Source organism: Leptinotarsa decemlineata, unplaced genomic scaffold, assembly GCF_025532065.1.
Source record: "Leptinotarsa decemlineata unplaced genomic scaffold, Ldec_3_MD MMD2_tig00000035_RagTag_RagTag, whole genome shotgun sequence".
NCBI classification, from domain to species: Eukaryota; Metazoa; Arthropoda; class Insecta; order Coleoptera; family Chrysomelidae; genus Leptinotarsa; species Leptinotarsa decemlineata.
The window spans coordinates 10,427,535-10,715,892 of NW_027412540.1; the positions used below are offsets into that span (position 1 = coordinate 10,427,535).

Genomic DNA, 288,358 nt, shown 5'->3' on the forward strand with positions numbered 1-288,358 from the left:
TTTTTATTAAAATCTAGATTAAGCTTTCGTTAGAAACAAAATGGAATGCCATTTTTAAACGATTCTTCTTACTTAACTGTTATTATGGTTTCTACTGAAACATTTCTTTACACCAGAACAGCAACACTATTCTTAATGAGTATTTCACCAAGTGAGTTAGTGATATCAGGAGATGAACTATACAGTTGTTACAGTATCACATGATTTGATACAAATATCGTTTATATTCATAAAATGAAACATAATTTTAGAAAAATCCCTTGTGAAATTCAGTTTCATTTCAATGAATATATCCTCATACAGAAAACCTAACCATGAATAAAGTACTTGATATGAATATTTGAGTTATAACTATATAATGACGTGATTCCAAAACTATCTGAATAAATTCCTAATTGAAAATCGCGATAGTTGGAGATAACTATTTCTGTTAACTATTTCTTTTAACCAATTTTGGATGGTCTATGTATTCTGCATCGAAAGTTCGACTAATATAGATGCCGAACAAAGAATCCGGGAACCTGGTCGTAAAACGCTGTAATTTATGAAGTTACTTCGACTGCAGCACTCCTACGTTAACGAAGCCTCTTTATCCTTAACTGGTAATACACATTCTGAATTGAAGATATCAGATGTTACCAGCTTCTTGCTCAATAGGTATACACAGTGGAATTTAGAATATTTTGAACAGAACCGTGTTCAGGACCTTGATGTTATCCTAATGAAGCTGGAAACAGTTGAGGTAAACAGAAATATTCATTTATCTTTTGAATACTTCATAATATCATCCAGTATTTAAAAAAAAGAGTGTATGTGAACTTATGTATGCACGTAAGAAGTTATACTTCGTTTTTTTAAATTATTTCTCGCTGTTATTCATTTGATAATTGGTTTGAAGTTATTCATATATTTCAAATATTTATTAAACTTCAATCTGATACTATCGTCATGTACTGTGTATGAGACAACCTGACAATAAATTTCATTATTTAAACATTCAAGATTACTTCGTGAAAGGAACATTTAATTAAATTAATTATTTGGAATAATTGAATTATTATTTGTATCCATTATTGATTTATCAATTCACTTTACATTCACAATTTACATTCAAATGTAATTACATTCAAATGAATGTACAAGACATGCATTCGCATCTGGAACCAGAGATGTTTCAATTAATCAAAAATAAATTCTCCAGAGTACCTACTGTAAGAATTTCAAGTGAGGAAATTACAGCAAGATTCTGCCAGATGTTCATAAATCTTCTTGCCATCCAGGTACTCAATCTTTGTTTGGCAAAGCCTAAAGCGATGCCAATGACAGGTTCTGGTCCGATGAAGCTGCTTGTAGCACCCTCCTTTGCAAGGGAGTCAGCAGCCTCACTGCCTTCCAGGCCAGTATGGCCAGGAACATAGCAATAGATATTCCAGGTATATTTTATGAATATACATTTAAGGATATTGTATTATGCTATGAATATGCCATGGATATATATATCTTCTGGAGAATATTCCCTGGAAGTGCTCCTGGCGAACCTTTGATATATTCTAAGAATATTCCTTGGGAATATTCTTGGAATATCTTATAATATTCTTAGAATATCTAAGGTATATTCTATTAAGAATATTCCAGGAATAGAACCCGAGGAATATTCATAAAATATTTAAGATTATCTTAGTTTATTGTAGGAATATACAATAGAGAAACACCATAGAATATTCTTTAAATATATTTTATGAATATTCTAGGAATATTTGGAATATTCCAAGAATGTGACGAGTAACCGCTATTAGGCATGTATATATTGCATTTTGATACAAGATTCACACAAGTAATAAAACACATAATATTCATAAACAAATATATTTTAAAAACAATATACACTGAAATATTTGACGTTTCAACCAATATTAAAAATAAAAAATCTAATTCAAAATATTTATTCACTGAATAAAATATTCCTGAATACAGTCATATTATAAATATTAGAAATGTATTCAAATTAGGATATTCCTACTCTCAAACAAATGTATACTAAAAAATATACTAAAATAACAACTCTGTGAATTCATCAGCACTAATTAAAAATAATAAATATATCATTTCATTGAAAAAGAAAAAGTGTATTACATCAAGAAATAGGTTAGGTTAGGTTTCTCACTTAGAAAAATAAACCCACAAATGAAGTATTTAAAATGAGTAGTATGATGGGTTCTTCAATGAATTTCACTTACTTAAAGTTATTCAAACTTTGCTCACCAGAATAGTTTTCCTTATATTTGTCCAACAATGCATCAGCCAGTGTTTCAATAGTAATACCTGGAACAAAATGTACATTAACGTTCATTATCACTATTTGAAAGTGGCACAATAAAACTGGAATAAAAATCAAATAGATATTTTTCGCATAGGTTACTCATGAACATTTACAACATTTTATGACTTGGAGAGCAACTTGCATTGTCTTGTTGAAAAGTAATCATTACGTTTTCAGTTCCTTGGCGCACCTGCCTGTACCATGTACCACTCTGTTTCCTTTTGGGCAAATTGATACTATCTTGAAAACGAGTGATAAAAATCATGAAAACAAATGATACAAAAAAATGTGTTATTCACTTACTTTTCTCTATTGAAGATACACAACTGTACTTAGTCAAACCAACAAATCCCACATACCAACTCTCCTCGATCCTAAAATGAGGTATAGTAGGTTAATCACCATGACTTTACTATCGATACTTTTGCATTTTACTTACTTTTCTTGAAGACTGAATAGATGCAACTCTCCTGTTTGAAGATCCAAAATCAAACTATTCGCTGTACTGCAAATTGGACAACCCCAAATTATAAATGGTACACTGAACGTGACAGAATTATACTTTGATAATAACACCAACACACCATGCATTACACACGCGAACCTGCCACGTCAACCGCCATGTTGAATCAAATGTCGAATTTAACGCAAACGCAAATGTACCATGCATTAAGGGACAGCCGCTTTCACAGAGCTTATTCGACTGTCGCGCGCTACACTTCAATTGACCAATGAGAAACGTTTACACCAATTATTCACTTCCCCATTTCTCTGTTTCCAGGATTTTTCGCTTTGTAATTAAATAATTTCAAATACAAAAAGACAAATAGGATGAGAATTAACCAATTTATTGATGCAACTGGTTCATTTATTGGCCCATTCAAATTTTTTTGTCGTTTCCAACAGTTGCTGTTGGAGCAATTCATCCAGAATCTTTGCGTTGAGTTCAAAAACTGGTTAACACTATCAGGGTTATATACATCAGGTTATGCATTCGATTAAGATCTTCAAATATTTTTGTTTTAATAATATTGAATTTTTGGATACGTTATTATAAGATAATTCAAAATTCCATTGTATAGAATATTCCAAAATATACCGTGGGGATATATTCTAAGAATATATCATATGGTATATTCGATCGACAATATTCTTAGAGTATTCAAGGGAGAATATTCCATTTATAGACATTCTATGCACATTCTTTCGGGAATAATCCTGCCATATTCATTCAAGCATATTCTATGAATATTCTAAAGGCATGTTTATATTCCAAGAATATTCTATGAATATTTGGAATATATACGTTCGTTTTATGATATACAGGGAATATTCCATGAATATCTAGTGCTGTGTGGGAATCCAGACTAGAGACAATCTATTAAGTCTTCCTATCGAGGAGAGTCGTTTTTGGCAATTTGCTACCAATTTAGACGTTACTTGGTAGAAGCCAAGAACTTTCCACACCGCTTAACTGTCAGAGAATATTTTTATTGACTTGTGTATGAGGTTGAATCCTTCCAATCCATTCACACACGATTGAATAGCGTAAATTTCCGCTTGAAATACAGTCGCATAGGTTTCTAGGTAGGTTGATATCTCTGCCGTGGGTCTGCGACTGAAAACACCTGCACTGTGAACCAACAGCTATCTGCTCTAAATATTTCCTTCTCCCAGAGGATCCGATCTTCTCTACTCGGAAACAGTAAATTATAAGAGAGTTCGTAGTTGACAGTTGGAGGAGTCCTCCGAATTCTTCCCCCCGCCGCATCACCGACGTAGAACGCCGCCAATGCGCTGGGATGAATTAGCAGGGTAAAAGACCCATACTCTTTATTTCCCACGAAAACATTTTGCAATATATATATATGTATTTACAATTTTTCCATAAACTAGTTTTTTAATCACAATAATAACTTAAGTAGAACAAAAGAAGAAAAACAAAAAAGCTACTATTCAGACATGAACAAATCAAAAAAAACTAATTTACTATCCCAACCCATAATCCCCTTTTTATTCCCTCACAATGTAATCGCATATCATTGGATTTATGAACAGTTCCACAAACTCATGTCCAGCCACGACCAAGAAGACAGTCACGTACCCCCCAGAAGCGACCTTTCCCCAATCCGTCTGTGTGATAGTAACTTACCCAAATCCTTCCCTTTCGTCCCTCACCACGCTATCTGCTCATTCATTCACGAATTGTAACCATTCGTTCTTTTTTCCATTCGCATCCCTTACAGTAATTTCGCCATTCACCCTCTCCGTCCTTTTCTTCCACTCACGCCATCCAATCCTATCCCCTATCATACTCCAACAATCACGTGATCCGCCGTTTCCGGCTTCCCATAGTCACACGGGCAGGGTTCCTCCGGGTCCAGTTTGAATCGCGCCAGGTATCCCGGGAAGTTCCCATGCCCCGTGAAGAGCTGGATGGCCTTTCGCGACAGATCCAATGATTAATGCCCGACTGTTCTACAGAATCTATAGAACAGCCGCCCAGTCTCACCCCTCTCCCATTCCCTTTGCCATTTCCTCTTGATGCTCTCTTTTATGCGTTTCCTCTCATCCATTTTACTGTGTATCTGTCTCACGTTTAACAAGACCTGTTCCTTTTTCATGACCATATGGGCCTCTTCATGGGAAATGTGAAGACATTTCCTATATTGCCGGCGTCGTGTCCCCTCCTCCATATGATTTGGGTACGTACTCCCCTCTCTCTCCTTTCCTCAATCATCCTCTGAATCCTTGCTACTCTTTTATTCACCACTCTTCCTGCTTTCACTCTCGTTCAACAGTCATAGCAGAGTCACTAACTATTTTCAAATTCTCCTCCATACTCCACATGCCAATCACTCGCTCAATCGCTGTTAACTCTACTTCATTCACGCTATTTTGCCCGGTGATCCTTTCATTCCCGGTGGTCCATTCATCCCCTCTCCTTTTATACGCCCAGCCTATTCCCATTTTTCCTTCCTTCATTCTCGCTCCGGCATCCACATACACTTCACTCACTTCCTCGCCCTCCATCTCCTCCAGCAACTCCTCTTGCAAACGAGGGGAAAATTTGTCTTCTCCTTTCACTCTGTCTTCTGTCTTCCTTTTCCCATTCACTCTCCATTCATGATTCTAGCCCATCCTTCTATTTGAAGTGGCGCCATTCCGGTGATGACGCTGAGTGCAGCTGTTGGCGTCGTTCTGTATGCTTCACACGAAGCTAACAAAAACGGCCTCTGTGCCACACTCAGCTGTCTTTTCGCCCTACTATCATGCGCCCTTTCCCCCCAGGCTTGTACTCCGGACAGTACCGCAGGTTTGGCTACCCTTTCATATATCATCCTTACACATTCTCTCTTCAGTCCAACATTCCTCCCGGTCCACCTCATCATTTATCCTGCCAGTTCGCTCAGTTTTTTCCTTTCCTCTTTGTGGTGGTCTATGAACAGTATCCACCACCACAATCCCGAGGTATCTCACACTCGTTTTTTACTCTATCTCTCTTCCATTCGTTCTCAGTACCGGGAGTCTTTCATCCTTACTAGTTGTTATGAACATGCATTCTGTCTTCCTCTCGTTATACCTCAGCCACATCTCTGCCTCCATGCTTTGCACTTACTCCATACCAACTTCCATCTATCCTCTATGCTATCGACAGAGTTACCCTCGATGATGACAAGCTAGTCATCCGCATAGGCCTGCACTTGTACTCCTACTGCTCCAATGCCTTTTCTGATTTTAATGCTATTGATTCTCTCGAACCATGCTTCTATCCCTAACAACCATAGGGTCGGTCCCAGACTTGAACCCTGTGGGCAATTTCTGTTCATCGTTTCAGAGACCGCCCGTCCATAGGGACAGTCTGACTTTGTGTAAAACTTTTTGCAAATGAGCGTTCCACCTAATTCCAAATGGAACGGCCTCACCATTGAGGTGATAACCCTTCACCTCCTGGTGAAGGGTTATCACAATTTTGCTGGGGTTGACATACATCTGCTCCCTCAGGCACTAACAGTTAAAAAGGGTTTTGTTATTTCAAGTCAATTTGTTTCATAAACTAACAACGTTTTTTTCAGTTTTGTCAATAAGCTGACAGAAAGCGCTTATATTTTTTAGTGCTACTTTTCCTCTACACTGACAATCAATCAATAAGGAGGTAAAAAGAGTTTTAAATTTAGATATTTTCAAATTAATATTATAGTTCCCATATTTTATATCATCTCACCCACAGTGACACTAGAGAACTGTATAACAATTTTTTTGTTTTGTTTTTTGTTGATCAAGTTCGGCGGCTTCAACTAAACATCCTCCGTTTGAGTCACATAATCGCACCTGCATTATAAAGAAACTGTCAAGTTAATAACAGAGCCTCGTCGAAAAGCATAATATGTCTACAAAGTTACCACGTATGCGCTAAGTACATAAAAAACTTCCTCACAAAAAACTATCCAATAAAAACTTCTCGATAAATAAACAGACAGGCTTATTTATCAGTTCGTTTTCGATAGAATAGAGTTGATATCCTCTGTGAGTTTCTTTCTTGAAAATGGAAACTTTTCACAGACTTAGAGCTAAATTTCTAGCATCATCTACTTTCCATACAATGAAACGGCATGAGGTATGTTTATAAGTTTTTAATTATCAAAAGTTGAAATTAAAAATCACCGTTAATGTGGAGAACATGGTGAATTGTTCGATTTTTCAAAGAGTAAATTGGGAAGATTAAGTAATTGCAACGAAGTGAATTCCAATTTATAGTAGAACTTCAAATCTTTTCTTTGAAAAATGAATTTTAACTCGGAATGACTATTTCTTTTTATCGACTTTCTAGGTATTTAATCTTCTACAATATATTCAAATCAATAGATTTTTTCGTAACAGGATAGTAAAGGATATACTGCGAAATGTACACTTCTCAGACGATGTCTAATTATTCAGTTACTTGTATTTATAGGTACATTTTTCATGTCATCAGAATAATAATTGTAATTTTCATAATCAGTTCTGATGAAATGTTGGCATAGAAGAAGTCGTTTCGTTGTCATTAAACATATTAGAATTACTTTTCGACATATGTCAAATAGATGGCAATTATCTAAATAATATTTATTTGATAGTTTCATATACCAAACAAAAAATATATGCATATTGTTCAACTTCAACGCCTTTTTAATTAAATTCACTTCTTTATGTGATCATCAGTTGATTTCAAAAAGTTTTTCTCCAACTCTTTTTTATGTTATCATTTTCTTTGTCGTGTATTCACGATGATCCTTCTATCTTACCCCTAGTTTATAATAATGCAAGGTAAGGTAAGGTAAGTTAATGCAGAGAGGTAAGGTAAGGTATCCATTTTTTAACGTTCACGAAAAAGTAAAGTATGAAAAATTGCCGTAGTGATTATAGGTTTTGGTAATTTTTGAGCTGGCAGGATTGCATAAACAAATATTGACTTTTCATATTCTTGACAGCAGCAATCATTCATATGAAATAAATAATAATTGTCATTTCTATAATATTATGGAAGACGCATATTTTATATCATTAATAGAACAATACCCAAATTTCACAATGTTACGTTCAAGTTTATATCGTGACATTACCTTTACACCATTCGGATATATCTGTCAAAGTTCGTAGTATGGCGCTTTTTGATTGGTCAGAGGTAAGAACCCAACGCAAAAAGTTGAAAGTAGCCAAGTTGTTACCTTGCGTTACCTTGCCTTACCAACGTTACCTTACCTTACTTTTTATCTAGAACGCAAGTGTGTTTTCTCAATGCTTCAACTTTCTTACCTTACCCTACCTCGTTACCTTGCGTTTTTATAAACTAGGGGTGACACTTAAAGATCTTCTTGTTCACCTATGTAACATTTCCCAACGCATAGACTTGATGTTTATACCGTAAAAATTACCTTTCATTTCTTTTTCTATCAATATTCTCAGGTTTTATCCACATTTTTAAAGATCTATTGATATTTCACTCATAGTCATTTATCTCTCCGACAATCCGAGAACATGAGATATGAGGTTATCAGACAGAAATATTTTTGTGACGATTTTTTAGCTTGTCTTTGTGCTGAAGTATTTATTCAATTTCATTGAGAGTAGGACCGTCTTTATGGGGGGGCTTCCCCCAGCTTTTTCGACTTGGGAAAAAGTTGGGAAAAGTTGGGATATTTTGGGCCATGAAGATAGAAAAAAATAATAGTAAAAAAATTAATAAAAATTGAAGAGAATTCTGAGTTGGTTGAAATCTTCAAAAAAGTTTAATTTCTCCCAAGTAAAAAAACAGTCCTGAACAGTCTATAAATTTTGAAGTAACAATTTTACAAAATTCACAACTTTTCGCTGCTTTCCCAACTTGGAAAAGTTGGGAAATTTCGGGCCGTGAAGATAGAAAAAATAACAGTAGAAAACAATAAGCACAATATTATTTAAGTGTTGTTTCCTTTCATTTGTATTGTATTGTATTGGTCCAAAGTCGAATAATTTCCATTATTATTTTTATAATCACCAAAATTAATTTTTGTTTGTGCATACCCTAACGGGCATAAGCATTCAGCCAATCTTTGTATAGCTAAGTAAGAAAATTAATATATTATAGTAGTAACACCAATCCTTCGGCTTTCATTTCTTCGAAAGTGGGGAAAGTTTGCTGATGCGGTTGGGAAAATTTGGATTCCCTCCCTTCCTGGTTTTTCTCTTCGCTACGGCCCTGATTGAGAGCTTTCTTACTTTTAAACTCAAGTAAATTTATTATGCAAACTAGTTTTGACATTTCATTTAAATTCATTGAGGAAAAAAATTATACATAATATAATATATACAGTAATATATATATATATATATATATATATATATATATATTATATATATATATATATATATAATATATATATATATAGAAATGTATATATTACGCAGTAACTTTTCATGGTTGACTTTGCATTTCATCTATTACTATGAATGACGAATTATCTATTGGTCATGTTTCATTAATTTCTTTAGATTGAGGAAAATTAGAATATCCAGAAAAGCTCAAGAAATTGCTTCACAATATTTTCATTAAAATTAAAAATATTTTTTGTGTTGAAAATAATTTTTCAATGAACATATCATGAGATTCAAAAAAACAAGAGAGTGACAAAAAATCTTCAGCATAAACAGTTTATGCTTGAAGAAGCTATTGTATAGCGAAACACTTGTCGCGGTTTTTGTAAAACCCTTTTATAGTGAAAATCATACAATAAACTATTGATTAGTGTTTTTTGAACATACTGGTCCAAAAACGTATTGAGGGTTAATTTTACAAAACAAAATGTTGTGAGAGCACTATGCCCATTCGGTTGCGTCCTTCTTAATTGAAGTTTAAAGGATTCAGAAGAGAAAATTCGAAAAAAATCACATAAAATTATTTGATAGATGAAAAAACAAATAATTTTCGAATGAACAATTGCATCGGTTGCAGATTGAATCAATAAATGGCATTTCCTTAAAGGTGTATTAATCATATTTGCATAATGTAGATGCATATGCTAGAAGTAAAAAAAATGTGAAAAAGGTTTCAGCAATTTTTCTAGATATCAATCCGGATCAAATGAGCCATCGTACGTATTTTTCCGACCATTATTTCTATTTTTCACCAGTTTCAACTTGTGAACTAGACTGACAAATTCTACTGCCTTTGCAGTGGTTGCAGCCTATGAAAATACACCTTAACAATGAAATCGCAGATGTGCGAATATTTCAAATATAAAATGTTTTCTAGAATCATTTGTCATCTGTACATACAGTCATTGTCACTTTCTTTACAAAAATAAAATCGGCATGTTTTTATTTTATTTAAAGACTAATAACAAAAAAAAGTCTCCTAGTGAATGCAATACTTCAAAAAACAGCCACTAAGAGGCGTTTCGGCGAAAGGGGGTGTGACGTCATCAGATATATGAATAGCGAAGCCGGCTAGGAATCTTCAATAATATTAGCATAAGTGATCTGAACGTTAAAAAAATTTTTGGTTGTTTGCATTGATCAGCCTTTTTTAAGGGAACATGAAGAAATAAAAAGTAAAAAAGTATATATATATATATATATATATATATATATATATATATATATATATATATATATATACATAGTAGTATAGTATATTGGGGTGAACTATTCAACACAAAATTCACCAAACAAATTGTTTGTAATTGTTACCAAAATTAAAAAGTTAGGAAAAGCTTGCAAATAGCTATGCGAAAAAACTCAGTTCATTTCGATGCGAGCATCAGTTTAATATAAATATTATACATTTTTTGAGTATTGCCAATACACTCAAATATATTGTTTCACTTAATTCTTTCATTGCTGAAATTTAAATTTGTATATTTGTACTTCAGAAACACTTTCAATTATTGAATGCGTTCCTCATTCCTATGCTTTCGTTTTGGAGTTTTGTCTTTGTATAACAAGCACAAAATTAGATTGCACTGAATGTCTCTATTTCTATTGTATTTCGAGAAGACCATCGGATATCGCTTCATGCACGAACAAATAAATTCAATACTTCTGCAATAAATTTATCGAATGTCTTTATATAAATCCGAGTAAAAATGTTTTTGGACAATACTATTGTACTATTGTACTATTGTAACCATATTCAGATAAATGATAAACACATTTAATGCGATATCCACTGGTGTGAGGAGAATTATTATAATATGAATAATAAATATGTGGTATTTCTATAAGCATGCTTACACTCACAAGCATACAAAGCTTGTATTTCAAAATGAATAATTTTCCCAGAATCATGAACCCTGAATTCAGAAAACTTTTTCCAAGGACGTAATTTGTCACCCGGTACTATTTATTGTGGTAGTCTTGATGGGAAGTGAGACACGGCTTGGCCTTTTGAATGACCAATGAACCCGGAGACAATCTCCGGAATTCCATTCCTCTTCTCTGTTGTTTTGGTCCGGTTACAGCTAATCTAGTGCATCTTTGTTATTAGCGGAGAGTCCTTGAGACGAACCCATATTTCAGTTTCATCATTCTCAGCATTAACATAAATATCACGACTTGGTGAATGTTTTACGAACTGTTCATCTTGAAAACTCGTCAAACCGAATTCGATAATTTTTTTTCAACCAAACTATTCAATTTAACTATTAACATTCCATTCAGTCGAGAAATCAGAGAGTTTTTGATGGTGCAGAAACTCATGAAAACCCATTAGTCAGGGAAGCTATGTATTATACTGTAGACGACCCCTCCCGATATAGAAGGCCCCTACACTCTGTTGAATGAGGCCCCTATGTCCTCCGTTAAAAGATAAACAATTTTTTCATCCAACCCACCCCAGCCAGGTAGGGGTACACCGTGAAGGCGGTACTGATGTCTGAGGACATTCATGCCGCCATTCCATCAACACTCACCATCAGTTATGAGCCGTTTGTCCTTCTGGCAAACATCAGTCCAAAGGGTGAGGGAGCCAGGCTCCATCCTGCTTGGAATCAAAACGACGTGCAGGTCACATTTTGTCTTCAATCGAGGACCGCCTGCCCGGTACTGACGATGCCCAATAGGCTGAAAGAGCTGTCTACCGGTGGCTTTCAAATTGAAATCAATATGGGAATGATCAAAATAGTACTTATCTATTTATCTTCTGATTTTTATGGAATTATCATCCAGCATCTAGACTGCATATATATATATATATATATATATATAATATATATATATATATATATATATATATATATATATATATATATATGTTGTCCTTGAGTTCGGATTGAACCGCCTCTAGAGTTTTGTGTTCGACGTTTTGTCTCCCATTTTTCCAGGTTAGGGGTTTCCAGGCAGTTAGAAGTCTCTGACCGTCATCACGTTTGTTCAGGCAGAAATGTCGCTTTTCGATTTCGATGGCCTCGCGAATTTTTCGAGTTTGTAGTGTTCTCGCTGTGGCGATGGTCTTAGTGTTCGCAAAGTCTATGTTGTGTCCTGTCTCTTGATGATGTTTGGACAGGGCTGAGGATGGGTCTGATTTTCGGCCATACCACCGATCACACATCAACACGCCAGTTCTACATATGTATAGAGTTACTCCTTTTGAAATTGATTGCTTTCTTTCTTTGGAAGATTTCCACTTTTTTTGTATCAAGATGGAGTAGTAGAATCTAAATACTTTCTTTCCCAAAAATTATGATCATTATGACACCCGATGTAAAAGTATCCAAAAATTTCATTGTACTATAGAAGAATGACTTACAAAAAATTGCAAAATAATAACAATAACAAGATATCAAAATTTTATTTAAGAACTCCAATTTTTCAACGAAAACTTTGTTGTGTTCTGATTGGTTTCAGGATTTTGCCGTGATCTTCTTTGGTTACAATCTCCAAACGTTTCTTGACGTATCAACTTCTTGAAGTATCAACTGATACGTATCAGTTGATACGTCAAGAAGTTGATACGTCAAGAAGAGTACTTCAACCACGCCACTGAAGATGACTGCCGCAGTTGCAGTTGAAACGTTTGGGATTGTAACCAAAGAAGACCACGGCAAAACCCAGAAACCAACGAAAACATTCACGCCAGTCGTGAAAGCCTACATTCCTATATCAGAAAACTTATTATTTATTAATTCCATGCGAGCAACCAGCACGATAAAACCACGAGTCATATAATGGAATTGGCCGATACTATGATAGCTCATCGTTCTGAGGTTCAACTCAGTACACCTCGAACTTCATTGTGCAAGAACTCTTTCATTTGGAGAACTGCATTTATGTGGAATGAACTACCTGAGAATGTTTTTCCAAATGGATTTAATTTCTAGCGTTACAAATCCAGTGTGAATCGCTACTTTCGCACTGGCACCGCTCTTAGAGCAGCACCGCTCTAATTCTTTATTTTCACTATTATATATGTAAATAACATTAAATCAAAATTATAGCCAAATTCACATCACATCATAACATTCATTAATTTATCTCAACAGAATTCATCATTCTGTATCCGTTCTTCCTGTTGTATACAAATTATAGCCCTTTTATCCACAGACTTTGTGACTTATTCAATGAATAGAGGATTTATGTTAGCACAACACTCCCGAATGGTATTCTCTAAATGTTTTTTGTTTGCAAATGGTATGTGCTTATACACGTTTTGTTTCAAATAACCCCATAGAGAAAAGTCCATCGGAGATAAGTCCAGTGATCTTGGTGGCCAATAATCTTCCCAATCTCGTCCCATCACTTTGCCCCTAAACATCTGACTGAGACACTGTTTCACTTCTACCGTTTGGTTGAGCGGTACTGATACTACAAATTTTGTCTAACACTTAGAGGCAGATTATCCAAAACTTCAGGCAACTGATTTATAATGAATTTTTTCTGCATGTCTGCGTTCAAATTTTCTCTAAAAAAATTGGTCCAATCATTTGGTCATGTAATTAACCTACGCCACACTTGAATTAATATTGGTCACGACATTCTGTCACAAAATTTGGATTACTGTTGGACCACCAGCAACTATTTTGGGAACTAACTGTTCCGTTTGACGTGAAAGTTGCCTCGTCTGTCCATGAAATTCTGTAGGGAAATGCGATATCATTTTCTAGAACCAAAATAAAAATCGTACTCGAGTATCTAAATCTCTTTCTTTAAGAGTGTGTATGAACTTTAGCTTGTAGGGATGAAATTTATTTTTGGGCAAAGTTCTTCTCACAGTTTCTCTTAAGGTCAGTTTACAGAAAAGTATGATATTTCGGGTTAGTTTGTAACTGAATTATTGGTGAGAAAAATAATCAAACTGGATAAAAATCTATCAAAAAAAGAATACGAGTGTAATAAGAATGAAGAGAAATATGTTTATTCGATTACTGTCATATTAACGTCCATACATTGAAAGTCCGAATCATGAAATGAAAAAAACTAGATGAACTTTGCAACAACAAAGACAAATTTCTGAAGACGTTTTTATTTCTTTTTCTGAAAACAGGCCAATGTGGATATTTTCTGTTCAAGGTATGACATTGAAGTCTCGTATTCATCAAAATTGTGAAATTTGAATCATGTTTCGTTCGAAACGATAGAGCGAAAGATTCGAAAAATTAAAAAATTTGGGAAAAAGTCGAATTGACACTAGAGTCCAAATTTCGAGCAAGCATATAAAATTGGAAACTGAGCAACTCCTTTTGTCATTTTTTGGGATTTCAAAAAAAAACTTATTTTTTAAGAATTTTCGAAAAAATCTCAACTTTGACAGATTCAGAATAGCACATGAGCACAAACTGACTGCGAAGTCAAATTTTTATTATATTTATTCAAATTCTCATTATATTTATTAATGAAAAAACGTTTATATGTCTCTAACTTTGTGTGACACTGAATGTGAAAAATTATTATCATCATGTCATCAAAGAATATACTTGTGATGCACTATTTGGAACCTTTGGTGTACCGGAGTTGTATCTCAACACCAAACTTTATTTTTACCACATGTTTCAATCACCCCAAGTGATCATCTTCAAGAAGAAGATTAGAGAGGAAACTCAATCTTCCTCTCGAATATCGAAGACGAAGTTCAATCTTCCTCTTGAAGATGATCTCTTGGTGATTGAAACAGGTGTCGAGGTGTTAAAAATAAGGGTTTTGTGTTGAGATGGAACTCCAGTAATATCAAAGAATATGTTTTTTTCAGATTTCAGATATTCCAGGGATTCATCTTCCCTACTTAGTATGCTTGCTTCAAACTGCTGGATATCACCTCACCAAAGTGGACTGCGTGAATCCAAACGAAATGATTCGAAAAGGGACCACATGTATGATTTTGAGTTGTGGATATTCTGGTCAAAGATGTTTTTTAAACTATCCTGCAGAGAATGACACCTGTAATTGCTTCATCAAAGGGGAGAATTCGAAGGATTTTTTTCTGGAAGCTGTGTCTCGCGGAAATAAGGAAGAGGTATAATAATGGTTGAAAATGTATGATCTCGATAAATTTATTCCTCATAATTTTAGATTTTTCTGAATTTTCATAAAGTATCAATTCTGTCAAAAAATAGATTTTTTATAAAGTATGATATACTCTGAGATGCAATGACTATTTTGATTATGGAAACGGAAAGAATCTGTAAAATAATGATCGAGTATCTTTTACATATTCAGATATAATTCAAAGGGTAATATTATTCATATTTTATGTAACTTTGCAATAACAATTTGACACAATTACAGCAAAATAGTTACGTTCTTACAATTATTGCCAAAACTGAATCAGATATTGAATATCAAAGTTACCCAATTAGTGTTGTGAACTTGCCGTTATTGAAGTGACATCAACCCTCACGTTTTCCGGGAAACACATACCCAATATCAAAAAAAATTAACGTTTGGACAGGAATATTGGGAAACTATATTGTGGGACCTGACCTCTCTTTATTGATCAAAATTCAACAGGCGAACTGTATTTGAATATGCTAAAAACTACTGTTGACCCTCTCATCACTGAAATCGTCGAAGCTAATGCTAATGAATTCGATATGGATATTGTATTCCAACAAATAGGAGTACCACCACATTACTCCAGACAAGTAGGAAATTATTTGGATACTACTTTTCCCGGTCGTTGGATTGGCCGTCGGGGTCCTACAGAATGTCCAGCCCGCTCGCCAGATTTGACACCTTTGAACTTTTTTATGGGGCTATTTGTATCAAAAGGTGTACGAAACTGAACCTGCTTCAATATTGGATATACGGCAGAGAATAATAAATATTTGTAGAGATATTGACGTTACTGTGTTCAGTAAGTAAGTATGTCAAGAAGTTCAAGGCAACCATTTCGAGCATTTTCTGAACTGACCTCAAGCTTATTACCTCATATTATTTATGTAGTTAAATGTCAATGTATGCAGGCAATTATTAAAAGTTCCGCCATATTGTAGTAGTTGAAGATATTGCCATTATATTCTAGGGTGGCGAAGCATTTGTCAGCAGCTTCACAAAGATGTGTCACAAGACTCTCCTTTCTATTTAATTTTTTTTTCCCAGATGTCGCCCAGTCGCCATCTTCAAAGTTTCATCTGTCAATTTCACTTCAGAATAAAGTATTCATGCATTAATTTCATTATCCCAAATTTCAATTTTTTGAGTTGACGTGTTCAAAAAATTAAGAGGGGGACATTACACAAATGCACTGTGCATCTGAACGTGAACGAGCCATGCGGAAGCGAGGCGAGGATAAAATATCGGTCATTTGAAAACTCCGAGACCCCGGAATTGGTTAGCGTTGGTTAACGAATGAATTTTCAGTATTTATTCAAGTTACACTTCACAAAAACGTAAACTGTGAAAATTTCACAATAAAGTGTTACTTGAATAAGTTATGGGTTTTCATCAAGTATCGGCCAATACCATCTAATAAATTTGCAGTAGTTTTTCAGATTTCCGTAGGTACATTATTGGCGTGGAAAAGAAAAAGTATGAAGTGTACTGATAATGAATTGATTATTGCGAGTGTAGCTTCTATAGTAATCAGTCATTGACTAAAAACTGGAAAAAAGACGTTATTGCAATAATAATAATAATTTATTTTCGCCAATTGGAACAATATGTACATATAGTAAGTCAATTAAAAACAGAAAGCATACTATAACACTAATTAGACTTATTAGGAAAAGAACAAGAGACTACATTGAATCATCGTTAGGTATTTCTGTCGACTATGGTAACACTTTTCAATAAGCAAAGTTTCAACACGGTTACAGAATACATTTTGAGATTTCAAAGTTTTAGTCAAAGTTAACAGTTTATCATACAGGATGATATATAGTATATAGTATAGAGGTGTGATTTTTGGAATTCAGCTATCCTGTGAGGCGGTATTCTCAATTGATCACCAGGACGAGTATAAAAATTGTGAGAGGATCAATTAGTTGTGATTGTAAGATTTTTCCTGATAAAGACTACACATTTGAAACAACAAAGTTTTTGTTTCGGGGTTGAAATTAGATGATTTTAATGTATTTCCACGTGTTAAAACCGAAAGTGACCATAAAAATTATATATTAGCTCTTGTTTTCAAGATATAGTATCATTATATTATATATATATGTATATTGAGGTCAAGACTACAACAGTGGAATCTTCTAAAACATGATGTGAAAATATCTCAGTACAGACAGCGTCAAAAAGATTTGCTTCCTTTTTTGAGAAAAAAGAAAACCTCGTAGTTTGTTCTGATGTTAATGGTTTGATGGACTGCTTGAATTTGGATCACACTCCATCTGAATGGAGACTGTTTATAGACTCTTCAAAACTAAGCTTAAAAGCTGTACTTCTGCATAATGGAAATCAGCTACCCTCTATTCCTATAGGTCATGCAGTTCACATGAAGGAAACGTATATAAATATGAAAACACTTCTCCAATCAATCAAATATGAACAACACAAGTGGCACATCTGTGGTGATCTGAAAGTCATTGCTATACTCCTAGGAATGCAATTAGGGTTCACCAAGTACTGTTGTTTTTTGTGTCTGTGGGGCAGTCGAGATAGAAAATCTCACTATAAAAAAAATTAACTGGCCTACACGAGACCTAAACCCTAATGAGAAAAATGTAGTTTACGAGCCTCTTGTAGATCCTAAGGATGTTCCCCATTACATATTGAGTTGGGACTAATGAAAAACTTTGTGAAGGCCATGGACCAGGAAGGACAAGCTTTTAAGTACTTGAGAGCAAAGTTTCCCAGGTTGAGTGATGCTAAAGTCAAGGAAGGCATCTTTATTGGGCCTCAAATCCGTGAAATCGTAAATGATCCTGCTTTTGACATGATTTTAACAGGAAATGAAAAAAGAGCCTGGGAAGCCTTTAAGAGGGTTGTACATGGATTTTTAGGTAACAAAAGAGATGATAACTTCACAGCATTGGTTAAAGAGCTTCTTCAAGCTTACCACCAACTTGGATGCAACATGTCCTTAAAAATTCATTTTCTTCACTCTCATTTTAATTTCTTCCCACAAAACTGTGGAGCTGTGAGTGACGAACATGGAGAAAGATTCCATCAAGACATTGCCTTAATGGAACAGAGATATCAGGGCCGTTGGAATGAAGCAATTCTTGCAGACTACTGCTGGTCTGTGTTTAGGGATGCTCCAGAAGTGTTTTATAAAAGACAAGCTAAACGACAGCGATCTTACAATGAATCGGATGGACTTAATTGAAATTTGGTGGTACAAACTTCTTTTATTTGTCAAAACACTAAGAATAATGTTTTTTTTTATTAATTATGTACTTAAAATATTCTAAAAGAAACATAACAATATTGTTTTATGTACTTTCACTTTTCACGTATAGTATAACTACTCTTTAAGATTAAGTACTGTGTATCTCAAAAACCAGAGCTAATAAAAATTTTTCATTGTTATTTTCGTTTTTATCACTCCAAAATTAGTAGAAATTGACTAATTTAGTGTAGGAAACATTCAAAAAATATTTTTTTGTTGTGTTGTGAAATATACAGTGCTGGGGTAGGCAACAATTTCATTCTTATGAATACTGGTTCAGAACTTTTACGATATTCCATGTTAAAAATCAGTCTCAGAATACGTTCTTGCCCTATGAACACCCTGTAGCCATTGCCTAATAGATGCCCATCAGACTTTTCTAATGTACACAGTTTTCCATTCGTTATATTACAAAAAATGCTTTATTGAGTTTCTTGTAAACATCAATAATATGAAAGTTCCAATTCAAGTATTCATCCACAATTGTTCCACAAATTTTACTTCATGTGACATATCTATTTCATCGATAGAGAACATTATATCTTAAATATTATTTTTCCTGGTATAAAATGTCATTGTCACTGATTTTGATGTGTACAAGACTAGGCGATTGCGTTCACATCAAGGAGAGAACTCATCAATAATGCCACTAATTTGGCTACCACGTCATCCATAGTGTGTCCAGTGGGTGTAACAGTGGTCTCATCTGCAAATTTCGTTAGGTATATGGCAGTCTCTCACATATTCAGACAAAGCATCATTAATATAATGTCAGTTCAACGGCATATTCATCTGACAAGGTGCCTTCATATTTGACTGACATACAGCGCCACTCCATATAGGAGCTCAGCCATCTCAATACTTTATTCAGGAAACCAAGACCAATCAACTTATAAGCAATTAGCATTGGCAAGGATATGCTCCTCACGCATAATTTATTCAAAGTCTAATTGATAATGAGGAAGATTTGAATGTCTTTGAAAGTATTCGAGAGAAAATTTCAAGAAGCGATCCAACATTCTGACGAGGATCACAACTAAGGAAACGGTGGCATTTGCGTTGAATTTTTTTGGCAAGTGGCGATTCATACACTAGTTTGCAATACGTTTTTAAAGCATCAAAGCAGCCAATTTTAAGAATCCTATTAGAAGTATGCAAGGCAGTATATTACCTCGCAAGCCCACGAACGAAAATGAATCATGCACATCTACATTTAGACGTGTCCTATGCGAATTCTCGTTAAGTACCGACAGCTTACGCTAGTTGCACACACACCGATTTTGGCCGGCCAGTATAAAATCGGCCGATATTTTATTGGTAGCGGGTGCTTGCACACTCACCGAATTTTTATCGGTCAAACAGTCAGTTGCTTTGCTGTCGTAATTAGCACGCACTACCAAAACGAAGTTAATGCTCAGTAACTACAATTTCACCGAGCATTCGAGACTGGAATGGTCGGTAAAAAACCGGTGAGTATGCAAGAGTGTATTTAGTCATGTACGCCACTACTTCCCGGTACTGCCGGCGATACAGTGGCAGTGGACGGCTGCTCACCGGTATTTTACCGGCGACGATCACCGGTCGGCGTGTGTGCAAGGTCCCGTTCCCACATGTGGTTCACTATTGGAATTTGGACGAGCAGTACAAAGTCGGCCGTCCAAAACGGTGTGTGTGCAACTAGCGTTACGCTAGTTGCACACACACCGATTTTGGCCGGCCAGTATAAAATCGGCCGATATTTTATTGGTAGTGCGTGCTTGCACACTCACCGGATTTTTATCGGTCAAACAATCAGTTGCTTTGTTGTCGTAATTAGCACGCACTACCAAAACGAAGTTAATGCGTAGTAACTACAATTTCACCGAGCATTCGAGACTGGAATGGTCGGTAAAAAACCGGTTAGTATGCAAGAGTGTATTTAGTCATGTACGCCACTACTTCCCGGTACTGCCGGCGATACAGTGGCAGTGGACGGCTGCTCACCGGTATTTTACCGGCGACGATCACCGGTCGGCGTGTGTGCAAGGTCCCGTTCCCACATGTGGTTCACTATTGGAATTTGGACGACCAGTACAAAGTCGGCCGTCCAAAAACGGTGTGTGTGCAACTAGCGTTACGCTAGTTGCACACACACCGATTTTGGCCGCCAGTATAAAATCGGCCGATATTTTATTGGTAGTGCGTGCTTGCACACTCACCGGATTTTTATCGGTCAAACAATCAGTTGCTTTGTTGTCGTAATTAGCACGCACTACCAAAACGAAGTTAATGCGTAGTAACTACAATTTCACCGAGCATTCGAGACTGGAATGGTCGGTAAAAAACCGGTTAGTATGCAAGAGTGTATTTAGTCATGTACGCCACTACTTCCCGGTACTGCCGGCGATACAGTGGCAGTGGACGGCTGCTCACCGGTATTTTACCGGCGACGATCACAGGTCGGCGTGTGTGCAAGGTCCCGTTCCCACATGTGGTTCACTATTGGAATTTGGACGACCAGTACAAAGTCGGCCGTCCAAAATCGGTGTGTGTGCAACTAGCGTTACGCTAGTTGCACACACACACCGATTTTGGCCGGCCAGTATAAAATCGGCCGATATTTTATTGGTAGCGCGTGCTTGCACACTCACCGGATTTTTATCGGTCAAACAATCAGTTGCTTTGTTGTCGTAATTAGCACGCACTACCAAAACGAAGTTAATGCGGAGTAACTACAATTTCACCGAGCATTCGAGACTGGAATGGTCGGTAAAAATCCCGTGAGTATGCAAGTGTGTATTTGGTCATGTACGCCACTACTTTCCGGTACTGCCGGCGATACAGTGGCAGTGGACGGCTGCTCACCGGTATTTTACCGGCGACGATCACCGGTCGGCGTGTGTGCCAGGTCCCGTTCCCACATGTGGTTCACTGTTGGAATTTGGACGACCGGTACGAAGTGGGCTGTCCAAAATCGGTGTGTGTGCAACTAGCGTTACAGATAGCGTTCGGCTGTTCGCCGAACGTACATCAAACGCTCCCATTGTTTCCGTATGCCGCGTTCAAGTTCAGATGTATACGCACCTTAATAAAATGTGGGTGGTTACTGAACCCAGTATCAGTCACCCTTTCAAAGGTCCATTCTGAAAGAGAACTTCAAATTTGAGTATCAAGAAAAGGATTGTTTTTATAAGAATCGTTTTCCACTTACTACAAATTGAAATAAACTGATCAAATCAATACAATACTAGTTTTCGTTTATTATTTTTAGCGATGGTTAGTGGACGAAAATGCATCCAAGTACTGCCTGCCGTTTGTATCAGATGACCTCAAATTGTTGTGCAAAACGGTCATTATGGAACTAGTATCAATGATAAAAGAAAATTATACAAAACTAAGTGGCTCAAATGTGGATACGAAACAAACACAAAATGTCAACATTATGAATAAGATGGAAAACACATCCAGCACCACTAAACTGGTTTCGAGTGTGTCTGAGAGCACTCGTGAGTTCAGAAGCTCGACATTTGCGCAATCAGAAATTTCTAGGTGAGTTAGTGAATTGGTATGAAGAGGAAATTTAATTTATCGCCAAAATAGAAATTAGTGCTATTTTGTTTCGTAAGTAGTATATCTATGGGGTTTCTGGCCACCAATTTTGGTCCAGAAGACCTATGTAACTGGGGAGCCTAGGTCGCATGTGATGACCTAGAAGTTTCAAGTTTAAGTTTTAGTGGAAACCCGACAAGATTTCAGGCTGACCTGAAAAATCCCATTCATGCTGGCTAACCTACTACCCACATCGATTCCATGGTCTTTCGACTCCAATTTGTGGAAAAAGTTTCCATTGCTTGGACAAAAACCGCGAACGTCTTGATAAGAGGCCGGTGCATTACCTCTTCGCTAACGCTATCTCGCTAGACATTACGAAAAAATTGGTGCTATGAAACCGGTAGTATTTTTAAGTGGTTTTAGTTTCGGATATGGGTTTATGTGGGGCATAATTTCATATCGGCTGAATGGTATGTGTGAATTACCATGTTTGGTGAACTTCAGAGCGAGACGTCATGCATTAGCTGTTGCCATTATTGGAAGGCGAGCCACGGAGTGCTTTTAGTTACCGTCGTTGAAACGTATCAAATGGACTTAGCTGATATGGAGCTAATCTCAAAATATTTGTGGCACTGTGATTATGGTTGTGATTAATTTATTTCCTCGAAATTCAAGTGGAGATCGGAGACAGGCGATGACATAACGAAGACCTTTTGAGGCATTTTGTAAACATCAAAAGAAATCAAAAATAATCTGCAGGCCGATCAAAGCACGGAGTTTCACAATGCCAAATTGCTTTCAATGCAAAAGCACGTCAGTCATTATAGCACACATACCATTATGAAATATATGATGGAATTGGCCGATACCTGATGAAAATCCATAACTAGCGTATTCAAAAAACACTAACTCAACCAAAAAGGTACGTTATGTACATCAAAACGGTCATTGAAAGCATAAATTAATTCATTGAACATTTTTATGGTTACAGTATACTCTTGTTCATGAATATCATGAAAGCGTTGATAAAAATCCAAAAAACTACTTTATTAATTGAACTGTCTCATACATGAGCAACATGAATTATAATTATGCATTGAACTGAAAGTATTTATCAATTTCACGAAGAGAACTCTTTTTCCAAATTAATACGTTCATGAAAATTGTAACTTAGCTTACATTTATATTATAAACTCATTTATCTTCCAATAAATTAAGGTTTATCTGATTGTCTTTTTTTCTGCTTTTCCAGTTTTTCCTGAATATTTACTAGTAAGTCTCTGTCTTTTTCCTATTCTTCCTGAATACCTAGTAGTAATTCATGATCGTTCTTTCTCTCTTCTGTATTCATCTTCCTCTCATTTGCGATGTTGATTGTTTACCAGGCCTGCTTGCAAAGCCTCGAACATTTTCTTGAGCTATTTCATCTCGTCGTAATCGGCACTCCTGTGTTTTCACCATAAGACAACAAATTTCAAGTCAATTATTCCACTTCCAACACCAAATGTTACGTTTTTTCCCGTGGGTTAACCAACAATTGATTACACTGTATAATAATCAAACACAACTTCAATTCACTATTAATATAACAAAACACTTCAACTATTATTCAAATATCCATCACCTTATGAGATCGCTTTGCACTGCACTGTCTGCGAAACTTGACTGTCTCTACATGCTCGTGGATAGCGTTTATATGCGGCAAACGAACTTTTCCGAAACCGGTGGAGAATTCCTCAGAAATCCATCGAAGCCGGTGGAATATTCGCCGGGATTCCATCGAAGTCGGTGCAAAGACTAGAATAATCGAAGCTGCGTGCGGTCTTGACCATGTCACATTTAATTCATGGCTACCAGCGGCGGCCGGCGTTATTTTCTTCAGGGCAGGATTTCCAACAATATCTTTCCCTATGTTGAACAGGAATATTAAAGAAGGAGTATTTTATAGCCTATGAAAACTCAAAACCAACAAAATGATTTCATCATTTCCAGAGATTCATCTATGAATGTGGAAAAAAGCAGCTTGGAGACCAAAACTGAATATAAAAAGGAATCTTTCAAGATGTCAACGGTTTGCAGCGAAGTTTCTGTTCAGGTATTTATCTAAAAATGCAACCTAAAAAATATGATACACGTGATTAAACTTTGCAGTCCGAGTCTACAACTCAAATTTCCAATCCGGAACCAAAGTCTTCGAAACCATCTCCTCTGCCAATTAAAAACGTAAGTATCTATGTGAAAAATCAACTCCAGAGTCTTTGTCAATATTAATGAATGAAGAGGAAAGTCACCGAATTATGGTTTCCCTGGATGAGTAGAAATTCTGTGGAGCAATGCCTCACATACAAACCAAATTGATAAAATGTGTTTTAGATGGAGGCGTGTCTATATTCGTGTGTAGCTGAAGAAGCTATTGTATCGCGAAACGCGAAACAACCTTTTTTTTGTCTCCAGGTTCTTCCTTCTTTTCTTGTTTATTGAGGAAAGTTTAGTCTCCTCCAGTTTGAAAGAGGTCACATCTCCAGTCGCTATTATATTTCATGGGCTGTCTTACGAGGGAAGAAGAATCAAACCATCTTTAGCTTTTTATTGAAAATCGTTGGAAAATTTATAACAAATTAATTACGCTTGCCAAAGAAAACGATATATTTTCCTCAAGCAAGCGGTGAAAAAGTGTGCCAGAACTATTCATTTCCAGAGAATATCTTTATTGTGTGAAAGGTGGGGTTGTAAGATAAAAATGAAATGGCATCTGAATCCTCAACACATTTATCAATTCTATTTGTTTCGTAAATAAAATAAAAAACATATTTTAGAAGTTAATTTTTCAATTTTGACAATTATATGTTCTAGGTTCGAAATGCTGGAAGCGAAAAAAAAATTAGCATGATTCCCAAAACGAAACTCGGTGCCAAAACAAAATCTGCCATCAATTTGAATGTGAGTATTCGAAGGAATTTACTACTGATCCGTCAAAGGAAGGTAATTATTTGATAATATCTAATGTATACAATTGGAAAGATGAGATTATTAATAGAATAATGGTAAGGTTAAGTTCACTTTATTAACCTTATGGCATATGAATAGTTCAGTTATTCGTAATATCAAATAGTTTCTCGGTGGACTTATGGAAATAACATTTTTCGAAACCTCCTAATTTCCACCTAAGGGTGTAATCACCTTATTATTTGTTATTAAGAAATTTAGACCACTAATTATTGAATAATAATTCGATTATTTTAAAGATATCAGAGGGAGTGTATCATTTAGTTTCATTTAATCTTATGCACCAAATAATTTATCAAAATCTTCACAAGACCTTCAAATACAAATTTTATTATTATAATTGACAAAAATTTGTCCTTTGTAGGTCCAGACGTTTTGCAATGACGTTTTTCCAATAGCTTCATTAAGAATTTTAAACCTAATACTTGTTCTGTACTCTGTACTTGTAGAGTAGGGTGGGTGAATGTAGGCCCATAGCACTTGGCCACATGTGACCCATTGTACATCCTCCCGAAAAGTTGTCCTTCAAGTTCATCGTCCATCCTGTCCTTTCCAGGTCACTGGAAGACATCCCCTTTATATCGGCAGGTGTAGGCCAAGACTCGCCGAACACACACTCTCTTATTGACAATAACTCCGGACACTCGCATAGGACATGCCTGACAGCACCGTTGCCACAGCTACTCCGATCGGAGTAGATCTACTACTTTTGATTATTTTTTACTCCGCTACTCCAAATTATAAAATTCTACTCCATTTTAACAATTACTGGTCGCTTGTGAAATCTCCATAAATGATCATCTTGTATCCTCCCTATATAAAAATGGCATGGACAACATCTAAAAATGATGTACTGCTGCTCTGGCAACACTGCAGTCTGCAGTTTATTGTTTGGGGAACCTGTTGCCTCCTCCTCCAAATCAACAGAATATGTTAGTGAGTCAATAACATATCCCCAATCTCCAGATAAACCAGATACCAGTACTTGTGAAAAACCGAGTGACTCAGAAAATAGCGAGTTTTCTGAACAACCACCAAAAGAGAAAAAAAAATACACTCAAAAATTTAGAAATGTTTGGTTGGAAGAATTCCCCTCATTACAATGTGTAAAGCAAGAGCCCATTTGCAAGATATGCGATAAAAAATTACCTTGCAACTACAACCATATTGATAGACATTTCAAAAGTAAAAGTCATAAATTAAAAAGTAACATTCTGAAAACAACTGTTCAAATCCGGCAATTTGTTGATCCTAAGAAAGCCCATGTAAAAAATTCCGTGAAAGCTGCCGAACTTAAACTTACAGTATTTCTTCATGAACACAATTTGCCTTTTCTCTTGATGAATCATTTACCAAAGTTGATAGCATCTACATGTCCCGATTCAAGCATTGCAAAACAATTGGAAATTGGTAGAACAAAGGCTACAAATTTAACCAAAAATCAGTTGGTTGAAGAAGCTCTAACAGAACTAAAAGAGCATTTGAATATAAATAAATTATATAGCTTAATAATTGATGAAACTACTGACATCTCAACTAAAAAATCCATGGCTGTCATTATAAGATTTCACGATAATGTTTCTATAAAAGATAGATTTCTAGGGCTGATAGAAGTTGAAAATGGTACTGCCAAGTGTTTGTTTGAAACTGTTTCAAAACTTTTAAAAGATAATAATATAACTATAGAAAATATGACTGGTTTAGGGGCCGATAATTGCTCTGTAATGATGGGTAATAAAGTAGGGGTGCAAACCAAATTTAGAGAAATTAACCCTACAATAATAGTCATGGGTTGCATATGCCATTCATTACATCTATGTGCATCAGCAGCAGCTGTAAAATTGCCCAAGTCTGTGGAAGAATTTTTGAGAAACATCATTAATCACTTCTGAAATAGTACCAAGAGAATTGAGGGTTTCAAAGAATACCAGGAATTTTTAAAAATAAAACCTTTGAAACTTTTGAAAACAAGTCAGACAAGGTGGTTATCATTACAGGTATTATATTTTAATTTTGAGGTCTAAAGAAAATCTAAATAGTATTTACTTACAGGCGGCTGTTGAAAGAGTCCTTCAGTCATGGGAGCCAAAGTTGAGCAGATTATTGATAGTGAATCCTTAGATAAAAATGAACTCTCAAAGTTCAGAACTAATGCTCTTGGTTGTATATAGAATTATGTAAACAAATAACAAAACGGATTGATTTCAAAGATCCACTATTATTGTACATTAAAAAATTTTCTCCCAAAGAGGTTCTATCTGGTAATCATCTTTCTATTACGAAAATTTTGGATTTGTTCCCTCAATTAATCCCTTATGTTGATGTAGAAAATTTAAATTCTGAGTACCGTTTAGTGAGTTCTGTGGCAGATCTTCAAAGTAAAGTGCATAAGAACTTTGAAGAATTTTGGAATTCTGCAATGGAAATCAAAAATGGTTTAGATGAAATTATGTTCCCAATTTTTATCAAGTTATTAAAGCCATAATGACAATTCCACATTCTTCGGCAGCAGCTGAGGGAATATTTTCCCAACTTTCATTAATTAAATGTAAGCAGAGAAATCGATTAGAAGTTGACACTTGCGATTCAATAATGCATACAAAATCACTTTTGGGATTAAAGGGAGATTTGTGTTACCAATTTGAACCTTCTGCAAGACTTATCAAAAAAAAATCTTAAGTTGTGTTGAAACCAAAATCTTTTTATAAAGTTAGTGCTAAGAAATAACCATTTACATTATTCCTATTTCTGTTTGAGAGTTTTCCAGAGCATTTACTTGTTTGTATTTGAACTGTAAACGTACTTATTTTTAATGGTAACTGTGATAAATGAAATGATAGACTGTATAATGGACTAATCTGTTTTTAGTAGTAGGATTAGGGAGTTATATTTTTTGTTTTTGTGATGAAAATATTTTTTACATTGTTTATTAAGAAGTTATAATTTTTGTTTTGATATTTAAATTTTTTAATCATTAAATCATTCATTTTGTCTTTAAGCCTTCAACAATTCGGCCTTTTATTTAGACTCGGACAAATTGCTTAAAAATATCCTGCCAAATATTAGTAATGTAATATTAGTAATAGTATTCGAAAACTTTGCACTGTCATTTGTCATATTTTCAAGGAAAAGGAACTCTAAACAGATTAATTCGTTTTGGAAGATTTGGATTTATTACACTTGATGAAGTCCAAGTGGTTGAAGGTGAAGTCAGACGATTTAATGTAAAGAAAGATAGATAATTAATGAATAATTTGGAATGATCCATCCATATTTACACCCTTTATCAATTGGTCGTCAACTGTCAAATGAACTTGTCATGGCAACACAAAAAATCGGCTATCTTAACTCTATTCGAACGCAAACACTTTCAACAGGCAACAAGCTTTTTGACACTTCTTTAGATTATTGTAAACTTTGACGTCACATTCGATCTGACCAAGAGTGTTGCCGTTCAACTACTTTCCTCACTCATTATTTGTACTTTTTAAATAATCATTTTCTCAACAAAAAATGAACTAAATTGAAAAAATGCGACCGGTTACCGAACAACTTTTTTTTCTAAATCTACTACTATTTTTCAATTTCTACTCCAATTTCATACCCATTTCTGCTACTTTTTCTCAAACGTCTGTGGCAACACTGCCTGACAGTCTCATTTTCCTGTTCACACATTCCGCATAGAGGTGTGTCCACTAGCCCCATATTATGGAGGTGTTTCCTTAGTTGACAGTGGCCAGTCAGGGATTCTACTGCCAGGATCACCCTGTCGCCCAGGGTGATCCTGGCAAGATTACATCCTTTGATTTCATCACACCTCTTTAGGGATTGAACATGGGTGTAACGTTTGGCTAGTTCCGCAATTGTCGAAGCCATCGGCCGTAGGTGCCACTGGGTCCTAAAATTCTTAGTCCAGCCGCTTCCTTGGCTAAAGAGTCGGCAATGCGATTACCTTCACTCGTGTCGTACCCTTTAATCCCTTTAATTTGAAAAATGAAATGTGCTTGATCCACATATCTTTATTAGGATTTTTTGTTCAACTAGAATTTTTCTTTCTTCCTTTGAAAGTTTCTGAATTTTTTGTTCGATGAAGAAGTAGAAAGTTGTTTCCCAAAAAATTAATATCTCCTGAAATTAACGTTGGGTAGTTTACATTTTGGAACACTCAATTGAAATCTTCTAAATATCTTTATCTTCTAGGTTCTTACCACATCTAAAGGTCAGCAGTCACGGTTATCCATACCTAATTCAAAATCAACTTCAAATTTGTCGGTAGATATGATCTTCATTGATCCATGAAACGAATGGTAGGATTTTGTTTATATGTTTCAGGCCAACCCTGGTGCCAGTAACAGCAGCAAATACACAAATTCTCAGCTGAAAGTTCTCACTACAAAAGTGACAAGTTCCATTGTAAATGCGAATAATGTATCTATAGAAAGAAATCCACAAAGTGTAACCAAGAATGTCAGTAATTCAGCAATCCCAAAAACCACCAGTTTGAAAAACTTTACGCCGAAACCAGTAGTGAGTATTCTCGATTTTATATTAGTAAATAGGCCAAAGGATACTTTCTCATAATTTCCCAGCTAGAAATATATCTGCCGATAATATATCAGCACTAAGGTCTCAAGTCAAAGAATTCTTGAGACAAAAACATCTCGCCAAATGAAACTTGTCTAATATCGGCGTTTTATGTATTTCCCTATTTTATCGCCGTACAAATTCCAGCTCCTTCTTCATATTAAGCGCGTTATTAACATATTTTTGTACTGATTTTTTTTTGTGCAAAATGTTTCAGTCTCTACTGATTTTCTGAAACCTCATTTTCCAGAAATAGTTTGTGAGCAAAACCATTCCAGATATCCGACTCTATACTCGTTTTTCAAATCTCGAATCTACAAGAAAAAATTTACCAAGGCGATGGACCCGTCTCAGTATGACCAGAGGAGGATTTTAATATTCGGGGACGAGAAAGAATCCAGAAATTTATGAATTTCAATAGTTCTGACTTCCATTGTCTAATATATAAAAAGATTTGATATCCGAACTAGTGAAATTCATCATGAAGCATTGTCAATCACCTTCAAACAAACCAGAAATTTATTTTTCAATCCAGATATTTCATGTGTGATTATGAGTAGTTTGAGTATTGGAAAAACTGATGCTTTTACTATTTACATTCAGAACTATGATAATTGAAAATTAATTTGTTTTAATGTAACTTGAGAAAGTAGTTATTCTATTTCTCAATATAGTATTGACGTCGTTTATCTTGCCGATAAATATAGTAGATACACTTTTCGAGGGAAAGATAGATACCTGTATTTGGCTAAAAATAATGTAAAAAAAACTGCCCCTTGATGAATATTGCTTTGAAAAACATATTGTGGCGTCACAATACTTGTGCGGCGCCCCGAAGATGCTATTGTATAGCGAAACACGTGTCGCGGTTTTGTTAACTTTCAAGTGGAAAGCGCACATTAAATTCTGTTTTTTGAATAAAGTCGTATCAGTTAATGATCCGAGGATTTTAACATTGTTATCAAACGCTTATCTTTATTGAGATGTATTTTTGGTGACTAGCATTTATCGTTCGAGAGAACAATATTACCGTTCGAGAGAACAATATTACCGTTCTCATCTGAGTAACATAAAAATAAATTTAATTTTCAATGTAAGGTTACATTCTATCAAAGTTCACTTCTGTGCTTTGATTAGCTTGCAAGTTCAAAGTATGGCAGAGTTTTGAAACAGCTGTTCGATTGCGAATGGGCCATTGAATTTATTTTGCAGCTTATCGATTGCGATTCTTTTACATATGTATACTCTATCGTCTATTTTATAATCCGATGGTTCGCTGGAAATATTCCGCTCAAAGCGAATTTTTGCTTTCTCTTTATGTTGCATTTGCCGCCCAATATTCACACAAACAAAAACCATCGCCGAACATAGTCAACAAAATTGTTGAAACCCAGGAAATCCGCAAAAGCAAGAATTGAAAGAAGAAAGCCGGCTGTCGACAATGGTAATGTTGAAATTGCTATGTTTACATACCGTGTTGTAACGAATTAAAGAATTAACTATCTTTAACAAATTATTTTTAACAATATTTCACTATCACAACTAATTTTTATACAACACTTAGCAACTTAATTTATCTTCACTGTTCGATTTCTTTGTTAACCATTCGATTCGCTTTCTGAATACAGACTTCCTCTATGGACGGGAAGCAGGGATTATATACCGGTAACGATCGTTTTAGATTCATCTAGAAGTCTCTGTACTCGCCTATTCTTTTCGCGACGGTTCGCGATGAGTCATGTGTTTGCTGGCTGAGATATCGGTCAGGGCCGGCTTCAGATACGTTACATTGCCCCCTTCTTAAAGACGTTTCGCCCCGAAATGTCATCCTTGGCGTGTATAGATACCTGCAGGACTCCCCATATCTGCACGGCGAAGTTCGATGGAAGTAACACTCCACAGTCTTCATGCTCGGTCGTGGTAGATGGTTACAGCACACCAAAATCTTGATGCCGCTGGATCTGAAGATCGTTTCCAACATGCTTCTCACAATTCTGTCGAGCCCAGAGGCTAATTTCGGGATTGCCAAGTCCACGAAATTCTGGTCGAGCATCGTGTCCTTCAGTCTAGCAAGACTCCTCCAGACGTCTTCATAGGACGGTTTGTCTCGAGAATGCTTTTTGGTCACCAAGTAGAAAACGTTTCTCTGACCCTTTTTTAACTGTAGCACTCCTCCGACTTCAGGATTCTGTTCTCGTAATGTTTGGAGCTGACCGAATTTCTTGTTGAATACCACAGCGATACCCTTGGACATTTGGAGATCCTCTGTCACGCAGTGAGCTAGTGCGTAATCAACTGGAATCTTGAAAAGGTCTCGTGGCTCTTCTCGAGTTACCCCATGTACGACCTTCTGTCCGTTCGAGTATAAGGACATTAATTGCTGTAACGTCATTTCATCCTCTGGTGGTCTGAGGACGCGAACTTAGTCGTGATTTCCTGCATAAGGAGCCAATCTATTAAAATGGACGACCCTAGGCTTTCCTCGAGGTGGATTCGGTCGAGGTCACTCATCTTTTTCATGATTTTGTATGGACCCTCCCACAAGTTCCGCAACTCCGGTGATGAACTACGGCGTCGCTTAGGATTGTACAGCCAAACTAGGTCACCGATATCGAATCCTCCAACATTCGCCTTAATGTCATAGGCCTTTTTCATCCTATCGCTGGCACTTCGGATGTTCAGACGGACTCGTTCATGGATGTCGTCCATTCTCTGTCGAAGCTTGCTGACATAGTCTTCCCCTGCAGTGTTTTGTTCTGGCGGCGTCCCAAATTTCAGGTCACAAGGAAGCCGCAGCTCTCGGCCCAGTATAATATTGGCAGGGGTTTGGCCGGTTGACTCGTGCACTGCTGAACGATAAGCCAGCAGGAACAGGTGGAGGGTATTGGTCCCAATCTCTTTGATGGTCAGAGACTACCTTGGACAAGGGGCCGTTTATGGTCTTATTCATTCGTTCCACCATTCCATCGGACTGTGGATGTAAGACTGTGGTTCTGGTCTTTCGAATGTCTAACAGTTTACATATTTCTTGGAACAGGTTGAACTCGAAATTTCTGCCCTGGTCCGAATACAGCTCCAATGGGACACCGAATCGACATATCCATTCCTTTACCAGGACGTCAGCGAATGTAAATGCTTCCTGGTTGGGCAGGGCATAGGCTTCCGCCCACTTACTGAAGTAGTCCATGGCTACTAGGATGTATTTGTTCCCATGGTCGGACTCTGGCGCATTGGAGCTTTCGGTCGTATCCGTGGTCCGTTACTGCCAGCACATACAGCACATTTTCTGCACCAGTACTTGACTCGGCTTGACAATTAACCCAGTAAAACCGTTGTCTTACTTTCTGGAGGGTCTTCGTTACTCCCAGATGTCCTCCAGTGACTTCATCATGGATTTCTTTGAACACCTCCCGTCGTCTGTTCCTGGGTACCACTGTCTGGCGCTTTTTCTTCTCTACCGGACGAGCCGGCATTCGATCATTTCTCTGACAGTGTAATTTACAAAATGTTTTTTGGTTGTTGAATGTTAAACGTTGCATTGCGGCGCTTCAGCTTGTGCCTGCGATTTCGTAGGTGCGTAAAACTCAATTTCCACAATTTGTACTCGTCTTCAACGATATTATTGATTTTCGTATACCTATTGCTGTCACCTGTGACTCGTCACTCACCACTTATGGAAAGCTAATTATAAGTGTCAACCGATCATCATTTTTCAATCAGTCAATACACAACTCCCAAATCCTGAGATCGGCTGTGAATGAAAAGCTAGACTTTATTAGATCTCTATCATTTCTTTATCAAAAGTGCCGTAGGTTGAGAGTTTTTGACAAAATATTTTTACATGGAGAAGGGGTCCAGCGAAACTTCAGCAATAACATCCACGTACTCGACCAATCGTTTTCGTTTCGTTCAGGTTGGAGCCCAGCTCCCTTACCCTTTTAGCTGATTTTTGTCGAAGAAGGACAAATGGGTTCATGACTGAGGGATGTTGGCGGCATGATGTCCTCAGACATCAGTATCGCCGTTCACGGGGTACCCCTACCTAGCTGGGGTAGGATATGGATGAAAAATCGATTCGTCCGTTAACATGAGGGCCTCATTCGACAGAGTGTCGGGGCCTTTTATATCGGGGGGGGTCGTCTACAGCATAATCTATAACTTTCCTAACTAACGGATTTTTGTGAGTTTTCCGCGCTATTATAAACTCGCCGATTTCTCGACTGAATGGACTGCTGAATGGAAGGCAGCTGCAAATCTCTGCGGATGGCTTCATTCCGCACGAACCAAGGAGCATTCACAATCATCCTTATTAACTTGTTTTGCAATCTCTCCAGAATGGAGATATTATACGTAGCCACTTGTCCCCAGACGCCTGAAGCATACATGATGACAGGCTTGAACATCGTATTGTAGATGGTAATTTTGTTCTTTAGGCTCATTTTTGATTTTCTGGATCAGAGGGTACAGAGTAGCTATCCAACCCTCGATCTTTGATTCAACGCACATAATGTGTGGGTTCCAAGTGAACCTACGGTCTATTAGAAGGCCGAGGTACTTTACCCGCGCTTGCCAGTCAATCTCCCTTCCAGAGATTCTCACTTTTCTGGCCGGAGAATTTAGCAATCTTCCCGTGGTTATCGCCTGAGTCTTGTTCGGATTCACTCGGATCTTCCAACCGAGGTACCAGCGCTCGAGGTCGTCCAATGCACGTTGCATGTAGACGACGCCGAGCTCATGCCCCATGGAAGACAAAGCAGAGCCGTGTCATTGGCGTATAGGGATATCTTCACACGCTCGGGCCTCGGAAGGTCACTGGTGTAAAGTGAGTACAGCGTCGGAGAGAGCACTGCCCCCTGTGGCACTCTCTGTTGTCAGACAGAGAGCCCTCTACTCTAACCTAAAATATTCTGCCTTCCAGGAAAGACCCAATCCACCGGATCAGCCCCGAGGCAGGTCGAACGCGATTAGTTTGTGCAGAAGACCTTCGTGTCATAACATCCGTGCTGCATAAATAGTTTTGAAAACAGTAGGAAATGTTCCCAGCTTTCACCCCTTAAAGTAATTGTTTTTATCGGTCGGCAGCCAGTCGGTTCGACGTGGGTGCTTTGTTCACTTACTCGAATTGACTGCCGTGTTGTTGGTGGTTCAAGCCCCAGTCTGAACTATCGATTTTCACTTGCTATCGTCCAACCCGTGTTAGGAATCACATATTAAAAGGTAAGACTTCGTTAATTCTTAGCTCGCACAAGTTTCGACTTCTGAGAGTTGTCGTTCGTAGGGTACGACAGCCGGTTAACAGAAAAACAGATTTTTTTTCAAACATAATTGTTGCATTTGAAACAAATTTGTTTGCTAAAATTTGTATATATTCTCAGTCATCCAACCAATTTATAAGTTTTTTCGATATTTTTATATAACACATAGAAAGAATTGAGATCATTATTATTTACTTTGTGTTCTATTCCAATCAATTTGGTCATATCGTTTATTCTTTTCACACTTCACTTGCACGTTTGTATAATATGCTTTTGATTGAATTCAATATATTTTACAGGTGAAAGGTACAACTGCTGTGGCTTCCCAAAATAAGAAAGTTACACCGATTTCGAAACCAGGAACCTGTTCTTCCCAAAAAATAAATAAGCAGTTTGGAATTCTTAAAAAAATGTGAAAAAATTGAATATTCTTACATAAATACTGGTACCAAATAAATAAGTTAAGTAGATTACAGTTAGATTCATTTATTAGATAAGATCAAAAGTAGCATGAATGAATTGAATGTGGAGAATGATATTGGCCTGAAAAATCAGTGTTGATCAACCTAAATTTATATTTGGCAATTGTTAAAACAAAAACCTGATTTTCAGAAATAAAAAAATACTGTTTTCGTTCAATTTTCAAGCATAATGTAACAAATTAATGAATTAATTTTCTTAAACAAATTTATTTCCAACAATATTTCACTTATAACAAGCTGATTAATTTACAACCCTCAGCAACTAACACTCAATTCATTTTCATTATTTGAATTTCTTGTTTAGCCGCTCGATTCACTTTCTGAACTGCCCTCTTGGGTCAGGAAGACGTGCTTATATCGGTAACGAAGAAATCTGTAGTCGGTTTGGTACTAGAATTTTACCAGCGACTCCCGACTGCATTTTTAATTCGCTGTTTGAGAACTCTCTTTTGGAAAACTACGTTTGTGTGGAATAAACTTCCTGATAACGTTTTTCCAAATGATTTTAATCTCCAGCTATTTAAATCCAATGTGGATTACTACTTTCGCACAAGCACCGCTCGTAGAGCGCCTTAAGTTAACTGAAATGCAAGTGAATCGAATAGGATTATGATTAGATCAATATGGATGGGAGTATCTGTACTCTTTGAGAAACTCCACACTGAAAAACAACCTCTAGAGAAAAGTAGTGTCATTGTCAGTGGAAATGAGGCCATGGGAGCACGTGACTAAATTATTATCTGTCAACGATATTTTCATCTCTCTTCTTGCTTTACTCTCTCTAGCCAAATTAATCAAAGGCACACGTCCCTGCTGGCGGGTAGCGGAAGTAAGCACTGGAAATAAGTGCGACGAGAATAATGTACAACATTTCTTAGTGAATGCCCACATTCGCCTGTTCATCACTTGCAACGCTGCGCTGGTGAATTCAAAGACAAGGGTTGAAATACAACCGATATTATGTTTTCATTTCTATCTCAGTGGCGGGGCCAGAGATCGCAGTGGCAGCCGCGTTAAAAATTGAAAATTTGAAAATGATGTGCAAATTTTCAATCTTATTTTAGGTTTCTCTTGTTTGCAGTTGAGTTTGTGATTCCAAAGAATGTAGCTTTGTGAAAAAAGATTAAATTTCTATTTTTCATCAGAATAGGTTTTTGAAATTAGTATATTTGATGCATTTTATGCTTGGCCATACTTTTAGAATAGAATAGCTATAGTTATTTAAAGAGTTACGAAAAGTTTAATTTTGTGTAACGAGCGCAAGTTTCAAAAAATGAAATCATATCGTGTTACATACAAGATTTTTTTAATTTCATTAAAATATTGTTTTCATTATTTTTCAATGATAAAGTATCGAATCCACAAATATTTTCACTAATCAAGGATGCTATTCATCACATAGTTTGTCACTTTGGCGACTTCTATACATTCATTTCGCTCCATTTACTTTGAGTGATTTCATAGAGGCAGAAGATATAGAGTAATGACTGATTAGAGTTCTGAATGGAAGTTTGTTCTTGTGTTGTGTGATTTCCGAGTTGAAAAGTATGATAAAATCACTGAACCCAAACAAGAATTAGCGAATGAATAAAAATATAGTTATAAAAGGCACATTCGGGTAATCATTCACAAAAAATAAAACATGTTATGATTGTTTACGAGAAGTGAGGCGTTTCGTTTTCGTTAATTTCATAAATATATTTTTTATATCATTCGGAGATTCTAAGCAAGGTTCAATAATTTTTCCTTACTTTTCAACTTGGAAATCACTCAACGCAAGTACAAATTCTGATTCAACACTAGATACAGTAATTTTTTGTCTTTTTTCACATTTCAAAAACACTTGAAACGAGTTGAATGAATTTATAGAAGATGTCAAATCGACAAGTTATGTGATAAACATAATTGATTAGTGAAATGAACTGTGACTAATACTCAAAGAGTTTCATTGAAAACAATAAAATATAACGTAGAATGAGCGAAAAGTAAAATAAATCACATTTGTATGAAACAAATATTTTATTGAATTTCATTAGTTCGGACTTCCATTGTCTTTTATTATATAAAATGATTTGAAATCATTGAAAGAACTAAAAAAGAAGAAATAAAAAATTAAAGAACAAGAATAAAAATGAATAGCTGAAAATCAATTTAGACTTACCCGATTTAAGACAAAATATAAACAGATTTATAATGAAATATTGGACACCTTTTTAATGCAAATCAAAGTTTGATTTGAAGATTTACTTAAATTAAACTACTTTCATTTGTTGTTTGAAAAATTTTCGTCCTATACCAAAGATTTTCTCCAAAAACTTCATAACGACTTAATAGCTCAGTATCCATTTTTTGATGTTATTCAACTGAAAAATGAATTTATCGTAATGTACAGCGACCCTCAAATGCTTCAAAATTGCAAGGCTCCTTCAGATTTATTAAATTTTATGTTTGAAAATGATTTGAGAGATTGCATGCCTGAGTTATATGAACTTATATCTATAATTGTGACAATTCCCATAACATCAGCGTCAGTTGAGAGAAATTTTTCAGCATTGAAAATAATTAAATCCTTTAGTAGAAATTTCATGACTCAAAATAGAGTAAGTAAGTAATATATCTCTTCTTTCAATTGAAAAAGAGTATATAAAAGAAGTGACAGGTAACCCCCGATTTTATGACGAAGTAATTGACTACTTTGCCAATTTTAAAAATAGAAGGATTCCTCTTATATTTAAAGCAGAGTAGGTAATTAAAAAAGTCTGTATATATTATATACAGACTTTTTATATATATATATATATATATATATATATATATATATATATATATATAATATATATATATATAAATATATATATATTACAATGTAGGTTTTCACGGATGGTAGAATATGATGTGTTGTTTTTTCCGGGTGTTCATCCGTAATGCCATCTGAGATGATGGCGAAACGTCGACTATCGAATAGTACACAACGGATGAACACCCGGAAAAAAATATATATACATATATATATATACTATATAATGTATATAAAAATGCATATTTTATTTATTTATTTATTTAAGTTAAGCACTTAACCAAAGATATTACCAAATATTAGTGTTATGTTTCATTTATCACAGTTTGTAACTCAAGCAAAGAACTTTATTTTTATGTTTTTGTTTTTATTTTCATTTTGTAATTTGTTTTTTTGAGTTTTTGTTCGTCTTGGTTAAGAACGAATGTTATGTTTACTTTTAGTTTCTTTTTTTATTTTTTGCCCTCCTATCGAAAATTACAAAATATACCTTTCAATTCACCTTTCATAATGCGGGACCCTCGCAGACTATATTGAACTTGAATGACCGTCGATTAAAAGTAGTTTGCGGGTGCCTTGTGAATTCACTTAAACGAACCAGATTTAACCTTCCTTCCTACCCCATCCTTCCTTTCCTTTCCTGGCAAGACACGACTCTCACCTCCCCGTTGGTTCTTGCTGGACAATAAAATTTACTTTTAGACCTGTTTTTATAAGCATAATTAAATACTTGTGCTTATAAAATATTTATAGCAATTTTTAACAAAACTGTTATATTAGAAGAGAAAAGTATTATTTATTTGACTGAGAAGAGTCCATTTATATTAAATAACTCAAAGACAACCTTTTTTCCTTGTTTTTTTTTAACGGTCAGTTTTATACGTACCTATAATTTTCGGCAATACACAATTTTTGTTTGCATTTATGCAAATATTACGTATTTTGCTTTAAATAGGTGCGGTACCCCAAAAAATGTTCACGCCTTCGCTCCGGCGGGCTTTTCTGTGTGTATATAGTCTTTATGATTTCAGCCTCCCCTGTTCTCCAATGCCCGAGCCGTCACTGGTAGAGACCAATTACCCTAACATCAAACTGATATTATTTGCATTCGACGGGCGTTTCGCTAACAGCGATGTTGCCAAACCCTTCTCTGCTCTAATATGAGTTCAGTTTTTATTAGATGGTAGCCCTTGACGTGTGAAAATTCATTGAATAAGGAAAACACGTTTTATAGATTAGTCAAACATTATTTCATATTTATTTTGTGAAGAAGTTGACTATATTTAATCGTACAATTTCGCTATATCAAAAATTTTGAAATTTGTCAAAGGAATAAAAATAAAAAAACATTTTTGGAGAAATAAATGAAAAAAATGAGTTAGCGACATTCTCCGTTACATCATCGATAACTTTCCCCCATACATATTTTTTATATGACATCTTATTTTTTCACAAAGTGTTTTCGCGATTTTCAATATGGCACTGCTACTCAATAGGCCTCTCAATTGTGAATTAGAATCACAATGATTACAGCTTATCAAATCTAGGAAGACGAGAATTATCTCTCTCTCTCTCTATCTCGCTCACCTTTATACTTTATAGTCTTCTAACGAACGCACATCTAGTGGGCGGGACAATAACATAATTCAGAATGCTCTTCCTACATTTAATAAGCTGCATAACCAAATTTAAGAAGAACTGCTTATAAACAGCAGAGGTTGTTATTTGGATCACAATTGATGTAATAATGAAAACATTGTAAAAGATAAATTTTGTCAAATTGCATTGAAATTCTCAAAAGTTGTACTTGAATATATGCATAAAATATGTGAGCACATAAAAATTAATGATTTGTATATATTATCTAGTCTCTTTTCAAAAATTCGAGAAATAAAACCTATTGCTGACTTCTATTGATCAGCCAGCCACCTTTTAACGTCCGATTCCTAGTATTCCAAATCTAGCAGATAGCCAGAGAACCCAAGTGAAACCATGAGAATCATGAAAAATTTACTCAAAATTGAAAATTTGGAAAATAGATAGTTGGATCCAGTGACGGATCGCAATTCAAATTTCCCTCTTAACCTCATTGATATTGTTTACATGAGTGGCAACAATGTTTGCATTTTATATTTTGATGTTGAACTACTTTAAAACTTCTTACTAGGTTAAAATTTGAAAAAATTGATTTTGAATAACCCTCCCTTTTTCGAAACATGTCCGGAGGAGGAGATGAAAAATCGCAAGGATCATATTTGATTCCTAGTCCTATTATTACAAAAAGAAACCGAACACCGTCAATGTGAGTATCTTACTGAAGCTACAAATATTAAGTGGTTACGTATTTAATGCGACAAATGCTAATGAAAGATCTTCGTCGATTACAGGTGCGAACGAATTGTTAAGTCAAAAACTTTATTTGGAACCATAAAAAGTTTTTGTAGAGAGAAAGGGCATGGGTTCATAACCCCCGAAGATTCTTCAAGTGATGATTTATTTGTTCATGTCTCTGAGTGAGTATACAAACTTGGTTTGAAAATACGAATATCGAAGTACATATCGTTTTCAAAATGTTTAGTGGAACATGGTACTATATTTGGCAAAAAGTGAACCTACAATTTTTTTTCAGTGTTTTGTCTGAAATAAAAAATCAGTCAATTAACAGAATTCTGATCACAGGCAAATTGAACCAATGATATCAGTTTTTCACTGATAATGTCCCTATGAAAAATCACTATTGTTCTAACAGAGATCTTCCAACCGGCAAAAGTTTTTATTAACATCAAACGCTTCAATATTTAGAATTTTGAAATAATGGCATTGTCAATTAAAAAAATCAATTATTTTTTTGTGTCAACTGCATTCACTACTAATAACTCTCTGAGACACCTAGGGAGCATCGTGGCTCTTTGCAGTTGTCAGCCATGTAACGTGGAATTTTTCCCAAGTTCAACTAGATGAATTCTCTCAACAAAAATATCTGGGATCATAACTTTAGAATTTTATTGGGATTGTTTTCCATAAACAGAATGTGTATTCAGTAAAGCTCATAAGACTAGCTAATTGTACTATTCCTTCCAAAAGAAATGAAAGTTTACAAGATGCCTTTATGGTGTATTAGTAAAAGAAATAATTTTATGAGTTCAAGCTCCAGGTGAAGCAAGTTTTCAATTTAGATTCTCAATAATGTGTTTCATTTACAGAATATAAAATATACATTTTCTTGAATGTTTTGTATTGGTATGAATATAAAATACAAAACATTTTCTGAGTAAATTCATGAAAACTGATTAATATTCATAATTTCAATACAATTTTCGAAAGCATTGTTACTTAGTGCTATTGCTTGTGGTGAATCATATTATTTTCATTCATTCCACAATTATATTTGCCTATAAGAATATATTCATACACCAGTCTGAGTCATATCCAAAAGAAGCACTTTTCCCAAACACCAGAACTGCAATACTCTGGTCGACATGCTTTTCACCAACAAAGTTGGCGTATTCAGAGGATGATGAAAAATGAGTCATATGTTGCAAGTTTTAAGTCTTAAGACTTCATGTTTATCATTTGTTACTACTAAAAATTTACAACAAAAATTAATTGATAATTTTACGATTTCTTATGACTTGCGGTTTATGGATGATCCATACACACTTTTACTACGAGAAAATTGTGACAATTGAATAACATGTGACAACTTTCTTAAAGTATTAAATAAACTAGTTGGTGTAAAATAGCTATTTATGATATGAGTGTTAAAAGTAAGGTTTTATTTTGTGAGTGAAAAAGTTTGTGAAGTGAGCATAGTGAGTTGAGAAATTTCACGAACAAAATAAAACATACTTTTAACACAAATATCATACAAAGTTTTTATTCAACTGTCCTGTTTTCATAACAAAATGAATAAATTTAATATTTGACATATCTTGTCAGTTAACTATTTTCATGTTATCGCAATTGCTGTGAAGTGGCCGAGTCAGGTGACGCCGAATCACCTGGTTACCAACTAACAGTATTGTTTACATCTCACACGTTTTATTTAAAGTCACATTTAAACTCATTGCTGGTGTTTAATGTCTTGCATAATGAAGAACAATAGTGAGGAATTGTGTGTTTCTGAGGATATTGAAGAGGCTGCAAAAAGAGCTTCAATTGAATTGTTACCAAAAAATCGCTCATCAGTACGACATCGCATATTCTAATTTCCGTAGCTGGTGTAGACTTGAAAACGTCGAAAGAAATTTAAGCAAAACCGTCTTCTTAGCCTATCTAGAAGAGAAATAAAAAATATGGAACTCATCAACTTTGTGGAGCAAGTTTTTAATGATAAAGTCGAGTGCGCTCGTTAAAAATAATGTTAATACAAGAAAATATTTTAAGGCTATAGCATTCTTAAAGCAGAAAAATTAAAGTTATAGGCCTAAAAAATCAAAAACTCTTACGTTTGAACAAGTCCAGAGGTTTATAAATGAGGCGTCAGATGAAAAATATTTGATGATAAAAGTTGTTACTATTTTCGGAATATATGGAGCCTGTTGGCGTGAAGAGCTGTGCCATTTATTAATAGAAGACATTAAATCAATGGATAAACCATTGATTGTTCAAATTCCAAATACATTGACTATTTTAATAAATACATTGCATTACGCCCTTCTGTTATCAATCATCAACGTTTTTTTTCTGAAATACTCAAATTATAAATGCAGTGCCAACCCAGTTGGTATAAACACGTTTGGGAAAATGCCCTCTACCATTGCTGAGTTTCTGAAACTCCCGGAACCAAAGGAATATACTGGTCACTGTTTCAGAAGGTCTTCTGCTTCTTTGCTAGCAGAATCAGGAGCAATATAACGGATATTAAGAAGCACGGAGGATGGAAGTCTACAACAGTAGCTGAGGGTTACATCGATCGGTCTATTTCTTATAAAAAGGCTATTTCTGAAAGAATAATCCCAACAGCTAGGCTCCAGCGTTACAGCATCGTCCTCTTCACTTCAAGAATCAAATTTTAATGCCCATGAAATTGTCAACTGAACTAGTTCAAATATATTACAAGGCTCTTCAACATCGCAAGGTATTAATATCAGCAGTTGTTCTAATTGTACTTTTCATATTAATGTTCATAAATAATAATAATGATGTAATTAATGTATATAATACATTTGTAACAGAATTTATTTGTATCTATATCTATTGTTCAGTATAAAACTTCCTTGAAAATTGAATAATTATGCTTTGTTTATTGTTATTTGGTCGAAAAAATCGTGTTAAAAATGTTTTCAACACTAGTGTTGAAAGTTTAAACATCATCTTTTAATACTTGACAACCATTAAAAATGTTACTTTTAATGACAGTTGTACAAAAATTTGTTTTTATGGAAATATTAAATTTATTTATTTTATTATGAAAACAGGACAGTTGAACAAAAAACTATGTATGATATTTTGTAAGTTTCATTTTGTTCTTGAAATTGCTTAACTCGCTACGCTCGTTTTGCAAACTTTTTACTCACAAAATGAAACCTTACTTTTAACTCTTATATCATAAATAACTATTTATTACCTACCCAATCAAAACAAAATGGAGATTGTTTATCTGCATGTTGCCTGGAAACTTGAATATTACAAATAGCTCATTATCTAAATGAAAAATAAAACTTTCTATGTTTGAAAATGTCCTATAAGGACATATGGATTTCATTTATAATTTTGATATTGAAGTGATACTGTGGTTTCTGTTGAACAGGGTAAATTCAATATCAACTAATTATTGTTAGAAATCTCTAAACTAATTTATATGGAGATCTATGAATTTGATGACTAAATGTATAGCTTCTGACTTTCATTAAATATTCAATTCAAATTGATAAAACTTTTTTGATATTTGAGGATTAATTCAATTTTTATTCTCATAATTTTATGTAAATTTCAATATTTTTTCGAATATTTTGACCACTCTTGAATATAATTTCCACAAAGAAAATAAAATTGTGTCACATACTTTCCCGAAATTCTCAACACATAAGAGTTTTCAGGAAATCACACCAGAGAGGGTAGCTTTACAGGTCAATTACTTCATCCCTAATTTTCCAAAGAATATCGAACCTGTTAGCAGTACTGCACTAGACAAAAATAAAATGAATGTACTAACTGTGGAGTTAAATACTATTTTTATTTGTTTTAAAATTCAGAGCAGTCGTCATCTATAATATTTATGTATTTTTAAGTGTTGAAGATGAATATATTCCTCTTCCTGGAGACAGAGTGAAGTTCCAGCTATGTCCAACTCCTCCAAGATTTGAAAAATTTCAGGCTGTACACGTTAGTATTGTCGATCTGAGACCAGAGGTCCATAAAAAGTGGAGTAGTTTCTAACAAAATGTGTTGTCAACTTCATTCACAAAACTACAAATTGGTAGTAGGCATTTGAGACGGAAAAAAAATTAGCTTCTAAGTTTGTATAACATTTAATAATCATTCAGAAAACCTGCATTTATTGAGTAATGTGTGCAATCATATTCAGTATGTCGAAAAATGTTCACATTGAATTTTTATGTTTGAAGCAAAAATATTTCATTTCGAATGTATCTTCTTATAGTATTTTTATATTTCAAGCTACAATTTAACCATAGTGAAAACTTTATTTGAAGAGTTTTGTGAGTTTTAGGTATTTTTAAATTTATGTAAAATTAGTCAATGTTAGCTTTCTTTAGTAACTTTGTACTTTTATTAAGTTTATCTGATCAAAAACAAAATAAATGATTAGTTGATATATTTCTGAACTTCAACATGGAGGATTTTCTTTAAAAGTCCAATTTTTTGTTAATCCAACTTGTATTCTTGCCCGAGATATGTGTACTCTATAAGGAGCAAAAACTTCTAGTGAGTGTTTTACCTCAATAGCTCTCATTATATGGTAATGTTTTTTTTTAATACTGACATCTAGGATGAATAAAAACTAATTAATCTCAGCAGATAACTGAATTATGAAAAAGTCGATATTTTGGGCATATTCTATGTAATACATCAAATTAAAATTAATCTGTTTTCTTGAAGACTGTTTAACGCTCATCAATATTTTTTTTTCACAGACAGCAAAACGGTAAGTAGACATTGTTTTGAGATAATTGATCCTGACTCATAATGATAGACCTAATTTACTACTTGTTAGAGAGGAAGTACAATAGAATTGAACCTTTGATTACAAATTTTCAAAGAGAAAGTCTGCACAAATTATCCTGAAGCAGACTCTCCTTCAAATAATACCTTTTTTGGCTTACTACTTTATTAGTACACATTGAATAAATTTGAAGTTAAAAACGAAAGCCACTTGATCTTATTCACTTCCTCGAGTTTAATAAGAAAATTGTGTTAGAGGATTACTGTAATGTAGTGTAGTTAATATGTTTAGGGTCGTCATCTTTATCTAAGGTTATCAATTCTTGATGACAGCCCTCTGTGTCCAAAGTATGAATATATCCAGTGGAAAGAGATAGAGAGCCAAATTGAAGTCTAGATTGGAATTTTCCGTTTTCAAAATAAAAAAATAATTCACCATATTTGATAAAATCTATAGAGATGACATAGCAATATGATTGACAGTAGATCGAAAACAGACGGAAGGTAGACTTCATATCTGCAAGATGAACTTCCCTATAGAATTAGGTGAGATGATTCGAGATTTGATAGGGCATTACAGGAAAAAATTAAGTCAAGAAACGAACCAATACTATCAGAAACATTTAATTGATGTAAACTGAAATAATTTCAGCAATTAGTAACAATTAGGGCAGGAGAGTTTGGAGCACTGACACCCTTCCCACCCAGTCGAGATTTGAAATTTTAGTAGGCATACCGCCAATATTATGGTAATAAACTAACAACTTATGACTAGACTTGTAACTATACTCTGTCCATCTAAGTAGCAGAGTGCTCCAAAACATTATCATGCATAGTGAACGTGATCTCCCAGACAAGGCTGCTTGTACAAAGTCGCACCATAGTATGGTCGCACTAAGGAACGACGATTTTTTTAATAATATGCGGTTGGGTATAGGAATTTTTTTTAGATGGAGTGTAAAGACAAATTAGCAGTTTTTTCAGCCGCATCAGTACTTGATATTTTGAAAATTTTAAACTTGAAAACTGACCACTCCGGCACTGTAACAATGAATTCCACCAGCCAATTGCAGTTAAATCTGATTGGCCAGTAAAGAAGCTTGTTTATTTTAAGATACAAATGTGCGTGGTGATAATGCCTTGATCACGCATCTATATTTTTTGGGTTAGTTCGTTTGTTGAATAGATATAGTTTAGATGTGCCCGCATAATTCAATTCTTTGAGTATTTTTCAGAATGCTTTCCAATTACTACGAAACATTTTTGAGTCGTCATAACCTTACCAGATTTCAAAATATTTCTGATGATCTTTTGAGAAAAAAAAACTTCATTTTCAAACTTCTTTCATATAGTCTTTATTTCTTATGTAAAGTAACAAAGTATAAAAAGTATAAAAATGGACGGAAAGAGATTCACTGAAGAAGGCACATAAACATACAGCACAGTTAAATTTTCAGATATCATTTGTTATAATTTCTGTTTATATTGGAGAACAAACAGCTTTTTGGAATAATGTATTTTTGAATTAACACTTGCTATGTTGTAGTAATCTCGAAACCTACTATTTAATATTGAAGAAAAACCCCTAATAGGATGTCAAAATCAAAAACTACCAAATAATGTCAATATTCGAATAAGATTGAAATCGAAGTATAACTTATGAGTGAACTTTATATAGCACACATTAATGTAATTTAAAACTGATATTTTTCAGACAATGCTCTGAATATGAGGACATTGAAATTATGGTCAGAATTGAATGTCAAAGAATAAACAGAAAAATGTTTGTTTCATTCACGATTCAGTTCTCTTATTGCTACTGAGTAATGCAATATAGTAAGTATCTATAAGATAGTTACTATATTCTTCTGAGAATATTGTCACAGAACTGTAACACATTTTTCAGAGAAAAGTATCACAGAACTATAAGAAAAGTGTCAGTTTTACTGCATGAAAAAGTATTTTGTTGGATACATTCTACGCCAGAAGTTCCAATTCTATCATATTAGTAGGTAGGGTAGGTCCAAAGTGGGTGGTCTATTTATCCCTCCACTGTAAGGGTTTATTGTGTGTCGCGTGTGCTTGCTACCAAGGCCTGAAAATTCCTTGTGAAGAATTGTGCACTTCAAGGTTGAAAGACCACAGTTCATTTCCTTCAATCTAGTGAGGACCTCATCAACAGTCAGTCTGCAATTACCATCAGACATCACAGATATGATATATTTTAGAAAGAGCGCCCTTCCATAGCTGCTGGATACTAACTATATCCACCAGCCAGGAGATGCTCTCCTTATCCCCATAGCTAACCTGCATTCAACCATGCCGAATGTGCGCTCTGGAATCGTAACTTTGGACAATCTTCTGGAATATATTAGTAAAAACATTTTACAATAATCTTAATTCCACCCACATTTTTCTTGATAAATATATAGTATAGTGCTGTCTAGTAAATATGATTTTAGTTAATGAAAATAAAGTTAATACTACACTCATTAAAATATAAGATGACAAGAATATACTAATTACTGATTTAGTAATCCTTCCCCCACTTTTATTGGCGTGACATGTATAAAATTATTACCCAATTCTTCAAGAATACTGAATAGGGTGCTCATACATTTTGTGCTGCCAGTCCACTCTTTCTGGTAAAGTAGTGTGTCTGGTGCGGCAAATTCTAGGACCCCACCTCAATAAGACCATGATGACACCCACAATGAGAAATAGGGTAAGACATGCCACAGCTGGCCAAAATATATGAAACATTTTGAAGTTATTTAAATGTCACTTTCTCTTTTCTTAAGTTCTAAAAACTCTTGAGGAGGAGGAGTAGCAGGTGGATGGTGATACACCACGTGTTGCTGAGATACTGAAATATCTTGCAATTCAGTGTAATCTAAAGGAGGTTGATTACGAGGTGTTGCAGACCAAAGCGAAGCTATCCAGCGGTTACCTGAAATTAAAAAAAGTTTTTCAGAAATATTTTATTTTTAAAGTTTGATTGATTCAATGGTATTCCAGTTGATAAAAATTAGATCAACATGTCTTCTATTATTCTGTTTGAAATTTTGCACCTCTACCCAAATTGTTAGAACTGATATTAATATAACCCAATATTAATATAATAAATATTCCAATGCATAGAAAAGACCTCATGGGTCTTAGGATTTTATTAGTACAAAAATCGCGTCCCAGTGGTTTCAAAATAAGTGCACAAAACCTCATTATTAGAATAGATAAAAGAGTCGCACACATAAGGTAAGTAGTATATTACTTCAATTAAATTTTCCATAAGACTTGAGTCCATTGCTTTGTAATAATAATCATTTATTCACTTGGTCAGAATAATATTTGAACAATGCAGGTTAGCTCTGAATATTTAGCAAAAAAAATTCGATACAATAAATGAGGTGATGTACCATAAAGAATGATCATGAAGAATTTTTAGAAAAAAAACATTCACAAAAGACCATTTTAACAGTAATATTCTCAATCAGCATATGAAAATATAAAAATGTTACCTAATATAAGTGTTTGTTTTGTGTATTCATTAATATTATCGACTGTTATTATTGACTATATTAATGACCGAGTTATTAATAGCAGAGAATGCAAAGACAAAGTTCATTCCTACCCTAAAGAACTGATAAGTCTCATTTAAAAAGTGTTTTCAGTTGAAACCAGTAGTAGCAAAGATCAGCAGGAAAAATATAATTTGACCTTATGTTGATACGAAATTCAGAGGTTCATAGTATAAAATGAAACTCCACTTTCACTTCACATGCTAGGAATTCGCACGTAAAAAAATAAGACTTTGGAAATCCTTAGCTCGCACAAGTTTCTACTTCTGAGAGTTGTTGTCGATGGGGAGCATCAGCTGAAAGTTGCTATTATGTTTTTATTCAACTCGGTCAACCAATTTCCAGGGCCGTAATTTAAAAGGGAGTAATTCACACAATCATAATCGAACATTACCGAAACATCCCGAAATATAAAATTGAATTTAATTTCTCAGTATGAAGTGAACGTCTAAGATCCAAAAACTACAATAAAAAATACAGGTCCGTATTCAAAAATTCAAAGATGGGGTGGCCCAAGTCAGATGACACCCTGTATAAAAGATTCATGGATATATTCTGAGAGCCCACATCAAGTGCCAATAGCAAAATGTGGACAGATTTTCAATATGTCTGCGAATAAAGAAGATGTAGGCAAAAAAATAATTTGGGATTTTTTGGTTTTTCCTGTATATCTCCAGAACCAAAACAGCTATATTCGATTTCTTCACATCATTGAATAGGTCTCTAAAATGCACAACTTTGCCACAATTTAACCGACACTCTATCTCTCATCGTTTACGAGATCCCCATGTACAGAAACGAATTTGAATAGCTCTGTATAAGACTTTTGTGTATTATTCATCTCAATAGCTTTGATATGCTTGAAAAGAGGAGTGGAGGTATATCTAACTTCCTTCGAGGTGATCCAAGAATCAAAATTTGAACCCTTCTGAATCATTCAAATCATGTGACATTCAATTTTCTTTGCCCGGTATTAGTGTCCGACCGATAGTTCGTTTCGGTTGAGTTTTGACAAAAAGGGTTTCGGTTTAGTTTCGGTTTCGGCGGCAAACATGCCGAAACTACGACCGAAACTGCATTCGGGAGTTCCCGCGCTGTGATCGGTCATGTTCGGCTGGTTAAATTTCATACAAGGCAAATTAGGTAACAACTCAAATAAGTAATTTTATGTTTAATATTTTTGAAAACCCATCAATAATATTCGAGAGAAGGATCTACATCTACTCAAATAAACACCTCACCTATTTTAAGTATTTTTAAGGTGCAATTAATATTTTTTCTTATATAAGGGTTTTTTATGTTGATTATCAATAAGTAAAAATGTCGAAGACTGCACAACGTTGTGATTTAAAGATGAAAAAATAAAGACTACCTGATTAAAATAACCTTTTCTTTATTTTTTTCCTCAAAACATAATCCTTATAAGGAAGTTTGGGTTTAGGCCAAAACTAAGACCAAAGCCAAAATTCGGTTTCGCTCGTAAAAACCAGTTTCGGTCGTACACTACCTGGTATCAAATATTATGAAATATGAAAAGTTGACAATTATTTGTATGAAGGTGGTTGACAATGTTTCGTGGTGCATTTCATTAGATCAAACTTCCATTGTCTAATATGACATAAATTGATTTGTTATCACCAGAAGACGATTGTGGATACTAACTATCGAAACGTTATGAAGTAACTTGGCTTGGGATCTTTTCATTTTTAATTTTCATTTCTTGTTAATAATTTTAAATTTTCATCTCGTGCTAATAGTTCAATTTTTTTTTGTTGCTTGTATTTCATTTCATTGTAATTTCAGTTTTTTTTTTGCTTAATAGAATTGTTATTTTTCAGCTAATCTTTTTAATTTTTTTATAGTTTATTTCAGGGATGTCAAATCAATTTATATCATAATATACAATGGAAGTCCGAACTGATGAAATGCTCGACAATTATTAATATTAGGTACTACAGAAAGATTGGTGTATTGGTTTCAAATTGTATAAATTCATTATCAATATTTCCCCTGTTCTAGTCCATTAAATATAGCATCCTTTTTTTGACATTATCCTACACTTGTACTTTGCAGGTCTTTTTGGAAATAAATGTGTTGTATTGTATCAGGCCCTTCCAAAGTGGTTGCTCTCAAGGTACTACCCACAAATCTGATTTCACAATACCAACATGGAAAACCTATTTTGAAAATTATTGTATAGCTGTGATGATGAAATCAATTTTCAAGACGTTGACAGAAATATAGTTCTGAGTAAATTGGTCCTTGTGCCTATCAAACTTTTGATAACAATTTATTTAATCACCAATTTTCTAAGATATCATATTCTATTCACTAAAATTATAGTTCTGATATGGGATCCCTTGGCAAAATTGTACTTTTTCTGGTTTTCATGCAAAGCTGGTGAATTTCTTTTCAAATATTGGCTACTGAAGTGATCAAAAAAGGGTATGAAACCTGTGTAATTGGATTAAAATTAAATTCAGGAAGTGTACACAGCACTTCAATCTAAAAAACGTAGGTGATACTTTTAGTGCCTGGTGAGATATAAAAGGTAGCAAGTAACACTTTGAAATACTCAACTGTTCTGAATTAGTATTAGTCTTTTATCTATAGACCTATATTCAAGTTAAATTGTTTACCTGTGTGCCTATCGTTCCAATATCCTGAATACCTGGAGCAACAGCCCAAAATAATGTTCAGTAGGAATATTGAAAATCCAACCACTGAACAAACAGTTACTATAATGTAAAATGGTGTGAAGTCACCGTATTCGTGTTTCTTGAAGTAAGGATTGTTCAAATAAGCCTCTCTTTCATCGAGAACTGAAGACATTGCAGGTCATAAGGGCGTTTCTCAACTGACTGAAAATTAATTAAAGGAGTTAAAATGGGTGTGGCACTTCAACAAGTATTAACGAATTAAATTCATTACAAATCACAACAAACTGAATTTTTGTTAATAATGTCATAATAAGAATAAATACACACCCTAACTGAAAAATTTCAAACGGAAAACAATAACAAAAATACGTATTATGATTTCAGTCTATAGAGCTAAACTCAAACTTATATCAATCACAACTGTCGCCTGTCAGTATTTTTGTCGCAAGATGTACTCTGTGGTCGCAAGCTCAGAGTACACATGGTAGTTGTATACTCTGTGGTCGCAAGACCAAATCACAGCATAAAATGAGTTCCTAAATTCAACAGAAAATTTCTGATGGATTGTTTCAAGCAATAGAAACACGCTAACGTTTCAAATAGAGTTTTAGATGGGTAATTACTTGGATACAAAGGTTTTTTTCAGAGAAATTTTTATTTGGTTTACGTATTATTGTCCGCTGATCACAAATCCAAAGTCAAAACATGGTGCTCCAATCTATTTTTGGAAATAGAGCTATCCAGAAGTCGAAAAATCGATTATTTCAGGATTTCACTTGTCAAATGACAGATTGTTTTGACAATCACCAGGCACCTTTATTTACTTTAAAGGCAGGTTTTTGGTGGGTACTCTCCACCCATCCCAACCACTGGCGTAGAATAATATAAACACTACCACTTCCCCCAAAACACCAGAACTGCAACACTCTTTTCGACACACGTTCCACCAACCAAGATGGCGTCTTCGGGAAATGGAGTACACTGATTCCCAATTCTAAAACGGGTCACTATTTATATCTAAGAGGGTACACTTCCACTCTCAGACACACATCAATGATTTCGGATAGAAATTGACAGAAAATTTTCTAGTGAAAGTCACTGCTGATTTCAACAGAGCAATTCATATAAATAATAATAATATTCTTTATTCAGTAGAACACAGGATTACAAAATAAAATGAAACCTATCAAATTCGCTACAACATTTCCTATGCAAACTGAAAAGGCGGAGTTCATCTTGAGCACCTGGAGTGCACAAAGATGGTCTTCCACTCAACCTTTGGACAAACAGAAGAAAAGAACAAAAGATCGCAGATAACTAATGAAAATTGAGTGAAACCATAGATATATGTGCTGATTCAAATAACCGCTTTCTAGATATTAGAGGATTTCATAAATTCAAACAAATTTTTTCGAAAGGAGGAGAGTTTCATATTCTTAAAATCATTTGGAATAGCATTGCAAGTGATCGATACATTATAGGAAAAACTTCTCTCAAACAATGATGATTTATGGATTGGTGGTGTTATAGTACCTTTCGATCTTATATTAAGATTGTGAACGTCAGTGCGGAACACAATCTTTCTATAAAGGTAGGAGGGAGTTTGGGTAGTGATTATTTTGTGATAAAAGGTGGAGCAGTGAAGTTTTCGGCGAGATTTCATATTTAGCCACCCGGCTTCTCGTAGCTTATGACTGATGGGTTGACGCCTACGAATACCATAGATGAAACGAAGACAATAGTTTTGGATTTTTTGCGTAGATGTTGCCGTCAGGCAAGAGCTATAGACTGTATCGCAATAAGTAAAAGTAGAAAGAACTAGAGACTCGCAAAGCTTTTTTTTAGATTCAAATTCAAAGTGGCTCGAGATCCAAACAAAATTTTCAGTTTCCAGATACTTTTACGAATGCATTTCGATATATGCTTTCCGAATCGTAAGGAGTAATCTATCCAGAGCCCAAGATTCTTCACCACATCACAAAACTGTACAGGAATGTTATTGATAGTAACACAAACATTTTTTTGGTGAAGAAGTCTGTCATTTCGCCTCCCGAACAGCATTACCTTTGATTTGTTTGGATTCAATGAGAGAGAATGATCTTTGGATATTTTGAAAATTCTATCAAGGTCTTCGTCGATTTTCTGACAACCATTCATTATGTCTGATGGGTGGAAGGAATACATCACCTGAGTATCATCCGCATACATTTGTAGATAACAATGCGAGACAACATTTTTGAAAAATGCTGTGAAAATTACATAGAGAATTAGTCCCAAAATGGATCCCTGTGGAACCCACATGTCAGTTCTCTTGTTTGAGAAACCCTAGTATTGAGTACAACTCGTTGCTTTCGACCATTTAGATAGCTATCAAAAACAAAACAGATTCTTCTGAGAGTCCAATATATCTTATATATCTTAGAATATGTTTCAGCGCAGAATGGGGTATTTTGGGGTATCGAAAGCTTTCGAATAGTTTAAGATAACTAGAACAGTAATCATTCCCGAGTCAGTTGCCTGGAAGATACGATCTGTCACATTCAGAAGGGCTGTCGTGCAGCTATATCCTTTTCTGAATCCAGACTGAGTATCCGGCAAAATATTATATGTTTTCAAGAATTCCACAAGTTGATTTTTTATACTTCTCTCTAATAATTTTGAGACAACGGGTAAAATGCTGATTGGTCTCAGGTCTTTGAGCTCACTGACCACTTCACATTTCGGTAATGGGATCACATTAGCCAATTTCCACTGAGTTGGATATACTGAATATTCAATGCAGAAGTTCAAGAGGTGAGAGATATATTCAATTATGAATGACAACATAATATGATGAATTTTATGTTGAGACCGTCAGCACCTGCAGCCGTTGTTTTTACTGCCAGTAAGTACTTGAGAAAATGTCGTTATTCTCGATTCTGCTGAAACTCCAATTTACATCGGGACCAACAAGTCGACCACTGTAGTACTGTTCAAAGTCCGAGCCTTTACCGGCAGTGGGAACTGAGTTTAGGACAAAATCATTTATGTCATTCACATCTGAAAGATGAACTTGTATATCGTTCTTCTTTTTCTTATAATATATGTTGAGTTTTTTAAAGGTGTCCCATGCATTATTAGTATGCCTGCTTATGTGAAAATTAAATAGGCTTTTTTCTCCCTCTCTACTGATTTATCAGTGAAATTTCTAAGGTGTTTGTATTTTTCAAAATCGCGAATGTTCTTAGTTCGTTTGAATTTTTTAAGTTTTTTATCGCGTTCTCTCATCATAATTTTATTATTGCCGGTAATCCACGGTTTATGTTTTTTCCTAATGAAAGCTGTTTTGAAAGGCGCATGTAATTCCAGTAAGGTGTTCATGTTCTCGTTGAAAAAAGTTACTTTTTTGTTAATGGTATCCAAGCCATAAATATGGTGTCACGGAATGCACTGTTAATCAGTATATAATTGATCTTCATCAATATTTTTAAAGTCTCTGTACTTAATAATTTTGTTGCTTTCACTTTCACCAATCAGGTTGAGGGTAAAATAAACCAAATCATGGTCAGATATGTGTGGAACATAAAGAGAACTACAATTTGTAACTTGGCATTAATCTGAAACAATTATCAGGTCTAAAAAGAGGTGTTCTGAGATATTCTTGTAGGAAAGTTAACTATCTGCTTCAACCCAGTACTCATAAATAATTCATTCAACTTCCGAACAGAAAAACTATTGAAATTTGCCAAATCCACATTGAAATCGCCCATACAGATGATTTCATCAAACTGAGGTAAAACTGATATCAAACTGTTTTCAAATTCATTGAGAAAATTTGTCAGGTTCAATTTAGGCGGCACTGCAAAACTCATGTTTTGCAACCTCACACTCACACATAAATCCTCAATGTTATCATTGTTGGGAAAGTTAGAAAATTTGAGAGTGTTTTTCAAATAAATAGCCAACCCTCCTCCTCTAGTCCCTCCACTCCTATCCCTTCGCACGACATTGAAACCAGGTAAACAAATATCTATAGTACGACGATTATTTCAGCCAAGTTTCACTCAGAGTGATGATATCAAAATCATTTGACAAAATTAAATTTACGAAATCATTATAATGAGCGACCAATGATCTTATATTCAGATTTGATATATTTATTTTCATATTTTCGACCTACTTACATGCCAAAAAGGCCTATGAGAGGAAAAAAGCATATATATACATCGATAGCTAACATACCAAAAATGAACTCAAAAGGAAACATATCAATCAATTATAATGATAGCAAAAATAAATACAATACAATCAATAAATTCAAATAATAACAAACACGAATAGTTTTTATTTCTTCGACCTCCCAGACGATCTCTTCTCTAATTTATTGTCCTTAGGGGTAGAAACCGATATCTCAGCAGGAGGATTTAGTGAAGTTGCTTCCTTCAATGGGTTCGCCTTAAGTGAGTCGATGGAATACGAGTTATGGTTAAAGTATGGAAGATTTTTTTTAACCTTGCTCGGGGATCTTGAATCCGTGCTAATTTAAGTTGGTTGCTTAGAAATTTTCTGTCTCTATAATCTTCCGCAATATAGTCGTTGGCAAAATATAATCCTGAATTCTTCAACAATGAATTAAATTGATGGATGTAGCCGTTACTACGTGGTACGAAATCATAATGAACAAGAGAGAATTGAAACTTTCTATGTTTTTACCACTTTTATTTGTAACTAACTTTACTGCAGTTTCGTCCTATGACATTTTATTTATGTATAAGTTTGAAAATGTCCTTATGGGACAAAACTACGGTAACGTTAATTACAATTAAAAGTGGTAAAAAATATAGAAAGTTTCAATTCTCTTTTCTTTAAACAATGAATTGTTTGGTGATTTTCTTGTCGCTTTCCTTAATGTTTAAATGTCATATTCAAAAAATTGCGCCAAAATATTCTCAATGTCCACTTTGATCTACCTCTTCAGAATGGTCGTTGTGAGCGAAAGTAATGACATCATGAGTGACGTTTTCGCCGCGACCACAACGACGGCGGTCGTTATGTAGTTGTTGTGAGCCCTCAGTGGAACGCATAGTAAATCATCATTGGCAACGTGGCAACACTGAATATACCTACCATGCCGATTATTTCTTCTTAATTGACAGATTTGTGGCTGATGCAATAATTTTTATCAATTTTCCCAATATTTTTCTATTAAATCCCTAAAGGAGATTCTGAGATTCGACCTTATTCTTCCATATTCAAGTGAGGAAATGGCTGAAGACGAAGCGGTGAGTACACATTGGAATGGGTGTCATTCTTTACAACCTCATGAAAGTAACATACAAATAAATAATTTCTATGTTCTGCTACAAGAAAATGCGTTTATTTTCCTATTCACTCGTTAAATGAAAGTTATTTTGATATTTGGTACCACTTTTCTCGAAACATTTATCTAGTTTGTAATTTAAACGTCATCCCTCAAAACGTTACATGACTTCTCTTGCTATGTGAAAGTAATATGCTTTAATTTCCAAATGAATATAGGTATATATTTCTTCCGATATAACAGCCGATATGGATCAGACAATTTAACACTTTAAACTTAACAATTGTTGAAGTTATAAATATAAAAATGTTAACATGAAAGGTGCCTCAACAATAAATTCTCAATTTCAGTTCAGGCAGGTGACATATTTATTTAATTAATATTTAGCAAAAAAGTAATACAAATCAGGAAATTATGAAACAACTAAAATTAATTGGCGCTTCGGGGCAACTTTATTGATTCCAGTGGCGCATTTGCTTTTTCAGCTGCTAGAAAAACCTGTAGCACCACATCATCCGAAGATCTTGATCTGCCAATGTCCTCTCTTTTATAAAACAAAATGTAGGGTGTCTCCTTGCAATCAGTGCACTTACTTTTGTGTATGTTGCCCTATACATCTTGGATATTGGCTTCAGTAATAACTGTTTATAACTTCAAACATGTTTTGTTATGAGGTTTAGCACCCAAATATTTTGTAACATATTTTTATACTGTCTGATTTGAAATCAAAAAATCAAATCAAATTGAAAGTAAAACGGGAACCTCTGACAAAGTAAATTCAAAACAATCACTACTCCCAAACACTATAGTTGCAATACTTTTCTAGACTCACGTTTCACCAATCAAGTTTAGCGTCTTCAGAACCAGAACCATGATATTCCACTGTGATGCTTTATAAGTATACCTACCTCTAATCTGTCTAATACACTCTTTTATTTCCAATTTTCTTCTGTATAGAGGTTGCAAATCCAGGGTATGCAAAGTGTTAGTACGATTCAATGCTTATTAGGTTATGAGTACATTCTACGGGGTGTTTATTAAACATGCGGCAAAAATTTAAGGGACTATTTCTTGGGCTATTCTAAGGATATTTGTGATTGACGACTTGTTTATTTTGTGGTAATTCATGATCACTCCCACAATTGGATTCAAATATGTGAAGCCATTCATGAAAAGAGAGGCAAATCCTATTGGCATGAGATACGGAAATTATCCAAATTAAAAAAAATGGAATAAATACTAAAAATATTATAGATATCAATATTGAATATGAGTTACCTTCCGAAAAAGCATAAAAACTTCAAAAAAGCTGCAAAGAAAGTGTCAACTTGAACTTTAACCACAATTATTATGAAAATGTGAGCGATAGGTACGAAAACTTCTTTTCGCAGATACCCTTACAAGAAAATAATACATTCAATGTAGATGAAGAAGAATATTTTGAAATCTTATGACAGGGAAAAAACTCAGCTCCAGGGCATGACTATATTACAAGAAACATGTTGAGGAAGCTGGATTATGAGCTTCACAAGTATATAATAAAAAGCTATGAATTTTGCTTAAAACGCATTGTATACCTGACAATTAGAAAATGGGCACAATAATTACAATGCCAAAACCAAACAAGGATCACTCCCTTACAGACAGTTATTGTCCGATTACGCTCCTGCCTCTAATTTCTAAAAACTTTTACGAAACCCTTCACTCCAACTGCTTGATGATAAAATTCCAAGCCACCAGTTTGGATTTAGACAAGGAAAATCTACTATACATCCTCTCACGATTCTTAAGAACAACATTGAAACAACCAAGCTGAACAACAACAAAACGGCAGCGATCTTTTTGGATATGAACAAAGCATTCGATAGCATCTGGCACAAGGGTCTTTTATTCAAACTGCATCAACTGAGTTGTCCTGACTATCTATTAGATACAATTAAGAATCTGCTAATTGACAGGAAAGTGACAGTTAAAATACTGAGTAGTTTTTCAGACAAATTTATACCAGAGCAGGGAGTTCCACAGGGTTCACCGCTCTCACCATTGTTATATAACTTATACAGCTCTGATTTTTATCATCACCAACAAGGGAATATCAACCACTTCAGGCATGAAGCATATATTCTCCAGAATGCAGATGACACCGCCCTAATTTCGCACGATCAAACGCTAGACAAAGTTATTACCAATTTGGAACATCTTGCAACAATAACGAATAACTGGTTCAATAAATGGAGGCTCCAGCCAAACCCATCTAAGTATCAGTTCATCATATTTAATCATCGGAATTCCGCAACTTCTCCAACAATCAACGTTTCTTTATTTATTCATTTATTTATTCAACGGATCGTCCCAATTACAATTTGTTATAAAAAAAAAAGAATTTGTAAAATCTTAACTAAACTAAAGATAATAAATACAATAAATACATAATACAATATAAAACGCAATACAATAATATAGTGATAAAATCACAGTACAATTTTGCCATGGAGAAAAAAGAAAAAAAAAGTTTGTTAAATCTTAAACTGAGTGGAAGATAATAAATACATAGCACAATTATAATAATATGATATATAGTATAAAAAGAAAACAATATAATGATGAAATAGTAGAGAATAATCAAAGGAAATGTTTCAGGAAATAATGCGACTCAGTTCAATTTAGATGGTATTTGTGGAGCTGCTAAACATATCAACCTGTTGATACATATTCCCATTTCTGAGCATTCGAGTGACAGGAGAGAAAAAACCATAATTTGTGGAGTGGAACGGTATTTTAAATGTTTCAGTACTGACTCTGGTCTGTCTGTTGACATTCAAATTAATTAAAGATAAAATCTCCTCACAGTTGATATTGCCAGTTAAAATTTTGCTTAACATTATGTATGCTGTGACTAGAAACCCCCATGCAAGAGTATGACATCGACACCCAACAGAAACACTGTTAGAAAAATTAACACAACTTTATCAATGAAATAGTTTTGTTTGTTCATTTTTATATCCATATAATTTTTTTTTGGTATTGTAAAATAAGCTATGTTTTCAAAGCAATTTTGTTTTGCGGGCGGAAAGACTTCGGTCGATAGCCAGTTGAGCAAAATTGTAATTTTGATCAATAAATTACAATTTTTATTATTCATGATCATTTTAATGAAATGAATAAAAACACTTTTGTCTAATTACCACTAGTTAATTTAATTATATGACCGGTTTCGGCATTATCAAGTATAAAACTGAAATGTGAAGTTTGAAAACTCGGTTATATTGGGACTTTTCAGGTAAGATGGAAGGACAGGTATTTGATCGAACCAGGGTGCCAATTTTAAAATTCATTTACGAACATCTTCTAGAATCAAAACACAAGATAAGTAAAGATAACCTCAAAATCCTACACACATTTAATAACGGGGAAAAAATGAATTTGCTGGAGTCCATGGAAATTAACAAATCATTTAAAAACCAGAAATATATACCCTTAAACGAGCAACTCGTTTTATGTAGGTTTCCACTCTTGAATTTATGAGTTTGACAAGCCCTATAGTCTTCGGTGTTGAATTTTAAAGTTGGCACCCTGGTTCGTTCAACTACCTCTCCTTCGATCTTACCTGAAAACTCCCAATATAACCAAGTTTTCAAACTTCACATTTCAGTTTTATACTTGATAACGAAGTTAAACCCGAAACCGGTCGGTCGTATAAATAAAATTAACTAGTGGTAATTAGACAAAAGTGTTTTTATTCATTTCATTAAAGTATTCTAAGGATATTTCGTCCTTTAATGAATGATTTTTGGTAGAGCGCTTCATTTCGAAGATATGAAGCGAAAAAGAATTTTGACAATAACAATTTATCACCAAAAATTACATGTCACGTTTCTTAATCTACAAGAACTGTTGAAAATGACTACCCACGCTCGGATGCAAGAATCCAATATTCTCCTCATCAACTCCCGAACTCTTTCAAAAACACCAGGATCGTTTCTGATTGCGTTACACCCAGCAATGAATTTGAGTGACATATCCTGCCTTGTTCCTCTATATACAGGGTCCTGCAACAGTGGCGCGGTGTTCCATATCTCTATATAGGAAGCAGATAGGAATCTAATTTTCTATAATATTACCTTATTGCTCGAGCTCGACAAAATAAAAATATTGGCGGTCACACAGGGTGTTCGATTTTTTCTGGGCGGATCCCAACTGTGTCTTTTTAAATGGCAACCTACATTTTTTATCGCTTTTTCGGTTTCTTCATAGAAAATAAAATAAACTTTATGTATATCTGCACTTCGAAAATATTGATGGTTTTCGAGATATCTAGCATGACAGGTTTTTTTTCCAATATTCGTCACTCAGAATATTTGAAATTATAAAGTGGTGCCAAGTCCAGTTGAAATTTTTTTTGGTCGAATATTCTACATTGGTAACTCTCTCAAACGATATATCTGAAATCGACCTGTGATATACAGGGTATGAAAAACCGCTTGCCAAATATTGTAAATGAAAATTTGCAAAATCTTCCTTATATTAAATGGAACACCCTGTATATTATTGATCCATAAGAAGCGCCAACGAAACCTCTACAAATTTCATTAAGTATTCCCTATGGCTAAGTTCAATAGTTTTTCTTAAATGAGCATTTCTTTCGAAAAATGGTCATTTTTTCAAAGCGAAATCCATTTGACGACTGATAAGAATATACAAAAAATACCCTTTCCTTAAAATATCGCCCATTCCTAAAATTACCTGTTGCTAGATAAACAAGTTGCGAATTACACCACAAAATGGACGTTCTTGAATAGTTACAATAATTTCAAAAATCTCGGAATTTGTGCCATATTCTTTCGGTCTAAAACAACCTTTCAGCGAATGAAATATTTATTGGAAATCAAGTAGTCTGGCAAATGACAGAACAAAATATTTGGCTGCAAATGAATATTGAAATTTTTAGTCAATCGTGAAGTTGAACTGTCGGTATAATTTCATCAGAATGTTGTTATCAAAAAGTGATTTGATTGATATGATTTTCATATTAGGTGAATCAGACAGGAATTGTTTATTGGCAAGTAGAATTTATTCTCAACGGTATCCAGATAGAAGGCATCCAGATGAAAGTTCTTTCCGAAAGGTCTTGGGAGGATTCGTTGAAACTGGATCTATTAATTATTCCAAACATGAGCGCATCAAGCCAGCTACTAATGAAGATAATGAATTGCAAGTTCTTCTTGCTGTTGAAGAAGATCCTAGTAGGAGTCAACGACAAATTGGGGAAATAGTGGATATAAGTGAGAGATCAGTGCAACGAGTATTGAAGAAACATCGCTTGCATCCATACCACGTTCAGTTACATCAAGAACTACTGTATGCTGATTTCGAGAAAAGAGTGAGATTTTGCAATTGGGCCATGAACAAAATTCGTCGAAACGAATATTTTTTCAATAATATTTTATGGTCGGATGAATCGACATTCCATAAAAATGGATTTGTAAATCGACATAATTACCATTATTATGCGACAGAAAATCCTCACTTATTGAGACAGGTGGATTATCAACATAGGTGGTCGATAAATGTCTGGGGAGGCATCATTGGAGAATATGTAATTGGTCCATACTTTTTTGAGGGACATATGAATGGTGCAATGTATCTCAATTTCTTACGAAATGATTTACCAGGTTTGTTAGATGATATTCCTCTTGACCTCCGCAATAGAATGTGGTTACAACATGATGGTGCACCTGCTCACTATTCGGCAGAAGTGAGAGATCATCTAAATGAAGTATTTCCCAATAAATGGATAGGACGGAATGGGCCTGTACGGTGGCCCGCTAGATCACCAGATTTGACGAAACTAGATTTTTTCTTATGGGGATACATAAAAAATATGGTTTACGTTGAGCCACCAACTTCTCCCGAAAATATGCGACTTAGAATAACGAATGCTTTTCGCAGCATTACACCAGCTGTCTTGCGCAGGGTAGAACAGTCTTTCAAACATAGACTTCAGCTCTGCATTCAAGAAAATGGAAGACATGTTGAACATATTTTATAAAAGTTTCATTATCAACCTTAATTAAACTCTCCCTTTTGTAGTTTTGTAATTTGCCAGTTGACAAATTTGAATATCTAGAACTCAAGCTCTGAATGAATATAATAAAATGAAAAAAATATTTATTTATAATGTTTCTTTCTTTTAACTTGTTTGGTTTGATATTGCACGATTTATGAGTGAAATTCTGCATCCAATGAAAAAATAATTTTCCATTTAGCAAAAAGTGATAGGTACATACATTTATTTCGTTAAAAAATATTTGTTTGGACACCTTCTAATGTACAAAATTGAAACAAGATATCTTTCGTATATTTTTATCAGTCGTCAAATGGATTTCGCTTTGAAAAAATGACCATTTTTCGAAAGAAATGCTCATTTAAGAAAAACTATTGAACTTAGCCATAGGGAATACTCAATGAAATTTGTAGAGGTTTCGTTGGCGCTTCTTATGGATCAATAATAAACAGGGTGTTCCATTTAATATAAGGAAGATTTTGCAAATTTTCATTTACAATATTTGGCAAGCGGTTTTTCATACCCTGTATATCACAGGTCGATTTCAGATATATCGTTTGAGAGAGTTACCAATGTAGAATTTTCGACCAAAAAAAATTTCAACTGGACTTGGCACCACTTTATCATTTCAAATATTCTGAGAGACGAATATTGGAAAAAAAACCTGTCATGCTAGATATCTCGAAAACCATCAATATTTTCGAAGTGCAGATATACATAAAGTTTATTTTATTTTCTATGAAGAAACCGAAAAAGCGATAAAAAATATAGGTTGCCATTTAAAAAGACACAGTTGGGATCCGCCCAGAAAAAATCGAACACCCTGTGTGACCGCCAATATTTTTATTTTGTCGAGCTCGAGCAATAAGGTAATATTATAGAAAATTAGATTCCTATCTGCTTCCTATATAGAGATATGGAACACCGCGCCACTGTTGCAGGACCCTGTATAATGACATATCCCGCCTTGTCCGCAAACATTGAAATACAGTAATGACAGCATAGTTGAAAGAAATTTTCAAAGTTGAAACTTATCAATACAGTTCACCATAAATTTTTGTATCATAAAAGATATTACAAAAACGGTGACACGTGTTTTGCTGTACAATTTTAAGTTGATGTTCGCATTGATAAACCTACCACCATGCCCTTAACTGTTGAATTGATTCAGATAATTGTTCAGATCTAAAAATTTGATTCTATATAAATCATTGATTCATTCATTCCGTGTTAGGAATCACACGTTAAAAGATAAGACCTCGTTAGTCCTTAGCTCGCAAAAGTTTCTCAACTTCTGACAGTTGTCGTTCGTATGGGGGTGACATTAACGGAAAAACATATTTTGAACAGATCCAGTTATTCAAGAAAGTAAATCGCAAGTAACCTTGCGATATCTTACAAAGGGTCAAACACCATAAGTGCCGATGGTCTTCATGGTAACATTGAAAGTAATATTTGCGAAATATATCACAGTGTAGATACTTTTATTAAAAGTGCATTTTGTACAAATTATTATTTTTTCACATACGGTGTTTTGGCATGAAGCAGCTGACTTATTTTCATGTGAATAGACATATTATATCAGAAAATGTATACAGTCGCGGGTTATACTCCTATAGCATCAACCTGGAGCATAAATAATAATATATTTACACATTATAAATAGTCATACAATATATCTGTTTTGAATTATTCAATTTCTGATCATACTGACATTGGCAGATCAAGATCTTCAGATGAAGTGGTGCTGCAGGTTTTTCCGGGTTTTCCTGCAGCTGAAAAAGCTAATCCGCCACTGGAATCAATGAAATCGCCCCGGAGCGACAATTAATTTTTATTGTTTTTATTTTTATCGTTTTATTCAGTATAGAAAATGTATTCTAGTTCAAGCAAGATACCCTTAATAAATTATTTGATATATAATAAATAAATATTTCGGAAAAAAAAATAACGAATATTTTCACAGTTCTAGTATTTGGGAAGCTTGTTGTAGAGTTTCATTTCAGACCAACTTCATGTATTTTTGACAGATTTCAGCTTTTTATCAATACTGTGCTTTTCAACCTGAGGTAATAATATTATGACTAATTCTTAAAAATTTTATTCCAGCATAATGCATTTTCAGCAGATTCCTGCTTTATATTGACACTGTTTCCTTTAACCTAGAGTTATAATGTGTTTCATTCTAAATGGTATTGGCTTAGCAACTGCAATAAACCCATTGTGAAATCCCCCCTTCCCATCAAATTAATATGAAAGCTGGTAATTTTCTCTCTTAGATAGGGATTACACAATAGGAATAAACCAGGTAGTTTATTGCAGTTGATAAGCCAATAAATACCATTTAGAGAGAAACATACTATATGGAAGGAGTAGTATTAGCGTTAGTCTTTTACTTGCAATTTTTTTCAGATTTTTGATCCTACTTTGAAAAAGAAAAAGAAGAAGAAGAAAACTTCGTTTGACATCGATGCTGCTCTAGCTGAAGGCAATTCTGAAAATGATCCCTCTGTCAGCAATCTTCCTGAAGCAGAATCTAAAGCGGATGATGATCAAGATCACACAAATCTGGATGTTGATCTTGACTTCACAAAAAAGAAAAAGAAGAAAAAGAAACCCTTCACGGCAGATGACTTAGATGCAGTAGTTCCTGATAACAGAACAGAGATTGTTTTAGATGGCAATGGTGAAGTGGATGGGGCAGTAGACGATACCTTTGATGTAGAGTTGGACTTCAGCAAAAGTAAAAAGAAGAAAAAGACCAAGAAGAAAAATTTAGATGAGCTAATAGCTGAAGCAGAGGAAAAAGATGATGATCAGGAGAATGGTATGTATTTTGAACTTGGTATTTTTTTATTTTTGGAATATTGGTGAGCTGGTGTTAGTTTCTACGCTACAAGAAGTAAGAGGAAAAAAGTATGGTACTTTATTTTTCATAATATTTTTTTCTACATGCTGTCCTTTGGTTGAGCTGGTATCAGAAACAGGTACAGTATTTTACATGAAACCTTTTTAGTTCCTTCACACCTGTTTTTGTATATCATTTGTTTCTCCCTTGTTCATCATTATTGGCAACATCAAAAAACAGTCATTGTAGTTTTTCTATAATAATATCTCAAGTTCATGGAAGCATACTTTTCAAAATAAAAGTACCATCAATTCGACATAGAAATCTAACCATCTTGAATGTGCCAAAAAAATAATTTTTATATACAGGGTGTCCCGGTTCTTGACGATAAACCTTGAGGTGGTGATAGCTGAGGTCATGACTAGCTCATAACAGGAAAAAATTTCAGGTAAAAGTGTTTTCGTTTTCGATCGAAAATATTCTTTTTTACGAAAATCGGCGACTCGGTTTAGTATTTTCAATGTTACGTCATAAAAACATGACTTATCCACAGCAAAAAAAAACTATTTTGTATAGCTAAATAATATCCGCACACGACAGTAATACCAAAAGCTTGCGATCATTGGAAATAACTGAAAAAAAAATAAAATAAAATAAATTTTGAAATGAAACAAATTTTTTGTTCAACTTTGACCTTTCACAGTGAAAAAAAAAATGTACTGTGCTTGGCTGAAAAGTATTTCAGAAAGTTGGCGCATTTAATGGAGATTCCAAGAATATATGGCAATATCAATTATCCAAAACATTAGCACTGGGTGAAAAACATCCACAAAATAAAAAATGATGTCTCAAAAAATAACAAAATATTGAAGGTAGAAGAAAAAAAATTATTTTTTTCGCCCTTCGTAATTTTTCAAGGAAAATTTATTTGTGGGATAATTTTGTAGATACAGTACTATGTATTGTAATTAAAAAATAAAAATCAAATAAACCATGTAAGCAAACTTTATTAAAGCTTTTACAATAAATGCTCGAACTGAGCACCACCTGCCCGGATACAGGTACGACATCTGCGAATAAAAGAGCGTGTCACAAATCGTGCCTTGTGTAATCGATTGCACGTTTCAGCGGCGCCGTTAATACGATCACGAAGATTTTCTACAGTTTCTATCGGTTTAAAGTAAACATTTTCTTTGAAGAACCCCCAATAAAAAAATCCATAGGATTTAGATCCGGGGAGCGGGCTGGCCAGAGAATTGGTCCAAGTCGACCAATCCATCTGCCAGGAAATTCTTCTTCTAAGTAATCCCTTACAGGCCGGGCATAGTGTGCAGGACAGCCATCATTTTGCAGCCACATGCCTTGTCTCGTGGCGAGAGGAACATTTTCTAAAAGGCCATTCAACTCGTCCCTTAGTAATTCTAAATAGTGTTGACCATTAAACGCTCCAGGTATTTCAATGGGTCCTACTACTTGGCCATTAATGATTCCGCACCACAAATTAATTTTAAACTGGTATTGTGAGCGGTCTTCTCTGATGGCATGTGGATGCTCCAGCAATGCAAGTTGTGCATATTCATGAAGTTGTCTTTTTTAAACGTACTCTCGTCAGAATCTTACTAAGAAAGTCAGGATCAGCCGCGTGTCTCATCAGCATTCTTTGACAGAACAAAACTCTTGGTGCATGATCTCGTGGCAGTAATGTTTGCACTCTTTGCAAGTGGTACGGATGGTACCTGTGCACTCGAAGAATGCGATGCACAACAGTTTTTTGGAATTCCGATTTGTCTTTCAATCGCACGTACCGAAATATCTGGACTCTCTTCCACGCAAGCCAGAACCTCTTCTTCAACATCTGGACCAAGGATATTTTCTGCATCGCGATTTACCTGTCTTCCAGGAATTACTCCTTCCGTGTAGGATCGATGCACATTAATGAAGACTCGGTAATCCGGATATCTCTCCTCGTTTGGATACCGCTCTCGATACAACCGGGCTGCTGCATTTGCATTACCGCGACATTCGCCGTAAATAAAATGCATATTCGCATATTGCAGTAGAGTATAATAAGCCGGCATTATTAAAAATATCCAAATCACAAAACAGTTTCAAAATCCAGTTCAGAGCAGCGATCGTTAGTTCTTATCGATAACAGAAATACACGTACGATACAATGAACAGCGAAAAACGAACTGACATGAATGATACAAAGAAGCGTGGACGCGGTAGCGGCGGGGAAGGGGAGGGAGGGGGCCTTGAAAGGAAACCTGTTTGGACTCGTTTCTTTTGTTATTTTTTGAGACATCATTTTTTATTTTGTGGATGTTTTTCACCCAGTGCTAATGTTTTTGTGATAATTGATATTGCTATTTATTCTTGGATTCTTAATACCTTTTTTCTTCTAGCTTCAATATTTTCTTGGAGGTCTGATAGAAAGTTAACTATTACACCATTTTGGAATCTCCATTAAATGCGCCAACTTTCTGAAATACTTTTCAACCAAGCACAGTACATTTTTTTTCACTGTGATAGGTCAAAGTTGACCAAAAAATTAGTTTCATTTCAAAATTCATTTTTTTTTCCAGTTATTTCCAATGATCGCAAGCTTTTGGTATTACTGTCGTGTGTGGATATTATTTAGCTATACAAAATTTTTTTTTTGCTGTGCATAAGTCATGTTTTTATGACGTAACATTGAAAATACTAAACCGAGTCGCCGATTTTCGAAAAAAAGAAAATTTCCGATATCTCGAAAACGAAAACACTTTTACCTAAACTTTTTTCCTGTTATGAGCTAGTCATGACCTCAGCTATCACCATCTCAAGGTTTATCGTCAAGAACCGGGACGCCCTGTATTGAATCAGAATACGCATTTGGAATCCTTATTTTGTTTTCATGTATCTTCATGTGTAATTTTATATTGTATTATGTGTTTACCTGGTAGTAGTGCTAGACTTATTCAAAAATATACCATAAAATATCAGATCATATTGAAAATGAACTAAATTTACCCAACCAATTGGGTGACACCCTCAATAATGTGACTGAAAATTCTAAAATATGATGCAGAGAAAGTTTTTAAAATTGTTGAATTTATTGTTCTTCCTCAGATCCACATTCTAATGCAAATTTTGAAAATAACGATAAATGAAATTCAAACATAAAAATTCATCAGTAATATAATTCATAATTTTATTTTACTTCGCCTAAATTTTGAAATGGACACTAAGATGATTAAGCTGGTGGAGAAAATATAAACATTTGAATTTTCTAATTGATATTTTAGACTGAATAAGAAGTTTTTTCATAACGATCTATAATATAATTACAAAATAGTAGGCATTCAATTCTCAGAAATGACTGACGTTTTTGCCTGAATCTTCTCTTGCAGTGGCGTACAGAAATTATACTAAACAGATGAGGAAAAATTAATTTCAAGTTTATTGCTACTATTTGAAAACTATATTCATAAAAAATAATTATATTAATTACATAAAAATTTACAGAGTTTCAACATGGAGTTGCTAAGAGGAGAAAAATCTTTAATATCAATTTTATGATAAAAACTCATTCTTATTAAAAAGTGATAAAATGTGAAAATGTTTCATGAGAAAAGTAAGTAAGTACCATTATTATTTTACACAAAGTTTTGTAAAATGATGAATGATTCCAGTTTTTACATTCAAATGAATCATATGGTTCTTGCGATAATTCGCAGCATTTCACAAAAAAATCAAGAAAGTGGTTTTCGCAAAAGTTTGTATCTAATTTATGTAAAATTGATCCTCAGTAGTCTATCTTGATTTATTGTGAAATTTTGCAAATAATTGCAAAAAGAAATAATCACATCAACTACTACCACTGCAAAAAGTTTAAAATTACTTACAGTATTAATAAATTGATGGATGAAGCCGTTACTATGTGGTAGGAGATCATGATGAAAAGAGAAATGAAAATTTCTATGTTTTTTACCACTTTTATTCTTAACTAACGTTACTGCAGTTTCGTCCTATATGGACATTTTCAAACTTGAACAATAGTTTATTGTTTAAGTTTGAAAATGTCCAAACTTAAACAATAGTTTATTGTTTAAGTTTGAAAATGTCCATATAGGACGAAACTGCAGTAACGTTAGTTACAAATGAAAGTGGTAAAAACACATAAAATTTTCATTTCTCTTTTTATAACTTACAGTATTGATTATATTCATCTGTACTATTCGTCTAAAGGAAACTCGTCGTGTAGTGAGCAACTATCGAAATAACAATTATTCAAGGAATAATCAATGGTTCAATTGCAATGTCCATTCTAGTTTCGATATCCCACATTTTGTCTTTTTCCTTTATCATATGTCTAATGCATTTTTTCCATGGCATTTTCTATCGCAGTCGCTAGTAGCCTTTTACCTTATCCATTTAAAAGTCAAGTGTTTTCCTCGCCACTTGCTTTTTTATTTGAGTACATATTAGCTAGATCGAGTTTAGCTCACAATGGCAAGGAGGGAGACGGTGTATAATTCTGTTCCTCTCATTAGCCATTTCGTCAACAACATATGTCTCCAACTGAAGTATATGTTTCCTTGCAATATTGAGTAATTGGACTTTTAACATATTATCGTCGAATGGTAATTTTTTTTGAGACACCCAGTTGATGATATCAGCTTTTCGCCAAGCAGTTGTTGGTGACTGTTACAATTGTCTGCTGTGGTAGGAGGCACTGTCCACAACAACAACAGAGTTTGGTTCAATCATCAAGCTGAATTTGTTTTCTTCCTCTTAGTTTCAATGTATTTAGATACATTATCACATTTACCCTAATTTTCTATAAAGGTTTTGAGAATTCGTAGACACTTTAGTTGAATCACTTCACAGATTAACCAAGTCGTTATGCAACATATTTTCATTCCGTTCACGGAACCTACAATTAACATTGTATATAATAGTTTTTTCTCCTTCAGATAAATTGGGACGTCTGCGTTTCATTTGACTGTTTTCACTTTTCATATTGCTCACAGTTCATAGCACATAATTAATAGATTTATAATGATATTTCCCAGTCCTTGAACAAATCCCTTAGTTTTTACATGACATAATTTATTTTTTTTATCTACTGTTATCCATTTCCTACATAATAACTTCTTAGGAATGGATTAAATCTATAGAAAGTGTATTATTCCTCTCTAATGTTTATATAGGGTAGGTATTATACAAAAATATCATTATTTATTGTATTATTGAGAAGGCTATTTCCAATTTTAGAGTTTTTATAGCAGAAATTCCAAAACTGATCAAAGAAAATAATAATATTCACTCTACGTATTATTCAACGAATATTACACTCATGAATGTTAACCTAACTGCACTCAGCTGATAAGCCAACATTCATATATCTCTCTATCTTACGGAAAATTTAATCTGCCGTTCTTTTTTCCTCCCCACGAACATCTGTGTTCGCAACGTTGCCCTTTGTAAATTTCAGTCGCAGAATATAATTCATATTTTTTATATTCATTTAATAAACATTGATGCTGTTAAATACATCTCATTAGCAGGAAGTTTCTTTAACGAACAAAACACATTGTTTGTCATTCTATGACCATTTAGCTGTGTGTGTATGATTTAAATAGAAGATAATGAAATATACAGAAACACAACCTGACAACAATGTTTTTGTTTTAATGCAAAGGTATTTCTGAGAATTTAATGACCACTATTAAGGAATTTTAGTATATAACATTTTTAACAAACATTGACTGTAAAATACTAGCTATCAAAATTATGAATATTTTCCAAATCAATTTTGAGTAACAATAAACTTATCAAACATTTCTTATAGTTGATGATAATTCAACAATATGGGCCGGATCTGACAGAGATTACACCTACGATGAATTGTTGAATCGTGCCTTTGAAATTATGAGGGACAAGAACCCTGACATGGCAGCAGGAAAGAAACAAAAGTTCATGATGAGACCACCACAAGTAGTCAAGATTGGCGCCAAGAAGACTTCATTTGCCAACTTTACAGAAATTTGCAAAATGTTGCATCGTCAACCAAAACATCTGTTGGACTTTTTGCTGGCTGAATTGGGTACAAGTGGGTCTGTTGATGGTAATAACCAACTTATTATCAAAGGACGGTTCCAACAGAAACAGATCGAAAACGTTTTAAGAAGGTGAGATTATATACTATGCAAAATGTCTTGGGATTATTGTAGTGTTTCACATATATTTTAATTGAATAGAACTGGCTGATACTTGATGAAAATCCATATTAATACAGTTTATTGTATGCAATTTTAAAGTTCATAGTATTATAAATTGTGGTATCTCCACAGCAGCTATAGCCTGTGATTTGTCAAGCCAGTAAAACATTCTTAAAATATGCTCATTTTGCTTTTGTAGATACACATTAGATTTGTCATTGCCTTCTAGGGAGTATTCAGCAGAAACATGCTGCTATTTTTTGTTTACAAAAACTATCTGTTTGGTATGTGCAAGGCAAAGTCGTAAGATCCCTGCAAACCACTATTCATCAAACAACACATCCTCACTGTAATTGCACTATTTATCCTTGAAACATGAAGTGTGCTGTATAATATTATATTTCTTCTTGATAATTCTAACCAACCAAACTATAATACACTTAAAGCTAGCTTGAATATTACAATTGATGATAAAAGAAACATCGAAGAATGGTGGAATAAAAATGTACAATACAATTTCCATGAGCCTGAAGATTTATTCCTTGACTATTTTCAGAAAGAAATTGGGCAATACTGATACAATTTTTACAATGAAAACTCATTTACTTATGGTATCTATCTATAATGTGACATATGATTTTGAAGAAAGTTTTAATTGTATATTATCTATTCATTTTGTTACAGTGTATATGACAACTCTATTTTATATACATGATTACTTTTGTATTGTTTTCACCAGACCTGTTGTCAACAGGAATGTTTTTCTATCTCCTATTCGAAATAAAGCAAATCGACTATCTTATTTTGTTTGATCCAATGACTATTTAAAATGCTAAGAAGGAACAGTAATTTTGGTTTATTATATTTCAGATATATTAAAGAATATGTTACGTGTCATACATGTAGATCTCCTGATACCATCCTCCAAAAAGACACCAGATTGTTCTTTTTACAATGTGAAACGTGTGGATCACGCTGTTCAGTAGCTAGCATTAAATCAGGTTTTCAGGTGAGTACATGTATTTCTTTCTGCTTTATATTCACGATATTGTTCACAATTGTATTGTATTGTAACCGTTGAAAGAAGGCAATATTTTTTGTGAATCGGATTCTGCCCAAAAATGTTTGTCAAAATATTGACAAGTTTTGTACATTCTAGAATAAGAATTCTAGATAGATTCAATGTCTTCGTACTGGTTTTTATTTTCAGTACTATTTATTAAAAAATCGTCTTGAAAGTCATCATTCAGTATGACATCTGCATTGTTGATAGTTTGTTATTTATATATCCAAAAGATGTTTTTTTTAGTTGCTTCAATATCAGCGGAAAGTGTGTAGCAGGTTTGAGACAAACCAAATCATTTGATTTTGAGCAAGTGATTTTTAAAATTAGATTGACATTTCAAATAAAAATTAAGATACATAAAAATATATTGTTGATACACCCATGAATTTTTTATTATATTCAAGATACTTGAGAATACTGGTGTTTAGCTCTACTTAATAAAAATGAAGCTTATAAGCTCATTTCCCTGATTTTTCTAAATCGCTTTGGTAGAATGGTCCTAAATCTGTAACTAACAGATTCAACTACCACTTAGTGTAATAAATAACCTGTGTCTCATCAAAAGTGTAGCTGGAGATAGCAATATATCATCTGTAGGGACACATTATGCAGGAGGATATTAATTGAGGCCTCATATCCTGCGAAATGGCTTGTGGGAGGCTCTGTATTTTGTATCAAAATGTTATTATTGCATTCTGTATAGTCTATACGAAGTTAACCCGAACAGCTAAATAAAAGACTAATGTAACGGGTCTGATAAATTTACTAGTTAATACCATATAAAACCTCCCACATAGAAATAATTAGAGAGCGTAATTATACCATGCCGCACATGGTATAACAACACCGGTACATGGTACATGGTATAACAACACCGAAAGATCATTCATATATTCATTGAATAACCACATTCCATTTTATATTATCCAAATTATAATTATGTTGATAGTTTTATATGCTAATCATGAAATTAGTGCATTAGTGTCCAACCGAAACCGAATTACGGCAACGGTCTCCTTTTCGGCCGAAACCGAGACTTCCTTACAAAGATTATGTTTTGAGGGAAAATTAAAGAAAACGTTATATTATAATCAGTCAGTCTTCATTTTTTTATCTTTAAATCACAACGTTATGCAGTCTTAGACATTTTTACTTATTGATATAATCAACAAATCAACATAACAACCCCTTATTTAAGAAAAAATATTAATTGCACCTTAAAAACACTTGAAATAGGTGAGGTATTTATTTGAGTAGGTGTAGATTCTTTTGCTGAATATTATTAATAGTTTTTCAAAAATATTATTGATGTTATCTAATATCACGATGGGTACTTAATATTTATGTAATAAACAAAGTAAATCACAAAGTAAGTCAGGACATGATTCGGCACGTAGACGCGTCAAAATGTCTTCGTCGCTTGTATGAAATTCAACGCGCCGAACATGACTGATCACAGCGCGAGAACTCCCGAATGCAGTTTCGATCGTAGTTTCGTCCGGTTTGCCGCCAAAACCGAAACCCGTTTTTTTTACCAAACCAAACTTTCGGTAGGACACTATAGTACATTGCAAAATAATATTGACAGTTAATTTCATTTAATATTTGTGTTTTTTTTTCAGGCTGTCACTTCCAAGCGTGCGGCGATTCGAGCCAAAACTGCATAGGGTGCTCAAATGCAATAAAATTAGACAGTTCGAATGCTATTATAAGGCACTTTTATATGCTATTCTTTCGAGTGCTGATGATTTGATGTTGAATGTCTGTTATGATTTGTACAATAAAACTAGGTGAATTGTTAAATAAAACTGACAAGCCAATATCTATAATTTTATATTTTTGTTTTTTTCATTAACAAATATATTTTTTTCGCAAATAGCCACTGATTTGAAAATTTTCCTCTTCGCTTCAGTATATCCCCTCGTTGAGCAACTTGATAACGAGTCAGAAAATTGAATTTACTTCTGTAGATCAATTGAAATATTACCACAAAAAGTCAGAAATAGCCCAGCCAGAAATACCTGAGAGGGTTTTTAATGAGACATGTTTTATATAGAAAAAAGGTTTTGTTTTACGAATTTTTTTTCTGATTTAGTTTGAATAACTTTTTAGGCTGACTTCTATAATATTGAAAAAAAAATTAATAGTATCTCAAGATGAGCTCTGATAAAATATGTACTTCATTTATGTGTATTTACAAGTGTTATATTATCCAAAATAATTTGAATTTGAGAGATTACGTTGATATTCCATTTCCTTATATATTATTTTATTCAAAAATTATTTACTAAAGTGTTTGCCTGAAATCAAAATTTTGGGATTGCAATCATTTTGATCAATTGAACTTATTATACAAGGAACATATGTCATTTTGTAGAAGAAGGAAACCATGATATAAACTCAAAAAACTTGGTTACAAAATCTAAATTTTAGTATTTACATGAGATAAATGTTTTAATCGTCCTTTTTGGGTATTTTCGCATTACACAATCTGAAAAATATAAAAATTACTCTGTTAACTTTATGTTAACAGTATGAGATGAAAATGAACCTCGCTCTAACGAACAGAAGCTCAAATAATTTGCGTATATTTCTATAACTGGATAGGAGTGTATCTCGAACGACTCCTTATAAAGGATTGTAATTAGCTACCCGTCTTATAGAAATATATGGATAGTGGCAAAATTGAAATACTAGTATCAGAGAACACCCAGTACTACATCAAATTTTTCAGAAGTCAATCAGCAACGTTAACATATTTCACATTTCAACACTCTTTTGACATTCGTGAAAGACTTTTGAAAAAACTACAAGTAATAATAGATTTTTTCCAACTTTGAAAATGGAGATAGATTTTAATTGAGATAAGTATTCATATAATTTCTTAGCTCTTTATTCAAAAACAAAATTATTAAATACCACAAAATACATTTTTCTTTGTGAAAAATACTTTGAATTCACGCAGTAACTTATCGGAAGGGAACTAAAAAGTTTGCCCTTTCAACACCCTTATGATATTCTTCATTATAATTTTTTTCCCAGTTTGTGGAAGGTGAAAGTATCCAAAAAGGTTGAAGAAAAAAAAATGGCTCCCTCAATATCTCGAAATTATAAAATTATCAATTTCTGAGACAACATCGCTTTTGACAGCGTTTGTCATGAGGTTGATTTATGTTCATTTTAATCAGTTAAACCATACTGCTATAAAGCTATGAAAGCTACCAAGCTTACAAATTTCTCATCATTTCATGTAATGAGGAAAAATAATCAATAAAAATATGCATTCATTTATTAAACATGTCATATCATTTCAACAATCAAATATAATGAGAGTATATAATGTAAACATAGGTATATCATTGACGAGGTAGTTAAAGATTCAGAAAATCAAATTTGCCTTGAGCAATACTGTCTCAACGTCTGGAACCATGCCCAGTCGATTCAAAATTTTCAACGTTTTCTTTCTGCACCACATGCCAATTCTCTTCATACTGAAATTCAAAATTATTCATTATTTATGAAAAAAAATACTGAAGGAAAATTGAAAGTACAACCGAAATGTGATAAAATGAGGAAAAAAAAACGAGATGATATCAATTTTGCAAAATGGTGATGGAAAAACTATAACAAATAGTTAAATCAAAGTTGTAAATTAACTGAAAATATATTTCTTACCTCAAAACAAATTCAAAATAGAACTGCAGTGGGAAGTTTAAAATTCTATTTGTAATACTGTTGTATTTGGTGTATATACTTTTGGTGGCGGTACGTGCTAAAACACTGTACCTGTCAATGGGATTTCCATGATCATGTGAAATGGCTCTAATTGTGTTGAGGTTCCTAGAAACAAATTGTTCAACTATGCAATTTTCAGGAAAATATATATTTGCCTTGGCAAATAAAGCTTAGAATTATTGCCTACAAATATCTATTTCCCAAAATGAACAATGGTAGTGTCGTCCACTCTTTCATAATAGAATATAATATAGAACTCAACTTGGTTGATTTGGAGTACAAACCTGATTACTAGAAGAAGTGCTCTTTAGCAAATAAAGCTTAGGATTATTGCCCACAAATATCTATTTCCCAAAATGAACAATGGTAGTGTCAACTATTTCATAATTGAATATAATATAGAACTCAACTTGGTTGATTCGGAGTACCAACCTGATTACTAGAAGAAGTGCTCTTGGCATCGCCTGCAAACAACACATAACATTATCAAATTTATTCTTAGCGAAGTCTGTCATAATCTGCAAGTCTTTCTCAGAGAGTTTTGATCTTAGCTTGAAACCGCTTGTTTTCAATGGTGCTTGAGTTAAAATTTCGGCAAATAATTCATAATCTAAAAATTATTAAGTTAAAAGACTATCGAAACTATAGGAAAGTTATACTTTCAACTCCTAATTTGGAGGAATATTTCTTCATAGCGATATGATCATTCAATACAATAGCTTTCCACATATAACTGAGAGCCAGGCGATCCTCTTCTGAAACTTGCTGATATAAACCATGATCTAATAGTACCAACTCTGTGTTGCTCTTTATTCTTCTTATCAATACTGAAAAAACATCATTTTGCAACTATCAAGATCAGAATAACATTATTCATTATAATTAAGCATTATAAATTGAAGGTACCCGTTAAAATTTATATATAGGTAAGTTGGCAAAGGGTTCTATTATATAATAATAATACTTTATTAAGCAAATTACAAAAAAATGATTTTTTGGCCCTGTTACACTCTTACACTAAACCCAAAGCACATCTTCACTTGAAGCCATCATATTGAAATAATAGATCACTTTCATTCAACTTAACCAATTGGACATTGGAGCTCTCCGTGTAGGTTCCTGTCTATCACTAGAAGTCGCATACATGATACATTTTGCAGAAGAAAGTTTACCTCATTTGAAAAAATTGCTACACCATTGAAGAATTTATAACAATTTTCCAAGGTACCTGCATTCTTTACTCTTGTCTTCTCGGGATTTCTTTTTAATGTAAAGTTGAGTAAGTGTCGTGATGTTTTTTAATTTGTTCCTATTACCAGGTACTTCTTTGTTGTACCATTTTAGTCAAGTCACGATTTTCTTGTTATTTTTTGTAAAATGTATATTTTTTAATGAGAGAAATAAATATTATTATTAGGAAGCCCCTGACAACAACGTAATGAAGCCAATGCTTGCCATGTGGAAAACATGTAGATAACATATTCATCGTCTGGCCCTTCAGACAAGGTTCAGACTGGTTTATGGGGAAATATTGTTCTCAAAATCATGTCACTCGGAACCCAGTTGGATAATGATTTTCACTCATGAAAAGTACAGCCTACGCTGGACTCACAGCCTCCGCCTCCTTTCAGAATATTAACTTGATTATGTAGTTTCTATATTATGATCTTAGTATACTATCATGCAGGTTCCTTAGATACCAATGTGTCAATTGATCCATGTCTCGAACTGTATGTTGAAAGGAAAAACTTCAAATCATTTAGGAAAGATTGCTGGTCTAAAAAGAAATTTGTTGTAATCCATCTGTAATTTTAGAAATGTATATTTTTTAAATATTCATAAATATAAAAGATTTTGAAGTTGTAAAAAATGTCTTTTGTTATTCATAGAATATGAGTAAAAGAACATTTAGTTATGGGCAACTGAAACGAATACTTTTCCCAGAATTGTGATACCCTTCAGAAGATGAAGAAAACTTTTTTCTTGATCTGATGACGCCAATTTGTTTGGTGAAACGTGCTTCGAGAAGAGTATTGCAGTTCTGGTGATTGAGAAAAGTACTTGTTTAGGATTTCTTCTACTCCAGAAGTTCCAGTTTTACCCTTAATTATTTATAGATTTTTTTTATTTCGAATTGAAAAGGTTTTTAGTTTTTTTTACAATTTTTCTGAAAAAAAATTTATTGAAATATTGTGTACTTGATTAATTTATAATTTTCTGTCCTCCCAACACTTTTATTAAATTACTTGATTGTTTAGGGTTTTCATGTCCAGTACCTCAAGGATCAGTGTTGGTACCGCTATTATTTATATTATACTGTAATGATGTTGGGGCCGAGGTTGCTGACAATACGTGCGTTATGTATGCAGATGACACATCACTTCTAATTTCGGACAAAGACGACACAATTTTGAAAGAAAATTGTAACACGGTGTCAAATCATTTGGTTTCATGGTGTGCCGCCAACTCACTCCATTTCAACTCTCGAAAAACTTTATTAGTATGGTTTCATCACAGGCAAAAATTTGTTCAAATCTAGAAATCAATGAGAATGAAAAAAAAAATTTCTTTATCTGATGAATGTAAATTTTTGGGACCCCGATAGATAATTGTCTAAACTGGAAGAGTCATTGTAATGAACTGATATTGAAACTAAGTTCTGTTTCGTATCTGATACAAAACCTTAAGCCGATATTCATTATAATAATAATATTAATAATAATATTATTCTTCTGGATCATAACTCAATGATATAGAACAAGTCAGTGTAATATGATATATATAAACTTATAAAAAAGAAAAAATTATGTATATATAGGATATGAACAGCTATGTAAAATTATATATTAAAACTTATAACTAGGTAAAATTATAATATATTAACATCCCTAGATGACAATCTCAATTCTTCAGTTATATTGATAAGTCATTTATAAACTCTTCAATGGAGTAGTAGGCTTTATCAATCAGAAAGTTTTTTAGGAACGGTTTAAATTTTCTTAGTGACATTTTTCTAACACGATTTGGCAATTTGTTAAATAGCCTGACACCCATGAAAATTGGACTTGATTCTGATCTAGCCAGTCTACGATTTGGTATTTCTAACAATGTTGAATTTCTTGTGCCGTAATTATTTTTGTTTAAGGAGGTAAAAGGTCGCTGATCCGATTTTACAAAAATCAACAGCTGGTACATATAAATGCATGGGAGAGTTAATATTCTTAAAACTTTGAATAGATCTCTGCAGCTAGTACGTCTATTTACACTCTGAATGTTTCTGACAGCTCTCTTCTGTAAAATAAATACCCTTTGTGCCTCACGTGATAGGCCCCAAGCTACTATACTATATGAGATTGTTGAGTGTAATTGGGCATGATAGTACATGAATACCACCAACTTACCTTACCTATAATTTTACTGAGTTGATAGATACAGTAACACATAGGCGTTATTTTTTTACATATTTCATTAATATGTTGATTCCATTTACAATCTTCAGTGAGAGTAAGTCCTAGAAATTTTATTGAATTCACCTGTTTCATTAAACCGTGCTGTGATTTTAACAGTAAACTGTTAACATATGGAAGTTACATATTTTTTTTATTTGAATAGGATGGCGACCGTTGAATATGATTTTGATTGTCAAGTTGGCGGGAATTCGGTCAAAATGTTGAAGAAAAACCCAAACACAACCCACTAAAAACAATAAAGAATCCTACTAGCCTTGCAGAACATTGCAAATCGTCCCTTCATACTTTTGATTTTGAGTCAGTCAACGGACAACGGACGATACTAAAAAAAAGACTCCTGAACGAAATGATTAAAATAACAAAACATGGAACAAAATGCGGCCACAAAAGGTCGGATATTGAAAACTTACACACCTCATATTTCAATCTAATAGAAAAAATCAAACAATAACTAACTTTAGAATCATTAACCGACTGCTTTTTCCAAATACAATTCTCATTTCTTTCATGGGTTTTTTTGAATTATAAAGAACGATTTACAGACAGTTCGGATTGTTAATCCCTTCGTGTCTGTGTCAACGTCTTTCAGGAACCTGTGTACGTATTTATATTTTATGTCGAAATTATCCACTTCACCCTTCAACTCGGAAAGTCGCCCTAAATGTAAGTACTCATCAATGTTGTTTTTTGTAAAGCGTTCGAAACGTTTATTATTTTTTAACGATTGCTATATTACATAATTTATTTTGTTTCTAACAGAACTGCTTTGTAAATTTCCATTTTAATATGTATGTCTTGTTCTTATACTTCAGAGTCCTGAAGATGAAACAATAAAGTTTCGAAACGTCGACAATTAAGAAATTGGTTTTCTTCAACATTTTGACCGAATTCCCGCCAACCTGACAATCAAAATCATATTTTGTTTAGATTATAATTCTAATCTAATTATATGAGAATGTGTATAGTGCATATTGTACATTTTCGAAAGAAGTAATTTGCCCCAAATATTTTCATTATATGACCCTGACCTTGTATCAGACTAAAGTTTCTTACTATTTCCAGGATGTGGATCAGCATGAACGAACCCAGTCTGAAAAATTTGGTGTCCAAAAGCTTCGAACAACTTCTTATTGATATCCACTAGAGAAAAGCTGCTCCTTGTCAATTCTTCCACATCACTGATTTTACAACCATCAATGAATTCTGTCACGAGCACCCTCTATAAAATGATATTGAATTCGTATTATTCAAAACAATTTAATATGGATAATCATTCATTACAATACCGATGAGGTATAGTCCCAAAATACTTTGGGTACATGAATATATTTGAAGCAGCTCAAGTCCCGTGCACATCTTTCGCTGTTCAACCCTTCATTTATGAAATCAAGTTCCTGTTTCATTGTCGTTTCCAAGTCTCCTATCACCCAAGCAAAATTGAAATTGGGATGCATAAAACCTATAACTTTCAGTAGAGCCTTTACAGTAATTACATCACTTTGAAAGCGCTTTTGTAAATCAATATACTGCACTTTAACAGCAACTTTCTGATCATCTTTGGTTGTTGCTTGGTATACCTAAAATAATATTTTTGAATAAAATATGTTAAATTGCCAATACTGCCAATAAATTATCAAAATTATTCTATATTGATTTTGATGACAATGAAATCGTGTTTGGACATCAAAATAGTGTTTATTACTATATTTATTTATTTATTTATTTATTTATTTATTCATCCAAACAGGCTGATTAGCCTAATTACATGGATATAACAAAAAAAAAACAAAAATTTTAGTTCAATACTAATACATATACAATAAAAATAAATACTAAAAATAGCAACATAATGTTTACACAACCTTAACTGCCAATATACCAGAATGACAGGGAGACGTTATTCAGAAATACTAACCAAATAATTTAATATCAACTGGCGAAAACTGTTTTGCGATAAAGTCCAGTCCAATGATATTAAAACACCTGTTTGATTAGCCAATCGGAGCATGTATACAAGAGAAGATCTAGATCCATATAAATTTACAGGATAGTTAAATTCAAATGATGAACGTGTGCGTCGCAGCGGTACATTAAAAGGTATTAACGATAGAATTTCCGGACAATTTATTCTATTGTTTAAGATTTTATACAAAAATATCATAATATTCAAACAACGTCTTTGCTGTAGAGATAATATTTTAAATTCTGCTCTAAGTGTTGATGTTCGTACCGTTCTATAATCCGGCCATTTATGATATTTTTTGAAATACAGATATCTCAGCAATTTATTTTGCACTTTTTCTATATCACCTAATAGCGTTGCATTCTCGTTTGACCAAACTTCGGATGCATACTCAAGTTTGGGCCGAACTAAGGTATAATAAAGTAATTTAATAGTTTTAATACTGTTGAAATGTCTACTTTCTCTAATTATATATCCTAACATTCGATTAGCAGATTTGATGACATTGTAGATATGGTTGGCAAAGGAAAATGTGTTATTATAGGTTACCTCCAAATCTTTAACTTCCTCTACACGCTCCAATGCTTCATTGTCCATTGTGTAATCAAAAATAACTGGGTGCTTGATCCTATGTATAGTTAAGACATGGCATTTATTTATGTTGAATGAAAGTTTGTTGTCGTTACTCCATTTCACTATATTGTTTACATCTTTCTGTAGGAGTATACAGTCCCTCACCGTTTTTACATTTTTAAAAACTCTAAAATCGTCTGCGAAAAGCAAACCGGATGAATAATTCAGCACTGAAGATAGATCATTAATAAACAATGAAAACAATAGAGGCCCCAAATTAGAGCCTTGTGGGACTCCGGAAGTTATAGGAAACTTTGACGATATATTTTGATTGTGCTTAACCATGAAGAATCTATTTTGTAGGTAATTTGATAATAACTGCAATGTCCCTCCTATTACTCCATACTTTCCCAATTTATACAGTAATACATCGTTATTCACCTGATCAAATTCTTTTCTGAAATCAGTATACACTATATCCAATTGAGACTTGTTTCCAAAACATTCAGAGACAAAATTACTGAACAGAAATAGATTAGATCTAATTGATTTATTAGCCATAAAACCATGCTGCTCTGGAACAATATATTTATTGGCATATTGATTTAACTTTGTATGAATAATTTGTTCAAATAATTTTGCTGGGGAACATAGTATTGAAATAGGCCTGTAGTTCTCTATATCCTTTTTATCGTTCGATTTATGTATGGGAGTAACTATATAGATGTTTTCCAAATAGATGGAAAAGTTTTGCTAGTTATTATTAGGTTGAAAATATGAAGCAATGGTGTTCTGAGCCATTCATGACAGCCTTTAAGTATATATGGCGGTATACCATCCACTCCAGCTGACTTTTTTGGTTTAATTTTTTTTGCCGCATTATCGAAATCAGATTCATCTAAACGATTTATTACAAATGTATCATTACAATAAACATCAGAATCTTCAGAGTTTACAGTATATGAGGCTTGTTGTTGGCAAAACGTGGAAGAGAAAAATGTTGCAAAGTATTCTGTAGTTTCATTAGCTAATACTTCATTTCCCTGGTAGTAGAAAGAATTTAAATTCGGAGAATTTATATTATCTATATATCCTCCAATCTCTTGAAGTACTTTTGTTCCTCTTTTTTTATTGAATTTTTCAACTCTTTCCTAATATTTTTATACTTTTCATTGAATTGATTGGACAAAAATCTCAATTTGAAACATCGATTTTTTTCCTTTAGTAATAATTTGATTTCTTTTGAAAACCAGGAAGGGTATTTGCTCATTTTACTAGTATTAGTACAGTACGTTGGAACACATTTCGCAACAATTGCCCCCCATGTACTGTAAAATTTGTGTAAAGCTGTTTCTACATTATTATCATTCAAAACCTCGTACCAATCTGTATTTCTGACATTCGTACTTAAAGCAAAGAAATCTGCATTTTTGTAATTATATTTCACCTCGGTACACTTTTGTGAAGATTGCTTAATATTAAAACTTTTTGAAACATTGATATTTATATATTCAGGAAGGGTGATAGTTATCCTCTTTTACAAACGGTAATGAATCTCTTTCAACTGAACATTTACCTATAGAACTTTCCGGACCTAGTACCAAGTCTAATATTTTCCCTTGTGTATTCTGAATGTTATTCAACTGTGAAAAGTTATTAAAGTCTAAGAAATCTTGTAACATATTGTATTTTTGTAAATTACTATCATATCATCGTAATATACAGATATTACACCTTGAGAATAACATAAATTTAAAAATTTAGAATGTATGTCATTATTGGTTTGATAAAAAATAACAAATGGTAAGATTAATCGAGTCTTTTCTAGCTGACAGGCGATGCCACAATGTGCAGTCGTTTCGTCACCTCTTCTCGATATATACAGCAGACGTGTCCAAGCCGGAGAACAACTTTAACAAGTTGGTGCTCTACGCGGACGACACAGCTCTGCTGGCGCGATCAACAAGCAAGCCAAGCGCACGACACTAGATACTTGCAGCAACAGGCAGATGTATTAGAGGGCCAACCTGTGGAAGATCAGTATAAACCCTGACAAGAGTCAGGCGATACTGTTCACCCGGAAGGAAACGTCACCTTCAACGGACAAGAAATTCCGTGGACCAAGCTAAATACCTGGAAGGCAACCTAGACAAAAGATTAACGTTCAGGTCTCACGTGCGGCAGATGATAGGAATGGCTAGATCTGCCTGACAAAACCTATTACCAATAATAGGTCGAAGAAGCAACATGGGATTGAAATTGAAGTTGCTGATGATAAAGACCGTAATATTACCAATAATCCTGTATGCCTGCACTGTCTGGGGCCAGTGTGCAGCGACATACAGAAGACAGATCCAGTCGTTTATCAACTCGTGCGTAAGGGCCGCCGTAAACGCTCCAAGATATGTACCGAATAGGTACATATTCTGGGATCTAGATCTGAGCATACACTACGTAGACGCATATATGAGACAACACGCAGAAGACACGTTTGACAGAATTCAAGAGCGCGACAATCCAGCGCTAAGTGATCTACACTAAAGGGGGATGATCCCAGATTCCGAGAGAGGGACAAACACAAGAGGCCAACGAAGCAGAACCAAAGACCACCTCTGAGAGTCACTATCAGGCGACTCTGGTAATCATAAAAACTTCTTAACCAGATTTCAAATTCACTTCATTTTCAAATTCACTTCGTTTTCAGATTCACTGGGAAACAACAATTGCTCTCGACATAAAGACACTCGTCTCCGTTTAGTTTCTGGGGACCCCATGCAAACATTCAGTTAGGAAAGTCACGATAAAAGAAAACATTAGATTAGAGAGTGAAGGCACCTGAAGGCTGACTTTCGATTGAAAGAGGTCAGATGTCAATTTTGCTGAAGTGTCTATTAGTAAGTCGAGGACCGTTCCAGAGGAGCGGGAGTGAATGGACGAGGTAGGATATTCTGCACACAGTAACCGTGTGGGGAAGATTTCAACTCAGGGCACTCAACCTGAGAGGGGGCATGGGGGGAATAAAATATCAACTCTCGATAAAACCAATACAAATAACATAAAATGCCAAGGTTATTGTATTTTTCTCTATCAGAAAAATGTTCCATCATATTGTATTGTATTGTATTGTAACACTGAAACTGAAAGGAGTTTATTTAGGTATTGTCAACTATATATCAAAGTGGAATCAAAAGTATACGACATGTATCAAAAGAAAGAAGAAAGCAATCGATCTGAAGATAAACTGCTTACAAAGATGTGTAGATCATGCATAGAAGTTATTTTCAGATACAAACTGAATGAAAAAGCTCTCACGAAACAACTACTTTCATATGAACATACAATTATATAAAAAATATATCTCTTACAACTCGAGTCATTGTACTTCTGCAAATGCCAACCACTCATATCAGCGAACATACTTAGCCTACTACCTACTGAGCTCCCATCAACACACCATACAACATTTTAGGATACTTTACAGAACGGAATTCACCTTTATACTTGAAAATCATGAATGTGTTGATATGATCGGATCATTTCTATGTGAGCTTAATATGGATGATATTAGGTTGTTTCAAAAGGTTTGTCCGTTATTATGAGTCTGTTTTAAACTGTAATATCTCAGTGAATAATTATTCAATTTATTCAAAATAAGCGCCATTTGAATCAGTGCACTGTTGTTAACGTAACACAAGTCAATTAACTCTGTCAAAATAAAAATTTCATGCTCGGGATTCGATGAAGTCAAGGAAGGCCGTCTTTGCCTGGTTTTGATTGACGAAGATTCTACCGGTGAGAAAGTAATCAAAGGGTGGCGAGAGGTCTGGGGGTGAGACAGAACATCGACGATCAGTTCATTTGATTTACGGACGGTGATTTGTGAAACGTGCGGACGGGCGTTGTCGCGGAGCAGGATCGAACCTCACAATAGGACTCTGCTGTGATGGTTTGGCCCGTTTGCACAAAGTTATAGTGAATCACACCAGCCGCTGACCACCATACAGTAACTATAGCCTTTTTTGGTGGGTTTTCGACTTTGGAAAGTGAATCGGTGTCGAAACACTGTCCTGAAAGTCTCCTGTTGTAAAGGATCCACTTTATATCACACGTGACGAATCGTTCCAAAAAAGGATCGTTTTGGTTGTGCAAAAGCAAAGAAGAACAGATCTCGAAACGTTACAATTTCTATCGATTGTCCAAATCGTCGGGCACCTACTTTTCGAGCTTCATGACCTTTCCAATACGATTTAAAAAACCGAATAAGAGTTGACGCCCAATTCTTTCGCTATCTCACGCAATGTTTGTGATGGGTCAATCTCCATCAAGATTATTAAATCCTCGTCCTGGATTACTGTAAGTCGACCACTTCTTGGCTCATCTCCAAGGCTAAAATCTCCGGAACGAAATTTCGCAAACCAACGTCGAACACTGCGTGCATTAACACTATCATTGCCAAATGCCTGATTATTTTTAGGGCTGTTACGGCATTGCTTTGGTTCAATTTGAATCCGTAGAGAAAAATGAGCCGACATCATATGTAAGTAATAAACTGAAAAGAGGCAAAATATTTAAATAAAAAAAATGAACAGCATCAATGTACATAGTACAAAATTCTCTATCAATTAGTATATAACAGGACACAGTAAAATAAATATTCATTGAGATATAGAGCTACAAACACGCATAACATTGAAATGGACAAAACTTTTGAAACAACTAATTACGAAATAAATCAAATTCCTACCTGTGCTATACTAGCTGCAGCTAGTGGTTCAGGATTAAAAGTCTTGAATATCTCATGTGGTTCTTTCCCAAAGTCCTCTTTGAAGAGTTGATTCAATTCACCCCCTTTCCTGGTGAGACATTTATCTTGCAACCTTTTCAAAGTCAATATGTATTCTTTTGGCAATATTTGACTCATAGAAACTAAACCTTGGCCTAGTTTTATATAACATCCACCATTTTTCAAACATCCATCTAATAGATTATTAGCAGCTCTCTGATGTATTCTGCTCATCATTGCATTATAATTTCTGGAGGATTCGTCGAGTCCTAACATCGAAAAATAATAGTCCACTGATATATGAAGACCAATTTTTACCGATCTGAAAAACAACATGAATACTGTTTCAAGTTTTGATTCAATAAGGATTCCCTAATTGTTTATACAGATCACTAGGAATTTGAAACAGCTCTAAAAATCTCTAACCTCTGGATCCAGTAAGTTTTATTTATTAGTTCTGAAAATCAAGGGTAAACAGTAGACCATTAGTAGGTGCAGGTGATCCATCCCAATGAATGCAAAAATATTTATCTGAGATTTTTCAGAGAAACTTTTCCAAAAAATAGAGCAACTAATATCTACAGGAAACCAATACTACCTTTACATCTCTGAAATTCCTCACCAAAAACTACTGAAGGATGATGGTGACCCGACTTAGATGTCGTGACATCACTTCAGCACCAAGGTAACGCTTTTTAGAATTTTCTAATGAACGAGAAGAATTTTAAGAATAAGAATGTACGGAAAGTGTATGAATGTGGTATAAATTGGGTTCCGAAAACGAGTCGATTATGTCAAAACTCTGATTAGTTCCATGTTCAGATAAATGCCGAGGTTCATTTCTGAAATAAGTGGATTAGTTATTCAATTCATGTAAATGAAGTAAGAAGTGTAAACTATGAGTGTTTGATTTGAGTAAGTGTACCACTTTATTACTCGTATTTACGAACCCATCCAAAGATGTTCGGCATCAGTATCGTAGTAAATAATGTTACTGAAGAAAAAACACATGAATAGATCTAGTAGTTTATGGTGAATACCTTAGTGAATAATAACGAGATGACGGCGAAGGAAGAGATGATGGAATTCTGGAAATCAAGAACAGGAAGAAAAGAACATGAAAGATGTTCTAAAATTAGGGTTAAGTAATTTTTGATGAAGAAAACACCGAAAAAGTAGAACAAAATGGAAGTGATATCAAGTTCAGGAATCAATGCAAATAATCACGGGTAAACAGGTGGATGAATTGGAATATTAATTAGACAAGAAAATGAAAGAAAATATAAGGACTATAGAAATAAACTCAATAACTTAATAAAACGACCAAAAAATGATTATTATAAAAATAAACTAGAAGAGGTTAATGGCAACTGTAAACAAACTTGGAAAATAATCAAAGATATCACAAACATGGATGCAAATAGAAATAATGTAGAAAGCACAACAATCAATAAAGGAAATGGTGAAACCGTAAGTTGTAATGAAGAAAAAGCTAATCTGTTCAATAACTTTTTTCATAGTGTAGGTGCAAATATGGCAAAAAAAATTGAAAAATGTGACCTACCCAAAAACTTTTTAAATGATACCAAGGTAGCATCCTCCTTATTTTTCGAACCAGTGACAGAAAATGAAATAATATGTCTAATTTCTAAGTTAAAAAACTATAGTGCACCAGGTCCTGACGAAATAACTAGCAAACTGATAAAACATATACATCAATACCTATTGAAACCACTAGTTCATTTGATTAACTTGTGTTACAAAAAGGGTAATGTACCGTCTCAGTGGAAAGTTAGTAGAATAACTCCAGTCTCTAAATCTGGAAGTCAAAGTGAAATATGCACTTACCGACCAATTTCTGTCATCAATAATTTTGCGAAACTATTCGACCAATCTGTCAAAAATCGAATAATGGATTTTTTTAGTAAACATCAGGTAATAACACAACAACAATTCGGGTTCATAAACAAATCGAATACAGAAAATGCCGTGTTCGACTTCGTAGAACGAACAGTAAGGGCCTTGGACAAGTCTTCGAAATGTCTTGCGGTATTTATGGACTTGGCAAAGGCGTTTGATACTATGTCACATGAAATCCTACTCCAAACATTGTGTAATTATGGTATTAGAGGTCATGCTCTGCTACTAATGCAGAATTATTTAAAAGAACGGACTCAAACTGTTAAAATTGGTAGCAAGCTCAGTACAACATTACAAATCAATGTTGGTATACCCCAGGGTACAGTATTTGGCCCGATTCTTTTTCTTGTTTACATAAACGCAATTACACAAATTAATGAATTTCACGGTCATATAGTGTGTTATGCTGATGATACGGCCTTGATCTTCACTGGTGAAAGTTGGGATTCAGTCTATGAAACTGCTGAAATCAATGTGAGAAAAATTCTTCTTTGGCTGAATAATAATCTACTGAGTCTAAATGTGAATAAAACAAAATTTATGGCTTTTTCACTAAATTCAGATGATCAGCCGCATATCAATGAACTGAAATTACACAAAATGACCTGCACAAAAAATTACAATTGTAAATGCCCGATAATAGAAAAAACTGTATCCATTAAATATTTGGGTCTTGTTATTGATCAACATATGAGATGGGACAAACAAATTTCATATGTAATACAAAGGATGAGGCTACTCATGCGTAAATTTTATAGTCTCAGAGATATTCTTTTAAAAAAAAACTTATTATTAATATATCAGTCTATGACAGAATCCATTATAAGATATTGCATGACATCATGGGGGGGTACTTTCGACAACCACATTAACAGCTTACAAATAACACAGAACTCAATTTTGAAAATAATTTTGAAAAAAAATAGACGATTTTCAACGGATCATTTATATCAAGAGACTAAATTACTAAACGTAAGATCATTATACAGTTACCTGTGTCTAATATGGATGTTCCCGAAATTTAGTAATTACTCAACACATATAACGGTAAGAACTAGAGCAATCGAGAATTTAAATATCAAAATACCTCTATACAAGGAAAGCCATACACAAAGATTCGTGTTTTATTATGGTCCGAAATTATACAACATACTCCCAGTAGAATTGAAAATTATCAAAGGAATTAATAAATTCAAACAAAAGCTCAAACAATTCATAATCGAAAACCCTCAAAAATTTGACATATACTAAAAGGAATAAAAAAGAATTTTACACATTGAATAGCAATTCCTATACCATTTGTATATTGTATTTTTTTTTGTTTTTGTTTCCTCAGAGTTTGAAAAAAAATGTTTATTTTATTTTTTTCTCTTTCTCACTAATCGTATTACCATGGATTATTATAATATTATCATATTTTTTTATTATTTTATAAAATGTACTTACTGAGCTCTTATCTTGGTGAGTAACAGATCACAATACAGGCATTTCAATGTCTAGGTGAAAGTTACTCATTCAAGATAATTGAAATTTATTAATTATGTATGTCATACAACAAATTGTATATTAACATGGAATAAATAAATTTGATTTGATTTGAAAAAAAAACATACCTACAGTAATCCTCGACAATTCGAGGCAACAGTCAAATCCAGCGACCAGTCATAAGAGGACTAGTAGCTCTAGTGCTATGATATAGGAAACAGCCAAAATGATTATCAAAGGATCGAGGAGCCTGTAAAAATGTGATACGGGCTAAAACAGTTGAAGCAGGTACTAGGTATAGCAGAGCCAACTTAGAAGCCGGAGTATGAGGCAGATATCGAGAAACTAATTAATTTGGTCTAAACACCAAAAGACTGTTAAGGGCAGATTGAAGTGTGTATATTATATACCTTCATTGACGGTTTAAAAGGCACCGAGATGCAGTAAGTCCTGAAGTTAGGTCGAAATCTGTTATAGTAAACGCTGTATACGGGTATGTATGTATATCTGCACTGAAATTGCAAGAAATATTTCAAAAGGAGTGGAATCGGATCTGATAGGTGTCACTTTCAGCGAAGAGTCAACATTGAAGTGAAGGGAAATTATTTATGAATGCGTCATGGGTCTAGACATTATGAAATATAACAGCTCAATTTTGAACATCAAGAAGATAATTCTAAAGATCGACGACGAAGAAATTTCATCGAATCTGTTTGGTGGAGTGAACAGTTGAAGAATCGAAATAGAAAACGATCAAATTCCCAGAACATAATAACGAGACCAGAGGGAAAACCTGAAGACTTGGGCACAATAAGGATACTTCACACGGGGAGCTTCACGTCTCTCGTTCCTATACGAAAGCGTGTATCACTTCTACCTACGGCCCATTCACACCGGAAGCCTTTTTAGTTTCTGGCTTTTTGAGCACAGTCATTGAATGGATCACATGCGAGCAGTTGCCATATACCTTTTCTACCGTCGACAAAAACTTCGACGACAGAAACGCCAACGATCAATAATGTTTTGGATACATCCAATCAACCAAAAACGCGAAGAAGCAGGAGTTTTTGCCACGTTTCACCCAGAACTTACACGGGAGACGGGATGAGAAAAAAGTTTTCAATTATTTTCGAGTGTTGTCTGCTTCATTTGATGAGCTCCTAGACAAGGTGAAGAATAGAAGATACTCGAAGATACTAACATGAGGAACTGCATTGAACTTTAATGAAATAGAACGATACATTTTAACATAACTTGGGAAGAAAGAGAGAATCGTTTTCACTCCTCTTGTGAAATCCTCCCTCATCCTTTTGCATTTTGAGGAGGGGATGTAGCTCCCCGACACCAAGTGCAGGAGACGTCTCCCGAGACGTCTGGAAGCTCCATGGGATTCGTTGCATTCTGGAGCTAAGAGCCTTCCTCTCTCTCGGGAGCGGGAGACGTGAAGGTCCCCGTTTAGTGGAAGCTGAAAATGACCGATGAGGTGGGTTGAAAATCATCAAGTTTTCGTCAATATGGACTGCTCCGAAAAATTTCTGCGAGGCTTTTTCAAAACTGCACAAATTTTCAGGTCATGATAGTTTTATTAAGCGATAGTCAAAAAATTTAACAGTTGTATTGAAGATTGAGTGTATTGAGTTGTAACTTAGAGTAATTAAATACAGTTCCTTTAATAAAAAAATGAAATAAAAAAGAATTGGTTCGATAATTTGTATAGAAATTTTTTTGTTCCTTTTTTTCCGAAAACTATAGTGTTACTTTTGGGTAGGCAATGATTTTTGAAATATGAAATAAAGTTATTTAAGTCAAAGTTACCAGCGGGTACTATGTGTATATCGGCAGCATAGTAATGCTGTTTGCAAGACGAGAATACATTCGAAAAATCATAACTGTAAGTGAATGGTCTTCCAATAAGAAGTTGCTACTCGCCTCATCTTGATTTTTTTTTATTATTCGAGTTTTTTTGTATAGAGGACATCAGTACAATCTGAACAATGGAGCGCTATATAGTCAAATAACGTGTTTACAATATCGAAACATATTTTCGAAATGGGTTTTCTGTGCGAGCCAGATATCGGCTAATTAGTGATTAATTTGGTGTATGCAATCGTCCCTCAGAAGTATTCATTTTCAAAATAATACATTCGAAACTAACGGATCTCTGCAAGATATAGCTCGTTCGATTGAGAATATTCAGGCTATTCGGGAAAGTGTGGATGAAAATCCACAAATGTCTGTTAAAATGCGTTCACAACATTTTGGTATCAGCAGAACTTCAATATGGCGAATTTTGAAAAAAGAGTTGGGTCTAAATCTTCACAAAATTCAACTTCCACAGGAGTTAAAGCCACCAGATCATGGAAAACGCCGTACTTTTAGCAACAGAGGAAGGCAGAGGATAACTTTTACAATAAAATCCTCTTCAGTGACAATGAAAATCATAGACAGATTCAAGAAAAGCCAATGCATGCTTATCGTGTGACAATTTGGTGCGGTTTTGGGCTGGGGGTATCATTGGTCCGTATCTTTTTGAAAATGAATACGAACAAGTTGTTACAGTAAACGGAGAGCAATAACGAGCAATGACTGATGTTTTTATGAAATGAGACAATGGGCATGGCTGTAGGACACGGTTTGCAGGGATAATTATTTTAAGGGATGGGAAAGTGAATTGGCCATCAACATCATGCAACTTGACGCTGCTGGATTATTTTTGTGGGGCTATGTGAAGAGCAAAGCTCGCAAAAACAATCCCCTATCCATTCAAAAATTGAAACAAGTAATTCTAAACACTACTATTCAAAGAATTGTGTGCTGCCAAAGAAGTCGTGTTGGTCATTTGCAGATATTGTATTTCGCATATAATTCATTTTATTCGTTAGCAACATCGGAACCTCTTATTGGAAGACCCGTTATATGTAGAATGTTGATATGGCGTAATATGGTAATAAAAATTGAGCACTGCGGTACTTACTTCTCTACTACTCATACAGCAATATTTGATGTCTTGTGTGAATGCTTTCTGTGAGAAACCACTATAGTGACTCTTGAATAGTGTAATAAAATCATCAATATACATTCACCCTGATGATGTCGTCGCTGATTTGTAGCAATGTTGAGGAGCAGTTTTGTCACCAGATTGAACCCCGATGTTATGTATTTCAACTAAATGAAATAACATACATTTTTTGGGACTTGTTTATGTAGGTATGCATAAAGAACAAAACTCGAAGATTATAACACTTTTTGATTAAAACCAACAATTGTATGACAAAAGTTTTGATCGCAACTATGAACGATCATTGAATATCCTAAAGATATACATATACTGAACGTTTAGGCAGATTCACAACACCCGATTGATGAGTTTGTAAAATATCATTTATTTTTATAGATGTTCTATTTGTGAATTCTTAACTTTTTTCAAAGTTAATTGAACGGATATCATTTGAAGAAAAAGTTGCTTTTTTCAGTTCAAGCCATCGGCTCCGAAATATTTACTTTTCAGATTGTTATGTTCAAAATGTTTATTTCTGTGACGGGCCTAAAATGAAAAGATAATGTTATTGATTCATATTGTTTTCATAAAATTTTCTATAGTCCGTTCATAATTTGTTGATAGCTCACTGCAAGTTTGACCCTCATTAGAGAACTGAAATACAGAGAGGACAGCTAATATGATATAAAACAAAAACCAAACTAAAACTGGCAGTTCAAAGATGTTTTCGACTAACCCACCTTGTATCTGAAGAAATACAATACAGCTATAAAACTTTTAATCCGATTATGTAGGTATTTTGAGTGGAAATGAGTGACCAGTGTCGTAGAGTATTTGATTAAAACATTAGTTACCTTAAATAAATAAATATATTAATATTCTTAAACTGTAGGTACTGTAAGCTGTATTTTTATTTTAAAAAAATTCCTTTATTTTATTCAAAAATAATAAGTTACTTGCAATTTGTAAAAGATACATTTATTTAATTAATACCTATTTTTAAATGATATAAACTACGATTACTTACAAAACTATTCAAATTCAAAATAAACAGGATCATCTTCGGAATCCGAGTCGTCTTGCAGGTTAATAATTAGCGGTTGTGTCTCTACAGTCGCATCAATTATAATTGTCAAGATCCCACATTTTTTGTTCTTCTTCTATTGCATGTCTCACTGCATCTCGCCAATTTTGTTCTGTAATATGTTGTAAAGACTCATATAACAATTCACGTACAGCTTGTATTTTAAATGACGTATTTTTTCTAGCCACATAGCTTTTCATTTGTGCCCAAATGAGTTCAATTGGATTTAATTCGCAGTGGTAGGGTGGAAGTTTAAGGACTGTGATGTTTCGTCGTTCCGCCATTTTGTCAACTACGTATTTCTTGAACTTAGATTTGTGTTGCCGGGCAATTTTTAAAAGTTCTGCTTTAACCATTCCATCTTCGTAAGGCAGGGACTTATTCCGCAGCCAGTCAATGATATTCTGTTTCAACTAGTCATGAATGATAAGGTGCATTATCTAATACTATAATTGAGTTTGGTGGTATATGTTCAATCATCTGCTCAAAATACTCTTCGAAAACATCAGCTGTCATCTCCTCGTGATAGTCTTTTGTGCTTTTGGATTCAAATTCCAACAAACCATGCTTAGCAAATCCTTTTTCACTGCCAATGTGAGAAACTATTATTCTACTGCCTTTACCAGAGGGTGGAGAAATACCAGTAGACCAACCTTCCATAAAGGCTTGCCAGGAGCTTGATATATTTTTATCTGTCCAAATTTTTGTGAGAGTATGACCTGCGTTTACCCACGTTTCGTCCTGATAGTAAATTGGCCTTCCTTCAGCCCGAAATTTTCGTATAGATCTTAGATACTTTCTTCTCCAACATATTATCTCTTCCCGTTCCATCAAAAGTGATTTTCGGTCTGATTTCTCCCACCGGAAATTTAATTCTTTTAAAACTTGCTACAATTTGGTTCGTCCGACATGAGGCAAATCCGGGTCGTCTCTAACTTCTTGCAAAATTTTGTTTGAGTTGGGTATTTCTTTTGGTAAAAAAATTCGTGAATTTTCCTTAGAATACCATTTTTGGCAAATTCATCAATTTCAATAGGTTTTCTCCCCCTCTTTAAGTATTCGTTTGTATTTGGGTTAGCTATTTTTTTTTCTTTCTGATAGGAACCTATATATTGTTGACTCCCCTACGCCCGTCATGTTGGCACAACTCTTGATTATGTTCTGAACAGTGTTTGTGGGATTCTGAGAAACCAGAGCATCGTGAACGTTCAAAACAATAGTCTTCTCTCTTGGTGAATAGACAGACTTACTGACTGTACGCAACAGTACCGGTGTAAAACTTGATGATGTTGATGATGACGCAAGCAATCAAACAAAACAAGCAGGAACGAAAGGTACGTATATGTTTGTAGGAATATGAAAAAAAGTTACTCACGCACTGCACAAAATTCGCAAAATAAATATTAGAGACGTTAATTACTGCCGTAGACACCGAAACACCAACGAGCCGTAAATTAAATGCGATTAAAAAATGTACTAAACCAAAAATTATTTTCGTTCGTAACAACTTCACCCTTTCAAGGCAAGTTTCGAATATAAACTGAAGCTTTATATTTAATGAATAAACACCTCAGGAACCTCCGCCTATGATTTTACGAGTTTTACGACCGTTTTATGACTTGGGCCCTCATTTTGTGCTATCGACAAATTATGAACGAATATAGTTTCATAATCCATGAAAAAACTAACTCGCCTGAAAGCGACTTTATAAAAACTCATGAATTTTAAAAGGGGAACAGATATGGTTTCCAAAAGATAATCCAAAGAAAGTGCATCTTTACATTTAAAACACGTACTTTTTTGTTGTAAAATATATATGAAACACAAGTCTAATTAGATTCATTTTTTGTATGGAATTTATTCAATAATATTCTTGGTAAATTTAGTCAATCATTTTCAAAATATTTCTTGATTTAAGGGGAGTGAAAATCCAATAATGTTGAAAATACCGGATTTCTTTGTGCAGAAATAAGTTCAGTTTGGTATGAATTTCCAAAGATATCTTGCACATTCTTGAAGAGTGACATCGAAAATGGGTATTCAATAACAATGACGCTGGCCTGGAGTAGTACCTAAGTCATCTATATTTGAATCAATTGTAATTCTGAATAACTGCTAATTCTCAGTGAAAGATGTGTATTTTTATTAAGAAAACAACCTATGATGCTTCAATCCTGTTTCTGAAGTCAAATTTCATTATCGTACTTTTCGTTCTGAATTGAAAACTGATTACCATAGTACTAAATTCTGCAATTTCATCAAGCTGCTGGCATAATTAAGAGGCTTTAACTGTTGAGAGCTGCTGGATGCAAACATTGTCCTTAAGTTTTGACAAGTCTACCTGTTTAACCCGACAGACTTCAGTCACCAGACGCTTGTTACAAAGAAAGGCATTTTGCAAGACCTTTACTGAAAGAAACAGTCCTTCTGAAGAGCAGGTAGGTAGATGAGCAGTTGGCAGTCAGTTTTAAATGTTTTCACTTCCTAGAGACACATTTTACATAATGAACGGCCCCATGCCCCAGGTCACCGTATGTAAACACTTCTATACCGTGTTTACTTTATATGGTTCCCGAGTTCAGTGCCCTGAGATAAAATCTTTTTCCCTTCCTTCTTCTCTTTTATCCATGAATTGCTTCAGCAAATTTTTGCTTCATCTCTGATGAATCAAATAATATAAAATATAATTCAAGATGCCAGCAGAATATTTGTTTCAGTGAAAACAATTTAAAAAAAGAGTTTATGAATATGTTTCCTTACACAAATAATTTATCACACCGACTTCCGCTAGATAGGGAATGGTGATAATGTTTTATATTTTTGAAAGGAATGAACTGAATATGTTTTTCTGAACTGAAAGATTGTGAGTCCTGAAATAGGAAAATGAGTTATTTTCAACAATCATCTTAATGTAGGTAGCTTTTTAGAACGAACATTGAAATATTTATTATATTAGGCACGTATTTTTTCAAATAACTGGTGAGGTACTCGGATATCTCAATCAGCGAGAAAAATTTCTTTGAAAAATTTAAATTTGAAAATAGCGTACAATTTAAACTTGATTTGACTTTGAATTCAGATAACTTCCCGCAAATGCTAGCGCTTCTCTTGGTTATTTTTTGAACATTTAGAAAAACCTGAGCAAAACCATAATATATTCGACTTCAGTAATGATGAATTATTAATAATGATAGAAAAATTATATTAAATTTTAACCTTCTATTGAACCTTCATAACAACAACCCATGAAAAGCATTGGATACATACATTTTGACAACTGAAACGCTATAAAAAATTAGAAATAAGGAAAATAATGATACATTTTTCCTCCGCATCTTGCACATTCTTGAAGAATGACATCGAAAGTCGGTATTCCATAACAATAACGCTGGAGATGTAATTCATCTATATTAAAACGACACCTTTCAATCAACTGTAGCTAATTCTGAATAACTGCTAGTTCTCAGTGAAAGATGTTTATTTTTATTAAAAAAAACGACCTGTGATGTTTCAATCAAGAATCCTGTTTTCGAAGCCAAATTCCATTATCGTACTTTTCTTCACGAATTGAAAACTGATTACCATAGTACTAAATTCTGAAATTTCATCAAGTGTGCAGGGATTGGAAATTCCTCAGAGTAATAAAAGACAATAAAGAGGGCTTTTCATAACTTTGTTTGTTTACGGAAAGTAAGTTGGACCATTAAACAGTGGCGGTTGGTTTAGTTGATAATCGGAGGGATATTATATATTTATAAAATGAATCATTTTAGGTGAAAATGTAATCTGTTCAAATAGTTCCTTCAGGAAATCTGATTTATTATTAATGATTATGGAAATGGGGCCAGTTTTTCTACCACCTATTAGATTTTTATTCATGTATGGCTTTATAATAAAGCGCGTGATTACTGGGTTGAAATTGAATTATTGCAAATGAATGATAAATGTTAATTTCAAAAGTAATGAGTTCTGCTTCATAAAATTAGATGAAGAAATTTGTGATTCATTCTCAGATTTGATAAACAAGCGGTACGGTTTGTGAGGTCCGATATAAAGAATTTTCGATTAGAAATTGTGAACATTTATAATTACGATTGAGGTTTGATATTATTATGTGATTTCATTCAAAATTGTTATCTAGGGGTCTTTGTGGACCGACATTATGAAAGGGGATATTTTTTATGTTTTCAATGATCATTTTTTTATCTTATTCGTATAAACAAAGTGTTTGAAACTAGGTATATATTATTTCATTATTCGACATATCCCAACCAAAAAAGGGTTAAAAATGACAACAGTCATTTCTTATTGAATATTGTCTGTATGCAACGCGAGAGCCTCGTGCAGAAAAGAAAAATCAAAACGGAAATCATATTTTTAGGGTGATGCAAGTTAGTTGTTAAGTGAGCAATAACAGATTTAACACTGGTTGCACAAGAATAACTATTTAGTATACAAACTGAACATTGAGCAGAAAACTTTTTAATTTGTTGATCACAGAATGAATATGACCTATGGCAACCATATGAAAAACATATTTTTCATTCTTGAATACAGTTTTACATTAATTATTTTTCGTAATTATAGAATTCGTCAGCATGAATCATTGAGAAAAAAAAAACATAATGTCGTTCCACAAAGATTCCTAGATACCAATTTTGAATGAAATCACATAATAATATCATAACTCAATCGTAATTATAAATATTCATGATTTCTAATCGAAAATTCTTTATATCGGACCTCACAAACCGTACCGCTTGTTCATGAAATCTGAGAATAAATCACAAAGTTCTTCATCTGATTGAATGAAGAAGAAAAGTTCATTACTTTTGAAATTAACATTTATCATTGTTATGAATTAGTTGTTTTGAAATAATTTAATTTTAACCCAGTAAACCACGCGCTTTATTATAAAGCTATACACAAATAAAAATCTAGTAGGTGGTAGAAAAACTGGCCTCATTTTCATAATCATTAATAATAAATCAGATTTCCTGTAGGAACTATTTGAACAGAATACATTTTCACCTGAAATGATTTATTTTATAAATATATAATATCCCTCCGATTATCAACTAAGCCAACCGCCAGTGTTTTATGGTCCAACTTATTCCAGATGTAAACAAACTCTCCATAACCTCTCATTACCCGCCACCCCCCCCCACGCCTTTAAGTTGTACAGAAAAGGATAGCACGATACCCGTTTGGAATAGGCATGGCAACTCTATGTCATATTATTACTCTGAGGGAAATTCCTACCTAGTTGTTGGGAAAATTATGAAACAAAGATTACAGAGTACTCGTATGACTGGTTGCATACGCTTAGTGTAGTTGATTCCAGTGATAATTTTGGATATTCAAAAATTAGGCATGTGCAGCACTTTGACTATCAATATCAATTGATTCTTGGTATAGTTTATATTACACAGTTTACTCACCGCAAAAATCGAAGTCCACCGCTGACATTGGCCACGATATTACCACTATTTCCACCATCATTAAGAGGGTTTTGAGAGGTAGCCATCATAGATAGTCCTAACCCTAAACTTGTATACCGGAAAAAAATCTTCGCCTCCTCATTATTCTTTTTAAAATTTTTCCAGCAGGAGTTTATTTCAGTGAGGTGTTTCCACAGGTGAACTCTAGACATCTTTCAGCATCAGCAAAAGAGAGGAGACATCTTTCTGCAATTGAAGAAAATATAACCGTTTTTTTGTATTTCAGAGTTTAACACCTATTTTTTCTGTCAATTATAGTATAAGTATTCATAGAAGTGAAAAAATCAAAATCATTACAAAAATAGATGAACATTTTTAGGCATTATTACATTAAAATTAGTCGCGCAAGTGCACTAGGTAACCTAAAAAAACATAACATGCAAGATTAAGAGAGAAAGAAGATTGTCTCTCCCCTATCCTCCCCCCTATCAACCGGTTTAGGGTGCCCTTTAAACAGAATAGGAGACTTATTCGACTCCTACACTGAGGTGTATGCTGCTGTGTTTGTGGGACACTAGCAAAAACTGTGATTTTCGACCCCATTAGTTGTGCCAGCGTTGAAACTAACAAAATTCAAGGTGAGTTTTTCCCTACTGTTTTTATTCCCAACAAATATTTCATTTTCATAACAACCATCAGCTGATTTTGACAAGTAATGTTGTGTTTCCTAGTTATGACAAGCAAAACGAAAATGTATGGAAAGACGTGTAACAAGTTTTATTGAAATTGTATGTTTTCGGGTATCCCATTAATTTTTGCTCAAATCATAACGCGACAAAAAGATTCCTTTGTTCTCTCTCATTTGAACAGGGCATTCGATCGATGACGCAATACACTGGGACGCGAGGAAGAGAGAATGAAAAAAAAGCTTTCCGTAAATAAAGTTGAACAGAGACGCAACATCCTTAGGTAGTGTGTTGTGCGCATGATGAATCCTAGATTGTATAGCCTAGGCCTAGATGTTTGGTCTGTGTTATTGTTGTCAGTACAAAAATTGTTGATGATTATTTTATCCAAATGTAAATAGATATCTGAAAATTGCCTGGAAATCGCTAGACTGAGCGGCAACTGAATAAGGTTGTTTCATTATAATCAGCCCGATGACTTGTTTTGAAAAAATAAAAAAAACATTGATTTGTTTATCAGTCAGGTACTTGAAAACTTGAAAAAATTTAACAAACATGTTTATAATGAGACGGATCTAGGGAGAGTGAGCACCTAGTCCTTTATGAAAATCAACCACAATGTGTAAAAATAATGAATCCACCACAATTTAAGTATTTTATGTCGGACTGATCTGATATTACATTTTAGGAAGCTAAGGGTGGGGGTGTAAGGGTCACGGTAGTAGAGGTCTTAGATCAATATCCTTATGTTGAGGGGAATAAGTTGGAATGGATTATTGTATTTGGAGCTGGAGGAGAACGTACATCTGTGAAAAATGGGAGAATTTTGATTTCCTCATAGTATGTAACTAGGTAACTGAATAATCAGTCTTTTGTCATATTTGGATCTGATTTGTTTTTCAGGAATGAAAACAATATGGAAATACTTTATAAAATATTTTTTTTATACCAACTGCTATCTTTTTTTGTACTGGAAACATCTGAAAATACACCACAGGTTTATTAGGAGAACCTTAAAATTAAAAAATCCATATTATTGATATAAGTGTATTCAAGAGTAGAAAACAAAACGAAATAATTAAAAAAGATTGTTCAATAGTTATATCTTTTTAAAATAACTTTATTAAAAATGCTCATTGTGGTCTGAATAACTTTGAAATATTTGGAACGTTTATAATGAGTACATTTTAATTCTCTTCAAATTGAAAGGGGTATATTTTTAGGAGAGATTAATTGTTTGGGAAAGAAAAGTCTTGACTTTCTACTTCTCCATTTCTATAATTTTTTTTGAAATATTCCTTTTTAGTAACTTATTATTTAAACACATGTGTAATGAACATGCCTGAAAAATATTTTGTTTAGTGAAGCAATAACAGTTTTGTGAACAGTTGAGTGAAAATATCGATTGAAGTGTTATTTACAATACATCATGTGGCGTTATGATATCCCTGTAATTACATACAATATATACAATACAATATGTACTAGTAATCAGTGTCGAGAAAATATTATTAATATTATTATTTCCTTTCGTTGAACCGGACCAAGTTAGTCCGCTTCGCTACCGCACTCATAGTAGGTACCAACTTTGTATAAATATACAAAGGTACCCATTATCCATATTCACTCAGTATAGGTATAGTAGGTGTCACTTTCTTCGAAACCATAATTAGTTTCCACGAGTGGATTTGTCAGCGTTTGACATTTCATACACTGCTCAACAAGTGAATAATAGATATAAACTGCTCGACAGTAAAACAAATTTTATGGAAAATTAAATGGGTGGTTTGTGTAATTTTTCACTCCAATTGTTTCACGTTTTTACACGCTCCTTGTTTGTTTGGTTCAAATTTTGTAATCGATTCGAAAATGAGTTATCGAGGATCTACAGAGACTTGCAACTCCAAACATAGCTTAGAACGGGAAAAAACATATTCGTTGTTTTCTTTCAAAACTCTCATTTCGCTAAACATTGTTTTCATATCTTTCAAAACACGAATACAATATGAAATAAATAAGAATTTGAAATATTTCCGACGAAGTGGTAATATTAGCCACGACAAAATTTTTCTTTATTATGGTTCCACAAGCGAGAAGTCGTCAGTCTGATAGGCCAAAAGCGGTAAATTCCAAGAACAATTTTAGACATGACAACGTTGCCGATTATCGGGGTAACTCACGGCGCATTATAAAACTTCCCTCTACGATTCGATCATGCGCTTTGTGATTTATTACCAAAAAGCGGGGATAGTGGGACTACTAGGTCTTTTAGCATTCTACTGTGCCCAAACCTTCAGAAAGAGTAACTCAAAAGTTGGCAAGCTTTATAATTTGAAAAGTAAGTTAAGTTACCAAGACTGTTTCCTTCAAACCGATATAATGATGAAAAAAATGAAGGCTAGGCCATCAAAACAAGAGTTTTACAGCGATAATACGTTTCTTCCCAACAGCGATAAAACTGACAACCTTCTAACATCTAGGACAGGTGTCAAACTCAATTTTGCATATCAAATTTGGAATGTGTAGGCGGGTCAGATTCAAATGAAAAAAAATTTACTAATTATTATATTTTATTTATTTCATTAAATAGTATATAATATACGATTGTTAAAAATCATATCAAAGTTATGAAAGAGGGTAATTATTTTGCGCTCGAGGATCTAGATACCTGACTTCTCTTGTTTTTGACAAGCTCATTGACTGAAGATGTTCATTAACAAGTCTTGTGGGATTTTTCTTCTTTCCTCATTCAAAACTTCACAATGAAATTGTTCTCAGATAGTTACAGATAGATACAATAATAACATTTGTATTGGAGCCAAATCATTACTTTCTTTCTTCATTGATTTCCTGCGACTAGTAGTCTTTTTCAAGATTAAACATAAAACTTCAATTTATTTTCATGACCGAAAACATCAGTTCACATAAATAGGTACTACCAAACATGCACAGAATGCGTGCTGCAAAGTTTTTCAATAGGCTCATTCAGGCTAATTTAGTTTTTTATTGGAAATTACATATTATAAAATTAAAGCATCTCCTAAGTATCCCACAAAATTTTTCGGTTTATATGTCAATTAACAACTGAGCAAGAGCAATTGAAAATGTGAGACCGCCCGCGGTACATCTTGACGTCACACCAGGCAACGAGCTTCGAGCGGTGGTAACCGCTGCTATCGTCAATTCAATTAAATTTTCTTTAAAGTAATGTATGTAAATATCAATTCTGGGTAACTGCCATTTTTGAGACAAAAGTTCTATGATAAATAAAGAGTCCCTTGCGATTCCAAGATATAATTTATTTTTCTCCATGACGTAAATAGATCTTCGCCGAATATTGTTTTTCGAATACCAGTTTTGACCAAATATTCCAGACAAAGTAGAATCTGATGATGTATCAACAGAAGTCATGTCTGATATAATCCAACGCCCTTCGTGGTATTTGCCAGGGGAGTAGTTGTTTTCTGATAGGCGTCAGTCCATTAAACCTACTGTGTAGGTATATAGAGACTGGCTTGAACGTTTGAAGTTCCATTTGCTTTAGATTTGTTTACTGCCAGTCTTCAAGCATAGCCCATTGACTAATAAGAAAGTTTTTATTCCTTATTTAGAGGAATCGGGCAAATTACGGATGTGCAGTTGGTTAGTACCTCGTCCACTAGATGGAGTGACATTTTTGATGTTCGCTCCAACTTCGGAAGAGGAATGAAATACTCTGAAAGAATTCCGATTTTCAATTGTGGAATATCATTGACTTTAGGTCGATGATGGTCACTATCTTGCACTGATGAGTGGCTAATAAGCCCGAAACCGGTCTGCAAGTGTGCCCGTTCCATAATTGAAGGTCGACTATTTCAGTTGTATTGCCAATTGCATATGCAGGACATTTTCTGTGAAGATTTCTGCACTGACGCCTGTCTGATATAATCCAACGCCCTTCGTGGTATTTGCCAGGGGAGTAGTTGTTTTCTGATAGGCGTCAGTCCATTAAACCTACTGTGTAGGTATATAGAGACTGGCTTGAACGTTTGAAGTTCCATTTGCTTTAGAAGTCATGTCTGATGTACTCGACCTCTCACTGTCCTCGGGGGAGCTTAGTCGTAATTTTTTTCAATATTTTCTGTATTTTCTACTTCTTTAGAGCGATTTCTTTTTCGGTGGTACATAATATTCACGGTCTGTGTAGCTTTTGATCTTCGAAAAACCTGTTTATTAACTTGAATTCCAACATCAAAGGTCTTTTCCTGTGTACCTGCTTCATCAGACATGCTTTGATTTTCAGCGATATCTTCGTTACAAGTATTTAACAAACATTGTTTTTCCTTTTTTAAACAAACAGTAGAGCTTTAGATGTATGGGCCGTCGGTCTGTCAATCTGGCAATGAAATATATGCGGAATTACGCCTGGTTTCAACATAATTTTTCCCACTTTTATAGTTTTGATATACATGTAATTTTCTAAGTATTTTTCAACCTAAAATTCAAAGTAGTGCTCAGAGTAAACTGTAATTTTTTTTATTAATCACTATCATTCATACTTACATTAAAATTATCTTCGCAACAAAAATGCGCCCCTTGGCAGATACAAAGTCGGCCCTTCGCATAGCGCGCTGCCATAACTTTTGTGATTTTAAGTTACTTGGCAGTGAAATAAAAATTTTGTCTGGTGCAGTTACCGAAGAATCCTTGCATTTAGGAACGATGCAATACTTGTAACGTAATTTTTTATCATTATTCATATTCTCGCAGTTGACACACTGCAGCAGTGAACAACATGTAACTTGTTTTCTACGGCTCTAGCACACGTATTTCGCTTATCAGCCGGCACTCCCTTTGTCGCCGAGTCGACTGATGTGACGTATTATGGCACAACAAGGACATTCCTACCCTTCAAGATGCCATCTCAGCTGACATCAACAAAATCAAAGAATGGTGCGACTGCAATAAGTTATCATTCAATATCAATAAAACTAGCATACTTTCCTTCCACTGCAACTTACCTGAGATCTGCCTTGGTGACAAAATCTTAGACAGGGTACATAATTATAAATTTCTAGGGTTGAACATTGATGATAAACTGAAATTTAAAAAGCACACAATAAACTTAAGCAAGAAGCTTGCCTCAGGTTGCTATGCACTAAGAGTGATTTCTATAGAACTAGGCTACTCCCATTCAAGAACAGCTTATTTCGCTTTAATAGATCCCCCTATTGAATATGGAATTGCCTTCTGGGGAGTCTGTTCTAGAGATTTATTTCAAATGATTTTTGTGCTCCAAAAAAGGGCTGTCCGATATATGTGCAAAGCAGCTCCCAGGGATCCATGCAAGCCTTTTTTCATAGCTCACGGTATTTTAACAGTAGCTGCCCTGTTTATCTTGGAAACAATTTGCTTGATAAAAAAATTATTCTTGTGCATCTCCCCCTTCCTCATATAATACTCTTAGCCACAATAGTAACATAGATCTGCCTATTCCTGCGAGCTCCCTTGTTAGGGATTCAATTATATTCAACGGGATCAAACTGTTTAACCACTTACCAGCCCGAATTAAAGAAATTATAGTGCTTAACAAATTCAAAAAAGCAGTTAAAATGCTACTTGTTGATAGGGCCTATTATTCAGTTCAGGAGTATCTTGACGATTCACTTGAATCTTAACTTTTATTTCTGTCTTGTTATTTCCAACTGAATATCTCAGTGTATTTCACATTTTTAGCTTATGTTTATTGTATTTTGTTTAAACTGTTTATGTTTTTTTATGTAGATTTTTGTATCTTATTATTTATGACTTTGTCTACAAGATGTAGTTCTTCAGACAATAAAGTATATTTCATTGATTGATTGATTGATTGAAGCTTGACCACGCCTCGTTTTGGTGAACGCCACATTCAACTATTAATTTGAGGGGGAAGATAAAGAGTGAAAATTCAGATTTTTTGCAGATGTACTATTTGAAACATAAACTTTCAAATAAGGAAATAAAAAAAATTGTTAAATGAGCCCATTCCGGATAGTTATCCAAACTCTTGAAATATTGGGTATTAAATGTAAGAGCATTGATCTCTTTAAATTTTTCTTTCCATCAACTCCATTTGCAAATGAACGGGTGACTGTGAAGCTTCAAAACTGAATGGATTGTTGAAAATTGGGAATTCCATTTCATTCACTTTTTGTAAGTCTCCAAAACTATTGTTGAATTTTATTCTGTTGCTGGCATATTTATGAGGCTTCAACTATTGGGATTTGCTGGACGCAAGCATTGTCCTCAAGTTTTGACAAATCTACCTATCTTACCGGACAGGTAGATTTCAGTCACCTGACGCTCATTACAAAGAAAAGTATTTTGGGGAAAAAATAACGGTGTATATTTCTAATATAATGATTTTGGAAACTATGTCCCCTTCCTTCTTCTCTTTCATCGATAAACTGCTTCAGCTAATTTTTGCTGAACAAACAATATAAAATATAATTCAAGATTTTAACAGAATATTTGTTCCGGATTTTAATCAAGAACGTGTATTGAATTCAGTAAAAATATTAAAAAAGAGAGAGTTTATGAATATGTTTCATTACAGACATAATTGGTGACACAGACTTCCGCTAAATAGGGAATAGTGATGATGTTTTATATTTTTGAAACGAATGAACTGAATATGTTTTTCTGAACTGAAAGATTGTGAGTCCTGAAACAGAATTAGATGTGATAAACAAAAAATTAATAGAAAAATGAGATGAGTTAAAATACGTTGAAGCTCTATAATTTTGATTTTGATTATCTAACTTATTAATAGGAAAAACGCTCTTATCGCTTTTGCGTCGACTTTTTCAGAAAGTATTATGTTTAATGATTCGGCTTTGAACCCATTGTTTACTGCAATTTGCTTGATGATATTAAGTTCTTCATTGAAAGAGGAACATTGACTGATCTGTGAATCATGCTATTATAAGCTGCTATTTTGTGTTGATATGGATGGGTAGAATCGTAATGTATAGTAATATCTGTATAGAACGGTTTGTGGTAAATTGAAAAATCATGTTTGTTGTTCATTCTACCAATTGTTAAGTCCAATAAATTGATTGATTTGTCCGCTTCTACTTCAATAGTGAATTTAATGTTTTCATGAATTTTGTTAAAATCCCTATGAAAAGTATCTAATTGTCTCTTAGTAGGTACCTGTAAAAGATACCAATATAAAACATACCAAATATTGATTATAATAGAAAACACGCATATATTTTTTCAAATAACTGGTATGGTTCTCAGATATCTCAATCAGCGAGGGAAATTGCTTTGACATAATTAAATCTGAAAATTAAATTTGAATTCGAATAACTTCTCGCAAATGCTAACGCTTCTCTTGGTTATTTTTTGAACATTCAGAAAAACCTGACCAAAACCATAATTAATTATCGATTATAATATATTTGACTTCAGTAATGATGAGTTATTAACAATGATAGAAAGATTACTTAAAGTATTCGACATTTTCATTTCAATGCTGTAATGAAGAAATTAAAGCAATTTTCACGGCTTCAATGAGGGTAATGTACTTGTTGAAATTATAATATTTCAAAATTGAGACATATGCGCGTCTTCCCTATTAGAAGCAGGATAACAAGTGTGTGTGTGTGTGTGTGTGTGTGTTTGTGAGCAAGTCAGCAAGCCAATGGCTTTAAATTATCATGTATTATATGATATATATATATATATATATATATATATATATATATATATATATATATATATATATATATATATATATATATATATATATATATATATATATATATATATATAATAAAAATTAAAAACATTTCTGTGAATCGTCGTCATTTTCATATAGAAATAGGCAAGAACTATCACTCAAAAATTAACAAGGTTAGCCCAAGATCGAGGTCGTTATTATGATCTGCCAAACGAAATTACGCAATACTCAAGGTTTATAAATACCTACATACAACTGTTCGAATTGAAATTTTGTATTGACTACCTACTTCATATGCCAAACCTGGCAGGTGCAATAAAACCACACACGGCACATCATCATGCAAATGTGCATCGTTACTATAATAAAATATGCAAAATATGTATTCAAACATGTCACTTCGTCTTTGTAGCCGTCGGTTAGTCGTGTTTTGAAAAATAAGATGATCCACGTCCTGAAAATTGGCAAATTTAGGTTTTTTTAATATGCTTCATCAAAGAAAAATCATGGGGTTTTTCCAACACTTCCGGTTATAGTGGAAGTTGGTTCGAATGTAGCACCCTGTATATTTTCACATATTTTAATACCTGGCATAATTCTAATGTGGGTTTATGCAATACAACCTATACTAAAAATCAACCGTTCTCAAGATATTCATTATTTTACTCAAAAAAACTCGAGTGATTCCCTTATAAAATTCAAAATTTTGATAGCATATATGCTACTATTGATTCATCAGAATACTTCATTCCCTGATAGTGAAGTGAGGTCATACGTGTCATGTTGAGCCTAATGTCTGGATCATTTCCTGCTGCTGCCCCTACTCGAAATTTCGTTTCTGATCGAAATGTAGCTCTAGAGGTACGCCGTGTGTGGTAACCATGTTGCTGAAAAACACCTCTGCTTCCGTACCATCTTCTTGAATTGGAACAGATATAATCCCAGGTCATTTGGAGAAATAATTCATTACTATAGTCTATCCAGAAATGTTTGAAAGTGAAACAATTTCATGAATGCAAACATGCCGATACATCAAAGAAAGCAACATAGTCTTCTCAAGCAAATGGCACTGCAATTCATCCACGAAATCACAACCCGCCATGCCCCTTGAGGTCACCGCTGACGAACCATCAAAATAGGGACTAGCGGCCAATAACATCAAAAAAGGCGGCCGATAGCGTTTATCATATTGCGTCAAATATAGTATTGTTAGTCGTCGGACTGGGGGTAATAATATAAATTTTTCAATGATATATTCTGTATGATGCAAAAATAATTGAAATATCGTTAAAAGCAATTTTGTTTAAATTTATTTATTTATGTGATCATCTTCAAGAGGAAGATCAAGTTTGATCGTAATCCTGTCTCTAAGAACCATCAAGGAATCTAGGTGCTCCCATATTCTAACCAGCTGTTCAACAAGGATTGTCTTCACTTTCGGGATCCCACTTTGGTTTCTATTTCCTAGTAATAATAATAACTTCAACTAAAAGCTTTATTTTGATTCGACCCAAATTACAATGTTGACGACAAACCTGATTTCGTCTTGACTTTTTTTAATTCGCTTGAGTTTGTCTTAATTTGCCTGAGGCTGTCTTTTTTGCCTGGCAAAACTCTAGCATAAAAAAAGGAAAAAACTGTTGTAAAAATTCTGACGACTCAATTCATAGTAAAAATTAACTGATATAGAAAATGACCACGCAATTTACTTTAATATTAACATTTACATTGTACCTTCAGCGTACAAAATTTCCCTTTCGAAATTCCATCCTTCACACATAAAATCGGTTTCAGTTCAGAACCTAGGCAATGTTACTACCTGTCCCTTCAAACATGTACACAGAGAGCGCCCACCAATTCTTAGTATGACATCCTCGCAAATGAGGATGTCTGTACCTCACTTTTCACTTCACGTTAATCACTATGACCGAATGAAAGAAGAAGAATATTTGACACTAGTTTGTTTGCCATACCCTAAATGAATGAAATGAACAAAATAAACAATTAATATGGAATTTGAACAGCTGTCAGAATTTTGGCTGTGATTTACGGAGTACTGCTGCAGACTGCTCAGAGGAATCTTAGATATGTGAAAATAGGAAATAGAAATTTGAATAATCTTCAAGTTAAGATTGACAAAAAGGGGTTCTCTGTGTCAAGTTTGTCTCGCAAACAGTATAGAACGAAGAGTGGAAAAATGAAATGCTACACAGTAATGTCTCTCTCGAACTCGCACAAGGGTTTTTGATACCGAATTGTCCTCCTGCTTGGCAACTATGTACTCGTTCCAGCACATCTCTGACGTGTATTATGGATAAGACCTTTGGTGCACCACCGTTATCCCATCTGGGCTCTCCCACTTGCGATACTTCGCCAAGAGAATCCCACTGAGCCCAGTAAATCTTGAAAACTGTACATTACTTGAGGCTTTGTGCCAATCAAGTGAAATTCCATTAGTGTGCGACCTTCGAACCAACTTCAAGTCATTTACTTTCTACTTCTACTTTCCTATCGTCATCTACAGGTTTACTCCTTCTGAAGTCAATCTTACAGTTGTACCACGTATCCGCTCTTTAGCGATTTGTCCGAAATCTTTCACAAATTTTCTGTAGTAGGAACGTGCACAATTCAAGAAAGTTTCGCACCTCATGGTAATCCCTTGGTCTAGGCCACTTTTCATAACCTCGATCTCCACTGCATTGGTTTTTATTTCATTCTTCGAGATTATATTGCCGAGGTTTCTGCAATGTGGTGCACTTCTTGGGATTCAACTTATCCTTTCGAACATCTCTCCAAGATTTCGAAGATAGTCACTAAATGTTTTTCTCATTACATATACGTCAGTCAAATAGACAAAGCAAGAATCAGTTCCATAAAATTTTCAAAAATGGCTGGAGCATTACATAATTCGACTGGAATAAAATTAAACTGGTAGAAGACATTTTTAGCAGCTAGATTAACTTCGACTTGTCAGTAATCGCTATTCTGGAAGACTAGTGTAGAAAACCACTTTTCTACACTAGTCCACTACCATTTTCATGACGTTATTCTCCACCAATAGTCAGCACAGAGGCGGGTTGAACCATTCTTCTCCGTTCATAGTACCAATGGAAATGACTGTATTTTTTGACTCTTCAACGACAACTACCAACAATCGGTTGGGCAACCCGGTGTTTATTGGATGCTGTACCAGGTTCGTTCGCCCTGGCAAAGAAATCATTGTAATCTTCTTCTAGAAGATCAGAATGTTTGCTCTCTCTCTCCCTCTTTTGTGACTTGTAGATATTTCCCCAGTATTCTGAGGGCTCGGTCGATCAACAATTTGTCTCTTCAATGTTACTCCACTTATAGTTTTTCCTCCTAGTCTCGCCATTACACCATTTTCGAAGTTTATGGGGACCTAGATGTATTCTTCTGACAATATTATGATTTTAGAACTAATCTCAACACCAAATTACTATATTTCTTTATTTTCAGTCCTCATAATTATCTTCTTGACGTTCAAAATAAATCAGTTCCCATCCATGATGTCGAGACAAAGGGCGCATCCATTCATAAAAGAGTATGTTCAGTGGTCGTTGAACCTATCTGCAAACACACAAACACTGCTATTATGTTTTATGTTTGTCCCGTAGCCGTTTGCCAGGTTTTTCGTTTTGAAGATAAAGTTTACCTGAGAGACCAGTTATTCTTTCGTGGAAATAGAAATATTTTGAAAACTTATGTTCTGAATAATGGTGGGACTCCTATTTTAAGTTTTGATTTCAGTTTTCCAACAGATTTTAATATTTACTTCATTTTATGATTAGAATTATCATTATAATACTTTATAAAATCTCAGCGATTAATTCGTTCCACTAGAAACTCCATAAGACGAACGCACGGTATCATTTCGGGTTTTTCCTTTATAATCGTTCTGACGATTGCAGTAATTTCAAATGAGCTCCAAGCGTGAAAGTAAAAGAAATTTACCGTCCGCGGTTGCTAGATCACATTATTTTCATAAAAAATAAATAATGAAGAATTGTATGGTCGACTAAGTGCTATATCGTATATGAATTTATTTTGAACCGATCAGAGAAAAGTAGTAGAGAAAATAGATGGTGAATTATATCCGCAAAGTCATCTAAAAGATATTGAAGATTACGTCACAATCGAATTATTTTATTTCTTGAGTGTCCATATAAAAAAAGGTAATGAATACTTTTTTTGGTACCAACATAACGGTTAACCAATAAAACGTGTTTTTTAATATTTGGACCAATTTGATCTTCCTTAGAATTTGATGAACATTCAAAGTGATAAGAAAATATATACAACTACAAAAAGGTTCACTTTGAAAAGTTGCTGCTTTAATAGAAACCTAATTACGAACAATGTTGTGGAGCACCGTCTTGTTGAAAATTATTCACTTTTCTTTCAGCCCCCCCTTTTATTTTTTGAACGGGTCAACTCAAAAAATTGAAATTTGGGATAATACAATTTATGTATGAATACTTCATTTTGAAGTGAAATCAACAGATGCGACTGGGCGCTATCTAGGAAAAAAAATTAAAAGAAAAGGTGGTCTTGTGACACAACATTTTGAAGCTCCTGACAAATACTTCACAACCCTAGAATATGAAGTTAATATCTTCACCTACTACAAAATGGCGGAACATTTAACAATTTCCTGAAGACGAACACATTAATATCCATATTTCTAGAAATATTCCTTTTTATCTGCCATATGGCAATTCCAACAACCCGATAAGGTTTGTTAAGTCATTTTTTGTTTATAAAAACGACAAAAACTGTCAGTACGACAATAAACATCATTGTTCAGTTAGAATATTCTCATTTAGTTTTCGGTTTTACTAGTTGACCCTCTCATCACTGAAATCATCGAAATGAATCCTAATGAATTCGATATGGATATTGTATTCCAAAAAGATGGAGCACCACCACATTACTCCAGACAAGTACTATTTGGATACTGCTTTTCCCGGTCGTTGAATTGGCTGTCGAGATCCTACAGAATGGCCAGCCCGCTCGTTAGTTTTGACACCTTTGGACTTTTTTTATGGGGCTATTTGAAGCAAAAGGTGTACGAAACTGAACCTGCTTCATTATTGGATATACGGCAGAGAATAATAAATATTTGTAGATATATTGACGTTACTGTGTTCGAAAATGTTCGGCGTGAAATATCGGATAGACTATTCATATGTCAAGAAGTTCAAGGCAACCAATTCGAGCATCTTCTGAACTGACCCAAAGCTTATTACCTAATATTATGTAGTTAAATGTCAATGTATTCAGGCAATTATTGAAAGTTCCGCTATTTTGTAGTAGTTGAAGATATTGACATTATATTCTAGGGTTGTGAAGCATTTGTCAAAGATTTGTCACAAAACACCCCCCTTTCCATTCAATTTTTTTTCCTAGATGGCACCCAGTCGCCATCTTGAAAGTTTCATCTGCCAATTTCACTTCAAAATAAATTTTTCATGCAATAATTTCATTATCCCAAATTTCAATTTTTTGAGTTGAGCCGTTCAAAAAATGAAAGTGGGGGGACATTACAGAAATGCATTGTATAATATAACATCACTTGTTGAATTTACAGGAAGAAAAAAGTGACCAGAAAAAAATTTCTAAAATTAGCAGCTCACTTTTCAAGGTTTTTTTATGCATTTTATGAATTATATGAAATTTATAAACACCACGGTATAACATCGATGTATAAAGATTCTATTCTATTCTAGCTCTGGGATTTCTGATGGGCTAGTAAAGACAAATGTGACTATTAAGTAAATCGTTCAAAAAGAAATTACACTCGTCTAAAAAACACGATGTTAAAAAGAAAGTCCATTAAGTCCTTGCACTAACCGAATCGTATTCGATAGAATTTGTACTTTTTCAATATTCGCCGGGCACTACGACTCATGCCCGTTAATTTTTTGTAATAAGAGTACACTTGTAATTTGACCCATTACTTATTCCTCTGCAGCATTATTGAACACCGGATTTTCAATTTCCTCTTATTATTTTGAAGCGATTCAGTTTCCGAAATTTTGCCACCAACTCGCGAACAATTTTCCTAGAAAGACATTTGTCTGGATGCATATCTTCTGAAAGAGTGGACCAATTTTTATGAAACCCAAAAAGGGCACATATTTTTATTATTTGTTTCTTGGAAATTACGACTTCGATTCCAAGTCAAAATTTCGAGATTGAAGTCGTAATTTCGATTTTGAAATCTAAATTTTGAGTAAAGGTGTTGTGGAATTGGCCGCGGTGGTAGTGCGCCCGACTCACGATTGGAAGACCGTGGGTTCGATTCCTGCCTCGACCAGATATTTTTCTCGAGAGAATTTATCTGGTTGAAGCTGGGATGATTCTGCAACCGTGTTAGGAATCACACGTTAAAAGATAAGTTAGTCCTCAGCTCGCAAAAGTTTCTCAACTTCTGAGAGTTGTCGTTCGTATGGGGGCGACAGCTGATTAACGGAAAAACAGATTTTATACAGACAGACAGAGATTTAAACATCTTCCCTCACAAAGTCGCCATCTATGGGATCGACAGAGAACTAAATCCTCAAATAACAAAAATGAACGAGGCTCCCTAAGGCGGTCAGTTGCAAACTCAAGCTTCGACATCAACCGCCGACACGTCATTCAACACCAGGCAGCGCTGTTTCGACCCGTCATAAGTCTCATCAATGGTGCTAGGCTTAACCACAAATGCATTACCGACAGCCATCTTCATTTTGGTCAGGTTGGAGCCTGACTCCGTTACCCTTTCAACTGGTGCTTGTCAGAGGAACAAATGGGTCATAACTGATAGTGGGATGGTGATATGAATGTCCTCAGACATCAGTGCCGCCCTTCACGGTGTACCCCTACCTGGCTGGGGTGAAATGGATAAAAAAATTGTTCATGTGTTGACGGGGGATATGGGGGCCTCTCCGACAGAGTGTCGAGGCCTTCTATATCGGAAGGAGTCGTCTGCAGCATAATCTGTAGCATCCCTAACTAACGAATTATCGTGAGTTTCTGCGCAATCAAAAACTCGTTGATTCCTCGACTGAATGGACTGCCGAATGGAAGGCTCTGCAAATCTCTGCGGATGGCTTCATTCCGCACGAGCCACGGAGCATTCACAATCATCCGTATTATCTTGTTTTGCAATCTCTTCAGAATGGAGATATTAGACGGAGCCGCTTGTCCCCAGACGCCTTAAGCATACATAATGACAGGCTTGAACATCGTGTTGTAGATGGTACTTTTGTTTTTTAGGCTCATTTTAGATCTTCTGTTGATCAGAGGGTACAGACTAGCTATCCGGCCCTCGATCCTTGTTTTAACGAATATAATGTGCGGGTTCCAGGTGAACCTACGGTCTATTAGAAGGCCGAGGTACTTTACCCGCGCTTGTCAGTTGATCTCCCTTTCAGAGACCCTCACTTTCCTAGCCAGAGAAGATATCGTTCTTCCCATGGTTATCGCCTGAGTTTTTTCTGAGTTCACTCGGATCTTCCACTCGAGGGACCAGCGCTCGAGGTCGTCCAATGCACGTTGCATGTAGACGATCTCGAGCTCCCGACCCATGGAAGATGAGAGGAAAGCCGTGCCATTGGCGTAGAGAGAGACACCTTTACACGCTCGGACCTCGGGAGGTCGCTTGTGTAAAGCGAGGATAACGTGGGAGAGAGCACAGCTACCTGTGGCACCCCAGCGAGGATCTCTCTGTTGTCAGACAGAGACTCTAAACTGAAATTTTCTGTCTATCAGGAAAGACGCGTCTAGTTTGTGAAGAAGGCCTTCGTGCCATACTCGGTCGAAGCCCTTCGGGATGTCTAAAAGAACAACGTGAACGTTACGCTAGTTGCACACACACCGATTTTGGACGGCCAGTATAAATTCGGCCGATATTTTATTGGTAGCGGGTGCTTGCATACTCACCGAATTTTTATCGGTAAAACAATCAGTTGCTTTGTTGTCGTAATTAGCACGCACTACCAAAACGAAGTTAATGCGTAGTAACTTAAATTTCACCGAGCATTCGAGACTGGAATGGTCGGTTAAAAACCGGTGAGTATGCAAGAGTGTATTTAGTCATGTACGCCACTACTTCCCGGTACTGCCGGCGATACAGTGGCAGTGGACGGCTGCTCACCAGTATTTTACCAGCGACGATCACCGGTCGGCGTGTGTGCAAGTTAGCGTTACGCTAGTTGCACACACACCGATTTTGGACGGCCGACTTTGTACCGGTCGTCCAAATTCCAATAGTGAACCACTTGAGGTAAGGGGACCTTGCACACATGCCTACCGGTGATCGTCGCCGGTAAAATACCGGTGAGCAGCTTTCACTGCAAGGCAACTAGTTGTTAGCTAGAGTCCAAACACAACGCATTTATGATCCTAAACACAAAATGAATTACTGGAATCAACTGTCCTTGAATGATAAGCTTTATTAAGTGAGAACGTTGACATATTTTCTTACGAAAACATCGTCTATGGGACGGGTCCCATAGTGAAAGCTGTAGTGAAATATAAAAGACGAATCTTGGTGGTTCTGCAACTAACCGCCTTGTGAAGCCAGGAGCCTCGTTAATTTTTTGATATTCAAGGATTGAATTTTCTGTCCATCCCATAGATAGCGTCTTCGTAGAGGGAGACGTCATCTCCCTGAATTACTTAGGTTTGTCCTTTAAGGACAGTTACGTCGAGCAATGCATTTGCAGAGTAACCAACTAAACATTTTTTGTGAACTAAAAGTAGTATTCATTCATTCCATAAATATTGAAAAAATTCATAAGAACCAACTGAAAACCAATCTCAATGTATAATCAAATAAGATAAGAATAAATCCTATTGACGTCACCATCACGCATCTCCTGGCTGATAAAATCTTAGATCAAATATTTTGATGACGTTGCCAAAACATAACATTGTTGACATAAAAATATTGGGATTTGAAGAATTGATAAGATTTTTGTTTACACCGATTATATTTATTTCTGTAATTTTTGGCTGAAAATTCGAAGGTGAAGTCCAAATCTATTATTAGAAAAAAAATTAACAGTAGAGACCGACTTATTTTTATTTTCAGGTAATGAATATGTGGGTCTTATTTTTTCAATAACATCTAGGACGTCTATATAAACACAGATGCCCTTGCCAAAGTTCAATTCTAGACTCCTTGGCTGTGATACCTACACAATCTATAAAATAAAAAAGACAAATAGACGACCTAATGACAAGCGATTTGTAATCACAGAAAACAAAAGTATACCAAAGTCGCAACACTAATAATAATAATCTTATTACATATTAGTATCTGAAAATGTGTTAAAAATATGAGTAATTGATGCCTACCAAAATACTTATTTTTCAAAATAAACATCATGATTACCTCATACTCTAGCACTGTGAGAGGAACAACATTGTCAATACCACTCAACTGATGATGTGGTGTACCTCAAGGAAATTGTGAGATCCATTTTAATCAATATATATTCAAATTACTCATTTTCTGTAAAAAAAACTAATGGATGTGTGATTAGCTTTGCAGAGCTAATCACAGAAATAAAGGAATACTTGCATACATCTCCATATTTTCCACACATGTTCAAATATCAGCAAATAATAGATTCAACCAACTCAACCATTCGTAATTCTTTCCTTATATCGTTTTTTTGCATTTGGCACATGTTTCTTGTTTTTTTTTTATGAAGAAATGTTTTATTTTAAGTGTCAAATTGTGAGGGTTGTGTCCAAAAAGCATAATACGTGATACATACAAGAGATAAACAACTTTATTGTAAAGTGTATTGATTCAATAATTCAAAATTGGGAAAAAGTTACTTTCAAGTTGGGGAATTTGTAGCTACAGTTTTCCCAGAAATATTTCTAGTTATGGCCCTGTTAGTAAGCATTTTAAAATCCACCTGTGGCAATTTATCAGAATCAGCTTCAGAAAACTAGACAGTATATCTATTTTCTAATATATCAGATATAAATTTTAATAAAGAAATAACTTCACCTCAAACCTTGTTATAAAAAAAGGCATAAACAAATAGCAGGCGAGCCCACGATGCAAAATGGGGATTTACTCGAGCGTCATTGGGACACATTAGGTTGCAAAGCTTAGATGATAAGAAGAAAAAAAATGTTATATAATATATACCTTTTCATCGGTGGGGGAAGCGGCTAAATATTTTTAAATATGTAAAAAATACTGTTGCATGGACATACTCGAGCGCGTCAGATATTGATAGCATCAATGTCCTACGTATTTTTAATAATGTTGGTATGTTAATCTGATCGTTTGCATGATGTGTGTGGTTGAAAGTGAAAGGAAAAAAACATTAATCGAGCGCGCCAGATTTTCTAAGGAGGTGTTAAGTGCAACAAAAAAAACCTCTCATTCAATAATCTGACTCAAGCTCGTCAGATTAAGATATATATGGTTCATCTTTATGTTTTAGACGTGCTGTCTCATAATCTGACGATTATCTAGAGGGATTCGCTTAATCTGACAAAAACATTTTTTTTTTATTTTTAATTCTTCGAACTTAATTAATTGAAAGTCTCAGGAAATAGCATGCAAATAAATAAGTGTATGTTTTTTAAGTAGAATACTTGTATTTATGAGAAAATAATTTTTAAAAAATTCTCAAAAAAATTAATTTTTTATAATCAATTGATTAATTAATGAAGAAAAGAGAAATGAAACTTTCTGTTTTTTACCACTTTTTATTTGTAACTAACGTTACTGCAGTTTCGTCCCATAAGGACATTTTCAAACTTATATAATGCAGTAACATTAGTTACAAATAAAAGTGGTAAATAACATAGAAAGTTTAATTTCTCTTTTCTTCATTATGGTTTCCCACCACGTTATAACGGTTACATCCATCAATTAATTGATTAATTAATCTTCATCTTCATCATGAACGAGTCTCTGTGATCAGCTGTGATGGCGTCATGGCAACAGAATTCAGAGTGGGGACGAAGTGAGAGAGTAATAGATAGAGAAAAAGTGAATAGAGAATAGAGGAAAGAAACTCGGAGAGGGAAATATAGCTATCACACAGCTGCACGCATTAAACTTTATCGACGAATTTTTGTTATTTCGACTTGCGAAAATCATCAGATTATATATTTTTCGTTATCCTTGAATTATTTCCTTCAAAATGAAAAAAAAATTAGCTACGCTCGAGAATGTCGAAATTACATTATTTTTTACAACTTTGCTGCCCTCCCTTTTCTTTAAGTCACTCTCAAATTGTCAGATTACTGGAATATATACTTTTTAGCAGGTAATTAACTCACCCTACCTTAATCTGATGCGCTCGAGAATTTCTGATGATCAATTTTTTTTACTAATCTGATCCTTTATCCCTCACAGGCGGCCTTATATATGGGGCTCATATTTGGTGGAGGTACTTAATCGGGTACAAGGTATTCCCCTGCATATTAATCTGCCGCGCTTTAGTAAATCCCGAATTCTCCGCTTGGGCTCCCCTATTAAAGGATATAAGCTGTGGTTCCCAACATGGACGGTAATGTTACATTATTTGTAACATAAGCATATTGTTCATATTGGCATTATGGTGTTAGGGCTCGTTCTGCATTATTATTCGTTTTTAATTATACAGAAATTACACGGTATAATAAATGAAAATGTCTAAACATTTGAAATTTATTTAATTATTTGTACCAAGTCAAAAAAAAATTTGTCGTGTTAAAACGCTCTGAATTTACAACTAGAGCACATACGTTACTTCCTTAAAAACTGTGTATTTTTTTAACGACAAAGTACAAGCACTACAGAAAAATCCTTAAGGCGCTCTAAGAGGGGTGCCTGTGCGAAAGTAGCGATTTCACATTGGATTTGAATCGCTGGAGAATCAATCCATTCGGAAAAACGTTTTCGGGAAGAATTATTCCACATAAACGCAGTTCTCCAAATGAAAGAGTTCTTGAACAGTGAAGTTCAAGGTGTACTGAGTTGAACCTCAAAACGATGAGCAGCCACAGTCCGTCGCTTATTTCTGATATGTACCGCTCTTGTACACGTCTCGTGAAAGTATCTATAGAAGATACACAAATTTCTTGACACAATTTCAATCATTATTTGAGTAAAAGTTAAAGTGAAAGTTTGGTGTATGATTCAGGATTTATAAAGGAGAATTGGAGTATCTATTTCTTTTGGAAACGTAGTGCGCAGCCAATTTCGTTCTTTTACTATAGGCGTGCGCTCATATAATAATGTCTTTTTTATATCTCTCATGTTCTAATCACTTGATTATAAAACAAATAACAATAACCATCCACAAAAACTAAAAAACAATAATAACAACAGCGAATAAACTAAACACAATATCAATTTCCGACAGTTTATTATAACTAATCCGATGCTTGTGGACCGTCGAATCCTTTGATACTACAGCACTGAACGCGTTGGATGAGAATCTCATTCTAAGAGCCGTTGAAGGTCTCCGGCAACTCGGGCCGGATAACGTAGTAAGAGAGCCTATGGGTTATATTATTCTACTGTGACGAAATCATGGATAAAGTATAAATTATTTACAAAGAGTCATTTTTGTCTTGTTAGCTGATTTGTTGAATTCGCGATATTTTTCTCCTTGAAGATAAAAAAGCTTGAACTTTTATGGGAAAGAAAGTTTTTGGCTTTCTACTACTCCATCTTGATACAAAAAAATGTGGGAATCTTCCTTAAGGCAAGTGTCTTATGGCGAAACATCGATGTCTACCAGTGAGGATGACACTGTTCCATGTAAGTGCAATTTGTTACCATTCATTTAAAGTAGAACTCCTGTGAATGATATCTGATTTTATTCCATAACGAATTTTTGGAATACAAGCTGAGTAGAGAAAAGTATCTTCTGTATAATTCAGTGGTCATATAAAAGTATTTGTTTCGAAAGAATTTTTTTCTTTCGTGTAATTCAATGTTTATATGAAAGTAGCTGTTTCAGGAGGACTTTCTTCCAGTTTGTGTCTGAAAGTTACTTCTTTGCATGATCTACACATCCATGAATAGAGTTACTTATTTTCAAATTGATTATTTCCTTCCTTTCTTTGGAAGATTCCTACATTTTTTTGTATCAAGATGGAGTAGTAGAAAGCCAAAAACTTTCTTTCCCAAAAATTAATCACTCCTGAAAATATAACCTCTTGCTTTCAAATTGAACTTTTTCGCATATCGCATCCTAACGATAGGATGCGATATGCGAATATTTATCACTTTTGTTACACTCCACCGTGTTTTTTCAAATATCACGTCTTTCACATAATTTCTATGTGAAGCAAAACATCAGTAATAATCTTCAACTGAGATCATCTTGATGATATTTCAATGCGATGTTTCTACGCGATCTTTTGAGAAGATTGATTTTGGAACCCATATTTGTATCGTTTCAATTCATTCAATTTTCTCTATTTCAGCCCATCAAGTCCACAACAACTAAAATAGAGCCAGAACCAAATTAGGATCCACAAGTAATAATCACGTTTAAAGAAATCAACCAATTCTACACCTTCTTGTAGATAATTTCAAGGTAAGAACATCTTCAACTAATATTTTGCTATTTGTTATCCCTGTTGGGTATAGATAAATTATCAGCTATAATATCCCAAGGACATTGATAACTAACGAAATAATTTTATCACAGTTTTCGAAAGTACGTTATTTGGTAACATCCCGACGCCGAAGGCGAGGAAGTGACATTTTCGAAATAAATTGAATTACTGAAATGTCAAACAACTTTATTGTGTTGGTTGCTTAGCAATGTCATGACATAAGTGATAATTACCCGTGAAAACTATCCATGGGTAGTTATCAGTGTAATGATGGTTTCATTGGTTATTTCGACACACATGACTAGAAATAGACAAATTTGATAGGATAATTTTTTTGGCAAAAAATTTTCAGTGCTAAAACATAAAAACATTTGATATTTTTCAAATATTTTCTATTTCAAGTCTCAGTTGATGTGTACAATGGGTACTTGCGATAACTAAAATTATGATTTACAAATGATTACTTAGCACATACACAGTCGATATGGGGGTCCAGTTCAAATTATTGTCTAACTAAATGCCCAATAGTCTGGCGAGGAGCACGAGATATTTAGACAATCATTCAATTTGAACAGTGATTTGAATTGGGATTTACATATCGACACGCATGTTCAACAAGACTTATGCTATAAAACAATTTAAAATGTCTTCAGATAGGACAGAGCTAATGAATGTACGCTGTATTCTCAAAAAAATTCATTTATTCATCAATTTCTATTTAACCCTCTTCAAAGTAGTATCCCTAAGATTTAATACACTTGTGCCAGCGTGCCAACGCATGAAAACGGTGTTGTTTTTGATCAAAAAGTTACTAATAAGCAATGACGAGTGAGCTGGTGCATTATGAATTATTTTTCCACAATACCGGACGTTTTCTTCGTATTGCTTCTCGGAAGGGGCGCATAACTTCAAGATAGTACTCTTTACAGACCGTACAACCATGTGGCAAGAACTCTTGATGCACTACGCCATCGAAGAAAACGGTGAGCGAAACCTTGACAAATGATAGAATTTGGCAAGCTTTCTTTCGTATTGGCTCTCCTGGCTCTCTCTTTTGGCTCTCGCATCGGAACGATTGGACTTTGGTTTCGATTTCATCACCATATCCCATGATTCGTCACCAGTTATGACCCTTCAAGCAAATATGGATCGCCGTTGACGTCATTCAACAGATCGAATATCTTCAAATACACATGTTTTCTGAAAAAATGCAAAAACACGTCGATTTGTAATCCAAGGGGGACATATTTCTATCATAAGCTCAACTGTCATAATTCTCCCCCTTCCTTGGTCACTTTCACCCAAACAATTTGAATAGGGGAAGAACTAAGTGTGACACATCATTGAAAAAATAATTTCACATATCAATTTTCACTACTTAACTTTCTATTTTGGCGCCCTCTTGCGGAAAAAGAAACTTTAGCGTATTTCAAATTATGATATTTCATTTGCAAGCTAATTTGACATAAATTCGGTGACAATGCATTATAGAATATAAGGGAAAAAACAAATAGGCGGCTCCACAACGGCGGACAAGATTTGCATTATGGTCAGATTTGGTTCAATATTGATAAGTAGTGGTTTTCAAGGTCGGAAATTATGATTTGTTAGCAATGCAAAAAAACAATATGGTGACTGCAATATGACGGACGAAATTTGTAATTATGGTCCGATTCAAATCAAAATTAGTATGTAGGGTGTGTGTGATACCTATATTTCCCTCTCCGCGTTTCTATTCCATTTTCACTTTTTCTCTATCTATTACTCTCTCACTCCGTCCCCACTCTGAATTATGTTGTCATTACGCCATCACAGCTGATCACGTGATAAAGATGATGATTAATTAATCAATTGATTACAAAATATTGAATTTTTTTGAGCATATTTTTTTAATTAATTTCTTATAAATACAAGTATTCCATTTGAAAAACATACACTCATTTATTTGAATGCTATTTCCTGAGCTTTTCAATGAATTAAGTTCAATGATTTGAAAAAATTTAAAACAATTATATATTTTTTTTGTCAAATTAGGCGAATCCCTCTAGATTATCGTCAGATTATGAGACAGCATGCCTAGAACATGAAGATGAACCATATATATCTTAATCTGACGCGCTTGAGTACTTCAAAATGACTAATTTTTTTGCGCATTATAATGATGGCCGCGAGTTTGCGTCAGATCGAAATCGTCAGATTATTGAACGAGAGCTTTTTTTTCGGTGCACTTAATACCCCCTTGGAAAATCTGACGCGCTCGATTGAATTTTTTTTCTTTTCACTTTAAACCCTTACTACGTACAACCACCCGCATCATGCAAACGATCAGATTAACATACGAACATTATTAAAAATACATTACAAAAAACATTTTAAAAAATAAGTGTTTTAATGTTATTTTATCAAAAAAGTCTGAAAAATACTCGGTAATACGTTTATTTCATTTAAATAACCGTCCAAAAGTAGTATTGGATTTCTAGGTGTAAAGTCATTAACAACTCATAAACATTATCTTATCAATTCTGTAAATATATTATGGAAACTGAGTATAACATCAGAATATCACGTGAGGTTTATTTAAAGCTCTGTTGTTGCCAACTTTTTCCATTTTTTTATAACTTTGCCAATTTCCTCCGTTCATTGACCCGAATATAATCAATGTCAGTGAGATCAGTGATCGCTTCCACATATGTATATTCATAATAGCAGAACCAAAATAACCCAACATCTTATTGATTTGTTAATTTTATAATGATAAATTTTTTCGTGACGATCACGAAAAAACGAGATTCATTTTTGACAGTTGCCGATTACTCTCTAACCGGAGTCTAACCAGAGATATTTTACTGGAAAATTTAAGGCTGCGAATTTCGGTTACTCGATAGGCTAGCCTGAGAAGTCCGCTTTGAAAAATATAATAATGTGTGAAGTGAAACGATCTTCTACATGTCGATGTTTGCAAATAGATCATAGAAAAACATAAGAGGGAGCAATCGTATTCCTCAATACTGAATCGTTTGGAATGCTTGGAAATTAATAGATCTGAAAACGCTGTTTTCCAATGAGGAAATTGGCAATTACTTTATTACATATTACATGTCCATTTAATGAGTTGGTAAATTTCTTTTATTATGGTTGAATTTTTAATTAGTTCATACCCACCTGAATTCTAGTAAAATTATTAGTAGGTAGGTCATATGATTCAAAGCACTAGGTTATTAGGTGAAATTTAGTTAGTATGAACACGACTATTGTATGGCAAAAATGTGATGCGGTTTTGTATACTGTTCCGTGAAATTGTTACTTGAATATATATATAATTTTTGTAAAGTATAAAAAATTGCATGAATAAATATTAGACATAATTACTCAATCAAATATCTCTTTAGCAAAATTCCAAATATTAAGTCATTGTTTCGTGAGGAGAAGAAAATTAAATTATGCAATATAAGTGAGTTATATAAGGCATTGCCAAGTTCATATCAAATGTCAATGACGTCACGAACATCGTTATTAGTTGATTTTGAAAAAACTCCTGACCAAAAATTGTAAAAAATATAAAAATAAGTATCATTACACGTGTATGTAGTGATTATCCTAATATCAGTGTGAAGACCCATTTGGATGAATTATTGGAAACTGTAAATATAAAAAACTAAACGATGGACTGTCCGTTTTATTCTTATCAATGTTATTCTTAGAAAAACAGAATGAGATAAGAGTACCATTTCTAACAGTGCGCCAAGTTCAAAAAATAGATTGTGACTTTGTTCAAAGTGCAGGGAAAATTTGAAAACTGTTATTAGGTCATTATATTCATTTTAAATTTATTTATGACCAAAGCCGGAGTGTTGGTGTATAAAGTAGCATTCATATTCTGAAAATTGACAAACATGCTTTATCAATTGAAAGTGATGGCGTTTTTTCAACACTTCCGGTTATACCGGAAGATGATACCAACTTCCTTAATTCAACCCTGTTTTTTTTTATTTTTGAATACATATATAAACTATTATTGATTCATCAAAATACTTCATTCCATCGTATTGTAGGAGTAACATTTTCAAAATGTTATACAAGTTGTTTGAAATTTATGAATAATTATAATAATGATATAAAACGCCCTGTATTTTATAGGCTTATTTTGAAATTCCGAGAGGGTTTTCAATCATTTTCAAGACACATTCCCTATATATCAGAAATCAATCGTTCACGATTAAATAATCCATTTTTGTTAAACTTGGCTTCATCACTATATAGTATAAAGCAAAGTCGCTTTCCGCTGTCTGTCCGTATGTATGCCTATATCTTCAAAACTACGCAACGGACTTTGATGCGGGTTTTTTCAAATAGTGATTCAAGAGGAAGGTTTATATGTATATAACATGCATAATATATTATAATAGAAACACTGATAAGTTTAGTGGTTTCTAATGTGATGTGAATAATCACATTTTTTTGCGCTCACATTGTAACCACTGGCTGAACCCTACGAGATATATCAAAGAATGTACTATACTATAGTATTATACACCCTAAAAAGCGATGGCATATGTCTATCTCTTAGGAATAACCAACAATAACCTTGTACTTTACGAAGTTTTGCTAGAGAAGAAATATCTGACCGAATTTGTACCTGGCTCCTAGACTAATAGTCAAAACATTTAAAACTAATATTTTGGCCAGTAGGTATTCACTTTACATTGACAATTTCAATCAGATTATTCACTGGTCAATGAAGTGAATATTTTAACAATGAAAAATGAATACAAAACGACATTAAATTGGAGAGTTTTGAAATTTTGAAGAGGTAACAAAAAGGACAACTACAGACATTGTATGTACAAATAAACGGATATGGAGGTTATAGGAAGAATATAACGAGAAAACAATATCAGCAAGAAACAAGAATACGAGAAAAATAAAAAATAACCAGGCCAGACATATAAGATACGAAACATGGAACAAAGCACAAAAAAGCGAGAAATTGATGCAACTGCAAGATAATATGGATGGTAACATGGAAAATTGGAGGTAAACAAGTGGGTTTCAGGGACTAGCTATTACAAAGCTACTTACTGGACACTGCCCACTGAGAAGAATCCTGAACCAATTATGGGGTTGGTTGAAGGAGATCTCAGCTGTTGGCAATGCAACAAAAAAAACCAAAAAGGGACCTGTACCTACAAACTAGTATCGAGAACAAAATTGTTTGAATAAGTGATGAGGAAAGACGCAATAATAAGAAGAAGAAGAAGAATATATTTATTGAAATAGGTAACCCTAATATACAATATTATATAAAACATATTACTAACATTATAGAAATGTAAAATCATTATAAAAAACTTAAAATGTAGATATAGTTCAAAATTTAAAATAAAAAAATAAAAATTTCTAGTTTGAAAAATAACGACATATGCTATTAAAAATACATTGCCATTCAAGTGCAGCTCCAATACAATGATAAATAGAAGAAAACAATATACATAAAATGTAGCAGAATTCAAAATTGAGAATAAAAAAAAAATAAAAACTTCTAGTTTGAAAAATACCGACATATGCTATTAAAAATACATTGCATATAGGTGCAGCTCCAATACAATGACAAATAGAAAAAAACATACAAATACTATATTTATTAATATTATCTCAGCAAGTATTATTCTATCTAGTATTATGGATGGATTTCAATAACTGTTTTTTTAAAATACTTAATGATGGACAAGAGTTAATTGCATTTGGTAATTTATTGTATACATCAAACCCTTTGAAAAATAAAGAATTCATGGCACTTCTCCTATATAATGCTGCCAGGTTTTCTGAAAATTTGAAAGAAATGGACAAGTCGGACTGTTCTCAAGTAGCAAAAATAAAAAGAATGTCTTATACATGTAATAATTTTCTAAAGAAACGAAGAGGATGCTAAATTTATTTGGCGAAACGTATCAAGGTCAAGAAAATATTTTCATTAGTTGAGGTAGTACGAAAAGTTATTTAAGTCAGATTCACAAGCCTAATATATACAAATTTGATAGGTGTTGATTAGTAATAATTTCAAATTGACAAAAACAGAAATATCATTCAAGTTCATGATATTTAAATTTTCGTAACAGGTTATGTCCAGTATAAATTATACTAGAGTGAAGCATGTCAAGGATGTTTAGTAATTTAGAACCTACGATACAAAATTACGGATTTCATCTTACACCTTAAGCTGAAATTGGTAACATATGTTAGTTTCAAAGTAGATAAATATGCCTTTCAACAAATATAGTTGTAGACATAATTAGTCTGAGGTTATTGATTTTTTATGTGTCTTTGAACAGATCTGAACAATCTCAAAGAATAATCTTTGAGATCGGAATGATCCGATCTCCATTCTGGAATACATTTCCACCCAACTGCTAAGGTAGAATCCCAGTAAAATTGTGTACAGAAGGTACTGAAAATCTATAAGAGTTTACGTTTCATCAATTGCCGTTGAAAATTGATCTGCCTGAATATATTGTCATCTGTTTTTATTTGATGGCATGCTCAATACATCCAGTTCATCTTATACCGTCCTAGTGTTGACTTACAGGAAGGAATTAAATACCATTAAATCACTCTGTATAAATGATAATTGTATTCGAAAAGTAGGTCATGAGAAACAGTTTGAAATAAATTAGCAAACCACAATACTACCTGAAAGCACAACAGAACAACAAAATCGTTATATTCAGAAAAATAAGCATACTTATACCTAAACCGGTTTTTGATTGATATTTAACAATAAGTTTTAACGCTGAGCGTGCAAAAGTAAAAGCAGATTTGTTGTTGGATGTGAATGATCACATTCGCACAGACATGTTCAATGTAAAATACCGAGTATAAATTATAAATTATACAGATTAGTATAGTTCAAGTAAACGATATAGTGCAACCTACCTTCCAACAGCTCCCCTTTAATAATATAGTTAGGGGGCTAACTAATTTCAATAATCATTTCTGATTATATAAGAATTACAATAGTCGTTGCTGACTAGTTAAGAATAAAACTGTTGTATAGTGGGGTATTGCAGCAAGTAAATGAGTACTACTCTGTTATGTTAGTGCAAGCTTTCGGGAAATTTCATTTCCCTGATGATGGAAATAAAATTTTCCGAAAGCTTGGACTAACTTAAGAGAGTACTCATTTACTTGCTGCAATACCCCACAATCCAACAGTTATATATATATATATATATATATATATATATATATATATATATATATATATATATATATTCCACGTTCAATATGCAAGTGTCCAATTTCCATTATAGTTTTTTTCAACTAAATAACTTTTTTGATCCTTTTCTGCCAGTCTTCTTCGGTTATATTAGATATTTCTTCTTTAATTAGCTCTATTACCTTTTTATCAAATTTTGGAAAAAATTATTTACGCCTGATGCTTTGTGTCAATTCTCCCCAAATCAACTCGATGGGAAAAATAGGGGGAAGTCTCAGTATGGTGTGTCCATACTTTTCAGCAGTACTCTCAAGGGCATACACTTTTTCAAATGTTTTTGTCTGTAAAACTTCAAATAGTTGGTTTTTGGTATAGTAATCTTCAAAATACACATTGTTATCCATTAAAAAACTTTGTATTTCATCTTTCCTCGAATTTTTATTCGGTACTTTGATGAGCTGTCGCGAATGATAGAAAAACGTTGTCAAGAACTATTTCATTACTCGCATCCAAGTCTGGGATCAATGTGTTTTCAAACCATTTCTCGAAAATATTAGCTTCCATGTTCTTATGATAGTCAACATTGCAGTCCTCAAGTTTTTTCCACATGATTTCAAAGAATTAGGAACCCTTCCTTTACTTTCTCCGCATTGCAAAATGATTAGTCGCGATCCGTTATTTGCAGGCATGTTAGGCGTACACGTTCTAGAACCATCAGTCCACATTTTCGTAACTATGTCATGAGTGTCATACCAAGTTTCGTCAAAATAGAAAATTTGCCGTTATTCTTGTCTATATTTAGTTATTTTTTCTTTTGTCAGGCAATTCCACTATTCTTCTGCTTTCCATAACTGCTTGACGTTTGTTTATTTTCAATCTAAATCCTGGTTTCTTTATCCAATTCCGAAGAGTTTTGTCACAGCAGCTTACGTTATGACCGGAAGTATTCAATTTCTTCCTTATGATTTCAGTTGTAGGAATCTCATTGCTTTTGTAACAGTCGTATATTTTTTTTTCAATGGTTTTATTAGATAACATTAGAAGGTTTTGGTAATTCTGTATCACATCGCGTCTTGCGTTCATATGGTTTGTTTTTGACTATTTTACGAACAGTTGAGAAAGGAATTTCGGTCAAATCTGATATTGCTTGTAATAGTTTGTTGCCCTCGAAACCAAACTTTAGATGTAGATTCTTATATACATTGAAACATACTCTCTGTGTTTCGATATTCAAATGCTTACGAATCTTATTCACTGGTATCTCTTTTTCGCATTGTTCGCCATCTCTATTGGAATCACTACACTGGAAAAGTTTGTGTTGTTATCCCACTCGTTATTACTATCAGTATTTGTCCAAGGACGCAAGATTTTAAACAGATAACAAAAATTTTAAGTAATTATAACTGCACCAATATCGAATTTCAACACTCAAATCGCGATCAGTTCCTGAACTAAACACGACGGCGATAACCATCCCCCATTCCCGATTTCTATTTGTTACCGTAACATGACTTCAAATTTAATTTGATGACTCTTCAGTCAATCATAAAACCCGGTTATTAAAAATTATCCAATTCGAACCGACAAGTCTACAGTCCACGTGGACTAGTTTCTTGTATTGGTTTTTTTGGGCTTTGTGAGTGCCGCCAACTTTAAGAGTACACAATATCGTTTACTTCGACTATACAAGGATGTGTTGCTCAAGTTCCCGGAGTATATTTTCTACCTGATTTCGGATTTGAGTTAGGAACTATATATTTTGGGATAGGGTCCATGAATTCTCAAGAATTCATAGTCAACGTTTTTAGGATCTATACAAATAATATTATTGGTTATATCAACCTGTTACCCTACCATTTTTCGCTAGAATTCATTTCTACCGAGGAAGCTACGGTATTAGCAAAACGCGTCTAGAAATAAAAATGTTTGTAAAAATCCTTTAATTATGGACAGAATAATGTTGTGTTTGAAGGATATGAAACTTATTTGCTGTTTGACAAAAATATATAGTGACTTCACTAAAACTTGAAATTTATCTCATTATTTTTATTCACTAAAATGAAACCAGTCCCATGCAACTTCAGGAAAATATAGTGTTACTTCACTTCACAACAATCTTATTGCTATTCTAAGAGTGATTCACGGTATATATTTATCACTTTTATATGTTCGTTATCACTACGACATTCACAAAGGCTTTGTTTTTTGTGTTCAGTTCCCACGAATCGTTTCCATGAATGAAAATTGGTTGTTCTCTTTTTGTTACTTCTTTGGAACTGTATCTTTTACCTTTATCGTTCGGTTTCTGTTTGTTTCTCCCGGTTTATTCTATAGATGTTTCCAGGTATTCAAATTTCTTAGGTTTTCTTTTTTTATAGAATGATCAAAGTGAGTGTTGTTTTCTTTTTCGACGTGTGAAAATAACAGTAAAAATAAATATTATACCTATTGATATTCTACAATAAATTACTTTGATGAATTCTCATGTTTATGTTATCTTCTTAATGTTTTGCATACATAAATAGGTTTTATATCAGTATCAAATATTTTTTCTCTATATTTGTTGCAAGTTTCGTCTACCAAGTGAACTAGTTAAGAAAGAAATTTAATTTGTTGTCTAAATTTAATTGCGGATTTAATGCCGTTCCTGTCTTTACATTAATAAAGAACCGTTTCCTTACATTCTAAAACATTTCTGAAGTATTTCGACATAGGTCTTCTAAAAACGCAAACTATAGATTCCACATTTCAGATATTTTTACAAGGAAATTAAGGGCCAATAAATTTGGAGATTATGGAGATCATTCAATGCTGCCTCTTCTGCTAATCCGGTGCTGTTGAATGTCTTGGCCACAATCAACACCGCCCTGTTGATTTTTCCTCAGGACGATGCTCCTCCTGTATTTGCACCAATATGGAAAATAAGAGAAGAGACACCATTGAATGGTCTCCACTTCCATTAGAATTGTCGGCCCATGATATCTTTTTGTGTGGAAGAAAATTCTATAAATCTCAACCACTATGAATTTGAAAGAATATTTTTAACAAAACGTTTGAATAGACGCAGGAGATCATTGAACATTTGATAAACTACTTGGAGAACAACCAGAATAAAAATACTATCTCTCGATCCGCGTTTCGCTAACCAAGCTAGCATCAACCAAGTTAATTAGGAGAGTTTTGTTCATATCCTGATGATGCTAACTTGGTTAGCAAAACGGGCGTCGGGAGGTGGGATTTTTGTTTTGGTGAAGAAGTGTTTTCTATAGATTCATTTCACGCCTCTGGTTCAAAATTCCGCTCATCAAATGTAAACTATAAGGTAGAATTTTAAATTTTTTGACTACTGTGAACTCACTCCACCCCCCTGAAATGTATTATTCTCAACCTCGCTTGAGGTACTGATGGTGGAGTCACAAAAGAATGCAAACTTTTTACGTTTTTCTGAAATGTAGACGCAGTCATTGGTGAAGGCTCTCTTTGGTTTACGTTTGGTCACTTTGTAATATATTTGTCAGAAGTTTTTTATGAAAATGCTTTATGTTAGATTAATTTCATCATTTGAAACAATAATGAAACCGTGATCAATAATTATCGTCAGTAAAAAACAAAACAAAGGCATGTCTTTGTTCAAGTGCTTATTTAAACTGATGAGTACTTAAATATTATTATAAAACTGTGTTTTTATTCATTGATATGTTGTTCAAACAGAAATTAATTTCATTCGCTTGAAGGAAGAATAGAATACATACAGTGAAGTTATCATATATGTACGTTACTCAACTATTAATATTGTCAGCAACCGCGATAAGGATGAAAATTAGAGGTTGGGGTCGCTCAATTAATCAGCGAACAAATCCAAAACTGAATAATTGTTGCTTCCACCAAAGTATAAATGACTCACCTATGAATTCACATGTATCACAAAACAATGATCTGAGTACTACGTGTACTCAACTTGCAAATAAATGAAATTGAAAACAGTGCTTTGAAAAACAGTTTAATGCTGATAGTGTTGTCGAATTTCAGATTTGAAAAAGATTCCTCAGTCAATCACACTTATTGCGATAAATGGGACATTCAGATACAAAGTATTATGAACTTCGTTCAACCAGAGCACGCTGTCTAGCATGATCAATTTGATATAATCACACTAAGCCTTTGTTTACACAAAATTTATCTCGCCCCAATTTCTTATCTTATCAAATATAAAAATGGGAATTTTCGGCTAGTCAAAATATAATACTTATGTATGAAAACCAAATATTTGCCATATTTTTATCGGTACCGATCTCGAATAATTAATCGGTTTACATCCAACTCATTTACAGGATGGTCTTATACAGAGTACCTAGCAGAATTGGTTGTAGGAAGTAATGGAGCTTTCTATGTGTTATCCGCAATGACGATGACCAATAAGCTTTAATAAATGTATGTGGTTTGTATATTCAGATACTTCCTCCACTTAATATTGATATAAAAAAACCTCACATCATTTTGTCATATGCATTTAAGAGAATTGCAAAGGTTGCTTTTCAAAAGCTTGAAACACTGCTCTGAACCAGAAAACTGTAGCTCAGAAACTTTTGATGCTTTATAACGCTCAGATCAGACCTTCTTTGGAGTATTGTTCTCATGTATGGAGGTCCACCCCTGAGCATACCCTGAAGCTACAGGATTAAATCCAGGACCACCCGCCTGATTGGAGACGCGAACATGGCTTGCAACCTTGATAGTTGGAGATTTGTCTCTCTTGCACATTGGATTCCACCAAGAGCGGTACATAACCGTACATAACGAGAAAATGGCTAACTTTTTGTTGAATTTTAAGATTCTTACTGACTGCCAGCACGGTTTTCGTAAAGGCAAGTCCACACAGTCAGCTGCCTGTAGTTTTGCTGAAATCATCTATAGCTCCCTAGACAATGGTATGCACGTGGCAGGAATATTTTTTGATCTCTCACGTGCATTTGACTGTCTATCTTATGACTTTATTGAAACCAAACTTTTTAATCTAGGATTTAGGGGTGTATTTTTGCAATGGCTCAAACATTTTCTTTCAGACCGTACAATGTTGGTAAAAATAAAAGATACACTATCTGATCCTCAACCAATCAGTTCAGGAGTTCCTCAAGGCTCTGTCCTGGGACCACATATCTTTCTATTATTCGTCAATGATCTACCCAAATACTTCGACATCAACAACAACAGTCTCACTCTCTTTGCTGACGATACCTCGTTAGCGGTGTCAGCACACAGCCTAGAGGAATTAAAGTCATCAACGGAAAGATTTATAACACACTTCTTAGATTGGTGCAAGTTGAACAATCTGATTGTTAACTTGAATAAAACAAAATGTATCCATTTTAGTTCTTCCATCGGTCTTGATAAATAGCCTACTGTCTTTGATATTAGAGGGGTGAAATTGGTATCAACGAATTTTACAAAATTTCTAGGTGTCTATGTGGATGATTGCTTAAGATGGTCTGAACACATTACAGTCACTTGTAAAAAAGTTAACCAAGCGTACTATGCTGTCTCTAGAATAAAACATTTTATGCCCTTGCATGCCTTGCTGGACGTATATTATAGCTTGGTCTACAGCCATTTAAGCTACAATGTGGTTCTTTGGGGATATGCCACCAACAAAGATAGGGTTTTTATTTCCCGAAAAAAAATTATCAGAAAATTATTTGATATCCCATGGAGAGAATCGTGCAAACAGCACTTCATGTCATATCAAATCCTGCCATTCCCTTGTATTTACATATTTAAATGCTTACTATACATCCACGATAATTTAACAAAATATAACACAAATTCTTCTTACCACAGTTACTCAACCAGAAATGGAAAATTGTTAAGTATTCCTAGTCACAGATCCTCTAAATTTGAACAGTCACCCAAATATATGGGAATAAAATTATTCAATCACCTACCTGATCACTTTAAAACCATGAGTTTGATGTCATTTAAAAGAGAAGTTAAAAATCTGCTCCTGTCTAAGGCTTATTACAGTGTAAGTGAATTCCTTTTAGACGACTTTAGCTGATTGCGGTACTTTCATCCTGATTTTATTATTTTATTATGCATCCAATTTTGACTAATCTTGTTTTTTTTCTTTATATTTTATACATGTTTATACTTTAAAACTACTGAGATATTTTATCTTAATGTATGTTTATTTTCTTTATACTATTTTAACGTGTTGTACTGACATGTCCTATACGTTGTTAACATCTCAAAAGATAAATAAATAAAAAAAAATAACCTCCAGTGATTCAAATCCAATATGATTTGCTATGCACAGGCACCGCTCTTAGAGCGTCTTTAATACTTTTCTGTAGTGCTTCAAAATGGCAAATAGATAGAAATATTATGAGTGGATTGTGTTCAACTAAAGCGAGAACAGGAACAGACAGGTAAATGTTAAGAATGCCTTAGCAATAACTTAACGGACTTCTACCCGGAAACTCTTCCGTGTTAATTAATTCAAATAGCATCAGTTTTGATATTAATGATCATTAATAGTCGATGGAGGAAATGGTGTTTAACCAACTATATTTAAACTTAATCGGTCGAGAGTTTTTCCAGTTTTTTACAATTGAAATTGTGACATCTACTTTTTTCGATGCTAGCTGACTAGGACGTAAAAGCAACTTGAAATATCTTCGAAATGAAAAAAAATCCGCAACCGATAAGCTCTGATTGATTACTTACATATACAGTATACAGGAAATAGCGAAAATTTTTTTAGCTGAACGCATTATCATCTCGGAAATGGAAATTATGAGTTTGTTTAAATAACACAGGATCAGAGATGAAAAATTAAAGATATGCAGTAAGGCCGGCCGTACACTGGCAAATTTTTGAAAGAAGTAGAAAGTAATTGAGCTTTTGTACTAAACCTAATTGCAGATACTCAACATGCCGATAAAAATTATTTTATGAATCGATACAAGGTTGATAATTATTATCCGTTCAATTTTATCTGAAATGAAATTAGATACGTCAAATTATTTTGTCAACTTTTGAAGGTAAAACATATTGGTTGAAATAACTGAACAGTCTGAACATGCATAACAAAAAATAAATTAAAAACAAATTGATAACTGTCTGAAAGTTTACATAAATTGATAACTAATTTAGAAAGCTCTTCCTAAATTTGACAAGCTGTAATAGGGTAAAATCTGTATTTTTTCCAGAAGGTATTTGAATTTTTTGGTTCGAAGTGGAGGGCATCTGTCATAATCAGCTTACCACCTTCCTCAGGAAAACTGAGATAGTTTAATTGACATTACGTTTTTTACCAATTTGCAAAGTGACGTTTCGTTCATTGGATTATATCATCGACTTTTTTTTCATCGATTCAGTTTGTTAGTATAGTGGCTACAAAAATCGATGATAGAAATTTGACGCGCCCCACAATTTATTTGTACTATCTTCTTTTTGATAATGGCATGGATTTATTTTGTCAAGAGGCGACACATCCACGAGTAGAAACCTTTCTGATTGTACACCAATGCATTGAAGATATACGCCATTATTTTTAGGGAGAAATATTAATATTGTTATATTGATACTTTCAGTAGTGTTGACGTACTCAGCTGTTTTATTCTCTTCACTTACTCATTCTTCTTCCTCGTGATTGTTCTTTACTGACATTTGAGCCGGAAAGAGCTGTCGTGATTCAGCAGAATACCGCTGGGAAGCCCTAAGGCCGAAACACTGCTTATACTCTTACCCTTCTTACCTTTTAAATTTCAACATTCACACAGACAAGATCGTTATAGTCACCAAACTCATCAACTGAAAACTGTGTAGCCAACCCAAGCACCATCAAGGTCTCGGGAGAAACATAAATTTCTCGAGACATTAAATATGCGAAATTTAGCACACATTTATTCCGCAGTGCTTCTACTGAAACTGTTTATGTTTAGAATGAGCTTATCTTTTGAAACGCACATACACGTGCCATGAAATGATTCATTTCGATAATTTTTTTAAAGCGAAGTTTCGTATTTGTTTTTTTAGTCTCCTTTGTGAATCCGAGTAGAAACTATACCTACAGTGCGAATTTGAATAAAGTACCTCTAATGTCGAAGAGCTTATTGGTTGACTAGAATAACTAATATAATAACAGTTAAGTTTAATTTAATAATCACTCAGTAGGTATCAACAGTACGAAAGTATTTAATGCTGGCTAAAAATATAACTTGATGGAGTTACGGAAAAGCGCTATTAAGTTCTGTTCCTTACATCGTTTTTGGTGAGTTCTGAACAATTTTTTTTTATGAATCCCACCAACTGTTTTAAATCAACTAATTTTTCGATATCGGATTAAATTTAAAACATTTCAGCAGTTGGGCTAATTGTTCACATTTAGTTTTTGTTTTATATGGGATTTTTATTCTCTACATTGTGAGTGCTTCTGACATTAATGAGAAAATGGTCGAATTTAACAAATGGTATTAATAAACTTGGTTATTAAGAGAGTTTTGACGACAGTGTTAACCTCACTGTAATGAAAAAAAAACTGGAATACAGGAACAATTTTGCATAAGTCCTTTGTGTCCATCCCTTGGTTTAAATAGAAAATGCAGTGATTACTGTGTTGATGTCCCTGTACTAAGATGCATCAGTTTATGTGTATTTCTAATTTAGATACACCTCAGAAAAAATATAAAGAAATGAAAGGACCTCACTTGAACATAACATTTCACGACAGCCGTGATATTTAAACAAAAGGTTTCTTATACACGTGCACCGAGCATTGAGGATGATTCGTTCATGTTGCGCAATAAACAGAGTCAAGTGTAATGTGGGCGGTAATGTTGCGTTGAATAATGTTCAACTGATGTAAGTATTCTTTAAAATAAAACCCATTCATTATTCCTAATGAGAATATATCTTGAACTCTGATATTTTCAAGTTGTTTGTGTGAAAAATATCTGAAGCAAAAATAGTGAGAGGGTGAATCCCAAATCTTTATTGCCTATTATCAAAATTTAAAACTACATTCTATAGTAGGGGAGCCCACGATGCAAAATGGGGAATTACTCGAGCGTCATAGAGACATATTAGGTTGCAAAGCTCAGATGATAAGAAGAAAAAAATGTTACATAATATATAACTTTTCATCGGTGGGGGAAGCGGCTATAGATTTTTAAATATGCAAAAAAAATACTGTTGCATGGACATACTCGAGCGCGTCAGATATTGATAGCATCAATGTCCTACGTATTTTTAATAATGTTCGTATGTTAATCTGATCATTTGCATGATGCGGATGGTTGTACGTAAGGGTTAAAAGTGAAAAGGAAAAAAATTAATCGAGCGCGTCAGATTTTCTAAGAGGATGTTAAGTGCAACAAAAAAAACTCTCATTCAATAATCTGACGATTCGATCAGATGCAAACTCGCGGCCATTATTATAACGTGCAAAAAAAAAAATCGCCATTTTGAAATACTCAAGCGCGTTAGATTAATATATATATGGTTCATCTTTATGTTCTAGACGTGCTGTCTCATAATCTGATGATTATCTAGAGGGATTCGCCTAATCTGACAAAAAAAATTTTTAATTTTTTTTCAAATCATTGAACTTAAATAATTGAAAAGCTCAGGAAGTAGCATGCATGGAAGTATGTTTTTTTAAAGTAGAATACTTGTATTTATAAGAAAATAATTTTTAAAAAATGCTCAAAAAAATAAATTTTTTTATAATCAATTGATTAATTAATCATCTTCTTCTTCATCATGAACGAGTCTCAGTGATCAGCTGTGGTGGCGTCATGGCAACAGAATTCAGAGTGGGGACGGAGTGAGAGCGTAATAGATAGAGAAAAAGTGAAAGATGAATAGAAACTCGGAGAGGGAAATATAGGTATTATACAGCTGCACGCATTAAACTTTATCGACGAATTTTTGTTATTTCGGCTTGCGGAAATCGTCAGATTATATATTTTTCGTTATCCTTGAATTATTTTCGGCTTGCGGAAATCGTCAGATTATATATTTTTCGTTATCTTTGAATTATTTTCTTCAAAATAAAAAAAATTCGCTACGCTCAAGAATGTCGAAATGACATTATTTTTTTACAACTTTGCTGCCCTTCACTTTCTTTGCGTCACTCTCAAATTGTCAGATTACTGTAATATACACTTTTCAGCATGTAATTAACTCACCCTACCTTAATCTGACGCGCTCGAGAATTTCTGTTGATAATTTTTTTTTACTAATCTGATTCTTTATCCTTCACGGCGGCCTTATATATAGGGCTCATATTTGGTGGAGGTACTTAACCGGGTACAAGGTATCCCCCTGTATATTAATCTGCCGCGCTTTAGTAAATCTCGAAATTCCCGCTTGGGCTCCCCAATTACTATTATCAAGCGCACTACAGCTCTAAAATATTATCATTTGTGAATGCTACTGATCACATTGTTCATGTGTCAAAAATGTAAACAAATTTATATGCCCTTTTTGTAAAATTCATCAATATGAAAATAAGAATAGATTTTATTTTTGATTTATCTTGACACAAACATGAATTCAGCTCAATTGTTTTTAGAATATCTTGCGACTGGCAGAAATTTAACTCAAATTATCTAAAAGAACGATTCGTTTAGGCCAGTCCCAGATTACCTAGACTGTAGGTTAATGGACTGAACCTATCAGAAAACAACTTGGCTAATACCACGAAGGGTGTTGGATTACACACACTTGCAGACACGTTTCCGGCTGTTTGGCCACTCGTCAGTACAAGGTAGTGTCTATCATCAACATAAAGTCGATGATTTCCGATAATTGATAATTCCGAGTATCATTCCTCGAACTATGCTGAAGCGAACGACAAACAACATGTTTGTCATCGCCCCATCTAATTGTGAACGAGGTAACCAACCTCATATCCAAAATTTGTTCAATTCCTCGTATAAGGAAGAAAATGTCACAAATTGAGTGGGCATACTTGGAGACTGGCTGTAAATCAAATTATCTAAAAGAACGATTCTTTCAGGCCAGTCTCAAATTACCTACACTGTAGGTTGGTTCGATTTTCAATTATCGGAAATCATCGACTTCATGTTGATGATAAACACTACCTAGCACTGACGAGTGGCCAATCAGCCGGAAACCGGTCTGCAAGTGTGTTCCAATAATTGTAAATCGATTGCGGCAGTTGTATCTCCAACAGCATATAATACAGAAGAATACAGCATATAATACAGAAGAATACATCATATAATACAGCGAAGAATCCTGCACTGACACCTGTCGGATATAATCCAGCGCCCTTCGTGGTATTAGCCAGGGGAGTGTTGTTTCATGATAGGTATCAGTCCAGGTAATTTGAGACTGGCCTGAACGAATCGTTCTTTTAGATAATTTTATTCACATCCAGTCTTCAAGTTGCCCACTGAATTTGTGAAGAAATTTAACTTGTGATAATTGATTCTCAAGTTTTGATTTGATACGTTCTTCATAGCTTCATCATCGGTCAATACACAAAATTTTGAAAAAAAAGAGGGAACTTCCACCAGAATTGATTCAAACTGGAGCAGTTCCCGTATATTATTCGTTATTCGGGTTCACAAAATTTGCCAAGAAGTATTAGAATATCATTCTTGGGTCTAATTAACATCACGATGATGCTATGGATACAGGTTCAATCATATTAATCAGATATCGTAACATGGGTTACCACCAAAGGTTGGGATGACAATATGTTTAGAAAAAATATGTTTTTCCGTTAACCAGCTGTGGCACCCCTATAAATGACAACCCTCAGAAGTCGAAACTTGTTCGAGCTAAATATTACCTTTTAACGTGTGATTCCTAACACGGGTTGGACGATAGCAAGTGAAAATTGATCGTGCAGACTAGGGCTTGAACCATCGACCAACACAGCAGTCAATTCGAGTGAGTGAACAAAGCACCCACGCCGAACCGCTTGGCTACCGACTGTGTGTTACTTGTGACGTATCAAAGAATGCTAAAAGGTGGTCAGTTGTCCTACTCATATTTGACCTAAATAGTCGCTATCTAGAAAAATGTTCCTTTAGCCATCCAGTAGATGAAGAATTACTGGAACATCTACCTACAAACTTTTGTAGAAAATATTGCCCCGGGTACAAAAAAATAGTTGTTATTTTTGCAAAAAATATAACAACACAAGATTCTACTGCAGAACATGCAAAACATACGTTTATCTAAAACACATTAAAGTTGCATGATCCACGTGTATTGTGTATTAATTCTCGTGTTATTGATTCTCGTATGTATCCACTTCATAAATACAAGTGTGTATGGATGTTTGTTTAGTCCACGACTAACCATATGGTTCAATGAAAGTTAGGAGCAAACTGTCGCCTCTTAAAATTCTTCTACCGATAGTATCGTCAAAAATCTAGCCCCAAAAATCGTATCAGGTCAAAAATAAACTTAGAATGAGCAAAAGTGAAAATCTGCATAAGAGTATTGTGGATAAACAAGCTATCCAAACATCACATCAATGTTGATACTCTTTAACATCGAAAGAAGGTTGGGAACTTTTCTATGAATATTCTATGTATATTCTTAAATGCAAAGTGTTCAACTGGCTCAGCCCGGTTGATTCCACCGAGAGGGATGTCAGTAGCAAGCTACAGCTGCCTATCGCTTCGAGTTACAACTCAATACACCTCGAACATTTATTTCAAAAAGACGGTGTCTTTTTTAAATAAACTATAGGAGACGGTTTTCTCAAATAAATTTAACTAGGGTGCTTTAAATCCAAGGTAAGATGCAATTTGAACAAAGGCAGTGCTATCGGAACGTCTTTAAAATCAACCGCGGCAGTACTAGTGCAACCCGACTTTTTTTCTTTGGTTTCTTGAAAATTTTCGAAACAATCATTTTTTTCTCCATGAATAATAATAATAGTGTACCTATAGTTCAACAGAAAATACGATTAAGTTGAGTTATTTTTATTCAATTTGATTACAAATCCGAATTTAAAAATCCTTTTATTTTGCTTTACTACAAAATCAAATACACCCTTTGTAAAAATACCTTGTTGAAATAAAAGCTTGTAAAAATTTATGGAGTGGATACTTACGAGAATCAATAACCGAGAATTAATATATACACGTGGATCATGCAACTTTAATTTTATTCATATTTTTTGAGGTTTTTTGAGAATTAAGTTCATTCATTTTGTTTATTGATAAGTAAAATAAATAACGTCATATTTAATGTTTACTTGTGACGTATATATACACTAAGTAAGACATCGACACCATACTAATTACTAGAGGTGATAATTTCTGTGGATATTTAGAATTCAATTATGTATTGTGATATTTTTCTTTATAATCAAATTCAAAAGGAAATGGAGATAAGATTAATTGCTCGTAGGCAGAAAGAATAGTAAAACATAACTAGTTTCTTTTACAATCGGAGGTCAAAATGCTGGAGTATTCGCATGAAAATTTATTCTGTAGCAAAAAATAACTCTTATGACGACATACTAATAATGTGTGTGCTACACAAAAATTGATGATTTTGTGAAATACTAAGTACTTTCTACAAAAGTAGATACAAAATAATTTTTACAAAAGTACAATTTTTTTTCATGAAACATATAGTTTAACCCTCTTTCAAATGAAAAAAAAACAGCAAAAAATTGGTGTCAGTGATATTCAATATAGATGAAAGTTTATATATGAAAAAAAACGTAGTCAAACATTCCAGACAGAAGTTTATTGTAATTTCATATGAACTAATGTGCACGTACCTAAAAAAATAATCATGACAGTATCTTTATAAACTTCGTGTACACTATTGGAAAACTTCAAAAGGTAAGACGACGAAAAGCGATGGGTTTGGGATTTTAAAAAAGTTAGAAGACAAGACAAAGGACGAGACGAAAATTTTTTGTATGGCGTCAACATTAGGATAAAGTTATTTTATTAGATGTATTCTGCAATATAGAAGTTCCGATTCTACTTGTCAATGTAAAGTTACTGAAAAATATCAAGATTTTCGTGTGCGATATGCATATTTGTGGTATACATATTTTGAAAACCTGCGCAAACTTCCAGTTTAATAATGTTTTTTCATTATTACTATTTTTATTATTATCATATATGTTCAGTGATTGAAAAAATATATTTTTCCGGATTCTCTAGATCCCAATATTTTTCTTCAGAAAATCTATATCTGACTGGAAAAAGTATTTTTATTCGATCTTTTCCATTTATTTCAACCTAACAATCGCAATGTTCACACACAAAGAAATTTCACGTTAAATATTGATTTTCCTCGACAATCCCTTTCTGTCATTTAGAGAGCCCGGTCACATTTACTAATCGGCTTGGGGGATGTTTCAGTATCTAATGTCAGCCCTCACAAGGCGTATCCAGGGTGCACGTGTGGCCTTTCTGTTTACTGAAATTTTACATACAATAAACAACTCGAAACGTTAGGATGGGTTAGGCAGACGAGGTGTTGATACTACGAATTTGGAATTTAACTTTATTTAGAAAGCACCATCTTTCAGTATACTATTTCAAACAAACGAGGAAAAGGCATTGTCGATAGTGGCAGAGTTAAAACTCGTATGTAACCCCGTTATAATCAATCAAAATTAAATAGATTTTGAATGAACATTCACTTCGAAACATTCGAACATTCACGCGAAATGTATGTAAAAATATTCCTCATGTGTGTGTACTTCCATTAATATAAATTGGTGTTACTTAACCCATTGAAATGTACATCTTGTCATTATTTTAAATTATCTATTTCATTAAAACCAAGGTTGAAATTTATTTCAGCGCCAAGTAAATAAGTGCAACAAAAACCTGTGCAAAAATCGTGAGGTAACCGTTTTTCATCATCACATCGTACATGTATTTGATGTTTTAACAAAATATTTTGTAAATATAACATAATATTCACTCATATATTTTTTCTTTAAAAATTATAATTGGCATTTATCAACAGAATAACAAAAAAAAATTAACAATTCAATAGTTTATCGAGCTGAAAATTTTCAAATAATTTTCAACTTCAAATTTTTATAATGAACAGAATAAATTCCATAAGGGACCATTACACGTTCAGAAAAAATGCCATTACCTGCAAATAATAACATTAAAAATGAACGGGTTCGAGTGTTTTTTTAACCGCAAGCCTACGAAAATGCCTATTTCGCAGATGAATACAATAAATACTTTCATTTTCATCCTTTCATAAAGTTAGACAATTTTTGATAAGTTTAGAAGTTGGAGATTTCATTTTTTACTTTTCCAATCGAAGAGTAAAATTCTTGCCTATCAAAAATAAATAAATGTCTTACGTATTGGTAAAACTGAAGAACCATCTGGTATCAATAATTCTGGTTACTCTACTGATAAACACACTCTCTCATGTTAATAATTTGTAAGGAGTAGGTAAATAGAGATAACACAAAACGAAACAAAGAGATAAACGTGTCTGATGTTACAAAGGAAATGAGAAATTAATAACAGATTTACTCTTTAACAGAAATATGTCACTTATATCAACATCTCACATGGAAATTGAATCACGTTCTTGGTCAAGTTATTTATCTTAGAAATAAGGTACCTACCTATGTTTAATTGCAGAAGGAAAACGTTGATGGCATGGCCATAAATTGTATTGTTTAAAGAAATGTATATGTTGTCGTGAAATACCCATATATAGCGATTTATATATTTTTCCATTGAAGTATATGTACCTGATGTATCTCTTCATTTATATCTCTTCTAGAAATTTTCCTACCGCACCATTTTACAGCGATCCTATTCATGTAGACGGCGTTGCCAGGCAACGTAGTCGAAGTGAATTTTGAATACCAAATGAAAGGCCTTATAGTTGCAAGTTCTAGGCTGAATAAAGAGCAGTTAACTACGATAATTTTATATTCTCTTCTAAAGAACACTTTTCTGAGAAAAGGGATTCTTCGAACAAAGAAAAACATATTTTGCGGTTTTCTGGACTAAAATCATAGATATGATACCTGAATTGAAAAAAAAACAGTATATACCATGTCAGAAAACAAAAATGAGTATGATTTTTATCTGAATTCCTCACTGGTAAAAACAGTTTTTTAAATTAATTTTGGATATTTATGTATACCCCTGTACGTACATGGCCAGGAACCATAAAATGTTAATAAAAAAGTCATTAGGAGATTGTTCCACATTTTTGCTTCACTTCGAGTTAAACCTGTTCGTGTATAACCTAGAACAATCAAAGGGAAGAGAAAACGAATGCAATTGTAATTAGAACCCATACGCTAATGACGATCCTGACTAGCCCTAAATATTCGTTTACTCGTAAGTTGGCAACACCGTACGTGTATCGAACAGAAATACAGAAAGAACAGTTCGAACAAAGCAACGCTCAATGCGCAGGCGTTTCACGAGCCAGCTGGTCGCGTCAAACAAAACATTTCACAGCTGACGAACGACCTGCAAAATCTAGGCGATCAGCTGAGCTGTGTCGCTGGAGAGTTTACATCGAATTGCTGGCTGCCAGTGATCGCTGTTGTGTTTGAAAAAATTCTGTGATATACCTATAATACATATTATTTCCAACGGTGAGTTATGTAGTTATGACTATTATATACCTATGTAGAACGTAAGTAACCTCGCGTCTTGTTAACATTGACATTGCTGTTTGGAGCATTGTTTTTGTTTTGTAAATAAAGCTAAGGAACGATTCAATTGAATAGAAATGTTACCGGGTAAACGAAGGTTGAAATTTCGAATAAATCATAGTTTTCACTCTGATGACAATAATATGTGCTTTTTTGTATCAATAGAAGTCAACTGAAAACTGAATTGTACCTATGCTTGTTATATTATCATTGTACCTAATGGCATGTTTTTTATTTTTTCACAAATGACAATTGCATTTCTATTAATATAAAGATCAAGGTCAAGTGATTATAGCAAAATCAAATAATTTTGGCACTACATTACATTTTCAGGAACAATTTAGAGTTTGTGCATTCTAAAAATAAAACCTCCGACAAGTCGTAACAAGTAAGAGTGGGATCTCTAGAGATGAATTATAGGACCGCCCAAATTAAACTACATTCTGGGTAAACCACAACCATTTTTGAAAAATTATACAAAGAAAAAGTTGCCACAACAAACTATTCAGAAATATTAAGCCGCAATGTAGGAATATTACTGAATACCACAGAAAAAAAATCAAAATAATAATATCTACTGTTATCTCACAAGTTAAATAGATAAATGATTGTCAGGATTTTACCTTTATTATTTCCTTATCCAAAAAATGAATATTATAAAATCTAAGAATGAACAATTTTCTTCGGAAAATCTTATGTATAAAAGAATCCATTTAATCAGTTACTTGCATTTACATTTTTTTCTAGCAACCAATTAATTTTGTAACTGGTTCTGACCATGGACATCTGAACAGTAACTTGACTGTCGACAAAAAAAAATACAAAAACATGTATAATAGAGATCAACATCCACTTTAACACAAAGGGATAAGTACTACCTAAGTAAACTTACTAATTTTTCAAAAGTGTATATAGGTATGGCAGTTTGTCTTAGGCAGATTGTCAGATTGTGGAATATTATGAAGCTGAATTTTATTTTCTGAAAATATATAAAATATATTCACTCAATGGTCTTTCGATTAACCATTTAAGGTTCATCCCTATGAGTTTTGAGTCGATAAAAATACTAAATCAGGTTCCCCCTCATAAACGTAGTTTGAAAACCTTATTAATTCTGGTTTTATTTAGATTTCAATTGATATTACTCTGTTATAGCATCTCTACGAAGTGCACTTTTGAATTAATCCAATTATATTTTTTCGTAACCGTTTTAGATTTTTTGTAGAAAGCCATTTTGGAAGTACAATTTCTTTGATTACTCATTTAATAAAAATCTATATTTTTGGGGAAACATATTATAGTCTAAATAAACAATACAGGTACACTATTTTCTGTATCGTTGACTATATGCAAAAGAAGAAAAAGTGCATGATTCTGAAAAATATGTTACAATAACAAATGAGTGAAAAACATGTTTATGAAGATTCAGATTCTCGTGTTTACTGATGGTGAATATTATTTTATTTTGGAGACCTAAGAACATGTTGCCTGGACAAAATCATAAATTTCGCCAGGTATAAGACAAGACCAATTATTATGAGTTGGATGATGCAATACTATAAAAATTAAGCAATACGAATGTGATGAAGATACCTATATAACAGGTATTCAAAGTTTAGTAACAATTTCAGTATTAGAAATAGAAATTATTCATATTTTTATTTTATTATTTCAAAATTTGGTGTTTTTCCAAAAATGACTCAATTTTTTCCACCACCCCCAATTTGATTTTGAAATAGCGAAATACTGAATTCATTTTTGGTAAAGAAAAGTTTGGCTTTTCACTTATCCACCTTCACACAAAAAAAATGTGGAACTCTTCCAAAGAAAGGAAGAAGCAATCAATTTAAAAAAAGTTTACTCTATACAAAGAAGTAACTTTAAAACACAAACTGGAATTAATCTCTCCTACAAATATACTTACTCCTTTCAATTCAAACTGAATTTATAAATTTGGAAAAAAGTCAAAGGCTAAAGATGGTGCATTCTTTGTTTGTTAATCTTGGGTGGGTACTAGTGTACGCAAAGTGAAAGCTAAAATTGAAGACAAATTTTTATAATCAAATGCAATGTAATGAACACGCTGGATTACAAAAAACGTTTGTTGCTTGAAAGAGTAAGTTCTGAGAATGACTATATATCTTCTCGTCTTGAACAAGTTCAAGGCCTACTATTAGAACTAAGTATGATGCAATATTAAACAGTGATACTGCTGCAATGAAGAAGTACATTATATGAGTTCTGAGTAGTGTTTCAAAAGCTTGTTGCAAATAAAGGGGTATTATATTAATTCTGATACGAAAAAGAGCTATAGAGCCCATGCGAGTGGATTAGGAAATGTAGAACAATAGAAAGCTCTCTGCCGACTTCGTTGTTTCTATTAGTATAAAAAACCTTATTTATTTTTGATTCAAAGAATGAATGACATGGAACTTTTTCGAAACTACTTTCATCAGGTACATTATCGGCAATTATAATAGTTACTGATGTAGTTAATACCTATTAGAAGTTTGCTGCTACATTAACTTTCAAATGCATCATGATCGTACAAAGTGACTCATGTGAATTAATTATTTTTTATAAGTTCTTTGTTCAACATTTTCATCTTTCAAACCGATATAAGCAAAGTTGTTGATGAGAAATCCTATCTCGGTGAGAAAAGAGGTTAACTTAACTTTAAGAGCGTTAAATATTCTTCAAACATATCGTGGTAACATGGTAACAGCCAGAATGCTTTGACTTAAACATCGATAAAGCACCGTCAACAAAACCAACACTTTCAATGTAAAATAATCAGTCGCTTTTGGTACACCAGTTTTTTTGAAATGCTTGACGTGAACTTGCGACGTTTTTGTCTGTCTGTCTTGCAACATCTTTCAAACTTTAAGCCAAGTTTCGTCCAGATAGTACATCTTTATATTTCTCACGTCGAAACTCTCTTCTCCAGTGATAATTTCATTATGTTCCGTTGTGTTATTCCCAGCTGAAATTCATTTCATTTGAAGTTTCCCATTTCTTTCTGTCTTATCATTAAGATATACGAGTACTCAAGGATACCATTATTTTATCGAGGGGTATTTCTTCTTAAATAAAATTAATGTACTGTTTTTCTAATTGGAAGTTTCTAGTTTTCATCAACAGGCACAGTTTTTCTTTCTAAACATGGTTTTGGTTCAATAAAACAAATCTATTAATTATTAATGCGAGTTATCCATATGTTTGTTTCTGTCCGTATACAAATCTACACCTATAATATAGTTTAAAAAACTAAAAAACACGTTTTTAAAGAACATAAGCTTAAAACAATAACGAACGGAAAATACTAGTATTATGAAAAAAGCGACTCAATTATGTATGCCTATGGAACAGTTACTTGAAAATGATTTATTACTGCGCTGCTTGAAGTTCTTTTGTAAGGAAAAATGTTTAGATTCGTTACGCCAGAGGTTCCAATTCTACCTAGCAGAAATTAGTCTGAACACTTTGGAATTAATTATGTTATATTGATATGTTTTGCATATCACTTTGTTCTCACGTAAACAATTAAGTATTTGGAATTTAATTAATAACTTGTCGGCGTTGAACAGTGGTTTTTTGAATAGATATTCACTAGATTTATTTTTAACGCTTCAGACCATTATTAGAAATAGCACAAACATTCGTTTGTGCGTAACTTGTTTGTTGAATATCAAAGTTATATTCTTATTTTGGTATGAATAATCAAAAATAAATTTAGAGGGCCATTAAAAACATAATTTCGTATTTCAATTTGGAAATCTTATTCCATTATACATATATTAGTCACCTTTGTTATCATAATAAATATTTATTGGGCACGGTCATGGTCAAAGACAAGTAAATTTCCGGTTTTAGTGGATAAACAAACAATTCCTGAAGAGGCCTGGTCCCTAATGGCTTGGCCACGGGATCAGCGGTGCGAACGACAAAGCGAGGCGACCATTCACGCGACACCCGTTTGCAGGCCACGGGCAGCCACGTTCGTCGTCGCGAACAATAGTCCGACAGCGAAATGTCTTTATCGAAATTATATCGATATTGCTTAGAACGTAATACTTAGTTTTTTGGTTCAAGACCTAATATTTGGAAGAGATTGTGGAGTACATGATTTGAATAAGAGTCGGGGTATAGATGGAGAATTCCACAAGAAGTACTAAAAATACAGATTATATCCAGAAAAATTTTTTGAGTACACCAGAATTAGTATTGAAACTTTCGATTATATTCTTATGAATATTCAACCAGAATTGGAGAAAAAAGTTGATGCAAATAGAATTTTAAGTGCCGCTGAAAAATTGTTTTTGACATTAAGGTATGTACTTACACTATCTATACATATCCATCTAAATTAATATACATTACGTATTTATCTATATACCTATGTATACATAGGTATATAGATATAGATATATATCTATAGATATATAGATAATATTCAATTGGCTGATCATATTTTGAAAAATTACTTATAGTATCCATCAGTATGAACAAATTTTCCCAAGAAAGTAATGGTCGCAAACAGTTTGTTTATAACTAAATTTATTTGGAACTATCTTTGCCCAAAATATTATCAGCTAATTAAATGTTACCCTGTATATTATTATTTCATGAAATAAAAACACTCAGATATTTATGTTATTAATTGCAAAAATCAAAATTATATGACAGTAATTTTTCGTAAAACAAAACAAAAAACAACTTCTAACTTGTAATTGACGGTAGAATGAATAATGAATTTCTAACTTTTTAATCAGTCTTTAATTTAGCAATAAAAGTCTCGGTGTTCATTTTTCGCGGCGAAAACAACTAAACTGGTTTGATCACTGCACTACGACTACCGCTCGACTCCGTGGCTCGCCCCGTACATATTCATGCATTTTGTTTTGCTCGCCGGCTGCGCCGCAAGTCGCCCACGCGATTCGCTCGGTACATTTCACCGGTCGCTTCGCCGGTCGCCGTTGCGCGTGGCTTCTTCATAAGTACATTCCCATGCGTTTATTTCAGTCGTTAGACGCTTCGCCGTTTGCACCACGCGAATATTCGCATCGGCGAGTGTCCCGTGGCCAGGCTGTAAGTGAGAAATAATAATGTGCACTACGTTTATCTTTGTTCCATAAATGTATTGAAACAATTTTTTTTCTCATTGTTTTTTAAATCAATGTTGGAAATCATTAAATTGTTTTTTATTTTTTATTAAGTTGTGGATAGTATGAGATTTTTGTAACTTTTTTTCACATTCTTTCACCGTCTTTCTTAAAGGAGGGCAGTGTAAAACAGAACACTCGTGATATTCGATCTCAGTATAAATCAAACACTTTTGGTTTTTTTTTGTTCTATTGAAAAAAAATTCGTTCAGATAATTTTCATTGGTGGTTGAATATTTTAATTTTTTGCTCTTTTTCAAACTGTTTTGAGGTTGGTGAGAAATTTCTCTGACGCTTATGATTCTGCTGACGACCGATAGTCGTGAATATTACTAGAGTTTTTTCCCAACACTAAATCGTTATTTTGAACACCTCGACACGTGTTTCGATCACCAAGTGATCATCTTACGTGTCAAGGTGTTGAAAATAACGATTTGGTGTTGGGAAAAAACTCCAGTAATATTCATTACTACACCAAACTTTCCAAACGGTACATCATAAGTACCGATAGTCGTAGTTACCTTAATGCCTCATTTTGTAGATTTACCAAAAATATGTTATTTTATTGCATTTCAGTTTCAGCAATATGAGAAATTGCATAAGGACATTGGCAACAATTTGATTCTTTGATACAACTATAACTTGGGGCAAATGTTCGATTCATTTAAACAGTAGTGTCTGTTTAGTAAGAGGGTTATGTACTTGACATCGTTAATTGAAATTAATGTTTAGAAAATATCATTCAAAAAATGAACGCAAAATAAAGAAGGCGTGTGTTAGTTGTCAAGTAATAAATAAATATTACTGACAGTCTGTAGTGGTGTGAAATTCGAAAAAATTTAACCTATTTAAATGTAAGTAAATTACATTTAAACCAATTGAAAGTCAATGTTGGGATTGAGAACGATATATTTTGTCACTTTTTGACACTTTTGAACTAATAAAGTGGGTTGGACATTAACATCTACTGTCATTATTCGACAAAAACATTTAAAGTCATAAAATAAGATACCTCATATTATTCTCAATCAAATTTGACGACTAAAATTACCTACTTGATTTTATTTATACTCAAGGGCGGATTCAGATTTAAATTTCAGGGGGGGTTATTTTCAGGGGGGATTATTTATATATGATAGTATTGCGTGTATATATTACAATACTCATTTAAAATGTATTGAATGTAAACATTGAGCTAAAACTCTAATTTTGCAGTAACTTGCATTCTTCAAAACTGAAAAATTGCAAATTCATAGGGTATGGCACAATCTGAATAAGAAACCAGTAGAAAAAGATATACAAGAGGATAATCAGTATAGTTACAGTAGTAAATGTTATATACGGTACAAATTTTTTGGTTTATTTTATGTTTAACTTTGGATAATATTGTACCACAGAGTACCGTAGAGAAGAGACACCTGGCGGCACTTTGATGTTAAGTTGTCAAGTTTCTGTGGCCTATATTCAGTGATGCAGTGTTGAAATATCATTTCTTGGCGATAAATTCAAATTCAATTGGTGATCGTCGAAAAGTTCGTGGTTCCTGTTTCGTGCTGAGAGTTTCTTCTGATACGCAGGTGGTTACGTACAAGTTAAAAATTGAAGTGATGTCATCGGCGTTGGCGTTCTGCATAAGCACCGTTAGGCACGTGTGTACTCGGTTTTCCGTTTTGATTATTAACAGAAATGAAATTAGTTGAGACACGCCAACATCGGTTTGATTCGTAGCATCGTCACATAGACATAGAAACTAAGTATCTCATTGCGCATTGTTTTGCAGCTGAGTATCTACTTTTCTTGTTTTTTCACTAAGTCACTCAATTTCTGTTGTTTGAAAGTATGTGATTCCATTAGAAAAAAATTAATTTTCTAGTGAAATATAGATCAAATATGATCACCACTACGAATTATGTCAAAAAAAGACCCTAGTTAATGACTTGTTAGTTATTTAGATGAATGTAAAAATCGATGTTTAATAACTTGTGCCCCTCATAGTTAACATAAGATATAACATGGTTATGTGATTACATCACGTGAAGATGATTGTGGACAACAGCAATTGAAACTTTTTAAAGTAACTTGGTAAGAGTCCGAACTAGTAAAATTTACTTGTTCTGTTGGTATTGTTTGCCGAATAACAGTCATAATTATAATGGGAAAATATACGTAACTTTTTGTCACAATTATTGTGAAAAATCAATCATTTGCAATACATACTGTATTTAAATGCGTGGGAGCAGCAATATCAAAAGGTAGTTCAACTTCTAATTTCGGTAATTGGAAAATAATAACTTGATTCTGCATTAGTCCTATCCAACCTTTGAAATTGTAACGAAGTAAATAATTCGATCATTTTGAATTTTCATCACTAATCATGACTGATATGTGTTTACAAAAAAGAAAGATCAATGTTGACACTAGAATTTTTGCGGTGGAAACATAATCTAATCTAAAAAATTACTTTCATTTATTGAAGGTCATCATTGATGGCAGTTGTTTCATCTGCTGTAATTAACATTTTCCTCGGTATACATTAAAATAAAATAAGTCTGAGAGTATCTAAATTCATATTTAGAATATTCGACAATCATTACAAAAAATAAAATACGGGGAAAACACAAAAGTAACATTAGACAAATTGGTTATGTATAATCCTATATAAACCGAAAGTTTACATCAATGTACAATTTTGACTCTTCAAATTATCAAACAAAACTGCGTTTGGGTCAAAAACAAAAATTAGGTTGTGTGTTATTAATACCTCAGAAAGAATTTAATGCGCCAGTACAATTATTTCGGGACAAGGAGTTCAAGAGAATTACATTTTGTGCTAGGATATGCATGTAGAATAGAGTCGATACCTTCAGATGATTGACGAATAAATCGATTCTAAATTTATCGTTATCACTTTGAAATATTCAGGATACAAATACACCATCTTTATTCCCAGGTGACCCAGCTCCTTGTTACACAAATAGGAGTATGACCTTAATAATGTTTCGTTGGTGAAAGTAACCTGATCTAATCAATGCGAAATCTAGAAAAGCCATCGTTTTATGTAACCTACTTTCTGAATAAAACTGTCCTTTTTTCTGATCTCATTTCTTGAATGTCATCGAGCTTTCAATTTATTTCACAGCATTCTTATCAGATTATTTGCAATGACTAAATGGAATGAGCGAAAATGACGAAGATGAATATAACCTGGCATCAAAGATAGATGATAACGAGGTATATTGAATGTTCTAAAATGAAAGACTGAACAAAATATCAAGTCGCTGGGCAACATTGGTTATTATAGGTCAGTTAGCTGCTACCTATTAACAACTCTCAGAAGTCTACAGAATTGAGTATTTACACATTTCAAAGATAGGTAGATAAATTTATTCATCAATAAAGGTTTATAGAACGGTAGTACAAAATTTATCAGGCTATTCAACAAATGGACAAATATGAAATTCTTAAAATTTATGAAAACGTACATGATATCATAAAACAGTGTAAAATACACTGCAACTTTATACTACATGTGCCGAAAAGTTTCGGGCCATGCACATAGATGGCGCTATTCTTATCGCATCCACCACTGTTTCAGTTAGTACTAAACTTCAAAAAAAGCTGTTGAAATTTCATGATATTCTACTCATAAGTTTGTGAGTAGAGTGACACTACTTTTGTTATTTTCAAAACAATGGATCAAAAACAATTTCGTGTTTCAATTTTACACTACGTCTTGATGGGAAAAAATAACGTTCAAGCGGGGCAATGGCTTGAAAAGTGTTATAAGGACTCCGCTCCATCAGAAACAAGAATCAAACGTTGGTTTGCTGACTTCAGACGTGGTCGTAGAGACAACAATAATTCAGAACGCAGTGGACGCCCAAATGATGCAGTAACACCAGCAAACATAAAAAAAATCCACAAAATCGTTTGGAATGATCGAAAAGTGAAGTTGCGTTAGTTAGCTGGCATTGTGAAGGTATCAAAAGAACTGTTGGCTTTGTATTGCATGAACATTTGACTATGAGAAATCTCTGCTCGAAGTGGGTGCCGCGCGAGCTTACTGTTGACCAAAAACAAGAACGTCTTTATGATTCTGAGCAGAGTTTGGTTAAGTTTAAACATAACAAACCGGAATTTTTGCGTGGATATGCTACAATGGATGAAACAAAGATACATCACTTCACTCCGGAATCAAAACGATCTTCATCTGAGTAGAGAGTAACTGGTGAACCTCGCCCAAAGCGCCCGAAACCACAACAATCGGCTGGAAAGGTTATGTCCTCGGTTTTTTGGGATGTGCGCAGCGTTATATTCATCGACTATCTTGAGATGGGAAATACCATCAACAATGAATATTAAAAGCGTTATTGGAGCGTTCGAAGGCTGAAATTGCAAAGAAACGACCTCATATGGCAAAGAAAAAAATTGTTTCATTAAGACAACGCACCGTGTCACAAGTCAATCAAAACAATGGCAAAACTACATGAACTGAACTTTGAATTGCTCCCACACCCACCGTATTCGCCAGATTTGACTCCCAGCGACTTCTGGCTGTCCGCAGATCTCAAAAAATGCTCACCGGTAAGAAATTTCGCTCCAACGAAGAGGTTATTGCTGAAACGAAGGCCTATTTTGAGACAAAAGGTAAATCGTTCTACAAAAGTGGCATTGAAATGTTAGAGCGGCACTTGAATGATTGTGTGGCTGTTGGTGGAGATTACATTGATAAATAAAGCTAATTTTGAACAAAAAAAAGTTTTTTCTTGAGCCCATGTGTTGAGTTCATAAGATGACATAGATATTTTAATATATTCACTTCTAAAACTGTTCTTTTTCCAAAAAGTTGAATAACCGTGTTTTAAATAAGTTAACACTGCTGATATCACCAAAAATATCTGTAGCATGAGTGTATTGATTTTACTATGATGGCAGACGATATGGCGTATAGCCATGATGCTACATATAGCTCACAGAGTTGTTAACATAGCCTACCCAGTACAAGAGGCTTGTTTGTATGTAAATAGTAGGGAGGGTAAGTGTATACCCACAGCACTTAGGCCACATGTGACCTATTGTACATCCTCCCAGGAGTTGTCCTCCTAGGTCCTCGTCCATCATGTTCTTTCCAGGAAGGTGGACAGGTTACTAGAAAATATCTCCTTTATATCGGCAGGTGTAGGCCAAGATTCGCCAAACACACACTCTCTTTGGCAACTTTGAGGTATCTCACGGCGACCTCCGCGAAGGTTTTGGAAGGTGCAGCGACATTACTGTCTTTGCGCGGCTTCTTCAACCTTCCTGGTGTTCCCCTAGTGGAGGTGTTCAAGTGAGGGCGCTTTCCTGCTGGGGCAGCCGGTTCCTTGCCTTCATTCAAGGCGGAGATCTTGGCGCCCGCCGCAGGAAGTGTCCTTGCTGTTGGAGGTGAAGTGGGGGAGGAGGAGGGTGCACTTATAGTTGCTGCCACTCCTACCTCTTTCGCTCTCTTTCTCGTTTTGGCCTCGGCGCCGCAAATGCGCCGCCTTTGTATTACATCACGAGGTGATCTGCTTTGTCCAGCCTCATTCCGAACGGTAGATTGGGGTGGACATTTCTGTTTATCCCCAGCCACCGCCATAGATTGAGGTGAGCACTTCTGTTCAGCCTCGGGATTGTTTTTGTTGTGTCTGTTTCATATATGTGTGTTCCCACGAGTAGCAAAGGAAGAGATGGTCACCTCTGGCAGAGTTCGGCATTACCAGAGGAAGGCTGATTAAAATGAGGTTTCGCCCGTTCCCCAAAGGGATCGTTCGTAACCGCATATCACCCTGAGGCCATTCAGCTGTCGGCACGATTCCTTACACCTTAGCTTGGGTAGGCTGGTCCACGGTGGCATATTTCGCAAAGGCTTATGACGATATGTAATGATGCCGAGAACCTCAAAACAAAAAAAATTGTTTCGAAATAAAATGAGTATAACAGAGAATTTACATAGTACGACAATGTTTTTTAATCTGGTAATCTTCTTGTCTTGTTTGAAGACCTGATCATATTCCAGCCTTCAGCTGTAATATGATCAGCCTCAGCTCTGGTTGAACCACTAACAACTCTAATTTAATATATGCCTGAAAACATCAACTGCACCATTGATATCGAAAATGTCGAAAGTCTAGACAATTTTCAAAAAAGGAGATAAAAATGAGATAAAAAATTACAGACCAATCTCTATCATATGCAACTTTTGAAAAGTGTTTGAAATGCTTCTTGAGAAGACAATCTATTGTCATGTCAGCAACATTATTAGCCCCAATCAACACGGTTTCATGAAAGGACTCAATCACTCAATGTATTGTAGAGGGTATTGATTGTCAGTCTCAGACTGATGTCATGTACACTGATTTTTCTAAAGCGTTCGACAGACTTGACCATAGTATCCTGCTCAACAAGCTTTCGACTTTTGGGTTATCCAATGAAATCATTAGGAATCACACGTTAAAAGGTAAGACCTCGTTAGTCCTCAGCTCGCACAAGTTCCTCAACTTCTGAGAGTTGTCGTTCGTATGGGGGCGACAGCTGATCAACGAAAAAACAGATTTTAAACAGATTTAAACAGAGAAATCGTATTTTTACAACCGTAAGCAGTTGCCAACTCAATGGCTTCAAGTCTATCGAATATATAGCCACATCTGGGGTACCTCAAGGATCAAATCTAGGACCTCTACTGTTCAATATGTTCATTAATGATATCGGAGCTGAGATTGATGTCAATATCCTTTTATACGCAGATGACTTGAAACTCTATCACAATATAACGTGTTCTAATGATTGTGAACGTCTCGCTCTGAATTTAAATCGCGTTGCTACATGGTGTCAAAAGAATAATCTATCTCTCAACATATCCAAATGTAATGTAATGTCTTACTCACTAAAAACAAACTTGAATTTACACAACTACGTCATAAACAATCTAGTTCTGGAGCGTCCTGACACACTCACTGATCTAGGTGTTACTTTTGATTCATCCCTCTCTTTCAATTAATATATTGACACTACTCTAACAGCAGCTTATTGCATGTATGGATTCTTAGTTGGAAATACAAAAGACTTCGAAAAAGCTTCAACATTGAAATTACTTTATTTCACTTTTTTTCGATCTAGGCTGGAATATGGAGTCCCTACTATCAGGTTCATATAAATCAACTAGAAGCCCTACAGAGGCACGTATCCTACTGTAGGAATACCCTATTATGAATTGCTTGTAACTCACAATTTTTGTAGTCTCGAGGTAAGACGTAAATATTATTCATTTCTTTTTTTATTCAAGGTCATAAACAATATCATCACCTGCTCTCAACTGTTACATATGTTAAATTTGTGGATTCCTAGACGGTCATCTAGAAATATTGTCACATTTTATCTCAACACTCCGTTTACAAATATAATGAAAAAATCTTCAATTCATACAATGTGCGATACCTCTAATTCTGTTAGTCATGTCCTAGATATATTCAACTGCCAGATTATACAAATCAAAAGACATTTCTTAGCTAACTGACAGTATTGGTTTTTTTATATAGATTCACAAATTATATTATGTTAGTACATATTTGTAAATGCCACTGTTACTCCCTATTCTGTAATTGGGATCATCCTGTAGAATAGTGTATGAGATCACATTAAAACTTTAATTTCAGTATCACAAATGTGTCTGATCAATCAATACTACGTATGTGAAATTTGGGGCTACATTGTCATTCTAGAAAAGATATCAGAGCATGAACTCTCCGTAAATTCTCAATTTTGCTATCTTATTACTAAAGCAATATTTTATTTTCAGAGAATGTTCCGAAGCTTCACAAAGTACTTGGGCTCTCTAATAGGGGTCGAAAATAGCAGCAGCATAAAAGGGGTCGAAAATAACAGCAGCATACCAGTCATACCCCAATACGTTGAGATAGAAGACGATTGGCTTATAGTTAACGCATTGACCATAAGGAAACCGTTTGGTAAGCAGGATGAAGAGGATGAGAAGGATGAAGAGGATGAAGATGAGGAAGATGTACCTCCTCTTGAGCGACCAAGTTCCGCGTCATCCCTTCAAAGTGATTCGGTCATGGAGGAATCCTGGTTTGTCACTCCTCCGCCGTGTTTCACGTCAGAAGGTTAGTTGAATCTCATCCGTCTACGGTCAGTAGCTGACACCTTCTGAATTATCAATATTATTATTTTACTTGATATCATCTAGAGTGAATTCTGTTAACAATTCTGCACTTCCGATAAAAAAAAAATTGCAAATAAGAGTTCTCTCTGATTCAACGCAAACGTTAACTGCTTTGTATTCCTTTTTCACTTGTAAAAGAAAATTATGTTTCATCGCGTATTGTGTTGATGACGCATATACATTTTTTTATCGTCATATAACATTTTTATTTTTTCCAGTAACCAAAGAGTAGTTAGAAAAATAAAATAAATTAAATCTCTGCTAGGATCATGCATTTGCACTTTTGAATGTTCATTATGAACGTTCATATACAAATTTAGACCAAAAAAATGAAGTCTGTATAATTCACTAAGTGGGAAGGAGTTGTTCTTGTATGCATGTAAAACATGGGTTATCTTCTAACATTATTCAATATTGGAAACTTAAGAACCGAGATATTGAAGTGTTCGTAATAATTGTTATGAATCTGCTCTTTTTTGACTAGTTCTTGGGTGATAAAGACTACATGTATTTCCAACAATATGCTTGTGCTTAGCACTGTCGTAAAATTCGCGTGGAAGCTGATTTGTTCTGTTATGTGGTTTTATTAGTTGAATCGTTGAAAGAAAGTAACTAAAGGAAAAAGCTGAAATGTTAGGATTCCAAATAACTAGTCGGTTTCACTTATGAAACCTCAGTATTGCAATCACTATACACTATACACACTATGGCACAAAGAGAACCATGCTCTGTAATGCTGCTAAACTGTGGCTGAGCTCTAGAGTAGTCCTTGTCAGCAGACTCTAACTAAGCGTATTTATATCCAACAAGGTAACGTATTTTCACAATGGTACATCTATGATTAATTAATTGCGAACTTCTTTATCAATAATTTTGAAAACAATTGTTCATGAAAGGATAAACAATGTGATGTTTGGAATTGGATCTTTGTTATTGATTACAGGGATACCATACTGATTGCTAATTCTAGATTTTCAAAATCATCCGTAAGTTTGTATACTCTGTTTCCTGAAAATAAAAAGTAATAAATGCTTCTTATAAGTGCAAAATGCTAACAGAGGGCTCAAACAAAATGTTGTGATTTCCTTATGATTTGCCACAGCTGGTAAAGGCGGGTTTATAACACCTAACCTAACCTAACCGAGTCCATCCTATTTTTGTACGGCAAACAAAAGACTGTATGAGACTTCAGGTCGTTTTATACCTGCAGTGTCCTGTGTTTGGATATTTAATCAAAAATATTTGTTGAAACTAACAATTATGTTTATTTATTTATTTATTTACAATTAATATTGCTATAACATTTTGATTCAATTTATTCACATAATAATAAATAAATTGGCCGATACTTGATGAAAAAACTTACAAAACCAAAACACGAGCTTGAGGAAGCTATTGGATAGCGAAACTGTTTGAGCGGTTTCGTAAATGGTCCAGTTATAATTTCACAATAGTTTTACTCGAATAAATAAATCTGTTTAAAAAATCTGTTTAAAATCTGTTTTTCCGTTAACCAGCTGTCGTACCCCTACGAACGACAACCCTCAAAAGTCGACACTTGTGCTAGCTAAGAATTAACGAGGTCTTACCTTTTAACGTGTGATTCCTAACACGGAATAGGTATGCTTATTTAAGAAGATATTAGGTATTACTAAAAATTATGGTGTGTTATCGTCATTGTTGTTTGATAATAAAATAACATTAGAAGGTCATATGTATCACATTGTATCTAAATCACCCAAATCATTGGGATTTGTTCAAGGATCCACTGACAAATTTTCTATAAATACCTTTAAAATATTGTATTGTTCTTTGGTATGCTCTGTCTTGGAAAGTAATTGCTTGATATGGAGTCCTCTATATTAGGCAGATATATCTAGGATTGAAAAAGTAGAAAACAAACTTCTAGATCATGTGCATTTAAGCTCGGTTCAGAGAATGGTGATATGAACTGCCCATATATATGTAACACAACTGATTGACTGCAATATAAATTCAAGAACCAGAGTGTCGGAGTTGTTTGAAGTTCCTTGCCATTCTAGTAGCTATGGCTTAAATCAATCCATTACTAGAATGCTTAGACTAGCAAATAAGAATAGCATCTATATTGATTTGTTTGATTCATCCTTATATTCATTCAAAAATCAGATTAAATGTATTGACCTACTATGAAGAAACTGCTGATTATTATTATTAAAAATTAATTGATATTTTGTATTCTTAGTATTCTATATTATTGTTCAATTGTTTATTTTTCTCTCACACTATTTATATGTTAACTGTAAAATGGCAAGTCCCTAAATAAATGATTAAATATAAACATTATGAATTCAATTGGATTAAGTTCGCAATGATAAGGGGGCAAATGCAGAATAATAATATTTCGTTTCTGTGCCGTATTGTAGACTACATATTCCGTGAAACTAGCTTTATTTGAAAATACTATGGACACCGGTTCTTTTTTAACCATACTTTCATCAAATGGTATGTTTTTGACAAAGCCACTCAATGATATAAGCTTTCCATAGTACTCTTCCAACTTTTCTGGAATGATAACTTGCATTATCCATCACAATAACAGAATAGTTAGGTGGATTGATGTCTAACATTTGCTCGAAGTATTCTTCTAATACATTACCGTTCATATCTTCAGGGTAACCGCAAGAATGACTTGACTCATAATCAGTAATTCGCCGTCAGCAAAACCATCAATACTTCCAATGTGGGCAATAATCAGTATTTTTCTTTTGGAGAACACCAGTCTCCTGAATATGCTTGACGGTAACTTGTAATGTTTTTGTTTTACCGCATCTTTCCAATGGTATATCCTTCATTAATACAAGTTTTGTCCAAATAATATATCTTTCTATTCTCACGTTGTCTTATCTGCCTTAGGTAATGTTTCTTCCAACAAATAATTTAATCAATTTCGATTAAGAGCGAATTTCTGTTTTTCCCAGATGAAATTCAATTCCTGTAAAGTTTTCCACAATTTCTTTCTGCCTATCGTCATAATGAGAGTTGGTATTTCTTTCTTAAATTAAATGTTTTATTCTTCTGATTGCAAGTTTCTAATTTTCATTAACAGACACAGTTTTTCTTCCAAAAGATGGTTTTGATGATTTCGCAACTTCATTTTCTTATCATTCTTGAATTTATGTATCGATGATTTTAAAATTCCCCCGTCATTTCGGAACACATTTCCATCAGAGTATCAAAGGTATCAAGGATTTTGGTGTATGGTAGCGTCATATACATTAAGAATAATAATCACTTAAATGAAATGAATAAAAACACTTTTGTCTAAATACCACTGGTAAATTTCATTTATACGACCGGTTTCATCTAGAGTGAACAGATGGTGAATCACAAAATGTTCTTGAAGTTAATTTTTTTTCAGTAGAAACATGATAAATGAATATAAATCTTATTTATTTAAAAAACATTGTATTTATATACTTAGGATAAGTTTTTGAGGTTATAATAATAGTCTAATAGCCCATATTTTGTCCTCTCTAATCATTACAATATTTGTTATGAATATCTTTGTGCTTCCCAAAGATTTACTGTTGGTTGACTTTCAGACTTTTGGCAGGTTGCCAAAACCAATAAAATTGTGCCTACCTGAAGTGAACAATATAGAAGGAATTCCCTACCGAGATACTTGGGTATTGAAATTTAAAATCTATATTTCAGCGGTACCTAGTTGATTTTTCATTTTGTTCGGGACTCTTCCATGGACACCACCCTTTATATAGAAATTTCGATTTAAAACATTACTATGAATATATTTCTTACAGGGCCAACGCTGAGTACATCACCTTTGGAGAATCTACTCATCGAACATCCCAGTATGAGCGTCTACCATATTAACAGTAGTAGTAGAAAATATTCTGTGTCTGATTTAAGATCAGATGATTTAGATGACGACGACGATGAAGATTTTGAGAATATGGGGCACATACAATCACTATCATCCAATTGGCAACGTTTGGACAATTGTTATGGTAGATTTATCATGTTTGATAGATCAGAAGGTGAATATGGAGATGAGGAAGCTGAATTCATTGACAATATAGAAAACATGCCAGCATACAATACGCTAGTTTTGGAGAACTGTGTCGAAGAATATGTTGGGTGTGATGATCAGATAAACTAGAGAAAGAAGTTGATGTTGTTGAAAATTCAGCACATTTGCCTGCACAAACACACAGTGGACGATTTTTGGACAATTATATAAGAATATTGAAGCAGGAACAAATTCAGCGTTACCAGTTCAGACAAGCTCAAAAAGTAAGTAACATATATTGTAATAAAATGTGCATGAATAGTATAAATCAAATGAGTAAATGAAAATGTGTTGAATATTTATATGAGGAGAACAAAAAATGAAATTTTAGTGTTTTTATTATATATTATGTCAACAATGTTGGATTTATTCATATTTTTGAGTTTCGGAAAAGTAGCCATATATTAATAGTGAACTGTTTTAGTTTCCTTTTCAAATTGTTTACTTGCTTCTTTAACGAGCCTTTTCTATTATTCTTTCACTTTTATTAATATCTATTTTTCAAAAAATAAATTTGTATCTAAAAGTGATACAAATCAATATTGAGAAACTATGTCAACCCGATAGAATGAAAATAGGTGAGCTATCCGCGATTCTGAAAAATTAAAGAAGCCATTCAAATAGAAAAAATAAGGTTCATACATCAAATTAGATTATTCATTAAATATTCCAATTATTTGGAAATCAATAATCAGAACGTATAATGACCATGAGAAGAAGTTATCAAGAGAGATACACTAACAACCCAACTAATCGGCTAGTATTCATTCAGGAAATGTATTTAATTATAACATATGAAAACATTCCGAGACATATTCTAGCACAGTTACGAAGAAGTAACACATCTTGAGAAAGATGTTTTCTCATTTTTTTATGTCCATGTCCCAAATACACATATAATTTCGGGAAAATGAAGATATGAAAGATAATTATTAAAGAGAACGTAGATGAAACTGACAGTCTGACATGATTTTTCCAACAACAGGGTGCATATACACACCATATTTTTTTTCTGTACTCTCTTCCGGAGGCTAATGGATGTTGGTTCATGAATGTATATGTGGAGGGAGCATAATAGCGTGGTGGGGTGCTACAAATGCTGTAATTTTGGGACCACCTCCAAGGTATGCAGGCAGGACTCGGCTACATGAATTACAGGGGTGACTGCGAGCTAGAGAAGGCACTTGTCATTTGATCCTAATACGCCCAGTGTATGTGAGAAGGGTCGAGCTACAGCGTAGAAGAACTAATTATGTTCAAGGTTCTACAGATAAATGTAGGGAAGGAAAGAGAAGGATTGCTGAAGAGAAAAATGCCGCAGTAGTGTGTATTTAGGAACCATTGGGCTAGGCAACCGGCCTGGAAAGGATGGGTCAAGCAAGATGATGGAAAAGGGACTAAGGTTCGCACCTGGGTCCGATCCACCATCCATAGCTTGACCCCTAAGAATGTGAGAAGTATGAATAGGATAGGTATAATTGTAGGTATGAAAGAGGTAACATAAAAATTATGAATGTATATGATAAGCCAGGTGGAGAATTTTTTATGAGAGTGGGAAGGAAGAAAGATCTGGTTGGAGATATGAATGCAAAGAACGTTGCATGGGGTGGCAACACCACGGATAAAAGCGGAGAAGATATGCTAGAATGGGATAATGGAAAAGGGGCCAAAGTCTCGGCACTTTCTCCAGCAATAGGGGGAAAAGTTGGATCGACCTCACCATTAGCGCGAATACGCAGGTGAATGAATGGAAAGTGAGTATGGAAGAAACAATGAGTAACCATAGGATGATCGAGTTTTGCTTGATGGGGTTACCAAAGACGTGAAGGGTGGTAGTTACGAATATAAGAAGAACCGACTGGGATGGAACGTATGATTTCCGAATACAATATTGCGAAGGAGGATGGGACCTGCACCGAGGGGAAGGAAGAGACCAGTCAGTCTCTGCTGAACAAGTACGTCCCCAAGAACGATCCCCTGAGCGGCACTCCTATCAGGCGGCAATGGAGGGAGAGAGAACGAGAGGAGTGTGGCGAGGAACTGCCAGCATTCTCGATTGAGAAGCTGCGAGCGGTGGCGGATCAGCTTCTTGACGGGAAGGCGACTGGGGTGGACGAGGTCCCTAACGAAATCTTTCGGAAGGCGACGGAATGGAAGGGCAAATGCATGATAGAACTCTTCAATTCCTCTGAAGAGAGAACATTTCCCGGAAGTATTGGAGAGGACAAATGGATATCAAAGAAGGACGGAAATACCAGGCTCATCAGCTTGCTGACCGGCATGGGACGGATGTTAGACAGGCCTCTTCTTAGTGGTAGGATTTAAGTTTGGTGTGGGAAGGGGTTAGAAGTTTTCTTCTGTTGAAAAAAAGGTGAATAAAATAAAAGAGAACAAAAGAGCAAGGAGAAACAGTATAATTGTGGTGTTGGACCTGTCAAACGCCTTTAATACTGCATGGACACCAGCAATTGAGAGATGCATGATAAGAATGGGAATGCCAGAAATTCTGGGGTATGAGCTTTATGGGAGAGAGAACAGTCACCTGTGGGACGGACAGTCTCTACGTTACACGTAGATCGCACGAGGGAGGGAGAGTGTTCGGAGGAGTAGGGGTTCCCCTGACAGTGGTGGCGTTAGATAGAAGGAAGATGTTATTTGTGAGACCTTCGGACTTGGCCAACGTAGTCAAAGGCGTTATTCATGTATTCTCCTTCCGTCGTACCACCCATAACCTGCGATAAGGAACTTCTTTCAAAAATTTGAAATATTGTTGGAACTATTATTGTTCATTGTAAAATTCACTACAAAAAAAATCGCTGAAATGTTTTTTCGAAGTTTCAGTTTTTTTACAATATGTTCAAGGAGGGCCAGCACAGAAAAATCGGAAAAGATATAAAAAAAACTATTTTTCGTTGTTGCTTTTCGAGCTGTACAAGATGGCATTTATAGATTTTCAATTTGACGGTTTGTCTCAGAGAAACCATCACCAATTTAATACTGATTTGTATCTCTTTACGATTTTCCCCATGCTGGGCCTCTTTTTCTTGGACACATTGTATAATAAAGGCTCAGAAAATAATTCAATTGACTGCAATTTAATCAGCAGATAAGTCTTTAGCATCCAATAGTCCTGAACTTCTAGGTCCTTTAACGAATTTGTTAGTTTGAAGTAGAGATGAAGTAATGGGACAATTGAAATAAAGATGATGTCAAAGGTTATAAAAACCACTCCAGTTGTGGTTGTGTATTTGATGTATTTCAAAATCTTTTATTCGGAGGTAAAATATCAATTTTTGGAAGTAAATATATTAAAGCATAATTACTCCGACAGTGATACAATGAATATTACTGGAGTTTTTTCCCAACACCAAATCGTTATTTTTAACACCTCAACACGTGTTTCGATCACCAAGTAATCATCTTCAAGAGGAAGATTAAACAGTTTAATCTTTCTCTTGAAGATGATCACTTGGGGATTGAAACACGTGTCGAGGCGTTAAAAATAACGGTTTGGTGTTGGGACTAAACTCCAGTAATATTCATTACTACACCAAAGGTTCCAAATAGTAAGTGATACAATGTCTTTTTTTTTCAGTCGAAGGTGCAGATTTCTACTAAGGCACTCAGGCGCAGTTATGTAGAACGTAACAATAAGGCTCGTGAAGTAAATAATCGTAATCATCAACAAAGGCGTGGGGAACGGTCTCAGGGTGCTACCCGTTCCTGTGCCAATAACAACCGCAAGTGCTGAGCGCAATTAACACTGATCTCATTTTGCAACATTCGAGAAAACAAAAACAATGAATGATTGATCATATCATATTTTATTCCAGACTTTTTCTTATTAGCACTAGTAGTTGTATGATATTGTTAATTAAGAAGAAGGGAATATTGATTAAAAATCCCCTCTGACTGTAAATATAGATACATATTTTTTCAAAAGTCTGGAATGGAAGAGATACCTTCGAAAATGGCACGTGTGATTGATAAAATTCACCAAAGCACCGTGTTGTGTTCAATAAATTCAATATTTCTTATTTGTGAGTATTAGATGTTGCAAAAACATTATATTGTGTCTTTCAAATTATTTTTGTTCATTCACATTACAGCTATTAATCAAAACGGTGGTAATATGAAATATAACCATTTTAATTGAGTCCATTCGTTATTGTAATGTGAATAATTTCTGTACATACAGAGACATGATATATTTTTACTGATAACTTTAGTGAGATGATATATTTTGAAAAGTAATTTATTTATGTTGATTTATTTAAAGCAATCAGATTCATTTGAGCAGCCTTTTGATCACAAATAGATTAGGAATTCATTTTTATTTCATGTATATTCGTGATCATAAGAACTCGTATTACAACACAATTCACTCTGTGAGTTCTTAACTGTCTGTGATTTCTGAATTTCAATGAGAGATCCGTGACAATGACTTCTCATTACTTATTTGCTGATTTTTTTGAGTTTACTACAAGCTCTCGTAATCATACCATCCAAAATTTTACTGATAAAGTACAAAGAAAAAGTTGCATCATTTTTCATCGTCATTACCATTTCCCTGCAAAATTTCACTGTATATAGTTCTGTGAAATAACTTTTAGAATCAAGTATGGGCATTCCCTAGGTATATTGAGGTAGCTGTGTATTTTCAGGAAAAAAATTTTGCTCGAAAATAAATAATTATTGGAATAAATTTCTTCAATGTAAAATGTTCTGTGGGAAGGCTATCTCAATATGCCCACATTCCAAATAGATATAAACATTACAGAGCATTTAGGAAAATGTATAGATTAGGCCAAGTGTGTTACCTATGCTGTTGGTTATCAAACACCAATTTACTTTTATGAATAATGTATTTCAAATCTGATTTCACAATGGCCATTACAACTTTCTTATGTTTTTCTCACTACAATAATTACATTACCTGAGAAGGCTTATCTTATCTGATTTTGTTGAATCTGTTGATATTGTATGTAGTTTTATCGAAAACAACTTGCAGTGTTTGAAAATGTGTGTCCCTTATCTTCTAGCTTCTAAGCCACACTAAATTTGGGATGTTAAATTTCACTCTACTTCATTCAATATGTTATTCAAGTTAATAAGGAGGTAAGAAAGAATTAATGTACATTTCAAAGGATTTGTTATTATAGATGATTGAATTTTTAAAATTTTTCTAGTTTGGGATGTTCAATTTCAGATTTTATTGATACGGAAAGTAAATTATATTTTGTTTTTATATATTTTACTTCAAAGTTAGATGAAGTAGTTAGTCTTAATCCATCGAAATGTTAATTACTGCAATGAAGCTTTTTTGCTTCTGCTCGGAAGATGTCTGACTTGTCCATTTATTCAGAGTTACTATAAAATACTGTAGCCTCAAGGGCTTGTTGCGTTTCTCCTCCACATTTTTTTAGGACACCCCTTCCAACAATCTTATTATCTATACTAGTTTGTATGGATTCTCTTATTGGATGTTTTATCATATTCAAGTTGTCCATAAATTGTTTTCTTTCTGTTTTCCTGTGCTTCACATTCTCATTAAACATGAAGAGCTCTGTCCCCTTCTTGTATTTCCTGTAGCCAAGATCTCCATGAATGGACAGTTTCCAACAATTAGCACTGTAATTATTCTAAACTGATATTTGCTTTGACAAAGCTTTCTTCTCAGACCTTCATGTAAGTTTGCCCATATGTATGTTCCAGGGTACATTTCCCCACCACTCTTTATTGATACCCATTGAAATCTTGTTTATTACAATAATGAAATTATAGATAAATATTTTATTGACTGCTTTTACAGAAAACAGTAGTATGTCACTGAAACGTAAATCAGTATTTGTATAGGACAAAATAAAAACCAACTAACATGACTCATGTTAAGCAAAGGTGCAATTTTGAACAGGAAGTAAATATTCTGAAACTGCATCTAAGCGAGATTTCAAATATTTTTTATGATTATTTTGAAACAAAACATATTTGTATTTAGAACATTGTTTGGTGGTCTGAATTTTCGATTTTCAATAGGATGGCTATTACATATATTATATGAATGCTCATCAGACTACCTATATAATGACATATTGATTAGTTTTAGTCAATTTATTACTGAAAACTTGTTATTGAAAAAATAATTTTATTAATTAAAAACGCTTTTTTAATAAGAAAGTTGATATTGAGCTAGACTGAAAACAGACTTGAGAATATAAAAATTTTTAATAATGATATTTGAGTTAAGGATAATTGTTTCCAAATATCTCTAGTTGATAATTAACAGCTTGTAGAATTTTAACTTTTTTTGACAGCTCTCAATCGTTTATAATGTTTCTTGTGCTCATTAGAAAGCGAAAATATATGATCTGTAATCTTGAAATTGTATTCAACGAATAGATGCCCTATTAGTATAATTTACTACTAAGATTTTCCTTTGCTTTTCTATGTCACCCATCACCATTCATGGATCAAAAATCATAGTGTAGGTTTAAGTGTATTTCTATTTTATTGAGTATATGTGTGTATCAAAGTATCGATTAGATGTAAGAAAAACAATCCCTCATTTTTACGTTTCACATTTGATTGTAACAAATTCGTTTGATTTTGATAAGTATTTTTCCAAGTACATAATGTCTCGTTGATTGAACGACAGTATGTCTGTAATTTTTAAGTTTGTATGTTAGGTATATTTGCTTGATTACATGTGAACTGTCTGGTAAGTTAACAGAATGTGTATGCAGCACTTGTAGTTATAGTAGTTCAACTGTGTATGAATAGCATGTTCTAACGAGTCTGTAAAAAATATTGTGTGCAAGTACGAAAGAAAATGTTATAAAAAATTGAAAACAATAAAATCCTATTGCGTTACTTTTTTTTTTTATTTCCCAAAATGCCATGATATATCTTTGAACTCCCTGATTTCTCAATAAAAAAGGACTTTCTCGTCACAAAGGAATAAATGGGAATGTAAGTTTCTTTGTTAGTTTCACAAGAAAACTACTCAACCGATCATCATGAAATTTTGTACACATGTTCTTGGAGGTATTAGAAGTAAAGTAAGATACTTTTTATTGAAAAAAAATGTTTATGTAAGATACAAAAATTGAAAATTATTTTTGTTACAGTGAAATATATTTAACATTTTTGAATTGAAGGGGTTATATTTCAAGGAGTGATTCATTTTTGGGAAATAAAGTTTTTGGCTTTCTACTATTCCATCCTGATACAAAAAAAAATGCGGGAATCTTCCAAAACACTTGACGTAGGGCTCTTCAGCACCAATCTGGATAACATAGAAAATACATAGAATTCATTCATGAATTACGATTTTTTATGTCACGGAATGAGTTTGATCTACTTATGTCATCGATGACATCGTAATGACATTCATTCACCTATTTGATTAAATCCCAGCCAAGAGGAATCTCATTTGAATTGAAGGGGTTATATTTTTAGCAGTGATCAATTTTTGGGAAAAAAGTTTTTGGCTTTCTACTATTCCATCCTGATACAAAAAAAATGGGAATCTTCCAAAGAAAGGAAGGAAGTAATCCATTTGAAAATACGTAACTCTATACATGGATGAGTAGATCATGCAAAGAAGCAACTTTCAGACACAAACTGGAAGAAAGCCCTCCTAAGGCAAGTGTCTTACGGCGAAACATCGGTGTCTACCAGTGAGGATGACAGTGTTCCATGTAAGTATAATTTGTTACCATTCATTTAAAGTAGAACTCCTGTGAATGATATCTGATTTTATTCCATAACGAATGTTTGGAATATAAACTGAGAAGAGAAAAGTATCTTCTGTATAATTCCGTGTTCATATAAAAGTATATGTTTCGAAAGATTTTTTTTCTTTCGTGTAATTCAATGTTTATATGAAAGTAGCTGTTTCAGGGCTTTCTTCCAGTTTGTGTCTGAAAGTTGCTTCTTTGCATGATCTACACATCCATGTATAGAGTTACTTATTTTGAAATTGATTACTTCTTCTTCTTTCTTTGGAAGATTCTCACATTTTTTTTGTATCAGGATGGAATAGTAGAAAGCCAAAAACCCAAAAAATTTTAACATTTGTTGTTGCAATTCAATAAAGCGTATTTTAAATTTCGAAACTTCATCGTATGTAATAAGTTTTTAAAATTGATAATCCCAGCCAAGCATTAAAATATAGTTCTTATTGATTCATTTCTATTCTACTGACACTTATTTAATGGCATAAATGCGAGCGAAGCCGAGAGTAAAAGCTAGTAGAACATATTAATAATAAAATTGTACAAATGTTAAGAGCTCTATACATATAGGCGTTCCATTTACTTGAGTTTCACTAATAGATACTTGGTTTACAATGCATATATATATTGACGATTCTTAGGTATCTGTTAATCATATGGGGTAATTGTGGCATTACTGATTTCAAAAAAATTCAAAAGACTCAAAAACAACAACAATCTACTAGTCAACAACCAGTTTTACTAGTATTATATAAGGGGTAGAAATGACTCACATCTGAGCATGGTAAGAATGAGCAAAGGATTATACAATCCTTTTACACAGGCTGTGAAAGTCTTCAATGGATTACCTGTCCTTATACGTGAGTTATCGGGCTATAGTTCATTCATCAATAGTTTAAAAGAACATCCGAGCCTCGAGGCACATGTCTGATACATTACTTCTATGAGCTTTGTAGTGGTTTTCTAGTTTTCATGTTTCACTTGTCATGTTGAATCTTTGTGAATCCCAAGACCAGCATTTTTGCTGATTAGAGAGAATAACAACATATTTTATATTTATAGTGTCCTAACTGAGTTGAACTGTACTCAGTTCTTATATTCTTATATAAAAAAAATTGTTATTAAGCCCATAGTAGTAGCGAATGGTGTCTCAGACCATGTCGATACACATATTTATGATTTTTAGGAAACTTGCTCTGAAAATGATCAACAATCGTGTTGCTGGAGATTAAATCCATTTGGAAAAACGTTTTCAGGAAGTTTATTCCACATAAACGTAGTTCTCTGAATGAAAGAGTTCTTGAACATAGAAGTGCGAGGTGTACTGAGTTGAACCTCAAAATGATGAGCAGCCACAGTCCGTCACCACTGGCTCTGTTGTTGGATGGAATCCAGCAGCTTCAAGGTATGCTTGGGGACGGAGCTCCATACACGAGAACAGTACGCCAAAAAAGGTCTGATCTGAGCTTTATAAAGCATGCAATTATAAAAGACTCTTATTTTGAAATATAAATGAATAGATTATTGAAGTTCGGTCTGATAGACCAGCGCGACAGACGGCTTCATGAAAGTTATTTAATTATTCAATTTACCTGAAGAATATATCATTGGCAATCAGGAAAAACTGAATTTTCAATAGGTCAGTTGTGTAGCCCATACCAAAGCAATTGTGAGAGAATGATTAGGTACGAAGTTTCCGAATAAATGGATTGGAAAGTTCAGACCAATTCACTAATATTCCACAAACCCATAAGGAACATTTGAAACAAAGGGTTTATGAAATTGATTTTACTTGTGGAAGAGAAATGTTGGAAAATAAAATGCAATACCAGTTAACACCTCTACCAATTTTAGAAATGAGAAATGATTCTCAATTTCAGAGGTAGACTAGAAGTGATGAAAAGAGAAATGAAAATTTCTATGTTTTTTCTCTTTTCATCATGATCTCCTACCACATAGTAACAGCTACATCCATCAATTTATAGACTAGAAGTGTCTACTGGAATTGGTGGAGTTATTTTTGAAAGATATGTACTTTTGTGTATTGTACTGAAAAAAGTTACATTATTATAATGAAATATTTTGGATGGAGCAGACTTTTTCATCAGAAAATATTTTTTCGTAAATTGAAGATTAAAAGAGATTTTTCACTTAGCATCTCTCTGTTTTTTATCTTGGCCTGAGATGAAAAACAGAGGTTACATGTTTTGACGCAACCAACTGATCTTCAACCTTTCCCGTTTCAGTACATGTTCACATTCATTTATTGTATCATTATGGGAATAAAGACCTATTATTATTATTATTGAAACATATTCATGATTCTAGAGGTTATAACATCAAGAACACACATTTTCCTTATATGGATTTATTACAATTTTAAACTTCACCAGTGACAATACTATTTATTTGAGGAAGTCCTATTCTGAGGTTTCAATAATTTTAGTATGTGGGTTACCTGAACTAATTGTTCATTCATTGTAATTTCCATCCTAAAGGATAACTAGATTATTGGAACACAAAAAAGAATATGATAGTAAAATGCATTTGATATATTGTGTATCAAAGAAAACATGTATCACAGCAAAAATTTACCATTCATCGAAATTTGAACTATTTGCTATTGTATGTTATTGTGTGCTACCAGAAAATACATACAGACTAGAAAAATTGAATAAAGGAGATGGAGAACATTGTATGAGTACCTTTGCACATATTTCATAAATGAAAATTTATAAAAACTACGATGAAGCAGACAAATCAGAGAAAGTAGGTATAGAGGAAACAGAGTTCTCGTATAAGAATTGTTATCTGAGAAGTGTTTCAGAAACAGCTCGAGTGATGAAGACTGAAATCCTACCACTAGTAAAAAATACGAAATGATCAAGAAAGAAAGGCCAAAACTAAATATGAAGAAGCCAGCAAAGTTCCACAACTATGCTTGAGGGCAAACATACTGCAAAACAGCCAAATGATATAAATGTATAACATCCTGTATTTACCTATTTTGGGTTGGAGTGGACTTCATGAAGGAAAGATGACAGGTATTCGGGACTAAAGAAAACAGGGAGATAAGATTATTTTTTATATTTTTGTTTTAAATTCATTGTGAATTACTATAATTCTCAAGTTATTTATTGTAAGCTGTTGTTGATAAATTGTTGTTGATGGAGAACATTGTATGAGTACCTTTGCACATATTTCATAAATGAAAATTTATAAAAACTACGATGAAGCAGACAAATCAGAGAAAGTAGGTATAGAGGAAACAGAGTTCTCGTATAAGAATTGTTATCTGAGAAGTGTTTCAGAAAAAGCTCGTGTGATGAAGACTGAAATCCTACCATTAGTAAAAAATACGAAATGATCAAGAAAGAAAGGCCAAAACTAAATATGAAGAAGCCAGCAAAGTTCCACAACTATGCTTGAGGGCAAACATACTGCAAAACAGCCAAATGATATAAATGTAAAACATCCTGTATTTACCTATTTTGGGTTGGAGTGGACTTCATGAAGGAAAGATGACAGGTATTCGGGACTAAAGAAAACAGGGAGATAAGATTATTTTTATATTTTTGTTTTAAATTCATTGTGAATTACTATAATTCTCAAGTTATTTATTGTAAGCTGCTGTTGATAAATTGTTGTTGATGGAGAACATTGTATGAGTACCTTTGCACATATTTCATAAATGAAAATTTATAAAAACTACGAGGAAGCAGACAAATCAGATAAAGTAGGTATAGAGGAAACAGAGTTCTCATATAAGAATTGTTATCTGAGGAGTGTTTCAGAAACAGCTCGAGTGATGAAGACTGAAATCCTACCACTAGTAAAAAATACGAAATGATCAAGAAGGAAAGGCTAAAATTAAATGAGAAGAAGCCAGCAAAATTTTACAACAACTATGCTTCAGGGCAAACATACTGCAGAACAGCTAAATGATATGAATGTATAACATCCTGTATTTACCTATTTTGGGTTGTAGTGGACTTCATGAAGGGAAGATGGCAGGTATTCGGGGCTAAGGAAAACGAGGAAGTGAGGTTATTGTTATATCTTTGTTTTAAATTAATTGTAAATTACTATAATTCTAAAGTTATTTATTGTAAGCTGATGTTGATAAATCGTTTCAGTTGCAAGGGATTATAATTCTTGAAGCCAATCTTGGGAAATATATTGGTTATTCACAAATATTTTCAATAAGAATATGTATTATTTTATTATTTAGGTATTACCAACCTGAGACGTGAAAGTTGACTGTGATAAGTGGTTACAAATTGGATTAAGCAGACTGAAGAGATAGAATCCAAAGATATAATAGAAACCCCTTTAAAAAAATGATAACTCCGTCACTGAAAGGGTCGAGGCCTTAATTATCTTTTTTATTTGATAGATTCCATTACAAGTGTTTGTTAAATCCAAGAAAATTATGAACTCACCATTAAAGCTATATAATAGATTATTTCGTCGAAAATGTTCTATAATTGGAATGATTCACGTGCCGGCTCTCCCAGGTACTTCTATAGATCACTTTACACTATATTTATAATCCCTAAACGATATGCCTACTAATATCTGCATGCAAATAGCCACTGGGATCTGGATATATGTACATTTATTTAAATACAAATTACATGACAATTAAGTGGAATATATGGATTGCCTGACATGTGACACTGCTTATTGGTTATGCTAATTATTCAGGTGCTATGGTCCAACTAAAATCCACGTAAATCGTACAAAGTTTACTTCTTTGTTTTCGCATTATCAGAAACTCTAAATAAAAAATTATTAGACTGATATAAAAAAGTTTAAAGAATTGTCGCGATTGCAACATACTAAAATACATATCCATCAGTTTGTTTTTTTATAATATTGTCAGGTGACAATATTAGATATACAAAAACAATTTGAAAGTGTGAGAATTACGCCTGTCACTTTATGTAAGGTAAATTAGTACTATACCAATGGTGTACTCTTTGACTTTACTGTAATGAATTGATATGTAATCCCATATCTCGATTAACATCAACAAAGAAAAAATAACCTTCCCCTCTGAAGATAGATACTATCTATCTAAAGAATAGCGTGAAACGCAAACTTTATTACTAGAAATTTATTTCAGGTTTTATTATATCTATATGAAGTTTCATTTGTAAATACTATTATAAAATGTGCCCATACCATCGAATATACCAAGATGCTTGGAGCCCTCCCTATGTAAAATATTTTGACGAAAAGACTCGACCTACTGCATTCTTGATTCTTCATAAAAAGTATACCGTACTTATCTATAGACAAATGATTCGGCACCTTCGACATTACATTCTCAGAGGCGAAAAGCCCACGCCAATGTTTACATTTGAAAACGATTTTTTTCCATCTATCAAAGTTGGTTCAATGTCATGTTTCGTGCCGGTAAATTATGACAAAACAAAAGCGAATTGGTAACATCAAGGTTTCTATGCTTCTTTCCCCATATCCACAGTACAATATAAGAACTGTGGCATAGTATTTTAGCATGATACTTGTGATTGTGGTACAAGGACACAAATCGTTCATCTGATATACTCACAGAACTCATAATTATATCTTACGACTAGAACGCGTTTGAAATATGGTGGATTGACAAATCGTATAAATCGCTGAAACACTGTAATGATTCATTCACAGTGGCGGCAGGAAAAATGGGTAATATTATCCTAGTAATGCATTTTCTTTCCTCTTGTCTTCGAATTAACACATTTTTTAACGAAATATTTCGATATTTACGATAGATGGAAAATATTTCATAATGAGCTTATGTTGCGACCTCTCTGCATACTTTCAAAGCAAAACTTTGGTGAAACCTTTGTATTTACTTATACAAAGGTGAAACTTATTCTTCAAATTATTAAAATCATTTTTATATCCATATTTATTACTACCACGATCATTAATTAATTGACCCAACCAATATGGATGTTTTTTTCACAAGCTAACTCAGATTTAAAAGAATAAACAAAATCGATTCGGAATTGACAGAGATATTGAAATTTTTTCAAAGATCTTTGAAATCGGGTTTTTTGCGAAAAACTTTACAGCATCATACAGTTTAAATATTCCACTAGTTTTCGTAAAAAAATCAGTCATTAACAAAGGGGTGCCGAATTTTGAAAAAAATCTCAGCTCCTGATCGAGCTGGAACATTCTTTTTTTTGAAATGTGTGAGATTTTGCTAGACATAAGTATCTGTTGGTGGCAACTCGATATTGTGAAAATTTGCGATGTGCAAAAAACACGCTCTGAAAATAACACATTTTTTTAGGTCCATTTTGGGGACTACAAAATTTTAAAAAAATAATGCACCGCGTTGAAGACCATACAATTTAGGATGTTTGGGGGACTCAATTTCAACGATACGTTTTGCTGTTTATTTGCGAACATTCGCAATATCTGGCATGGAAATGATTACAGTGAAATGATAAACTGTAATAAATATAAAGAAATATGGGAATTGACCTTCAAACTTTACTAAAGTTTTTATAATAGGTGTATTTTGATCGTATTTCCGTCAAGTTATTCGTCATTTCTGCTCGATAAAAACATGTGGAGCAGATAATATTTTTTGGAGGGAATGGCTCAATGTGGAATAATATTAGTAAAAACAAAACGTACTGTATATTCCCGAAAGATATTGTAGCATGATAAAAAATTCATGCTCAAAAAATGCAATTATTGGAATTATAAATAATTCTCTTCCTGTTTATGAAAAAAATAATATACTAAAAACTGATGAATTTTCATCGTAAAACTAGAGAGAAAATTAACTATTATGATAAAAAAACTAGGTAGTTTTAATTTGATTCCCAGTTCGACCGTCTAAGGGCAAATCAAATAAATTTCAAAGCATCATAACAATGAAGTAATAAAAGATTCAAGTTAATTTCAATGTAGTTATTATCTCTGTTAAAACAGTGCTTAAAACAGTAGCCTTTGAATAGATTTTCAGTCAGTCTAAGATTAATCTAGAACCCAATATTATGATTATTTGGGTGATTACCTTATGAATAGGTATTGCATATTTGACTTATCTTGATAATTCATTTTGTCAGAAGAATCAAAAAACCTTTTCTGTCTTATGGTTTGATCCAATTAGTAACTGAACCCACTCAAGTTACAAATGATTCTGAAACTTTGACTTTATCCTCTATTTCATTTTTAATTTATCTGTCTAGGTGCATGCAGCACCTAATATATTTTATCATCGAGTCCCAGGCACTTTGCTGTATGGGTCGGATCTTTCATACACTGATGAGAGGTAATACCTCGAAACCGGTTTGTAGGTGATCTACTCGCATAATTTCAGCATGGTCCTGCTGCTGCTGAAAGAAATATCTACGAGATTAACCTCTGTGAGGTATCTTACATAGATGCCTGCCACATATAAATCGATATCTATGTGTGGTATTAGCCGGGAAAGTAGTTGTTTTCTGGCAGGCATTTACCAGAACCTACTGTGTAGGTAGTTTCGTAGAGGTGAATATATCGAGATTTTATTTGGAAATATTCACTTTCTTATAAGAATTCTGAAGAAGCTAATACCTTTGACAATTTTGTCTCTAGACAACCTAAATTGAAGTAGTTCTAATCACAACCTATACTCTAACTTTCCTAATTTTAATTTATTAATTACTTCTGACTTAACTGTTTAACTCTTTGGATAATAAATGTAACTAGCATGACATTTGAATGTCAAAATACCTGAAAGTAAAACTGAAACTATTGCTCGTTTTTCTTAATTTTATAAAAACATTGTTATGTAGTGACTGATAGGATTCCTGATGCATTAAAGTTAGCGTAAGTATCCCTATTCAAGAAGTGGCAGGTACTATTATAGCAACTGCATAATATACTGACGGTGTTCCCCAAGGGAGTGCTTTAGGTCCCTTGTTTTTTATATTATATATCCATACATTAAATTGTTTATTGATTCTAGTGCAAGAGCCTCATATAATTTCAATTTAATTAAATCAGCGCAACTACAAAAACTTCGGAATCGATGAACACGAATAATTCTAAGATGCTATCGTTGTACACCTCTCGATAGTATGTAAACAGTGCGAGAGAATTCAAAAGAAAATGGAGAAAACTGAATTCTAGACTTCACGAAATCAGTCGATTCTGATAACTAGCACTACAAAAAATGTATTAAAAAATCATAATACCTACGTGAAAGTTTTGTTTTTTTGGTCAATTGAAAAAATATTCGTTTACAGGAAGTCCCTTATTTTCTGGTTCCATTGATAGAATTGTGTCTAAAGCTTGTCAAGAAACCGAGATATACCTCAAAAATGATATTGTAAGTTCTCCACTCAAACTTTTCAGTTTGTTCATGTTTAAATTTGTTAATTCTATTTCAGGACGGGCTGATAGTTGAGAATATGCACGACATTCCGTACATACAGTCCAAACATTTTGGTCCAGAAGTAACAGCTACATTAACGAGAATATGCTCTGAACTAAGAAAAATCATTCCCAATACTACACCATTTGGAATTCAGGTATATATTAGTTACTAATCAGGTTATTAAATTCAAAAGGGCAATAATCGTAGGCGCAGAATGGATCTAACCTTTTCTTTTTGAAGGAAAGAAAATTTGAATATAGAAGTACTTGCGATTTTTTCAAAAACTGTAATGTGTAAGTACTTAACTTTGTCATTTGGAAACTATAGATGCTGCTTATATTTTGATAGGGCTTTAGAACTGAAATAATTAATCCTTGTATTGCCGGGTGCTATTTCTAAGCAGACTGGTTCATTCACCATATAATATTGGTATTTTCTTTTGTATCACTTTATCTTCCTGAAGTTATCAATACATCTATTTTCTAGAACGAACTGTGCATCACAATTATAGAACCTCACTCTGTGGATCTGAATATATTCTGTACTGAATGAGCTTTTTTTTCTATGTGATGCATTTTTATGGTTGGAAAAATTCTCTTTTATATAGTGGTTCAATCAAATTTTTGTTGTAACAAATGTTTTTGCAGGTTTTATCAGGTGGGAACAAGGAAGCACTAGCCATAGCAAAAGCATGTTCTATGAACTTCATTAGAGCCGAGGGATACGTTTTCAGTCACATAGGTGATGAAGGCTTTACAGATGCAAATGCGGGAGTGTTACTGAGATACAGAAAACAAATAGAAGCAGAAAATGTTTTGGTATTCACCGATATCAAGAAAAAACACAGGCAAGTTCCTAAGAAGAAATCATACAAAATGCCTCATATATGTGTCAATAACATTTTTCAATTTTATTCAACCAATCTTCATCTGCGGATGCTTTAGAGGCAGCAGCCCCGCCTACTCTCACCCAGTTATTATTCATATCCGTTATGTTTGCCCCTTAGATGTAAGGGACAATAGATTTAAGATCCGAGTTACAAACGACCTTCACCCATCTACTCAATAGATGGAAAAGTATTTTACATGAAGATTGGCAAGTTAAAAAATAAATAGCGAATGTGATTATTCATATCTGTTATGTTTGCCCATTAGATGTAAGGGACAATAGATTTAAGATAGTTTAAGATCCGAGTTAGAAACGACCTTCACCCATGTACTCAATAGATGGAAAAGTATTTTACATGAAGATTGGTAAGTTAAAAATAAATAGCGAATGTTTTGAGAATATTTGTTTATTGCACAAATTTTATACCAATCAAGAGAATATACCAATGTTGGGTTGGCTATTATTTCGTGGCGTAACTATTGGGTTGAGTATAACCAGGTAAGTCAATACCTGTCTGTTCAATAAATCAATATATATCAAAATGAGTGCTGCTTTATCACAAACGCGATGATATAAGGTTGCTTACGAAAAATTTGAACAATGGCTAGCGAACTTGTGACAAAGAATTTCAAGAGACCAGTAAATACTCAGAATTATTTTGTATCATCAAAAATAATTGAAGTAATTATCAAAGACAGAATAACGAGCTTTTTGGAAAACAGAAAACATCTCGATGACCACCAATATGGATTTCGGTCGCTCAGATCAACTTCACAAGCTGTTACTGAGATAGTTCACTCAATAGCAAAAAATCTATGAGTAGGGATACATACATGTGCAATCTTATGCGACTTGTCGAAAGTCTTCGACAGAGTATCACATGGCATCCTATTAGAAAGCTCCATAAATACGGGATACATGGACCAGCTCTTCGACTCATTGAAACATTCATTATGAACAGAAAATAATACATATCCTACAATAATGTGACTTCCAGGACCATACAAATCAAACATGTTGTGCCTCAGGGTTCAGTCCTGGGGCCACTGTTGTTTATAATCTTTATGAATGATCTGCCAACCTTCTTAGAAATCGCAGATGTATTTATGTACGGAGACGACTCAACTTTCTTAATCAGAAGCAGGAATTTAAAAGAGATCGATAGAATTTCAGGTGAGACACTGTCACAAGGTGAAGTTTATTTCAACGCAAATATTTTATCCTTGAATAAAAACAAAACTAAAGAAATAACTTTCTCAAAAAATACAGCAGATGATTCATCAGTCAAAATACTAGGATTTCACATAAATTCCAACCTGAAGTGGAATGAACACTACGTATACTACGGTATGGTTAACTGCCACTACGGGAAGTAAAATTTACAAGTACAATACCCGCAATAAAGAATTGTATAGACTACCTCGAGTGAACTACACTAAAACAATGAAGCAGACTGACTATCTGCCAATTAAACTATATAACCTTATACCGGTGGATTGGAAGACATTCACTACAAAAAAATTGAAACACTATTTAAAAAAATCACTTCTTGTAAATCCACTTTATAATATTGAAGATGTTTTCTCCCATATATGGACTTAATATTTATAGAGTTTCTACGATTATCTCATTTTTACAGAATTTACTACTTATTTCTACATAGCTTTACAAATTTTATATACAATTTTAAATTACTACACCTCAGTCTTGACTTACCTACACAATTATGTTGTGAATCTATCTCATAAACATTTTTGTAATTTTGAAAAGTCAATAAATATCTTATCTTATTCACTGACGGTAGACTCGAGAATGGAATCTAGAATCCAGGCATTTTGGCCTTTCATCGACGGCAGAAAAAATGATGTGCCTCCTAGAAGTTAATTTTTATGAAATGTTTTATTTGTATCATTGAATGAAAATATCCTCATAAATAATGTACAGAAAGTCGCATAAATCATATATTTTTTGGCTGATTCACTCAACGAAAATTCTTTAAAGAAATATTAAAGAAAGAAAGAAAGAAATTTATTCATTTATGGACCAACTACATGGTATCGAACATGTCAACTTATACTTATAAATATGTAAACAAACAAACATGTAAATATACATTCAATACATATAAACATAGGACCATAAAATACAGATATATATACATATATGTGTAAATAAAAATGTAAAAACGTATAGATGTACAAGTGTAAAAATGTAAGATTAAAACATAAAAGAATAAGATTATTTACACACAGATATCCACAAAAACTCAAGCAGCGAAATACTCTTGTAATGTATAATAAGATTTAGCCAATAAGAAATCTTTCAGTGATTTTTTTAATTCGATAGTATTACAGGCCTTCATTAGATTAGGGAGTTTATTATATATTTTTACCCCAGCTTAAGTTGGCGATTTTTCAAATGCGGATGTTCTGTGAGTCATTGTTAATAAATTTGAAGCATTTCTAGTGCAATATTGATGGTGGTAATTGTTTTTTATTAGTTCATTTTCATGCTTTTTAATGTGTAAGCAACTTTTATAAATATAAATGCAGCAAACTGTCATAATCTTTTTACTCTTAAAAATTTCCCTGCAAGAATCACGTGGCTTCATGTTAAACATCATTCTAACAATTCTTTTTTGTGTAACAAATATCCTATTTATTTCTGTAGCATTTCCCCATAACGTGATGTGAAAAGATAGTGCAGTATATTCTCATGAAGTTCATACCTCAATTGCAGAATTGCGAAGTATGACTTGGATAGTTTTTTAGATAAACCTTCAATATGCTCAGACCATGAGAGTGATTTATCAATCATTACACCCAGAAACTTAGTGGAGTTATGTGTCTGTAGGACTTTACTATCGATCAAATTGTCCTTATTGAAATATATAATTTTCGTTTTCTGTGCATTTAGCATCAGTTTATTGGAATGACAATATTTTGTCATTTCACTAATACAGAGTTCGACCGATGAAATCATATCCTCCATAGATGACTCAGCTATAGCAAATGTTGTGTCATCAGTAAAATTTATTAGATAAAAGCGCCTATCGACATTAATTGGGAAGTCATTGAGAAATAGTAAGAAAAGCAATGGTCCCAGAATTGAACCTTGCGCTACTCCAACATCAACTGAATATCTTTCTGACTCAACACTATCTATTTCTACATGAATGAAATGATCCAGTCAAGAATATTTCCTCTAATGCCAATATTATACAGTTTGGAAGCCATAAACACTTTATCAATACAGTCGAAAGCTTTAGACAAGTCAAAGAAAATTCCTGCCACGTGCTTCCTATTGTCCATATTCCTAGATATGAAATCAACAAAAAGGGTAGTAGCAGATTCAGTTGACCTGCCCATGCGAAATCCATGTTGAGAATCAGATAAAATTTTATGACTTATTAAAAAATTCATTAGTCTATTGTACATTAGTCTTTCTAAAATTTTTGAAAAAATACTGAGAAGACTAATTGGTCTATAATTATCAATTTCTGATCTATTACCACTTTTATGTATGGCGATCACTTTACTCAATTTCAGCACATCTGGAAATTCACCTGTTTCAATAGACATATTGATCAGGTCAGTTAGGGGTTGCACCACACTAATGGAAACTAGTTTCAAAACATTGGGAAATACATTATCAGGTCCTGATGCCGTTTTACTTTTGAGGTTGAATATTGTTGATTTGACCTCTTCGGTTGTGGCGGGTTCGAAGAAAAAGGTATTTTGTTGCATTTCACCAGTGGTGCAGCTTTGAGACATGTCAACTCCAGAATATTCGTCAATTTTGTTTTTTATATTAGTGGAGAAATGTTCGCCAAAACAATTAGCTACTGAGACGGGATCAGTAAATGTGGTATCATTTATTGTAAGTGTTATACCGCTATTATTTTTTGGACTTCTGCCTAATTTTGTGTTGACTTCCTTCCAAATTTGTTTTGATTTGTTACTGGCTTTAACAATGTTTTCGTTAATGCTAGCCCGTTTAGCATCGCTTATAAGTTTTCTATAATTATTCTATAATTAAAAAGCTAACGTATGTCGAAAATTACAAAAACCATTCAAAAAGGTGGTGAACTACTCTTACTGTCAGCCAAGAATAAAATACAATTTTTCATTATTTCTCGATTGTTTCAAAGGTTTATTTTGTTAAAAAATACGTTTCCTAACCCGAAAATGTCAAACTATTGACATATTCGATAGGAAATTTGATTCTCAACAAAAAATAGTATTCATATTAAAATGATGTTGAGTATCATCATAGGCCTGCATTTTAAAATGTTTGGAACTGTCAGCATCCCACAAACATCCCTGAATTCTGTAAAATGTATTTTCATGATTCAAAAACTGTTAAATTTTTTGTGAACCCATACCACAATACCCCATAAAATGTATTTCATGAATAATTATCTCGAAGGCTTCGGAGTAATTTAAGCTACTGAAGCTATGACATGTCACTACCTGTATTTCAGACAATGTTATGTAACCTGTGTCAACCAGGAAAATGTACTAGGTATAGTAGGGATCCTGAAGTCCTTCTGACATTACAGTGAAATAGTGAACCTGTTTACTTATGTGTTTGTGCACACCTTTATAAAATTATTTTGAAAGTGCAGAAGAATATTGGCAGACCAGACCTAAAAATGTACCCCTTTCAATTCAATCAATAAAATTCTAGATTTTTTTGAGACTAAACAGTCTCAAGGAAATCTAGAAGATACCTTGGATGTACCGATTACTGAAAAATTGATTTATCAAAAAATCTCATAAAATATTCATTGCCTGACTTTACATAAATGAAAATCACATTTGCCAATGTTGTAGTTATTGCTTGCCATGGAACTATAAAATGTTTGTTTTCCCCCCCTCTCTCTTTTTCATCAATTTTCATTATTGTTTCAGTTCACATGCAATAACAGGAGATATTTCGCTTGTTGACACTGCTAAGGCAGCAGAGTTTTTCCTTTCTGACGGGGTTATCCTTACAGGAACAGCTACAGGTGAGCCTGTCGATGCTCAAGAATTGCAACAACTGAAAAATAGCACATCGTTGCCAGTACTCGTTGGATCCGGAATTACCTATGATAACCTGGAGAATTACACCTCAGCAGATGGTCTCATAATCGGATCCTACTTCAAAAAAGACGGCCGATGGTTTAATGAACTGGACGAAAACAGGATAAAAATGTTTATGAGGAAAATTGCAACAATTAAAAATTGATAAAAATATATTCATAGAATTTGTTTGACATACATCTACAACATATAAAATTTCTAAATTGAAAGTCTTACACGTTTCTCAATGGAATCATCATCACAAGTCGAGTTTTTTCCTTGTTAAAGAAATTATACAATAAAAATATTTGAGAATCTTGATTATGGATAATGAATAACATATGTTGGAACTACGGTAACTCAACCATAACAAAATTTTTATATTTATAATCATGAAATTCAATTCATTGAATTCATATAGAAATAGCTTTGACTTTATTTTGGGAGGAATAACTTACCGATACAGCATCAACATTTTTGAAGTCTATATACTGTTTTTATAGCTTATAATCCACATATAATGAAAATTATTTTGAGAAAAAAGGTTGCTTTGAAAATGAAACCCGAGTGGTACATTGTTTGGTATCTCAAATTTAAATTTTCAGTATCTTTATCATTACGTGATAATACACAAAAACACTACTTCCAGAGAGCTGTAAACTGAGTTAAAATGTTCAATTGAACTCAAAAGTACACTTTTTACAATTGATTCACTGTAAATTAACAGCTGTGCTATTATACTAATTGAATTGAATGTAAGCAATCTATTTTATTGCATATTTTAGTTATGCATCAAAGGTTCCTATAAATTATAATTATTTTTTACACCTTCTTTATTGATTTCCCTCTTAACCATTGGTTGAGATAACACTCAACATGATTCAGTGAATGACATATTTACATGTTGCATCAAAGTAAAAACAGCAAATGAATCATATTTGGTCTACCTGTTTTAGTTACCAATTAATACCTGGAAGATATATATTGATAACTAATTTCTTCCATGACAAAACTTGAAACCTATATCAAATTGAAAGTGAAATGCGAACAAAATAAATTGTTATCAATTACAAATTTTGTAAAGTTTTTCACTGTTTTACCGAGCAGTTCAATACAGCTATTTTTTAAAACCAAGCAATCTTTTTATGGAAGTTCTAACTCCTCCTAAAAACTCGCCAACTTTAACGCCAAAGTCACTGGTATTTGATCTTCCGAACACAAATACTTCTTTTGATAACTCAGGAGTCCTGGAAACTTCTACAGCTTGACTGTTCACGGGTTTTATTGAATTTCCACCGTCAGTACAGTTCTCATCCAATTGACACTTACTGGAAACGGCTGTTCCTAAAAGTAACCTATCCAAAGGTCTTCTTTTAGACAAATAAGCAGGTCTGCTATACTCTGGTTCATATTCCTAGAATATAAAACATACATGATTATCCAATCATTATACAAGAAATATAATGATCTGAAGTTGGTGCGTACTAGCTCAATGCATACCTAGAGATTATACCATAAAAACACACAAACAAATTTAGAACAAAATTTTATTGATAAAGTTAGCCTCCCGAGAAAAAGATTTTGAATGATTTGTTTTTTCACAAAAATTCAATGCCTGAAAACATTCTTCCTCATTTTTTAAAATGAAACTGAAATTAATTTCACTTCATTATTGATCCTGAGTAAACCTAGTTGATGATGTAAACTTGTTTGTTGATAATTTTACCAAGGAGGTTTTCAATATATGATTACATTTTTGTTCAACAACAGTCCTATGAAAGGTAGAACTGGGACCTCTGGCGTATAATAAATCCAAAACAAGCACTGTTCCTAAATACCAGAACTGTGACACACTTTTCGAGTGGACTCTTCATCTTTTCAAGATGCCAACTTGGTTGGCAGAAGGCGAGTCAAAAATAGTGTTGCAGTTCTGGTAATTGGTAACAGTTTTGGTTTTGAACAGTCTTTATGTTATCATGATTGAGTCTCCCGAACTAATTGCTGATGCATAAATCTATTTTTTAAATCCCCAAAAGGGTTCACCATCTAAATATTTATTGATTGGTCACAAATTTATCTTGATTTTGATGGAGAAGTTCAGTGTTGAAAATAATTCTATTTCTGTTATAATTTCAGCAGCGCTAGGTACCTATTTACTTTTACAACCCAATATTTTTTTAAAGAGCTTTTTAAGGAGAAATCATATAATAAAATACTGAAAAAACCAAGGAAAAACTGTTTCTCAAGTTGCGACTCACCCAGAATTAGAAAAAATAAGATTATGATCAAATTAATATACGATGATGAAAATACAATATTTTAAAAATATCTTCACAATGAAACAGAGTTTTCACTGAAACTGAGGTAGGTTGAATAGGTCAACATTTTGACGTTATTTTTGACATAACTACTAAACCGCTCAGTACAAACCCATATAAATATACTTTTTGAAAGGACTTTTCTGACAAAATTTAAATATGGAAAGCAATATATTTCATTCCAGTTAAAAACCCTAACTTTGAAACGCCAGGCTTCCACTGGATACCCTGTATACTGGAGAATATTTCAGAAGCCTAATGCTTGATGAAAATCCATAATTACATATTGAAAAAACACTTTATTGTGAGATTTTCACTGAACGATTTTACAAAAATGCAAAACATGTTTCGCCATACAATAGCTTCTTCGGGTGTGTAAAGACACGCCAAAGGAACCATTGTATGGCGAAACATAAGTTGTGTTCTTGTAAAATCGTTTAGTGAAAATCTCACAAAAAAGCCTAATGCATTGATATTTAAAATTCTTATATTTAACATTTTTTGACGTCACTCCTTCATCTCAAACTCCCAATGGAAGATCGATGTGACACACTGTATATTAATTTGAAATACAAGAGAAAACTGCTTTTTGGCTTTCTACTTTTCCAACATTCAACAAAAAATGTTTCTCACAGTTTTTCTTTAATGACGGAAAAGAACAAAGCCAGATATCTTCCTTCTCAAAAACAATCTCTCCTAATAATATTTCATTTTCAATTCAAACTAAACTAATTACCAGTTTCCTTTTTTTCAACGGTTTTCCAGGACTAACACCAACTTCGTTATATTCGTGCATATCTTTTCTTTTCACCGGCCTTCTGGAAGAACTGTCTTTTCTCAAAGTTTTTCTATCATTCAAGTGATTCTTGACGCAATTTTTTATTTTCTCAATCCAACTCTTTGTTTCACTAAACTGATCGTGATACAGAATGAGCTCTTCCTCCTGACATTTTATCCTCATACAACCTTTATCCAAGACCTCAAAAACTTGACACTTGCTTAGAGGAAATATGCTTAAACATTTCAAAGAGTTGACTTTGGGCTCATCTTTTTTCATTTTAGTGAATAGAATTATATCATTCATTAGAACAGTATACAGCTTTTCACTAGGGGTATTTTTTGTAGACATTTTGACTAATATGCCTTCTTTTATCAATGTTCTTCCTGGTTTAACTATAATTGGTTCACCACTTCTCAAGAACCTTTGTAGTTCAAGCAATCTCTGCATGTTTTCTTGGTCCTCAACGATTTTATTGATGTGATCTGCAGCATCGTTAATTTTTTCCAAACATTCTGAAATAATGTAAGTCCTTAGTAGAAATTCAAACAAGTTCGGCCAATTAATACTAACCTGTTAAGTTGTCATAATCTTTTTCAGTAGGCTTTGTCAATCTGTGCAATTGTGTCAGCAAGAGCTTATACCTTGGGACCCTTTGAATTGGTGTAATCAGAAGAGCTGACAATTTATTTTGAACTTCAGGTCGTGATTCTTGACTTTCGACAAATTTTGCAAATTGTGGATTTAGAGATCTTGCATTCTGCAATGATACAAGTTAACTTAAAGGAGAAGTTTCTAAGCTGCAGAAATATCCCGAGTAATTGACCATATCGATATAATAACTATATTTTTGAATGGAAGTTTGGAGGAGATATCTATATAATATAGAGCAACCTCCAGGATTTTTTTTCACAACAAAATGTATGATTGAGGTATACACATTTGAGAAGGTAATATTTGGGGTTAGAGCAATCAACTAGATCTTGGAACACTAACATTAATAATTGTTGCTGAAAACTCGTTTTAGTAGATGCTCATATGATCTTTGCACATACGAGAAATATGAGTTAACAAATTGATCATTATTGCTCTTTATGTGGACGATTTCTGTTTTCCAACAATGAAATGAAAACCAACAGGTTAAAGGCACATAGTGAAAAACAAAAGTTTTAAAATACAATGACAATCAGGAAGCTGACAAGTTGGTTTACAATGTGATTTTCTATGATGCAACAAAACACATATGAAACAGATATCCTTGTGTGAGAGAACTGGCCAAGAATGAGGAAATATCAGTAGAATATCTAGCCACCGAAGAAATGCCACCTTATATTTTAACGTTATTCAAGATGAAGCAATTGTTCTGCACTCATAAGATTGGACTCAAAGAAATGGGATAGATTTCAATACATTTCATTTTGATATGACTGGAGTTTCTTCCCAACACCAAGTTGTTATTTTTAACAACTCAACACGTGTTTCGATCACCAAGTAATCCTAAGATTAAACTGTTTGAACAGTTTAATCTTCCTCTTGAAGATGATCACTTGGTGATCGAAACACTTGTCGAGGTGTTGAAAATAACGATTTGGTGGTTCCAAACAGTGTATCACAAGTACATTTCGTTTTATTTGATATGTGTTAGATTGTCATGTATTTTCAAATATTTATAATCTTATTCCACTTTGAATTAAAAAAAAAAATTTGGTTTGGATTTTAAATCTTCTAGTATTAATAATTTTTAGATTTCTATGTTTTTATATTTAAACAAAATTAGAGAATATTTGTATTTTAATGATGTTCACGTCTAATGTTTGGACAAAGATTTCATGCCACGCGCGGATTCATTTCCTAGTGGGTTTTTTTCTGTTTTGTTCATTTTATGATTGGTAGAATTGAAATATGTAATGAAATAGTATGAATAAAACATTATTATTATTATTATATTATTAGTTTTGAAAAAAATCCAATGTCAATTAATACTTATCATATTTTGAATGTATACATCCCGTGTATTTCAATACAGTTCCATATAAAGTATTACTACTGGAGTCAGAGTTACAACAAATAAGACATAAGCAATTTTAGGAAAAAGAAATTGTTTTTGATGAAATAGGTAAATCATGACACAATCATATAAATTGTGTATGTAATAAACTAAAGACAGAAGGGGTTTAGTTCATTTCAAAGTTTTTCTTCTTTTCACAACATGTGAATTAACGCTTATTTTTAAGAAATGGTTCAACTATTAATTCAATTTTTGAGAAATAAAGGTTTTGGCTTTCTACCTCTCCATTTTGATATAAAAAATGTGGAAATTGAGTATTTTTTTTATAATATTATCCGTATTTGGTACTGAAGAGCCGATAAGACAAGTATCTTACGACAAAACATCGGATGTCTACCAGTGACGATGAGAGTGTTTCATGTAAGCGAAATGTTACTTCTTTCATTTATAATGTTGTGTAGGAATCCTGTGAATGATATCTGATTCAATTCCATAACCATAAGAATGTTTGGAATACAAATGGAATAGAGAAAAGTGTTTTTCAAATTGTTTATAATTGACAAATTGACAAATAAATGATGTTATTTGAATTTGTTGTTATAACTGCTCAATTGTTTCATCGGAAATGTCTCTATCTTGTTTACCATCACTAGCTTTTCCCTTCAGAAAATATTCAAAATCTCATTTGTTGTCACTGGAAATATCTTCACTTTTAACTTCATTAAAAAAATCCATTTAAAATGTGTTGAAGTATATTATATTCATTCCACTTTCAGATGTATAATTAAGAATGTTACCTTCAGAATCTGTGAAAATCTGATAAGCAATAAAAAAAATCACAAATACTTGTGGAAGTTTGTCAGACCCACAAGCTCAATATCTCAGAAATAAAATACCACTGTTCACGTTGTAACTCAAGAGAGTCAGAATAGAACTGGATTAATGGAATCTTAAGTAGTCCAAAAACAAATAAACTTACCTGTAGAATGTTCAAGATGTTCTTGAATTCATATGCATATACTGAATACAATTTCAAAAATGGGCCAATTTTGGTAAAGGCTCTAGCTACATTATCAACACCCACATTAAGTTCCTCCAGAAGTTCTTTGTTAACATTATAAATGGTACCAATATTACCAAAAAGCACTTGAAAATCATCTGCTCTCAGAAGTTTTTGTTCTTTTGTTGGTTTCATGAAAAAGTTCATAATAATTTCTAGCTGATGAACATACTTAATTTCACTATTAATAATTTCAAGTATAGACTTTTCCCTTTTAAAATTTCTACTCTCTTCTTCACTCCTTGATTTTATCTCGTCGAGAGCTTCGAAAACTCGTTTTCTTGTTTTTGTTGTTAGAATATTTCGTTCATTTATTATTTTCTTCAGTTCCTGACTGAATTCCATGTTAGCTTGTGGTGTGGCAGGTTCTAATATATTATCATTTGCAGATTTTGCGGATGATACGTTTTTATCATTATACTTACTTTTTTCTTTATTTTCAATGACTGTTCGATTTTTAGCTAGAATAGTTGAATTTAATTGTTCTAGGTTAACAGAACAAGGCCTAGTATTTACTATTTGCTGAATAGATTTTTTAGGTGTTTCCATTATTTCATAATTTCTTTTCAGAGACTTTGTACGATTCCTATTTTCTTCACAGATAACCAATTACTTTTAAAAATTACTGGAACCATTAATTCCATATATTTTCAAATAGGTCAGTATTAACGAGGAAACACAAACAGTAACAATGAAAAATTGATTTTTTTTAGTTCCAATAATTTTAGCTTGTATAACTACACATGACTATATTACCTTAACCGACTGTTACGTTTGAAATGTTTGTGTTCTTTTCTCATTTCAGTGTTGTCTCGGGGTTTTAAGTAAGCTGTGAAGTTACTATGTCAAACTGTGAAATGTAAAATGGCGGGATATTTAAAAAAATATATTTATCAAAAACTTGACATTATTGACTTATTGACAATTTGTGAAATTTGTTATTGAAATTTTTTAATTTGCACTAGGTACTTGAAGTATACACTACGTAATATTTTAAAAACACAAATGACTTTTGTGTGAACAAATTTCACAATTTATGCAAGTAAATTTGTCAATAATTTCAGGTTGTTGATAAATATATCTTTTTTCAAATTTTCCGCCATTTTACGAAGTTTCACAGTTTGACTTGTAGTTTCATGAAACTTCTTAAAACAAGACAACGAAACGAGACAACACTGAACTGTTGTTAGTGTTCTCAACAACAGCTCTCGTTATACTCCTTACTGCATGTATTCCACGTTTGTCGTTCTTAATATTGCGAGTATTTTCAAAGCTATTGCAATCACTACATCGATTTAGGACTGTATACGACACTAGGAGAAATTATTTTTATTTTTATAGTATTCAATGCATGAATATTCGATATTTGGTTTTTTAATGAATTTAATCTGTGATTGCGTTTAAAAATTATTTGAAGACTACATATCAAAGAAATTATGAAATATTCTAATATTCTGACTTGTTGGATATGAGTGTTAGCACATTTTGTTTTGTTAATACAGAAAATGTGTTACAAGTAAGAACACGACAGTTTAATTGAATTATTCCTTTATTTCTTCATTACCCGCCTGGATGAAAATATATAATTTGTATCTGCTACAAATACACCTCTTGAATACATTTAAAAATATACGTACAAAATATTAAACTTTCATAAGATTGCTTGTGGCTTAAGATTGCATACAGTAAATGATATCATGAACATCGTTTTCTTTTCCAAATTCTAAACATATTTTACACTGTGTTTATCTAAACACTTTTTTATGAAATAAGAACAAATATACAGCTTGTCAAATGAAAAGCTTTCTGAATTCCGTTATGGTCCCGCCTACTAGATGTGCGTTCGTTAGAAGACTATGAGAGCGACAGAGAAAGAGAATTCTCGAATATCTTCCTAGATTTGATAAGCTGTATGTGAAAACCAACCTCACGCTAGTTTTGTATCATGATGAATACGTTTCAAATCATAGTTGCTGTGATGTCATCATTTCAACGCCAGAATGAATGTATTTGAATCACAGACAAATACGTTTTGAATACATGAGCGCCAGAAAACGTCTTAAGTGAGTTCAAAAAGTGATTAAGAACTATCCACACGAAAATTTCAACAAGTTAAGAACGGTATTGCTTCGACCAAGTTAAACTGCCTCCAGACGAAGAGAGACGAAGCTCCTATTATGCTATGTAATAGGAGGCGCACTGGTCAAATGCGCCTGGAAGGAAGCAACGACTATAACAAGAGAAGAAGAGGACCCCAAGTTCCCCAAGTTCGCCTGCCAATGTTTAAACTTGTTCTGGTTCTCTGTCCGGACTGTTCTGTTTAAAATCTGGATTTCCGTTAACCAGGTGATCCTAACAGTCAGAAACAGTCACTGTTACAGTTGTATGATGTTGTATTCTGAGTTAAACATTTATTGTTCATTAATAATGATTAACCATGTACATTTACAAAGTCCATTTTTATTAACGACGCATCACTGTTCCTGTCAACCATACTGTTCACTGGTCTTGTCCACGCAACACGGAATATACATAAGATTTGTCCTCTCAATGTGTACTGTTTCGAATCGTCCAAAATCAGTGAGGCAATTTTGAACTGAAAAGCTTAACGCGACAAAATGTTCAGTTTTCAGTTAGGTGACTGTCCGGGTAGAGAACCAGAACAAGCCCATCAATTGAACTAAACTTAATCCTAAGTTACACTATCGTGACAGTCACCCAACTGAATACTGAATATGTTGTCACGTAAACCGTTTCAGTGCACAACTAACTCACTTATTCTGGACGATTGGAAACAGTACGAACTAAGAACCAGAACAAACTTTCAATGAAAGAAGTGTACGGAATTTCGTGTAGTTGATTTGAATTATTCCATTTCCCAAGACTGGCCATAACTGTAAAAATCCCACCATCTACAAGGAATTCTGTCACTGACTTGTCAACTTTTAGTCAAAGAATGTCTTTAATAGGCACATCAATATGACTTCACTCAGCATTGTTCGTACAACCATGCCTTGTTTCAAGTAATTTTGCTGTTGGTTTTCATTTTCACATACCACTTCTAAAAGAAGCACATTCAATAATAAATAATAATAATAATAATAAACGCCTTTTATTGTCATTCTAGAACAGTACATAATTGGGTCATTCACTGTTGGCGAAGTCTAGCTCAAAGCTATTCTACTCAACCAACAGAGGGACACAGCCCAAGAAAAGAAATATATATATATATATACAGAGTGACCCATTTGAAAGCGGGCCACCTCTCTAAAACTGTTATTTATTATCCGATTCAGAAGTTTTTTTTTTCAATAGATAGAGCGTCAATAGTTCTATTAGAGTGCTGTGAAGTCGAAATATAAATGAAATTTTCAAGGCCTACTTCGAATTTTTTTCAAGGTCAAAAATCCAAAAAACATACTAGCGATTTTTTTATATGAAATTTGACGACGCCACTGGATTTGTGATGCTTTCAAATGGTTGTGACTGAAATTTCAAGATGAAATATGTTTTTTTAACAGAAATATAGCATAAGTAAAATTTTTATCACTTTATCTAAATATTTCGAATTGTCGTCATATTAAATCACAATATTATTAATAATATCGTTTAAAATGCTCTTTCACGTCGTTAGCAGTCGAGCTTGTAAACAGCAGTTATTCAAAATGGTGTCAAATTATGTTTCTTTCAAACAGAACTCCATAAAGTATAGAAGATAGTTATGTCCATCAAAACACTGCAGTTTTTTTGTCATCAGAGAAATGAAATATAAATCTTTACATCAAATAGTAATCAATATTCAATAATCAATAATAACCAATACTGATGAAATAAATGAACTACAACAAAAAAATGGATTGAGATGAGAGTGGCCCAGACATTAATTTCCGTACTTTGTAACTAATTTCCGATTTAATTCGATACGTTTATTCTACCATTTTCTAATGCTAACTAATCATAAGATTCGATCAAAATTCGATCATTGGTTTGGGGTAACATTTATGCAAGCCTGGTCTTATTCTTTCACGCAGTTCCTCTTTGGTGGTTGTCAGTTATTCCGAATATCTACATATCTTGGTTTCATTCAAACATGTTTGGGATGCCACATTTCGAAAATATTATTTTTATTAGAAGGCTTTGAAAGTTAAGTTGCCGTGGAGATGACAAGTCATTAAAATAAAAGACGAAAAGACACAAATTTGTCAGTATTAATAGTGAAGTTTATAACTCTTCAAGTACCTACACTAATAAAGAAGTATGGCAGATAATTTGACTTTGCAGGAGAAAATTGAAATAGTAAAACTTCGTGGTAACAACGACAGATCCGAAAGGGAAGTATGTAGAATTTTCAATAACATGCATCCGGAGCGTCGAAATATTAGCAGAGCTACAGTTGGAAGAGTAAACAAAATTTTCAATCAGTATGGAGCTGTTAGTAAACATATCCTGAAGAATATTAATACTGTACAAAGGCAGAGACGAAATAATTCTGAACGAATTCGAAATTATTTTAATAATAATCCGAAAACAAGTGTGAGAATTGCAAGTTTGGACATCAACTTACCGCGTGAAACAATAAGGAGAAATCTTAGGAAATATAATAATATGAAGCCCTTTAAACCAAAGTTTCTTCACACCTTAGAAGAAGGCGATAATGAAAAGAGGATGGAGTATAGTTTATGGGCTCAAGGAGAATATCTAAATAACAGGAATTTTCTGAAAAAAATTTTGTTCAGTGACGAGGCAACATTCACAACCAATGGAACAGTTAATTCTCAAAATTCAAGGTACTGGACGGAAGAAAATCCACATTGGATAATAAATTGCAGAAGACAGTACTCCCAAAAAATAAATGTTTGGTGCGGAATATTACATACCAGAATAATTGGCCCCTTTTTTTTTGAAAACAATTTGAATGGTCAAATTTTTTTGAATTTTTTGAAAAACGAGTTTTCCAACGCTATGGATGAACTTCCACTAGCAGAAGAGGCCCATATTCTATTTCAATTAGATGGCTGTTCCATCCACAATAGCAGGATTGTTAGAGATTGGCTGGAAGAAAATTTTCCTAATCGGTGGATAGGGCGAAATAGTTCACTGATTGAGTTTCCCCCCAGATCCCCGGACTTGACTCCACTTGATTTTTTTTATGGGGCACCGTTAAGGAAAAAGTATACAAAACTCGCCCAACGAGCAAAGAGGAACTGCGTGAAAGAATAAGACAGGCTTGCAGAGATATCACCCCAAATCAATTATTGAATGTTTTGGTTAACATTAGAAAACGATATGATAAATGTATCGAATTGAATGGAGATTTGGTGGAACAGTCCAAAATTTAATGTGTGGGCATTGTCATGTTAATACATTCTTTTGTAGTGGTTCATTTATGGTTTTAATATTGATAATTATATTATGATATAAAGATGTGTATTTCTATTCTTTGACAACAAACTGCAGTGTGCTAATAAAGATAACTATATCGCACATAAAGTTGTTATGTTCTGAAGAAGTATTTCAAACCATATTATTTACAAAATTGTTATTTAATATACAACTATTTGAATTATTTTGACAGTGATTGGTATATTTTACTTATGCCATATTTCTGTTAAAAAACATTATTTTATCTTGAAATTTCAGTCACAACCATTTGAAAGCATCACAAATCCAGTGGCGTCGTCAAATTTCATATAAAAAAATCGCTAGTATGTTTTTTGGATTTTTGACCTTGAAAAAAATTCGAAGTAGGCCTTGAAAATTTTATTTATATTTCGACTTCACAGCACTCTAATAGAACTATTGACGCTCTATCTATTGAAAAAAAAAACTTCTGAATCGGATAATAAATAACAGTTTTAGAGAGGTGGCCCGCTTTCAAATGGGTCACTCTGTATATATATATATATATATATATATATATATATATATATATATATATATATATATATATATATATATATATATATATATTCTAAGAAATTGTCTGGCAAGATGTAAATTATCAGACTAACATGAAATAAAATAAGATATAAATTATAACTTGTAAATTAAATTATGGGTGCATACATAGCTAGCTATAAAATAATGATAAATTGAAATGGAGTATGAGCTGTGAATGAAGTAGTTGAAGTAATTAATATGCCTGGTCGTATAAATATGCTCACTGCTTACCAAGTAAAAAATGCTTTAATTTATATTTGAACTTATTTATATTGAATAATTTGAATTCATCAGGCAGAGTATTGTACATTTGGATGGCATTGAAGACAAAACACCTTTGGAAAAATGCAGTTTTGTGCTGAGGCATGGTCAAGGTAGATTTGTGCCTGATATTTTATGAATGTATTTTGAATCGAGGAATGAATTTATTGATCAATGAAGGCGGGTTAGGATCATTTAAAAGTTTGTGAGTAAAGGTACCCATGTGAAGCTGCCTTCTATTGTACATATTGAGCCAGTTGCAATCTACGATTTTATGTGAAATATGTTCATATTTTCTAATACCATAAATCAGTCTTGCGCAGCTATTTTGCACTTTTTGTATTCTATCCTTATCGACTTTTGTTAGACATGGTCCATAAAGAAAGTCACAATAGTTAAAGTGACTCAGGACAAGTGATTCACACAACGTTCGCTTCATTTTGAAGCTAAGAATATGACGATTATGGTAAATAAGTTTAAGGGATGCGAAAGATTTTCCAATAAGATTTTTTATGTGCTGAGAGAAACGCATGTCTGTATCAAATATTAAACTAAGATTTCTGGCTGAGTCACAGATTTCCAGTGGAGTATTATCAATTTGAAGATTAAAACTATTCTTCAGGAAGTACATATTATTTTTACTACCGAAATATAATACTCTGGATTTTTCAGAATTGAGTTTCATGTTGTGTTCTTCTGATAATGTCTTGATTTCATTCAATTCATTGTCCATGATTTTTTCTGCAGTCTCGAAATTTTCAGTATGAAAACTGAGATAAAGCTGTGTATCATCTGCAAAAGCTTGAACTTTACAAAGTTCTATTCCATTTAAAATATCTGCAGTATATATAATGAAAAGTAATGGGCCCAGTATAGACCCCTGCGGGACACCTGAAAGAATATCAAGTTTGGATGAGTACGAATCATTGACTAATATTTTCTGAGAAGGTCTGAGAAAATAATTCCACATTAAAAACGCTGATTTATTATCAAAGCCATAATATCTCAATTTAGCACAAAGTAGTTCATGACTAATGGTATCGAAAGCTTTGGAAAAATCAAGTAACACCAAAACACTACTTAAACCTTGATCATAGGCTGTTAAAATATCTGTCGTTACAGTTGCTAAAGATGTTTCAGTATTTCTTCCAGGTCTAAAACCACATTGACAATCAGGAAGTAAATTTTTTGAGATGAAATAATCATACACTTGAGTATAAAGAAATTTTTCGAAAATTTTAGATAGAGCTGGAAGCAAGCTTATAATTCTCAAATCTGCAAAATCTTTAGGGTTATTTTTTTTGGAATAGGTATGCCAACACAGCACTTCCATATTATAGGAAAATATGATTTTTCAATACAGCAATTTATTATATGGGCAATATATTTATCTATGAAAGGACTGCAATATTTCAGCATTTCCGCGTTTATACTATCTGTTCCAAAAGCTTTAGTCCGAATATTATGCAATATATTGTTGACCTCTTCAATGGTGATCAACCTAAATGAAAAATCACATTGTGTATCTTGAACAGATCTACTGAAGAACATCATTTTATCATCCCAATCACTGATTACATTTTGCAGATAGGTAGAGAAAAAATTGTTCAAAGAATTAGGCTTAGATAAATGCACAGGTATCGAATTTTTTGGACTTGAGTAAACACTCAGGTTCCTCAGAGTTCTCCAGGATGCTTTCGGGTTTTTCATTTGGAGTACATGATTGAGGTAAGCTTTTTTTTCACTTCTGGTTACTGAAAGTGTAAGATTTCTTAGTTCTTTGTACCTATCAAAATCTGATTTGATTTTTGTTCTCTTGAATTTCTTTAGTGCTCTATTTCTCTCTGTTTTCAATACTACAAGATTTTCTGTCAGCCAAGGAGCTGGTTGTTTAGTTATTTTCCTTTGAACGAAAGGAGCATTATTGTCAAATACCGAGATGATAAATTCATTGAAAATTTAAATTTTTCTGTCGATGTTATTCTCAATAATGACATTGTGCCATGGAAGATCATCTAAAAGATTAGTTACGTTGAAGTGACGAAAGTCACGATATGTGATGATTCTGTATAGGTTTAAAATAGGAATATTCACTTCTAAAAATGTCGAATCATGATCTGAAATTTCATGTACAGGCAAGGTACCATATTTGATCACTAAATCAGTATCCGAAACTAAAATAACATCGAGTAATGTACTAGAAGTGCTAGTAGTTCTTGTTGCAACATTGATAATTTGTGAAAACCCAAATGATTCGAAGCAATGCATGAGCGAATTATCTAAATTGAAGAAATTTACATTGAAATCTCCCAAGCAAGTTATCCAATCCGCAGTGTGATATGTCATAGACAAAATATTATCCACATCTTGTATTACGTCATCCAATGGAGCACTAGGTGGTCTATAAAAAACACCGACAATGAAACTATGTTGTCGGTTTTTGATTTTCAATAAGAGATACTCAACAGCACTTTTCATGACCATGTCTACCTGCAAAATTACGCAATTCACGGATACCCTAATATAAGCTGCAACTCCTCCACTTCTACCGATCCTATCCTTGCGGAAGAATGTATACCCAGGAATATCAACTACATCAGATTCAGTATCTGGACTTAACCATGTCTCAGACAATAACATAATATCAATGTTGTTATCCAATACAATTTCCTTGAAATCATAAAATCCTGTAAAAATAGATCTAATATTTGAATGCACAATTTTCATTTCATTTATCATTACATATGATTGATAGTGAATACCATTTTCAGAAATTAAAAAAGTTCACATACAACACTTTATTTATAGTACGGTAAAAGTTGAAGATAAAGTAAAATCAGTTTTTGTGTTCACAATATGAAATTAGCCAAAACTAGTTTGCACCCGATATTAGATATAGATATAAAAGTAAATTATTTGTTTATTATAAGAGATAGGAACAAAGATGTATGCAAGGATAAATAAGAATATAATCCTCAGATAACAACAGTATGTGAGCTCATTTTAAATTGATAATAAAAATACTTAGAAAAGAAAAGGTTGATTACAGTTTACTCAAATCATTTTTATTTCTAATAGCAAGTTTTTTACCGTCCTTCAAAGCATAAATGTTCCCATTATAAGACCAAACATTTCTAAGCGACGTTCTATCGATGGCTGCTTCCATGAGTTTGAGTCTATTATCTGTTAAATCTTCCTTCAAGACTATACGCGATCCTTTCAACATTTTTTTTGTACTGTAGATGTTTTTTCTGGTGATTTCCCAATCACCAGAAAGGCATAACACGTGTTTTTCACCAACCAAGTCGGGGTCTTCAGGAGATGAAGTTTATATCTAAGTATTGAAAATCGTCGAGACTTCATTAACTTTCGGAGTTTTGAAGCACCCAGTATTGGCAATTTTGTGTTTTGATAAAAATAAATGAAAAATGATTTGTCAGATTTTGAAATAAGAATTGTCACATCCTTTTCGATACGTATTCTTCACCAGGTAGGTGCTATTTTTACCAACTAAAGTACCTATTTGAAAACTTGAAGTTCAGGAAAAATGATGGAGAAATCAATTCTATCTATCAAATGCAAAACTACTTCGGATTTAATAAACTACACGGGATACCAATATTGAAAATTACCTACTCAGAACATTCTTTTCACGAATTGAATAGTTCATATATTATTATTCGGCTACAGTTTGTGAGGAATCCAACTATTTTAGAAGGTATATCGTCGACCGCACCGCAAAACCACGTAACTAACGAAAATTCGAAAATAGGATTTTAGCGGCCAACGATTGGTCAACACAATGTGCGCATGACTGCAAAACCCTTTAACCAACAAATTTTCCTACGCCGTTCAATTACATAAATTCAATACCATGTATCTGAAACCCGAAAGGAACACGTATGCAAAAACAAGAATCCAACAGTTTCTTATGTGATGTACGAGTGACACTGAATTGAGCACAAATTTTAACTTGTAAGTATGTTATTTGTTGTAATTATTTTATTAAACAATAAGATTTTGATCTATAACATTAGTCCGACGGATTTTCGTCCTTTTTTGTGAATGTTTCTGAAGAATATTGCTATAATCATTCATTGTAATGAAGTATGCAGATACGTGTTTTTGAAAATTCTTCTTTGTTTGTATTTTACAGATACGTGTTTTTGAGATGGCAAGAAACCAATCATTATCTCAAGCAGAATTGCAGAAAATATTGGAGAGTGAAGAGTTTTTCGAAGATCTTCTCAACAACAACGTCGAAGAGTTATCAGACGAAAATCCTGAACGTATAGTAGCAAAAATAAATTGTCCACCCCAGGAAAATGTCGATCAAACGATCAGTACGATAGAGACTGATGATATCTGCCATAGTGTTTCTTTGGTTGACACCCATGAATTTGGAGTAACTAATGACGGTATCAATAGTAGTCAATCCGAAATAGTCGAAAATGAAGAACTAAATTTTTTAAATTCACACGGTAAGAACTCGCATGCTACTGAAAAAACTAATGAAGACTGCGAACGTATTCCTATGATGCAAGATAGGGATGATGGTATGCCGGAAGGTTAAAATAGCGAATCTTTGGAAAGCGACGTAGAACCACTAGACTATTCAGAAGAAAATGATTTAACAAAGAGAAATCGTAAACTTAGAGAAAAAGGCTTACAATATAAAACTTTAAGAAGACTATGAGAAGTATGTTTATGAAAAAAAAAAGGACAGCGGAAACTAAGACCAACCTGTCAGTCTATTTGTGCAAGAAAGCTAAAAATAGGTTTTGTGACTCTTATTTCTCTTGAGAGAAAACATATTTTTTCAAATTTTTGGAAAATGTCGTGGGACATGAAAAAAGTATTCGTGTCATCGTTAGTTAAAACTGTACCCACTCGACGCCCACAAGAAGCAAACCCAAGAAGACTGCAGACACTCGAATATTTTTTGAAAAAAAAAGGTTACAATCTCCGAGTTTGTAAAAAAATGTTCTTTGGTAGGTACCTACATTAGATTTAAATGAATGGATGGTGAAAAATTGGGTAGTTGCCGCAGATAACAACAAACTTAAAGATAGCAAGGACATATCGATGCCAACTAAAAAGCAAATGCCTGCAAAACTTAAAATTAGGATTAATACATTAGGAACATTTTTGAATGACCTTTCCAAGTTGGAATCACACTATTGTAGATCTTCGTCGAATAGACTTTACTTAGAGCCACTATTCCAAACAAAAACAGATGTATATCAGGTATACAAAGATTTCTGTGATACAAATGGCGTTAAAGAACTCAGTTTAGCACACTTTAAAAAAGAAATGAAAATCAAAAATATATTTATTTATAAACCAAAGAAAGACCAATGTGATATCTGCATTGGTTACAGAACTGAAAATGTTAGTGAAGAAGACTATATAAAACATATTAGAAGAAAAGAAGAAGCCAGAAATGAAAAAGAGAATGACAAAACAGAGGCTACAGAAAATTCTGAGTTAGGTATTTTCACAATGGATGTGAAGGCACTAAAACTAGCTCCAATGTTACGTGCATCTGCAATTTACTACAAAACAAAGTTGTACATGCACAACTTTACAACTTTTAATTTAAAAAATAAGAAGTCAACTGCTACTAATGGCATGAGGCTGCAGGCGGTCTTGAGACTAACATTTTCGCAAGTATTATCACCAAACATCTTTTCCAGTTTTTGGAAAAAGAACCTCAACTGAGAAGATTGTAATATTCAGTGACGGATGTGGTTACCAAAACCGGAACAACATTCTAAGTAATGCCCTTTATCATATTGTTAATGAAACAAACGTAACTGTGATCCAAAAATTCTTGGAAAAAGGGCATACACAGTTGGAAGTTGGTGGCGTACATAGCTTGATAGAAAGAAGATTAAAAAATAAAGATATAAACCTACTATCAGATTACATAGAGGTCTGTAAGAAAGCGCGACCAAAGCAACCATTTCACGTAGACTTTTTGGAGCATACCTTTTTTAAAAACTTTTCAAATTGAACCAGGTATTGAACCAAATAATAAAAAGACTGATTTACACATTAATGATATAAGATGTCTTGAATATGAAAAAATAAGGGAATATCATACAAAATAAATTATTCTGATAACTGGACTAATTTGCCTCAAAGACTTAAAGTCCCCCAAACCCCCAAATAGGGAGATTATATCAAAGTCGCATAAAAATAAAGCAACAAAAATACGAGCACTTACAAGCTCTCAAAAAAGTCTTGCCATCAGACTGCTATAATTTCTATGATTCTCTTCCGCATTAGTAATGTTTGACACTCGTTTTTAGTTTTTTTCTAAGAATAAGACTTAAGTTTTTTACTATTTTTTATATCGTATAACAGAAAAAATATTTTATTTTTTGTATTTCTGGATAAAAAATGTGAAAACTAATTAGGTTGTTAATCTTTAATCACGTCCTAATTAAATAGCAAAACCTCGTAACTCTCAAAATTGTCAACCAATATAAACCTCAAAAACACGTAACTAGTTTTTTAAAACTACTAGTAGTGCATTTTTTTTAATATAAATAGCTTGTACGGTGTCAAGAAATGTAACATTCAAAAATGACCAACGAATAATATTTATTAATACATTGTTTCAGAACCCTCCTGAAAAATTAAGTTTTTGCAGATACTTGGTTTTGCGGTGTAGACGTCGATATGTAATTCAGATAGACCCGATGATATATTGGATTAAGTCATGCAAGGTTTATTCGCCTCTGTTCCAGGAGAATCATCGTTTAAAAGTAAGCGTTTGCTGACCGGTACACAATGAGTTTGTTTTGGTACGGATACAGGCACCTGAGCGTGAAGCCATCGTTTTGATGCCATTTGGCATCCCAACAAGTGATCCGGTTATTCCGATATCCAGTGATGCTGAGATGGAGTAGACACACATTTGGAGAATTTGCTCACCACCCCATAACTTAAGCCAACGCACATGCAAAAGCAGCAAGCGGAAGTTTGACCAGTAAACGAGGAACAAATACGGCTTCGTTACTCTCTAGGGAGTAACGAAGTTACCAAGAAAGTTATTCAGAGAATACTCACTATGTTGCAATCAATGCCCTCACTTTGGATGATATGTTGAATCGGTCAGTAGCCGGTCGATTCGACGTGGGTGCTTTGTTCACTCACCCGAACTGACCGCTGTGTTGGTCGGTGGTTCAAGTCCCAGGCTGAACGATCGATTTTCACTTGCTATCGTCCAACCCGTGTTTGGATCACACGTTAAAAGGTAAGACCTCGTTAATCCTTAGCTCGCACATGTTTCGCCTTCTGAGGGTTGTCGTTCGTAGGTGTGCGACAGCTGGTTAACGGAAAAACATATTTTTTAAACAGACAGATCGAAGATTTTCGCACTGAATTCACATGCTATTCTCTATACTATTCAAAACAGGGACGGAGTCGAAAGACCTCTCTATTTTGGAAAGATTGCCGTTGAGTACTCCCATTCATGGATAAGAACATGACTGGTTGGCCGCAATCGAGTCAGAAGAAGGACGGTGTTATGTGTTGGAATTGGCCTATATTTGATGAAAATCCATAACGTATTAAAGTAATGCTATATTGTGACAGTTTTCAACAATAGCTTTTATATAGCGAAATACGTGTTGCGGTTTTGTGAAATGTTCAGTAAAAAATCTCACAATAAGGTGTTTGTTGAATATGAAAAAATTAAATTGAAACACTTTGAGTGTATAGGATTAGTCCGTTAATTTGGTCTCTCTAGTAATTTATAATTCAATCAATCTTTGAACTAATCTGTTTGTATATTACTGGAGTTTTATCTCAACACCGTTGTTGAATATTTTTCAAACTCTTCTTTATTGGAAAGGACACTCGTTGACGATGATCACGATTACATTTCAGACAGCCGCATTCTGTTGCTCTTTTGGCTGTTTATTTGCTCCGCTCACCCATGAGCTTAACAATATTTACCTCTCGTTGATACAGTTATGTAGACTGATTTAGATTTTTGAGATAAGTTTAAATTTCACATCGAGAGAATTTGAAAGTTCAGTCACCGTCCTGATATTGACGCCTCAGTCCGCAGAAGTCAGTATGAAGAAAAGAAGTTGTGTCCTGTAGGTACATGAAGTGAGTCGCGTCCAAGACAACTTTCGTGTCCTGCTTTTCTACCTAGTAATCATAGTATCATCTTGAAATAAAATTTCATGGAATTTATTGCTTCGATAAATAAATTGGATGTCACAAGAGATTATATAATTTGTCAATATGATCGGAAAACCAAGTTTAGTTTACTCGATGATACTTATGATACCCAAGAAAAGCCAATATTCGATGAAGCACAAGAAACCTTCCCGTATCGCAAATGCCATAAACAAAAATAATGAGTCAAAAATATCAAACAAATGGGATCAACCGTTCATGAAGTTACAGATCACGTATCAGGGTCGTAACAGAAGCTTTAACATTTAGAGGGAAAATGTCACCCTAGAGCTTTCATTCCCATCCAGACGCTGAAGACTTACGACCGTGACGGAAAGGTCATCGAGAATTTATTATCATTAGGCATCGTATTTATATGAAATATTGAGACACGCGGCTCTATATCAGGTACCAGAGAGGTGACTTGTATCATATTCAGATGTGTTTTTATGTTACGGAGGATTGTAGCACTGGAGAGTTTAGTGGTAAGAAAACATTGAATTTCCAGAAGTGAATAAAATTTATGATCAGTTTTACTCAGAAACCATTACAGAAAGAGGCAATGAAATTCTTGATGCGATATTTTTATACGTTTTATACGGACATGCAAGTGGCAAGTATATAGCAATTCAGAAATTATGGTTACAAATTGTATTTTATTAACTTTAGGTGGTAATTTAATTCAGATGTTTCAAAAGTAGGTCCTTTTTGTTTAAACCTGAAGAATTTAATGTCTCGAGTTTCGTCGACAACTGCGACAGATATCAGAGCAAGAATTGTTTGGCCTCTCGGCATACACTTCTCACTTAATGTTTGGATATCTACTTTTATCATGTCAATGGTGGGCGTGGCAACATTTCCATTGCCTAAATTAGTTGGGCTGATCTTTCTATTATTTATTTATTTATTTATTTGTAGTTCCATATTACATATAAATACAATAAATATTCAATCTATAAAAATGATAAAAAAACTACAAATAAGACTAGAAACAACATGTACCGGAAGGGTACTGTTGATCTTAGTTCTAGCCTTGAAGAAAAGAAAACTAAACGAGAGAAAAAATAGATAAAAAAGAATAGAAAAAAATGAGAAAGGCGAGAGAGGAAGAGGGAGAGAAAACATGTTAAATTTATTAATGAACTTTTTTCAGGAGTGTAAAATCTATAAATCAATGGCTTTCTGATTGAGCAGCGATGAGATATTTTTTGTAACAGCACATAAATGAAGAAACTTTACTAAGTTCATATTTTCGTGGAATATTATTATACAAACTATATATATTATAACTGAAGAATCGTTGATATAGAGTGGTTCGATATATATATATATATATATATATATATATATATATTATATATATATATATATATATTATATATTACAATGTAGGTTTTCACGGATGGTAGAATATGATGTGTTGTTTTTCCGGGTGTTCATCCGTTGTGTACTATTCGATAGTCGACGTTTCGCCATCATCTCAGATGGCATTATCAAGACGAGTTACTGCTTCGCTTCGAGAGGTGTAACTGGGAATATATATATATATATATACATATATATATTATATATATATATATATATATATATATATATATATATATATATATATAAATATCATGTCTTAGGTATATATATATATATATATATATATATATATATATATATATATATATATATATATATATATACCTAAGACATGATATTTGAACTCTCTCAATACTCAAAATATCTTTTTTATCCAGGCATGAACCATACACAATATCACAATATGCAAAATGACTCACCACAAGCGCATTTGTTAATTTTATTTTCAATATTATTAATAATAAATGACGATGAGGATAAAGCATTTTCAAACTCATGTAACTTCTTTGAACACATTTTGTGATATGCTTTGTAATCCTTAAATTCACGTCCATTTCGATACCTAAATTTTTTGTCACGTTCGTGGGGCAGGCATACTACTGTATCACCAATAACAATATTAATATGTCTTTCCACCAAGCTACGATTAGTACCAGAAACAAGCAGATTAGTTTTGATTGAATTAATTTTGAGGTTATGAATTTCACATGCTGAAATAAGACGAGCTAGATCTTCATTCAATTTTTGATTAGCAGTAGTAACGTCATAAGGGTTAAATGATAGATATAGTTGAGTGTCATCCGCATATATATGTGAATTACAATGTCTTAAAACAGAAACTATATCACAAGTGTATATGCAGAATAATAAGGGTACAAGTATAGATCCCTGAGGCACTCCACATTTAATACATTCACTGCTTGATTTTCCCTTTGAAGTTTCTACAAACTGTGAACGATCTTTAACATAGCTTTTAATTGAATTTTTAGCAGGTTCAGAGAACCCGATGCAATCCAAAATTGCAAATAAAATTGGATAACCAATAGTATCAAAAGCTTTGGAGAAGTCTATGAGTATCAAAGCAGCCGTGTCACCTTTGTCTGCAGCTTCGAAAATATCATCAGTTATTTTCAAGAGAGCAGTTGTACAGCTGTGTTCTTTACGAAATCCCGACTGGTTGACTGCTAAAATATTAAAGGAATTTGAAAAGCATTTGATTTGAAAACTCTTTATTTTTTCCAATACTTTTGAACAAGTAGGTAGCAGACTAATGGGGCGCAGATCGTTAAGAGTATTTGGATTAGATATTTTAGGAAGAGCCAGTATTTTAGAAATGTTCCACATTTCAGGAAATATATTATTTTGCAAACATGAATTTATTATATTAGTGAGATATGGTAGTATTATAGGACAGCAAAGAAGTAGCATATCTATATTAATTTCATCTGAACCTATGGTTCTTGTTTTTATTTCCAAAATACATTTGTAAACAATATTTTCTGTTACCGGCTCAAAGCGAAATTTGTCAGTAGATATATTATTTTTTGAATTTACTGTTATAATAATTCAATAACTCATTACTAGGTACAAAATATTGGTGGGAATTACTCAAAAACATTTATTGATTTTAATTGATCATTAAGTCTTTCTGGCAAGTTATTTTTTCACGAGAATATATGTTAAGATTTTTAAGTTTATTCCATAATAATTTACTATTATGGTTACCACTTATAACCTGATTAAGATATGCTTTTTTCTCATTTCTTATCATAATATTGGTTTGGTTTCTCAGCATTTTATAATAGTGACGTTCTTGGTTTTTTTGAAATTTTTAAGTGCTTTATCCATTAGACCTATTATCAGTTTCTCATTATCAGAGAGCCACGGTTGTTGAACCTTCCTCACTTTTACTTTTTTTACCGGCGCAACAGTATCAAATATGAGTAGCATCAAATCAGTAAAATATTCAACCTTGTCATTAACATCCTGAAAAAACAAAATGTCATCAAAGGCTGATACTAACAGCAGCTGCAGCAAATGATCTCTGTCGATTCGCTTAAAATTTCTATATGTAAAAAACTGTTCCTCATTTCTATAATTTTCATGATGAATTGCACCGAACACTAAATTATGATCAGAAATGTGAGATGTGTACTGAGTGCCATAGTGATACACTGTTGCTTCATTGGATACTATAATAACGTCAAGTAAAGTTGAAGTAACATCAGTGATTCTTGTTGGCGTATCAAATAATTGTTTTAAATTGAAGCTATCAATGCAGTCTAAAAATGTTTTTGTATTATTTTCAGCAAGACAAAGAGATCGATATTAATGTCGCCTCCACATATTATTTCATCAGAATCAGTAACGATTTCTGATAAAGTTAACTCTAGAATATTGAAAAATTCGCCAAATTTTGATGATTTGATGATTTTGATTACTCAGAGCAGTTATTTGAATTCATTTGAGTGTTATTTCTTTTGGATTTCGTAGATAACTGGATATTCAAAAGTTCTTAAAATCCTCATTGAAGCATCAATAAGAAGAGGGACCGACGAACCAATCATGAATGACCTGTATGTTTAGAGAAAGATTGGCATACAAGACCATTATGAGGAAAATACGAGCAGCAGGGTGTGTTCCCAGAGAGAATTGTCCTTATTATTATGGATCCATAGTACGCGATCCACTACATCTTTTGGAAAATAATGAACATAAAAACCAAGTTCGCTCAACTCTATCACCAAACTGAGAATTTCTCTTTCACTTACTGATATTTTTTTTGCCATCAGGACTGCCATGTTCGACTTTATGCACGAATTGGAGGTTAGTATACGGTTTATACTTCTCAGGTTTTTTCTCGTTATTGTAATAATTTTTTTCCTAATGCAATCCAGCCTTTTTAATTCTCTTTTTCTGATGTGAGGGACAATGTATTGATTCACTATAGTTTAAGAGATCCTAGTTCAATCTGGTTTCTTTTGAATCAAATACTGCTTGTTTTTGTGAAAAATCAATAAATCTCTACTTACATGGAGTGGTTCTGAAAGAAAAAAATTGCATTGCCATATGTTACTTCGTTACCAAAATGAAAAAAGTGTAAAAGCACTCAACAGGAAGAGTCCAACAGCCGTAATATATAATAACAATAAATTCAATTAATCAAAAAACCAATGAATTTCAGTGACTTTTTTATAAAATTGTGAATCATTTTCTAAAAAGTAATTTTTTTTTCTGAAAAGTTGATATTAATTTCATTTGGTCAGGATGACCACCGACAAACCGGTTTTGGAGTACTAGCTCCTCGTTATTGCCGGATGGGTCACTCAGACGGAGTAAATCCGAACAAATAAAATTAATTCCAACTTGTGACATCCTGTGTATAGTTTGTTATTGTAGCACTCTGTACATAGTACTTTTTTATATATCATCCAGGAATCGATGAGCAGTATGTCTAGGTGAGCGACAGAATAAAGAACGGAGAATAAGGAGTTGTTTTATTTAAGTTGAATACATCACAAGTGGCGACGAGGATATTCTGATAAAATTCTGATAGAAAGTGCAAATTTTTTTTTTATGCTCAGCAGTGAACCCAAGTCGATAAAATGACGGAAGTTGTACAGTATACGGGACATTCGATCCTGCTACGTCGGATTGGTCGATTTATAAACGTCGTTTGAACAATTATTTCACGGCAAATAGTATCAACAAAAGTGAACGGAGACGTGACATTCTTTTCTTCAAATTTTTTGAATAAAGGGCGTATCAGCTTACTATTCAATATGTTTACTCCAGAAGAACCTGAAACAAAATCTTACGAAGATATTGTGAAATCCATGGACAATTATTTTCAACCGGTAGTGTCTGTTTTTGCGTGTCGCGAAAAATTTTTCGAAGCACGAAAATCAGCCAATGAATCTCCAACACTGCTTGATGTGGCCACAAGCCATTTTTTCTTCGAGGTAGATTTCTGGAAGGGAGCAGGGTAGAACCAGGGTGGATCCACATTCACATGATGATACCAATCACAGTGACGCATTGACGTATACCTATGATTGTCGTTCTTTGATCTATGATAAATTTGATGATCGTAATCAAAAACATGTCAAATGTCATTGCATCCAAATTTGGGATCGATGTGTTTTCAAATCATTTCTCGAAAATATCAGCTTCCATGTTCTTATGATAGTCAACATTGCAGTCCTCAGTTTTTTCCATATCCTTTACTTCCTCCGCAATGCACAATGATTAGTCGCGATCTTTTGTTTGCAGGCTTGTTTGGCGTACACATTCTCGAACCATCAGTCCACCCTTTCGTAACTGTGTCGTTAGTGTCATACCAAGTTTCATCCAAATAGAAAATTTGCCGTTGTTCTTGTCTATATTTAGTTATTTGTTCTAAGAACTTGTTACGCAATTCTACTATTCTTCTGCTTCCCATAACTGCTTGACGTTTGTTAATCATTTTAAATCTAAACCCTAGTTTCTTTATCCAATTCTGAAGATTTTTGATCGCAGCAGCTCACGTTATGGCCGGATGTATTCAATTTATTCCTTATGATTTCAATGTAGGAATTCATTGATTTTGTAAGAGTCGTATATTGTTTTTTCAATGATTTTATCAGATGAAGATCTAAAGGTTTTGGTAATCATGTATCACATCGCGTCTTGCGTCCATAAGGTTTGTTTTTCACTATTTCATGTACAGTTCAGAAAAGAATTTCGGTCAAATCTGATGTTGCTTGTAATAGTTTGTTTCCCTCGCTATTGGAATCACTACACTGGAAAAAGTCTGCATCGTTATCACACTCGTTATTACTATTAGTACTTGTCCAAAGACTCCACATTTTAAATAGATAACAAAAATTTCAAGTAAATATAACTGCACCAATATCGAATTTGAACACTCAAATCGCGATCAGTTCCTGAACTAAACACGACGGCGATAACCAAAGGCCGCATTCCATGATTTCTATTAGTCACCGTAACATGACTTCAAAATTAAATTTTATGACTCTTCAGCCAATCACAAAACTTGGTTAGTAAAAATTATCCAATTCGAAACGCCAAGTGTACATGTTTATATTATGTACAATCTCAGTCTGTGATGTAAATGTTGATGATTGATGTTGTCGGCACATTCGAAGGTCATAAAAACCAACACATAGAAATGAACTGGCAGCATTTCTATGTGTTGGTTTTTATGTACGGGCTACGTTCGGGGTAGCTGTGGCCACAGTGGCTGCAAGACTGCCAGCATTAGTGGCAGCAAGACTGCCAGCATTAGTGGCAAATTGCAAATTTTCTGGAACTGAGAAAATTAATAAGGCTATAGTTAATCGTTTTATCATCGGCTATGACTCTGGTCGAGTGAAGGATAGACTATATGAAGAAAAAGAAACAGTGATTTTTGCTGAAATCATAGAAGTTGCGTCTTCCAAAAGTACGGTTGCACAAAATTACAACAGGATTGTCAATATGGAACCGGAAATCTACTACACGAATAACAAGTCCAGATCTTCTGAGCACAAGAGACCTCTTCCATTCCGAGCGTTATCGTCAAGGAAAAACAACTGTGGAGACAACAGTCCAGCAAGTACGAGCGGCGGCAATTCAGTTTCAGGAGGTGGCAGCTCAAAGAGGAAAATTCGTACGGATCCAACATCACCGTCCTAATGCTCCGTTTGCGGCCTTAAGAATCATAAAACAGATAACTGTTCTTATAGAAATCGTAACTGCCATATATGTGTTAAAAAAGGGCATCTTGCTCCTATGTGTCCAAATAAACGAAATGTAAATTCATTTTAAGAATTGAATGAAAGTAAAAATAACTTTTTAGAATCGGAAGACTATTCTCTTTACAGTTTGGAAGCAAAAACCAACCCGATTTTTATAAAACTTTTATAGATAATAAATCGTTCACTTTTATTTTGGATGCTGTAGCAAGTTATACAGTAATTTCTCGCATATTTTATGAACAAAATTTTGATGAAAAAAATTTGAAAACAACTGACAAGGTTTTTTTGTTTGTATAATGGGGACAAGATTGTACCATTGGGTTATTTTGATTGCAAGGTCATTTATCAAGATAAACAATTTGATTCAGATATATATGTCATTGAAAACGGTGGCCCACCGTTACTAGGGCGCGATTTTTTCAATCAGTGCAATTTGAGCATTTCCGAATTATATTACGCGGACTTACCCGATGATTTACAGTTTTTGATTGGTATATACAACTCTCTTTTTTCTCCTGGACTGGATACCTTCAATGAGGGACTCATGTCAATGAAATTAAAATCAGATTCGGTTACTCCAAAATTTTTCAGAGCTCGTCCTTTACCTTTTGCCATTAAAGGAGGGGTGGAAAAGGAACTCTAGCGGTTAAATGATCTTGTGAATGATCTACTGAACCAACAGGTTCAGTATTCTGAGTGGGCATCTATTGTCCCAGTATTGAAAAAAGATGGTACTATTAGGATATGCGAAGATTTTAAGGTTACTGTGAATCGTTTCATTGAAATCGACTCATTACCTCTTCCAGAAATAGGAGACCTCTTTGTCAAACTACAGGGTGGAATACATTTTACGAAGCTCGATCTACCAAATGCGTATCAGCAAATTTGTTTAGAAGAAACATCAAAAAAATTAGTAGTCCTGCCAAATTAATGTTTGGAAGGAATTTGAGAACTCGTTTTGACTTACTATTGCCAAATTTGAATATGGTTGTGAAAAATCACGTCCTAAAAGCACAAAATGAACAAAAATTATATTTTAGGGGTAAGAGAGTAGTGAAGTGCGTTCCGGAGAATTGGTGACAGTGAAATATTATAGATATGCGAGTAAAGTGATTTGGGTTAAGGCTAGAATTGTGAGGAAAATTGGAAGGTCGACATATATAGTTGAAGTACCAGAAATAAATAATATTAAATGGAAGCGACACATTAACCATATAAAAAAACTTCATATCAAAGATGTTATATTGCTCAATGGAAATTTTCAGAGTTCAACCGATAACAATACAGTTCACGATGTTGAAGTTGTTCCAAATACTGCAGACCTTTCCACTTCTCGTGACATGAACTGTTCGAATGAAAATGTAATCTCGCGACCAAAGCGTACGGTTAAGCCACCTGAACGCTTAACTTATACTTGAATATATAATTGAATTATATTATAATATATATGTGTATATATTTTTTTCAAGAGGGGAGATGTGTTTGTTATGCACTCTGGAATCGATGAGCAGTATGTCTAGGTGAGCGACAGAATAAAGAACGGAGAATAAGGAGTTTTTTTTGTTTTTTCAAATTATTATTCTGGCATCGACTACTGAGGTCATTAGCCAATAAGGAGTTGTTTTATTTAAGTTGAATACATCACACATCTAGTCATTTGCTATATCTGCAATTGATTCAGTAGGATGTACCACTGCGCCACATGCAGACAAAGTCCGAAAACAACTTCACAAATACATATTCCGGGTGGGAGTCAGAATCATAAACATATTCCGTAAAGGTGCATATGATATGCCTAAGTTCTGGTGGAAAAACTAAACCTTTGCCTCTCATCTAATTCCTAACATTTCGTAGATATATACGTGTGGCAGATACTCGACGGAAAAACAATAGCTAACCCTGCTAATGCCACGCAGCTAATGTCCTGAATATCTCAAAAATTAAATACAATTTCCAAGATACAGCTATCTATATAATACACAATTGAAGATATATAGTACAAGTTTTGGATAAACAAGGTTAACGAAATTATAGTAAGTTGCCATTAGAAATAAAAAATTGTGGAAATTTTTTAAAATTTAAAAAAATGTGTCCAATTTTTGTACTAAATAACATTGATTTCTGAGTATTAATTTGATATATTCATCAAAACATTGAATGAAAACGGTTTCGAAACATATATAAATACCTAGGCGAATTACCAAAGAAGGTTTTTCAAATTGAACGGGGTATATTTTTAGGAGATATTAATTTCTGGGAAACAAAGGTTTTGGCTTTCTACTTCTTCATGTTCATCTACGATTTAACATCTATCTTACGATATAACACATGTTATAATTGAAGAATGAGATTAAACTAGAAAAAAACATATTTTTAGAAACTTCGTGAAGAAATTAATAAAGTTACTTAAGGGAAACATGATCATACTATCGTTTTCAACTTGTAGCATGAACTGCAAGATGTAAGTTTGAGACTATTTAGAATTCATGAAAACATCGGAGGACTTACTTTCCTCAACAAATGCTGACGAAGGAGTTTTTATAAAAGATTAAACCCAGGTAAGAAAATTCAGACGAGATTGTATAATATACAGAACAAGATGTGAAGCTTTGATAAAGAAGGAAGTGTAATAGCATGGTCTGTTTCTGAAGGCAATGAAGGGGGAAAGAAGAAACTGGAGGTTTCAAAGTTTCGAGTATAGGAGCTTTCTAGCTCGTTTCTCCTTCATTTATTTTCTGAAATGAATTTTTAGCAGCGCTGTCACCAGATGCACATTTCTCCACATCAAATTTTGAATATCAAGGCAGGTCCGAAAAAGCTGTAGAGTTCGTGCCGATCGCACGAAGGCCGGTCTTTTTTTTAAATCTGATCATTTGGTATACTTACTTATATTCTCTCTCACTGTGTGGTTCCAGAACTGAATTTTAATCTTAATTGAAATGCTTTTCACTCACTATTCTCTTCTCAATAGATTGACAAAAGGTCTCTTATTTGTTTGTGTTCTCTTAACTTCATCTTACTCTACTAGGATGGTATTTTTCTCAGTCCAAGAGAAAATGAAAGTCCAAAGGTTTCAAATATAAAGTATAATAGTAGAAAAATGACTCCATGGATAAAATAAAAACAACGTGTAAAATATTATATAAAAGGAAAATGTTAATTTCTATAAAATGAAAGAATTAGAACAAAAGAAATGCCGCCAATTTTACCATACTATTTACTATTAATCTAACCTATTTAATAATTACAAATGCGCCAACTCGGTACAAAAATACTCTTAGTTTTACTTTTACTTCAGGGAGAGTGGTGTATAACTTTAAATTTTCACCCCTTTTGTAATTGTAGTAACAACTTTATCTTTCTGCAACTTTCTGCAAATAGGAAGTGGACTCAGATAAAATATTATGTGAACTCTCTCTAAATATCAACTGGTTAGTAGAAAAAAATAACAAACACTTATATAACGCCTCTTTGTGTGGTTTGTGGTCAACCATAGGTTTCGTTGACCCGGTGTGTCTTCTACACCAACACTTTTAATTTAAACTCCCCTGTACCCCATACCGGCTTAAGATTTCACTATCGTTTTCACCTGAATTTCGCCCCACGCGCTTACAAACAAAATATCTCCCCTATTTAGGCCACCTTCCTCAGCCTCAAAGGCTGAGGGATGAGACCCCCGATCTCGTCTCGACGAGATCCGGTGACCGACCTTTTCTGTCTCTCGTAAGAAAACTCCCAAGCCCTCGCGTCAGCTACGCTATCCACAAAAACCTCATATCAGCGTTTTTTCAACCTTCCCAAGTGTATGATCATCGGCAGGATGCAATACATTTAGTTGTTTAGTCTAAGTAAATTTTAACATGACCACAACGACGCTCGCAGGTTCGACAGTCATAAAGTAATTCAGCGCTTTTTCAACTGGAAAAATATCGACACCGAAGAAACGGGTGATCGACCGCGATCTCAATGAATAAAATAATATTTTATGTTACTCTCGCAATGACCGTTATTACAGAAGTTACGTTTTACGACAAATACTAGCACAAACTTCCAAAATGAGAACAGAAGAAATTTGACGTGAATGTTACATATAAACTGGCTAGATTACTGACGCTGACGACAAATTCCAGTACCTACTATTATGGACAAGTAGGACAACTAGTAATATCAGTAATATTCTTATATTTTTTGGCTTCACTGACTTTTCAATATTTGGCTTATGGAATTTCGATATGTTAGGTATGAAAGATAGAGCTGAGGCCATTGGTAACGATTTACTCGCCGAATAAACATTTGATTTTTTCAATAAAGCGATAATAGTAAATGATAACAGTCGTGACGAAATTTGTTTACTTTGGATTGAAGGTCGTCTAACAATCTTAAATAATTCAGAAATACTAATTGATTTCCACTTCTCAGAAATTGGTGACTTTATTGAAGTTTGTTGAATACAAAAACCTGTTTGGAGAATTGAAAAATCTAATTATAGAAGTTCAAGAAAGTGGAAATCGCGCACTGAAATCAAATTGTCTACTACATCTACTTTCGATACATCTGCTAAAGATTCATTGGATGGCTGTTTAGTGAAAGGGCCCAATTTGATAAAACTAATACCACATTTGATTATGATGTTCAGAATAAATGCTATATGAGTTACAGTTACAGGTTGGAAGAATCCAACCTCATACACAAGTCAATAAAAATATTCTCGGACAGTCAAACGGCACTGGAAGCTCTTGGCTCCTAATGAGCAATGTCTAAATTGGTAGCAAATTGCCAAAAGTGACTCTTCTCAACAGGAATACTTAACAAATTGTCTCTGGTCGGGATTCCTGACCATACTGGCCTAGAAGGCAATGAGGTTGTGACTCCCTTGCAGAAGAGGGTGGTGCAAGCAGCTTCATCGGATTAAAACCTGTCACTGGCTTTGATTTAGGCTTTGCCATACAAAGATTGAACACCTGGATGGCAAGAAGATTTATGGACTTCTGGCAGAATCTTCTAGGTTTTGGCTTACTCCCAGGCGTTTATTCACCCTTCGAAGCTTGATACCAAACAGTTATTGTATTAGTAGGGATAAACACGATGTTTGAATCATTTGTCATTGAATCATCATTTGAATCATCATATGCAGAGACTGGGACTGTCGGAAAACAGTGTGTATCACCTGTGTTTGGAAAATGATGGAACAACAGAGCACATACTTTGTGCCTGCCCCGCTGGAGACCGAATCAGGTTTTTAGAGTTCAGCAGAGCCGTACTCTTACCATCTGTCCTGAAAGACGACTCACCGTACAAACTAATCGGCTTCGTTGAGAAGCTGGGTTTATTCGGTCGAGTGTGAATAGGTGTGAGCCACAATAAACTCTTGCGGGTTGCGGTGGAGGGTCGAATAGACCCACTCATTTTGGACCTAACTTAACCTACAGTTACAGCAAACAAAGGCTTTTATTCAGATCTCACTGGAGATTATGAAAAAAGGGAAATGAAAACGTATATACGTCTTCGGAGTGAAATCCAATTCATTTTTATCGTCAGCTAATATTGCTCATCACGTGAAGACAGCTCCAAGTTCCTTTATACTGACGGCAGAAAAACTGAAAAGTCATTTTATGTTGATAATTGTGGTAATGATATCAACAGTATGGAAAAGTTGGAAACATTCATCAGTGAATCGAAATATTATATGTCATCTGAAGTTTTCAACTTGAAGAAATAGATATACAGTGGCACGAAAGAAGATTCTAAGGAACCTACAATAGGTATTTATTGCAGGTGTCAAAAGCACATAAAACTATTATGATAGGTTGACTTTTATGTTCCGGGATTCGGCAACTCTAGTGTTTTGGCAACTATAAACTCTATCGTAAAGTTGGACATTTTTGAGCTTATATGTACTCAGAACGTTTTGACATACGCGCGCTATTTGTGTTGTTTACAGTAACTTGAAAGATTTATCTCGGCCCAAAAATGGAAATGAATCGTGAACATTTTCGTGCGATTATTTTTTACAACTTTCAACGTGGATTAACTCAGCAACGTGCATGGATGAACTTAATTCAATTTTTGACGGTGAAGCTCCATCAAGGACCAGTGTTTATCGATGGTATGGTGAATTCAATAATCGTTGTCGTAGTTCACTCCAAGACGAATTTCGTGAAGGTCGTCCAAAATCAGTTGTTGTTCCGAAAACCTTCGATGCTGTGCGCGAAGTGATATTGCAAGATCGTCATGTGACCTATCGTGAGATTGAGACAACCTTAGGCATTAGTGGGACCAGCATACTTTCAACATTGCATGAACATTTGACTGTCAAAAAAAATTTGTTCGCGTTGGATCCCACACAATTTGTCAATCACTCAAAAAAAGGCTTGTGTCGATTGGTCGAAGAAAATGCTCAAAAAATACGATCGCGGTGCTTCGAAACACGTCTATGACTTCGTGACAGGTGATGAATCGTGGAATTACACGTATGAGCCCGAAAGTAAACAGCAGTCGACTGTCCAACAACAACAACAAAAGTTGTTCGCGTACGAAGCACTTCCAAGCAAATGGTCGCCAGTTTTTTTCGGAAAAACTGGACATGACGCAACCGTACCACTAGAACAACGCAGAACAGTCAATTCTGAGTGGTATACAACTATTTGTTTGCCAGTTGTCGTCCAAGAAATCAGGAAAACCAACCGCCGAAGACGGATCACTCTTCACCACGACAATGCGAGCTCCCACACATCGGCTCAAACAACTGCATTTTTGAGCACCCAATTTGATGAGTTATCCGCCGTATAGTCCTGACTTGGCACCGAATTACTTCTTTTTATTCCCGCACGTAAAAAACAAACTGAGAGGTCAACGTTTTTCGACACCTGAAGAAGCGGTTGTTGCATTCAGAATGCATGTTTTGGAGATACCTCCATCAGAGTGGCAAAAGTGATTCGACAATTGTTTCAAATGCATGCAAAAGTGTATAGATCTTCATGGGGAATATTTGAAAACAATGAAGTTATTTTTGATGATTAATAATTGTTTTTGTTATCTAATCCCGAAATATAAAAGGCAACCCTCGTATTTCATTGTATTTTTTTTAAGAATTTGTTTGTGAAAAATACTTCAGTTCAGTTGGTCGGTCGGTAGCCAAGCGGTTCGGCATGGGTGCTTTGTTCACTCACTCGAATTGACTGCCGTGTTGGTCGGTGGTTCAAGCCCTAGTCTGAACGATCGATCTTCACTTGCTATCGTCTAACCCGTGTTAGGAATCACACGTTAAAAGGTAAGACCTCGTTAATCCCTAGCTCGCACAAGTTTCGACTTCTGAGGGTTGTCGTTCGTAGGGGTGCGACAGCTGGTTAACGGAAAAACAGATTTTAAACAGATTTTTTTTTTAAACTTGAGAATGTCGTAATAAATAAAAATCGTAGTAGAAATCAGACGGTTTCGAGTCATACATAAATGAACCTAAGCGAATTAACAAAGATTCAAAAACATTAATAGAACATTTTTCAAATTGGAAGGGGTATATTTTAAGGAGATAACAATATCTGGAAAAGACTTTGCGTTCCTACTTCTCCAACTGTATACAAAAAATGTGGGAATCTGCCATAGAAGGAAAGGAAGCAATAAATTTCAAAAAAATTATTCTATGCAAAGATGCGCAGGGATATTTCAAAACTTAGCAACTTCTCTTGTAATCATCACAGCATATATAACTGATCACTACACCTCTCATTATTTCCCCCCGAACGCATGCTTACCTTGTCGTGGTGTGGGAGCTTGCGTGCCAAACCGAAACACCCTGTGTATCTTGACTAGTTCCAGCAAATGAACGAAAAAAAAGACATATGTCCAAATGAGGTGTAGCAAACGGATCTGATATGAATTCAAAAAGACATGTTCGAAATACAAATCATGAATGTACGTTTGGCCCCATCCATATGGAATATAACATTAAGGGATGGGAGTTCGCATAACATACTGGCTCGTAATGGGAAAAGTTGATGTTAAACACCGCAAGAAAGGCATCAAACGAACATTCGAGACGTTTTCCAGGTAACATTGCGCGACGTCCTGGCAAAGATGAGGCACCATCAATTTTTATAGCATCGTTTCTCCAAACGTTTGGATACAGAAGATGAAGGTCATATGATGTCAGTTATGTTTTATCGCTTTTTCGAATAAACCTTCCTGCATGTTCGTACCGATAAATGAAAATGAAATGACAGGTATGAAAATATAAGTGTATTGGAATTATTGAAAACATGGCCTAGTATTGAGACTAATGTATATTAATATATATATATATATATATATATATATATATATATATATATATATATATATTAATATATATAAATATAAATATATATATATATATATATAATATATATATATATATATATAAGAGATATATATGAGATATATATGAGAATAAAATATATAAAATGGTTCAAAAACAAATAGAAAAACATTAAATAATGACAGTTGATAAAAATTTTGGCTGACAATGTCAAGTGGGAAAGCTTGACATATAACAAAGAGTTTTCTTTGTAACAGCCCAGCTATTGACTGCAACCTCACGAATTAAACCGATTTATAGTTAATCTAGTCACTAATTATTCTGTTATATATATATATATATATATATATATATATATATTAATATATATATATATATATACCTATCTATTGGCGGCTATAAAAATTTAATAATAATTTCATTATGTCTATTGTCGAATACTAAGATATAAAAATAAGGACATGAACACATATACGTAGATCAGAAAAATACACAAAGTTCATTTCTGAAAAGTACTGAAGTAGTGAAAAATCGGTAATAAAGTAAAACAACAGAGCTTGTTAGTGAAATATCTCGTTTCCATGTTATATTTTCTGTTACATATGTATAATGAAAATAAATGAGCTTAATTCATCAACATTTGAATGAAATGGCGAGGCGCCAGTTTTTCAGGTTATCTAGAAAAATTAGACGAATTATCGGAACAAGAACGATAAAATAGCCAATAGTATAATTGAAGTTGCATAACTGATATGCCTAAATTATCAATTAAAAATGTCTGAGCCCATGAATTTAAATACACATAGATAAATGAAAAGCGTCCATGAAAAAAGAAGAAACATCGGCCTCGAGGTCGAATTTAAAGAAGGACAATATTGGAATATTTAACTTGATTTTTTTGAGAATACCGTATTTAAATTAGATGGTGTTTTTTAAATTCAAAATAGAAGTGTACTTCTTGTACCGCGAAAAATGTAAAAAAACTTTGAGGTTCGAATTTTTGTGCCGGTGAAAAAGTGAAAGCTCAAAGCTGCTCTTTGTGAGTTACTTTCTTACTGATACAAAAAGTAAACTTCGTAGTATTTTTATTTTTTGTAATGAAAGAGGCACACATAAATGGTGAAGTTTTAAAAATATCACTTACTATTAAGATTTCCGAATTAGACGAAGTTGAAAATTGCATTAATTAAAATAATTTAATGAGTGAAAATTTTGTTCTTTGATTTTTTTTCGAAAATCAAGCACATTTTGTGTTTTTTCTCAATATTTCCAATTTTTTGACAATAATTTTGTAGATGACGTCATAGTGCCATAATTTTGAGCAGAAATGGCACCTTGTGTTGTAGGAATCGGACAGTTCAACTCAAAGTATTATGAATACATTTAAGTAATTTTGATAAACTTCATTGACAGCTGAACCATTTGAAATTATTTTTTATAATAACAAATTATTCCTAGTAACAAAATGTCAAGTGGAATATATCGCAAAATATGGCAGTATTAGAAGATAGACACTTTCTCATTGTTCTGCACAGGGTTCTCTGGAAAATTGCTTGGATTGTTCATCAATCAACTTGGAACACTTATATTGTAGACAGTCCTCTCCTTGTTTAACTTCTGAGAAAAACAACTATGTGATGAACATGCTATCTCTCCTTGAGCCACATTCACTCTTGCTTTTCTTGGTCGGTTGTCCTTCCTTTGATGAATTTCAAGAATTTTTCCACAAGGCTAGTTCATTCTTTCAGTATTGTTCTATTCAATATGGCAAACATTCAAGCTTCCAATTTTTAGTTTGTCAACACAGTTGAGCAGTTGAGCCACATTGTTTCTTTTGATATACGTAAGTTGTTTCGGAGATATTGTAAATATCTCAATATTTTCACTGAATTGTTCCTATCAGTTTCGTCAAGATGGGAATTTTACTGTTTGAGATGTCTGAAAAACGAATATCGAAGGGGACCAGGGCCGTAGCGAAAAGAAAAACCAGGGGGGGAGGGAATCCAAATTTTCCCAACCCCACCAGTAAAATTTTCCAACTTTCGAAAAAAAGAAAGCCGAGGAATTACTACTACAATATATATTAATTTTCTTACTTAGCTATCCAAAGATTGCTTTGCATGCTTTGCAAAGATGCTTATGCATGTTAGGGTATGCACAAACAAAAATAAATTTTGGTAATTATAAAAATAATAATGGAAATGATTCTACTTTGGATCAAGGTCCTTGGTCTTCCACCATATCCACCATGTATAGGAATATTCTATACAAATGAAAGGAAACAACATTTTAATATTATTGTGCTTATTGTTTGCTACTATTATTTTTTCTATCTTCACGGCCCGAAATTTCCCAACTTTTCCAAGTCGAATAAACAGCGAAAAGTTGGGAATTTTGTAAAATTGTCACTTCAAAATTTGTGGACTGTTCAACTGTTCTCTCACTTGGGAGAAATTGAATTTTTTAAAGTTTTCAAACAACTCAGAATTTCAAAGTATTGGTTCTCCAAGTTATGCATGTTGGGAAATCCCAACCTTGTCCTGGTTCTTTCCCTTTCCTTATTACCTCTGCCTTTCTTTTCTCTCATTTTTATTTTTTTTATTTTTATTCATTTTTTTACTATTATTTTTTCCCAACTTTTTCCCAAGTCGAAAAAGCAGGGGGGGTGGATCCCCCCCCTCCCCCAATGGCGACGGCCCTGAAGGGGACGATAACGAAAAGTCATTACAGTCTTTATAAATATATGTAAGAAGTTGAGCGTTCCCACCAGTCTCCCCACTATGCTGCAGATGGAAAATTAAAATTCAATTTGATTTTCCTTGATGATGGAAACTCCAAAGTTGTCCCAATTTTATTGTTCGAATGATTTATCAACCTAACAGAATTAGCACTATACCAAATAAACACATGGAATCCTGACTCTTGGAGATACAAATCTCCTCAAAGCCAAAATAAATGAATCTACCTACCTACCAATTCTAAGTATACAGTTCTGTATATTGGACAGGTAAAAACTGTATCCGATGCTTGAGTGCTGCCTTTCAAATACAATGATGGAGAAAAATCAATTCCTGTAACTTCGAATTCAGTTACGTACAGTTAAAGATCTTTGCCCACTAAACCGTACCAACTATGGCCGTGCTAGGACCGTATCAGACATGGAAAATAACACGACATGATCTACCTTGCCAACTATAATGGATCAACCGTGTTCTAAGCTAGTAAGCAACACGTATAATCACCGTATCATACGGGTATAATGACTGTTAGATACCTGTATAACTGTAGGTAATGTGAAGTATTGTATGTTTTTCCGGTTTACGTATTAATGCAGTGTGAACGTGTAGAATACTTTAACACGAAGAACGAATATGGCTATGAGATTAAGTGCTCGACAATTGGCATTGGTAGCTATTATTTTGGACGATGAAGAAGCAGAAACTCAAAAAAAGACCCGACGTTATTGGATTCACGACTCTTCAAGAGAACGAAAAAGTGAAGGAGTATATTGGACATTATTTAGACATTTAGTTGATGATGAGGATTTTTTTTTCAGTATTTTCGAATGTCTAAATTTCAATGGAATGTATTGCTGAATAAAATTGAAAATGATTTTCAACCCGTTTATACACAGTTTCGCTGCCGGAGACCCACGGTTTAGCAACGTCACGTGCCATGCACGTTGTGTATCAGTACCGGCAAAATATTCTCGACTCGAATACTGTGATGGCACGTGCATGCTACGCTACGTGTCGGACCGGTAACAGAACGGTCTAGTGGACGTTGGTTCATATAAATTGTATGAAAAAATATTTTTTAGCCTGTGCCGCTACGTTTACGGTCATGGTTTGGTACGGTATAGTGGGCAGAGACCTTAATTCGTTCGTTTGGCAGTGGGTCAATTAGGACCACTTGTCTGGTACACGACAAGGGGACTCAGGGGTAAAGGCCCAAGGGGTAAGGCAGAGTCCCAAGGGTGGCTACGCTCTTTGAATATCTCCGATACTCATTACATTCTTCTCTGCAACGATTACGTCACACGTCTCTCTCCCACATATGAATTCTCTTCATATTTTCACAGAGTCTTCAAAGTTTCTACTCAAGTGTAGGTATGGTTATGTTTTTTGGAGCTAACTTGGACTCAGCATGAAAAAAATTTAGAAAAGTGGTTTGATTTTGTTTTATTCTTGGGAATTTACAAGTTGTGAATGCACGTTAGCTTGCATCACAAAAGGTATGCAAGGTACAATCTGCCATAGTTCTACATTCAGAAAATTCATTCAAGTGTCTTGGAATTCTACAGATGATTCTAATCCATGCCTCACTAAACCATATCGGTCTCACTTGGCAGATATTCATCCCAATTCAATTTATTCCATTTATTTTGGAAATATCAAAAATCGAAGACCTTCAAACCCGAATAAAAATAGTGATATTGATTGTCGATAGTCGTAAACGGTAGTATGGTCAGGTTTCTCGGAAGTAGCTTCTTCAATTTCTTCACGAAGTTCCAAGAAATGTGTTGTTATATAGTTTAATTTTATTCTTCAATTTTAAAATGTGTTATATCGTAGAGATAATTGCATATTCTATCAAATGGTTTGAAAACATACTTCTATTTGAAATTATTGACTTCAATTTTTTTCGTTTTAACGGAAATACGTATTCAATTTTTATAATATTCAATGACATAACAAGCAGAAAAAAAACAAAAAGACACTGTTATACTGTCATTTCTTTTTACCCATCTTGTGGTGCAAAGTTCAATAAGTTGCCGCCCTACCGTCTCTTTCAAAACATAGTTTTACGGCTCCTTTCACTTCGGACACCATTCTACTGCAGCCGTCGTACACAATCCTCAACATCCAAACAATTTTTCTTCTTTATGCCTAGAAGAGAGTTTGCTATCGATTCTTCAGTGAGAGACGGTTCGTTTTGAATCAAAGAGTGAAACTGTTATTCGAAATCTACTTCGGGTTTTCTAGGATCTACAAGATCCAAAAAATCTTCAAAAACAGTCTCCTGCGCACGGTAAAGGAAGTTGTGATTCATGAGCGGCATAAGTTGTCTCATCAAACATAATGATACAGTATCAAACTGATTTGATTCTGTCAAGTATGAATCATTTTATACTATTTCCACAGCAGTTTACCAATTCATTCTGTACAGTTTTGTTCTTGATGCTATTCAACCATATTGCCATCACCATAGTCACCTCAAAAGGGAATTTTTTGTTTACCAAAAAATAGAACGCATTTCACCATAGGCGTCAATATTTTTCGGTATTTTTCTATTTTCTTCAAGTTGGCTTTGTCCTGCTGGTTTTTCATAGTTAAATCCGGTGATTGAATCTGAAGAAGAAACCCTTTTCTTGCCTCACCTGCTTTTTTAATGTATACATGGTTGTCATGTCGGGTTAAATATCCATCTTCTTCTAACAGCTTTCGGAAATTTGGTTTGGTAATTAGTTTTTGAAAACTTACTCCTTTAGCTTTTGAATTTGTCAAAAAAACAGTAACGACTTAGAAAACACAAGCTTTGGATATTTTTTATGCATTTCCTTAACAGGTCTCCGATAGTAAATCATTCAGCTACTAGCTTTTGGAATGAAATTGGAAAATCATAGTCTAATGGTGGTGCCCAATGCGGCTTGAGTAATGTGAAGTTCGTCAATAATGGATTCGGAACATGGATAGTTTGCAGAAACACAAATGGCAGAAATATTACTTCTTTCCATATATTGTTCTACTATGTGTTCAGACGTATCCGAAGACATCCTTCTTGAATATCTGAAGTTGGATAAATTGAAGTAAACTCCTCCAAAACATTTTGATGAAATTGAAAATGGTTTGGTTCGCACTTGTTGAAAAAGTTCTCTATGGTACTTCCGCTTGCCTTCTTTGGCCTCCTAAAACCAAACAATATATTGTAACTTACACCCAGTGTATCTTATGTCAAATTTCCTGATGTGATTCGTGATTGCATTGACACTTTGCATTGAACTGTTTAGTAATGATTTCATATTGAAAGCCATACCAATCATGTGATTACTCTTCTCAGTCCCAACCTATACAGGTCTTTTAATATTACATTTTTGATAGGAGGGAAATTAACTCAGTTTCCAAAACTTAGAAAGGGAATGCATTATTTTACGCTGAAAAATACACTTATGTAAATGCTATTATCACCCTTTTGACATATAAAATTCGAGTTGATAAGTTACTACTTTATTTAGTTTCGGCGATAAAATAGAATTCAAACCTTCACTGGTTGTTGTCAAATTTTGATTTAAGCAGTAAAGACGCTCTTCAATTAGTGATTTTTGTTCAATTTTCGAACTCATTCGCAATGATGGTGGTCAATTTGAGAATAAAAGACCAAAATTATATGAATCAAATAGGGATAAGGAGTTGGAAGAAATAGTCGTTTTAGGAGCTATTAAAAATAATTCCAAAACGTCAGAAGAGTACATCAACTCAGACCAGGAGATTTTGAACGCCGCATGGCTTTTTGCCAGTGGTTCCTGGAATGTTGTAACCAAGTGCGAGATTTTGGATAAATTGTATTTGGACAGACGAAGCTCATGTGAGCATTGCCGGAATTTTGAATCGCTACAATTTCTATACTTGGTCACAACAAAATCTTCATTGTATTGTGGAACAGAGAAGTCAAGGAAGATTTGGATTTGGTGTGCAGGTGGTTTCAGATGTAGAATTTTTGGCCCGTTCATTTATAATGGCACTCTCACATCTCGAGGGTATTTGGATATTTTAAGGCAGAATGTTTAACCCCTTGTTGATGAATTTCCACTAATGGAGCGCAAAAAATATATTTTCAACAAGATGGGGCTTTGGTTCACAACACTGTGATTGTCACCAATTTTTTGGCTGCAAATTTTGATAATAATTGGATAACCAACCAAGGATCCAATCGTTGGCCAGCCATGTCACCGGGCCTAACGCCACTGGGGGAGGATCTTATTTTTAAATACCGACTAATTCTAGATACGAATTGGAAGAGGCAGTGATGAAAAGTTTTACTTCTCGCGCTCCTATTGAACTAACACAATCAGAAAAGGTGTCGCCTGGGTGTAGGAGAAGCTGGGAGACATTTCGAATAACTTCTCTGAAGAAATTTATTCCATTGTTAGTTCTTTATCATTATTATTATTGTTGTGTTTCATTCATTAGTAGTTACTATAGTATAAATTGTTATCAGTTTTATTGGAACTATGCGTTTTAATTACTGCTGTGAAGAGCTTTCTCAACATTTGATAGCTACTACTGAACAATTTCTTTCAGTTCTATCGCCGCGTCGTCCAACGCCTTCTTGATCAAAGTGTGCGTTTCAAAGTCCACATGAAACGACCTGAAAGCTATTTCAAAGATGAGTAAAATATCAAGTGTGCTACATTTTTGAAAAAATGAATTTAGGCTCTATTGAAAGTTGCAGGAGTTATCTCATTAAAAAATAGTTTTTCATCAACTAATGATATCTCATTTGGAAAAATATGTTTTTTAAATCATTGCATTCTACGTAAAAATGTTCTTTGGAAATGTTTCCATAAAAACAAGAAATTTTTGACAGGAAACAAGTTACAGCAACTTTTCGAAAATGCACATTTTCGAAAAAAATGCTGTAACTCAGAAGCAATGATGGATATCGATGTGCGGTTTTCACCATTAGGTTTGTCATAAAATTTGACATGATCGTCAGTTTTCATCTACCTAGTTTGAAAACAAGAGTTTATCTTCAAAAGTGCCCAATTTTGCCCACTATGTAGAAGGATTTTGTTGTCACTTGTACACAGAATAGTGGCTGGACAAATATCGAATGTTTTGATATTGAATGCAACATGAAATTGAACGAATATTGATTGATACAACACAGTATAGATTATGGGCCAGTTTAATTCATGAATGCCTATTTTTCGTATCGTGAAAACGATGTCAATATCCACCCAAGATAGCGTAAACATTTTCTTCTTTCAAGATTGTTATGTCAGAATTGAATGAGGGCATGGTAATACAACCTAATTTCACGCAGTTATAAGTACTCCTTACCTTCATTTTTCCTTTACCAATTCATTTGAAATATGTGATAGCCTTCACCCAGTTCCCCAGTCCATCAGGAACCTGAAAACTGTTTTAATTTCTTTGATGAGACATGAAACTATATTTGAAAATTTCAGGGTATACTTACGACATATTGTTTACTGAAGAAATTAATACAACGTTTGTTTGAAAGTGATTGACAATGTTTCGTGATGAATTTCACTAGTTCGAACTTCCATTGTCTACTATATAAAATGATTTGAAATCCCTGAAACAAGTAAAAAAGAATAATTAAAAAAGAATAGTTGAAAATAACAATTATATTAAGCAACAATAAACCTGAAATGAAATGATAAGGAAATAACCTACAAGTAAAAATATAATAATTGAATAAATAAAAATCAAAGGAATGAAAAAAAAAAAGAAAATAATAAAAAATAAAAATAAAAAGTGTAGAGATTCCAAGTCGCGTTAGTTCACGACGTTTCGATTGTTGGTATCTACAATCGTCTTCGGGTGATGACTGGACTGATTCCTCCGAGAGATGACTATTTTATAGGCCGTTGAAATACTTTCACTTTCTCTACTTTCCATTTTCCGCTTCATTGATTCCGTGAGAGATGACCGTTTTGGCGGGAGTTGGTCATTTTCCGTTTGATGATGGGTTTCCATATGTTTCGTATATCTACGCTGGCCTGGCTGAATACGTTGTTGGACAACATGTATGCGGCTTCCTTAAATTTTCTCCTGAACCAATGTTCCTCTCTGTGCAAGATCTCAGCTTGGGACCACTCGATGTTGTGTTGATGGGTCCAAACATGGTCTGCTATTCCTGATTTGCTGGTTTCTCCTCGCTGTGTGTGCTTCTTGTGCTCGGCAATGCGAACATTCAATGGCCTCTTAGTTTCACCAATATAGGATTTTCCGCACTCACAGGGTACCCGGTAAATGCAGTATCTGAACCACGAATCCAACCACCATCAATCGACAAAAAGAGGAATCATCAAGACTCTATTAGACCGTGCTTTTGGGCTCTGTAATACAAAGGAAGGTCTCGAGAAGGAACTAGACATCATCAAAAATGATCTTCAGCGGAATGGATACTCCAAAGCGATGGTAGAAAAGACTTTGGCTAAAAGACAGCAGGAGCCTCACAAGGAAGAGAAGCCGTCACAACCAGTGCTTGCACTTCCCTACATCAGAGGATTATCGGAGAGGATAAGAAGAATTGGTTCCAAGTTCAACATTAGAACCTGTTTCAGATCCGGTAACACTATCCGTAGCAGCCTCACGAAAATCAGGCCCCCAAACGCGGACTGCGATTCCAAGAATTGCATTTACCGGGTACCCTGTGAGTGCGGAAAATCCTATATTGGTGAAACTAAGAGGCCATTGAATGTTCGCATTGCCGAGCACAAGAAGCACACACAGCGAGGAGAAACCAGCAAATCAGGAATAGCAGACCATGTTTGGACCCATCAACACAACATCGAGTGGTCCCAAGCTGAGATCTTGCACAGAGAGGAACATTGGTTCAGGAGAAAATTTAAGGAAGCCGCATACATGTTGTCCAACAACGTATTCAGCCAGGCCAGCGTAGATATACGAAACATATGGAAACCCATCATCAAACGGAAAATGACCAACTCCCGCCAAAACGGTCATCTCTCACGGAATCAATGAAGCGGAAAATGGAAAGTAGAGAAAGTGAAAGTATTTCAACGGCCTATAAAATAGTCATCTCTCGGAGGAATCAGTCCAGTCATCACCCGAAGACGATTGTAGATACCAACAATCGAAACGTCGTGAACTAACGTGACTTGGAATCTCTACACTTTTTATTTTTATTTTTTATTATTTTCTTTTTTTTTTTCATTCCTTTGATTTTTATTTATTCAATTATTATATTTTTACTTGTAGGTTATTTCCTTATCATTTCATTTCAGGTTTATTGTTGCTTAATATAATTGTTATTTTCAACTATTCTTTTTTAATTATTCTTTTCTACTTGTTTCAGGGATTTCAAATTATATAGTAGACAATGGAAGTCCGAACTAGTGAAATTCAAATTAATACAAATCATGAACATTTTAAAACAACAAACATTAATTTGCGCTTCGGGGCGACTTCATTGATTCCAGCGGCTCATTTGCTTTTTCAACTGCAACAAAACCCGGAAAAAACATGCAGCACCACATCATCTGAAGATCTCGATCTGCCAATGTCCTCTCTTTCATAAAACGAAATATAGAGTTTCTCCAGAGGCTCCAATAAATTCAAAACATCGCCAGAATACTTATTGACACGATTATCGTTAAACTTAAACCAGTCCGTTTCGTCTTTGACCAGGGCAAAATAATGACCAGAATCAACTTCAGAACCACAGTGAACAATGACTGCATGACGATTATAATAGTGGTCTGCAAGATTGAAGTGTTCATCTATTTCGTACCTTCTTGAGAGTTTGGTGCTTCCGTCAGAGGTTGAGTCATGTTTGAAGATCTTCACTGTTATTCTTAGATTGACTGGTGCCTCAGCTATACTTGTTTCCTTATAATAGTCACTTAGTTTGCCGCATGTTTGGCAATACAGTTGATCACCACTCGTTAAAAGTTCCATTTTCAGATGATTCAACAATAAGCTTTGCACGGACTGGTTATCAGTCATATTAAGAAACGCTAATTGTTCACTCGTAGAATTGGATTAATACCAAATATTTAGGTTCAAATATCAATACAACGATTCACACGTGTTCCCAAATTCACCAAAATCGCTTGTGAGTGAGGAGGCATATGTTCTCTTTCATGAACAGGAGGGAACGAAGCAGCACCTTTGAGGTGTTTTTTAATAAACTAAATTCTGTTAATTGATTTGTATTTCATGATCCTTCTGGTTTGATTATTGTATTGCAATATAATATTTGGAATAAAATAACGTCTACAGCGACAGAAAAATCAACAATATAGTAAACGAAATTCCGCTGCAGAATTTGAATCGAACGTTTTTTTATATTAGCATCGTAAAAATCTATAAATTTATTTTGAGATACTAATTTCTATTTGCATTACTTTGATCAGTTGAGCAATTTTATATGTTTAGTATATTTTTCCACAATGAAATTGCAGAAAATGTTTCGGGAAAAGTTGAAAACTCCCTTACTGCAACTATTCAATTTAATTATCCTCTCCTTTAATATCTGCAAGATTGAAATAAAACCTGATGTACCGGCGATAACAACGTAACAGGGAAATTCATTGTTATCTCCATATGTTGACGAATACGAACTGACAGAATAATTTCCTGGATGAAAACTAGCGGCGCGGCGGCTAGACTTCAACATGCGAATGAATGTAAATTTCAAAATTTACGACATAGATGTAACATTGTACGGAGGTGGCATATGAAAGAGCTCGTTTCGGAGGTGTGAACTTTTGATTGCAAGGTACGACAGTGTTCCCAAACTATTGAAAGGGAAGTTTTTTCAAAAAATTAAATTGACCTTATTCAACACTTAATTTATGTTTTTAAGAAGCGGAATTCAACGACATCCCAGACCGTAACTTGGAAGTCTGCAATTCACACTTTCGAAGGATCTAAATCAGGAGTCGGTAAGTAGTTTTGGGTGGGGTTCGGATACTGTGGAAAAGTTTTAACGAGTTCCAGAGAAAAAACAACTGATAATAATTAGGTGCTACCTATGTATTATTTTGGTTTCAAATCTGAATTAAAAAACACAAGATCTGAAATTAATGTGAGAAACTACACCGAGCCAGTTTTTTATAGTTTGGTTCCCGATAGGAACAGAAAATTCAAGTGTGTCTTCTAGGTGGGCGTCCGTTAATCTCGAACGATTTCAAAAAATGCATTTTTGTGAAAGATTTTTCACATACATATGTTGAGCCAAACATATAGTGACCACATTTATAGTGAGTTTCTTGCAATTTTCATGTTTGGCCCAAAATTCTTCAGTTGATATTATTTTATACATTTGCAAAGACACATCTTGCAAATCAATTATCTCTATCTGAAGTGATGGCTTTGACAGTTTCAACAACTTGGCAGCCACATCTGTCCATTCTGAAGCAACATCAACTATTTCGCATAAACACACACATAGGCTAGATAGGAAACTAATGAAACCATATTAGTTGTAGGAACTTGTAAAACAGGTCAACTAGGCAACTAATAGAAGTAAAATAAGTACTAAGTTGAATTATACCTGACTCAAAGATATTATTTTGATTAATAAAGGTATAGTATACCTTATCTATGTATTGATTTATACTTCGTAACACTTAACACATTAAAATATTTGGCGGTCCGAGGTTCGACCTTTCGCGGTCCGTTTACAGACCGCGGCCGCCTGTTGCTGACCGTTGATCTAAACCAGGGGTCTCCAAACTTTGAAGCCTTCGGGCCATGATGATTTTTTCAGTTTGTTCCAAGGACCAATTTCTGCCCTTAACTATATTTCTAGACTAGAATAGTCGCAAAGTGCGTGACCTAAGCAAACTTACACTTTTTTTGCATTTCATTTGCATTATTGTGTATTGTGACACTTAACGACATCTAGTGGCGAGTAGTGGTACTATGTACTTTTTTCAGCTACCCGTTAGGTGGTATTAGGCGAAATTAAATATTTGGAATTACCGCGTTGGTTCGAGAAAGTTCTGGTTCTAGCTAGTGTATTCCGATCACTTCGAGATGGCAGTAATAATTGCATATAAAAAGGCTAGCGGCGCAACTGCGAGTTATTCTGCGTAGGAAAGGCGAGGGAAGCGAAACTGTCTATTGTGAAATAAAGTAACACCCGTCAATAAAAGTATTTTGATTTGACTTATTGTTTTTATGTGTGATTTGTTAGTATGGAAAAGAAGCGAAAAATCGACAGTGAATGCAGAACGTTCCAAAAAAATTGGAACTTTCAGTATTTTGTGATTGAGTCCAATAGTTAGGCGCTATGTTTAATTTGTAATGAAACCATAGCTGTTCTCAAAGACTATAACATTAAACGACACTATGAATCGAAACATCTTCAAAGTTACTCCAAGTATACAGGAAGTTTGCGGAAGGAAACATTTGAAGCTTTGAAACGCGGACTCAAATCGCAGCAATCTTTGTTTACCAAAGGGAATACTGAACAAAACGTGGCAATCCATTCACCGATGGAGAAAAGATAAAAGAATGCTTGATTGCAGTAGCCGAAGAAATATGCCCCGAAAAGGTAAATTTATTTAAAAGTGTCAGTTTGTCAGCAAACACCGTGGCTCGGAGGGTGCAAGACATGGCAGAAAATATATCATCTCTACTGTCTGACAAAAATGGACATCATGAGTGGTTTTCTCTAGCATTGGATGAGCCAACGGATGTGTCAGATACTGCTCAGGTGTTGATTTTTATTCGCGGAGTAGATGAAAGCTATGAAGTGTATGAAGAACTTCTTGATCTAATCTATAACAACTGATGGAGGCAAAAATATGTATGGTAAAAATGAAGGAGTGGTTGCACTTGTGTCAAAGGCTGTAGAGAATGATGGTGGTTCAAAACCATTAGTCTTACATTGTATCATTCATCAACAGTCCTTGTGCGGAAAATGGTTATGTCTGAAGTTCTAAAACCAGTCATATCAGTTGTTAACTTCATCAGATCCACTGGGCTGAATCACCGACAATTCCGCGAGTTTATTCAACACATTGGAGAAAATGATTTACCATATCATACTGCCGTACGCTGGCTTAGTTTCGAAAAAGTCCTTGAGCGCTTTTTGAACTTCGAGCAGAGATCGAAATCTTGTTAAATGAGAAGCAGCGCCCTTTTGCCGATTTAGAAAATAGTGAATGGATGTGGAAGTTAGCCTTCTATGTCGATTTGACAAATCATATGAACGAACTGAATTTGAGATTCCAAGGAGAAAATCAGCTTCTCCCTGATTTATACACCAATATCAAATCCTTCAGGCAGATAATAATAATATTTCAATCGCAATTACGTAAAAAATGTTTCACATATTTTGAAACATGTCAAATATTCAGCCACACTACAGAGACTGAATTTCCCGTCAATTTTGCAATCGAAACTTTGAGTGCTTTGAATATAAATTTTGATACTCGTTTTTCAGATTTTGATGTCATTGCGAATGAAATTAAGCTTTTTCAAAATCCTTTTGATTCTGACATTGAAACCCTGGCTCCGGAAGTCCAAATGGAAATTATTTATTGATTTACGGTGCAGTGATATGCTTAAGAACAAATATCAAAATTCATCTTTGTTGGAATTTTATAAGAGTCTTACTGGAAAAATTTGATAATTTGCATAAATTTGCTCGTGGGTTGTTTTCTGTTTTTGGTACTACTTACTTGTGTGAGAAAACGTTTTCCAACATGAAGTACACAAATAATGTTTACGGATCTCAATTAACCGATGAGCATCTTAAATCTCTTTTGATAATTGGTACAAGTAAAATTGATCCACAACTACAAAGTATTGTCGGTGGAAAATCACAATTATATAAATCTCATTAGTGTTTTTGTTTTACTGTGATTCATTTCAATTATTTGTCAGTTATCAATATGCTTAAACTTAAATACTTAAGTTAAGTTTTCTTTGTCATCATTTCTGTCGTTAAGTTTTACCTCGCAAGTAAATAAAACCGAGTAATTATCATTCTATGTTTTCTTCTTCAAGTTATCACAGCAATAGTAACAACAATTAGGTAATCATTGGTTGTCGCGGGCCAGATTGATGACAGTAAATCATTGGCTGTCGCGGGCCGGATTGATGACACTGGCGGGCCGGATTTGGCCCGCGAGCCGTAGTTTGGAGACCCCTGATCTAAACCATCTCACCAAGTGCAAAGTGCGACTGCATTACTTTTTCGAAGATCACTAAATGCTATGTTCATTTTAAATGCGGCCAATCAATCTTTTCATAAGATTGTATCTATGAACCACTGAATATAAAAAAACCAACAATAAAAAGTTCTTCATATTTACCACCTAATGTTTGATTTTGCTATTCTATTTTCAGAATTGGTTTCCTGGTCATACATTCATGATATTTTTTTCAAGGACAAAACACAAGCACTACAGGAAAATCCATAAGGTGCTCTCAGAACGGTGCCTGTGCGAAAGTAGCGATTCACATTGGATTCGAGTCGCTGGAGGTTAAATCCTTTTGGAAAAACCTTCTCAGGAAGTTTATTCCACATAACGTAGTTCTCCAGATGAGAGAGTTCTGAAACAGTGAAAAAATTCGACCATATATCCCCCAAGTTCGAGGAGTCAGGTTGGTTACCGATTGCTAAAACCTGGTAGCTCCACCTACTCGTCAATACACATAAATTCCTCATTTACAAAAAGCCAAATTATATTTATGAAAGATATAAAACTTTCAAATCACAGAATAATTCGAGGACACGAAATCGTCACACTTTTATTATTCCAAAACACTCGACAGCCTGCTTTTCTCGTAGTTTTATTTACCACTCTATCAAACAATATAATGCTCTGGCCAGTGAATTTGGACACTACTCCATATATATAATTTCAAGAAAAAGTTGAAAACATATCTGAAGTCTTCTGGATACATAATATATTCATGTTATGACTTGCTCATATGGTTTTCCCTTTGTCTCACCTTTGTGTATGTTTTGCTATATTTTACCTTATTTAAGCTAAATAGATTTTCAATATTTACTTTGGAATTTATAACCTTTGTTTTTTCTTAGTCTCACAAAGATTCATGAACTACTCACTTACCAATGTATACTAGGTAATTATTTTTATATTTCTATATAAAATATGCTATCCCCCAGGTTAAGTTGTAAAACAGCCTCGGCTGAACTTCGCCCTTTCATTGATTTTTGTATTTACTTCTTCTTTATAAACAATGTATGTCAATGAATAAAGTCCATTTATTATTATTATTATTATTATTATTATTATTATAATATCGGACATAACACTCAAGAAAGTGGCAAACCATAGACACGTGTTTCGGGCTTCGTGCATTTGTATTTCTATCTTTTAGTATCCGAGTGTTGCCCATCCTTACACTTGGCTGCACCATACTGATGATGGGACAAAAGTCCAAAACACGTGTCTATGGTTTGCCACCTTCTTGAGGGCTATGTCCGATATTAACTTTTGTTTCTATATCAAGACACTCAATAACTCTCATATTTGTATACATTGTATCCTACAGACATTTAGGCAAGATGCTTCACAGAGGTAAGTCTTGCAGATGTTTCTTGTTCATCCAGCAGCAGGGCCATGCTGAAATCAGTCGAGTAGATCATCTACAGATCGGTTTCGAGGTATTACCACTCATCAGTGCAGGAAAGATCCGACCCGAATAACAGTGTGCTTGGGACTCGATTTTATTTCGAAATATTCATTTTCTTATATGCATGTATTTCTACTCGATACAATCTTCAAACTTAGTTTGATTTCTGTCAGAGTATTGATAAATGGAATGTTTCTTTCCCATTTGTGGCCTTATTCACGAGATAGAGTTGTTACTAGTTGACCAATCTTTCTTTTTTAGACGAAGGTTTCATTCATGCAGTCGTGCCGCGTTGAATTTGATCGGGTCCAAGCACAACGCCGTTTGGGTCGGATTGTTCCTGCACCGATGGAAGGAAATACCCCGAAACTGGTGTGTAGGTGATCTACGCGACTGATTTCAGGACGGGCCTGCTGCTGGATGAACGATAAACATCTGCAAGACTAACCACTGTGAAGCATCTGGCATCCTGTCTGTAGGATATGAATCAATTTTCAGCGTGGTATAAGCCGGGGAAGTAGTTTTTTTCCGGTAGGCATTTACCAAAACCCACGATGTGGATTCGATGAATGTTTCGAGATTTTATTTTAAAATATTCATATTCTCATGAGTTTTGTTGAAAATTCAACACTGAATGGAGCTGAAACTACAAAATAGATGAAAACACAAAGGAAAATATCGACTTTGTCAATTGTTGTAAGACCCATGCACCCATTGTAGTAAGTCGTTCATACATTCGACCTGGCCATATAACTTGACATTGTATTTGAAAAAAATTCTGTAGTGAAAATATCATCTAATGAAATAATAATATACAAACAATTATTGAAGCATGTGGGATATATAGAGACCAGACGCGGTTTTTTTATTACAGAATTATAACCAATTTCTGTGAATCCAAAATGGAAAAAAGGAGTATAGTCGAAGTAAACGATATTGTGCACTCTTGAAGTTGGCGGCACTCTCAAAGGCAAAAAAAAAACCAATACATAGAAATGCACCGGCTGCGAAATAGTCCACGTGTACTGGAGAATTGGCGGTCCGTATTGTATAATTTTCACTAACCGAGTTTTATGATTGGCTGAAGAGTCATAAAATTAAATTTGAAGTCATGTTACGGTGACGAATAGAAATCGGGGAATGCGGGGATGGTTATCGACGTCGTGTTCAGTTCAGGAACTGATCGCGATTTGAGTGTTGAAATTCGATATTGGTGCAGTTATAATTACTTCAAATTTTTATTATCTGTCTTTGGACAAGTACTAATAGTAATAATGAGTGTGATAACGATGCAGACTCTTTCCAGTGTAGTGATTCCAATAGCGATGGTGAACAATGCGAAAATGAGATACCAGTGAATAAGATTTGGATGCATTTGAATATTGAAACATAGAGTGTTTGTTTCAATATATATAAAAACCTACATCCCAAGTTTGGTTTCGAGAAAAACAAACTATTACAAGCAACATCAGATTTGACCAAAATTCCTTTTTCAAATGTTGACGTACAATAGTCAATAACAAACCTTATGAATTCAAGACGCGATGTGATACAGGATTACCAGAATCAGATGTTCATCTAATAAAATTATCAAAAAAACAATATACTACTGTTACAAAGGCAATGAGATTCCTTCAACTGAAATCATAAGGAAGAAATTGAATACTTCCGGCCATAACGTGAGCTGCTGTGACTCTTCAGAATTGGATAAAAAAACTAGGATTTAGATTTAAAATAATAAATAAACGTCAAGCAGTTATGGAAAGCAGAAGAATAGTGGAATTGCGAAACAAATACTTATAACAAATAAATGAATATAGACAAGAACAACGGCACATTTTCTATTTGGACGAAATTTGGTATGACACTCTCGACACAGTTACGAAAAGGTGGACTGATGGTTCGAGAACATGTACGCTTAACATGCCTGCAAACAAAGGATCGCGACTAATCATTGTGCATTGCGGAGGAAGTAAAGGATGGGTTCCGAAATAATGTGGAAAAGTATTTGAAAACTGCAATGTTGACTATCATAAGAACATGGAAGCTAATATTCTCGAGAAATGATTTTTGAAAACACATTGATACCAAATTTGGATGCGAATAGTGTAATAGTTCTTGACAACACTTCCTATCACTCGCGGCAACTCATCAACGTACCGAATAAAACATGAGGAAAGATGAATTACAAAGTTTTGGTAATAGATAACAATTTGTATTTTGAATATTGCTATACCAAAAACCAATTACCACATACGCTCGTGATAACTAATAGTCACTGATATAATATCGGAAAATAATTGAATTGGGCATTTTACAATACATGGTCATTTGGCCATATTACCTGCAGTTACTTTAGTTGAAAAATTGATTGTGAATTTTTTAATGGTGTGAGTTACAATCTACGAATGTTTCTACAGAAATATCAACATTTAACAGTTTAGAAATTTTTTGAAGTTCAAATTATATATACAGATACACATTTTTTCCAAACAGACAATTTTATATGAATACTGAATTATACAAAGGGTTCCTATATTTTAAAAATAATTTTATTGAAAAACTGAAATGTATACTCTTTGAATTTTGTGATGCACTGTTTGGAACCTTTCGTGTAGTAATGAATATTACTGGAGTTTTATCCCAACACCAAACCGTTATTTTCAACACCTCGACACGTGTTTCAATCACCAAGTGATCATCTTCAAGAGGAAGATTAATCTTCCACTTACTTTCACAATCTAAAAAACATCGCAGATCCTGAAATTCAGTATGCCACCAAATACCTATCAAAGGGCTTCTATATTTTGAAACATCACACTTATATTGGGAGAGAGGATTTTGATTTAAATTCAAATTATAAAACAAATATCGACACAGTTTCTGTGGAAGGATGGTAAATATAATGTTTCAGTCATAGTTACCTAATACTCGTATTTCGATTACGTTAAATTATGATTGGTCTGATGGAACAAATGGTAGATCTGATTTACGGGTAACGAACGTGAATTTTTGTAAAAAAATCATTTTCAGTATTTGAAAAAAAAGCCAATAGTGATTTCATTTACCACCGAAAATACGCTATCAACTTTGTTTTCAAAAAGATAACCGGTGGTGGCGTTATTGATGTTTGAATTTGAGAATAGGAATTTCATAAATCCGCCAGTTTTTTCATTACGAATGTTCCTTGGAAAGAGAGATAAATTGATATTTTTTTCTTTGAACCCTTTTTTGAAACTTCAGATAAACTGAAGTTATATATATATTTCTAAAAACAAGGGTACATTTTGCCCTCCGAAACTTTAAGACAAGTATGTGTATAATTTTAAAATTATTGAATACTACGAGTTACTGATACATTTCTCTTTGAGGAAAATACTTCTAATTTACGCAGCAACTCATCGGGGTCATTTCCATACCTGTATAAAGTTTTTCATTGCAATTTTAATTTTTTCGAACTATGGAAGATGCAAATTTCCAGCAAGGTTTATAAAAAGCTCTGATACTCTCTACAAAAAATGACTTTTGTGCAATGTGAAAGTTGTAAGTGATAACTAATTCAATTATTAGTGCAACCAGTGCAGTGGAAGAAACAATCACAATCTGAATTCCTTCCCAATATCTACGAATCTGCATCTTTTATTGTCAACTTTTTTATCTAGGCCGAGTAAGCTTGATGAAACCTATTGAGAATTACTAGAGAAATAGACAAAGTACGGTATACTGCATTTGAACATTTTAAACTTTCTTGGTATCATTTTTTGTTGTATGATATCCTTATTCTATGTGTATGTATGTGTATAGATATGTATATGTATATATAGTTGAAGGACAGTCTTTGCTGACTAGTTACGAACAGAACTTGGAAAATATCTTTGGGTGATCAGCAGAACGGAAGTGTACTCTTATAACACAAGTTATTCCAATATTTCGATAAAATTTATTATCATCTTCAGGGAAAAGCTACAAAATTTGTATAATGGTGATACAATATAAAAATTATTATTATGAAAGGTCTCAACTTACTATTAGTGAGGTTGGCCGTGTCGAAAAGAATGTCACATTTGAACAATTGAAACATGTCAATACAATAAACAAGTCATTAATTTAAAAGAGGTTTACTCCTCACTGAATACAAGGAAAAATATTGAAATGAAATTTACTAAAAATCGTTATTTGTTTAAAATTATGGATTACCTGTAAAAGCCATATGGTTGAAGAACACAGAGACAGACATTAAACAATTGACAATGACAGCTGTCATGTAATTCCATATGAAAAAGTGTGTTTGTTTGTAGATGATGAAACTATGGAACAAAAGAGAACTATTATGGTGCAAGTGTCATCAGAGACATCTGCTGTTCTGCTGTTTCTCAATGAGAAAACCCAAAAATCATATATGTTAATTGATTGACAACACCCTCATTGGTCTTGAGGAAAACAAGTGAGAAAGTGTTGTTAAATGAAAGTAAAACCCTGCCATAGGGAGGTTGGAAGTTTGTTAAAAGAGAAAATATTATAATTTTATGAAATTACATTAATGAAAAACCAGAATTATTATTGGTTTGGAATTCATGTAGATTTTCGTCAATGTCTAATAAAAAGGCATAGATTTCGTTGAGGTGATCAATATCTGATCTTTTATTAAGGCAATTATTGGATTGTAATATGAATGACATTTCCAAAAACAATCTTTTAGATGTATTTCTTTCAGATGATAAAATTTTAGTTGAATTGTCGTCCATTTTATGACCCTTGGACATATGATTACTGAGAGCACATCTCTCAGGATGTAATCTACTATCAATTTTATGTGCGCTGAATCTGTCTTCGAGTAATCTTGACGTTTGACCAATATATTCCCTACCATAATATTTAAACATGGAATGGAATAGATTAATTGAGATTGAAAGTTAACAGGAGTTTTGTCTTTAAGTTTTGAAAATAATTTATTAATGGTGAAAATGGTTCTAAAAGCTATTTTTACATTTTAATCTTTGAAAATTCTGCATATCTTGGGTGTCACTTATGTATGGTGAAGAAGAGAAAAGTAAAGGAACTAGAGGTGAATCAGCCCAATTGTGACATTATCAGACTGTACAGGATTTATAACCAACACTGGTTGTTATTGTTAATTTGGACGTCAATGGTTGACGTACTAAATAAGATGTTCTTAAGTAGAGGATCGGGGTAGGAGTTATCAATAAATAATTGGAAAAGTATATTTCAATTTTTTTAATGAAAAGAAGGATCGGAAATCTGTAGAATGCGATTCTTCATTTGTTTGACCAAATTGATTTTCGTTGACTGCTTATGCTATGACTAATAGTTCAATAACCTACCAGAACTGATAGGCTTGCGATACCAGTCTATGAGTAGAGTATTATCTGGTATTCTGATAACCATAGTGTCAAAGAAAGGAACCCATTATTCGTTGGTCTCAGTTTCGATGGTGAACTGTATGTAAGGGTCGTAACTATTTAATATGTCCACAATCTCAGATATTCCATCTTGAGGAAGGGATATGATAATGTCATCTACATATTTTTTATGAAGAAGAGTAAGACCAACTACATCAGGCTCATTAGCTTGTATGAGCCTGAGGGTGGGGAAAGAATAGTTCCAATCAATTCGGCACTTCTCGTTTCCCACAACGGATTCAATATCCCCCAGAGCGTAGGGCAACACCGGTGTCTCGTCAATATCGCAAGAGTGCCGTAGATGATGATATAGCACTCTTAGGCCGCGTTATGTCGATGGATATAGACCGAGACCGCATATGCTGGACATGCTGATAGCAAGTGCATTAATGTCTCGGGCGCCTCCCGGCAGGCCTTGCATCTTGTGTCAGGAACCTCTATACCCATCACGCGACTACGGTAGACTATTGGTATTATTATTATTTTCATTTTTTTTTACCGTAGTATGCGCTGGTCAGGTACTATTCCCCGAATCCACGATACATTCGGGAGGGCTTGCCAGCATTATCAACCAACGACTACTCCCCACACCGTGGGGTAAGAAGTGATCATGGGGTCCGAGAATCGCCCTGAGCAAGCGCAGTGAGCCAAGAATGACAGCCTTCTGCATCTGTCCGGCTATTATTATTTTTATCATTATAATTATTATTATTCATACTGCTTATCTTCATTTCATCAAAATGTTAATGAAAGCTAATGAATATTGGTTGATTCGTCGATTGTCTGTCTGTAGAATGAGACCCTCATATCCTTCGTCAACGGATGAAGAATCTCTTCATTCACTCACCTCAGCCAGATAGGGGTACACTGTGAAGGGCGGTTTGGATGTCTGATGACCTTGATACCAGTAACGGCTCGTGCATTGGAGAACAGGGGAGGCTAAAGTCATAAAGACTAGGTATATACACACAGAAAAGCCCATCGGAGGCGCGAAAATTGTTATGTAGTTGCACGCTTTGCTTAATACTAAAGTTAGGGTATGGGCATGACAATGCGTAAAATGTGCATGAGGAGCTATGGATTTTATTTAAGTTTGTGAACCATTTAAATGGCCGGCCATGACCGCAGCCCCAATTAACTTTTGCGCAATTAACTTTTGCCTAAAATTATTGGTGTCACACGTACGAATTAAAAAATTGAACAAATCGTCAGCTGTGCACCCAGATGAAACATCATGAATAATCATAAAACGTTCTACTACCACATTACCATCTTTGACATATCTAAAAACGATTGAAAGTTGTGATGTACAGGTAATATCGGTAGTTTCATCAATTTCCCATGCAAAAAAGAAACACTTTCAATCTCCTTGCTCATATTTTCCTCAATAATATATGCCACACTGTCTATAGGCTCATTTTGGATGGTTTTTGAAGTGCCCGAAAAAACGCTACCGTTTAAAAAAGTAATGCCAAATTGTGAATCATATTTGCCCCATAACATTAAAAGTTTCTTGTTTTGCCGCGATTAATCGAATCTTTGGTTTCATCGTGTCCGCGAAAAGCTAATTCTTGGGAACCCAAATAAATCATAATATGTATAAGTCTTTTTAAATTCTACCGATTTCCCCTTATCTGATTATTAAAAGAAATTATGGCCTCTTTTTGAGCTGTATCTAAAACTGTCGATTTATTTTGTTCGCTAAACAAATATCTTTCTGTAGAACGAGTTATTTTTTTAATCGGAGTATCCTATTTTAGACCACGTTTGGTATTCGGTTTGTACGGAAAATAAAACACAGGGCTAACAAAAAAGTTTTTCTCATTTAATGGAGCCGGTTAACCAATCGCATTTATCGTACCAATCAATATCAAATCCTCGATTTTGTCGATTATCTGACGCTTTAATTGAAATCAAATTTGGTTGAGTTTATCCCAGAGTTTTAATAATGTAAAATTTTTTATCATAGGATACAGTCTTAAAATTATTTGTCAGCAACCAATCGACTATATAGTCAATTTTTTTAATTTCGTCTAACTTATCCATAATAAATGGAAAAAAAAAACTTACCGAAAAGTGAAAACCTGAAAACACCTTGAAATTGAAAGAAAACACTTTATAAAAACACATTAAAAATATTACCAAAAAGCACTGCTATAATACAATGCTGCCTGTTTTATACACAAATAACAAATATTATCAAGAATCACTAAAACGATTTACCGAAATATTTTTCAGGCCCGGTCCGTCACTGCATTCCGTCCGAATAATTGAATTAAAAACAAACGCAGTCGTACACTAATGGAGACCAACTGGAGGCTAGCCTCCCCTAACGCTATAATTTCTGAAACTGAAATTACAATTCGGGACGTATGTCGCTGGTTGGATCGGTCTCGTGAAGCCTGTGTTTTTTCAAGCGGTCGGAGGCTTGGCTCCCTTGCAACGTATGGCATTTATTATTTCGGGTTGATGATTTATTCGTTATTCGTTCATGGGCGGTGCGTTTGAGTTTTGTTGATGCAGGATACAGTGTGGTACGTACTACGTAGTGAGTGATAGTGTTTTCCCGGGTAAAGTAATGATACCCAAGCATTTTTAGAAAAAAATAATCATAATTATGTGTCAGTATCTTTTAATTAATTGCGATGAATAGCCTTAAATTTTATGGGGAGGCTACGCCTCCCTTGCCTCCTCTGGCTAGCCGCCGCTGCTTGATACATGATACCGTCAAGTCAGTTACGTTTCATTTGTCCTTCTGACAAACGGACGTTAAAAGGGTAAGGGAGCCCGGCTCCAACCTGTTTGAAATCAAGATTATCAATTGGTTTTTACCAATTCAAATATTAGCCTTTGCTAAAAACATCAAAGTTACTTTTGTAATTATTCTTTTTTGACTTGTGTTAATTCAGACCTTCTACCTCCCAGCTAGCTAATAATTATAGCATTTCCAAATGGGATTTTTGGTGCGAATTCAGTATAATTGTTGCCCTCTTCCTCTCCACATCGAAATGTGCCTTTCCCAAACGATTCGTCAAAAATTAACTTGAAATATTTTCACCAGTTATATTGGATTGTCAAAGCTGTTGAATTTGTGAAGGGGTGCGTTGGATCCTCTGAATTAACTCGCTGAAATAATTAATGACTCACAGTGCTATCCCTTGTTGACTTTTGCCCTAAGCAGAAGCTGAAATGTGCCTGATATTAAAAAATGATTCACTTCCAAGTGCTGCTGAGTTTTTACCTGCTTGATTAGTGCATCATACTTGCGTATGATGAAACTAGAAACAAAATCTTTTGTGGAATTTTAACCTTATATATACAGCTCAATATTTGAATTTTTGCAAAAACATAATTGTTTTAAAATTATTCTCTCTCAATGCTGTTGAGTTTTAGATCATTTTCAACTGCAATGGATTTTTTTGACGATAAAAGCTTTATACGATTGAATTAAAATTGTTGTTTGACTTTTCTGTTGATCCCATAGACATCATTGCAAGAAAGGTCATCACCATTTCTTACTAAAGATTGTCTACTCAGGATAGAAGGGTATATACGTGATACGGTCTATAGTATAGTTCAGGTAAACGATATAGTGCAACAGTTTCCCTTTAATAATATAGTTAGGGTGCTAACTATATTTATTATTCAATTATATATGTGTGTGGACATCTTAGCGTACAGATGTTCGTTACTTTGCTCTCAGTATATTTTGTTTCAGCGAGTGAAACAGTATATTCTATATTCTATACCAATTCATATTAACAACAATTATAAACTGTTGATGTAAAACCGATATATAAACAGTGTTTTGCTGGTTTGCCTTTATTTTTTTAAAGCGAATTTATAAATAATATGTCCAACAAGCGTAAAATATGTGCTGGTCCGGTTAACCGCAAAAAACCAAGCTTCAATGTAGCAGTTTTTGTGAAGAGTACTATCATGGTCAGTGCCTCGGTTTTACGAGGAATCAGTTGGATGCGTTGAGGTTCGAAGGCGCATCGTGGAATTGTGCCGATTGCAGACGCGAGCAGGAGCATCCTAACGCTAGTTGCACACACACCGATTTTGGACGGCCAGTATAAAATCGGCCGATATTTTATTGGTAGCGGGTGCTTGCACACTCACCGGATTTTTATCGGTCGAACAATCAGTTGCTTTGTTGTCGTAATTAGCACGCACTACCAAAACGAAGTTAATGCGTAGTAACTACAATTTCACCGAGCATTCGAGACTGGAATGGTCGGTAAAAAACCGGTGAGTATGCAAGAGTGTATTCAGTCATGTACGCCACTACTTCCCGGTACTGCCGGCGATACAGTGGCAGTGGACAGCTGCTCACCGGTATTTTACCGGCGACATTCACCGGTAGGCATGTGTGCAAGGTCCCCTTACCACATGTGGTTCACTATTGAAATTTGGACGGCCAACTTTGTTCTGGTCGTCCAAATTCCAATAGTGAACCACATGTGGGAACGGGGCCTTGCACACACGCCGACCGGTGATCGTCGCCGGTAAAATATCGGCCGATTTTATACTGGCCGTCCAAAATCGGTGTGTGTGCAACTAGCGTAATCGCCGTGCCTCGCAGAACTTTGGTGTAAATCCCTCCCAACGACAGTCACTTCTCTCTCCAGGTGTGCCGCGAAGCACTCAGGTTACCTCAAACGAAATATTCGATATACTTCAGCAAATGAGAGAAGAGATGCGGTTGTTTAGGGAGTCTGTTGCCTTTTGCAGCGATAAGATAACAGATTTTCAAACTGAAATGTCTGAAATAAGAGAGCACATAAAAATTGTCGATAGAGCTATCGCCGAAAACGTTCAATTGAAAGAAAAAGTTGATTCATTAACCGTTAAATTCAATGAGCTCCGTCAAGCAAGTCGAATCAAGAATCTTGAAATACATGGAATTCCGGAAAGAGATAATGAGAACTTTGTTCAAATTTTGAATAAAATTGGGGATCACGTCAAATTTTCGATTAATGAGAATATGATTGATGGTATTCATCGTGTTCCAACTAACAAAAAATGTTCCCCTAGAGACAAACCAAAAAAATATAATCGTTACTTTTTCTAGTCGCAAGTACCGCGATGCTTTACTAATTTCAGTAAAGCTAAGAAAATGGATGCTGGATCAAATAATTCATCCTTGGAAGTGCTTGGCATTTCTGATAAAATTTATATCAATGAACATCTTACACATATGAACAAAATTTTGCATAAAGGAACTCGGCTAATTGCCAAGCAAAAAAATTATAAGTTTGTCTGGATAAAAAATGGAAGCATTTTCGTGAGAAAATCAGAAAATTCACCTATTCTACACATTAAAAATCATGACATGCTTCAGAAAATATAAATCAATATCTACTCGTTGTAACATCATCAACTAAGTTTGCAGCAAAAATGGCTTATACACTGAATATTTATTATCAAAATTGTAGAGGACTTCGGTCCAAGACAAATGAATTCTATTTGAATATTTTATCCAGTAACTATGTGATATGTCTCACAGAAACATGGTTGAATGACAATGTGATCTCTGCTGAACTTTTCAACGACAAATATCAAGTATTCCGGCGCGATAGTCATGATAGTGCATCTTCTAAATCCGAAGGTGGTGGAACGGCTATCGCAGTTAAGGAAGAATTTCTTGTAGTACATCATCCCAATATGCAATCAGATGCCGAGGATTTGTGGATATCAGTGGATGCTGACAATGTGGAAAGGTTATATATATGCTGTGTCTACTTACCTCCTAATGACTCTGTGGTTTATTATGCTTTCTTATCTAATATCCGTAAGAATCAACGTATTTTCAATAACAATTCGGTAATACTCATAAGCGATTTCAACTTTTCAACTATTGAATGGATTCCCGTATTGCGTGAAGATTACTTTGAAGCGACCAATGTCGACTCCAAATATTCTGAAATTATTGATATGTGTTCTTTCTGGAACTCATGCAATTCAATAATGATAAAATTTCAATGATAGGATCCTAGACCTTGTATTTCGTAACAAAAAAGGTATCAAAGGTATTACTCATTGTTCTGATTCTTTGATCAGACAAGATTTACATCATCCAGCGCTACATATTGATTTTGAATTTCATAAACTCAAATATTGTTTAAAAAAATCAATCATTCAATTGAATTTCAACAAAGTTCCTTATGATAGAATAAATTTGGAACTCGGGCAAATGAATTGGGTCCATTGTTTCATGGAGAAAAATGTGGATACAGTAGTTGAAATATTCTATCAAAAAATCAATGATGTGATAAAAAGAAATGTACCCACATATAAACTCAAAAGAAAATTTCCAACTTACTTCAGGATGGATGCTGTACACACTATAAATCAGCGATTCTCAAACTTTTCTTTACATGTACCACTTATATAAATTCTGCGTCAATCGCGTACCACATATTAGAAAAGTAGATAAAAAAATTTACTAATTTTAGTAAAAAATGTATTTATTCAAAAAAGGGCATTATAATTGTTACAAAATGAGAATTACAGTACAAAAATTCAGGATGGTTCTGAATAGATGCAACAAGGGAATCGATGTCAGGATCAATATTGCTTAGTTTCATTCGTAAATTTGGATCAAGATTAAGCCTACTGCGAAATTTATTTTTTACTTGTAGCATAGCAGGTAGGTGGTCGTAAAAGGAAGTAAAAATAACAATGCTTTTTTTGATAAGGCTGAATATTCATTTTTAATATTTAGCCAGAATTCGGCGAATTCTAATTTTGAAAACTCTATTTTCAAACCCCCATCACAAGATAGTTCTATTAAGGACTTTCTTTCATCCTGTTTTAATGTTTCAGGAATGCTATCCAAAATAAATGGTTGTCTTATCCAAAGAAACTGAGCATAGTCTTCGTCAAAATATTCTTTAAAACTATCAATTAGCATTTGACAATGCTGCTTTATGTTAAAAATAAGATCATCTTTATTTCATGCTCAACCACAAAATTTTCTAAATTGGTAAACGACTGTAAGTCATTGTTTGAAACACTATTTTTCATCATATGACATTTCTTGATAAAAGCCTTTATTTTGTCATTTACAGAATATCGATTATTTGATTTACCTTGTAAGCTTAAGTTCAGGTCATTTAATCGATTAAATATGTCTGTTAAGTAAGCTAGTGTTGTGAGCCACAATTCATCTATTAACCGATCACGCAGTTCAAAATTGGATTCCATTAAAAATACATGGACTTCAGAACGCAACTCGAATAACCTGTTCAACATTTTTCTTTTTGAAAACCTCTGTCAGTAATAACTGAATATGATCACTATCCATTTCAGAGCATAAACGCGAGTTTAAGGCTCGAGATTTTATGAAATTGACTATCTTGATGGCTTCATGGAGAACATGTTTAAATTGATCGGGCATTCGCTTTGCTACCAAAGCTTCTCTATGGATACTGCAATGGGTAAAAGTACAATTTTCTGCAACCAGTTTTACTTTGGCAGTTACACCTCCGTATTTTCCTGTCATGGCTCGAGCACCATCCGAACAAAAACCAACGCATTGTTTCCAGTCTAGTCCATTTTCCTAAAAAAAATCATTGATTTTCTTGAATATTTCATCAGCAGTAGTTCGTTCCGTTAACGCCTCACAAAATAAGTACTCTTCTTCGATTTTCGTTTGAAATATATATCGCACATAAACCATAAGCTGAGCATAGTTTGTTACATCTGTGCTCTCATCAAGTTGTATTGCAAAAAAAATACTATTTTTTATCCGGTCTACCAATTTTTCTTTAACATTTAATGCCATTATTTCAACCCTACGACGTATGGTATCATTGGATAATGGTATAATATTAAGCTGTTTAGCTGAATTCTCACCAAAGATACACTTTACCATATCTTTTGCGGCAGGTAGAACTAGTTCTTCACCGATGGTATGTGCTTTTCCACACTTCGCAATTCTTAAACTCACGAGGAAGGATGCCTCTACTGCTTTTTGGTTGCTGCCGGTGAAATTCGACATTAATTTTTTTGTGCCTCTCATCTCTGTTAACTTCCGAACGAAGTAATCCCTAGGTTTATTTTCTAATGCTGAATGTTTTCTATTAAAGTGGCGTTTTAATAGCGAAGGTTTTATGCACTGGTTAGAAAGAATTTCTAAACAGGTTACACATTGGAGCCTTGGCTCATCATTTATATTCGTGAATGTAAATCCCATATTAATGTATTCAGGATCATATTTCCTAATCGCTACTTTTAGTTTTTTGAAAGAACTGTTTTTGTCATCACCCTGTATAGGCTCCGACTCTGAAGTGGAGCTCGATGGTCCGGGATTTTCAGATGTTCTTTTGTCTCTTTTAAGCCACTTATCCATTTTTCATAAGCAAAAATTCGCACGAATCAGTAACAGCAAATCACTTGTATCGACCAAACCAACCACAACGACCGACGGCCACGAGGAAACTGATGACGTGAATCAAAGGCGGCGGCAGTTTGTCGCGATTCCAGTGTTGCCAACAATGAATAAGACATTACGCGCTTGCGGTTTCAAACTCACAGCGCTGCTATGCACAACGTAAAAGATAACATTTGTGAATAAATTTTATTAAAATCAAGTTTATAGAGTACCAACTTTAAGTGCTTTGCGTACCACTGGTGGTACGCGTACCACAGTTTGAGAATCGCTGCTGCTATAAATGAGAAAAATAAAGTACACAAAATATTTAAAAAATATGGAGGACAACATCTGTATCAACTTTTTTCTCAATTACGTAGACATTCCAAACGGTTGATTCAAAGGGATTACGATAACTATAAAAATAATATCGAAAATGAAATCCTTATTGATTCTAGAAGTTTCTAGAAGTATATAAAAACAAAAAAAAAAAAAAATTGGAATATACCTCAATCAGTATTTTTAGACGATCTGTCAGCAGACAACGGAGAAGGTATATGTGAATTATTTTCTAAGTATTTTAAGAGTGTGTATATTCACGACCCGCTTGCAAATGATCGTCCAATGCTTAATGATAATTTTGACTACTCTGTTAGCATTTCTGAACAGCAAATTTCTGAAGCAATCAATGGTATAAACATATGGAAGTGTCCTGGTCCAGATGGCATACCATAGATATTTTTAAAAAAATGTAAAGAAAACTTGATACCACCCCTTTTATACATCTATGTATAATTTATCTCTACAGACAGGAAGATTTCCTAGTAAGTGGAAATCTTCTATCGTCATGCCGCTCCTCAAAGGTGGTGATAAGCGTAACGTTAAGAATTATAGACCTATCAGCAAACTATGCATTCCCGGAAAATTGTTTGAAAAAATTATGCATAGAATTATTTTAGATTATGCACAAAACAAAATAATAGTACAACAACATGGTTTTTTCCCCTGTAGATCCATCGATACTAATTTAATCGAGTTTACAGATTATGTGTTGAAGAGTATGGATGATCAGATGTAAGTGGATGTGATCTATACGAATTTCAGCAAGGCTTTCGATAGAATAAGTCACAACTTGATTATTGAAAGACTCGCGGAGATCGGGATAGATCAGCATCTTCTGGTGTGGATATCGTCATACACTACAGGAAGGCATCAAGTTGTGGATGTTAACGGTTACCAGTCAGAACCTTTTGTGGTTACATCAGTTGTACCACAGGGAAGTCACTTGGAACCATTACTTTTTATAATTTATATTAACAATATTGTTAAAGCATTTCAACATTCCAACTTTTTGTTATATGCCGATGACCTCAAGATTTATCGAACCATCAAAGAAATCCAGCACTGTGAGACATTGCAAAATGATCTTGAAGCATTTGCAGAAATCTGTGGCAATTGTAGCCTATACTTAAATTTCGATAAATATCACAAAATAATTTTCACCAGAAATAGAAATCCCATTGATTTTCAATATCAAATAGGAAATCACACAATCAAAACAGTTAATGAAGTACGTGATTTGGAGTGATAATGGATTCCAAAATGATTTTTAAATCCCACATTGAGAAAACCGTTAATATGTGTGATGGTTTATTGGGTTTCATTATAAGAAATACAAGTTATAAGAAATAAAGTTCTCCATTATAATTTTTATATTTTTTTCAGATTGTGGAAGGTAACAATTACCCAAAAAAAGGTCGATGAAAAACTGATTCTTTTTCCTCCACAAAAAATGACTTTCGTTAAAATACAAGACATTTCAGAATTGCAAAAACTCTTCTTAATCTATATTCCTCTTATGTATATAGTCATTTGAACTTTACATCTGTCATTTGGAGTCCACAATATTCGATTTACCAACAGAGAATTGAAAGTGTTCAAAATAAATTCGTCAAACAATTGGTGCGTAAAACTGACATTTCTATAATCAATGGAAATTTTACCGTCCAGTTTACAAAAAGTATTCTTTGTTGTCTCTTACAGATAGAAGAAAAATGTCAGATATATTATTGCTGTGCAAATTATTCAATAAACGTGTCGATTGTCCTACGTTGATAACATTTCATTGCATACACTTTGCAGAGACTTCCGAAACCATGATCTCTTTGCAACCCCATTTAGAAAAACCAATTCAGGAAAAAGGTCTCCTTTATGCAGAATTGTCAGATCCTTCAATACTCATTGCAATGATATTGAAAAACTGAGGTTACCTTTCCTTAGATTTGAAAATTATGTGAAATCTATTTTTATTTATAATTAGTTACGGTTCTTGATATACTGTTTATTTAGTTTTTTGTTAATATTCATAACTATATAGTGTAATGTACTTAGCATTCATATTTCGTTTACTCACTATCTTTCATATGTAAAATGAGGATATTTCTTGATTTATCCTGTTTGTATTCCTATTTGTCTAATAAATAAATAAATATTCAATATTCTTCAATATATATATGAAATTACTTTTTTAATTCTTTTCTGCCAGTCTTCTTCGGTAATATTGGATACTTCTTCTTCAACTAGCTCTACTACCTTCTTATCAAATTTTGGAAAATTATTTTTACGCCTGATGTTTTGTTTCAGTTTTCCCCAAATAGGAAGATGATTATACATCTTGAGACCATTATACAATATAGAATTTTTAATTAAAGTAGTGTTAGGTATGGGATGACTTAAATTTAGGGTCTGGCGTGTGGTGTAATGAGAGACAATAGAGGGAAGTTCTGTTCTATGTTTATGCACTAAACCAACTGTTTCTAAAATGAATAGAGCATACAGTGATAACATTTTGTTTGCAACAAACAAAGGCCTACAAGAATCTGGCCGCTTGGCTCTATAGAGAAATTTTAATGACCTTTTCTGCAGAATAAAAATCGACTCGAGTCGAGTTTGATTACTTACCCCCCAGAAAGGGATCCCATATCGTAGATGTGATTCTACTAATGAATAATAGACAGTTTTATCTGCAGTTAGTCCTAGTTCGTTAGAAGTTATTTTCACAGCATAACATCCAGATGAAAGTTTTTTGTTAAGAGGTAGTATGTGGTCCTCAAATTTTATAACCCAAGAAATTTTTTGCATGACGTGTTCTCAATCACAATCGAATTTGAAGCTAGAGGAATATTATCAAGAATGCAATTAAAGGATAAAACTTTGATTTTTGACATATTGAAAGCTAATAAATTTGCCTTACACCAATCTGAAAGTTTGGAAATATCAGAGCAAATGGCATTTGTGTTGGTATTGCGCCATAATATTGTAGTGTCGTCGGCGAAAAAAGTAAATTTACCCTCTATATCAGGGGTCTCCAAACTATGGCCCACGGGCCAAATACGGCCCGCCAGTTTCATCAATTCGGCCCGCGACAGCCAATGATTTACTGTCATCAATCTGGCCCGCAACAGCCAATGACTACCTAATTGTTGTTACTATTGCTGTGAAAACACAGAATGATAATTATTCACTTTTATTTACTTGCAAGGTAAAACTTAACGACAGAAATGATGACAAAGAAAACTAAACTTGAGTATCTGAGTTTAAGCATATTGATAACTAACAAATAATTGAAATGAATCACAGTAAAACAAAAACACTAATGAGATTTATGTAATTGTGATTTTCCACCGACAATACTTTGTAGTTGTGGATCAATTTTACTTGTACCAATTATCAAAAGAGATTTAAGATGCTCATCGGTTAAATGAGATCTGTAAACATTCTTTGTGTAGTTCATCTTGGAAAACGTTTTCTCATACAAGTAAGTAGTACCAAAAACAGAAAACAACCCACGAGCAAATTTATGCAAATTGTCAAATTGTTCCAGGAAGACTCTTATAAAATTCCAACAAAGATGAATTTTGATATTTGTTCTTCCATTTGGACGTCCGGAGCCAGGGTTTCAATGTCAGAATCAAAAGCATTTTGAAAAAGCTCAATTTCATTCGCAATGACATAAAAATCTGAAAAACGAGTATCAAAACTTATCTTCAAAGCACTCAAAGTTTCGATTGCAAAATTGACGGGAAATTCAGTCTCTGTAGTGTGGCTGAATATTTCACATGTTTCAAAATGTGTGAAACATTTTTTACGTAATTGCGATTGAAATAGTATTATTTTCTGACTGAAGGATTTGATATTGGTGTATAAATCAGGAAGAAGTTGATTTTCTCCTTGCAATCTCAATTTCAGTTCGTTCATATGATTTGTCAAATCGACATAGAAGGCTAACTTCCACATCCATTCACTATTTTCTAAATCGGCAAAAGGGCGCTGCTTCTCATTTAAAAAAAATTCGATCTCTGCTCGAAGTTCAAAAAAGCGCCTAAGGACTTTTCCGCAACTAAGCCAGCTTACGGCAGTATAATATGGTAAATCATTTTCTCATTTTCTAAATCATTTTCTTCATTTTCTAAACTCGTGGAATTGTCGATGATTCCGAGCCCAGTGGATCTGATGAAGTTAACAACTGATATGACTGGTTTTAGAACTTCAGACATATCCAAACATTTTCCGCACAAGGACTGTTGATGAATGATACAGTTGTTATAGATTTAAAATTTCTCCATCGAAGGTTCTTTTTATTAATGGCATTTTCAACTCCCTCAAAAATATCTGCCTCAGTTGTCGTGCCGTGAATACTATCAATATCAAAAAGTTCTTTATACACTTCATAGCTTTTATCTACTTCGCGAGAAAAATTCAACACCTGAGCAGTATCTGACACATCCGTTGACTCATCCAATGCTAGAGAAAACCACTCATGCTGTCCATTTTTGTCAGACAGTTGAGATGATATATTTTCTGCGATGTCTTGCACCCTCCGAGCCATGGTGTTTGCTGATAAAGTGACACTTTTAAATAAATTTACCTTTTCGGGGCATATTTCTTCGACTACTGCAATCAAGCATTCTTTTATCATTTCTCCATCGGTGAATGGTTTGCCACGTTTTCCGATTTCAAGAGCCACACGAAAGCTGGCGCGAGTTGCAGACTCTTGTTCAGTATTCGCTTTGGTAAACAAAGATTGCTGCGATTTGAGTCCGCGTTTCAAATATTCAAATTTTTCCTTCCGCAAACTTCCTGTATACTTGGAGTAACTTTGAAGATGTTTCGATTCATAGGGTCGTTCAATGTTATAGTCTTTGAGAACAGTTATGGTTTCATTACAAATTAAACATAGCGCCTTATTACTGGACTCAATCACAAAATACTGAAAGTTCCATTTTTCTTGGAACGTTCTGCATGCACTGTCGATTTTTCGCTTCTTTTCCATACTAACAAATCACACATAAAAACAATAAGTCAAATCAAAATACTTTTATTGACGGGTGTTACTTTATTTCACAATAGACAGTTTCGCTTCCTTCGCCTTTCCTTAGGTCACGCACTTTGCGACTATCCTAGTCTAGAAATATAGTTGAGGGCAGAAATTGGCCCTTGGAACAAACTGAAAAACTCATTATGGCCCGAAGGCTTCAAAGTTTGGAGATCCCTGCTCTATATCAATGGTAGTCAAGTCATAGAAATAGGGTAGGCCCGAGTACTGAGCCTTGTGGTACTCCGTTAGATATATCAGAAACATTAGATACTATATTTTCATTTAAACTCCCAGTTTCACATAATCTTGCATGTAGCGTTCTAAATGTTTCAGCACATGGAATGGCGCTGTTTAGATATCTGTCCTGGTAAATTATTCGTGCTTCTTCCGCATTTCCAATTGCAAATCCTTAAAAAAATGCATGTCACTTATTTCAGCGTTAGTAAAATCATTCAAGATTTAATCACTACTAATTGACTTTCACTGATATGGTAATACTAAGATAGGTTGCCTTTTATGTTTCGGGATTTGGCAACCCTAGTGTTGCCGTAGCGAAAAGAAATACCAGGGGGGGAGGGAATCCAAATTTTCCCAACCCTACCAGCAAAATTTCCCAACTTTAGAAAAAATGAAAGCCGAGGGATTAGTTACTACTATAATATATTGATTTTCTCACCAAAGATTGGCTGAATGCCTATTCCCGTTAGGGCATGCACAAACAAAAATACATTTTGGTTATTATAAGAATAATAATGCGAATTATTCTACTTTGGACCAAGGTTCTTGGTCTTCCGCCATATCCATTATGTATAGGAATATTCAATACAAATGAAAGGAAACAACATTTGAATAACATTGTGCTTATTATTTTCTACTATTATATTTTCTATTTTTACGGCCCGGAATTTCACAACTTTTCCAAGTCGAAAAAACCGCGAAAAGTTGTGAATTTTGTAAAATAGTCACATCAAAGTTTGTGGACTGTTCAGGACTGTTCTCTTACTTGGAGAAAAATCAAAAATTTTTGAAGTTTTCAAACAACTCAGAATTTCAAAGTATGGGATCTCCAAGTTATGCATGTTGGGAAATCCCAACCTTCTTCCGATTCTTTCCCTTTTCGTATTACCTCTCCCTTTTCTCTCATTTTTTAAAATTTTTATTCATTTTTTAAATATTATTTTTTTATTTTCACGGCCCAAAATTTCCCAACTTTTTCCCAAGTCGTAAAAGCAGGGGGAGACTCCCCCCACTCCCCCCATGGCGACGGCCCTGTCTTGTTTTGTGACACCTGAAGAAGCGGTTGCTGCATTCAGAATGCATGTTTTGGAGATACCTGAATCAAGAGTGGCAAAAGTGCTTCGAGAATTAGTTTAAACGCATGCAAAAGTGTATAGATCTTAATGGGAAATATTTTGAAAAACAATAAAGTGATTTTTGATGATTAATAATTTGTTTTTGTTCTCTAATCCCTAAATATAAAAGGCAACCATCGTATCACTGTCAGCTGGTCTCCAAAACAGGTATTCATGATATGCAAAGTGGCTTCAATCTGTTTCTATAGAAAACGGAGCTAGTTATGAAGAAAACCCAAGTGACAAAAAAGTTGTTTTTTTTGTTGACAAATGTAAAAAAGTTAGTGGCGTATTTTTTCCCAATGTTGTTGGCTGTGATGCTCACTGAGACTTCACTGGGCCTAATAATTCATATCTAGTTAGGGCTTAATAAGCGCCTTATTGCTTCAAATGACTGTAGCAAATTTCAACCAAATCGGTGTAAAGATATTTATATTTTATGAATACTGTATCTCAGAAACGAATTAACGTGGTACATATGTTCATGAGAACTTTTTTCTTAAAACGACCTAACGAATAACCCTCTGAAGTTTTGTACCGTAGTTAGGAAACACCCTGTAGATTGTGATTCTCATTCGAACCATTACAATGGCGTTGATCGGTAAATAATATTTATATTATTCTATGATTTCATGAGTTAACTTTTTATAAATTTTCTTTATTTCAGTATTCACTGTGAATTCAATGGACATTTCGAATGAAAGTTTTTTGGCTGTTTCTTCTATATTAAAATTCAGTTTGGTTGTATTAGGGCGTTATCAAATTTGCCTTTCTCTAAAATAAACATAATTTAATAGTGAGTATATTGCTTTTCTAATATTTTTGGAACTTGAATCAATTTCTTATTATTGATCATTTGAAAAGTTTGACGTTTGCAAATTTAGTTCCAACTGATAGAATAATTGAAAACTAACGTCATGATGTGAATCTTACTGCAATATGGGTGTAAATTGATTTAGAATCTCAGTCCACCCCCTTCGAAACCCAACTGTTATCTTCTCTAATTTCTAATAAGGACACCATCATTAAAAAGGGAATGTAGACAGTTATTCCATTGTCATACTTGAACGCCTCGTTATTGACTAATTATATCCCTGACAAATCCCATCTGTGAACTTAACGAAGAATATATTCGAGAGGTCCCATAAATTGACGTCGTTACAAAGGATTTAATTGAATGAGGATTCTAAGCAAAGAAACTGGTAGTTCTCTAACAAAGGGCCTGACTCGTCTGTGCCAGTCATTAATTCACTCGAAACATTGCTTCAAGGGTTTCGCTAAATTGCCGACAAGGTGTACTTGTTTATTTATAGCCAACAGGTATATAGGCAAGTACTCAAAGGATGCGATTATTATATGAAAATCGATGGGATTAATTCTGTTGGTGACCGAACTTGGGGAGAATATGTGGACATTTGTCGCAAACTTCGGGCAATTAAAGTTATTGAATCTTACATCTGCTATTATTTGATTTCAGTGTTTCAAAGGCATCCGGCTTTATTGGCGCTTCACAATCAGAACAGGAACATTTAGTCAAACAGCACTTTAAGTTCTTTGGTTGGTGAAAGTGAGAATCAATGATACACAGGGTGTTTCAAGCAATGAACAACCTGATTTCCTGAAGCAATAATCAACAGGCGATCCTTTTTTTATGTTACCCATCTTTAAAACAATGAAATCGGGAATCGCAGATTATTGCTTTTGATTTTACTAATGGCTTTGTTTTTGTTCGAATGAAGGTTTATTATTCGAACTTCAATATAGGTTTCCAGGTCGACTTTGCTCGTGACTCTCCAGCTTTCCCAAAAACCCTTTCTCACAATTAGTGATCATTGATTCCCTCTCGAATACATTTACCATCAACGCTGCTATTCCCAGGATCCATATCATCTCCAATCCTTTTTCTATTAATTAAGGATATGTAAGTTGAAAAATACTAGAAACCCAATATTTTGTTATGTAGCTGAACATTAACTGCCAAAGCACATCTTCTTGAAAAACCATAACCTGCATATATCTATATATATTCAGATTGTGAAAGGTAAAAGGACAAAACACAAGCACTACAGGAAAATCCTTAAGATGCTCTAAGAGCGATGCCCGTGCGAACGTAGTGATTCACATCCTTAAACAGTGATGTTCGAGGTGTACTGAGCTGAACCTGTCACGTATTTCTGATATGTACCGCTCTTGGTGAAATCAAATGTGCCAAGTCACTTGAACACTTCCCGTGAAAGTATCTATAGAAGAAAGACAAATCTCCAACCTTCTTCCATGTTCCAGACTATGAAGGTTGTAAATGATGTTCGCGTCTCCATTCAGGCGGATGTATGGAATCCAGTAGTTTCAGGCTATGTTTGGGGGTGCAGCTCCATACATAAGAACAATAATCCAAAGAAGGTCTGATCTGAGCTTTATACAGCATCAAACGTTGGTGAGGTGTGTTCAGTTTTCTGGTTTGGAACGGTGTTCCGAGCTTTAGAGAAGCAACCTTTGCAATTCCAGCGAAATGCTTGTGCCAAGACATGTTGATGTCCATTTAAACCCCCAACAAACTTATCGAAGCTGAAAGCGGAATTGTCTGACCCGACATTATTATATCCGGTTCGGAAACATTTATTTTTTAGGAGAAAACCGATGTCTGGGTTTTTGTGACATTGAATTGAACCTGGTTGATTTCACACCAATTCGAAATCACCTCTAGATTCTCATTAAGATATTCAACCTCCTGCTGTCGGTGAAGATGTGCATCCGCAGCCAATGTCCTGGAATCCAAATGTAATGACGAGACAAGTGTGCTGTCGTCAGCAAATCAATATATTGGATTCCTAGTTTTTTCCAATAAGTCGTTGATATACAATAAAAAAAGGGTTGGAGACAATATGAATCCCTGGGGAACACCAACTCTGATGGTGAAAGATTTCGAAAGATATCTATTGACGGTCACTCGCAGGGAACGTTCTTTCAGGAAGCTGAAGAGCCATCACAAAAGTGATCCGAAAAGCTATAGCATTGAAGTTTGGCCAACAAACCCTCATGCCACACACGGTCAAAGGCCTTAGAAATATCAAGCGCACCAATGTTTCTCGATTGCGTTATTCCAAAATGGGTGACATACGATAGAAGGTAGCCTGTTAATCTTTGTTTCCGAAAGCCATATTGATGATCGCTCAAGATGTTGGGTTTCTTCATAGAAAGTACTTCATTAAAACTTCATTAACTTCAAATTAGACCTTTGGAATATTGCTCAAATATACGCATATCTTTTTCTAAGCATACTCTCAAGTTAGTAGATTTCACCCAGATAAGAGCAATCGGCCACCAAATGAAGAAGTGACACCATGAAGAACTGCCGAGAGCGACATAAGTCAGAAATACGCGGCAAGCTATATTGGAATATAGCTTTGGGGTTCAACTCAGTATACCTCAAATGGTATAAACTTTTCAAAAACGCTTTCAATGGACCTTTTTCCTGAAGTACGAAAAATCACTCACTAGCAGCGCTAGTATTTCGGTAGGGACACATATTGCCTAATCCTCATTTGAACATATTATAAAGTACAATTAAAAAATAATGTTTTTAACAGAAGAAGATGTTCCTGGAGCAAAAACCAAAATTTGCAATTGTAAAGGATAACAATGTTGTAACATTAAAACGTTGGCTTGCATGCCGTAATTTAAAAGTAACTGGAAAAAAAATGAATCAATAGACATGTTAGTATACATACTCTAGTAAAAGAGAAGCAGTAGATTCAAACTGTAATAAAAGAAATTCAAAATAATTATGAATTTCAGATTTATTTCCGAGTGAAATATGAATCAAATATAGGTGGTAATGAAATAAATTTAATTAAATATAATAAATGAACATAATTTAATAAACGATTGAGGTTATATCTCATTAAAATCAATGCTAATTATCTATGACAAATTTACTAGTTATTTCATGTTTAGAGCATACATATGAATACTTATTTATTTTTTGCACTTTCAAATCCACTCTCCGCGAAGCATATATACATTTCTTACATCTAACCTCATTAATATGGTGTTTTATAAATGGTATGAAAAACACGTCTTCTTCCGGATATCGATTATTCGACGTACAATTCGCAAAACAGCAATGCTTTGTTGGCATTATACGAGCACAAAATGATTTTTTATATCTGATTTATATTTTTAAATAATGAAATAATATTATATAAATAAATAACACTGTTTTACATGTGAATAGTTTATGTTTGTCCCTACTACTAGTGCTGCCTTTCGTGACACGTTCCCTGTACTATTCTCAGGAAAAAGGCTCATTCGGAGGTTTGAATTGTCACTTTTGTTTATTGCTTGCATAAGAGTTGGAAGTCGAAATTATCCAAAAAACACAAATAATAATACGTGTCTCCACTGCATTTCGGTTGAGTATCCTCAAAAAAGTACCAAATAATATAATGCTTGAGTTATTCATTACTACAAAACACAGCCTACTACTGCCATATACCTCTCACAATATGTTGATTAAATATCTGCAGGGCACAGTTTGCTTGATGGCCACAACAAAGCGAGAAACTGTGTAGCGGTCAAGTGTCTCCATTGTCCAGCGTTCGCTTCTACCGCAATCTACTAAATTACCCTCGCTCAAAGTATGGGAATCGATTCTTCATGAAACTTCGATGAGGTTGTCATTAGATGAAAGGATGCGATCGAAAGAGTGGACTCAATAAAAAACAAAGTCGTGGAGGAGCACGTGTGTGTGGTATATATGAAAATATATTCAAAGGGTGTCGCATCCACGACAGATGCGCAAAAACCTGAACCAAATAAACAGTAGTTTCTGAGTTGCGAGTTAGATTTCGTATTACTATTTCAGAACATCTATAATTGGAAAAGAAAAAAAACTGTTCCGATATTCATAGGATGAAATGAAGGAGAAGTTTAGACACTTGAACAGGAACTTGAACAGGCCGAACTTGATATTTTCCAATCTAATAGAGGAGATGAGTTGTAACCCAGAATCTGAAAATACTGAAAACACTTTTAGGATATGCATCGTGTTAGGAATCACACGTTAAAAGGTAAGACCTCGTTACTCCTTAGCTCGCACAAGTTTCTCAACTTCTAAGAGTTGTCGTTCGTAAGGGGGCGGCAGCTGATTAACGGAAAAACAGATTTTGAAACAGATTTTTTTTAAAACAGATTTGAAAAGAAGTGAATAAGTCGACAAGTTTTTCTGATTGAAAGAGTTGGGTTTCAACACTTCTTTTCATATAGTAATATGAACAGATCTACAACTGCAAAAATGCAGTATACCTCTGGTGTTGGAAAAAAGTCACTATGGGATCCCTTCTTGACTTTAGACCTTGTTTAATGGTTTTTGTTGGCCTCAATATAGATTTTCTGTTGTTGTTTTCAAAATTCTCTCTCAACCACATTTTTTGCATTTATTATGTTCGATGAAAAATGAGAAATGAAACTTTCTATGTTTTTTTATTACTTGTATTTGTAACTATGGTTACTGCAGTTTGTCCTATAAGAATATTATCAAACGAATACAATAAACTGAAAATAATTATTAGTGTTGGATTTTATATCGTGTTATGAATCACACGTTGAAAGGTAAGACCTTGTTAGTCCTTAGCTCGCACAAGCTTCTCAACTTCTGAGAGTTGTCGTTCGTATGGGGGCGACATCTGATTAACGGAAAAACAGATTCCAAACAGATTTTTTTTGAATAGATATATCTGAGCATCACTGAGCATAACAGAGGTACTTGATTGGTTACCTCAAATTTGTTTACCTGTGAGAATGTGTACGCTAATTTGAAAATCGGTGAGTAAACTGGATCGCTTTGATCATGACCGCAATGCTTATGAATTTTCCAAGATTTCAAATAATTGAGTTTCAAACTTTTGCTTGCATAGTGAAAAATTTCCCGTATTGTTTATATTCGGTTGTATTCCAAGGAATGGTTTGAGGAAGTCGAATCATTTTTACCTACTCTGAAAAACCTTTCATGTTTAGCATACCATTTTGAGAAATTTCGGCCAGATTGTCTCACATAGAGACTATTACACTCCGGGCACTTAGACTTATAAACTTCAGATTTCTCCATCTTGTCGATTTTTTCTTTGGCATTGAAAAGGAAATTGGATAACCTGGCATGTGGTCTGAATGCCACTTCAACATTATGTTTTTTAAACTCGCAACTGAAACTATGTTTCAGTGGTGAGCGAAAATAGTTTAAACTATGATTTGAATTACTGTTAATTTATTTAAATCCCGTATTGTGACAATTTCGATGAACCTATACTGTTGGAAAACTACAGAAATTACTATTTTTTATATATTTATTTATTTATTACACTAATAGGGATACAAACAGAATAAATCAAAAAATAACTTCATTTTACATATGAAATATTGTGAGTAAATAAAATATAAATGCTAAGTACATTACACTATATGTATAGTAATGAATATTAAAAAAAAATCAATAAACAAACATAAATATGAAAAAACCAATAACTAATTATAAATAAAAATAGATTTCACATACTTTTTGAATCTAAGGAGAAGTAACCTCAGTTTTTCAATATCATTGCAATGAGTATTGAAGGATCTGACAATTCTGCATAGAGTTACAATTTATTTCGCAAAAATTTAAAACACCAGAAAAAATTATGCCAAAAATGATGCAAAGTTGATACAGTTTTTAGAAACAGATAAATATTTCACTTTATTTCTACTTTTTGCGAAATAGCTTGATACATAAGCATAATTAAAAAACAATATCAATGAAAAGTCAATAATTTATTCTTTACTGCACTTTTCAAACAGTTGAATTTTGATTTACTAATTACGAAACATTACAACGCAATTAAACTAAGGGAAGGAATTATACGAAAGTAATTTCACATTTACTAAATATCTTTTATGAGGTATGAATGAACAAAATTACTTCAGAAATCAATTTAAATGTTGTTTCCTAGAAAACTAAACCGTAAAAAATTCTAACAAACATCTGTTAAAATAAAGTTATAATTTAAATCAAGAACACTAAATGGATTATATCTCGAAAAGTTCTTTGCTTATACATCTTTTGTTTTAAGTAATCCCACAAGAAGAAATCTAGCCAAAAGTGTTCCATATTGCGACTGATTACTTTGCCCCTAAATATTTCCAAAAGACGCTCTTTAACCACCCTTGTAGTATGAATAGGTGCACCATCACACTGATACCACACAACATTTCTTACTTGAAGGGGCATATTATCCAAAACTTCAGATAGTTCGGTATTCACAAAGTGTAGGTATTCCGCAGAATTTAAATTATGTCTAAAAAAAGTATGGTCCTATAATTTGATCGTTTAATATGCCACACCATACATTCGTCTTAAACGAATATTGATTTCGACATTCGATTACGAAATGTGGGTTTTCTTTTGCCCACCACCTGCAGTTTTGCGCCATTTGAAGAGAAGGTCGTTTCATCTGTCCATAAAATTTGATAAGGAAAATGATAATTTTTTTCTTTTTCCCCTTGAAACCAAAAAGAAAAATACAAGCGCATATCGAAGTCCCTTTCTTTTAATATTTTAATGTATTGATAGATTTCGGTTTATAAGGCGTAAATTTATTTTTGTGTAAAATACGTCGTACACTCTCTCGGTTAACATGTGTTCCATCTGCAATATCTTGAATACTTGTTTTTTTATGTTTTACGACATCCAAACATATTTCAAATTCCACTTCTCCAGTATGTCTAGAAGGCTGATGTGCTTTTCTAAAATTACTCTCAACCGAGCCAGTAGATTTAAACTTAGCTATTATCCTACTAACTGTTGACTGATGAATATTTCTTGCAGGATGTCTGGCATTGAAAATATCAGCTACTTGTCGGTGACCGGTATTCTCGCCGCATATTAAAACGATTTCAATTTTCTCTTGAAGATTCAGCATTTTTAACAACACACTAGACAACGAATAAACTATTTTAAATTTAAAACTGATAAACACTATTTTGAGTAATTCAACAAATGTCATATGACAAAAAAATATTTTGCTTATTCAGTTCAGTTCAATTGTTTTTCCACAGTACCCTTAGTTTAATTTCGTTGTAATTTTTCGTAATTAGTAAATCAAAGTTTAACTGTCTGAAAAGTGCAGTAAAGAATAAATTATTGACTTTTCATTAATATTGTTTTTTAATTATGCTTGTGTATCAAGTTATTTCGCAAAAAGTAGAAATAAAGTGAAATATTTATATGTTTTTAAAAACTGTATCAACTTTGCATCATTTTTGGCATAATTTTTTCTGGTGTTTTAAAATTTTGCGAAATAAGTTGTATTTAGAATTGCAATTGGCAATAAAAATGCGTTGGTAAGATGAGTTAGGCATGAAGCACTAACTTTGTTGAGGTTTGGCTAAATTTGAGAAATCGGCAAAAGTTAAATTTTCGAAAAACTGTAAAAAAACTAAATTTGTACTAGAGAGCTAAAAATTGGAATATGGGTGAAAAATGAAAAACAATCATCTTTTCTCTATCCCGATTTTCGAAATTTCGAGCAATAACTGCTTTTCTGAACATTTTTTGGAAGAAATGTCGAATTGTACAGGAAAGAAAAATCACTTGATCGGTCATATGTATGTCATTTGGCATCATTCTTAAAGCACAACCTAATGGAGATATCAAAAGTTGTTTGAAGAGTTTTACAAAAAAAAAATCCCATTTGATGCGGACTTTATGTGTGACACATATATACATATATATATATATATATATATATATATATATATATAGATTAGGAAGAGTTTTCGCATTTCTGAAATGTCTTGTATTTCTTATAATGGAACCCAATAACATGATGAACATATGTAGCTGTAACATTTAATTTTTCCACATTCATTTTATATTGTTCGCGAAGAAATCTGAAAACTAATAAAGCCTTTTTGTCAATTTCAACTTGTAAATTGGGACATACCAATTCATTCTATTTTCTTGTTTTTATTTCTTTGTTTTTACCTTTTCATATGAAGGAGGTAGATTTTCCAACTCTTCACTATTCATTTTTCTAGCTTTGGAATTATTGTTACATTCAGAATTAATGACATCATCATAGTATACACATACACCATAAGGTGGGACAATCCTACCAAAATAAAAAAAATAGGACTGAAACCTGTTACTCCGTGAGTAGCAAAATTAATGGTATATTGAATTTTTGAAATTTCTCTGTGGGATTTTCATTTTGTTGATAACGACAAGTATATACATGACTCCAGAAATTTTATATTATTTGATGGAGTCATTGAACACTTTAGCCCTATGAGCAGTTGTATTATCTAATAATGAAACTTGTGGGATAACAAAAGCTAAAACAACTTCTTCTAACGATGTAATGATATCTTGAGCTGTGGCATTTCTAATTGGTTTCATCGCAACAAACTTTAAAACATAATCTGAAACTTCTATCAGGAATTCATTACCCTTGGAACTTCTCAAGGAAGGACCCATAACATCTGTACTAACAAATTGTCTTTAACCAAGAGTTATCAACAATTTCCCTTCAGATATATTTGTTTTCAAAGCAATTTTATTAGGAGTATGCTCATGAACATAATTATCTTTTGTCATTCACTGAGGATATTTGTTTGGTCTTTCGAAAATTCTACTTTTCATTTTCAGATAACAAGATTCAGATTCCAGAAAACTGACTTCTTCAGAAAGTGCTACTCGAAATCAAAAATAGAAAGTCTCGTAGCTCAACGAGTAAGCCTCTCTTGCTATTTTCTTTGGTATGCCTGGTTGAAATGACTAGCTCTTGAGTTTGCGGAGGCAAGGGCAAGGTTTGACTTTCGATTTTTATAGAAATTTATTTGAAAGTATTTGAAAGGGGTCTTTAAATTAACTGGTCTCATTTGGACAGAATCTATAGTAAATTACAGAAACATTGTACTACTTTTTCAATACTAGTCATTGTAGATTAACTCATTTGCACTTACACAGGCATTCCAATAGAATAACAAATGAGGTTGAGCCTATTGCTTCAATAGTATAAAAAATATCAGACGGTCAAAGATTCGAAAAAAATACTAAACATTTCATACTTCTTGTCAGTTTTTTTCGATACGAATATTTATCAATCTGATCAGTAACAAAATATTAGGGCCTTACCCCAGCATTAAACCTTTCAACCCTGATTGTAATCCTATCTCCGAAAATTATCAAAGAAACAGCGATTTTTTTCATTTTACCCCTCTGATCTGTCATCCAAGATTCCGGCAATTATGTATTATCTAGGTCAGGGGTCTCCAAACTTTGAAGCCTTCGGGCCATGATGATTTTTTCAGTTTGTTCAAGGGCCAATTTCTGCTCTTAACTATATTTCTAGACTAGGATAGTCGCAAAGTGCGTGACCTTAGCAAACTTACGCTTTTTTTGCATTCCAATTATTATTGTGTATTGTGACACTTAACGACATCTAGTGGCGAGTAGTGGTACTATGTACTATATTTCTCAGCTACCCGCTAGGTGGCATTAATCGTAATTAAATATTTGGAATTACCGCGTTGGTTCGAGAAAGTTCTAGTGTATTCCGATCACCTCGAGTTGGCAGTAATAATTGCATATAAAAAGTCTAGCGGCGCAACTGCGAGTTAGTCTGCGTAGGAAAGACGAAGGAAGCGAAACTGTCTATTGTGAAATAAAGTAACACCCGTCAATAAAAGTATTTTGATTTGACTTATTGTTTTTATGTGTGATTTGTTAGAATGGAAAAGAAGCGAAAAATCGACAGTGAATGCAGAACGTTCCAAGAAAAATGAAACTTTCAGTATTTTGTGATTGAGTCCAGTGATAAGGGCTATGTTTAATTTATAATGAAACCATAGCTGTTCTCAAAGACTATAACAAACGACACTATGAATCGAAACATCTTCAAAGTTACTCCAATTATACAGGAAGTTTGAGGAAGGAAAAATTTGAAGCTTTAAAACGCGGATTCAAATCGCTGCAATCTTTGTTTACCAAAGCGAATACTGAACAAGAGTCTGCAACTCGCGCCAGATTTCGTGTGGCTCTTGAAATCGGAAAACGTGGCAAACCATTCACCGATGGAGAGATGATAAAAGAATGCTTGATTGCAGTAGCCAAAGAAATATGCCCCGAAAAGGTAAGTTCATTTAAAAGTGTCAGTTTGTCAGCAAACACCGTGGCTCGGAGGGTGCAAGACATCGCAGAAAATATATCATCCCAACTATCTGACAAAAATGGACATCATGAGTGGTTTTCTCTAGCATTGGATGAGTCAACGGATGTGTCAGATACTGCTCAGGTGTTGATTTTTATTCGCGGAGTAAATAAAAGCTATGAAGTGTATGAAAAACTTCTTGATATTGATAGTATTCACGGCACGACAACTGGGGCACATATTTTTAAGGGAGTTGAAAATGCCATTAATAAAAAGAATCTTCGGTGGAGAAATTTGAAATCTATAAAAACTGATGGAGTCAGAAATATGTATGCCAAAAATAAAGGAGTGGTTGCACTTGTGTCAAAGGCTGTAGAAAATGATGGTGGTTCAAAACTATTAGTCTTACATTGTATCATTCATCAACAGTCCTTGTGCGGAAAATGTTTGGATATGTCTGAAGTTCTAAAACCAGTCATATCAGTTGTTAACTTCATCAGATCCACTGGGCTGAATCACCGACAATTCCGCAAGTTCATTCAACAGATTGGAGAAAATGATTTACCATATCATACTGCCGTACGTTGGCTTAGTTTCGAAAAAGTCTTTAAGCGCTTTTTTGAACTTCGAGTAGAGATCGAAATTTTCTCAAATGGGAAGCAGCGCCCTTTTGCCTATTTAGAAAATAGTGAATGGATGTGGAAGTTAGCGTTCTATGTCGATTTGACAAATCATATGAACGAACTGGATTGGAGATTGCAGCTTCTTCCTGATTTATACACCAATATCAAATCCTTCAGGCAAAAAATAATACTATTTCAATCGCAATTACGTAAAAAATGTTTCACACATTTTGAAACATGTGAAATATTCAGCCACACTACAGAGACTGAATTTTCCGTCAATTTTGCAATCGAAACTTTGAGTGCCTCGAAGATAAATTTTGATACTCGTTTTTCAGATTTTGATGTCATTGCGAATGAAATTAAGCTTTTTCAAAATACTTTTGATTCTGACATTGAAACCCTGGCTCCGGAAGTCCATATGGAAATTATTGATTTACGGTGCAGTGATATGATTAAGAACAAATATCAAAATTCATCTTCGTTGGAATTTCATAAGAGTCTTTCACTGGAACAATTTGATAATTTGCATAAATTTGCTTGTGAGTTGTTTTCTGTTTTTGGTACTACTTACTTGTGTGAGAAAAAGTTTTCCAAGATGAAGTACACAAAGAATGTTTACAGATCTCAATTAACCGATGAGCATCTCAAATCTGTTTTGATAATTGGTACAAGTGAAATTGATCCACAACTACAAAGTATTGTCGGTGGAAAATCACAATTACATAAATCTCATTAGTGTTTTTGTTTTACTGTGATCCTTTTCAATTATTTGTTAGTTATTAATACGCTCAAACTTATATACTTAAGTTAAGTTTTCTTTGTCATCATTTCTGTCGTTAAGTTTTACCTTGCAAGGAACTAAAACCGAGTGAATTCTGTGTTTTCTTCTTCAACTTATCACAGCAATAGTAACAACGATCAGGTAATCATTGGCTGTCGCGGGTCAGATTGATGACAGTAAATCATTGGCTGTCGCGGACCGGATTGATGACACTGGCGGGCCGGATTTGGCCCGCGGGCCGTAGTTTGGAGACCCTTGATCTAGGTGGTCCGATATTCTAGCCAGATGTTCAAGGCATGTCTTCACTTTTGGGATCCGACTCTGATTTATATTTTTTACTGATACCTTCAATTACAATCTTAATTTTGATTATATATTGAATTTAGAATGTGTAGGCAGGCCAGATTCAAATAAAAAAAATGTATTGAATTATCATGACATTTTATTTATTTACTTATATACTTTATAATATACTCTACAGATACAGATACAGATAGATGCGACAGCGAATAACGGAAAAAACATATTTGGAACGACATATGTTCGAACATACTTACTTTCATGGTGCAAAATATCAACTCAAAAACATGCACAAATTGCGTGCTGCATGCTTTTTTAATTCCGGGTAGTAGTTATCCAAACCCTTGAAATATTGTGTATAGAATATAAGAGCGTTAACTCCTTTAAATTTTTCCTTCAAAATACTGTCCTATTAATATACTGCTATTTCCATAGAACTGATGCCTGTGAGGCTTCAAAATTGAATGGATTGTTGAAAATTGGGAATTCCATTCCATTCATTTTGTGGAAGTCTTCAAAACAATTGATGAATTTCGTGTTCAGATTTTGCAAAAGTTGAGAATATTGATCCAATTTTTTTTTGTTCACTGTGCCAAATGATTTTAAATGGAGGAAATGATCCAAAGTTTGATTTTTCACCTGATTTTTCCACAGCCTCAATTTTGTTTCAAATGCGTGAATAAATGAATACATTTGAGTGACAATTAAATTCTTAATTTGTATTTTTATATTCAGATCAGTCGAGTGTTTATTCATATCTACCAGAAAGGTACAATCTATTGTTTTCAACAAAAATGATATGGTATTTTCGTTTGTTGCCAAGAGATGGCAATACTGTCTGTGATCGAGTTGTTTACTATAACTAAATAGCTACATAACTAATGCTTTTTAGCTTGTTTTGGCCCGCACTGCCGTTGAGATCAATTATAAATGTAGAGTGCACATTTTAAAACATGATTTTTCTTTCTGTGATACTTTATTTGCTCTTTAATGTTCACTTTATTTATAAGAAAGTTGAAATTGATTTCAAATCAGATATGCTGCAATTTTTATCAGTTTCGAAATGGAAAAACGTCGTAACCTGTCTTTCATCGCTCGATTTGTCATCTGAAACAATGTCATGACGTTTCGGTCTCTTGCATTAATTAGATGTTTTGTGAGAATGTAGCGTGACTACCAACAATTAAACCGAAATTTTCATGTTCGGCAAATATACTTGAGTGAAATTAATTGATACAGATGCAAATCAAGCTCCATATTTTATGGTAGAAAATAAATATTTTGTTGATTTAAATAGGACTAAATTGGGCTTTGTACAGTGTAAAAGTGAAATATCATTCTTGGGGGAATTGACGGTTGCATGAGGAAGAGGTTTTAAATAACAGGTGGAAAAAAACACTGATAAAGCACTGAAAAAGCATGTGCCCAGAGTTTGATAAAATGCCAAAAAAAGTTTCATGGATAGGATGTCACTGACTGAAAATATTTTTTTAAATGTACTCGATTTTATATTCAATGAAATAAATCACAATGAAATATATGGTACATGGGTGGTCCAACCATAATGCGTCATGTTAATTGCGAGTAACACCTGAACGTTAAGTTGTTTGCCCAACTTCATTCGACATTTTTGTTTCAGTGTTTGACAAATTCAACCATGGAGAGGTACACAATTATACTTCTTCGAAAATAAGGTCGGCCAAGCAGTTACCGTGAATGCAGTTCGCTATCGCGACATGATAACGGACTTCTTGTGGCCAGAAATTGCTTGGGTTTCTTATGTTGATTATTTCATGTCAATTTTCACTTATCATTTTCGTATTTTTTCATCACATATCATTGGAATGCTCTCTTCACTCGAAACGATAGTTTGTTGCCGAAAAACAGATGATATTTAGAACGACAGGCACCACTTGGGATGTTTCGAGTAGGTACTCATTGTTAACACTTTTATGGATTCAGACAAATAATTCGGGCGCAAGTGGTTGCCCCTTCTCGACTATATTTATGACCCCAGTCATATTGTCAGTGATGATTATTCGAAATTTACTTCGAATACAATTTTTAGTCAAGGCATTCATTCTATTCTGAGATTTCAGTCGGGAACTAATCCTAATGCTGATTCTCCTCGACACGAGGTAACACTGTTGTTATTTCTGTTTGTCGTTTTGTTGGCGTTATTAATAAATTATATTATTTGTAAACGCTGTATCCGTCTGATCACCAGTCCCGACGTATGTAGTACCCTTAGTTCAGCCATATCTCATATGAAATGACACATGATCTCTTCTACGGAGGCCATATATGAATCGGACACATGTATTTTGGATTCTCTGAAGTTTGGACTCATCCAAATTCAATAAACACGAAACATTTACTGCATCTGCATAATCAACGTGAGAGAGGACTATTGATTCACATAAAATAATTTTGTTTTTTCGATTCGATAAATCTTTACCGGAATTAAACAGTTTCATACTAGTGTAAGCTCTTTTCGTGATTAGCGATACGTGTGAAGACGATCATCAATAACAATACCTAAGTCAAAAATAATGGTCCCAAAACAGAGCCTTGGAGAACCCCCTCATAATGTAAGAGTATGTAGCGACTAAGACATTTCATTACAATCATTCATTATAATCAATTGATTGAGTTAGCTCTTTTAAATAACTCTCAACAAGCTGACAGGCTGAGAGAGTGGATCTAAAGAAGTTCAGAATATCCAGCAGTAGGCTATGATTCATTAGAACAAATGTCTTGGAATAGTTGAGTAACACTGGGTCAGTAAGATTCATTTCAATTGATTATTGTTATGACTGATGTTTGGTAACATTTTGGCATTTTAAAGGTATGTTGAGAGTGCAAATAATATGAATAAGTAACCAGTTGATTTATGGTGATGAAATCAAAACCCAGAGTGTCATTATGGATATGATACACTCTGTATATTTAGGGGTCAAGTTGGCCTATAGTAATTAAAACTGCCGAAAGGTCGAGAATATCTGAAACGAACGTGCTGTGTGGTAATGACGGCCCAATCACAGTGATTGATGAATGTTGTAGGTTGATATAGCTATAGTGTGTTATGTTTTGTAACACTCAGTTCAACAATGATTTATTATCACGTAATCCGAACACGATTTGAATTAATTTAGTTTACACATTTATTCTTCTGTTTATTTTTTTGCTAATTGTGTATACATTCTTGAGACCTTTTCAATTTGTTGACTGTTTATTCAGTAACGAAAGGATTAATGATTCAGAGCGTCGTTGACGATAAGTACTATGATGTTTGGCATAATGAAAACAGATTGTACAACGTGAATACTAATTGGGATAATGGGGTTCCAGGCGAAATTCTGATTTTATCTTCATTACAATGTTTGCTACGTAGACACAATAATATGTACAAGTAATTTTTACTCACTTTTATAAAGCAAAAAAATATGTCATCAATTGTTCATCGACTATTTAAAAGAATATATGAAGAGAAGAAAAAATGCCAGAGAGTGGGATTGGAAAATTTATAGTGATACATAAAAAAGGAGTAGGTACAGTAATTAACACAACATAGAAAATACTGTAGTATACAAAAACATCTAACCCAGTTTAGTTGTTGAACTCATTCAGAAACGAGACTGAACTTCGCTCTTCATTTTCAAAAAAGCATCTTACTTCAATAACTTTTGTATGAGTTTCTTCAATCCTGTTTTCTTGAAAATAATAACGACGTTCATTTTTTTAACCGTAGTTTGCGCTGGTCAGGTCTTATCCTCCGAAGCTTCGATACATTCGGGAGAGCGCGCCATCATTATCAACCAACGATCACTCTAAGATTTCTGCCTTAGTGCGGCAAGCCGGTATGATTTTAAGATTTGAGAATATAGTGAGGGCATCATTCCTCCAAGGACTCCAATAATCAGAAGAACTATCTTGACAGAGTGGTCTGGATAGAGTCTGCGGAGTTTGAAGAGAAAATCTAGATATTTTATCCATTTTTCCTCCTCTTTTCGGACGATATTCGTCTCGCCATGAGCTGAAAACTCCACGACAAATATCGTCTTGCTCTGGTGGTCGAGAAGGACTACTTATTAGCTTGTATGAGCCTGAGGGTGGGGAACGAATAGTTCCAATAAATTCGTTCACCACAACGGATTCAATATCCCTCGGAGTGTAGCTGATCTAAAGGGAAATGCTCCAATTCCTGCTCTCTCATGGTCACGGACCATGCAGAGAAGGGGATCTGAACTCCTGACGACTTTACAGACTGTATCCAGTACCATTATGTCCTCCCAACTCCACTTCACTACTCCAAACTATCATCACATGAAGATTTGATGAGATGACTCTCACTGAATTGACCAAATGTTTGGTACATCCTTTTTGGTTGTCTATTGAAATATGTAGAATGGGAAATGCTTTGCCTACTTCTTTAATTTTTGTGGTGCACTGTTTGGAGCCTCGTTGTAGTAATTAATATTTCTGGAGATTTTTTCTCAACACCAAACTGTTAATTTCAATACCTTGACACGAGTCAAGAGGGCAATTAAACTAAATATACTTACAATGTTATCCTTATTTATACCATAGATATCTCTTCTAGGTACCTGCGTCTTGAATGTCTTGATTAATTTTAAATTGTGTCCTCGTGTAATACTTAGGTAAATAATTAGGTAAATGAATTAAAATATTATTTTTACAAACTATATAGTATACTATTGCTCCCCCATCGGTATTCATAATATTATTATGTTTACTTACTTCTACACTCTCATAGACATCTAGATGCCTGTTGTTGTTAACTTGTCTAACTAATCTTAATGAACTAAAGTATATGGAATGGTTTTGTTGCAAAATATGATGGACGACTGATGATTTTTCTGGTCTTCCATATTTTAGATGTTCCGAGTGTTCCTCATATCTTATTTTTATAGATCATTTTGTCTGTCCAAATTTTCCGAATTCTTGACTTTGTCTTTTGGATTTGTAGTGTATGACTTGTTTTAAAAACCACCTCCAAACCTAGTTCCTTCAAAATCTTTCCAAAGTTCTTCGTGCATTGGTGGTATGGAACTGAGATATATTTATTTTGGTTTTGTCGTTTTTAAAAGTGGAGATTTCGTTTATTCTTAACCTAAACATTTTCTTCCTTACTATATAATCTACAACACCCCTCGAGAAACCGTTACTGGCAGCTATTTCTTTTGTGAACCTCTCATGTGTGAGAGGAAACACGTGTCGAGGTGTTAAAATAATGGTTTGGTGTTGGAAAAAACTCCAGTAATATTCTTTACTTCTTCAATATATAATTATTATACCATATTAATATAAGGAGGAAAAATTCTTGATGGAATTGCTCGATACTTAATGAAAATCCATTATGATGGGTTGGGCGGTAGCCTGGTGGGTTGACGTGGTTGATTTGTTTCATTCACTCAATCCACCGCTGTGGTAGTTCGAACCGCAACGATATTTTCAAAAATTTTGGGATGATCCAAAACATACATACAAACTAATCGGCTTCGTTAAGAAGCTGGGTTTATTTGGTTGAATGTGAATATGTGTGAGCCACAATAAATCCTTGTGGGCTGTGGTGGAGAGTCGAATAGACACACTCACTTTGGACCTAACCTAACCTACTCACTTTTCATATATCTAAATTGCATCAAAATTAAAAGTTCAGATTGCACTGACAATGAGTTTATTCCTTCTTGATTTTCATTCGTTCAGATAACATAGATAAATAGATTAATGTTAGCAATGTACAACAAAACCCATTCAAATATAACTTCAAATAATAAATCTGTCTATTTCCAACTAATTTTCAACGTGGTTCGTGTATAATACAAATTCAATTAACGCATAACAGGCCCTGTCTGATATAGCATTTTGAATTTGATGAAAATCCAAGTGTGGTGGTGGGGTTCCTGATTAGTTCGGAGTGTGCAGAGGTATCCTTCACAATATGATTGATGAGACTGCATGTCTGAAACACGTCCGTTCGCCAAATTGGGCCAGCCACTTCGTTTTAACCTTTAGTAAGTTATTATATTGGAAGGCATGATACAGCAGAGATATGGTATTTTCAGATCGAAATTTAGGATATTTTGGACAACTCGTAAATATTTGAATTATATGTGGCAGCACTGGATTGAATATTATCAGTCATTTTGAATATTTATGAGTTATTTAATTTTGAGATTCACAGCGTGAAATTGGAAAAAGTTACCTCAACGGCAATTTGAATGAGAAATCAAAAAAATTGTTACATTAGAGTGTTACGAAACTGCGTCTTGCTGGTAACTTGTTTTGGGTTACCACCTTTCGATAATATCCAGGTAATTTCCGAATATGAAAACTAATTTTCTGATTCTGAGATATCTTTTGTTCGATTAATCATGAGCTGTGATCAATCTATAACATCTTTTTTATGTGGCGAAAAGAAAACATATTTTTCTTCCAGTCAAATTTTTTTTTTAAGGAAATCATGAGGGCGGGCTGAATTACAAATCGTTCAAATCAAATAGTAATTATTGATATTGGTTCAAAATAAATGTTTAATTTAGCAACTTGTTATTCCGATAGAAACGAAGAAGTCGAAACTTATGCGAGTGAAGATTTACCAGATTTCACCTTCCAGGATTTCCATGTCGTTATATTTTCATCATCAGATATCACAAGAAATCTCATCGGTTAACTCAATATACCTCATATTATTGGTATTAATTGCATTTCAAAATAGTGTTATGTCGAGGCCGTTACGTGTTACGTACGCTACTGTTCCGTAATTATCGTCATTTTTAACAAAAAATAGGAGTGAAGGTACACAAATTAGCACCCAGCTAAAAAATCCGTCATGAATGAAATCTACAGAATCCTAATCTACAAAAACGGATTTTTGCAATTTTCAGCAAGACGGTTAGTTTCATCATACAATCAATATATAATTTTTGGGGTTCTTGTTGAATACTCTACGTGAGCAAAAAATAGCTGAATCAATACTCCTGACCGCTCTAGATTGAATGATTCCGTACAGTCTATCTCGTCTTGTATTTGTAGATCTTTTGCTGGAAAAACTCCCACTTGTTTACTTTGTAGTAAATGTTCAAGAGGTAGCAAAAACGTATGTGATTTTCTAGAACTCCAACTAGCGTTTCCTAATATGACAACCAGTCCGTGCAAAGCTTATTGTTGAATCATCTGAAAATGGAACTTTTAACAGGTGATGATGAACTTTATTACCAAACATGCGCCATACTGACTGTTATAAGAAAACAAGTATAGCTGAGGCACCAGTGACCCTGATAATAACACTGATGATCTTTAAACATGAATCAACCTCTGACGGAAGCACCAAACTCTTACGAAGGTTGGGAATAGATGAACACTTCATTCTAGCAGATCACTATTATGATATTCATGCAGTCATTGTTCACTGTGGTTCTGGCTTTGAATCTGGTCATTATTACACATTGGTCAATCACGAAACGGACTGGTTAAAGCTTGACGATAGTCGTGTCACTAAGTGCTTTGATGATGTTTTGAATTTATTTGAGCCTCTGAAGACACCCTAAATTTTGTTTTAAGAGAGAAAGAAAGAGAGGACATTGGCAAATCAAGATCCTCAGATTATAGGGTACTGCAGGTTTTTCAGGGTTTTGCTGCAGGTACATGGTACCACCATGCGCACACCACACTCAGTGGAGTTAGGTTTTACGAATAATCAAATATAAGGGAGTAGGAGCTCTAGAGGCTGACTTCCGACCATAAGAGGCCAGATTTCAAACTTGCTGAAATGGCAAGCAGTAGGTTGAGGACTACCCGGAACTGAGTGGGGGTGGACGAATGAGATTTTAGCTTCTGCACCCAGTAATAGTATGGGAAATATTTTATCTCAGGGCTCTCAACGCGAGGGGGCATGGTGGAATGCATTTGTGGTTCAGCATAGCAAGACTGATAAGACATACGACAGGTCTAAAAAGCGCTGCCTGATGGTAGAAAATGAATGCTTTGGTCTGTGGTTACAATCATTGGGAAATATGAGAAATGGTTAATCGAATTTTTGAAAAAATTAGCTGCTGTTCATTCTTGACTGTATTTGGTTATTGCCCAATTTGATGCTCAAACGGAATTTTCGAGGAATTCTGTCAAAACTCGACAATTAAGTTTATTTCTTCATTGTAAACGGAAAAAACCGAAATGAGGTCTAAATTTTTCTCAAACTTTCGGATGACATTTTGCGTATTCATCAAATTACCTGAACCCCTGTAAATATCAAATAAACTTTAATTACATGATATGACTATTACCGATTGAAAAATTGTTACAAGAAATGTAGGTCCATGCTTAAAATTTCATAGTTGAGGGTGCCCCAGGACTGACTACAGCCTGTATGAAAATTATATTATGATTTCCATTGACACTACACATAAAGAAGCTAGAATGTATTTTTTTTTGGTTTCTCCGTGTACCTTTGGATTTTTTGTTATCATTCAATAGTTCTCGTGGATAGGTAACTTTGCTATAATTTAACTACGTTTTATCTCTTACCTTTTACGAGATCACAAATACAATTTCCCAGCTAATTTTCAGCAGTAGGGTGAATTTCCTCCTATCTGCTGAACTAAGTTCTGTAGATGGTGAAACAAGATGAATGTAATGAAATATGAAGGTGAAAAATGGAAAAACAAATGATGAAGAAGATATCATATCGAATTTCTCCATGACAATTCGATGTTTAATAACAGAATTGAAACATCCTAAGATAACTTTTTCATTTTCAAGTTCACCATCATTTGCCTTCATCATTCCTTTCAATTCTTTATTTCATCTTTATTATTTGCATGTAATAGAAATTTGAATCATTGTTCAACCCATTCATTGATTCAGTTTCATTTTAGATCACAATGTTTGTTTGAAGGTGATTGACAATGTTTCATGATGAATTTCACTAGTTCGGACTTCCATACTAGGGTCAATTGAGGTCACACAGGAGGATCAACTAATTAGTTTCGACACGGAAAGCCTTTACACCAACGTTCCGGTCGAAGAAGCACTCCAAATCATACAGAAAAAGCTATCTGAAGACGGGAACCTGAAAGAGAGAACGAATCTACCTATAGAAGTAATCATGGAATTACTAGGATGCTGTGTACGAAACTGTTATTTCCAACTGAAGGACGAATTATTTACACAAGATGAGGGACTGCCAATGGGATCACCACTTTCACCAGTCATAGCCAACATATATATGGAGTGGTTTGAAACTCTGGCCATTGAAGAAGCCCACAAGAAACCTCGAGTCTGGTTGAGATATGTTGACGACACCTTCATAATATGGAACCATGGGAATACTGAACTAGACGCCTTCCTGAAACACATCAACAACGAATTGCCATTCTTAGACGTTTTGGTGAAGAGGACCGACACTAAGTGGAAAACATCTGTATACCGAAAACCCACTCATACGGGACAGTATCTGAACCACGAATCCAACCACCATCAATCGACTAAAATAGGAATCATCAAGACTCTATTAGACCGTGCTTTTGGGCTTTGTGATACGAAGGAAGGTCTGGAGAAGGAACTAGACATCATCATAAATGATCTTCAACGGAATGCCTACTCCAAAGCGATGGTAGAAAAGACTTTGGCTAGAAGACAGCAGGAGCCTCGCAAGGAAGAGAAGCCGTCACAACCAGTGCTTGCTATTGAATGTTCGCATTGCCGAGCACAAGAAACACACACAGCGAGGGAAAACCAGCAAATCAGGAATAGCAGATCATGTTTGGACCCATCAACACAACATCGAGTGGTCCCAAGCTGAGATCTTGCACAGAGAGGAACATTGGTTTAGGAGAAAATTCAAGGAAGCCGCATACATATTATCCAACAACGTATTCAGCCAAGCCAGCGTAGAAATACGCAACATATGGAAACCCATAATCAAGCGAAAAATGGACAACTCCCGCCAAAACGGTCATCTCCCACGGAACCAGTGAAGCGGAAAATGGAAAGCGGGGATAAGTGGAAGTACTCGAACGACCTATAAATAGTCATCTCTCGGAGGAATCAGTTCAGACATCACCCGAAGACGATTGTATATACTAACAATCGAAACGTCGTGAACTAACGTGACTTGGAATCTCTCCACTGTTTATTTTTATTTTCTTTTTTCTTTTCTTCATTTTTATTTATTCAATTGTTCTATTTTTACTTGTATTTTATTTTACTATTATTTCATTTCAGGTTTATTTTGGTTAATATAATTCTTATTTTCAGCTATTCATTTTTGATTCTTCTTTTTTAGTTGTTTCATGGATTTCAAATCATTTTATATAGTAGACAATGGAAGTCCGAACTAGTGAAATTAGATCACAATGATTCATTTTCTTCACAAATTAGCGCTGTTACATTTCTGAAAGTTTTTTACCCATTTTATGGTCATTTCATAGTTTTAATAGTTTTCATTCATCTTATTTCTTCCACAGATTTTCAAAACTCCTAACACCTTTTGAAACAGAGGGAGTCCAAACTTATTTATTTCTTCAACCTGATCCAATGGATTTGAAAACATTGAAACTTTTGTTCCTTTAGTTTTTCTGCGATTGCGCTGTTCCGTATTTCAAATTTTGTGTTTTTTTGAATGAGTGCATGAATTTACTGAAACATAAACATTCTATTCGATTTTCTCTTTTATGAGCGTCACGTGACGGCCTAAATGCAATGAACCTCTCGCCCTCCTGTTCAGCAGAATTCGCATAATCTAATTAACATTCCATTATCGTCACAGTGTACATTGAAAGGAAGAGATTCGCAAATCGCATTTCATGCTCGCGACATGGAGAGCTGACGTGAAAATTGGTTCATCCCCTCGACTGGAGAGTTTCAACAGTAAACATGCCGACAATGTGACCGGTTGGGACGAGCGCTCTTCAGGAAAACAACTATTTCTGAACCAATCACTGCTTTTGTCGTTATCATTCCCATTTCCCACTGATATTTCAAGGGTTCTTTGAAATGATTGTTTCGTTTGAATTCGCGATTTGATAACTACAATGGACTAATACACGAAATTCCATCTGGCCTCATCCTATGTGGACTTATATGGTACAAAGAAATTATTGTTCAATGCAATGTAATTTTTGTCGACAACTTATTGCCCTTCTCTACGTTCAATCCTCAGAACTGTTCATGATTTCAAGAACATAGGAATTTGGGAGGGCTTGCAATTTATAGTCATATCCAAGCATGCTAGAAGATGATGCGTTAAAGCCATTATTGCCTCTCCTATTCATTAATTTCATGCACTAGTGGCGAAAGTGGCAAAGTGTCTAATACTTTCCTGTACAAAATAAAGACCAATCTTCAATAACCTTTCTCCTTTGATATTGCAGACTCTACAGGATACTTATGATGTTTGGACCAAGTCAAATACGTTTATTTATCTCTTTTTGTTTGTTACATAGTTTTACATATTTATATTCTTTGGTGTCCTGCTTTAGGCTATGGCCTCTTCAGGGACTGTGTTAATTTATGAATTTATTTTTACAAAATGAATGAAGTTATTGGGTTAGTGTTGTCTCAATCTAAGTTGGTGGTTATTGTGGTGTCGCTGTTTTTTTGTCTTGTGTTGTTTGGAGCAATTGGTCTTCTTCAGTTTCTTGTGTTTGTATTCTTAGTGGGTTGTCCTATGTTGTTTGGGTCAATGGATCTTCTTTCATTCCTGTGTGGGTCTTCTTTGTGTGTTGTCTCTGGTTCTGGTGTTCTTGGAAGGTGGGTAGGGTTGTTTGTTTCAGGTCTTCCTTGGCTGTGGTCTGTCTTTTACCTGATTGCTAGCGGGAACTTGTCCAGGATGTCTTGGAACGTCTCCGGGATATCCTCCAGGGCTCCCAGTAGCCTGGCTGGAGGAAATGGGAGTTTTTTTTTGAGGTCCTCCACGCGCCCCCGCGGGGTCGCCAGGGTGTGGCCAGTGTTTCTTTTGCTGCGGTGTTGTTGCTTCTTATTGTTCTGCTGGTGTACTTTCGTCGGAGTTCCTGAAATCTCATGTTTATTGGGGTAAGTTTTATTGTTTTGGATAGTTTGTTGGAAGGGAAGGTTGTGTGAGGTTGTTTTTTTTGGCTGCATTCCTAGTTCAGGTCATGTTCAGACTGAAGACCTTTGATTTTATCTGGGTTGGTAGTCTTGGTTATTCTTCGGGGTCCTGAGCAATTGACATCACTGGCTTCGCCTATCTGGGGTCGGTTATTGTCGTGTTGTTTTTATCTGCTGCAGGAATTTGTTGGGAGTGCTTTCCTTTTACCTGTGGGTTAGGCTATGTTCCTTACTCGGAGGGATTTGATTTCTGGAATCAGGGACTCGTCACGCACTAAGGTTTTATGAGGCAATCCTTTTGGCTTAGGACAATCACTTTCACTTCATCTTCACTTCAATGTTTTCACTCTGCACTGGTCGAGATCTAACACAAGAATGTGAACTGGATGTTTGGACCTCTAATGGATCCTATTTATAGAACCTAGCAGCCTCAAGGGTAATCGAAACGAGCTCCGGAATGGATTGAAACAGGTTGAAATTAACTTTTTTCCATCAAACACTTATCGCCCCTCTACTAACAGCTAACTTCTGATGACTTCTGGAGAATTGTGTGAGCAAGGGATTGACAAAGCCTCACCTTAATACATCCGATTTTCAGTATGAGTCAGATGATCCGTGGTGAACCACCTAAACAACCCGAATGCCACACCCTCGTAGAACGTGCTTTTCAAGTTTCATAGTAGGGATCAAAGCTGTATCCACAATAGTGATTGTTTCATGGGTGGGAAATGAGTTCTGACTTATATACGAGCGATGTTCCAAATAAGATCCGATTTGACTTATCTACAGTATCGAAAATTGCTGAGATATGTACAACTTTCTGATTTGAAATAGTGTCCTGAGTTTGTAGAAAGCTTTCTCTGCCTTTCCACCAACAGGATCGAATTAGAATACGATGTTATTCACTTTGATCGAGACTACCCGTGGAATTAGGTTCACTGGCTTCTTTATGTAGGATTCTGCTACGTTGACTGGGCAACGGTGATGGGCGGTTTGCTTTAAAATTATTCTAGATTGTTATTTTTTTCTACACTGTGTTAAAATATTATCCAGTTATTCATTGAGATATCTTCTTACCTGATTTTAGGATTTTTGTAATAGTTCGTTAATGAATATTTCTGGAATTTTTTCCCCACATCAAATCGCTATTTTCAACACCTCGACAGGTGTTTCGATCACCAAGTGATCATCTTCAAGTGGAAGATTAATCTCAGTTTAACTCAGTTCAGTTCAACTCAGAAACGATGATAGATATCGATATGCAGTTTTCACCAATAAGTTTGTCATAAAATTCGACTCTCACACACAGCTGTCAGTTTTCATCTATCTAGTTTGAAAACAGGAGTTTTCCTTTAGAAGTGTTCAATTTGGCCCACTCTGTACTTGTAGATATTTCCGCAATATGAGGCTGAGCGAGCTGATAAACCATCATGCATTAGTCACATTTCATTTTTTGAAATTAGTGAAAAAAGATGTTTCTTTCTGTATGAATACGTTGACCCTCTAGACACTAGATAAAGAGAAAGTACCACATATGTTATCACCGATATTGCTTGCCGAGATGTTGAAGAAAAACTGTCATTGATATGTTTCTACAAAAACTCCACCCATAAAAAGGACTTTGTAACCTCAATACTTGAAGTTGCGATTGGTGGGCTGTCACGATGACAGTCAAGGCATACCGGTTCACTACAGAGGAGACGGGAGTGAGTTTACAGATGTTGTATATTATATTTTTTTTTTTTTTGGGCGCCAGGTAAGTTGAATTGCCAATAGATTTCACTAATAACTTTACCAATTCTCCAACTTACCAAGAGAAAAGAAATAAAATTGACCAGCCACCATTCCAATAGTATATTGATAACGTGAAAATAAATTGTACAGTATGATCTCAATACTTGTGAATTTAAAATTCAATTACTTTGCGAGGAAAAAAAAAACAAAATTAGCACAGGTTAAAAAAACTTTTAGCATCCATGGGTTTACTCGATGTGTTTTAAACAAATTCAAATCAATACTTAAAGCCAAACGGAGTTGATAACTTTCTAAGTTTCCTTACTAGTTACCTTAAACTTCTCAATAAAAAAAATAGAGCCAGCTACGTATAAATTAAACTTAAATACACAAAGAGCAGGAAGTGAAGCCGCAGGTAAGTCACCTTCAAGAATATTTTACAAGGATTCCGAAGTCATTTGCTGTGGGCCCAGAGCGCAGACGCAGTATCACACGAAAAAATAATTAACTGGATCAAAACACGACTTAATTTCCGCTTTACACAATTAACAGTAAGTTATTAATCACGATAATGTAAGTAATATATAAAAAAAATATAGTCAATTTTTTTATTGTTTCAGGTACTTGCGCGTCTTCTCCGCCCCCAAGTCCAAACAACAATCTTGAATCTAAAGAATCCGCCAAGATAGGTAGTCAAAATGCTCCAGAGTGGTTGTTGATCTGGCGTGAATTCTTCCTACAGGAAAACGGTACCCCAAAAAAAAACCCTTTAAAGAAAAAAAATCCTCATTGATTTCTATTGTAATCATCCTAAGTACATAATACAAAAGTAGCATCCTTAAAGACTTTAAATTAATGTGACAACACCGTAAAACAGTGATCGATATGAAAAGTAATATTTTATTTTCTTTACCTTCAATAAAAAACCAAAAGTTTACTAATATATATGATAACATGGCAAGAATCTACTGAAATTATCAAAAGTAAAAATTAATGCGCTGATTTCCAGCGGAAGAATCAATAACAAAAATAAAATAAATTATGATAGAACGTTACTATGATATTATATATTTTTATTGGCAAATGTCTAGTAACCGTATACTAAAAAAAACCAAATGAAAACAACAAATATTTTACACAAGACACTTTAGGTACACTCCGTCTGAATTAGAGCAACTTACCTTCCAGTTCAGAAGGGTTTCTTTTACAATAAAATCCAGAGAAATACTGAAGACAAGTATTTCTTTTTCGGTTTCCACAAAATAGATTTCAGTATTTTTCCAAAATACTGATTTGAGTAGTTCCCAACTCGTAATGGTTCAACAAAATCGTCTATGAACTAATCACACGTAGATCGCCGTGGGGTTCTCTGATCCCTGAACAGGGTGAAAGGGCCACAACCAAACAATAGCAATACTCTATAAGTACGAAACTAACAGGCACCTTTTCACTTGAAATGAAACCTTATGGAAATTAATCCTCTATGAGGTGTCTAATAGACAGATTTTCCAAAATGGTTCTTTCTGAACACACACGGAGGTCGATCTGTTTCTCCTTCCCGTCCTGAGTAGGCCGGAAATTGAAATTTGGAGTCTAGTGGGAAATTATATCCGTTAAAGCCTATTTTGAAAAACGTTTCCTTATTGAAGCGCATGCCTATACGTCATGAGCAGCGTTGGGTGAACCAATCGGTGAAGAGTAAAATACGTGACTTCCGATGCATTTCCAAGTCGGTAAGTTAAATCACTGAATTATCGGAAAAGGTGTGTGAAACAGAAAGGGCAATAATTTGAAACCTATCGACATCTAAAATTTTTAGGTATATTTACCATTACAAAACCTCTAAGTCCCTCTGACCCATAGATGGCGAAAGATAATTGATAATGTTTGTTCACTATTGTTTAATTTAAACAAGCTGTCAATTATTCACCTACACTTAGTCCGAATTCAATTTGATATAATAATCAAAAAAACAGTAAAAATAATTTCCTTTTCGACACGTCTTGACATGAATTTTTATAAATAATCGTGAAACGGTACCTCTCGCGTCCTCCATCAGCGAACAGAGAAACGTTGTCTTACGAGTCCTATGATGACAACTGTTTCACAGATCGCGACTAATAATCTAACTTGATGAATCTTATTTTCTGAAATTGGGTCAACAGAACCACTAATAAGCTAACCTAAATGGTACAACGAAAACAATCTGAAGGATTATGGAACTAAACTACAACTGGACGGTCAGCTAACAGGTGGGTACAATAATATAGTTATTTTCAATTAGAAGGAAAATTATTTCCGTAAGAGTTAGTTATTTAGGCTTGGTAAGACATGTATTTTGAAGTGTTATTTACTTTCAGGTATCCACATCGAAAACCGAGGACAATCTAGCTCAAATTATGTCAACTGCTCCCTATATCCTTACAACCTCAAATTTATCCTATAACGAAAGGCTATACGAAACGAAAGAATATATTCCAAACAAATAATGGGCTCACCTAATTTTTGACATTCATCCAGTGGCGCGGAAAATCATGATGTCCGGGGATATGTCCAATAATGTTGTAATTGTTGAATGTAAAATGTTTATTTTATATGAATACGGAATAATATATTTTTTTTCCTCATGAAGTTGATTTCATTATCAATATTTTGAACTATATATTTTTAAGTAGATAATTATCCCGTTACAAACCCCCCTTACTTGAAGAAAATTTACTGGGGTAAATTTTCATCCGCGCTAGCTGAACCTCCTGACTTCAAATCTTTCACGTTCCATATCCCTTTGTAGTTTCCATCTTCATCTTGTAACTCATACGTCCAAGGAGATACTCTCTTCTTCACGTAAAACGGTCCCACGTATTTTGGT

General features: G+C 34.1%; 12 protein-coding genes and 1 long non-coding RNA gene across 22 annotated transcripts; 8 read left to right on the forward strand and 5 right to left on the reverse strand.

Annotated features, from left to right (window-relative positions):
- Window positions 1-1,973: 1,973 nt before the first annotated feature.
- LOC141481001 (uncharacterized) lies at window positions 1,974-3,054 on the reverse strand. The gene is made up of 3 exons (XM_074171859.1): window positions 2,760-3,054; window positions 2,624-2,694; window positions 1,974-2,322 (listed from the first exon to the last, which is right to left on the reverse strand). The coding sequence occupies exons 1-3, from the start codon at window positions 2,909-2,911 to the stop codon at window positions 2,234-2,236; spliced, it is 312 nt and encodes a 103-aa protein (XP_074027960.1). The 5' UTR covers window positions 2,912-3,054; the 3' UTR covers window positions 1,974-2,233.
- A 3,724-nt stretch (window positions 3,055-6,778) lies between these two features.
- Window positions 6,779-35,451, forward strand: LOC111506588 (uncharacterized). 2 transcript variants are annotated; one of them, XM_023161708.2, is made up of 9 exons: window positions 6,779-6,938; window positions 15,021-15,284; window positions 21,856-22,133; window positions 24,129-24,231; window positions 24,288-24,359; window positions 24,990-25,076; window positions 29,343-29,414; window positions 29,475-29,669; window positions 35,281-35,451. In XM_023161708.2, exons 1-9 carry the CDS (start codon window positions 6,867-6,869, stop codon window positions 35,395-35,397), a joined length of 1,260 nt encoding a protein of 419 aa, XP_023017476.2. In that variant the 5' UTR covers window positions 6,779-6,866; the 3' UTR covers window positions 35,398-35,451. The 2 variants fall into 2 exon arrangements, with proteins under 2 accessions (XP_023017476.2, XP_074027961.1); XM_074171860.1 differs by lacking the exon at window positions 35,281-35,451 and having other exon boundaries at window positions 29,343-29,410; window positions 29,475-29,663.
- Window positions 25,091-28,057, forward strand: LOC141481002 (SCAN domain-containing protein 3-like). The gene is made up of 2 exons (XM_074171861.1): window positions 25,091-27,139; window positions 27,195-28,057. The coding sequence occupies exon 1, from the start codon at window positions 25,988-25,990 to the stop codon at window positions 27,032-27,034; it is 1,047 nt and encodes a 348-aa protein (XP_074027962.1). The 5' UTR covers window positions 25,091-25,987; the 3' UTR covers window positions 27,035-27,139; window positions 27,195-28,057.
- A 4,919-nt stretch (window positions 35,452-40,370) lies between the features above and the next one.
- LOC111506589 (cold shock domain-containing protein CG9705) lies at window positions 40,371-45,054 on the forward strand. The gene is made up of 3 exons (XM_023161709.2): window positions 40,371-40,562; window positions 40,648-40,773; window positions 44,494-45,054. The coding sequence occupies exons 1-3, from the start codon at window positions 40,477-40,479 to the stop codon at window positions 44,639-44,641; spliced, it is 360 nt and encodes a 119-aa protein (XP_023017477.1). The 5' UTR covers window positions 40,371-40,476; the 3' UTR covers window positions 44,642-45,054.
- A 1,670-nt stretch (window positions 45,055-46,724) lies between these two features.
- LOC111506591 (wurmchen 2 transmembrane micropeptide) lies at window positions 46,725-48,148 on the reverse strand. The gene has a single exon (XM_023161711.2). The coding sequence runs from the start codon at window positions 48,146-48,148 to the stop codon at window positions 47,975-47,977; it is 174 nt and encodes a 57-aa protein (XP_023017479.1). The 3' UTR covers window positions 46,725-47,974.
- wrm1 (wurmchen 1 transmembrane protein) lies at window positions 47,908-188,467 on the reverse strand. Of its 2 annotated transcripts, none has more exons than XM_074171871.1 (3): window positions 188,455-188,467; window positions 51,603-51,824; window positions 47,908-48,335 (listed from the first exon to the last, which is right to left on the reverse strand). In XM_074171871.1, exons 2-3 carry the CDS (start codon window positions 51,793-51,795, stop codon window positions 48,160-48,162), a joined length of 369 nt encoding a protein of 122 aa, XP_074027972.1. In that variant the 5' UTR covers window positions 51,796-51,824; window positions 188,455-188,467; the 3' UTR covers window positions 47,908-48,159. The 2 variants fall into 2 exon arrangements, with proteins under 2 accessions (XP_074027972.1, XP_074027971.1); XM_074171870.1 differs by lacking the exon at window positions 188,455-188,467 and adding an exon at window positions 51,951-52,102.
- On the forward strand, window positions 56,714-74,940 carry eIF2beta (eukaryotic translation initiation factor 2 subunit beta). The gene is made up of 5 exons (XM_023161712.2): window positions 56,714-56,884; window positions 65,399-65,813; window positions 71,671-72,010; window positions 72,911-73,049; window positions 74,729-74,940. Exons 1-5 carry the CDS (start codon window positions 56,867-56,869, stop codon window positions 74,771-74,773), a joined length of 957 nt encoding a protein of 318 aa, XP_023017480.2. The 5' UTR covers window positions 56,714-56,866; the 3' UTR covers window positions 74,774-74,940.
- Adck5 (aarF domain containing kinase 5) lies at window positions 76,378-176,180 on the reverse strand. Of its 7 annotated transcripts, none has more exons than XM_074171864.1 (9): window positions 176,040-176,180; window positions 100,559-100,804; window positions 87,592-87,952; window positions 81,598-81,888; window positions 81,365-81,530; window positions 77,501-77,668; window positions 77,274-77,451; window positions 76,782-76,946; window positions 76,378-76,597 (listed from the first exon to the last, which is right to left on the reverse strand). In XM_074171864.1, exons 2-9 carry the CDS (start codon window positions 100,768-100,770, stop codon window positions 76,486-76,488), a joined length of 1,653 nt encoding a protein of 550 aa, XP_074027965.1. In that variant the 5' UTR covers window positions 100,771-100,804; window positions 176,040-176,180; the 3' UTR covers window positions 76,378-76,485. The 7 variants fall into 7 exon arrangements, with proteins under 7 accessions (XP_074027965.1, XP_074027967.1, XP_074027968.1 ...); XM_074171866.1 differs by lacking the exon at window positions 176,040-176,180 and adding an exon at window positions 137,515-137,659; XM_074171867.1 differs by lacking the exon at window positions 176,040-176,180 and adding an exon at window positions 137,391-137,414.
- TP53INP (Tumor protein p53 inducible nuclear protein) lies at window positions 101,066-170,731 on the forward strand. Its single transcript, XM_074171872.1, is given in 6 exon segments — window positions 101,066-101,196; window positions 122,414-122,526; window positions 159,409-159,733; window positions 163,593-163,948; window positions 163,951-164,085; window positions 167,457-170,731. Coding segments are annotated over 4 exon segments (969 nt in total). The 5' UTR covers window positions 101,066-101,196; window positions 122,414-122,526; window positions 159,409-159,411; the 3' UTR covers window positions 167,613-170,731.
- On the forward strand, window positions 175,956-186,119 carry LOC111511909 (uncharacterized protein F13E9.13, mitochondrial). Of its 2 annotated transcripts, none has more exons than XM_023167981.2 (5): window positions 175,956-176,114; window positions 179,859-179,941; window positions 180,003-180,143; window positions 180,637-180,836; window positions 185,791-186,119. In XM_023167981.2, the coding sequence occupies exons 1-5, from the start codon at window positions 176,030-176,032 to the stop codon at window positions 186,107-186,109; spliced, it is 828 nt and encodes a 275-aa protein (XP_023023749.2). In that variant the 5' UTR covers window positions 175,956-176,029; the 3' UTR covers window positions 186,110-186,119. The 2 variants fall into 2 exon arrangements, with proteins under 2 accessions (XP_023023749.2, XP_023023750.2); XM_023167982.2 differs by lacking the exon at window positions 175,956-176,114 and adding an exon at window positions 177,140-177,291.
- Window positions 186,099-192,931, reverse strand: RhoGEF4 (Rho guanine nucleotide exchange factor 4). The gene is made up of 4 exons (XM_023167975.2): window positions 192,027-192,931; window positions 189,613-189,799; window positions 188,998-189,554; window positions 186,099-187,357 (listed from the first exon to the last, which is right to left on the reverse strand). The coding sequence occupies exons 1-4, from the start codon at window positions 192,654-192,656 to the stop codon at window positions 187,061-187,063; spliced, it is 1,671 nt and encodes a 556-aa protein (XP_023023743.2). The 5' UTR covers window positions 192,657-192,931; the 3' UTR covers window positions 186,099-187,060.
- Window positions 192,932-201,755: 8,824 nt separating this feature from the next.
- On the forward strand, window positions 201,756-202,991 carry LOC141481003 (uncharacterized). Its single transcript, XM_074171862.1, has 2 exons — window positions 201,756-202,283; window positions 202,465-202,991. Exon 2 carries the CDS (start codon window positions 202,480-202,482, stop codon window positions 202,879-202,881), a length of 402 nt encoding a protein of 133 aa, XP_074027963.1. The 5' UTR covers window positions 201,756-202,283; window positions 202,465-202,479; the 3' UTR covers window positions 202,882-202,991.
- Window positions 202,992-287,588: 84,597 nt separating this feature from the next.
- On the forward strand, window positions 287,589-288,116 carry LOC141481004 (uncharacterized). The gene is made up of 2 exons (XR_012464691.1): window positions 287,589-287,741; window positions 287,850-288,116. It is a non-coding gene; the product is annotated as an uncharacterized lncRNA (long non-coding RNA).
- The last annotated feature ends 242 nt before the right edge of the window (window positions 288,117-288,358 follow it).

Bases quoted from the DNA above. Each gene is read 5' to 3' on its own strand.
- LOC141481003 (XM_074171862.1), top strand. From the start codon at position 202,480: ATGGCAAGAAACCAATCATTATCTCAAGCAGAATTGCAGAAAATATTG.
- LOC141481001 (XM_074171859.1), bottom strand. From the start codon at position 2,911: ATGCATGGTGTGTTGGTGTTATTATCAAAGTATAATTCTGTCACGTTC. The intron at 2,695-2,759 runs GTAAGTAAAATG...ACCTCATTTTAG, and splicing joins CTATTCAGTCTTCAAGAAAA to GATCGAGGAGAGTTGGTATG. The intron at 2,323-2,623 runs GTAAGTGAATAA...ATTTTGTTCCAG, and splicing joins TGTATCTTCAATAGAGAAAA to GTATTACTATTGAAACACTG.
- Adck5 (XM_074171864.1), bottom strand. From the start codon at position 100,770: ATGTCTAGAGTTCACCTGTGGAAACACCTCACTGAAATAAACTCCTGC. The intron at 87,953-100,558 runs GTGAGTAAACTG...GTTGTTTTTCAG, and splicing joins GGTGGACTTCGATTTTTGCG to ATCGGTAAAAATTGGTCTTC. The intron at 76,947-77,273 runs GTTGGTACTCCG...ATTTGTTTCTAG, and splicing joins GCACTTCTTCTAGTAATCAG to GAACCTCAACACAATTAGAG.
- LOC111506589 (XM_023161709.2), top strand. From the start codon at position 40,477: ATGTCCGGAGGAGGAGATGAAAAATCGCAAGGATCATATTTGATTCCT. The intron at 40,563-40,647 runs GTGAGTATCTTA...CGTCGATTACAG, and splicing joins AGAAACCGAACACCGTCAAT to GTGCGAACGAATTGTTAAGT. The intron at 40,774-44,493 runs GTGAGTATACAA...TGTATTTTTAAG, and splicing joins TTATTTGTTCATGTCTCTGA to TGTTGAAGATGAATATATTC.
- LOC111506588 (XM_023161708.2), top strand. From the start codon at position 6,867: ATGGAAACTTTTCACAGACTTAGAGCTAAATTTCTAGCATCATCTACT. The intron at 22,134-24,128 runs GTGAGTTAGTGA...CATCATTTCCAG, and splicing joins GCGCAATCAGAAATTTCTAG to AGATTCATCTATGAATGTGG. The intron at 25,077-29,342 runs GTGAGTATTCGA...TTTATCTTCTAG, and splicing joins AATCTGCCATCAATTTGAAT to GTTCTTACCACATCTAAAGG.
- LOC141481002 (XM_074171861.1), top strand. From the start codon at position 25,988: ATGATGTACTGCTGCTCTGGCAACACTGCAGTCTGCAGTTTATTGTTT.
- LOC111506591 (XM_023161711.2), bottom strand. From the start codon at position 48,148: ATGTTTCATATATTTTGGCCAGCTGTGGCATGTCTTACCCTATTTCTC.
- wrm1 (XM_074171871.1), bottom strand. From the start codon at position 51,795: ATGTCTTCAGTTCTCGATGAAAGAGAGGCTTATTTGAACAATCCTTAC. The intron at 48,336-51,602 runs GTAAACAATTTA...TTTTAATTTCAG, and splicing joins TTGGAACGATAGGCACACAG to GTAACCGCTGGATAGCTTCG.
- LOC111511909 (XM_023167981.2), top strand. From the start codon at position 176,030: ATGAACTCACCATTAAAGCTATATAATAGATTATTTCGTCGAAAATGT. The intron at 176,115-179,858 runs GTACTTCTATAG...ATTCGTTTACAG, and splicing joins TCACGTGCCGGCTCTCCCAG to GAAGTCCCTTATTTTCTGGT. The intron at 180,837-185,790 runs GCAAGTTCCTAA...TTATTGTTTCAG, and splicing joins GATATCAAGAAAAAACACAG to TTCACATGCAATAACAGGAG.
- eIF2beta (XM_023161712.2), top strand. The intron at 72,011-72,910 runs GTGAGATTATAT...ATTATATTTCAG, and splicing joins ATCGAAAACGTTTTAAGAAG to ATATATTAAAGAATATGTTA. The intron at 73,050-74,728 runs GTGAGTACATGT...TTTTTTTTTCAG, and splicing joins GCATTAAATCAGGTTTTCAG to GCTGTCACTTCCAAGCGTGC.
- RhoGEF4 (XM_023167975.2), bottom strand. From the start codon at position 192,656: ATGGAAACACCTAAAAAATCTATTCAGCAAATAGTAAATACTAGGCCT. The intron at 189,800-192,026 runs GTAAGTTTATTT...GTATCATTGCAG, and splicing joins ACATCTTGAACATTCTACAG to AATGCAAGATCTCTAAATCC. The intron at 189,555-189,612 runs GTTAGTATTAAT...ACATTATTTCAG, and splicing joins AGATTATGACAACTTAACAG to AATGTTTGGAAAAAATTAAC.